We start from the raw sequence: 247,137 nt of genomic DNA on the forward strand, positions 1-247,137 counted from the left end.
ATGGAACCAGGAGCAGAGATCAGTGATGACCAGATGACAAGCCCCATGCCTTTTGCCAAGGGCATCTACCCTCACTTCTGCCCTTCCAAACCACTCCTGAAAGCCATTGAGGTGGCTCCCACCCTGCCCAGGAAAGATTCCTCTAAGCTCCGCCAGCAGCCTGCCCTCACCTGACAGCCAGGTGCTCCCCACAGCCTGAGAAACGTGTCTGGCAAACCCTTCTATTAGCGCAGTCTGTCGCCTGTCTGCTTCTGTATTCTTGGTTGGTTGCGTGTATAGTTTTTTCCCTGTGACTGTCTCAAAAGCAGCTGCTCTTTTCAGGCTCTTCAGTGTGTTTTCAGCGCCCCAGAATGACTCCCTGCACAAGCTACTTGTCCAGTAAAATGTCTGTTGAGACAGTGAGCTGGATGATGTTTGAATGTGTGGGTGAGTGGGTAGACAGATTGGACAAATAAACTTAAGATAAAAATTACTGTGGGATAAGTGCTTTAAAAAGCTTCACAAGCCAGGTGTAGTGGTGCAAGCCTTTAATCCCAGCACTCAGGAGATAGAGGTAGAAAGATCACCATGAGTTTGAAGCTACCCTGAGACTACATAGTGAATTCCAGGTCAGCCTGGGCTACAGTGAGACCCTACCTTGAAAAATAAAACAAACAAACAAAAACAAAAAGTAACAGGTAAATGGGCTGGAGAGATGGCTTAGCGGTTAAGCGCTTGCCTGTGAAGCCTAAGGACCCCGGTTCGAGGCTCGATTCCCCAGGACCCACATTAGCCAGATGCACAAGGGGGTGCACGCATCTGGAATTCGTCTGCAGCGTCTGGAAGCCCTGGCGCGCCCATTCATTCCCTCTCTCTCTCTCTCTCTCTCTCTCTCTCTCTGCCTCTTTCTCTGTCTGTTGCTCTCAAATAAATAAATAAAAATAAACCAAAAAAAAAAAAAAAGTAACAGGTAAATAGGTATTCTAAACAGAGACAGCCAAGGTGGGGCATAAGGAAAAATAAAATAGACGTGACATTCAGGGCTGGAGAGATAGCTCAGTAAAGTGCTTGCCTCACATGATGAGGCCTCTCAGTTTGATCGCCAATACCCATGTAAAATGCCAGGTGTGGTGGCATGTCTATAATCCCAGCACTGGGAAAGCAGACACAGGAGGCTCCCTAATTGGTGAGCTCCAAACTAATGAGAGACCCTGTCTCAAACAGAGGTGGCCACCCAAAGATCTCTCTGAGATGGAAAGTCTCTCCGTCTCCCTCTCCCTCTCCCTTTCTAGCCCAGGTAAGGAGAAGATTTCTCCTCTGACTTTCAGCTACCCTCTTCCCTAGACCTTAATTCCCCCTACAACAACCATCATAATTCATAAGTTAAAAAAAAAGAAGGAAGAGCAGGTGTGGAGATGCACGCCTTTAGTCCCCAGCACTCGGGAGACAGGGGCAGGAGGATCACTGTGAGTTCAAGACCAGCCTGAGACTACATAGTGAATTCCATGTCAACCTGGGCTAGAGTGAGACCCTACCTTGAAAAACCATAAATAAATAAATATAGACATTCATTCAGTATGAAGGGTAAAAACAATTGCTAACTCTGTAATATGTGATGTTCTTAGTCCCCAAAATACCACAGAGAACCAGAATGATTGGGATGCTTGCGTGGACTTGCTGTGATCCTCTGGGCTCTTTGTATACATACACCTTAACAAACAGAAGCTTCCCACATCACGTCTGCTTGAAGTAAGACCAAACTGTCCATGGATAAAGTATAACCCACTGCTTGTTATGAGATGGGGCCCTGGCCCATATTTTTCTCATTACTGGGACAAAACACTTGACAAGAGCAACTTGAAGAAAGGAAGGCTTCATCCGGGCTCACAGTTTCAGTGGATACAGTCCTTCCTAGTGGGGGGGCAAGGCAGTGGGAGCGCAGGCCCTCCGCCCATGGGACGGTACCACGGACTTCAAAGGAAGGGGCCTCCGCTCACATTCACGGGAGGTTCTTCCCTCCTCAGTTAAGCTCTCTGGGTACACCCTCGCAGACATACCCAGGGGTGTGTCCACCACATGATTCCAAGTCCAGTCAAACTGACCATACTAACCATCATAGATATGGCGACTCTGGTGTTGCCTGCATATGTCACCAAAAAAAAAAAAAAAAAAGAGAGAGAGAGAGAGAGAGAGACAGAGAGAGAGACAGAGATGTCTAGGGGCTGGAGAGATTGCTTAGTGGTTAAGACACTTGCCTGCAAAGCCAAAGAACTCAGGTTCGATTTCCTGGGGCCCACATAAGCCAGATACACAAGGGAGCACACACAACTGGAGTTTGTTTGCAATGGCTGGAGGCCCTGGTGCACCCATTTTTCTCTCTCTCTCCCTGCCTATTTCTGTATCTCTCAAATAAGTGAATAAGAGATATCTACCTAGTCTGCTTGTGCTGCTATGAAACTGAGTGGTTTATAAGTGGTGTAAGTTTACTGCTCACAGTTCTGAAAGCCAGAATCCGAGATCAGGTTGAGTGATGGTTTTGGCTTCCGAGATGGCACCTCAAGGATGGCTTCTTCTGCAGAAAGGGGACAGGTGAAAACTAGCTCCTTCAGCCTTTCATAAGGTCACTAGGCTCATATGTGAGGACTCCACCCTCAGAACTTACCAGTTTCCATCCCTTAACACATTGCACTGTGGTTTAAGTTCTGCATGAATTTTGGAGGAAACACAAACACTCAAATCATAGCAAAGTTATAACCTGACAGTTTGAATGCCACCTTATTTGAAAATGGGGCCTTTGGAGATGTAATGAAATTAAGATGAGGTCATATTAGCCCTTCATCCAACCTAAGTGGTATTTTTTTTTTTTTTTTTTCTGGGTAGGATCTTACTCTGGTCTAAGCTGGCTTGGAATTCACTATGTAGTCTCAGGCTGTGTAGCAGACAGCTTCAGGTTCGCTGAGATGAACTTCCAGACCAGGCACAGTTATGGAGGAAGGGATTTATTGAAGCTTACAGATCCAGGGGAAGTTCCATAATGGCAGAAGAAGCTGGCCTGCCTTCACAGGACCAAGCAGAGAGTGTGAGAGAAGCACAAGCCAAAAACCACACAGCACACTTCAGGAGCTCCAGTTAGGCACACTTTGCATATCTTTATACTGAAATCTGAAACCCACCACCAGACCTAAAGATCCACCCAGTGACATTGCCTCCAGCCAGGTGACTGCAGATGCAAACTACAAACAAATTTTAAAAACTGGATATATTGGGGGCCATCTATTCAAACCACCACAGGCTGGCCTTGAACTCATAGTGATCCTCCTACCTCTGCCTCCTGAGTGCTGGGATTAAATGTGTGCGCCACCACACCCGGCTCGGTATTATTTTTTGAAGGAGCATCAGTGTAGTTTATAGTTTATTATAATGCTTCTAATGATAACTTCTATGCGCTCCACCATCAGCACCCTCACTTGTGCTGGGTTTGGGACGTGGCATTCCTGTAGGAAGAGGAGAGTGGAGATTCAGGGGGACACGGGCACAGGGGGAAAACAAGGTGCTCATGAAGGCAGAGGCTGCGGGAAGCGTCTGCAAGCCTACAGCGCCAGCAACATGATGGCAAACCCTGGGAGCTAGACGGAGGCGAGGAAGGAGCCTCCCTGAGAAGCCTTCCGTGGCGACAGGACCCTGCAGATGCCTTGGTTTGGTTTGGTGTTCTTGTCCCCTCGTCACAGTGGAGACAGCACACAGCACACACTTCTGTTGTATTCAGCCACTAGGTCTGGGACTCCTTACAGCAGCCCCCGCCGGGGGCGGGGGGTACAGTGAATAGAAAGAGCCCCAGCTGCCCCGGGAAACCACACACAAGCAACAGGAAGCTGTGAATGGCCCTGTGAGGAAAAGTGCCCAGAGAGTGGGAGGGCATCAGCACAGCAATGTCACATGAAACAGAACGCCCACCTGTCTGGATGCTGCACGTGGGAATGAATCTGTGCAATAGCACAGGAGTAGGTTCAAAGATGCCGACGTCTCATTACAAAGTCCACTCATGGGGCTAGAGAGATAGCTCACTGGTTAAGGCACTTGCCTGGAAAAGCTAACGCCCCAGGGTTCCATTCCCCAGTATCCACATAAAGCCAGATACACAACATGGCACACGCATCTGGAGTTCACTTGCAGCAGCCGGAGGCCCTAATGCACCCATTCTCTCTGTCTTTCTTCTCTCTCTACTTGCAAATAAATCAATAAAAATACTTTTTTAGGGGCTGGAGAGATGGTGTTGCAGTCAGGTTCTCATTGCTAGTAGAAATCACCTGACCGAAAGCAGCTTGTGGGAAAAAAAAAGAGATTTATTTTGGCTTATAGGCTGAAGGGGAAGCTCCATGATGGCAGGTAAGACGCTGGCATGAGCAGAGGGTGGTCATCAGCCCCTGGCCAACATAAGCTGGACAATAGCAATAGGACAGTGTGCCAAACACTGGCAAGGGGAAGCTGTCTATAATACCCATAGCCCACTCCCAACAATACACTTCCTCTAGGAGGCATTAATTCCCAAATTTCCATCAGCTGGAAACCTAGCATTCAGAATACCTAAGTTTATGGGGGACACCTAATCAAAACACCACATCACAGATGCTCAATGGTTAAGGCACTTGCCTGCGAAGCCAAAAGACCCAGGTTCAATTCCCCAATACCCATGTAAGCCAGATACACAAGGGAGTGCTTGTATCTGGAGTTCGTATGCAGAGGCTAGAGGTCCTGGCACACCCATTCTCTCTGTGTCTGTCTCCTCTCTCTTTCTGTGCAAATAAAGAAATAAAATAAAAAATTATTTAATTTTTTTAATCTGTTCACTTTGGGTTTTTGCAGGAATATTAAAAGAGGCCAGATGAGTGGTTTGACAAGTAGATGGGACCAAAGGAGTCTCTCTTTCAGAACTACCAGGAAAGATTAAAGAAAAACAAACAAACAAACAAACAAAAAAAACCCATTGCATCTCAACCCTCCCCAAGATCTGCATTTAAATGGCCAGAGACTCCTCATGTAAAACTGAGGTTCAGCCAGTTAAGCATCATGGCTACAGACTCAACCCTTCAGAGCCTGGAGGAACCTAGGCACCATGGTCCAGAGAGTGTTACTTGCCATGTGCTTAGCATAGGAGGAGAACAACACTGTGCCAGCTGCAGTTGGCACTACTTGTGCCTAGATCACTGGGCACCAGCCCTTGAGGAAAGTTCCGTCCAGTATGATCCCGCACCCTGCAAATACAGTTTCCACAGTCTGCTTCGATGGTGGTGTTTCCAAGACTGCCGCCTCTCTGTTTGCTTTCACTAAGGAACACTGACCTGTGTGCGCATGCGTCCGACTGTCGATCTGTTTACAACGGCTGGGCATACTAGATGCTGGACGGACAGAACAAAGTGCCCTAAACTAGGTGACTTAAGGTCAATGGACATTTCTTCTTTCTCAATTCTGAAGGCCAGAAGTGCACAATTGAGATCTGAGAAAGGTGGATTCTTGGGGGCTGTGGAGATAGCTCAGTAGATAAAGTGTTTTCTTAGCGAGGATGAGCACCTGAGTTTGATCCCCAGAATCCATGTAAAAATGCCAGGAGTAGTGATGTAGCCCCAACACTGGGGAGACAGAGGCAGGTGGATCCCTGGGGCTTACCAGCTAGCCAGTCTGTTCTAATAGAGTTCCAAGCCAGTGGGAAACTCTGTCTCAAAAAAACAGATGTACAGGCTGAAGAGATGACTTAGAGGTTAAGGCACTTGCATGTGAAGCCTAAGGACCCAGGTTCGCCTCTCCAGATCCCATGTAAGCCAGGTGCATAAGGTGGTGCTTGTGTCTGGAGTTCATTTCAGTGGATAGAAACCTTGGCATGCCCATTTCCTCTCTCTCTCAATCTCTCTCCATCTGCTTCATTACTTCTCCCTCTCTCAAATAAAATAAAATAAAATTTTAAAAAGGCAGATGCTGCCTGAGGAAAGATACTCAACATTATCTTCTGGCACATGCATGTGTGTGTGTGTCTGTGCATGTGTGTGCATGCACACGTGTGTGTGTGCACGTGTGTGTGCGTGTATGTGTGTGTCACACAGGGACCGTTCCTTACTTCTCTCCTGAGTTGCCAGTCTAACTGGATGAAGGACCCCCCCCCCATGACCTAATCTAAACCAAACACCTTTGCAACAACCTCACTTTAAAGATGCACACTCTCCAAGGTTCCAAGAAGGACGTGCGGGTTAGGAGGCTGTGCAACAGTAGGGTCACATATGTGGAATTTTTACTCCAAAACAGAAGTCCTCATTTAAACTGCAAGCTCCTTGTCAGAAGGATTGGCTTTTATTTGTTTTGGGGGCTTTTCAGAATACCCTATAACCACTGTGCCCTACAGTAAAGAAACTCACACTTTGAGATGAATTTGGGTCACCTATTAAAAAAAAAATAACCCATTTTCGGAGCCGGGCGTGGTGGCGCACACCTTTAATCCCAGCACTTGGGAGGTAGAGGTAGGAGGATGGCCATGTGTTCAAGGCCACCCTGAGACTACATAGTGAATTCCAGGTCAGCCTGGACTGGAGTGAAACCCTACCTCAAAAAACAAAACAACCAAACAAAGAAAAATAACCATTTTCTGTAAGTGCACACCTCAAGGCCCACCCAAAGCTTCATGGACCAGAATCTCTGGGGATTCAAATTAATTGCCTACTGTTGGAGTCTGATCCATGCTGCTGGGATGAACTTCCAGACAGCACCTATGGGAGGAATGGGATTTCTTTCAGGCTCACAGATCCAGGGGATGTTCCATGGATGGCGGAAGAAGCCGGCCTTTCACAGCTCCAGCAGAGCCAAGGCCAACCCGGGGCCCCCGAGCAAGCGCACTGCAGCCAGTGCCCACAGCATGGACCCAGCAGAACTACTCTGCGAAGCGTCGGTCTGCTCCCAGTGATGAACTCCACCCCCGCTAGCAGGAGTTGTAAACTCAATTTTTAAATTATTTATTTATTTGACAAAGAAAGAGGGAGAGACAATGGGCGCACCAGGGCCTCCAGCCATTGCAAACCAACTCCAGACACGTGCGCCCCCTTGGGCATCTGGCTAATGTGGGTCCTGGGGAATCGAGTCTCAAACCAGGGTCCTTAGGCTTCACAGGCAAGTGCTTAACCGCTAAGCCATCTCTCCAGTCTGTAAACTCAATTTTAATAATACCTGAGTCTATTGGGAGACATAAATTCAAACTACCACACCTACTTTTTTGTACGTGTGTGTGTGTGTATGTGTGTGTGTGTATGTGTGTGTGTGTGATGTATGCATATGTGTGTGCAGATGCATGCACTCCATGTGCAAAAGCATGTAGACTGGAGAATACTGGATGTTTGCCTCTTATCACTCATCCCTGTATTCCCTTGAGATGGGGTCTCTCACTCCGTGCAGAGCAGCTGTCAATCAACAAGCCCCAGGAATTTTCTAGCCTCTTCCCTCCACCTCCAACTGCCACATATATGCATGGCTATACCCAGATTGTGTGTGTGAGAGAGAGAGAATAATGCATTATATCTGGTGTAGGCACGCATGTGTGCCGATCCATACCTCATGAATGCTCACGGAGAGGCCAGAGGGAAGCATCAAATGTTCTCTTATTGCTCATCTGTATGTTTCCTCAAGGTGGGTCTCTCCCTCAGCCCAGAGCTGCTGCTAATCATTGAGCCCCAGCAATTCTCTAGTCTCTGCACCCCGACAGACAGGAGTTACAGACATGCATGGCCATTCACACACAGATTGTTACATGGCTTCTGGAGAAATCTAAAGCAAGTGGTCCAGGCCCTTCCAGGTCCTCATTCTTAAGCAGCAAGAGCTCTGCTTAATCACTGAACCATCTTTCCAGCCCTGTTACTTGCATTTTTTTGTGGCCTCCCTTGGTAGTTGAGATGGAGTTCCATCTAAACCCTGGTGCTGTGAGGCACTACGCGGAGCTGGTAATCAGTGTATTAAGAGCGGATTTCAAATGCTCACGGGGTCTTTAAGTCAGGGCTCTCCAGGGAAACAGAACCACGGATAGCATGCATGCGGAAAAACAGAAAGAGTTGCTGGATGGAATTGGCTCACGTGATGACAGAGGCTGACCAGTTCAAAATCGGATAGGCTACGGACTCTGGGAGGAGTCAACATTTCAGCTCCCATTGGAAGGCAGGCTCCCATAGACTCCTCTGACGCTCAGGGTCTGTCTTTTATTTTATCCTGGCCTTCTGCTATTGGGATGAGGCCCACCCATACCATGGAAGGCAACCCACTTAACTCAGAGCCCTCCAACCTTATTTATTTTTAATTTTTTAAAATATGGATTTTTACTTTATTTTATTTTATTGAGTGGGGGGGCAGAGAAAAAAAGAGGCAGATAGAGAGGGCGAATGGGCGTACCAGGGCCTTTAGCCATTTCAAACGAACTTTAGACACATGTGCTACCTTATGCATTTGGCTTATATGGGTCCTGGGGAATCGAAGCTGGGTCCTTTGGCTTTGCAGGAAAGAGCCTTAACCACTAAGCCATCCCTCTAGCACTTCCAACTTTAATATTAGTGTCATGCAAACACATTTTCAGAAACATCCAAAATAACGTTTGAGCAGGGTGTGGTGGTGCACGCCTTTCATGCCAGCACTTGGGAGGCAGAGTCAGGAGGATTGCTGAAAGATCGAGGCCACCTGAGAATACATAGTTAATTCCAGGTCAGCCTGGACCAGAGTGACACCCTACCTCAAAAAACAAACAAACAAACAAAAAACCAGAACAATGTTTGACCCTGTATGTGGCACTGTGACTCAGCCACACTGACACACCGATCAGCCATCATGGTGAACATGTGGCGAGAACACCCACACGGAACTTCTGAGCCTGTATTTCTCCAAGTGTTGGCGGCCAGCTTTGGGCCACCAGTCTGGGAGGCCACTAATCCAGAAGTGTCCAACTTATTAACATTGTGATGTGACATTGTCATTTGCAAAGTTCATGCTCAAGAACTGTTCAATCAAGTTATGAAAAAAAATGGCAAAAACTATGCCTGAAGTTTTAAGTGAGTTTAAGATTTTGCATTAGGTCACATTCATAGCTGTCCTTGGCCATGGGTTGGACGGGCCTGAATAGAAATGTAGATGACTATGTTCCATCCAAGAGCTAGTAAACCTGGGGCCTCACGAGATGGTTCCATCGTTAAAGGAACTTGTTTGCAAAGACTGACTATCCAGGTTCCATTCTGATACCCACATAAGGCAAAAAACACAAAGTGGCACATACATCTGGAGTTCAGAAGGCCCTGGCACACCCATTCTTTCATACTATGTTCTCTCTCACACACGTGCACACATGTGCACACTCTCTCTCAAAAAAATATTTCTTTTAAAGGCCAGGCACTGTGGCACATGCTTTTAATCCCAGCACTCAGTAGGCAAAGGTAGGAGAATCACTGAGCGTTCAAGACAAGCCTGAGACTACATAGTGAATTCCAGGTCAGCCTGAGCTAAAGCAAGACCCTACCTTGAAAAACAACAACAGAAAAAAAAAAAGAAAGAAAGAAAGAAATGAGCAAACATGGGTATGACCAAGTTCTCTATGTAATAAATTCCTTGGACTATACTTAGAAATTCTAAGTATATAAGTAATATCTTAATAAGTATATCCTAAGTGTGTATCTATTTAGTACACCTACATGATACATTTCTATACTAGAGTAAATAATTATCTATTAACATGAGATCAAAGCCTGCTTTATGCATGTAACATGATGATGTGTCTACAGGTACACAAGAAATACATCGGCATGCAAGTCAGAGCCTAGTGTTGTGTTAGCTTTTGGTCTTGCTTGGCATTCTTGTTGCCAGTGTCTAAATCAGTAAGGTGACTGTCGTAGGTCACGCTGACGGATGGACCGCAGTAATAGTTTCGAAGCAACGCCAGCATGCCATCCTGGTGGGAAGAGAGAAGGAACGGTCACTTGGGGAGACCGCCTTGAACAGATGTTTGAGAGATGGGGAGGACCCTGAGGTGGAGAGACGGACAGAAAGCAAAGGGGCATGGTTTGGGACAGAGGTGCTCAGATGCCCTTGGTGACGGGAGGCAGAGACGGGGTGGAGTTGGACACTGGAGCGTCTTGTCTATACCCGTCCTCCCCTTGCCGCAAGTCCCCCACTGTTCTCGAATTATCTTTTGCACTTTAAGGGCCCTAACGACAGATGCTCATACCACACAAGCTCACAATAAAAGGACAGGTCTGGATGGTTCCAAGGTCTCTAGAGCAAGGATGTCTGCCCAGGATGATGAGGTCCAGAGACTTCCAGTGCATTCTACACCTGCCTCAGGCTGGGGACTGAATCTCACTCCTTTGGCTCTGTTTGGCCCCAATCATTCATCCTGATCCCCATCAACAGCATCCCCAAACCCCACTTTGCTGTGAGCTCAGGATCATGGGAGTTTGAGGTGTGGCACGTCAGTGAGTCAAGCCAGACTTCTTCAAGTCTCCTGCCAGCAACTCTGTCAGAGCGGGTCCTCACCTGCACTGTTCACTGGGTGCCTGGGCTGCTCAAGGGCAGCTGTGTGGGAGACCGAATGGGTTCCTTAGCCAGGGTTCTGGGTTTGCTTCCATTTTCTCTGGGAAAACAAGAAATCAAGGTGCATTCATTCATTCATTTATCATTTGAGAGGACAGAGAGAAGAAATAGTCACACTGAAAATGACCTCCAAACTCTCATGTTCCACTTTGTGCATCTGGCTTCATGCGAGTACCCAGATTGGCAGGCTTTGCAAACAAGTGGTTTTTTTTTTTTTTGAAATTTTTTTTATTGACAACTTCCTTAATTATACAATAAACCATGATAATTCCCTCCCACTTTCCCCTTCACAAATCCACTCTCCATCATATGCCCTCCCTTTCTCAATTAGTCTCTCTTTTATTTTTTTTAAATATTTTTTGTTCATTTTTTATTTATTTATTTGAGAGCGACAGACACAGAGAGAAAGACAGATAGAGGGAGAGAGAGAGAATGGGCGCGCCAGGGCTTCCAGCCTCTGCAAACGAACTCCAGACACGTGCGCCCCCTTGTGCATCTGGCTAACGTGGGACCTGGGGAACCGAGCCTTGAACTGGGGTCCTTAGGCTTCACAGGCAACCGCTTAACCGCTAAGCCATCTCTCCAGCCCAGTCTCTCTTTTATTTAATGTCACCATCTTTTCCTCCTATCATGAGGGCCCTACCATGTGTAGGTAGCACCAGGCATTGTGAGGTCAGGGATGTCAGGCCTTTCGTGTCTGGAAGACTGCACTGTAGGGAGCCCTGCCCTTCCCTTGACTCTTCCATTCTTTCCACAGCCTCTTCTGCAGCGGACCTCAGCCTTGGGAGGTGTGATAGAGGGCTTTCAGTGCTGAACGTCCTCCGTCACTTCTCCTCAGCACTATGGTGACTTCTGAGTCATCCAAGAGGTCACTGCCATCTGAAAAAGAAGCTTCTCTAACCAAAAGTGAGAGTAACATTAATATACGGATATGAACGTTAAGAAAAAGTGTTTACCGGGCAGTTGGGTGAGTGTAACATATGCATTCAGCCAGACACAAGCAAGCATTACACCCCTAGGGCTCATGACCTCCCCTGTCATAGATTTTTACTTATTTAGAGATAATAGGCGCCCCAGGGCCTTCAGTGGCTACAAACAAACACCGGATACATGTACCACCTTGTACATCTGGCTTATGTGGGTCCTGGGAAATCAAACCTGGGTTCTTTGGATTTGCACGCAAGTGCCTTAAGCTCTAAGCCATCTCTCTGGCCCTATCATAGGTTTTCAGTACCAGGCAGCGGGCCTCCAGTCCAATGAATGAACGGTTGGTTTCTCTCGTAACACCCATTGGCCCATTTGGCCTAGCTGTCCAAACTTAAGGCTTGCAGTGTCCACCTTTGTTTATCTGCAAGTGCCTTTGATAGGAAGTAAGTCTGCTGCTGTTGTGTGACAACAGGAGTGATGCATTTGTCTGGTGATGGTCCTGCCTCCCCAAACAGCTTCCCCCTTCCCTGTGTTCTGTTTTCTTCCTTAGTTGCTGAGTCAGACCAGCAGCCCTCATCCAAATTCTCTGGTCTCAGTGCACAGACAGAAATTTCACGCAGGGCACAGCCTCAGGCAGAACCAGCTGCCCATGGCACGGGGCTTCCGAATTCAGTGGCCTCCCCTCCTGATAATAACTAATCCCACCAGGGTGCTCCTGTACAGCAGCTTCATCCCTTCCTAGAGACACCTCTTGTGCTTGTTAAGTTAGGATAAAAGTTGATTTGGAAGTAAATGCTCACGTTGAGTTTAAAAATATGTGGGCTAGAGAGATGGTTCAGTGGATAACAGCCTTGGCCTCATAGCCCCATGTTGAACCTGCGGTGGGCTTCTGTAATTCCTGCATGCCTAGTGGCCCCCACGAGATGGGAGGCAGAGGCAGGGAATTTTCTGAAAGCTCTAGACTAAGTAACTTAGGAAAATGAGCCGTGTACAATGAGAGATCCTGCCTTAAAGAAGGTGGGAGGAGCCAGGCGTGGTGGGAGGATCGCCATGAGTTCAAGGCCACCCTGAGACTCCATAGTGAATTCCAGGTCAGCCTGGGCCAGAGTGAGACTCTACTTTGAAAAACAAATCAAACAAGCAAAAAAAAAAGAAGGTGGGAGGAGAGGACCAACCCACACTTATGATCTGACCATGTAGCAAGCACATGCTTGGTCTCACACATGAAGACACACACACACACATAAACACCTTTACTCCGCGGCCCCTCTCATATGCAGCAGAAGCGAACATAGTCTGGGGCGGTGTCGCAGCTCAGCTGCGCAGTGCTGCTTGGCACAGGGGCGGCCCTACTCCTGGCTTGCTCCCCAAGCACCACCCAGACAAAAGCCTTGTCAAGACCAGAGCAAGACGTGAGAAATCGTCAGGATTCTCCTGCTCTATCATAAGCAATGCATGGAGATGTTTAGATGACAGCAACGGTGAGTTTTAAAGGAGGTCTCATCATTCATACGAACAATTTTAATTACTTCAAGTTCACATCATTCCCCAAACACCTTTATTATTTACCTGCTACCTACATGACTGTGTGCTGGCGGTAGAGGGAAAGGCCACTGTCCCCAGGAATGTCCAATTTAGTTGGAGATAAGACAAGTGGACATGCTAGTTCAGTGGCAGAATGTGCTAGAGGCCGTGAGGAGTAGTAGAGATTCTTTTCCTCTTGTGTGCATTCTCCCTTATCAGCAGCACATGAAAAAGACTTAACAGTCCAACAATAACGTCCAGGACCCGCCCATGAGGCGGGTCAGCACCATACTGTCCAAATCTGTGTAGCCCAGGGCAGTTCAGAGAGGGACAGGGCCAGCCAAGGAGCCCGAACCTCTGCGAAGGAGTCAGCGATAAGCAGGTCAGTGTTAAGCAGAAAAACCCAAGTACAGAGGTCAGTAGCTTATCTATTTTCTGTTTTTATTTATTTTCCTAGCCTTTTGTGGTTCTGAGCTGATTTCATTTTTATTATATGAAGTTATGTACTTTATATTTAAAATGTTTTCATTTACTTATGTGTGTGTGTATGTGAGAGAAAGAGAGAGAGAGAATGACACGGAGTATGTCAATATGTCAGGGCCTCTTGCCACTGCGAATGGACACCAGACACATGTTTCTTTGTGTATCTGGCTTTAACGTGAGTACTGGGGAATCAAACCTGAGCTGGCAGGCTTTGCAAGCAAACTTTCCTAAGTGCTGAGCTATCTCTCCAGACCCAAAATGGTGTTTTAATATTGGCATCTGTTGCAGTCATGTTCGCATTGCTGGTAGAAAACACCCGACCAAGCTGGAAAGAAGTGACAGGAGTGCTCAGCACTGAAACATCTCTACCACAGCTTCCAAGGCTCAGGGTCCATTACGGAAGAGGTGGCGGAAAGAATGTAAGAGCCAAAAGAAGGGTAGAACTCCTTACAACGTGCTCCCCCAGTCACAAAATGGTCTGGATACCCATGACCACACAGTGCCTGGCACTACCTACGTAAGACCATCATAATAGGAGGAAAAGATCATGACATCAAAATAAAAGAGAGAATGATTGAGAGGGGGAGGGGATATGATGGAGAGTGGCGTTTCAAAGGGGAAAGTGGGGAAGGGAGGGAATTACCATGGGATATTTTTTTACAATCATGGAAGTTGTTAACAACAAAAAATAATAAATTAAAAAGAAAACACCCGACCAAGAGCAGCTTGTGGGAAAAAAGGTTTATTTTGGCTTACAGACTCAAAGGGAAGCTCTATGATGGCAGGGTAAACGATGGCATGAGCAGAGGGTGGACATCACCCTCTGGCCAACATAAGGTGGACAATAGCAGCAGGAAAGTGTGCCAAATACTGGTTATAACACCCATAAGCCCGCCCCAACAATACACTGCCTCCAGGAGGTATTAATTCCCAAATCTCCATCAGCTGGGAACCTACCATTGAGAACATCTAAGTTTATGGGGGCACCTGAATCAAACCACCACAGCATCTAGTTCCATTTATTTTATTTTACATTTAAATTTTTAAATATTTTATTATTTATTTATTTATCTTTAGTTTTTTGAGGTAGGGTCTCACTAGCTCAGGCTGACCTGGAATTCACTATGTAGTCTCAGGGTGGCCTCGAACTCCTCCTACCTCTGCTTCCCAAATGCTGGGATTAAAGGCGTGCGCCACCTCGCCTGGCTTAATGTTTTATTTTTATTTATTTATTTCAGAGAGAGAGAGAGAGAAAAAAACCACCCCCCCCACCACACACACACAGAGGCAGATAGAAAATGGGCGTTCCAGGGCATCTTGCTGCTGCAAGCAAACTCCAGACACATGTCCCACCTCGTGCATCTGGCTTATGTGGGTGCTGAGGAATTGAACCTAGTTTCTTTGGCTTTGCGGGCAAGTGCCTTAACCACTAAGCCATCTCTCCAGCCCTTCTTTTAAATGACAAATTTTTTTTTTAATTTTATTTATTTGAGAGCGACAGACACAGAAAGAAAGACAGATAGAGGGAGAGAGAGAGAGAATGGGCGCGCCAGGGCTTCCAGCCTCTGCAAACGAACTCCAGACGTGGGCGTCCCCTTGTGCATCTGGCTAACGTGGGATCTGGGGAAGCGAGCCTCGAACTAGGGTCCTTAGGCTTCACAGGCAAGCGCTTAACCGCTAAGCCATCTCTCCAGCCCTAAATGACAAATTTTTATTGACAACTACCCTGATCACCGTCCCTCCCATCACCTTCTTTTGTCCTTGTCTGTTCCTTCCCCACTGGAGCCTGGCTCTTTCTCTGATTCTGTACAAGTATTCCTTTAAAAACTGTTTTCTTAAAATAAAATTATTTATTTATTTGAGAGAGAGAAAGAGGCAGAGAGAGAGGGAGAGAGAAAGAACGAGAATGGGTGTACTAGGGCCTCCAGACACTGCAAACGAATTCCAGATGCATACACTCCTTTTTGCATCTGGCTTGTGTGGGTCCTGGAGAGTCGAACCGGAGTCATTTGGCTTTGCAGGCAAACACCTTAACCGCTAAGCCATCTCTCCAGTCCAAAAATTAATTTTTAAAAAACTTTCAACCTGAAGTGCCTAAAAGCCACTTCTATATTTCTGCATCAGAATGAGTCATAGCCTTGTAGGTATGAGCAGTTCTCTATGGCTGATGGAAATAGATTGCTAAATTGTGTAAGGCATCACATGCAGCTGTTAGAAGCCACATGGAAGCAGATTGGGCCAGGCGCTGCGACTCCCCATCTTTAGATTCTGAGCACCAGGAGTTTTACTGAGATGTTTGTTCTAATGCAAGCATCATGGTTGTTGAAATTAATGAGTCACAGCAGCTTCTGAGCTGCGGGATCCGGCCACACAATCAGAAGAGCTGCCACTGTGACCGGCGAGGAGGCGTGGACGGCCCTAAGCCCTCTCGGTTTCACAAGGCTGCTGAAGACACAGTGTGTGGTTAGACCTCCATTCCCTCCCAACGCAAAACTTCCTGCAGACTGCTGGGAAGGCCTTGGAGTTACTGGGAAGGATGTCCTTTGTGATCCTGGGTCTGTCTGTGCATCCAAGAGCCAGACTAACTCCTACAGAAAGAGGAACTATGGGGCTCCCACTTCTCACATGTGGTTTGTTTGGTTAGATGTACTTTACTTTTGTTTTGTTTTTTTCTTGACACAGGGTATCATGCTGTAGTTGGTCTGGAACTTACTAGCCCAAGCTGACTTCAAGCTCACAGCAATCCTCCTGCTTCAGCCTGAGTGATTGGATTACAGGTGCCTGCCTGTGCTTTGAGTATGAATGAGACATGGATAGAGTGTCTGGGATTCCGGAAAGCTGCTGTCTGGAAGAGAACCATATTAACCCACTGTACTCAGTCAAATTGCACAATGAGGGCTGGAGAGATGGCTTAGTGGTTAAGGCAGTCGCCTGCAAAGCCTGAGGACCCAGGTTTAATTCCCCAGTACTCATGTTAACCAGATGCACAAGGTGGCACATGCATCTGGAGTTCACTTGCAGTGGTTGGAGGACCTGGAACACCAGTTTTTTCTCTCTCTCCTTCTCTCTTTCTGCCTCTTTCTCACTCTGTCTCTCAAATAAATAAATAAAATTAAAATAATTTTTTAAAATGCACAATGATGCTGTTTTACCTTATTGGAGCACCCCTAAAGTCCCATAGGTTTCTGCCAGCACAGCCAAAAGAACAGCGTCCACAGGCGACGCCTCCCTGCTACAGCCTAGGCTAGTGTGGGAGGAAATGCCTGTAGCTTCGGACAGAAGTTCAGAGTGGGGATGAAGTTAAGATCATTTACTCTGTCCGGCCTTTATGGAGATGGAATCCCGGTCTGCACAGCACACGATACTAAAATAACTATTAACGTCTCCTTTTGTTAGGACTTTTGCATCGCTGTGACAGAAATATCTTAAGGGGGAACGACTGCTTAGAGGGCTCATGGTTTCGAAGGGTACAGCCCATCATGTCAGAAGGCATGATACAAGGTGTGTGACGGAGACCCTTCATGTGATGGTGGATCAGGAAGTAGACTGAGGCTAGAAGCAAAGGTGGACATACCTTTCAAAAGCTAGCTCCCACCAGCCAAATCCCATCTCCTAAAGGTGAAGTCTCCAAAAACCAGTGCCCAGCATTCAAGAGATATGAGCCTGTGGAGGACAGTGCAGGTTGGAACCATAATAGCTTTTCTCAATGGATTGTCACATTCAGCCAGGCGTGGTGGTGCACGCCTTTAATCCCAGCACTTGGGATGCAGAGGTAGGAGGATCGTTGAGAGTTTGAGGCTACCCTCAAACTACATAGTGAATTCTGGTTCAGCCTGAGCTACAGTAAGACCTTACCTCAAAAAGAGGAGAAAAAAAAATAGATTGTCGTATTCACCTCTGGTCTCTGCTCATTTCAGCTGTTTTTCAGTTTGTCATCATCTCTCTCACTCTCTTGGTTTAAGTTTTTTCTATTTCTAGTGCTTGTGAAACCCAAAACAGAGACAGGATTTTCCTGTCCCTTCTTATAGTTCTCATTCAGACCAGAACGCAACATTTTTATCTTGACTTATGGATAAACATTAAAAGTCTTTCCTGGGCTGGAGAGATGGCTTAGTGGTTAAGGCACTTGCCTGCAAAGCCAGAGGACCCAGGTTTGATTCCCCAGGACCCACATAAGCTAGAAGCAGAAGGTGGTGTATGCATCTGGAGCTCATTTGCAGAGGCTGGAGGCCCTGGAGCACTCATTCACTCTCTTTCTCTTTCTCTCTATCTGCCTTTCTCTTTCTCAAGTAAATAAATAAATAAATATAAAATGTTTTTCCTGAAGTTCATGGTTTTTTCCTCCTGGTCTCTGGTGGGTATGCAAGGATAGGAATGAGGATAAATTCATGTCCTCTAATTTTGCTGTTACCTCCTATAGATTATTCTTTTAAACTATTTTAAATATACTCAAGACAAACTATATTTCTGCACACATTTGAATATTTCATAAAGTTTTAAGGTGGGTTTTTAAAATTATTTCTCTTGCCACTACAAATAAACTCCAGATGCATGCACCAGTTTGTGCACCTAGCTTGACATGGATACCGAGAATGAAACCCTGCCCATCAGGCTTTGCAAGCAAGCACCTTTAACCACTGAGCTATCTCTTCAGCCCCCAACTTGTAGTTTGTAAGAGAAGTTTCATCATGACAGGAACAGAAAGCTGGCTTCACATCTTCACTTCAGCAGGGAGGAAGTAACAAGGGAGAACCAAGTAGGGCTGTGCAGAAATGCCTCAAGCCCCGCCCTCCAGCAAGGCTCTACCTCTGAAAGGTCCCAACCTTCCCGAACATAGCCAGCAACTGGGGATTATGTATTCAAATGAGACTATGGGGGCATTTTACATACAAAGCAGTATTAGTTATCCAATGCCACTTTTGTAGGTAATATGAAGCATAGAATAATATATTAATATAAAAGACATAATATTTATATTCATATTTATTGCGAGTCAATACCATCCTGTTATGTATAATTATATCATATAAAATTTAATGTAAACTACAAATAATATAAATCCACTTTGTGTGAGTAAAAGTCTTTGTCTTTTTTGTTGTGTTGTCCAGTAGCAATTATATGCAAGCAAAAAACATGAGACATGGAATTTTTTAAGTATTAAAAAACAACTTTTTGAGAGCTTATTTTGTTTCTAAGAACAACACTGAAAATATAAAAATGAATAGGAAAAATTAATTTTAACAGTGTCTTTAATTTAATCTAAGTAACAAAAAAAATGCCACGTGTTCAACATGTAATCAATGTAAAAATATAATAATGGGGTCGGAGAGGTGGCTTATTGAGTAAAGGTTCATACAAGCAAAGCCTGCTGGTCCAGGTTCAATTCTCCAGCCACCCGTGTAAAGCCAAATGGATAGCAAGTTGCAGCAGCGAGAAACCCTGGAGTCACACACACACACACACACACACACACACACACACACACACACACCACAGAATCAAATTTCAAAAATGTTTCTAAAGTAATTAATGACAGGTTTTACCTTTTATGCTGTCTTTAAAACCCAGAGTTGGTCGGGCGTGGAAGTGCACGCCTTTAATCCCAGCACTTGGGAGGCAGAGGTAGGTGGATCGCCATGAGTTCAAGGCCACCCTGAGACTACATAGTGAGTTCCAGGTCAGCCTAACCTAGAGCGAGACCCTACTTAGAAAAACCAAACAAAACAAAAACAACCCAGAGTTGTTTACTCTACAGATCATTTCAATTCTGATCAGCCACGTTTCTCACACTCCACCGCCACCTGTGGCTCCCTGTTAGTACACTGGACAGCAGAGCTCTATTGTTGACTAATTATGACTGGAAATGATAATTATGTAAAACACCATGGTTCGTTTTCTCACCCTGGTTTCCAGGAAACCCAAAGCTATATTTGGTGTTCAGTTATAATAATTGCCTCATACTGAGTCCCTCTCAACTTCATTTCTCTTCTTTCTAAGTGACTTCGAGTATCTTTGCTGTGTTTGAACAGTTAGTGAAGCAACATGGTGTTAGTGACTCCGGTGATAATGGTCTTTTGTTGTCAATAGCAGTGAGATGTCCTCCGCACACTATGTGCCCAGGCACAGCACTGTGTGACTTACCTGTATCTCTCAGCAAGACCAGAAGTGACACTGGAGCCCAGGTCAGATTCCAAAGCCCTTGATCCCAGTCACTCGGTCCTTGCGATGTTTCTGAAGATCTTGGGGATGGCTCTGTGCCAGGAGCTCTGCAGACACTCTACCTGGTGAGTCTCAAAAGACACCTGTGAGACAGTGAGATTATTTCCATTTTACTGGTTAGGATGGAGGCCCAGAGGTCAAGTTATCCCTGTCACTCCTTGCATGTCCTCTATGTCAATCAAGTTTAAAGGAGGAAATCGACTTTGAAGAGCAACGTGCTCGGAAGTTAGGCGTTTGCTATGTGTATTCTGAGCTCTCTTTCTGAGCCAGCCACTGCTGCCCATGCTGGAGAAACACAGAGAGGAAAGATGAAATCCCTGACCTTCAGGAGCTCACAACAGAGGAAACAGAAAGCAGAGAATACTGTTCTTCCAAGTCATACGTTTCTTGGAAACTATGGGATTTTGCACATCGGGTTGTGAATGTAAAGTCTGAATGTAATGTGTCACCTGTAACCTCAGGTGCTCGTGACTGAACCTCATACTTAACCTCTGCTGGTGGCACCTTGGAAGGAGGAGCCGTGCTGGAGGAGGTGTGTTTCTGAGCCAGGTTTTGGGTGTTCTAGCAAAGTTCAACCCTGCCAGGGTCAGTTCGCTCACTCTTGTCATTTCTCAGCTACGGTGGCAAAAGGTGATGCCCAGCCTCTGCTCTGCCATGCTTTTCCGCTGGGAAGAAACTTCCCCTCCAGACTGTAAGCCAGAATAAACCATCTCCCCCAGCGGCTGCTTCTGGTAGGGCGTTTTGTCCCAGGAACGAGAAGGTGTCCGCAACATGAGTGCCAAGCAAACGACTGTCAATGAGCCCATCTAGTAGTACAGATTTTAGGAGACCCAGAGCAAAGCAATCAGAGCTCCTCCGTGGGAGCCGCCGATGGGCCAGCATTCGCTGCCACTGGCCGGGCTCAGCCCAGCAGGGAGTGTCCGTGCTCTTTCATGTCTGTGTGTGTTCCCACTTGCGACATGAAAGGCACAATGCCACAAGAGGAGACCGTTCCAGTCTGTTTCAGTATAAACCAATCCTCACTGCCGTCAGCTTCATTGTTCCCATGGCTGACATGGCTCACAAGAGGAGTCCCAGGCGATCCCTTCTGTTTGGCAGGGGCTTACAAGTGCCCGCCATCAAATCTGACACACCCACGCTGCTAGCAAATGCGTGAGCAAAAGACACTCTTGTCTGGTACTGTCCTCTAAGCTTTCTCCCAGCCATCTGAGCTTGCCCGACAGTGACAGGAAATCAAGTCGTTGCCATGTGAAATCATTTTACTTTCACTCCCAGAGCCTCTTCTACTCCAGACTGGCAAAGCTCTGTGATCACAAGGAGAAGCAGATGGGAAGGCAGAGAAACGATTTAGAAAGGATCATCGATCTGGACTCCGCTGCGTGCTGTTGGCACACTGACTTCCTGTCCTCCATTCCAAGATTATATCGAATTCTATAAATATCACAGCTTGAAGCTTAACCTTTAAAGGACATCTCATTTGTCATGCAATCATGTCCTTAATTATCCCTCTAAAGCCAATGATCTGGGAGGTGTTTGTTTCCACGAGACTTGGACATGAACAAGTCAGTTTTCCTGGAGGAGAATGTGTTTTCTGTAATGTCTGGTGGTGATGGTTTTCCACTCATGCTCTTTGGGCTTCATGAGCAGAGAGGCATGCTTCGCCAAGTCAGGGGATACGAGGCTCCTCAGAGGACACAGTCAGAAGGAAATGCAGCCTGAGATGGAAGACGGGTCTCAGGACTGAGGATCCAGCCCTAAGAAGGGTCTACCTCTCACCTTTCCTCTCCTCCCTCTCCCTCTCACTTCTTCCTCCTGGCTGGCTTCTTCCTTAAGACCACAGCTGTTTCTCCCTCAGGCTCTCATTTCATGGCCCTGACTCTCACTTGTGACTTTGGTGCAGCTGCTATCTTCTCATTTGCCAATTCCCATTCCCAAGAGAGATCACCAAGTGGGCCATAATGTACTTCAAACTTTTTTATATTTTATATTTATTTATGAGAGGCCTCTCATTAGCCACCACTAATGAACTCCAGACACATGCACCGCCATGTGTATCTGGCTTATGTGCGTTCTGAGAAATCGAACCTGGGTCCTTAGACTTCACAGGCAGGCGCCTTAACCACCGAACCATCTCCCCAGCCCGCATAATGCCTTTTTTTTTTTTACATCCTATATTCCTAACCAGACTATGAATATGGTTACCTACAGTTCGATGCACAATTCTAGTCCAGTTGGTGATGGTTGGGGGCTGGCTGAAATGGGCGGATGTGCCATACCCGTCTACCTGTCCAGCAGAGACAATGAGGGGACAATTGCCCTAGATGTGTATTGCTGTCAATCATATCTGAAGGCTGTGTTACCCATTCAGAGGCAAGTAAAATACAATGATGCACAAACCAACTTGGAAACATCTAGGAACTGGGAATCATGTCTTGCGCAGAGAAAGAAAGAAGACTAAAGAAAGTCAATTTCTGGGAAGAGGAGACGGTGGATCAGGCGTTTGCTGGGTAGGTGTAATGCACCTGAATTCATACGCCCAGAGTCCACATAATCCAAGCACAACTACAGAGAGAAGGGAAGTAGAGACAGGAGAACCATCTAGAAGGTCACAGGCCAGCTAGCCTACTGATCCATCACGGTGGGGAATGAGGAACACAGCCTCACACCAAGTGGAAAGCAAGGACCAGCTGCTGAGGTTGTCCTGTGGCTTTCATACATGCACCATGGTGTGCATGCCTGCACTTGCATGTACATGCACGTGCGCGCGCGCGCGCACACACACACACACACACACACACAACAGAAAGAAAAGAAATTCAGTTGGAAACAAATGAATATCCACTGTATATTGAGTATTCAACAGTGTGCCAGCATTTTATAGGCATGGTTTTACCCAGAAAGTAGGTGTTATTTCTGCAGTTTTACTTGAAGCCATGAAGGTTTCAGCTTATCTCCTGTGTTGCTGCATGGCTCAGTCATAAAGCTAATGAACGGTGGGCCAGGATCAGAACCCGTATGTACTTGACTCTGAAATTCCTTCCATTTTTGCAGCATTAAAGATAAAAGGGCTAAATATTAACATTATTCTGCTCTACCTGCAAGGAAATAACAACATGGGGCTAGTCCCTTCAGACCTCTGGTGATAGCTGGACTTTAACCAGATTAGCATGCATGAACGATGACCCAGAAGAGACTTGGAAGTGTTATAAAATCAATAGTAAATCACAGGGATATAAGAATATGCATACTTGCTTCCTGGAAAAGGACCAAGTTCTTAAAATAACTCATCTTAATCTGCCATATAGACAATTACTTCAAATACCAGCACTTGGAAAGCAGAGGTAGGAGGATTGCTCTGAGTTCGAGGCCGCCCTGAGACTACATAGTGAATTCCAGGTCAGCCTGGACTAGATCAAGACCCTACCTCAGAAAAAGAAAATGACTACTTCAGTACCAGCACAAGTCTATCTGGTAACCGACTGAGCCAGTCAGCTGCTGTAACTCCCTTCCCTAATGCCTTTCCAACTGAGCCCAAGTGGGGAGCAAGTGTTAGCCCAAGTGCCTCACATCTCGAAAGTATATCCACACATTTATGTCATTATGATTCAAATACCAGTTTAATTAATAAGACACTGTTAAGAACTCCTGGAAATAAAATGTCCTTGACACTCAGACCTAATCCTTTAAAGATCTCAGAAGAGTATATCCAAATTAGGGGAGCAGCCTAGGCACCCATCAATGGATGAAGGGAAAATAAAACATGGCACATGTGCACAAGGGAATTTTATTCAGCCATAGAGAATGAGATTAGGTCATGAGATAGAAAATGGGTGCAACTAGAGATCATCATGGTAACCAAAATAAGACAGACTTATAAGGGCAAAAATATGTCTTCATGGGCTGGAGAGATGGCTTAGCGGTTAAGGTGCTTGCCTACAAAGCCTAAGGACCCAGGTTCAATTCCCCAGAACCCATGTAAGCCAGATGTACAAGGTGGCACATGCACTGGAGTTCCTTTGCAGTGGCTAGAGGCTCCTGCACACCTGTTCACTCCCCCTCTCGCTCTCAAATAAATAAATGAAAATAAAAATGTTTTCACATTTATATCATAAATATCATATATGTGTAACATATATATCACATATATATTGTATGGATACAAAAGGGAGACTGAAGGAAGGAAGGAGACAAGTCAGGGCAGGGAAGGAGAAAGAGGAGGTCTGGGTAGGTATATGGCCAAACTACATTGTATACTTGAAAAATGTTGTACTTATGAAACCTCACACTACATACAATGGATATATACTGATAACAAAGTTAACTAAAAATATAATTTGAAATAAATTCTATTATAAATTAAAACAGTTCATAAGAATGAGTTTAAACTATAACAAGAAGCTCTGTGTTATTCTTCTGGTATGAATGCAACAGGAGCTACTTGGGTAGATTTAGGCTGAAACACCAGGGGTGAACTTTTCTTTTCCTTTTTTTTTTTTTTTTTTTTGAGATTTTTAAGGTAGGGTCTTGCTCTAGCCTAGGCTGGCCTAGAATTCACTATGTAGTCTCAGGGTGGCCTTGAACTCATGGCAATCCTCCTACCTCTGCCCCCCCCCCCCGAGTGCTGTTGATCACTTCCTTTTGTCCTATTAAAAACAGAACTTTGAGACTGGAAAGATGGGTTCAGTGGGTCAAGGTGTTTGCTTGCAAAACCTGCCAACCCAGGTTTGATTCTCCAGGACATGTGTCAAGATGCACAAAGTGGTATGTGTGTCTGGAGGGCATTTTCAGTGGCAAGAGGTCCTGTGCATCCATTCTCTCTCTCTTCTTGTAAATAAATAAAAAATATAAAAATAGGGCTAGAGAGATGGCTTAGCTGCTAAGGTACTTGCCTGAGCAGCCTAAGGACCCATGTTCACTTCTCCAGATCCCACGTAAGCCAGGCACACAAAGGTGAGGCAAGTGCAAGGTCGCACATGCCCACTAGGTAGCACAAGCATCTGCAGTTTGATTACAGTGGCTGAGGCCCTAGCACGCCAATTCTCTGTCTGTCTGTCTGTCTCTAAAAAAAAAAAAATTAAAAATATAATAAAACAACAGAACTGGGGGAGGGGTTGGAGAAATGTCTCATTTGGTCAAGTACTTGTTTCACAAGCATGAGAGCCCGAGTTTGGATCCCTAGCCCCCGTGTAAAAGGTGGGTGTTGGTATGCACTTACAATACCACTGCTCGGGAGACAAGGACAGGAAGATCCCTGGGTCTTGCTAGCCAAGTTGATGAGCTTCAGGTACAATGCGAGACCCTGTCTCAAAACCTAAAGTGGGGCTGGAGACATGGCTTAGCTGTTAAGGTGCTTGCATACAAGGCCTAAGGACCCAGGATTGATTCTCCATGTCCCACGTAAGCCAGATGCACAAGGTGGTTCACGCATCTGGAGTTTGCAGTGGCTGGAGGCCCTGGAGCACCCATTGTCTCTCTTTCTCTCTCCCTCTCTGTCTCAGATAAAAATAAATTTAAGGGCTGGAGAGATGGCTTAGTGGTTAAGTGCTTGCCTGTGAAGCCTAAGGACCCTGGTTTGAGGCTCGGTTCCCTAGGGCCCATGTTAGCCAGGTACACAGGGGGGCTCATGCATCTGGAGTTTGTTTGCAGTGGCTGGAGTCCCTGGTGTGTCCATTCTGTCTCTCTGCCTCTTTCTCTTTCTGTCTGTCACTCTCAAATAAAAAAATAAAAAAAAATAAATAAATACATTTAAAACAAGCAAACAAACATAAAGTGAAGAATGATTGACAGAGCATCCAAAGTTGAACTCTGCCTCTACGTGCACCCATACGTGTTCACATCCATAGAGACACGCATACACACATGCACATCACACACGTGTACACAAGCAAAGAAGACTACTGTGCACCTTCAGTGTTGCCAATAATGAGAGAACACAGATTTCTAATGGAACACCCAGGAGCTTGCAGCAGATGCATCTCTCACAGGCTCACTATACTAGCCCCCATCCCCCCACACCCAACTCAGCACCACCCCCATATTCCAGGCGTGACAGAGACCTGTGTAGCAGAGGATACAGGGTTAAGGGTGCTATCTAAGGTTGTTTTTTTTTTTTTTTAAATGCTTTTATTTATTTATTTATCAAAGAGAGAGAGAGAGAAAGAGGCATTTTGACTCCTAAAGCAGGAAGCTGCACAGAGACTCAGAACATAGGAGGTCAAGGTCTGGACAGGTCTGGCAACAGGAAAATGTCTTCCAACACATCTGTGGGCCTTAATTCTCAGGAAAAGTCTTATTCAACTGATTCCTGGGAGCTTCTACCTGGTGTCAGAAGTGTAGTAACTTAGAAGAGGTCCTCTGAGATGTTGGGGTGGTAGAGAAGGACCAGGAACTGTGACCACATCTGAGTCAGAGCACATGGCAGGGGGTCCACGGACTGGCTGCTGAAAGGCTTCATGCAGGGTCACAGAGAAAGCCACCAGGTGGTCTTCCACCACCATTCCTTTAAGTCTACTTTATTTTAGCACAGTTTGGGCTTGCAGAACCATTGGGAAGTTAGTACAGAGAGCTCCTATCTCTCCCCCACCTCCCACAGCCAGTCTCCCCTTTCCAAGAATGTCTTATATCAGTGCCAAAGAATTGGCATGCACCTCAGCCAATAATGAATCAGCATGAATACATTAGTAGGAACTGTGGTGGTTTGAATGTAAAAGCGATGCCCAAAGTCCCCTATGTTTGAATACCTAATTCCCAGGTGGTGGTGCCTTGTGGGGAGGTTGTGGGGCCTTTGGTAGGCGGAGACTTGCTGGAGGAAGTGTATCCCTGGGGGCAGGCCTGGGGAAGTTGTGACTCATCTCTACCTGTGGTCGTCAGCTCACTCTTGCTGCTTCCTCCCCATTGATGTGAAGATGTGATGCCGGCTCTTTGCTTCTGCCATGCTTTCTCCAGCACGAGAAAAATTCGCCTTGAGCCAGATGTGGTGGTGTAAGCCTATAATGTCAGCATTCAGGAGGCAGAAGTAGGAGGATCACTGTGAGTCCAAGGATAGGCTGGAACTACAGAGTGAGCTCCAGGTCATCTTGGGCTAGAGTGAGGCCCTTTCTCAGGGAAAAAAAAAATCCTCTCAACACTGTAAACTGGAAATAAACCTTTTCCTTCCATAAGATGCCTCTGGTTGGGTGTTTCGTCCCAGCTACAGTAACGAGAGGCCATGCTTCATTTAGATTTCCTAGTGTCCTCTTTCTGTTAGGATCCCATCCTGAACACCCATCACATTTCAGTTATCACACCTCCCCAAGGACTGCCTGCTCCATCAGTTTCTCCTTCTTTTCCTGTTTTTGAAAACAGTTTTAAGTACTGATCAGGAATTTGGCAGAAAGTCCCAGCAGATTGGGTTCACCACATATCTCTCTCATTGTTAGACTAGAGATTATGGAGACCGAGAGTCAAGTGTTTTCATCACCTTGTGTCAAGGGCACATGTTGCTGTTGGCATTACCCTTGACCATCTGCCTGGTGCAGTTTGTCAGGTTGCTCCTCTCAAAGTGACTCATCCCTTTCATGCTGAGCTCCTGGGAAGGAGTGGGGAAATATATATATCACCTCCTCAAGGAGGGCAGCATATCTATAAATTATTTGAAAATCTTTTTTTTTTTTCTTTTTGTTTCTTTTCAAGGCAGGGCCTCACCCCAGCCCAGGCTGACCTAGAGGAACTCACTCTGTAGCTCCAGGCTGGCATCAGACTCATGATGATACTCCTACCTCAAACTTCTGAGTGCTGGAATTAAAGGTGTGTGCCACCACACCTGGCTTAATTATTTGGAATTCTTGAGCAAAGTATCTTTGTAATTTTTAAAATTATCTTCTACCAGACTTGTGTATCCCAATATTTGTTTATCATATTTGTTTCCCAATAACCAGTTAACATGAGACTGTGTTCTGATTTTTTCAAAATGTCCATGTATATATTTGATACTCCTTTTTAAAATAGGCCATGAATCCAGAGAGGACCAGAGGTTTCTTTTCCTGGTTTAAAAAAAAAATTATTTATTTATTTGCAAGCAGAGAGACAGATAGATATAACAGAGACAGACACAGAGAGAATGGGTATGCCAGGGCCTCTAGCCACTGCAAACGAACTTCAGATGCATGTGTCGCTTGTGCATCTGGCTTACATAGGTCCTGGGGAATCGAACCTGGGTCCTTTGACTTTGCAGGCAAATACCTTAACTGCTAAGCCATTTCTCCAGCCCGCTTTTCCTGTTTCTTTTTGTTTGTTTGTGTTTGCTTGCTTGCTTACTTATTTTTGATTTTTTTTTAGGGGGGGAAATACTGGCATCCTTTTATTTATCAGACATTCTAATGTAAGGTCCTTTGGAAATGGACTATCTTTTGGTACTTTTCTTTCTTGTCCTTCCTTTCTTTTGTTCTTTCTTTTTCTTCTTCTTCTTCTTCTTCTTCTTCTTCTTTTTTTTTTTTTTTTTTTTTGAGACAGGGTTTCATGTAGTCCAGGCTGCTCTGAAAATTGCTATGTGGCAGAGGATAACCTTGAAATTCTGATCCTTTGCCTTCACGGCCCGGTTGCTGTGATATTGTTAGTGTAGGCCTGGCCATTCTGCATCCGGGCGCAACTGAATGATTAATAATCAGTGTCCCTGACTAATGAGAGCAGGCATCTTAGGCCCAACCATCACAGCTCGGAAGACCCCATCCTCAGAGCTAGACTGCACCTGGGGAGGAGAAGTGACTTAGGGCCTCAGGATAGACTGAGAAAACGGAGAAGCAACACTGCACCTGAGCCATCAAAAAACTGTCTCGCCTGAAAGTCAGAGGCCAAGGTCGTGGGACATAAAGCAAGAGCCAGGAGAGAGCAGAGAAATAGGCCATGCAAAGCAAGTTACAGTCGGGATCAAGCATCAGAACATACACGTGGTAAAGCACCCTTCCTCTTCTTTTGGGTCTCAACTCTGCCCTTAGGTGGCCCTGAACTTGACTTAGATGCCAAGTGAAACAGATATCTAGACGTGAGTTAAAATCATCTCGCTCTGTGCATCCCAGGCCCCTACCCATTGCAGTTAACTCTATGCAATGATAGTCTCCCACTCCCAGGAACAGGAGAAGCCTGAATTCTTGGGAATAATTGGCACCCTAGACATGAGAGAAATCTTAGGAGCTACTGAAAAGAAGGTCAGTGAGTCCGTTGGACGTGTTCCAGTCCCCGGCTGTAGAATCAACACAGCTGAGTTTTCAAACAAGAACACCCTTTCTTTTGTTGGCTGTCATCTCTGGGGACTAACCTTTGATATTTCAGACTTGGCTGGAAATGAGTTAATTGCTAGGCCTACTCACATTGCTTGGAACAAAAGAGCACTTTGGAAATAATGTTCGAAAATACCCCCAGGGTAGCATGCAGAATGGCAGGGTTTTAAAGATGCGTGAGGTACACGATTAAGGAGCTGCTTGCTGACGTGAGCCTCTCTTGGCTGGCATCTGGGAGACGTAACGGCAGTCTCATGCTTTTGAAAACATGCTGGTACTCAGTGGCTGTATGGGAGAGGTCAGGAGAGATGGGTAGGTGGATGTGTATTTGGAAACCATCAGGTAGGTTAAAGGGCAAATCTAAGCTTCAATTTTACACACTGAAGAATCCCAATAAAAATATGAGTGTAGGTTAACTGTATCATGTAACCACCATGTCTTGGGTGCAAACAGGGATTGAATATACATGTAAAGACTAGTGTGTTTTGTTAACACAGCACTTACCATAGGACACAGGATGTAGGCATTTCTTTGTAGCATTTTAAATAGGTTTTAAACACAAACAAGGTACAGAAAAATTGGGTCATCTGGAAGTGAACCTTTCCGCTCTGTAAACAGTCTCAAGAGTCCATGAGGCTAATTTGTGTTGGCGGGTGAATCCATGAAGCGTGGCCCTTGGAGACTCCTGGGGGCCCATTGTCGCCATCTGCTTATGGGGAGAAGGGTGGCAAGGGAGAAAGGTCTTTCTGTTCTGGTAATGTAAAATCAGTCAAGACAGAGCTTCCTGTTTAACAGAAGGAGCTGGAGCACAGGACTCTCCAAAGCGCCTTCCTCTTCCTCCTTCAGAGAGATGGAAGAATTCCATGGTCATCGTCAGCCCAGTAATGTCATTTTCTGAGGTGGCCTATTTTTCCACATAAGAGCGATCTAATCCATCAGGACCTGGTGGGGAAACGTGCTGCTATGGGAAGCTTGCAAGGCTGAAGGGCAGACATTGGCTGTGACTGAGTGGCCTGGGCAGATGATAACAGCATCAGGCTCTTACAGTAGCTTAACGAACTGCAAGTTGCTTGTGTCTCTGGGGTAAGGCTCCCTGTGCTGTTAGGACCACGGTCTCAAGTCAATGAAAACCAGTGACGCGCATGAACTCGGCAACTGAGCAACTGCTAACCAAGCTATGTGCTACTGAGGTAGGAAAGCAAAGTGTGAAGGTCAATACTCTGCCTTCAAGATTTAAAAACAAATGCATTGGGCAGGAGAGATGGCTTAGTGGTTAAGGCACTCACCTGCGAAGCCTAAGAACCCATGTTTGATGCTCCAGATCCCATGAAAGCCAGACACACAAAGGTGAGGCAAACGCAAGGTCGCACATGCCCGCTAGGTGGCGCAAGCATCTGGAGTTTGATTGCAGTGACTGAGAGCGTGGTGTACCAGTTCTGTCTCGCTCTCTTTCTGCTGTTGCTCTCGCTAAAACAATGTATTATACGTATCTCTGGCTTATTCATAAGTCATTGAGTATTAGTAGGTAACTTTTTAAAAGCTTTCATTTATTTGCTAACAGAGAGAGTGAGAGAGAATGGACACATCGGGGCCTCTTGCCACTGCAAATGAACTCCAGACGCATGCGCTACTCTGTGTGTCTGGCTTTATGTGGGTGGTAGGGAATGGAACCCAGGGTGGCAGGCTGTGCAAGCAAGCACCTTTAGTCAGTGAGTCATCTCCCCAACCCCAATAAGTGACCTTCTTAAATGATGAGACATCCAAAAAGATGTTTACCAGGATGGCCAAAGGATTCTCCCACAGGAAGTGCTGAGAGGCTGAGAGCTCCTACTGTGCAAGCATGAGGCCCACCGGGACATTGCCCAGAGCACCTCTTCTATTTTGATGACTTTTTTTTCTTTTTGCCCATTTCCATCATCCATGTCGAAATGGTGATGAATTAGGATTGGAGAGATGACTGAGCAGTCTAGGCGCTTGCCTGTGAAGCCTAAGGACCCATGTTTGGTTCTCCAGGTCCCACGAAAGCCAGACACAAGGTGACACAGGTGCACAAGGCCGCACGTGCGCACTAGGCACACGCATCTAGTGGCTGGAGGCATTGGTGCGCCAATTCTCTCTCTCTCTCTCTCTCACTCTCGATCTCTCACACTAAGAAAAAAGAAGGCTATGGAGCTAAATAGAACATTCTCAAAGGAAGAAATACGAATGGCACATAAGCATCTAAAAAAATGTTCTACGTCACTAGTCATCAGGGAAATGCAGATTAAAACTACATTGAGATTCTATCTTATTCCTGTCAGATTGGCCACCATCATGAAAACAAATGATCATAAATGTTGGCGGGGATGTGGAAAAAAAGGAACCCTTCTGCACTGCTGGTGGGAATGCAATGTGGTCCAGCCATTGTGGAAATCAGTGTGGAGGTTCCTAAAACAGCTAAACATCAATCTACCATATGACCCAGCTATAGCACTCCTAGGCATATATCCAAAGGACTCATCTCATTTCCTTAGAAGTACATGCTCAACCATGTTTATTGCTGCTCAATTTATAATAGCTGGGAAATGGAACCAGCCTAGATGTCCCTCAACAGATGAGTGGATAATGAAGATGTGGCACATTTATACAATGGAGTTGTACTCAGCGGTAAAGAAAAATGAAGTTATGAAATTTGCAGAAAAATGGATGGATCTGGAAAGGATTATACTAAGTGAGGTAACCCAGGCCCAGAAAGCCAAGCGCCACATGTTCTCCCTCGTATGTGGATCCTAGCTACAGATGATTGGGCTTCTGCTTGAGAAGGAAAATACTTAGTAGCAAGTAAGTTAAAAAGGAGATATAAAGATAAGAGAAAGGAAGGGAGGAGGGTACTTAATAGGTTGGTATTGTATATATGTAACTACAATGATTGAGATGGGGAAGTAATATGATGGAGAATGGAATTTCAAAGGGGAAAGTGCGGGGGGGGGGAGGGCATTACTGTTGGATATTTTTTGTAATCATGGAAAATGTTAATAAAAATTGTCAAAAGAAAAAAAAATTAAATTAAAAAAAAAGGCCAGTCTGTTGGGCTGGCTTCCCTCAAGAAAAAAACGTTGATGAATTCAATATTGTGGAGAGCCTGTGGTCGTAATGACAACTACTCGGAGTCATGACGTCATGGCCCCTCCAGGTCAGGGAGGGAGTGTCCCCGAGTGCTCCTCCCCATCCTCTGGCTTTTATATTCTTTCTGCCCTCTCTCCTACAGTGTTCCCTGAGCACAAAGACTGTGACAAAGATGTCTCATGTAACCCTGAGCCTTCATTCAATCACCATGAAGCCTCAACGCTTTCAAAACTTTGAAGTTTTGAGTCTCCCCAGTAGTCACTGACATCTGTCAAAAGAAACTTCTCTGACCAAAGGTGCAATCAGCATTAATATACAAGCACAGGCAAAATATACACATTAGAGGCTAATTTGATGGGCACACATATCTTTTCAGTCAATTATTACTATTATTATTATTTTGAGACAGTCTCACTCTATATCCCAGGCTGGCCTATAATTTTCTTTTTTTCTTTCTTTCTTTTTTTTTTGAGGTAGGGTCTCAGTCTAGCACAGGCTGACCTGGAATTCACTACGTAGTCTCAGGCTGGCCTCGAACTTATGATGATCCTCCTATCTCTGCCCCCGGCCCACCAAGATCGGTTTGGCCTGTAATTCTCTATGTAGTCTAAACTGTCCTTGAACTTACATTTATCCTCCTGCTTCTGCTTCCAGAGGTTTGAGTCACCACATCCTGTTTGTTTTAATCATGTCTGCTCACTTCTGGCTTTTCCAATTTTCTTTGATTAAAAACATCACTTTAATAATCTATTTTCTCAACCCCCATAGCTAACCTTGGAGCAAAATCTTGAAGTTCAATCTACAAGGTATATCTGAGGCTGGGTAAGCTAGAAGTTAGACCCAAGGGAACCGGGAAGACTGCTGCTGTGTCTTGGTAACTGTGTCTCTTGGTGCGGGCTGGAGAGATGGCTTGGCAGTTAAGCACTTGCCTGTGAAGCCTAAGGACCCCAGTTCGAGGCTCGATTCCCCAGGACCCACGTTAACCAGATGCACAAGGGGGCGCACGCATCTGGAGCTCGTTTGCAGTGGCTGGTGGCCCTAGCACACCCATTCTCTCTTTCTCTCTCTCTCTCGCTCTCTCTCTGCCTCTTTCTCTCTCTGTCCATTGCTCTTAAATAAATGAATAAAAATAAACAAAAAATTAAAAAATAATATGACAGGTGCTTTTGCAATCACTCCGTATGTGTAAGAATGAAGGCTCTGCATCCTCAGAAGACCCTGGTCTCTGGGGCTAGGCAGAGAGCTCAGCAGTTAAGGTCACTTGCCTGCACAGCCTGCTGGCCTGGGTTTGAGTCCCCAGCACCCACATAAAACCAGAAGCAAAAAGTGGCGCAAGCATTTGTTTGCAGTAGCAAGAGAGCCTGGTGTGTGCTTATGCGCGCACAAATAAATAAACAATATTTTTAAAAGCTTTTTAAAAGGCCGCTGGTCTCATTATACTATCATCTGTGTTGTGGTCCCTAGTGGGCTTTTTAAGAGGATCACGAGAAGAAATACCCTGCAAAGGAGATGGACTCCACTGTGATTTGGGAGGGGGAAAAGGGCCACCTTATCTAATGAATATGCAACCCACCTCATGACTGTTCACAATAGCTTCTTGAAAATTCAAATGCAAAACCTAGTGTGCTGCTCCGCCTCTCTTCTGGTCACCTCGTTCTAATCTATCTCTGGCAGAAATGAAAACATTCTAGAGATGGACTATTGAAACAGCGGACTCTAAGACACTGCATTTTCCTCTGGATGCTAGAAGGCTGGGTCCCTGACACCAGCCAGAGGAGGAACTTGTTTTCCGGGAAGAGAGTTCACACGTTTTGACAACCTGTCACCTGCCCCGCAGGACAGACTGGAGCCAAGACAGTGGTGATGGGCACAGCCACCCCTTGACCAGGACTCCTTAGCTGCGCACACCTCTGGTCCTCCATTTGAACCTGAACCTGCGTCAGTGCCCCGAAGTTGGAACTTGGACAGGGCAATGGTTATTGGTTCCTCTTCCCAGTGAGGCCACACTGATTAAATCTCTCCCATTTATTTATTTATTTCTTTTGGTGGTGGAAGGGTTTCAAGGTAGGATCTCACCCTGGCCCAGGCTGACCTGGAATTGACTGTGGAGTCTCAGGGTGGCCTCAAACTCACGGCGATCCTCCTACCTCTGCCTCCAGAGTGCTGGGATTAAAGGCATGCGCCGCCACGCCCGGCTGAATCTCCCCTTTCAGCTTTTCAGTATTCTTTGTCCATTTAAACAGACGATTGAGGGTGGGTGGCCAGGCCTAGACAGTCAGCAACGATCCTGACAGCTATCTGCTCTGCTTTGCTGAACAAACTTGTACTTTGACTGTATCTTTCATGTAACTTCTTTTTTCTGAGGAGTCGAGAGCTGAGGAGCACCCTTCCCCTGGGAGCGCGTGTGGGGTGGGAGATTCCCAGCCTCTACGCGCCCTTGGCCTCGGTCTCAGCCACCAGCGTCTCCTGGCAGGATCTACTGCAAAGGCCACTCTCCCAGGTCCCCAGGCCTCCCTCTGGGCTATCTGCACCTTGGCCAGATAAGTCTGATACAGTTCAACCAGGGTGGGCCACTCCTGTCCTCCAGCCCCTCCTGGTTTCTCAGGTCACTCAGGAAAATCAAAGGCACCTGGGGCCTGGCAAGCTGGCAGGGACCTGGGCCTCGGGTGCTGTCTGGCCAAGTTCACTTACTCACTGAGCTTCAGTCATGGTGGCCCCCTTGTCATGCTACAGAAGTCCCGACCTGGCCCTGCCTCGGGGGCCTAGCTGTACCTTTATTGCAACACACTGCTTGCTTTAGTCTCTTCCCTGATGTCACGGTCTCAGCAAGGCTGCGCCTAGTTTCTGGATGCCAAAGAGCAGCCCGACCACATCAAAGCCCCTCACCCTGCCTCATGTTTCTACGGCTGGCACGTTGCACTTGCAGATGTCCGTGTGTTTGCTGCTTGTCCTTGTCCCCTCCCGCAGAGCCGATGTTCCACGAGGACACGGGCATTGCTGCATTCCTGGGCCTGGCATATCATAAGCCCTCAAACAGTGACTGCATATGTAATGACGGCTATGAATGGCAGAAAGAGAAAAAGAGTGCTCACCCGGCGATCCGGATGCCTGGGCCCAAAGCAGGTCATTTGAGTCCGGGACAGAGGATTTGTGAATACCTGATTTTTTTTTTTCAGGATGATGGAGAGGTCATGATATAAGGTCAAGCCTCCAAACAGCCAAAGCACAGAATGAATATGGAGCCTGAGCTCTGGCAGGTGACTGGGTGGCTTTGGGGTCATCATCACTGCTGCTGCTATGGCCTTGGAAGAAGCACCAGGGTGCATGGGAGGGGGAGGGGCAGGGGGAGAGGACAAAGGTCCTTCCAGCAGGACATGGAGATGGGCATCCTTGTTTGCTTACTTGCTTTCTTAGAGGTCTCAAGTCACTGGGACAGCTTAGGATTGTCCTGTTTATGGAGTCATCATCAGTGTGGGCCAGGCTATTTTTTAAAAATTATTTAGTTATTTGCAAGGAGAGAGAGAAAGAGAGAGAGTGAGAGAGAGAGAGAGAAACGAGAGACAGACAGAAAGAGAATGGGCACACCAGGGCCTCCAGCCACTGTAAATGAACTCCAGATACATGCGTCCCCTTGTGCACCTGGCTGGCATGGGAACTGAGGAATCGAACCTGGGTCCTTTGGCTTCATAGGCAAACCCCTTAACCACGAAGCCATCTCTCCAGCCCTGGGCCAGGCTATTTGTGGACAGTGGCAATCACTGGATTTGCTTCCCCTGCTGTGACCGGGCTCTCGGCAGAGCTCAGCTCCTACTGCCCTGCCTCCGAAAGGTTCCTCTCGTCACTAACAAGTCATTAGAAGGCTCCTGAGAGCTATTCACAATGCTAGTTGTTTCTCTTGTCCGCATGCTGCTGGACTTCAACGTAAGTAGTTTTAAACCTTGCACAAATGAGAAATCTGACTCGATTACACATCAAAATGACCAATTCATTCATTCGTTCAATGAATCCTTTAGTGTGCCATGCAGTACTTGCACCAAGTTAGACACTGGAAAGAGGCAGCTGCTATGGCCCAAACGCACTGGGACTGGGCTCACAGGAGGGGATGACACTAAAGTTCTGAACAAGCAACTGCATGCAGTATGTCTAAGGTATTAAGAATCAGGGCTGGAGAGATGGCTTACTGCAAAGCCAAAGGACCCAGGTTCGATTCCCTAGGACCCACGTAAGCCAGATGCACAAGGTGGCGCATGTGTCTGGAGTTCATTTACAGTGGTTGGTATGCCCATATTCATATTCTCTCTCTCTCTCTCTCTCTCAAATACATAAATGAAAATAAAATATTTTTTAAAAAGAATCAAAAATAGAATAGAGGGAAGAGAGATGAAAAGGGGAGGGTCAGGGGCTGCAGTGTACATGGGGTGGTCCCAGGAGGCCCCCGGAGCTCGGGGAACTGTTGAAGAAGACGAGGAAATGGGCAGACGACTGTCTGGAGAAGAACATCCCACGTGGAGGGAAGAGGCAGCCCGGTGACCCTGAGGCAGGTGTGCACCCGATCCGTACCCATTCATCAAAGCATCATACTGTACACCACCAATATGCACGGTTACCATGCGTGATCAGAATTGTATCTTTTTCATGTGTGTATCATATGTGGGTACGAATGTATGTGAGCATGTGTGTATATATGTTTGTGGGTATGCTCATGCCCATGTGTGAGTGTGTGTATGGAGACCAGAGTTGCATGTTGAGTATCTTCCTCAATCACTTATTTTTAAAATTTATTTTATCTTAATTGTTTTTTGGTTTTTTTTTGAGATAGGGCCTCTCCCTGAATCTAGAGCTCATCAACTCAGCTGGACTAGCTAGTCAGTGAGCCTCAGGGATACCCTGTGTTCCACCATGCCTGGTTTGTTGTGGGTCCTGAGGACTGAAATGCAGGCTCCCATTCACGTTCAGTGAACACTTGACCCACTGAGCCATTTCCCCAGGCCCCAAGTCAATCTCCCTCTCTCTCTTTAAATAAATGCTTGTGTGTTTTTTTATTTACTTGAGATGACAGACTAGGAGAGAGAGAGAGAGAGAGAGAAAATGGGTGCACCAGGGCCTCTAGCCACTGCAAATGAACTCCAAATGCATGCGCCACCTTGTGCATTTGGCTTACGTGGGTCCTGCGGAATCAAGCCTTGAACCAGAATCTTTAGGCTTCACAGGCAAGTGCTTAACCACTAAGCAATCTCCCCAGCCCCCCTCTCTTTATGGTAGGTGTGACTATAGGACTCTAGATTCTACTGTGAATGCAATGGGAGCTATTAGAAGGTTTTGAATAGAGAAGCTGGGTTTTAAAATTTATTATTGTTATTTATTTATGAGAGAGAGAGAATGGCGCACCAGGGTCTCCAGCCACTGCGAACAAACTCCAGACACATGCACCACTTTGTGCATCTGGCTCTATGTGGGTACTGGGTAATTGAACCTGGGTTGTTAGGCTTTGCAGGCAAGCGCCCCAACCACTGAGCCATTTCTCCAGCCCAAGAAGGTGAGTTTCAAAAGGTATTTCTTTTTTTTAATTTTTTTAAAAAAATTTTATTTATTTATTTGACACAGACACAGAGAGAAAGACAGATAGAGGAAGAGAGAGAGAATGGGCGCGCCAGGGCTTCCAGCCTCTGCAAACGAACTCCAGATGCGTGCGCCCCCTTGTGCATCTGGCTAATGTGGGACCTGGGGAACCGAGCCTCGAACCGGGGTCCTTAGGCTTCACAGGCAAGCGCTTAACCGCTAAGCCATCTCTCCAGCCCCAAAATGTCTTTCTTAATGCCTTAGGATGATCAGTATGGCTGGTGTTGAACATAAGCATAGAACTAAAGGACTCATTAGGATCCAGAGGCAAAAGTGGGGGTGACTTGGCCCAGCCTGGGGAGAAGTGGGCATTCTTGTACAGCAACACGGGAGCAGCAAGTAAGGCCGTAGCAGATGCCCTGCTCAGTGGGATGCTCCTTTATAAAGGGGCCATGACGGGGCTAGGGAGGTGGTGCAGGAAGCAAAACGCTTACCTCACAAGCCTGAAGCCTGTATCCGTTACGTTCTCATTCCTGCGGCCAGAGGCTACGTACAGGAGGGGAAGGATTGACTTTAGCCCCCGGTTCCAGAGCCCGTCATGGTGGAGGCGAAGGCATGGAAGGAGCCGGGAGCCAGTCTTCACGCAGCGCCCAGGCAGGGAGAAGGGCAGCCAGCAAACAGGAGGATGTGGAACTGGGCGATCAAACCTTGAGGTCCCCCCCCCCCCCCGAGTGACGCACTTCTTCCAGCAAGGCCCCACCTCCTGACGGTCCTACAATCTTCCCAAACAGCCCTGCCCACACGGAATCAAGTACTCAGACGAGCCCGTTTGAGGAATTTTACATTCAAGCCACTCCAAGGACCGAAGTTTGATCCCTAGAAGTGGTGGCGTGTGCTCGTAATCCCAGCACTGGGAAAGGTGGAGGCAGGAGGAGCCGGGCGCCCACGGTCCACGGAGTCCAGCCTAATTGGGGATCACCAGGCCCATGAGAGACCCTGTCCCCAAGAGGGGTGGGTGGTGCTTCTGAGGATGACACCTGACATTGTCCTCTGGCCTCCACGTACACTCTCACACCTGCACACACCACTGCACAGGCATGCACCTACACACACTGACCTACACACCACACACACACACACACACAAAGCCAAATAAATAAACAATGAATGGAAGGGCCCTGGCACGTTTACTGACCATCTCAGTGTTAGTCGTGGTTTGATTCACAGAAACGTGATCTCCATCATATCGCAGATATGGTAGCAAGGCAAACCCAGAGTTGTTGTCAGTCATAATCAACCAACGTAAAAGATTTCTCCAGCTTGTTTTAAATCTACAGACAATAACATATGCATTGCTCTCTAGTCAGTTGTCTACAGTGAAATGTCCCTAGGAAGTCACAATAGACAAAACAGTAGAAGAACAGGCCAAAGGTTCCTGCTGGGGTTCAACGCAGGCCTCTGTGAGGAAAGGGCTTACTGTGTGTTGGATGCCTCAAGAGCCCAAAGATTTGCCTCCAAAGTTCTTTTGGACAAAGGTGCATCTGAGCTCACATTCTTTTCTGTGGGGTATAGTGATGCTTTGAAAAAAGGGGGAATCGGGGCTGGAGGGATGGCTTAGAACTAAGGCAGCTGCCTGTGAAGCCAAAGGACCTGGGTTTGATTCCCCAGAACCCATGTAAGCCAGATGCACGAGGTGGCACATGCGTCTGGAGTTCATTTGCAGTGGCTGAAGGCCATTCTCTCTTTCAGGCTGTCAAGTAAATAAAAATAAAATATTTTAAAAAGGGGGGGCATTTAGGAGCCGACTCAGTGCCGAGATCTGTGCACATTGAGCTACTGAGTGAGCGGTGGACTTGCAGATACCAAGAATGCGTGAGTGCCAAGGTCTCCTGTTAGCTTATTTTTTACCCTGTCCATGACTGGACCCATGACTGAGACTTCAGGGTATGGGCAGTGCCACATAGAAAGTGTACAGCAACGTCACTCTTGAGTTGATTCTGTGACTCCATGTGCGTGAGTTCACTTGCGTGAGTCCATGTGGGTGAGCCTGTGTGTGTGAACCCAGGTGTGTGAGTCCATGTGCGTGGGTCCATGTGCGTGAGTCTGTGTGCATTCACAAAGCCATCTCAGGGCAAGGGCACCAAGGGCTTTCTGTTTCCATTAAATAATCAACCATGCAACATATTACTATTTTCTCCTTTTTAAGAAATTTTTTTAACCATTTTATTTATTTATTTGAGGGAGACAGAGAGAGAGAGAGAGAGAGAGAGAGAGGCAGAGAGAGAATATGGGTGCACCAGGGCCTCCAGAAGCTGCAAATGAACTCGAGATGCATGCACCATCTTGTGCATCTGGCTTACATGTGGGTACTGGGGAACTGAGCCTCAAACTGGGGTCCTTAGGTTTTGCAGGCAAGCATTTAACCACTAAGCCATCTCTCCAACCCTATTTCTCTCTCTCTTTTTTTTTTTAATGAGAGAGAGAGGGATAAAGAGAGAGAGAGAGAGAGAGAGAGAGTTGGCACTCAAGGGCCCATAGCCACTGCGATTGAACTCCAGACGCATGCACCATCTTGAGTGCCTGTGCGATCTTGTGCATGCATCACCTTGTACATCTGGTTCACATGGGATCTGGGGAGCCAAACACGGGTCCTTAGCCATCTCTCCAGCCCTATTTTTCCCTTTTTGAGTAGTCCTACAAAATGTCTTTTCCTTCTTACAAAACATTTGACTTGGGCAGGATGTCAGCAGCCAAAGCTGTCCAAACCCTTAACTTTGAGAAGGATGCAGAGATACCTGGTAACCCCTTGTTTAAGATCATAAATTTGGCAAGGGCAGTGGTGGGGATGGAACCCAGGACACTGCATGTATAGCTCCGAGTGACTTCAACTGTCACACACACACACACACACACACACACACACACACACACACACACACAGAGCCCTTTATGGAGTTATTGTTTTGAGCTCCCCGAAAGTTCCTGATTTTGTCTAGATAGCTAATGATACCAAAGGGTGTCAACGTTTCAGAATACAATAGCTCTCACTGTTTCATCACTGAAGAAATATAAAATCAACATGCACACGTTTGAATTATTTTAAGTGCTAAGAACACAGCACGGCCCTGGTCCTGAGTCATCCCATTAACTTGTGTCTCGAAGAGTCTGCTGTAAACAGATTGGGAGGGAACTAGCACCTTGGCTGGTTCAGTAAGTGACACATTGCCTGGTCATGTCATCATTCAAAACAGCAGATCACCCAAAGGACATGCAAGTACCTCCGAATACTGCATCCACACGTTCCTTTCTCCTAATTGGTTTACCTCTTTCTCAAAGCTGCTGCTATTTTGCCAGCACTGTTGGGAAATTTAAGCAGGCCTTTGCAAGGAGAGAGAGCTTGGATAAAGTGTCCAAATGGAAAGCAGAGGCCAGCCAGATTTGAAAATGATTACCAGGGAAAGCAAACTACCTAGAAATAATCCACAGTGTGTAAATGAAAACTGACAGTCTCTCTGAAACCACATGGACTCATGTAATCTGAACTTCAAATTACAAACTGTAGGATCACGACAGAGTTATAGTTTTTTTCTTATGAGGAAAGAAAAGAAAACAAACACCCTGCCACAAACTCTGTCACATATGCCACTTCTCTTAATATAGCTCACACACTTTAAGTTTTGTAATCAAGACCATCGTTATAGTATATTCCAATTGTGTTTATTTAGAACGCTGGTGTGGCCATGGGTAAAATATTGTAGCCTAGCATATTATTTATTTTATGTAAACCTTTCCTCTCTGCCCAGAACGAATTCTACTTTCCTTCTTAGCCCTGGGTTTAAAAAGTACATCTTGTCACATTGTGATAAATTGTGACCTGGATGGCAAAATCTTGCGAACCAGAAGGGCCCTCCTTTCTTGTCTGAGGCAGTTCTTTATGTAACAAATTGAATCAACTCTTTGTACTTCTACAACCTTGAAATAAGGGAGGCTCAGCAGACAGTTGGATTGTTCCCAAAAAGTCTCCAACACATTTTTTAAAAACATCTTAAGATGAAATATTGCTGCTAACTTAAAAAAAAGGAAACAGTATAGTTTGGTGCAGAACACATCTAAAAATAGGTGCTTGGTGAGCAAGCCTTCTGCCCATAGCGCTGAGGCCATGCGTCTGCGCCTGTGGGCACATGCCCCAAGGAGCCCACAGGTTGCACCACATCATTGGAAAATAGTAACTGTAGTTCAAAAAAAAAAAAAAAGATTTAAAAGAATCTTTGGTGAAGTTCTTTAACAAAAGGTAAAATTTAGATGTTTGTTGAAACACTTTTTTTATGTGTGGAGGAGCAGGGGAGATGGCTCAGTGGCTAAGAGGGCTTGCCATGCAAACACCAAAGCCTGAGAAGACCCAAGTTTGACCCCCAGCACTCACGCAAAAAGCTGAGTGTGGCCACACATGTGTGTAACCCCAGTGAGATAGGAGGATTACTTGGGCCCACTGGTCAGTCAATCTGACCAAAAATGGTGTTTCTGCGTTTAATGAGAGACTCTGTCTCCAGGAAAGCAGAAGAGCCGAAGAAAACAAACCTAAAATTCTCCTGTGGCCTCCATACGTAGGCGCCCGGGGCCACACACACATCTTGCTAACACACACACACACACACACACACACACACACACACACACACACTCCAGAAAAGAAGTTCATATGTATAGGAAATAATAAGCTTGTTTCATAGATGTGCACACACAAGGTATCTAGAAAAAAATGAATCTAGCGTTTTTATGACTAGAATGAAATAACCTTTAACAATTTTATTTACTTATTTATTCATTTATTTGAAAGAGATAGAAAGAGGCAGATAGATAGATAGAGAGTAAGAGAGAGAGAGAGAGAGAATGGGCATACCAGAGCATTTAACCACTGCAAACAAACTCCAGACACATGTGCCACCTTGTGCATCTGGCTTATGTGGGTCCTGGGGCATTGAATCTGGGTTCTTTGGCTTTGCAGGCAAACCACTAAGCAATCTCTCCAGTCCCCCTTTTTTTTTTTGAGGTGGAGTCTCACTATAGCCTGGGTCACTCTGTAGTTCCAGGCTGGCTTCGAAATCACAGTGACTCTTCTACCTCTATCTCCAAGTGCTGGCATAAAAGGTAGACTCCACCACACATGCCTGTAGAATGAAATTATTTTAAAGCTTTCATGAAAGCTAGTAGGAGGCCAACTATGGGTGACAATCATAGAGTATTCTGAACATAAAAAAGTGATGGATGTTTGTGGTGATAGAAATAAATGCATTGAACTATCATACTGTGCCCATGAATATATGTGATTAATTTCTGTCCATATAAATATATAAAAATATCTAAAATTAAAAAATGTACATATCTTGGCTGGAGAGATGCCCCAATTGTTAAGGTGTTTGCCTGCAAAGCCTAGGGGCCCAGGTATTATTCCCCAGAACCCACGAAAGCTAGATGCACAAGGTAGCACACGCGCCTGGAGTTCATTTGCAGCGGCTGGAGGCCCTGGCATGCCCATTCTGTCTCTCTCTTTCTCAAATAAAATAATAATAATTAAGTAAATACTTTTTAAAAGCTGCGTAGATTCTGGAGTTCATTTGCAGAGGCTGGAGGCCCTGGCATGCTCATTTTCTCTTGCCCTCTACATCTGTATCTCTGTGCTTGAAAATAAAGAAATAAAGTATTTTTTAAAAAATATATCAGGGCTGGGCATGGTGGCATATGCCTTTAATCCTAGCACTTGGGAGGCAGAGGCAGGAGGATCACTATGAGTCTGAGGAAAGCCTGGGACCATGGAATGAGTTCCAGGTCAGCCTGGGCTCGAATAAGACCCGACCTTGGGAAAACAAAAGCACAAAGACATCAATAGTTGCCAGTGACATTTTCTGTACGTCTTCAGAGATTTTTGTCACTCTCAATCCTCCTACTGAAAGGGGGACGGCCATGCAAAACTAATAGTCAACTGTATTTTAAAGTCTCTTTTTAGTCCTTACAAGAGCTGTCCTTTAATAAAAAATCCAAAAAAGAAAATAAATCAAAATAGGGATATGCAAGGAAAAGCTACCAGGAAGCAGGAGCCTGCGGCTGAGCAACCGTGCACCCGTTCAAAGAAAGTCTTGACAGAATGACTGTCAAAGAGCCACATGGGGCTGCTGGTGGGATGGCTTGGCAATGAAGGTGTTTTTCTGCAAAGCCAAAGGACCCAGGTTCGATTCCCCAGGACCCACGATAGCCAGATGCACAAGGGGCACATGCGTTTGGAGTTTGTTCGCAGTGGCTGGAGGCCCTGGCACATCCATTCTCTCTCTCCCTCTTTCTCTGTCAAATAAATAAATAAATAAATAAATAAATAAATAAATAAATAAATAAATATTTTAAAAAGCCACATGGGGGTTAGAGAGATGGCTCAGCAGTTAATACATTTGCCTATGAAGCCTAAGGACCCAGGTTCAATTCCTCAGCACCCACATAATCCAGCAGCACAAGGTGGCTCATGCGTCTGGAGTTGCTTTGCAGTGGCTAGAGGCCCTGGTCTACCCATTCTTTCTCTATCTGCCTCTCTCTCTCAAATAAATAAATAAGCCACATGGAAAGCAGTCCAGTGAAGAGACATGATATCTTTAAAAGGAATCAAAATGGGGACCAGCTCCCTGTATTATTAACAGATTAACAGGAGTGGTCTGAGGGACTAGGAAGAAAGCAAGGGCTAATGAGTCATTTTAAAGAAAATAAAGGGGGAGGTTTTCTAACAAACAAATAGGAAAAGGAAAACACAGTTACAGTTTGCTGTGCCTTGTAATTTCTAATAAATAATATGCTGGGCTGAGGTTGTGGCTCCGTGAATAGAATGCTTGTCTAGTGTGCAAGAAGCCCTGAGTTAAAATTCCAGCTCCACATAAACCAGTCATAGTGGGGGTACATGTCTGTGACCCCAGAGTTTGGGAGGTGGAGGCAAGGGGATCAGAAGTTTAAGGTCATTTTCTTGTGCTATATGAGCCCCTGTGTCAAGAAAAGAAAAAGCAAACACAAAACATGTTGCAGAAGGAGCACATGGGGAAGAGAGGCAGATGATGAGGAAATGGGAAAATAAGTGACAGCTGGGGCACTGAGGAGTTAGGGAGGATGAGGCCGTCTCTAATTTAGCTCCTTTTAGATGGTCTGGGGCAAAGCAATGGCCACTACATCCAATCAGACAAACAGCTTGAGATTTCTTCCATCCACCCACCCAGGAAAACCAACCGAGCAGGCCCGCAAAGGCGGATGAAGACAGAGACGCCCTCTCTTGTACAAACACTACAAACAGAGCGGTTTTAGTTTGGCTTTCTGTGTTTCATTCCAGAGCTGATTATAAACCACCATGGCTTTTCTTTCTTTTTTTCAAATACTTTATTTATTTAGTTGTAAGCAGACAAATATAGATATATATATAGAGAGAGAGACATTTAGAGAAAGAACATGGTGTACCAAGGCCTCCAGCCACTGCTCACGAACTCCAGATGCATGTGCCACTTTATGCATCTGGCTTTACATGGGCACTAGGGAATCGAACCCAGATCATTAGACTTTGCAAGCAAATGCATTAACTGCTGAGCCATCTCTCCAGCCCAGCACCATGGCTTTTCTAAAAGAAGCCTGCAGACAGGCTTCAGACACTCATGGTACACACCTCATCCCTTTTGGTCATGTGACTTACTGGGCAGTCACTGTACTGTGGGGACAGAAAGTGGCCCCTAAGCTTGCCTCAAACCCAGCAAAACCTGCATCGAGCCAAGATGTTGCTGCCGCACTCCTTCTCCCAAGGTAATCCCAGCTATCTCTGGGCCCTTCCCTTTTATTTCCCTGCCTGGGGAAAGAGATGGAGCCTCTAAAGTGTCAGGAATTCTCTGGAGTGTAGGAAGTAGGAGCAAGCGAGGGTCCAAACCTGGAACTCACTATGTAGTCTCAGGGTCACCTTGAACTCATGGCGATCCTCTTACCTCTGCCTCCCGAGTGCTGGGATTAAAGGCGTGCGCCATCACGTCTGGCAGGGGCCAGACCTTTTTATGGGACTTTTAATCTACCTTCTGGTCCCTCTACCAATGTGGGCTGTAGCTGAGTATGGAGCCCCTGTCAAACTCCCAGGATTCCTTTCTTCTGTGTCTCCTCCCCTTGCATATGGGATGGGACCCCTCCAGGTCGGAACACCGGCAGCAGTCTCTGTTGTTTTGAGCCTCTGGAAGCCCAGCTCGTCAGCACCAAAGGTCTCATTCTCAGCCTGAATGAGTGACAGGCTTTGATGCCTCCATCAGCCGTGGGTGGGCTCTGTGGGCATGGGTCCTCAGACTCGTAACCAAAAGTCCCTCAGAGCCTCTCGAATGAGCCCAGATGTTTGGTCACTAACACTATTATTTCAGGGATTTGCTTTGCCAAAGACATTTTAAGTTCCCAGGATAGGGTTATTTACAAACCTTTATGTCCAGTTCTAGATGTAGGGCAGTCACACCAGAAATCACCAGATCCATTCTTGTCCTGTAAAGAGAGTTTTCTGAGTCCCAGTGTTTGCTTAACTAGACCTTTGTTCACTGAGGGGCCTATGACATTGTGCTCCAGCGTACCTAGGTCTTCCTGCAATGGTGTACCCACTGGACATGCTCAGGCCCATTTCTCTTCTCCCCTTATGACCCCGAAACTTCTGTTCCTCAGACCACATCCTCACCTAGCATCTACTTGGATGTCCTCCGACCATCTATCTCTCTCCCCGTGTTCCCATCTGAGTTTTTCACCTCTCTCCACTCCTTGCCTACGGCCTCTCCTGACCCCTGTCCATTTTAGGCCAGTCCCAGCTACCCCTTGCCTAAGGTAACTACTATGTGGGGTCAGGTTTCTGTCACCTTGCACCTGTCTTATTTCAACAGCCTCCTAACTCGAACTCTTACCCACGGTGTAACTTGCTAAATAATGCAAATCCAATCGGTCATCCCATGATATCTTCTAAGACCCGCACGATCTGATCATGGCTTACCTCTCTAGCCTGATTCGGCTGTTTCTTTATTGACAGGATCCGTCCACTGTTTTGTCCTTTCATGTGGCTTCTGGTGAGCGCTGGCTCTTTACAGAAGCTGCGCAGTCTACTTAAGACATTGTTTCTTCTCTCCTCATTTTCCTCATGTCCTCACCAGCCCCATCTTCCTTCGGATCTCAGCCTAGCAGCGGCTACAGAAGTCTCTCCTATCCACTCGTCTCCCTCCATGTTGGATTCTGTATTTCTCTGTGTCAGTTGTACATATATATATATATTCAGATGTGCATACCCATGTGCATGTATGCGTATGCACACAGGAAAACATCAGGTGTCCCCTGAATTGCTCATCCATGTTTCCTTGAGTTGGATTCAGTACTCCTTGTGGACTCAGTACTCTTTGTATATTCAGCACTCATTATGGATTCGGTACTCCTTGTGGATTCAGTACCCCTTATAGATTCAGTACTCCCTATGGATCCAGTACACCTTATGGACTCAGTACTCCTTATGGATTCAGTACTTCTTATGGATTAGGTACACCTTGAGGATCCGGTGCTCCTTGTGGATTCAGTACTACTTGTGGATTCAGTACTCCTTGTGGATTCAGTACCCCTGATGGATTCAGTACTACTTGTGGATTCATTACTCCTTGTGGATTCATTATCCCTTATGGATTCAGTACTCCCTATGGATCCAGTACACATTATGGATTCAGTACTTCTTATGGATTTGGTACACCTTGTGGATTCAGTACTCCTTGTGGATTCAGCACTCCTTGTGGATTCAGTACCCCTTATAGATTCAGTACTACCTATGGATCCAGTACACCTTATGGACTCAGTACTCCTTATGGATTTGGTACTCCTTATGGATTCAGTACTCCTTATGGATTCAGTACTCCTTATGGATTTAGTGCTGTTTATGGATTCAGTACACCTTGTGGATTCAGTACTCCTTATGGATTCAGTACTCCTTATGGATTTAGTGCTGCTTATGGATTCAGTACTCCTTGTGGATTCAGTACTCCTTATGGATTCAGTACTCCTTATGGATTTAGTGCTCCTTATGGGGTCAGTACCCCTTGTGGATTCAGTACTCCTTGTACTCCTTATGCTCCTTAGCCTATGCCCTGCACTTCCCCACTGTGGATTTGATCTCATGGAATGTAGTGTTCTCCGTCCGCATCTGTGCACCCCACTTACCTGCAAGCTCACGGTGGGCAATAGCACTCCTGGATTATTCACCCACTCATGACTCAATATACGCAATTCATACACGCTGCTTGCATAAATAAATGAGAATATGTCACTGCTTTATTGTCCTTCATGTTTAGCCTTTATGTCATGGCATAGCTATGAAGTGTCATCTCCAAAAGGCTCCTGTATTTACAGCGTGGTCCCCTGTACCGCATTCAGAGATGTGGTTTCTGGGAAAGATTGGGTCGTGAGGGTTCTCGTTTAATCTATGGGTCAACCAATTGACAAGCGTCACTAAGTGACTGTAGACTCTGGAATGTGGGGTCTGATCGGAGGAGCGCTCCTTGGACATGTCTTGGAAAGCTGTCTTGTCCCTAGCCCGTTCTATTTCTTCCTGCTTCTGCCTGCCATGCGGTGAGCAGCGCTGTCCTCAGACAAACTTGCCACCGTATTGTCCTGCTTCCTCCCAGACTCAGAGCTTGGAGCCCACTGACTGGATGAAAAGTCCGCAGCGACGAGTCAAAACAAGTTCTCCTCCTGTCAAGCTGTTGTTCTCACATACTTTTGACCACAGTGAGGAAAAACTGACTGACACACTTCCATTTCTAACACCTCTTATTTTTAATGGGATGATTTTAATTGTCAAAAGACAAATTTCCCAATATTAGTTCATTTAGAAAATGCTGGAAGCTTACTTATTTGCACATACAACTCTTTCTTTATATTAAACCAATGAAAAGAGATGTCTAAGTAGATGATGTCCCAGAAGAGATGACTAGAAAGGACGTGACAGCTTCTTCAGGTCACCTCCTCTGAGGAGGGTCTGCAGGTTCACAGTGGTCTGGATTCAAGAAATCAGCCCAGACATCTCTCAAGGGAGGCTGCTAGATGCAGGGATAGACTTCAGCCTATTGGCCAGAGTTCCCTGAAATAAATGGTATTTGCATGTTCTTTAAATTTATTTCCTGAAAGGTAGAGAAAGTGTAGTGAATCAGATCTACTGTGCAGTTCTCTGAGATGAATTTGCTTAAAAGTAATTGTTTTCTCTAAATTTTTATGTACAAGGTGTGTGTGTATGTGTGTGTGTGCATGCATGTGCACAGACACACACACATGCCAGGGGAGATGAATTAACATCATCTGTTTATGGTCTGGGGAGATGACTCACTGATTAAAGCCTAAAGTGCTGGGTTCGATTCTCCAGTATCTACATAAAGCCAGATGCACAAAATGGAGCATGTATCTGCAATTTGTTTGCAGTGGCAGCAGGCCCTGGAATGCTCATATTTATTCTCTTTCATTCTCTCTTTCTCTGTCCTTTGAAATAAATAACAATTTTTACAAATCTTTTGTTTATTATTTTAAAAACCTTAGAAAGTCCATTATGAAGGTGTCATTATTTTTGCTGTTACCTGAATCCACAAGCTGAGGTTGGAGTCCATGTAGATTGCAGAAGAAACATTCCCAAAAGGGAGCTGGGAAGAAACTATTCAGTTATGACTCTGAGAGTTCCACATACTGACTATGAGAGAAAGAACTGGTGTCATTTTCTCTGCTGAGCACTACGTAAAGAAGCAGCTGAATACTAAAAACTGAGTTCTCCACAAGGAAGCAGGTGATTGCTCAGAACTAAGTACTCCACAAGGAAGCAGGTGATTACTCAGAACTAAGGACTCCACCAGGAAGCAGGTGATTACTCAGAACTGAGTTCTCCACAAGGAAGCAGGCAATTACTCAGAACTAAGTACTCCACAAGGAAACAGGTGACTGCTCAGAACTGAGTACTCCACAAGGAAGCAGGCGATTACTCAGAACTAAGTACTCCACAAGGAAACAGATGACTGCTCAGAACTGAGTTCTCCACAAGGAAGCAGGCAATTACTCAGAACTGAGTACTCCACAAGGAAGCAGGTGATTACTCAGAACTAAGTACTCCACAAGGAAACAGATGACTGCTCAGAACTGAGTTCTCCACAAGGAAGCAGGCAATTACTCAGAACTGAGTACTCCACAAGGAAGCAAGTGATTACTCAGAACTAAGTACTCCACAAGGAAACAGGTGACTGCTCAGAACTGAATTCTCCACAAGGAAGCAGGCAATTACTCAGAACTGAGTACTCCACAAGGAAGCAAGTGATTACTCAGAACTAAGTACTCCACAAGGAAACAGGTGATTGCTCAGAACTGAGTTCTCCACAAGGAAGCAGGCAATTACTCAGAACTGAGTTCTCCACAAGGAAGCAGGTGATTACTCAGAACTGAGTACTCCACAAGGAAACAGGTGACTGCTCAGAACTGAATTCTCCACAAGGAAGCAGGTGATTGCTCAGAACTGAGTTCTCCACAAGGAAGCAGGTGATTACTCAGAACCAAGGGCAAGCTGGTGTGGAGGTGCAGTGAGAACACAGACACTCCCCAAGTGGCAATGGTTCTGCTTTCAATGTTTCAACTTTATGATGGTGCAAAAGTGTTACACATTCAGTAGAAATTTTCCTTTGGATTTTGATCATCTCCCAGTGCATGGGCCAGGATTCTCTAAAGAAACAGGACCAACTCCATGTGCATTATAACTCAGATTTATTACATTAGCTTGTAGGATATGGGCCAGCACTCCACCATGGACGCCAGCAAGCTGAGAGAATGCAGTAGCTACTCAGATCACAAGGCATGATGACTCAGTGGTCCCGATCTGGCCCTGGAGGCCTAGATGATCCCCAGAGAGCTGATGGTTTTTGATCCGTGAGGCTGATGAAGCTGGGTTGCAGTGCCAGAGATGGGTGGCAGCAGCAGGGCGAATGCATTCACCAGCAAGTAGCCCAGGCAGTCAGGCCTGGTAGCACATGCTTGTAATTCCAACACGGGCGAGGTAGAAAGAGGAGGCCGCCTGAGCTTCGTTGGCCGCCTGTCTGGCCTAATTGGTGAGCTCCAGGCTCACCAAAAAGAGATGCTGTCTCAAAAATGGCGGACACCCCAGGTTATGCTCTGGCCCCCACATGTACACAGACACACATATGTACCTACATACACATGCACACACACACACACAAAACAAATTGCACATATGTAAAATATATGATGTAACATTTTATATAAGTATGCATTGTGAAATCATTCCCATAGTCGAGGTAGTAATTAACTTATCTATCACCTCGCACAGGTTCACTATTTTTGTGTTTATAAGAACACACATGTTCAACTGCCGTAGCAACATTCAAGTGTACAATGCAGCATTGTCAACTATGGTTGGCACACCATATATTAGATCTCCAGAACTTGTTCATCCCACAAAATTGTTCATAATCAAAAAAGAAATAAAACCAAACAAAAAGCCAGGTATGGTGGCACATGCCTTAAATCCCAGCACTTGGGAGGCCGTGAGTTCAAAGCCACCCTGAGAGTACACAGTGAGTTCCAATCAGCCTGGGCTAGAGTGAGACCCTGCTTTGTAAAAAAACAAAAAGTTAAAACCAAAACCAAAACAAAATTGTTCATCTCTACAAGGAATTCCCCACTCCTCCTCCACCCCCAAGCCCTGGCAACCACCATTTTTTACTCTGCTCCTAAGCTGCAGGAAGGAGTGTGTGATGACTGGCCAGGCAGGACGGATTGTCACCACTGATAACATTGTTGACTGCGGTTGACGGTTGACGTGGGCCGCAGTGGCTGCTGCTTTTAATTTCCACCGATCTGCTCCGAGCCGTGTGCCTGTTTTCTTCTTTTGTAAGAAAGACAATAACCAGCAATGTAGTCCAAAGAGCAGTTCCCAAGGCTGGATGCCCAGAGGCTGCAGCGTGTGGCAGATCACAAGGCTCGTTGATAAGGACAACGCAATGCTTTCCAGGCATGGGTTAACTGGCCCTTTCACTTTCAGGGATGCATACTGGGCCGCAAAAGATGCAACCATTTTGTCTTCGTTGGCTATTTCACAGGTCTACATAAGCCATTTTTTAAGTTAAAAAGCATAGGAAGATCTCTCACATACAACAGTGTCATGATAGTTAATAAAATACTGCATTTGGTAGTTTTGCTAAATGAATAGATTATTGCTGCTCTTGCCATACGGGAGAAACTGGTGAGATGATGGATCTGTTAATTTATTCTACTATAATAGTCATTTTAACACACACACACACACACATATATATAAATACACATATATATAATATTCTGCATGTGCATGTGTGTAGGTGTGTTTGTATGTGTGCGTGCATGTATGTGGAGGTCAAAGATCAATGTTAGGTGTCTTCCTCAGTCACTGATGCCCTCCACCTTATTTATTGAGAAGGTTGTCCTCTGAGCCCACCAATTCAGCCTGTTTAACTAGCCAGCTTCCCCAGGGATCTGCCTATCTCCCAAGTGCCGCCACACCCAGCACTGATGTGAGTCCTTGGGATCCAAATTCAGGTCCTCAGGCTTGTGTGACAAACACTTCATTGACTGAGCCTCTTCCCCAGCTGAACATCACATTATGTTCTTAAACACATACAATAATATTTATTTTTTAAAGGTTTTAATAATGGACAATTATGTAAACACAGTACAATGTAAAATATCCCTTTTACTCATATAAAGAAAAGTATGTAAATTTTCACACAAAGACATAAGTGAGACATGGCTCAGGTTACCAGAGTAGTATTTGCAAATTTTTCTAGATATTAATCCTAATCAGTGAGCCTTAACGTATTGACTTCACTGTACTTACATTAATTACTGCGGTGTATATGTCAGCCAGGCATGAGGTATGAAACTGCACTTAGCCACGGAGCTCTGTCTGCATCATTTCTTTTTTTCTTTCTTTTCCTTTGGTTTTTCGAGGTAGAGTTTCACTCTAGCCCAGGCTGACCTGGAATTCACTATGGAGTCTCAGGACGGCCTTGAACTCACAGCGATCCTCCTACCTCTGCCTCCTGAGTGCTGGGATTAAAGGCCTGAGCCACCTCACCCGACAGCATCATTTCTTTAAATTAGGGAGGGAGATTTAAAAAGAAAATAGAAAGCCCTCCCCCATCACATGAAGTAACTAGCTGGGGGAACCAAATATAACTTGTGACTCAAACTATTTATTTTTATTTATTTGGAGAAAGAAAGAGGGAGGGAGGGAGAGCTAGTGAAAGAGAGAGAGAGAGAGAATATGAGCGTGCCAGAGCCTCCACCCACTGCAAACAAACTCCAGACGCATGCACCACCTTGTGCATCTGGCTAACATGGGTCCTGGGGAATCAAACCTGGGTCCTTTGGCTTTTCAGGGAAACTCCTTAACCACGAAGCCCTGTGACTCATACTATTAAAAGCACTGTGTCTGTAAAGCTAGGCTTGGTACCTACACAAGCCATCCATGGATAAAAACATGTTTTCCCCTGTTTATGTTCACAGTTCTGGCCGGCGGAAGTTGTCCTCTCACTTGTGGATCTGCATAACTTGGTGCAGATGCCCAGTTGGCAGGTATCTGCACCCCTTTCCTGGGACAGCTTGCCTTTTACATGAAATTCAAAACACAAAAATTGTTTTGTGTAGGCTGGAGAGATGGCTTCGTGGTGAAGGTGTTTGCCTGAGAAGCCCAAGGACCCAGGTTCGATTCTACAGGTCCCAAGTAAGCCAGATGCACAAGGTGGCACATGTGTCTGGAGTTTGTTTGCAGTGGCTGGACGCCCTGGAGTGCCCATTCTCTCTAACTGCTTATTCTACACTCCTCAAATAAATATTTTTAAAAGTATTTTTAAACTTTATTTTAATTTATTTATTTATTGGAGAGAGAGAATGGGCATGCCAGGGCATCCAGCCATTGCAAATGAATGCCAGACACATGCACCACAATGTGCATCTTGCTTACTTGGGACCTGGAGAATTGAACCTGGGTCCTTAGGCTTCTCAGGCAAGCACCTTCACCACTAAGCCATCTCTCCAGCTCAGTAAATAAATAGTTTTGTGTGACTAAGAACACAAAGCAGAGCTTGCAGATACAGTGTATCCAGGAGGCATAACAAATTGTACTGGTTTTCCTGGTGTTTGATTTTTTTTTTAAATTTATTTGAAAATGACAGAGAGAGAGAGAGAGAAAGAAAATGGGCACGCCAGGGCCTCCAGCCTCTGCAAACAAACTCCAGACACATGTGCCCCCTTGTGCATCTGGCTAACGTGGGTCCTGGGGAATGGAGCCTTGAACCGGGTCCTTAGACTTCACAGGCAAGTGCTTAACTGCTAAGCCATCTCTCTAGCCCTGATTTTTTTTTTTTTTTTGGTTATTGTTTTTAGGTCAAAAGTACATGTTGTGGAACTCCCTACCTTCTCTACCTGGACAAGAGCTTAAACTGACAGCTCTCCTCCCAAACCTCTCCTAGCCTTGACATTTTCTGTTTAATTTTAATTTTTTTGTTTTGTTTTTTGAAGTAGGGTCTCACTCTGGCCCAGTCTGACCTGGAATTCACTATGTAGTCTCAGGCTGGCTTCAAGCTCACAGCGATCCTCCTACTTCTGCCTCCCAAGTGCTGGGATTAAAGGCGTGCACCACCACGCCGGGCTTTAGCCTTGGCATTTTGTAATAATTCAAGATGTCAGAGCATCAAGCCTGCTTATCAACATGATGGAGAACCAGACTGGCACCCCGCCCCCGCCTTTATGTGTCCCATAGACTGTCTGCCAGTCTGACCCATCTGAGGGTGTCCAGTCTGTAGGGGCAGTTGGGATGACCGCAGGCACAGGGCAGCGGTCACATACACACATGGCCCTGGTCTTTCACTTGTTCTGTAGGATGGGGACTCTGGTTGCCCTGCAGAGCTGCGGGGAGGGGGGAGGGGCCATCCACAGGCACAGGGAGGCCTGCATCCCCAACCCGTGACTCTGCTGGAATGCAGGCAGCTGTCGCCTTGGCCTGTGGCTGGTGTCACCAGCAGAAGCATAAACTGTCCCCACAACCGGCCACATGCACACACCTGGTCTCATTCCTGGCCTTTGGGCTGTCCTCCCGGCAACTCCAGGCTTTGTAGTCCAAGAAGATCTTGAACCCATCGGCTGCCTGATGTCACTGAGGGTAATAAACACGCAACAGGTTTGACTGCCTGGCGGCGGGCGGCCTGGCCATCTCGGCAGAAAAATGTGATCTGCCGCCCTCTACTGGCCATAGCGGATATGCGCTTGCTTTTGTTGAAACCTCTCCTGCCATGAGGACAAATGCCATTTGCAAATGTCAGAAAAGAAAAAAAAGAAAAAGCTCTTTTTTTTGTAGCAATAGGTTTTGTTGGCACAGCCTGCACTTCTGTGGGCTGGATTTAAGTCTAAAGTGCATCCCAGGTGTTCTTCCAGATGTGGGATGATCTAGGGGCATGGCGTCAGGATGGTGTGCATGTGCCATCCCTTCCACACTCACTGGGTAGCATAAACTGCTTTGCCAATTTCGCCAAAGTCACCTGCAAAGGGAGGCCTATCTAGAACCTTCTTCAGAAAAAAAAAAGTTGGGTGGTGAGCTGATTGGTTGCTGTGGTGATTTGAATGTAGACTGTTCCCCACAGCCTCATGAGATTGTGATTAAGCCTCATGCTTAATCCCCCAGAGGGCGGGGCCTTTGGGAGGTGGAGCCTTGCTGGAGGAGTGTCGCTCAGGGTGGGTCTTGAGGTCGATTAGTCCAGCCACACTAGGTGTGCACAGACAACTCCCTCCACTTCCTCCCTGTGGCTGTGGAGATGGTACACCCGCTGTCAGTACCGCCCTGCTTTGCTCACTATGATACAAAGTTCCACTTGAAACTATCAGCTGAAATAAATCCTTTCTTTTTTTATATTTAATAATTTATTTGACAGAGAGAAAGAGTGGAGGCGGGGAGAGAATGGGCACGCCAGGGCCTCCAGCCACTGCAAATGAACTCCAGATGCATGCACCACCTTGCACATCTGGCTTACAGGGGTCTTGGGGAATCAAGCCTGGGTCCTGTGGTCTTGCAGGCGAGTGTCTTAACCACTAAGCCATCCCTCCAGCCCCACAAATCCTCTGTCTGTGGAATGTTTTGTCCCAACAATGAGAAGGCAACTGTTGTGTTTGCCTCCTGTGTTGACTGCATCTAAAACAGACATGGCATGGCTAGATATGAGAGTGATCAGCCAAGACCAGGGGCTGGGGACAAGTTCAGTGGTAAAGGACCTGCACTCAATCCAGATTATGTTAATCCAATTGCCACACTTTATTCACTCTTCACGCATGTTAATTAAGCCAGGTCCCTTTCTCTTTGACCCTTTCAACTAGCCTAACCCCTGAGGCCATCGGACAGCTTCTGGGTTCTGATGTGTCTGCTCCACTCTGTGCCAGGCTGCCAAGGTCTCCCACGGGCCGCCCTTCTCACGGCAGGTATCAACATGGAGAAGGACATGGAGTCTGCCTCTCTGAGCTGAGTGACAGTGTTCTGAGTTTTTGCTGGGGTTGTTATACCCATTTTTCCTTCAGTCACCCTGGCTGCTGATAGCCACCTTAGGGTTAACTCATTTGCATACCAGCCTGCAGCTGGTCTTTGGTGGTGGACCCTGGTGGCCTTGGTGATGTGGTCACTGCTGGGTGAGTGCCTCATTTTTGCTATTGCTCCGAACATGTTTATAATCCAAGCGCCGAGGAGGTGGAGACAGGAGCATCCCTGTGGCTCCCTGGCTAGTCTAGCCTATTGCCGAGCTCCAGGGCCAGTAAGAGACCTCATGTCTCAGAGCAAAGGTAGCTGGCTCTCCCGAGGAACAACACGTGATGTCCTCTGGCTTCCACACACATGTGCACTTGTACACACTTACAAAAGAGGAAGATTTCTGGGCATGGTGGCGCACACCTTTAATCCCAGCACTTGGGAGGCAGAGGTAGGAGGATCCCGGTGAGTTGCAGGCCACCCTGAGACTACCTAGTGAATTCCAGGTCAGCCTGAGAAAAGAGGAAGACGGATGAAGATCGCTGCTTTTGTTTCTTTAAAGCACCCAGGCCATCAGGCTTTGCAAGCAAGTGCCTTTAACCACAGAGCTACCACCCAGCCCGGAACACTTTGTTTGAACAGGTATTTATTTACTGGAGTACCAACATACCCTTTAGAGATTTGGAGACATGCGAGGCAGCACAACTCTTCCAGAATGTAGCTCCTGTTTGATGATGTTCCTGCTAAGAGCACCAGGAAGTAGTGAAGTCAGCCAGACAGACAGAGGGGAGCATGCCCGGCCAGGTGTCTGGGTCAAGGGTAGGCCGTGCGCCCCCTGGTGGTCCAAGCTGTGAATACCAGGACTTGGGCTCTCATTTGAATTCAGCTATTTCTGCCTTTCCCTTCCACGCCTGGGCTTCCTGGAGTGATGCTGTAGAGACTCGATCAGCACTTGGTCAGTGCCCTGTCACTACTGGCTGAAGTGGTCTTCCACAGCAAGGCACAGGGCTGAAGGAAGGAACGTCACTACCAACAGTCACGGCTCTGTTTGTCCTCGCCGGCTGTGTGGCCTTGGGCAAGTGGCCGACCCTTTCTCTGCTCATCTCTTCACCTCTCTCGATTGACACCTGCAAGGAGAAGATGAAATCACCAGTGAGAAAAGCCTAGTTCTCAGTGTGTAGTCCCGTCACCCAAACCTGACCATCAGTGATCACAGCTCCTCGGTAGGAATTTACAGTGAGTATGATGTAGGATTTTGGGTCCAGGTAGGCACTGAATTCCACAAAGATCAGGAGAACCCAGGCCTGTGGACCCTGGGATCTTCTAAGGTTTCATCCAAGTTAACAAAGAATTGAACATGTGGACTTAGAGAAGGGTAAATTATGAAGTATGAGGTTTAATTTAGTGAGAGTTCGGATCCAGGGGGAAGGCTAGCCAAAAGCCCAAGCCAAAAAAGGTTGAAAAAAAGAGGAGGAGGGGAAAAGAAAATCTTCCCTCCCATAGGGGAAGCACACACACACAGAAAATAAAAGACATTGTCTTCATCTGGGTCTGTACATGGTGAGGGTCCTATCCTGGGGCCCCTGTCCTCTCCTGAGGTGATCTCATCTGCTCCTATTGCGTCTACTGGGTGCCTGCTTGACTCCTGACTACATCACCAGTCCAGACCTGCCCTGGGCTCCAAACCCAGAATCGGCAAGCGTTTTCTGTGAAGGGACAGAGAGAGCTTTGCACACACTCCCCAGCCACTGCATTATCCCCGCCACATCCACTCTGGGAAGCAGCAGCCAGCAGCCGATGGACAGTGGTCCAGCGAGGATGTGGTCACCAGCACCGGATGTCATCTTGTGGACTGTCACTTGACAACTCCTGCTCCAGATCCAAGTCTCTCACTGCCGTCTAGAAATCTCCACCAAGATTTCTACAAATTCTCAAACATAATGAGGGCCCAGGACGAAAAAAAAAAAAAAAAAAGATCCTTCTCCAATGTGTTACTTCACAAGGAATGGTAACAACATCTCGCAGAAGTTTAACGCAGGAATTCCGCTGATGCCCTTACTTTCATTCCTCACATTCAGTCAGACCTCAAATCTCGTCAATCCTTTGTTCTTTTCCCTTAGCTTTTGTTATTAGTGTACGTATGGGCACTCAGTCCACAGCATGCTTGTGGAGATCAGAGGATAACCTCTGGATGTCTGTGCTCCACCTTCTTTAAGATGGGGCCTCTGGGGCTAGAGAGATGGCTCAGCAGTTAAGGTGCTTGCCTGCAAAGCCTAATGACCCACATTTGATTCCCCAGTAGCCACGTAAAGCCCAATGCACAAGGAGGTACTATGCCTGGAGTTCATTTGCAGTGGCTCCAGGCCTCGGCTCACCCATTGTCTCTCTGTGTGTGGTTCTTTGGTTTAAGTCCTTGGTAAGGTGCTGGAGGCCTACCAGGAGGTCACTTGCTGTGTCAGTCTAAGTCCGCTCATTTGCCTAGATATCTTGTACTTAAACCTGAAACAGAACTGGAGAGACGGCTTAGCAGTTAAGGCACTTGCCTGCAAAGCCTAAGGACCCAGGCTTGATTCCCCAGAACCCACGTAAAGCCAGATGCACAAAGTGTGCACGCATCTGGAGTTCGTTTGCAGTGGGGAGAGGCCCTAGTGTGCCCCCATTCTCTGTCTCCATCTCTCTCTCCCTCCCTCCCTCTGTGTGTGTGTGTGCGCGCGCAAATAAATACATTATAAAAAAATCTGAAACACACCATTCCTTCTGCATAGAGCAGGCATCTCGTCCTTATTTTCTGTCCCGCTGTCTTCTCTTCTCCACACAGAAGTCTTCCCTCTGGGGACTCTCTTCTCTCCTCAAGGTTGTCCTTCAGCCAGCCTCGCACTAACCATGCCACCCTTCCAATCCAAATTGCAGATCTGACTTCCCCTCCAAGAGCGGGGACAAGCCTCATGGCCTCCCAGCACTCAGGATGGTATTCAACGCCATTCCCATGGGACAAAGTGATGTCAAAGTGCTCGTGACAAGGTTGCCACTGAGGAGTCATCACCGGGGGTCCAGTGGCAATGTGGGAGCCTATTTCACAGGGTCCTGTCTGGGTGTGGAGGTGGATGGCATCCTGAAGACCCAGGAGGCAGGAACAGCCCAGGACCTTCCCTGGCTTGAGATCCTGGGCCCACGTGCATGAGGTGTGCCACAGGCCAGTCCTTCATGATCATCTGTCTCCAGCTGGGGGAAGGGCAAGGTGGGGCGCTGCGGGGTCTTGCCCCTCCATTCTCACCCCGTGAGCCCTTCAAAAGCACCAAAGGTCAACTTTCCGCACCAAGGCGGGAAATTCCATCACTTGAGCCCTTCCCTGCCTAGCTCTGCACTTGGGGAGTTCTCTTTAAAGTTATGGAAGCACCCACAACTCCTAGGTGCTCCTGAAGCCTACATCTGGATGTTCAAAAATATACACGTCTATTCAAATACATACATTCGTATACACATACATTGGCACATATACGTTTGTACATTTAATTAATTAATTAATTAATTAGTTAATTAATTAATTTTTTGAGGTAGGGTCTCACTCTAGCCCCAGGTTGTCCTAAAATTTACTCTGTAGTCTCAGGCTGGCCTTGAACTCACAGTGATCCTCCTACCTACCTCTGCCTCCCTAGTGCTGGGATTAAAGGCATGTGCCACCACACCTGTTACATATGCACATTTTTCAAAGATTTTATTTATTTATTTGCACAGAGAGAGAGAGAGAGAGGCAGAGAGGAGAGAAACAGAGATAATGGGCACGCCACTGGGCCTCTAGCCACTGCAGACAAACTGCAGACACATGCACCACTTTGTGCATCTAGCTTTGCGTGGGTACCAGGGAAGTGAAGCTGGGTAGTTAGGCTTTGCAGGCAAGTGCCTTAATAGCTGAGTCCTCTCTCCAGCCCAGATATGCACATTTTTAAATTTTGGATTAATTGTAAAAGCACGAGAAGTTAACAAATATAGAGCCAAGAAGACTCTGTACCCATCACCCTGTCTCCCCCAGTGGCAGCATCTCACAGGATTGTCACCATTACCAAGTGCACAGTGCCTGGAACTGGTCCATGGATCCTCCTCAGACACGACCAGCTTTCACATGCACCCATTGTTTTTCTTGTCTTGTGTCCCCAGACACTGTAAAAGAAGATTTTTTTGTTGTTGTTGTTGGACTTAATGAGCTTGAGGAACAATGAATGGAAGAGGTCGAAGGCAAATAGCTATGTCTGTTTCCTCCCTGTCTGGACCTCCGGGCCGGATAGACCTGCTGGTGTCTGGCTGGGCCTGGGCTGCAGGGTCATGTAGCGGGGAATGGTTTCCTTCCTTCCTGCCAAGGTTTTCCTCCAGCTTATGGCAAGTCTGATGAGATGACCAGGGAAAATTACTTTAAAAAAAAATTCTCTTTTAAGCCGGGCGTGGTGGCGCACGCCTTTAATCCCAGCACTTGGGAGGCAGAGGTAGGAGGATCGCCGTGAGTTCAAGGCTACCCTGAGACTACAGAGTTAATTCCAGGTCAGCCTGGACCAGAGTGAGATCCTACCTCAAAAAAAAAAAAAAAAAACCCAAAATTTTCTTTTTCAAAAATATATTTATTGAGAGAGAGAGACCGACAGAATGGGCATGCCACAGCCTCCAGCCACTGCAAATGCACTCCATATGCATGCGCCACCTTGTGCATCTGGCTTATATGGGATCTGGGGGTTTGAACCTGGGTCCTTAGGTTTTAAAGGCAAGTGCCTTGCTGGGCGTGGTGGCGCACGCCTTTAATCCCAGCACTCGGGAGGCAGAGGTAGGAAGATTGCCATGAGTTCAAGGCCACCCTGAGATGACAGAGTTAATTCCAGGTCAGCCTGGACCAGAGTGAGACCCTACCTCGAAAAACCAAAAAAAAAATAAACGTCAGATGCCTCCAGATTAATTAGGAAAGTTTCTGAGGGGACTTGCTGTGATACACCAATATCGTGAAAGCCATCTTCCAGTTGGCATTGAGCGCCAGAGAAATGGGCCACTTACCTCGTAGCCACAGAGGGATGGTGTGTGTTGGTCCTTTTTATTGGTTACTTGACTTTCTTCTGTCTTCATATGAAACGGCCATTCAGAGATGCTCAGGGGAGGAATGCAAACCCAGGAGAAGGAGAAGGTGGGGTGTGGAATGAGCTGGAAGCTGCAAACCTCAAGCCAACAACACACGCGCGTGCTGTATTATGCCGGCCACGGCTTCCATGTCAGGTGAAGGTGGAGTGCCAACTGCCTCCCTGTCTCTGCCAGGCTGCCCCTCCCCTGCCTCTGTGACTTTCCTCGGAAGGAACCCACCACCAAAATGCAGGCGGACACCAGCAAATTCCTTCCTGCCTCCGAGAACGCTCGCGGCCGTTGGCAGGGAAGAGCTAAGGGAATTAGGCTGTCTTCTTGTTTGCAAAGCCTTTCTGGCCACAAAGGATGGCATCACCAGTGTCACCTCAGGAGCCACGTGCAGCGCTTTCGTCAGGGTGGGGAGCCGAGTGGAGACAGGTGGGGACTGTCGCCGACGCTCTTTAATGCAAATCTCAAACAACCTAACCCAGTCGTGTACACGGAGAGTGGCCCATCAATACCGCACGAATTAGACAACGTAAGGATATATAAAATGTCAGAACATCTGCAACCAGAGAAGAGCTGGCTCCCTAGCCTTCTTGGGTTTCTATCATTCTTTCAGGCTGAACAATGATTCGCTTTGAGTTACCTGCCTTAAAAACCACGAGCAGAAACCTCCTTGGGAGTGCAATGTGAAATTCCTCTGCATGATCTAGAACATTCCACTGCGGTATGCCTGCCCTGTGCGTATGGCTAAATGAGCTAGGGCAGGCAGCGCGGTGTGGAAGTCTCCCTGCACCCACCCAGGACCATAGCTGAGCAACGCATCCCTCTTCGCACGTCTCTTCATAGGCTACGGAAGCAGGCAGGGTCAGGCCAGGGCTCTGGATGCTCATCTGCCCTTCCCCCTTCGGGAGAGCAACCTCATTTACCAAGCAGCGTTGTAGGATCGAGCGCAGTCTAGAAGGCCCGGGGAAGGAAGGAGCTAGATCAGCCATCTGGATTATTGTTTTCATTGCTTGGACCAGAAAGACCTGAACGAAGCCACTTGGAGGAGGAAATATTGAATGCCCAGTACCAGGCTGATGGGCTCCTGGCCATGGCTGCTGGGACATCTCAGCAACCAACCAAGAAGCACTGGGCCCGAGGCAGGCTGGGCCTCAAGCCCCGCCCCCAGCAGCACACTTGCCTGGGCTCAGCCCCGCCTCCTAAAAGTTCCACAGTCTCCCCCAAAGCACCACCAAATGGGGACCAGTGCTCAAATAACTAAGCCTGTTGGGGGACATTTCGCAGTCACCACAATCAACACAATCAAAAGCAATAGAAACAAAATTATGTGGGCATATGATTCTCATTAAAAACATTCCTCGTGAGGCTTATCCAGAAGGAAATGCTAAAAGAATAATTTTTTAATTATTTTATTTATTATTTTTGAGAAAGGGGGAAAGATAGAGAGAGAGAGGGAGAGAGAGAGAGACGATGGGCCAGAGTCTTTAGCCACAGCAAATGCTTGAGCCTCCTTGTGCATCTGGTTTACATAGGTACTAGGGAATCAAACCTAGGTACTTTGGCTTTACAGGTAAGCACCTTAACTGCTAAGCCGTCTCTCCAGTCCAGTTATCTTTTTTTTTTTTTTTTTATTAATTAATTTATTTATTTGAGAGCGACAGACACAGAGAGAAAGACAGATAGAGGGAGAGAGAGAATGGGCGCGCCAGGGCTTCCAGCCTCTGCAAACGAACTCCAGACGCGTGCGCCCCCTTGTGCATCTGGCTAACGTGGGACCTGGGGAACCGAGCCTCGAACCGGGGTCCTTAGGCTTCACAGGCAAGCGCTTAACCGCTAAGCCATCTCCCTAGCCCAGTCCAGTTATCTTTTTAAGACGATGTTTCAAGAGGAAATAAACACTCATTGGCACATTTGAAAATGTGTATTGGTGAAATCTGTTTTTCCCAAAAAGTGTTTTCTTATTTATTTATTTGAGAGAGAGAGAGAGAGAGATAGGCAGATAGAGAGAGGGCATACCAGGGCCTCTGGCCACTGCAAATGAACTCCGGACACATTAACCACCCTGTGCATCTGGCTGACTTGGGTCCTGTGGAATCAAACCTGGGTCTTTTGGCTTTGCAGGCAAGCTCTTTAACTGCTATGCCATCCCTCCAGCCCCCCCACCCCCCACAACTTTTTCTAAAACATAATAACACTGACTGCTTAAAAGACACTTCATATTATTTTAAGGGAAAAAAATCTGCTTTCACCTTGCTTCTACGTGCTGCCCCTTTAATAAGCCATGTGAGCAGGTTCAAGGGAACAGGTGGAGGTGGTGTGAGTGTGGCATGGGGGAAAGCAGGGTGATACAGAATCAGGGAACACTCTGAAGTCCTTCCTGTTGGGAGACTTTTCCTAAGCAGCCGTAAACAAGTGTCTATTCACCCCAGGTGAGGCACCAACGACAGACCAAACAAATGATTCTACTCAAGTCTAGCTTGGTAAACTAATGAGTTCATTGGTGCTCCTTATAGGTGCATGGGTGGGGGGTTACTTACAGGAGTATGGGTGATTCAAAGACAGCTGCACCTCTGAGGCTCCCTCCTCCACCCAGGAGGAAATTAATCAAGCAAGCAGCTTTAACTGATGAACCATCTCTCCAGCCAGGAGGCAATGAGTCAATTTGGAGGAAACAGCTGCACAATGCTATCACATGGGTCTTGTTGTCTAGGGTTTTCTTAAACGTGAATCCCAGGCAATTCTGGTACGCACCTTGAGCCTTTACTAATTGCTATGGAGAGAGACTTTGAACTTGTAAATAGCAGCGAATGTTTTCTGTCCTTATTTCACACTAAAATAGAAAGGTCCCTTAGGCTTAAAGAATGTAAGAGCCAAAGGATATGTCCCTTAGAGACACAGTGGGAATGATAGTGCTTGCTATCTGCCATGAATTTCTGCCAAAGTGCTTTATGACCAATGCATATTTACCATTTATTCATACAGGTATTATAAAAAGTAAAATGAGCTGGGCGTGGTGGCGCACGCCTTTAATCCCAGCGCTCAAGAGGCAGAGGTAGGAGGATCGTTAAGAGTTCGAGACCACCCTGAGGCATAGTGAATTCCAGGTCAGCCTGAGCTAGAGTGAAACTCTACCTCAAAAAAACCAAAAACAAAAACAAAAACAGCAACAACAAAAAAGGCAAAATGAGCTAGGCTGGGCACAGGCCCATTATACTAGCTACTCAGGAAGCTGAGACAGAAGGATCATCAATTCAAGGCTACAATGTGGTAGCCTGATCCCATATTTAAAACCATGTGACTTTTAACTTGCCTGGTAAAAATAAGAACACAATTTTAATTTTGTGTTTTCCAAATTACTTAACAATTAAAAACAACTTGGGGGCCAGGCAAGACAGCATAGCGGTTAAGCTTAAGGATTGATTCCCCAGGACCCACGTAAGCCAGATGCGCAAGGTGACGCATGCGTCTGGAGTTCGTTTGCAGTGGCTGGAGGCCCTGGTGTGCCCATTCTCTCTCTGCCTTCTCTTCCTCTTTGTCTGTCGCTTTCAAAGAAATAAGTAATTAATTTTAAAAAACTCATTAATAACGGTACCTGATATTTTCCCTTTTTTTTGGCTTTAAGCAAATAAAATGTTGGTTATAGACACCTTTGGTTTCTTTATTATGTGTGATAAATTACAGTATGGCTTTCTAATCAAAACAGTCCAAAAGATCTCTCCTGAAGGTTTTGTTGGCATTTGATTTATTTTAAGGGTTTTTGTTTGTTGGTTTGTTTGTCTTTAAAGACCAGATTTACTTGAAGCCTACAGTGTGCAACAGGCCATCATTTGTTACATAATATTATAAACATAATTACTGAGTTTATGTTCTAGGTCAACTTCAGCCTACATAGAGGATTATTGAAAACAACAAAAAATCTCCCTGAGGTGGTGGCTCATAATTTGCCAGGTATTTTAAGACATCATGATGGTCCTGTCACTTAAAAGGAGTAAACAACAGGCTTGAGTTCCAGGCCAGCCTGCCTCAAGACAATAAAAGCCTGCTTTAGCTACTCAATAAAATTGTTTACAGTCCGGGTCTGGTTCCCGGGCCGAGCACCCGCCGGTGAGTGGCCCATGAGCTGGGCAGGGGCGGCCCGTGGTCCTCGTCGCTGGAGCCCGAGCTGCAGCGGTTCCTGGACGCGGAGATGCAGAAGCAGCGCAGCAGCTCATCAGATGACCGAGCTGTGCTGGGCCAAGTGCGTGGACAGGCCGGGGCCCAGGCTGGACGGCAGGGCCGAGGCCAGCCTCGTGAGCCGCGTGGGGCGCTTCCTCGACACCAGCCGCTGCATCCTGAGCCGCCTGGAGCACCTGCAGCGGTCCAAGCTCGCCTCCTCCGAGAGCCTTTCCGACTGAGCCGCCAAGCTCTTCCTTGCCACTTCTTTGGAAAAGGAAGGGTCTCCTGGGGAAGAGGTGGCTTAAAGAATGTAAGAGCCAAAGGAAACGTTAAGACTCTTTACAACGTGCTCCCCCCAAGCATATAATGGCCTGGCTATCCATGACCTCACAGCGCCTGACACTACCTACACAAGACCATCATAATAGGAGGGAAAGACCATGACATCAAAATAAAAGAGACGGATTGAGAGGGGGAGGGGATATGATGGAGAGTGGAGTTTCAAAGGGGAAAGCAGGGGAGGGGGGGAGGAAGGCATTACCATGGGATATTGTTTATAATCATGGAAGTTGTTAATAAAAATTTGAAAAAAATTGTTTACGGGTGTGCTCAAGGTATTAAAGATTATCCCCAAACAGTTATCATGTTTTGCCTGTGTTCAGAGGATTATCATTTTATTTATTTATTTATATTTATTTAACAGAGAAAGAGGGCCAAAGAGAGAAAAGAGGAGCATGCCAAGGCCTCCAGGCACTGTAAACGAACTCCAGGTGTGTGCGCCCCCTTGTGCATCTGGCTAGTGTGGGTCCTGGGGAATTGAACCTGGGTCCTTTGGCTTTGCAGGCTAAGCCATCCCTCTAGCCCGAGGCTTATAATTTTTAATAATAGATTTTTAAATTTTTTGTTCATTTTTATTTATTTATTTGAGAGCAACAGACAAAGAGAGAAAGACAGACAGACAGAGAGAGAGAGAGAGAGAGAGAGAGAATGGGTGCGCCAGGGCCTCCAGCCATTGCAAATGAACTCCAGATGTGTGTACCCCCTTGTGCAGCTGGCTTACGTGGGTCCTGGGGAATCGAGCCTTGAACCGGGGTCCTTAGGCTTCACAGGCAAGTGCTTAATCGCTAAGGCATCCAGCCTGACTTATAATTTTTAAAAATGTATTTCATGGAGATTTTAAATAGGAGATGTCTCAAATAAATGGCTATATAAAAGTTATAGTTGTATACACGGGTATTATAAGACAAGTCTAGTTGTTAGAGATTTTTGGTAACATAACAGTAAGGAGATTCCAAGTCTCTGCTAATTTCTCTACAAGTTTCCAATAATAAGATGTAAATTAAAAAATAAGAAATAAATGAACTCTTTGAAGCTAGACTGCTTGCTTCTTTGTTAATGAGTAATAAGATTAATCAATTTAGTGTGTAGTCTCACTTAATAGTCCTATAAAAAAGATAGTTAATTATGGGTTGAGATGAGAGGATTCAAGGAACTGAGAAGGAATTTTTTAATGTTGGACATAGAATCCTTGTTAAAAATGTTTTTTGAGTGGAACTTAGATCAAAATGTTAAAATATGTAGATGAAGGTGCGCATTTGTAGAAAGGATATAAGAGATCTAAAAAGACCAAACTTTACCTAAAATTAATTTCGTTTTATAAGGAACAAAAAGCTAATTTTCAGAGTAAACATGGATAAACACTTTGCCTAAAATTAAGGATTTTTCAACTGTTTAAGACTCTTAAGGATGCTCTAAAAGTTTTATACAGGGACACAGACTTAATCTAAAATCAGCTTACATTAGGTAGAGGTGATGTCCTGTCCTGGGTGGGTCACAAGTTCATAAGTACAGATGTAATTCACATTCTTTGGAAGTTTAATCAGGTTAGACATAGACAAGACCCTATCAACTTGTGCATTACAAATGAGTAAAATAAAGTTACTAGGAAAAAAAAACAAACAAACAGTGTCAAAATAAGACAAGAATTGTCAGAATGCTTAGCTCTCTGCTCTGTCGTTTCCTTTTGCTCTTGCTTACTGTTATATACTATTTAAAGACATGGCAAGCTGGACTCTGGAAAAAGGGATGGTGCCCCCTTTATCTCAGACCCCATGCAAGTTTAGCCATGTGTCCCCCAACACTGTCCAGAGACCCATATCCTAGGGTCCCACAGAGGAGAAGAGAAAGGGGTCTCAGGAACTCCCCCACCCCCAGTGGGGCATTTAAGCTATCAAGACAGGCGTAAGGGTGGAAATCTTCACACTTAGGCTTAAAAATGCCAGCGGCAGTTCTTCCACACCATGACGTAAGGCATGTACAAGGGACTGGGGAAAATGTCTGGAGGAACCCAAGCCTGCGAGCTGGCCATGGAGGATGAGCACGGATATTCTGTCTTGGACCTTCCTCACTCCAGGAGGCACATAGACCATGCAATGTGTTCCCTTTTGATTGGGGGCAAACAGGAAAATTTGGGTTAGGACTCCTGTAGAAAGGAGATTTAAAAACCCTAATTTCAGCCAGGCATGGTGGTACATGCCTTTGATCCCAACGCTCACGAAGCTGAGGTTGGAAGATCGCTGTGAGTTCGAGGCAACCTTGAGACTACATAGTGAGTTCCAGGTCAGTCTGGGATAAAGTGAGACCCTACCTTAAAAAAAAAAACAACCCAAAAACCCAACCACTCCAATTTCTTCTACCAAATCCGACTGTAGGGACGCCTCCCTCCAACAAGAACATTCAAGACAGGATGGGGCATAACCTGACTCTAGATTCTTCTTTCACCTTCTTCCACTTTGTTTCAGATGGACAATCGGCTTCCAAGGTACCCCAAAAGTTCTGCTAGCCTGTCTCCTTAAAAACTTGGCTCGTTTAGACAACACAGGAGAACAGGGGTTGCTCATTACTTTTCTTCCAAGACTTAAGGAGACAATTAGAAAATATACTAATATAACTCCAGATACCATGGAGGAGGAAATTCTTCTTAAAGATAAATTTTTAATTCAGTCAATACATGATATTCATAAGAAATTACCAAAATTGATAGCCAAACCAGATAAGAGCTTAAAACAGTTGCTCCAGGTGGCAACTTCTGTTTATTATAATTGGGAAGCCAAAAAAAAAAAAAGGTAAAATCTAAAATATGTTTACTGGATGCCAAGGTTTTAACCAATAGAGAAACCAAGTCCAACAGTTCACAATGTCAATTTGTTATGGTGTAAGGGTTATAAACACTGGCTTTAAGTCTGTCAATAAAATAAATTAGTTTCCTCTGTTTGTCAAGGTTTTTTTTAAAAAAAAAATTCTTTATTTATTTACTGACAGAAAGAGGGAGAAAGAGAGGGAGAGAGAGAGAGAGAGAATGGGCACACCAGGGCTCCAGCCACTGTAAACGAACTCCAGATGCATGTGTCCCCTTGTGCATCTGGCTTACGTGCGTCCTGGGGAATCGAACCTGGGTCCTTAGGCTTCGCAGGCAAGTGCCTTAACTGCTAAGCCATCTCTCCAGCCCAGATAAAATGCTTTAAAACAATTAAAAAAACCCTGAGACTAGCCGGGCAGCAACACGTCTTTGATCCCACTACTCAGGAGGCAGAGGTAGGAGTATTGCTATGAGTTCAAGGCCACCCTGAAACTACATAGTGAATTCCAGGTCAGCCTGAGCTAGAATGAGATCCTATCTCAAAAAACTTAAAAAAGAGAGAGAGAGAGGCTGTTTCCCAGCATGGTGGGTCACACCTGTTATTCCTGTACTTTGGGAGGCAGAAGCCAGAGTTATCCTTGTGAGTTGAAGGCCAGCCAGCCCTACTTGGTGAGAGACTGTCTCAAAAGAGTTGAGACAGTCTTTTACCTTTTGCTGCGTCCTTGAAGCTGAGAAGACTGTGCACCGAGTCCGTGAGGAGAGAAGACCAATATTGAATAACATTAGCTGTAAGTATGCAGGAGATGGTCAGCGTGCGGACCACTGGATTCAGCCCGACTTCAGCATCATCCAGGGGGCTGCAGGTGGAGCTCCAATGGAAGAGCAGCGACTCTCATTACACAGACGAGTCAGGGAATAAAGTACTCTCGAAGAGGCAAGTCACTGGCTAAATGTGGAGGTGGTAGAAACATAATAGCTTCACAAAAGTGACATAACCTAATCAAAGTGAAAATCAGCCAGAGGATGGGCTGGAGTAAAACTGAGGGCCTTGTCAAGAAAAAAAAAATCAGAAAAATAAACTCATTAACATCACATAATATATATATGTACTGAAACATCACATGCAGTTGCCATATTAGCACATACAATTTTCATAGCTTTACATATGTCTTAAAAGAAATTGAATTTAAATACTCAAGGTAGTAATTACAGAAAATAGTTCACTGGGAATAAAGATATTTTGGTGGTAAGTAACTATTTTCATTTACTTCATAATTTTGACAGCTTGGCAGGAAATGGCCATGTTAGTGATATCATCCGAGCTTGTTTGTGCCTAATAGGGTTCTCTCTTGTTATCTGTGTGACCTTGGGAAGACTCCAGTTCCCTCATCTTAAAATGAGGACAGTGATAAAATTGCTGGGAAGGTCCAATGAGATTGTGGGAAGGGACTGCCTGGCAGAGTCTGACATGTGGAAGGCGCCCAGAAAATGTGGATTGCTGGTATGATTGTCTTCTGGTTTATTTAATTTTTTTGCGAGGGAGGGTCTCACTCCAGCCCAGGCTGACCTGGGATTCACTATGGAGTCTCAGGGTGGCCTCAGACTCACGGCGATCCTCCTACCTCTGCCTCCCGAGTGCTGGGATTAAAGGCGTGCGCCACCACACCCAGCTGATTTTCTTCTTTTATCCAAAAAGTAACGAAAGGCGAGGGAAGGGAATGAAGAGCATTGGCAGGATGGAGGCCAGGTGGAAGGGAGGAGGAACAAGGGAAAAGGAAGATGGAGCGGAGTGGAGGAGCCAGCGGGGGAGACACTTTCGCCACTTCCCAGCATCTCCTGCAGATTCCGCACACCAACATTTTGCAAGCTCCCTATTCAAGGTAATGTTTGTCCCTCTGAGTACAGGCGGGGGCCCAAGAGAATCATTAACCTCCTTGGACCATCTGGCTTGTGGATGCCTTTGCTCCCCTGAAAGTCAACAACATCTAGGGATTGGGACACAGTTTCCTGGCCAGTCCCAACATGGACCACAAGGAAGTAATCTTTCTACTTCTCTTATTTCTAAACTCAGGTAAGCCTTGGTGATTTTTAAGCTTAATTTCTTATAGCATCATATTAAAAATAGATTCACTGTGTCTTCATATGTAATTCATTTAGTTGGGCTTTGGATTTATGCAATTTTTCAGTTCAAAACTCTCCGATTGAGGAACTCATGATGTAAATTTAATTTCCCCGCAACTCCTATTGGCATAAGTGAGGATGATTGGGCAGACCAAGCCACGGGTGATTTTTCAATTCTAAATGAATAGCGATTTTTGTGGGAATAATGAACCATGTAACAATTCAGACCTGGTTAGTCTCTTTGGCTGGCTCTTGGTGTGATTAAGTTCCACGGTTTTGGCTGAGCTACCGTATTTCCTCACTTCTAGGTTTACGCAGTTCCTTGAGTAGTCTGTTGTGCCCCTCAGTATTTCTCTGTTTGGCTTAAGGAAGCCTTTGTGTGGGCACAAGTTTGCCTCTTATGCCCAGGGGAGGCACGCACATCGCTTTTGAAGTGATGTGCACACACAGAAATTCAACAAGTATCCATTTTGGGCTTGGGATATGCCAGGCATATTTATACATGTGTGCACGTGCGTGTTGCTTACTGATACTCGGTTATGTAGATGGTGGCGTTGGTGGGTAGAGCATTTATCCTTATTATATAGATGAGGACATCTAGATGAGAAGAATTGTGATTATGGCCCATTGACCATTTTCTCATTCAGAAAGTAAAGAAGCTTGGCGAGCTTTATTCACTTCTAAGCTTTGTTTAAAACTCTCTAGAGCCGGGCATGGTGGCACACACCTTTAGTGCCAGCACTCAGGAGGCAGAGGTAGGAGGATCACGGTGAGTTCGAGGTCAACCTGAGACTACATAGTTAGTTCCGGGTCAGCCTGGACTAGAGTGAAACCCTACCTTGAGAAACCAAAAAACAAACAAACAAACAAAAAACTCTTTAGAAAATGATATTTTAAACATGAACAGTAATTTGTTTTCTTTTCTATGTGAGCATGTGTATGGCTGTTAGTATGCACATGGGTGTGTGTGTGTATATGTGAACATGTGTGTGATGCATGTGGAGGCCTGAGGACAACCCTGGGTGTTATTCCTCAGGTGCCATCCACCTTTGAGACAGGGTCTCTCAGTGGCCAGGGGCTCAACAAGTAGTCTAGACTGGCTGGTCAATGAGCTCCAGGAACCTCCTTGTTTCCATCTCCCCAGAACTGAGATCATAAACTTTACCTCCCCTAGCTTTTTTTTAATATTAATGTGGATTTTGGGGATCAAACTCAGGCCCTCATATTTGTCAGGCAAGCATTTTACCAACTGAGCTATATTCCCAGCCCCAATTTGTTTTCTTAAACAGATTGCTGAAATAGAATACACTATACACCCATTTAACGACATTCCAGTGGTTTTGAGTATATACAGGGTTATTCAACCATCTAATATAATTTAGACTATGTTCATTGCCTCCAAAAGAACCTATTCTCCTTCCGTCAATCTGCCACCAAAATGCCTTTAATTTATTTTTCTATCTTCATATATTTGATATTGTGGACATTTCATATAAAAGCAATCATACACCATGCTAGTAATTCTTTATATAAACAAGGTAGAGACACTTGAAATATAATCTGTGAATTACCAGTTGAAATTTTATAGGTTGTACTTTATGGATAATACATTTGGATTGAGTGGAACCCATTCAGAAACACCACATGTATTTGAAAATGCAGAGCAGAAGATTAAAAAGATTTTTGTTTTGGGAGAGAGAGAGAGAGGGAGAATATCTCAGCTCAGCCCATGGAAACACAAAGTTGGTGGGTTACCTCCCTCCCCTCTAGGCTTAGAACAAAATTTCTGCAGCAGGACTAATGTACATCTTAACCAACTGAATGGAGAAATTCTTTCATGACCTCTGTTTCAAAAGAAAAGTGCTCACTCTGATTTTCTGTGGAAATGACTTTTACCTTTCCAGTCCACTGAAACAACCGGGAGAGTAGTTAGTAAAAAGTGGATAAAGATCTTGCATTTCACAAACAACTAACATTTTTGTTTACTCACATAAGTATTCATGCACATACTATAGTGATGGAAAACATCCAACATTATTACTGCTTTGGTAGTAATGTATACTTACAATTTGCCTGTAATACACATATTTTTCCCACTAAGAGATTTGTTTAACATTTCTTTGTCAACAAACCTCATTGCCATTTGAGCTCTGAAGATAAAGGGAACAGTTAAAAGCCTACTTGCAGAGCCTGACAGACTGGCTTTGATTCCCTGGGACCCACACAAAGACAGACTCACAAAGTAGTGTATGTGTCTGGAGTTAGTTTGCAGCAGCAGAAGACCCTTGTTCACCCATACTGTCTCTCTTCCTCACAAATAAATAAATCAAATTATTCTTAAAAGAGATATTTGGGAGTAAAATTAAAATATAAAAGAAAAAACAACCTGACTCTTTTGGGATATTTCTTTGGGATATCAGCCCCTAAGGCGAGGTTTAGCTCTACACTATACACTAAGAAACATGACTGTATGGCACTGTTAAAGCTAATGATATAAATGGGAAGATTATATCCTTTAAATGTCATTCATAACTTTCCCTGGTTCACATCCCAAGGGCACATCACAGGTTAACTTAACTCTCTGCTGGATCCATGTTACAGGTCTATTGTGCTTTTCAAATCATACATTCATCTCTAAAACTTACCCAAACTCTACTGTTCTTGAAAATGAGAGTTCAAGTTAAGACAAAATGAAAACCTGAAAGACCAATTTCTTTATGCTCTTTCATGCATTTGTAAAATGCTTTGAAAGTCTAACATGCATCGCCAGCTTTCTGCTCTATAATCCATCCATCCAGTTTGGAGTGTCTTTAATTGAGGAAAGATGGAGTAGCAGAGGCAGGGAGAGGGAGGACTTTGGAAGATCCTCTCTTAGTCTATTGTCTTCCACTGTTCCCACTTCCGAGCCTGGTCACTCTTTAACCCACTCGATATGGCTTTGGTCCCTGTCACTCCCCTCAGGTGGTCAAGGTTGCCATATTGCTCAACCCATGAAAACTTTGCTGTCTTCATTTCATTAACCCCTTCAGCCCCTCACTCCTGTGGAAAGCACTAGCAATTATACTGAAAAGATAGGAACTGGGGCTCCAGGCTTGTAAAAGAGCTGGCAGGGCAAGGCCAAGCGTTGTGTGGAGCTGTTGATCAGGGAGCCTTGGCAGCATGTGATGGAAGCAGGTCTGAGGGCCCTTGGGTCATGCTCTGCAGTGACAAGAGGGGGAGTAACAGAGTTGTCATAGACTTCACTCACAGGAAACCAAAGCCAGGCCAGGCGTGGTGGTATCTGTTCATAATCCCAGTGCTTGGGAGGCTGAGCAGGACCATTGTCATGAATTCGAGGCTAGCTGGTCTACACAATGAGTTTCGGGCCAGCTAGAGTTACATGGTAAGGTCTTGTCTTAAAACAAATGGACAGACAACATAATCAAAGCCAGTATTTGTCCTAGGCTCTGCAAATGTACACACATACACGTGTACATACATGCATACATATGTGGGTGTATATATACACACATATGCATATGTTTGCTTGTATGTAAAATTTACTCTGAAATACCAGATACCTATCACTCAATGAAGGACAAATAAAAATCAATTTTAGTAATACAGTTAGCATTGATAGTATCTTACTGATTTAGACAAGGCAATCAATAGCATGCAAAAAGTTTACTCTTAAAAGTTGACTATCTGGGTCAGGCGTGGTGGCGCACGCCTTTAATCCCAGCACTCAGGAGGCAGAGGTAGGAGGATTGCCATGAGTTCGAGGCCATCCTGAGACTACAGAGTGAATTCCAGGTCAGCCTGGGCTAGAGTGAGACCCTACCTTGAAAAACCAAAAAAAAAAAAAATTGACTATCTGGGCTGGAGAGATGGTTTAGCAGTTAAGGCATTTGCTGGTGAAGCCTAAGGGCCCATGTTTGATTCTCCAGATCCCATGTAAGTGAGACACACAAAGATGAGGCAAGGGCAAGGTCACACATGCCCACTAGGTGGCACAAGCATCTGGTGTTCGATTTCAGTGGCTGAGGCCCTGGCATGTCAATTCTCTCTCTCTCACTCTCTTAAAAAAATAAATAAATAAAAATGTTTCATATCTATTTAGTAACATAGAGGTTATTTCATAGTTCTAACCTATCATTCTGGCTATTCTTTCAGTATATTGCAATCTGCTAATGGAGCTGTTTACCTAACTCAACGATTTTACTCACTCTCTTCAAATAAAGCAGCAGGTGTTATTTGGTCGGTACAAAGCAAATAAATCAAAAAGCCATGGTAAGTGAACAATGGTATTGAGGAGTTTTCTTAGCGTTTCTCCTCTTACCTTCTGTTTCCAGGTCAAGGTGACTCCCTGGATGGCTACGTAAACACCCAAGGGGCTTCGCTGTTCAGTCTCACCAAGAAGCAGCTAGGAGCAGGCAGCGCAGCTGACTGTGCAGCCAAATGTGAGGCAGAAACAGACTTCGTCTGCAGGTATCTTCATGGCCATTGTCCTGAGGCAAGAAATCTTGCTGTCTGAGACATCTCCAACGGATGGGCGCATTGCCTGACTCTGTTCTGCAGGGCGTTCCAGTACCACAGCAAGGAGCAACAGTGTGTGATCATGGCTGAAAACAGGAAGTCCGCCTCCGTCATCAGGATGAGAGACGTCGTCCTGTACGAAAAGCAAGGTGTGTGCGTTTTCTTCCTCCCTCGCCTCTTCCTCTTCCTCTCCTCTGTCTTTGATCTAGGAGGTTGGAGAATGCAGACACTGGGGCACAGAGAGAGCGCGCCTGAATTAGGACAAGATTTGGCACCCAACTGGTGATGTCAACTTGAGTCTCTTTTGTCACATACGATGATTGGATAGAAAGATCACTTCCATCTCTGCGGCCCTGGAGATAAGATATACAATATACAAAACTTAATTTGCTTTTTAAGGGAGATGGGGAGTCTGAATGTTCCCAATGAGCTTGGCTTCTGCTTCTTCTGGGTGACTGTTCTTGGGCTCTCCTTTCTTCCTTCCTTGCTTCCTTGCTTCCTTCCTTCCTTCCTTCCTTCCTTCCTTCCTTCCTTCCTTCCTTCCTTCCTTCCTTCCTCTCTCTCTCTCTCTCTCTCTCTCTCTCTCTTTCTTTCTTTCTTTCTTTCTTTTTTTCTTTCTTTCTTTCTTTCTGTATTGTTTTCAAGGTAGGGTCTCACTCTAGTCCAGGCTGACCTGGAATTCACTATGTAGTCTCAGGGTGGCCTTGAACTACAGTGATCCTCCTACCTCTGCCTCCCAAGGGAGGGAGTAATGGCGTGAGACACCACACCCCACTTTGGGCTCTCATTTCTGAATGAGAGCTTACTACAGTAGAAATACTGAGGCATTTTAAATCCTTAGTAACATTTAAATAAGGACAAAAATCTTTACATTTATTAAATTTTCCACTTTTTCTTGATGGTGTGTGTTTTACCAAGTCCCTGAAAGACTGTCTTTTAGAAATGCAAGAAAAGGGCCTGGAGACATGGGCCAGCAGTTAAAACACTTGTGTAAAAAGCCCAAGTTCCACTCCCCAGCGCCCCCCCAAAAGCCAGATGTGCAAGGTGGCACATGCATCAGGAGTTTGTTTGCAGAGGCCCTGGTATGCCCATTCTCTCTGTCTATATTTTCTCTATCTTTCTCTGCTTGCAAATAATATAAAATAAAATAATGTAAAAGAAATGCAGAAAAATTGCAGTCCCTTGTCAACAGTATCCTTCACAATGCAGACCAACAGGATAAGAAGTGGCCTGGACCCCAATGGAATGTTTTTTTAGAGATACAAGAGTGCCATTAAGTACACACAAGGATTTCAATGAATGAATTACACTTTAAAAATACCTCTGGAGCCAGGTGTGGTGGCATACACCTTTAATCCCAGCACTTAGAGGGCAGAGGTAAGAGGATCACCATGAACTTGAGGCCACCCTGAGACTACATAGTTAATTACAGGGCAGCCTGGACCAGACTGAGACCCTACCTCAAAAAAAAAAAAAAATCCCTGTGGGCTGGAGAGATGGCATAGCGGTTAAGGTGCTTGCCTGTGAAGCCTAAAGACACGTTCAACTCTCCAGGTCCCACGTAAGCCAGATGCACAGTGACGCATGCATGCAATGTCACACATGTGCACAAGGGGGCACATGCATCTGGAGTTGGGTTGCAGTGGCTGGAGGCCCTGTGTGCCATTTTTCTCCCTCCCTCTTTCTCTCTCACACACATATACACATGTTTTGTTTTTTTTTTTAAAGGCCAGTCCATTGGGCTTGCCTCAAAAAAAAAAAAAAATCCCTCTGCACTCAGAGGAGATGGCTGGATTGGTAAAGCCCTTGCTTCCCAGAGTGAAGACCTGAGTTCAGACCCCCCGCACCCATGTAAGTGCCGGGTGGGTTTGGTGGCCTGTAATCCCAGTGGTTGGGATGTGGAGACAGGATCTCTGGGGCGAGCTGGCCATCTAGACTAGCTGAATCAGTGAGCTCTGAGTTCAAGTGAGAGACCTTGCCTCAAAAAACAAGGTGGATTGGGTGTGGTGGTATGCGCCTTTAGTGCCAGCATCGGGGAGGCGGAGGTAGGAGGATCACCATGAGTTCAAGCTCAAGAGTGATTTTCAGGTCTACCTAAGTTAGAGGGAGACCCTGCCTCAAAACAAACAAACAAAGCAAGGTGGGAAGTGAGGGAGGGAAACACCAGACGCTGACCTCTGGCCTCCGCACGCTCGCGCATACTTGGGCACCCATCCACACACTTGCATCCACACGCATGGGAACACGCATGCGTTCCCGTTCCCCTCTGCCTCTTCTATACCCTGTTGCTGGGCCAGTCACAGCAGCAGGGTCACGGTAACAACTTAGCTCTCCAAATGTTCTATACCGCAAGTTCTCAGGAAGCTATGAGACTTCTGCTTTCTTGTACTTTCGTTTTATGTTTTGGCTTTCCGAGTTAGGGTCTCTCTCTAGCCCAGGCTGACCTGGAATTCACTGTGTAGTCTCAGGGTGGCCTCGAACTCATGGCGATCCTCCTACCTCTGCCTCCCGAGTGCTGGGATTAAAGGCGTGTGCCACGACACCTGGCTTTGCTTTCTGGAACTCTAGACAGTGTCTTGCAAAACTTGACCACAACACTCTCATGGAAGTCTTCCTTTAGGTTGGGATTATTTCTTCAAGTTCCTCATCTTCTCAGATTTAGTGAGCTATACTCCTACTGTTCCCTTCCTGACCTCTGCACCCCCAACTGTTGGGGTTCACTGCAGGTTAAAACGAAACCTCATCGGTGGAAGTTACTAGTTCTTAAACAACGGGTAAAAGATGGGAAAAATAAGATTGCCTACTGTCTCCCAGGTTTTTATTCAAGGGGGGGGGCAGGGATTCTTTTTGTAAAAATATTTATTTATTTGCAAGCAGAGATAGATAGATACAGAGAGAGAGAGAGAGAGAGAGAGAGCAGAGAAGGAGCCAGGGCCTCCAGCTGCTGCAAATGATCTCCAGACACATGTGTCATTTTGTGCATCCGGCATTACGTGGGTACTGGGGAATCAAACCCGGGTTGTTAGGCTTTGCAGGTAAGTTACTTAATCACTGAGCCATCTCTCCAGCCCAGGAGTGGGATTCTGGCTACAAAATGCTAGCAAATCGTTAACCAGGAGGAACACAGGGGTGGACCGCCAGGCTGAGACTGAAGTCTGAAGTTTGGAGGCTTTGCTTGTTTTCAAGGGAGCAAAAGGTTATATACACGCTGGCAAGGACATACAAACAAGAGAGAGGCGAAAAGTCAAAAGTCAGGGATTTTCTGGTCCTGGGTTCTTTCCTGTGGAGCACGGACCCACGACTAGCTCTCCAGTCAGGGCTTTGCTGGGAAGCATCAACACTGGATTCTATTACACCTGCCATTTGCACCATCAAGGCCAGTTGGGGCCTCTGTAGTCGCTGGTCCCTCTGCACCTAGCTGCATGTGTGACCTCTAAGAAATGGGCCTTGCATATCCAAAACCCTTGTTAATACACTTAGATTAAAATCCATCCACAAGCAGTGGCTCATGCTGGTAACCCCAGCACTTGGGAGACTGAGGCAGAAAGATGAGATGTTTGAAGCCATTCTAAAATACATATACTTTGAGGCCAGCTTGGTCTTCATTGCAAGACTCTGTTTTAGAAAAAAAAACTGGTCAAGTAATTTTACACATTGATAGAATACACTGATAGAACACAATTCAAGATGTATATAAAAAGTCTAATGACCTAATCAGGGTGATTAGACTAATTTTCCTTCTGCTAGCTCTTTTTAAAATACAATAAATTGAAGAGCTGGGTGTGGTGGCACACGCCTTTAATCCCAGCACTTGGGAGGCAGAGGTAGGAGGATCGCCGTGAGTTCGAGGCCACCCTGAGACTACATAGTGAATTCCAGATCAGCCTGGACTAGAGTGAGACCCTACCTCGGAAAACCAAACAAATCAATTAAATTAAATTAAAATTAAAATAAATAATTTGTTCTAAGTTTTATTCATCCTACTGTGCCTCCTTGCAAAAACTCTTCCTTGGCCCCTGGAGCTGCCTTTCTCTGAGTAGCCCGTGTTGACACCTTCTGTGAGGGTCAGCGCAGTTACTGCTGCAGCATCCAAAGGAAGCTGTGATCACTCTTCACCCATAGAGCTGGTAAAGGCGCTGGTTTGCTGGAGGTGTGTTACGTGAACTTCCCCCAGGTCAACATATCAGAAACCAGGCTTTCGTGAGGAATCTCAGAGGATGGTCTGAATGTACCAGAAACATTATCGTGTTTTCACCGAAAACACGAGCTAGTGTGGTCAGCATTTGCTCACTGCACGGAACCCCGCCGGGCTCGCTCTTCCTTTCCTGCAGAAGCCGGGCTACGTGCGTCACTACGGCTGCCACCATCCTGCTCTTGGCCTGTGGAGCAAGAACTGCATGTAGAAGCTCGCTGACTAGCTTTAGAGTTTTATGGTTTGCTTTTTCCTCTTTAAGCTCATGTCATTACCTGTATGAGGGGATTGACAATTTTAAAAGAATTCAACTCTTGAGTTCTTTTTTTTTTTTTTTGGTTTTTCAAGGTAGGGTCTCACTCTGTTCCAGGCTGACCTGAAATTCACTATGGAGTCTCAGGGTGGCCTTGAACTCATGGCAATCCTCCTACCTCTGCCTCCCGAGTGCTGGGATTAAAGGCGTGCGCCACCACGCCTGGCCAACTCTTGAGTTCTTAAAACACACAATGAAACAACATGGTGGGTTATTTTTTCACTTTCATTTCTCAGTTTATGTTATAATTAAGCATAATCTGTCTCCCCCCTCTGTAAAGGCCCTTCCTCCTTCTTTTGTTCTGTCTTATTACTAGTCACTCACCCATTCATTTCCTTTCTGTCAGCATCCGGACTCCATTCCTCAGGTTCCAGCCTTAGCCTGGGGCCAGGCCCACAAGGGGCAGAGGCAAGAGTTCTGAATGAATACATCAGTGTCAGAAATGGCTGGGCCACGGCAGCCTTTTGCAGGGTCCACCTTTCAGAAAGTTGGAAGCCCTGCCTGCTTTGAGGTCTCTCCCCCAGTGGGAGTGTGCTGTGTGAACCTTCTGGAAATTTCTTCCTTGGATTTTTAACCTCTGTGGGCTTCTTTCAGTGTATCTGTTGGAATGCAAGATTGGCAATGGGAGGAGCTACAGAGGTACCATGTCCAAGACGAAAACTGGCATCACCTGTCAAAAGTGGAGTGCCACGGTCCCCCACAGACCAAAGTAAGACTTTCTCCCTCTTTTCAGTGTCCCCGAGCTGTATTTAGAACCATTCTGTCATTTCAAAGTGAACCCAAATACCGGCATGAGCAGATAGAGAACCTTTGGATGTGAATTGGAAAGTGTTTCCTTCCTAAGCCTAAAACTTAGCGGGGGGGCCCAGTGGAAACAAGACAAAATTCCTTGGAGGTCAAGCATAAGAAAACACCAGCTGGGCATGGTGGCACACATCCTTAATCCCAGCATTCAGGAGGCCTAAGCAGGAGGATCACAGTGAGTTCAAGGTCACTCTGAGACTACCCAGTGAATTCCAGGTCAGCCTGGGCTAGAGGGAGACCGTGCCTTGAACAACCAAGAAAAGACAAGACCAACGATGATGGTGTTCAGGATAGATATGACCCCATCAGATGCACTGAGATAGGACTGGCGTCACATGCCCACCTTGACATTGTGGACCAAGTGAGCACACAGAACAGAAAAGGTGACAGGTTTACAACCCGGTCATCATTTTGTTGTCACCCCGCTTGCATTTTCCCCAGCACAGTGTCAGATGATGTTAAGTCCCCTGTGACAATGCCAGTATTATCTGTGACGAACCCGAGGTCCCAGACAGCTGAGGTGGTCCCCAGGACAGGCACTTGGAAGATCCAGAAATAGAGCTTGCCTGTTTAGAGGTCAAGTTCGCCCCTGTGTGTTTTTTCGCAGCAACTCCTTTCTAGAACCGAAGTTTAGCTCTTCCTCTCCCCCACCGCCCAGGCTGCATTTCGGAGAAAACCCAGCTTGAGAGATCAGACCATACAGACTGCGCGGCCCTAACTGGCTTGGCTCCCTCTCGGCCGCCCAGCTTCGACCCCATCTGTTGGTGTTGACGTTGCCATGGCCGTTTCCCCTGGTCTAAAGTGGGAGACGTAACACCTCGGAGACAGGAGTTTCCATCAGGGTTTAGTAAGAGAATATGGAGGAAGAGTTCGGTGGAATGCCGGGTACACAGTTCACACAGGCATTTATTTGTTGCTCTGAGTTACACGGAAAAGAGGATCACTGGCAAAAGCACTGATTTGGAGTGAACCAAGGGTTCTGCAGGCATCTGAAGCCTTGCTGTCTCTGCAGCGCGTGCAGCGACCCGCTTGGGCTCCACTTCCCAGGCATGGCTCACCGTGATCATGACGGTAAGATGAGCCACTGGGCCAGGCGGCCCCCAGTAGAGGAACGGAGGCAGCTGAGCCACACTGGGGTGACAGAACTCAGACCCCAGACAGAAAGCGCCACATGTCTTTCTGACTCCCCGCGCATGCTCGTTTTAGGGTGCGGTCATGGTCCTCTTTCTCTGCCCTCTGCAGATACACCCCTGACAAGTACCCTGAGGAGGGGCTGGAGGAGAACTACTGCAGGAACCCGGACAATGACGAGCAGGGGCCCTGGTGCTACACGATGGACCCCAACGAGAGATACGGCTACTGTGACACCCCCGAGTGCGAAGGTCAGCAGTGACTGAGCGAAACCTGCCGCCTAGCGCTGCTTGCCCTAAACAGGGCCATGCGTCTGCCTCTTGGGAAGGAGGGCGATTTCCCTCAGTCCTCCAGTATCGACCTGCGGTTTTGTTTTTCGTTTCTGTTTTTAATTAATGTGTTGCTTCAAGAGGAACACGCATGACTCATCTAACTCTAGACACAAACTCCCTGGGCTTAAACTTCTCATGCAGCCTAAAATGCCAAACACCTTTGGAATTAAATAGCTAAAACTAAGACCATCACATCAGCAGATCTGGAGTAAATGATCTTAATTGAACCTAGGTGGTTCTATTGTCTGGTTGAAGGGAAGCTGAGACACAAGCCAGTTTTTATATTCTCACTCTTTTATTTTCACGGGCCAACAATTCCATAGCGCACTTCAGAGGTCAATGCGGAAAAATGGATAAAAACATCTCACTGGAAATATTTCCTCATTTCATATTTCTAGGTGTGTTTATTACAGCCAGGGGAAATAAACCCAGTTGGGATGGGGGCACCAGTGCAAACATGTACCAGGAAACAAGGCACTTCCCCCGTCCCTTTAGCTGGATAAGTAAATTGTATCTTCTCTGTGAGCACACTCTGTCTGCTGCAATTCTCCTTATTATTCAGTAAAAGTTACAACCGTGGGCCAGGAAGGTGGCTTAGCACTGAATGGTTTGCTGTGAAAGCATGAGGTTCTGAGTTTGGATCCAGAAGCCACATAAATGCTACATGTGGTGTTGCAACACCTGTGATATCTGTGCCAGGAAGACAGAGACAGGGGCTCGCTGGCTAGCGTAACTGAATAGCAAGAGATCCTGTCTCAAGGAGTAGTGCAGAGAGCCACCAAGTAAGACACAGACATCAAACTGTGGCTGCCCCACGCATAGGCACACATGTGGAGGCACACCCACATCCACACACATACAAGTACACCCACATGCATGCATACCACACACACACATGCATACACATACAAAAAATTACAGTTGGATGTTACTTTGCTTTACCATGGGACTTCAATAATTCTCAAAGGTTTAGTCTATAAATAAGAAAAAAAAAACACAACCAGTCCCATGTCTCAAAAATATGCATGAGTCTTGACAAAAAGAGGTTCAGCCACTTGAACTGATTGAGTGTTGTCCTATGAAGAGGTCGCTTGGGACAAGCAGAAGCTCCAACAGGAAAATCCCAAGGTGGTGCCAGTTTTTCAGTCATTCGAATGATCAGGATAACCTTGTAGAATTTTCGTAGGTCATTTTTAAAATGCAGATGCCCAGTATTTAGACATCATCGCGAGGAACTTCCAGGCTCTGAGAACGTAGGCACCCTCCCCAACCTGTCCCTCCCAGTTTCAGGACATGCACCATGGAGCTTCTGAATTTGCCCAAGACTATCATAGTTAAGGTAGGACAGACCAGTATATGCTATGTATGCCATTTGAAAAAGAGAGCGACACTTCGGATGACAGGATGGCATTTTGAGTCGTTATTACCAAGTGGAGGCAAGACGGACTGGAGACATCTCTGGTGGGATTCTAGAACGTAGTACTTTGTCTTGCTGCAGCCACCTCAGTTTCTTTCTTCTTTTCTTCCTCACACCGTACAGATGAATGTATGCATTGCAGCGGAGAGAATTATGTGGGCAAAATCTCCACGACCAAGTCTGGACTTGCATGCCAGGCCTGGGACTCTCAGAGCCCTCACACCCATGGATACATCCCTTCCAAGTAAGTCTACCTGCAGGTGGCAGCTCTCCAGTCACGGGCTATTCTTCAGATGCTTTAGCCTCAAGAAGTGCACCCCAGGGCCAGGAAGATGGCTCTGTGGGTAAAGTGCTGGGTGAGCAAGCGTGAGGAGCTGAGTTTGGATCCCCGGTGCCTGCACGCACGCTGGGCATGGCGGGGTATGTCTGCAATTCCTGCCCTGAGGGGGCAGAGATAGGACCATCCTTGGGCGTGCTGGCTACCTTGTCCAGCCCCGTTGATGAGTTCTGAATTAGAGATCCTATCTGGGGACATGGCTCTGTGGTCAAAGGTACTTGCTTGCAAAGCCTGGCAGCCTAGGTTCAACTCCCCAGGACCCATGTAAAGTCAGGTGCACAAAGTGATGTATGCATTTGGTGTTCATTTATCAGGGCAAGAGGTCCTGGTGCACCCGTACGTTCTCCCTCTCTGAACACAAATGGATAAATTAATTTTAAAAATTAAAACTTATGGTGCAGAGCAACTGAGGAAGAAACCCAGCATCAACCTCTGGTATACACACACACACACACACACACACACACACACACACACACGGGACGTTTAAAAAAAAAAAAAGGGTGGATGGCACTTGAGGACAACATCTGAGGCTGTCCTCTGGCCTCCACGTACACGGGTACATGTGCCCACACCATATACATGTATGTTCACTCACATACATGAACATACACATGCATGTATACCACACACACACACACATATACACACACACACAATTGCTTTTTAAAAAATTTTTTATTCTTAAACCCCCCAAAAATAAAAGCCGGACATGGAGGTGCACACCTTTAATCCCAGCACTCGGGAGGCAGAGGTAGGAGGATCGCGGTGAGTTCGAGGCCACCCTGAGACTCCATAGTGAATTCCAGGTCAGCCTGGGATAGAGTGAGACCGTACCTCAAAAAACCAAAATAAAAAATTATTTTTACTTATTTATTTGAGAAAGTGAGAAAGAGGCAGACAGAGAGAGGGAGAACAGGCACACCAGGGCCTCCAGCCACTGCAAATGAACCCAGTTGCATGTGCCCCCTTGTGCATCTGGCTGACGTGGGTCCTGGGGAACTGAATCTGGGTCATTTGGCTTTGCAGAAAAGCTTCTTAACTGCTAAGCCATCTCTCCAGCCCACAGATTTCTTTAAGTTCCATTCATTACACATAGAACTTGTTTGCTTACATCAACTCTCCAGAAGGTAAGGTTACTGTTGTTAGAAACAGTCCTTAGAGGGCTGGAGAGATGGCTTAGCGGTTAAGCGCTTGCCTGTGAAGCCTAAGGACCCTGGTTTGAGGCTCGGTTCCCCAGGACCCACGTTAGCCAGATGCACAAGGGGGCACATGTGTCTGGAGTTCATTTGCAGTGGCTGGAGGCCCTGTCGCACCCATTCTCTCTCCCTCTCTCTCTGCTGCTCCCAAATGAATAAAAATAAACAAAAAAGAAAAAAGAAAAAGAAAAAGAAACAGTCCTTGGAGTAGCAAGCCCACCTTTCCTCCTGGACGGCTGTCTTTCGGAGGACAGCCTGTTTCTCACTGTGTCTTTGGTGACTGACTGTGCCCAGCCCAAGGTGGATGCTCAGCGTCTGTTCACCCTCCAGATTTTCCTCCACGAATGTCAATGTCCACTGATACTAAACTTTTTGTCCACTCAGATTCCCAAGCAAGAACCTGAAGATGAATTACTGCCGAAACCCTGACGGGGAGCCTCAACCATGGTGCTTCACCACCGACCCTAACAAGCGCTGGGAGTACTGTGACATTCCCCGCTGCAGTAAGTGCGCCCACACCGCACCCGCATGCCATGCTCTTGGAAGGAGGGAGGCAGCATGTGGGCGGCTGAGGGCGGGGCTTAAAGGGCGCTCCATCAGTCTGCAGGACGTTCCTTAGTTATTTTCCCCCTTTTTAAAAGCTGACCTGGAGATGCAGCTTAGGTAGAGTGCCTGTCTGGCATGCACATTGGAAAGTAGATACAGGGTTTTAGTAATGCCAAGCCTGTCTTCAAGGGACTCAGGGAGCTTTGGGCTTTTATGGAAGAGAAGCAAAAGGTCAGTTTGTGTATAGCTGATGGAGCAGGTGGACTCGCTCAGACCTGTGGTCTGGTCAGTCGTTTCTTCAGCTCGGCTCCTGTGGTGGGTTCTTGGACTGTCACATCGCTGCCATCACTCGAGGTGAGGGTCTGGGTTCCACAAGGTGATGACTTTCTGACACAGACTGCAGCCTCAACATCATGGGCGGTCCGCCTCACTTGGAGGGAGGTCTGTCCCGTGAGGTTCATTGTTGCTTTTCCTAAAGATGCTCTTTTCGTTGGTCCTGCCAGTCGTCTCTCAAATCCGGGGTGATTGTGGGACAGAATGATTTGGGAAGAGTTTAAGAGGCAAATGATAGAGACATAGAAAGACAAAATGGAGTTAGGTCAGTAATGGAGCCCTTCTTCATGAGCACACCATCACAGCTCTGCTAGTTCCCTTTTCCTTGGCTAAAGGGAGATTAGACATCTGATGATTTCTTGAACTTTATTACCAGGAGCAGTTCTTACCAAGGGTTGTTTTGTCAAGTAGGATGTCTGTGGGCATCTATTTTATTTTATTTATTTTATTTTATTTTTTGAGCAGTAGGAAAAGAGAGCCCAGAAGAGCTAGTAGAAATGACAGGGAGGAACATTTTCATACTATTCATTCTTTGAAAGTGTCTGTAAGCTTGGACAGAGCCCATCAATGAAGGTTAGAAAGGACCCGTGAAGGCTGGTGACCCTCCTTTGCTTTGACTGACATCCTCGGGAAGCCCAGGGTCTTAGGTAGTTTCCATGTTTATCACTTCAGTTTCTCCTCATGGGTTTTCTCCCCTCAGGAATGTCTTGGTTTCCAGTTGCCTTTTCTTCCCTTGGAGGCATATGGCTATTAATGGTGGTTTTCTGAATTCCTGTTTTGTTGACTATGTGACCTGTCCAACCTTAACTGCAGATTCATCAGCCTTTGTTTTTGGTTCTAAATCTGACTTCTATGTTTTGAAGCTCCATTGTTAGGCACATACACATTTAAGGCATCTGCTCTCTTTCCTGTGGACTCTTTCTCAGCTGTGTGTCTTTATGGAATATACTGCCCGTCAGGTGTTTGCTCAGTGAATTATGTATTCTTCACTGGCATATTCGAGGTGGGAATGGGCACTGATTTTTACTATTCATGGTGATGCAAGAGGACAGAGAAGAAAGCATTTGTGCCCCAATGGAGAAGTTCCTCATCAAATGGTCTCATAGGTGAAGATTCTACCAAACTAACTTCTTGCCCTGGCCCCCCAAAATGCTAAACAATTTCCAAGTACCAATTTCAAGCCAGTAGCAAAGAGAAGACAGGCTGAGTGCCCCACATCCATCCTCCCGTAATGCCGACTGCTATGTTCTTCATCTGAAAAAAAAAATGTTCCTTATAATTTTTTTTCCTCATTCAAGCAACCCCCCCGCCCCCTCCTGGTCCGACCTACCAGTGTCTGAAGGAAAGAGGTGAAAACTACCGCGGGACAGTGTCTGTCACTGTGTCTGGGAACACCTGTCAGCGCTGGAGTGAGCAAAGCCCCCACGAACACAACAGGACTCCAGAAAACTTCCCCTGCAAGTATGTCCCTCCTCGCCTCCCGTCCGCCCCTGTGGGCTGTGGAGCCCATTGACTTTGCCTTACTTGTAGTCACTTGAAGAGCCCAACAGTAAAGTATTCAGGAGTAAAAATAGAGATCAAGGGCTGGAGAGATGGCTTAGCAGTTAAACGCTTGCCTATGAAGCCTAAGGACCCCGGTTCGAGGCTTGGCTCCCCAGGTCCCACGTTAGCCAGATGCACAAGGGGGCGCACGCATCTGGAGTTCGTTTGCAGAGGCTGGAAGCCCTGGCGCGCCCATTCTCTCTCTCTCCCTCTATCTGTCTTTCTCTCTATGTCTGTCGCTCTCAAATAAATAAATAAATTTAAAAAAAAAATAGAGATCAAGACAGGTGCAAGGAACATGAAATTCAGCATTATTTTCCTGTTAATTTCTTTCCTCTCAGTGTAGTTCCCACACCAGCAGCATCAGGATCACCAGAAACTTTGCTAACTGTGCACATTCCTGAACCCAACTCCAGATCTGCCAAGTTAGAAACTCTGGGGTATGGCCCAGCAGTATGTTTGGTAAGACCTCCACTAAATTCACGTCAAAACAGTCACTGTTCCTGTAACTTAAGGTCTTCATTTATGACGTAGATACCGGAGACAGCAGCAGTGTGGGAAATGCCCAGTGTGTTCCCAGCATAGAACACAGTACCTAACACAGACCAAAAGACACATTTGATGTGATCGTATGGAGTCAAGGAATACATTTCAACCATCTTCCCAAAAGAAATTCCCGTCCCTTGTTTCTGTGACATCCTGTGAGCTAGGTGAGGTCGACTGAAGCTTTCTTCTTGTTCCTGTCTATTGAAGTTACTTTCTCGTTGCTGGAACAAAACATCTGACCAGAAGCAGCTGATGGGAGGAAAGGGTTTACTGAGGCTTACAGTTCTGAAGGGCAGTCTCATTGCGGCAGGGAAAGCATGGCAGAGCAGAGGCTGGGCACCATGTCTGGTCACATCAGCTGGGAGGTAGCAGCAAGAGTGAACATCCAGCCGGGCTGGACTAATAAACCTCAATGTCACCCTCAGTGACACACCTCCTCCAGCAAGACTCCATCTCCCAAAGGGCCCACAACATTACCAAAATGATACCAGCTGAGGACCAAAATGCCAAAACACTTGAGCCTCTGGGAGTAGCTTCATTCAAACCGCCATAGTGTTGTTCAGTTTGTGAGACTCCAGAGCACGAGCTGGATCTGCATACTGTTTCATCGTCATTCACAAACAGGCATGCACCTTGTTTCTTCTAATTTTTTTTCTTTTATTTTCATTTATTTATTTGAGAGCAACAGACAGAGAAAGAGGCAGATATAGAGAATGGGCGCACCAGGGCCTCCAGCCACTGCAAACGAAGTCCAGATGCGTGCGCCACCTTGTGCATCTGGCTTACATGGGTCCTGGAGAATGGAGCCTCGAGCTTGGGTCTAAGGCTTCACAGACAAGCGCTTAACCACTAAGCCATCTCTTCAGCCCACACCTTGTTTCTTTAAACCTTTTAAGGAAGTCAGGCATGGTGGCTCACATCTTTAATCCCATTACTTGGGAGCCAGAGGTAGGAGGATCACAGTGAGTTCAAGGCCACCCTGAGACTACATAGTGAATTCTGGGTCAGCATGGGCTACAGTGAGATCCTTCCATAAATAAATAAAAGCCTTTTGAGGAGCCAAACTTACACTTCTTTTCCAGAGATTTGACTGAAAACTATTGCCGTAATCCTGATGGAGAAACAGCTCCATGGTGCTACACCACCAACAGTAAAGTGAGGTGGGAATACTGCAAGATCCCGTCCTGCCAGTCCTCTGCCTCGGACCTGGAGCTTTCGGATGCCTTGGGTACGGCGAGTGATGCGGTTGGGTGTTACCTCAGTTGGCCAAGAACTCGCCTTGCGTGAGGACCTGAATTTGGTCCTCAGAATTCGTGTGAAGATTCTGGGGGTTGGTGGTACCCTCCTGTCACTCTACCACTGGGGAGGGAGGGACAGGGGGACCCCCAGGGGACCACTGGTCTGCAAGTTTAGCCTGCTTGGTGAGCTCCAAGCATATGAGAGACTCTGTCTCAAAAACGCCCTCGAGGGGGCTGGGCAGATGGCTTCGCAGTTAAAAACGCTTACTTGCAAAGCATGCTGTCTTGGGTTCAGTTCCCCAGCCCCCATATACAGCTGAATGCAAAGCGGCACCCGCGTCTGTGATCTCACTCACGGCCGGCTTGTCTGCTGTTTGCATTCCTGAAGTTCATCTACATGGCAAGAGAGCCCATCTCCATGAAGGTGGAGCACAGCCACCTTGAGCTTTTCCTGTGACCTCTACTCATGAACTGTGCCATGTACGGGTGTACACACACACACACACACACACACACACACACACGGAAATAAGTATCTGAAGGACAAACACGACAACACCCAAGGCTGTTCTCTGGCCTCCACAAACATGTGCATACAAGTGTATGTGCACCCACCCGCACACCTGCACCTGCATACGCATGAACCATCTACCACCTATACATACGTGCTTGTTTGGCATGTTCATCTTGCTGCGGGTATGGAAAGAGCTACTGTAGAGCTCGTGTCATGACTTGCTTCACACATGTGTCCGCGCCGGTTCCTGCTTGAACTGACTTCTTCTACTTCCATTTCAGCATCACCTGAGCTCACCCCCGTGGTCCAGGAGTGCTACCAGGGTAATGGGCAGAGCTATCGGGGCACCTCATCCACCACTATCACAGGAAAGAGATGCCAGTTTTGGTCATCGATGACTCCTCATCGACATGTGAAGACCCCAGAGAACTTCCCTGATGCGTATGTCCTTGGGTTTACCCGCGAGGGAAGAAATAGCCAGCTTGGGTTTCTGTGAAACAAGCCATGCTATAAGCTAACTTCTTAGGACCAAATCTCTCTAAGATCTAGAACTGGGAGGAGTGGACAAAGGGTCTTAGAGATGAGCCACTGTAGACTGGACATCTTTGGAGGTGGCCTAGTCACACTGGTGGAAACCTTAGGAGAACAAATAAACACTTAGCAACAGGGCCATTTCCAGCCCGTGCTAAACATCAATGTGACATTTCAGCTATAGGTGTTTCTTACTCCACCTCAAGCTGCCGAGGTGAAGGTTGTATTTGACCTGTGCCTTGGGTCCTAGGTCAGTGCGTGTAGCTGCTCCTGTGTCACTGTTTCTTTCAGTAATCCCTCCAGGGCAGGCTCCCTGGGTCCTGGGCACCAGCACTCTGCAGGGAGATGAGTTCCCAGGGGAGCAGTGGTGGGAAGGCAAGCACACAGGTGCCAGGAGGTGGAGTGGACAAAAGACTAAGTCTGTTCACGCCATGTCTCAGCCATCAGTGACCTTAGCCTATATGAGAGAAACTATTTTCACACGGTGGGAAACAGGTTGGGGCATTTTAGAAAGCAAAGCAAATGAGATCAAGATGAGGGTGTGCCGGCCTTCTTCTGGAGGCTCTTCCTGCATGAAGTGTGAAGAAGAGCCAAAGGACACCCCAGCCGTCTTGCTGAACTGAGGGCAGAGGTTTCAGTGTGGCATCACCTGGGTGCTGGGATGTTCCAGGCTCAGAAGTCACAGGAAGGATCCAGCGGGATCTAGAGAAGGGTCCTCACTTTAGAGGGAGAGATTCCACGGGAAGAGTGGGGCGCTGGACAACGGCCACAAAAAGAGCTATCAGGACTCAGTGAGGTGCAGGGAGACAGAGAACTCAGATATCACCAGGAGGCATCTGAAGCCTAATGAGAGGAGAGACCTCACTGAGCATCTTGCACGTTCAGTAAAGCCATACTTTAAGGAGGTTAGCGCATTCTTAGAATAAAGACCATTCTGGCAACGTCCCAGCACAGCTGAAAAGCAAGCCTAACAAGACCAAAATGACTCCGAGTAAATTAACTGCATGCCGAAAGAAAACTCAGCAATCTACGGAGGAAAATAATAAAGTCAAGTTGCTCAGGAACGCGACATCCACAACGTCCAGAGCATATTTTCAAATTGATTAGACATACAAAGACCACTAAATGTGGGCTGGGGAGATGGGTCGATGGATAAGGCACTTGCCACTCAAGCCCAAGTACCCTGGTTCAGATCCCCAGACCCCGTGTACAAGCCAGAAGCTGTGACTGGCTTCTGTAATCCTAGCATGCTGAGAGGGAGAGAGGAGGTGGAGACAGCAAAAATTCTTAAAGCTACCAAAATTCAACATTATCTAATATCTACCTACCTACCTACCTAGTTGTGTTTAAGAACTTAAAGGAAAATATGGCCCTAAAAGAAACAAATGGATAATATCAATTGATAGGAAAAGTCTACAAGAGGCAAATGTAAATTGAAGAACAGAAGAATGTATGTGTCATGAGTTAAAGTTTCAAAACTGACATTACCATCAGGTCCGATGTTCCAAAAGAAGAAAATGATAAAAAAAATCCCAAATAATAATAATAATAATAAAAACTGCTGTGCAAAGGAAGAACAAAATGTTGGGGAAAAGCAGTATCAAGAACCTGTTGAAAAAATATACAAAGACGCAGTAGAAGAGAGATTATGGGATGTAAAAATTCCTTAATGTAATGATGGCTTAAGAACCCAAATATGATGAAAATGATAAAGCTCAGACTCAAAAAGCATCACAAATCAGAAGTAGAATTAGTAAAAGAAAAACTAGATGGTTTACTGGGGCACACCATAGCTAAAACCAAGGATAAAGTGAAAAATCTTAGAAGCAGCCAGAGATAAGACGCATTTGCATTAAGAAACGGTCATTAAAATGAATGATGCCTTCTCGTGAGAAATTTCTGGGCTTCCAGTTTCCAGTGCCGAACACAGTGCAGGTCACGATGGAGCTGAAGAGACTCGGGGGATGAGGATTGAGAGTTTGGGGCAACGTTCTTGGGAGGCTCCAGTGCGGGGGGAGGGGCCATCCTCCGGCATTCCCAGGATTCTCAGCTGTGATGTCTCTTCTTACTCAATTTTTTCCCCTGACTCCTCCATAGCCCCTCTGGAGCCCCTGGACTGCCAAGGCACCTCACCTTATTTCTTCCATCAGACCGTTCTTTAATCTCACCCCAGTGTCCTGGCTCCCAAGTGGCTTCAGCCACAGAGGATGGACCCAGAGCAGGAGGTCCCTCCCCAGGAGTGTGTCCCATAGAAATGACATGCTGCCTGGGTGCTTGTTTTCTAGGCCAGCTTTTGCCTTTAAAAATTATTTTAATTTATTTATCTGACAGAGAAAGAGAGCAAGAGAGAGAGAATGGGTAGGCCAGGGTCTCCAGCCACTGCAAACGAACTCTAGATGCTTGCACCTCCTTATGCCTCTGACTAACATGGGTCCTGGGGAATTGAGCCTGGGTCCTTGGGCTTTGCAGGCAAATGCCTTAACCACTAAGCCATCCCTCCAGCCCCAGGCCAGCTTTTGAACACAGACTCACTTGATCAACCTGATTCCACATGTACAGTGGCATGAATTCCATATTAACCTTGTACTATGAATACGTAGCATTTATGTCATGAGTGAATGAGATTAGATTGTTATCATCTTACTATGCCATTACTTTTCTGAGTAAAACATTTTATTTCCAGCTCACATATCCCTATGTGGTCTTATGTACAATGAGATCAATAAATTTGTATTTGTTAAAAAAATATCTAACATTACAGTTCAAAATCTATATTGGTTACCCATGGGGAAAGAATTTATCAGAATATAGAAAGAGAATATTGTTGATAGTTTCCTTCACACATTTATATGTTATCTCAGTTTTAAAAATTATTTATGAGAAAGAGAAAGAGAATGGGTGTGCCACTTGTACCTTGCACTGCAAACCAACTCCGGATGCACGCACCACTATGCATCTGGCATTACATGTATACTGGGGAATCAAACTCTGGCTGTCAGGCTTTGCAAGCAAGCACCTTTAACCACTGAACCATCTCCCCAACCCTCTCACAGTTTTTATATGGAGTATTTACCAACATAGGTCAAGAGGGCCCTTTGTGCTTGGGGTGTTAATACAATACCTCTAACAAAAGCATTTCCGACCCTTGCTTACAGTTTTGTGGTATCGTTAGAGGGAGTTGGAACCTTCCACCTCTGCTGACTTTGTTGTCTGGGGGGTTTGCAGCGACCTGAGGATGAACTACTGCAGGAACCCGGATGCTGACAAGGGCCCTTGGTGCTACACCACAGACCCGAGCGTCAGGTGGGAATACTGCAACTTGAAGAGATGCTCAGAGGCAGAAACCAGCCCCACGGAGTCCTCGCCTGTGGCCCAGGGGCCTGGCTTGCAGGCCACTCCTGCGCCAGGTAACCAGATGGCACCAGACGAGTGTGGGTAGGCTTGCCCGTTGGGACGAGAGGAAGGCATTACTGACACAAGCTCCCCGAAGCCCTTGTGGGCTCAGGGTCTACTGTGTTGAAGGAGCCTCAGTGCCATCTAGGGGCAGCAGGGCACTGATGTCACATGCATGAGTTGTATCCTAAGGATCTCTGTCAACCTGGGTGTTCTCTGTAGGAACTCACGTTGTTGTAAAATCAAATTATCTTGCTAACCTAACCCAAGTTTCCCTTCTAACATACTATTAAACGTGCGGTTATCTCCAAGTCAGTAATCATGTCCAGTAACTTTCTAAGTTAGGTAGTGTTCCCTGTCACATTTGGCATCCTGGCACTCTGAGGTGTGTCTCACATGGGCTCTGTCGCCAAACCACCCAACACAACTGTGTTTACTTTGCATCACCCTTGGGCTACACAGAGGCACGTGACCACCCGCTCCCTTTCTTACAGACTGCATGTTTGGCAACGGGAAAGAGTACAGGGGCAAGAAGGCCACCACTGTGACTGGCACCCCATGCCAGGGGTGGGCTGCCCAGGAGCCTCATCGACACAGCATCTTCACCCCAGAGACAAACCCCCGGGCGGGTCTGGAGAGAAACGTAAGTCACTCTGCTGAGAGACCTTTAAAGAGTATTGAGTTTTGGATTTCACGAGACCAGCTGGGACCGACCTTTGGTGTTGGGGGGAAAAGAGTGGGGGCGGGGAGTTGCAGCCATCCCAGGGGAGCAAAGCTGATGCCCCGACTGGCTTCTGCGGCACAGGAAGTACTGCAGATGGACGTGCCTCACCCTGAGGTCACATTTGTCCTCACGTCCCTTCTGTGCATGTTTCTGGCTCCTAGCATTTTTCTTTAGGGTTTTTTTTTTTAAAGTGTGCATGCATATGTGTGTGCGTGTGTGCGCGTGTGTCCATGTTGTGTTGCCTCAGACTGTCACCAGCCACTAGGCATGCTCGCCCACAGCTCTGAGGAGAGCACCAGCTGTCCCCCATCCTTCTTCCCAAGTGGCCTTGTTCTGAGCCGGAGTCTCTTCATCGATTCTGCAGCTTGTGGGTTTCCAATAATTCTTGGGTTTCTGCTCCCCCATGTGGCCATGCCCAGCTGTCTAGGTAAAAATTCAAACTCTGCTGGGGTCAGTCTCCCTCGGGCTTATGCGGGAAGCATGCTTCCCCACTGGGCCATCTGTCCAGCCTGTCTTTCCTTTAGAAACCAAAGATGTTCTTCAGGACATGTTAGTGTGATTTTCTAGAGAAAAGCTGTGCGGGTCGTGAGGACTTCCCGTGATAGAACCTCCCCTAGACTCACAGCCTCTCTGGCACGGTGTGCTTTGAGGACGTCTGACACAGGAGTGGCCCAAACCTCTCCCTCCTTTCACTGACCACTCTGCACAGCACTTCTGACTCCGGACTGAAGGCAGGGTTCTCCTTCCACACCAAGCAGCACCCCACCAGCCGAGTGTCCTAAAATCCAGCTCCATTCTGACACTGTCTATCTGGACACGGGGGTCAGATCCCGCAGCTTCTGGGCTCCTGTGCCACAGGGCTGCCCTCCCGTCAGATGCCAACTGCCAGGCTGGATTTGCAGTATCAACGGACTCACTATGATTCAGGTCCTGACGACCATCTCTTTAGGTTTGGTTGACTTCCTTGAGCACCTCATAAGTTCTGTGAGGGACACTTCACAGTGTCCCAGGGGCCACTGCAGATGCTACAGGTGTGCCGACAGGTGGAGAGACGTGGAAGGCAACGTGTGGGGGTGGGGGTGAGCTGTCAGGCCCTCTGGGAGGACACTAGTCCCAGCACCTCCACATGCCCAGCTTCCAGGAACCTCTCTGAAACCAGGATATATTTTTTTTCCCCTGGTATCTTTGTTTTTTAAGTCAACATGGTTGGTTACAACGTTGGCTTTTGATGATCAAGCTCAACCTTTAGTCTGTCTCCCTTCCCTGGACGTCAGAGCATGGGGCTGGAAGCCACGACACTCTGATCATACAGTTGGTTTTGCTAGCAACCATCCCCCATCCTGAAGTGTCCCAAGAGTCCACACAAGTCATCTCATCAGAGCAAAAGATGCGCCTATCACCAGAAAGGTTCCAAGGGTCTTAGAAGCTCGGTGTGTTTGGTCTTGCAGTCAGAAGCCACGGGGCAGAGACCACATCTGTGCTTATTGTATCATGGTATCTGAGAAAACATTGCCTTTCTGCCTTTTAAGAAAAAGTATTTATGTATTTGAGAGAGAGAAAAAGGCAGATAAAGAGAAAAAATGGGAGTGACAGGGCCTCCAGCCACTTCAAATGAACTCCAGATACGTGCACCACCTGGTGCTTCTGGCTTACGTGGGTCCTAGGGAATTGAACCTGAGTCCTTTGACTTTGCAGGCAAGTGCCTTAAGCACTAAGCCATCTCTACAGTCCACCCTTCTGTCTTGATCCCCAGGGGGTAAAAGTGTTTTCTTTTTTTCAAGGTAGGGTCTGACTCTGGCCTAGGAATTCACTATGGAGCCTCAGGGTAGCCTGAAACTCATGGTGATCCTCCTACCTCTGCCTCCTGAGTCCTGGGATTAAAGGCATGGGCCACCACACCAGGCTACAAGTTTTGTTTTTTTTTTTTAATCAATAGACAATAGGGTTTCATGGGTAGAGGACTGCTGAAGCCAGCCAGCTGTAAGATGAGTGAGTTTGTAATGTCCCAATGTCCCCTGAGGCTGGCTCTCTCACACGTATGTGGTCCGGGCTCCCGAGGGAGGCCCACCTATGTCTGCTCTGCACATATATCCTCCTGGGATGCCCCACCCTTTGTCCAGGGAGTAGCCTCTGTGTGTGTGTTTGTGTGCGTGTGTGGGCACACTTGTGTGTGTAGTTACATGTTGTTGCAGTCAGGTTCGCATTGCTGGCGGAAATCACCCAACCAAGAGCAGCTTTTGGGGAAACAAAGGTTTATTTTGGCTTATAGACTCAAGGGGAAGCTCCCTGAAGGTAGAGAAAAATGATGGCATGAGCAGAGGGTGGACATAACCGCCTGGCCAACATCAGGTGGACAATAGCAACAGGAGAGTGTGCCAATCACTGGCAAGGGGAAACTGGCTATAACACCCATAAGCCCACCCCCAACAATACACTACCTGCTGGAGGCGTTAATTCCCAAATCTCCATCAGCTGGGAACCTAGCGTTCAGAGCACCTAAGTTTATGGGGGACACCTGAATCAAACCTCCACACATGTGTAATGTGTGTGGAGGTCAGAGGACAACCTGAAGTGTCATCCTCAGGATCACAGATCACCCTTTTTTGAGACAGGGTCTCTCATTGGCCTGGAGCTTACCAATTAGGCTACGCTGGTAGCCAGTGAGCTCCAAGAATCCTCCTGTCTCTGCTTCCCCAGTGCTGAGATCATAGGCGTGTGCTGCCATGCTCAGGTTTGTTTTTAACAAGAGTACCAGGGATCAAACTCCTGTCTTCATGTTTGCCAGGTGGGCACTTTACCCACTGAGCTACCTCTCTTGAGTCCTGGAGCCACTTTGAACAAGGAGACATCACCAATGACAAAAATCACTTTGCCAGAAAACCAAGAAGAAAATAAAGAAAAGGGGACATTCCCTTCCCATCTTTTTGTTTTGTTTTGTTTGAGGTAGGGTCTCGCTCTAGCCCAGGCTGACCTGGAATTCACTGTGTAGTCCAACTCACAGGGATCCTCCTACCTTGGGACTGAAAAGGCGTGCGCCACCACGCCCAGCCTGCTTCCATTTGTAACGACAAGCCTGTCCTCCTCTGCCATCGGAGAGCCACATCTCAAATGCGTACATGTGTTTTCTCTGTGTTCAGTACTGCCGCAACCCTGACGGCGATGTCAATGGCCCCTGGTGCTACACGATGAATCCCAGAAAGCTCTTTGACTATTGTGACGTCCCTCTTTGCGGTAAGCCTTTCCTCCCTCTCTCTCCTCTCTCTCATAAGGAAACGACTCCCACAGTGATGCCCGGCCCATGGCGGGCACTGTATATAACAATGCATATCTACTTCTGCTTTTAGGATTTTTTGTGAGCATCCAAGAGGTGGATTTGACGGTGACATTTACACACACGCGTGCATACGTTATTGTGCTTTGTTCTTATTCATCCTCCTCCTCCCTCCCATTCCTTCTCTCCCTTCTTGCTGGTCCCTTCCCTCCTCCTAATAGCTGCCCTTCTTCTGCGAATGCATGCGTATTTACAAAGTGAATGTGCTACCTACCAGTGGCCTCTGGGTGCTTCCAGGCTCTTGGCGCCTTATTCACAGTCGAAGAAAGGCACAAACAGCAAGGCAGCAGTATTTTATTAAGGGCAAAACAATAGCGAAGGTCTGACTCTACTGCCAAGGGGGGCAGCGGGCTGCTTGCGTGGGGGAAGTACTCAAGCTCCCCCACCCCCCGCTGTTGTTGCCAGGGGTTTCTTTCTAAGGAATCTATAAGAAGGAGGGTCCGTTGCTGGGAGCGCAGTTTGGGTGGTACTCTAGCTTAACTGACAAAGTTGGATTATAGAACCTTTTCCTCAACTGCACATGTCCCCTCCCAGAATGCATCTGATTTTAATTAGCAATAATCATCCTATGTGTATCTAGGTAAGCGTATGCATAAGATGATAAGTAGAGGTTTTTTCCCTAAAAGTTTACTTATGGGCACAGTTTGCCTTATTGTGCACATACCCCAAACAAGTCCAGGCTGGGTGCTTCCCTACTGTTTTGATCCAGATATCTTTTAGAATATGTATTTTGAATAGCGGCTGACCACAAAGGGGTGTGACTGATGTTTACTAAGGGAGGCGGGCCTTAGTCCATTGTTTGGAGTGGCATAGGTGTGCAGCTCCATGCAGGTGGGGCCCCAGTTTCCCAACAAGTTGCTAGGTTTATTGCTTAGGAAAGGGGAGTGTTATTGTGCAAGCCAAGCAAGTCCTAGGCAGCTAAACGACTCCCATGTTGCCTGCCTCAAATGGGAGACAAAAGCCAGAGGCCATAGCTCTTCAGCATGCTGGGCCAGTGCTTACCCGGAGGCCAGCACAGGTTCAGGGTATCTTATCATAGATACCATGATTTTACTGATTGTATTTGGATTCTTTCAGCTTGAGAAATCACTTCAAGAATCAACGACTCTGTGGATTTCAACTACTTCCGTTGTTTCTTTCTTAACAAGTTTTATTGCTTACTCTCTGGGAACTTGTAATTGGTTTATTTAAAGGAGAAATTTTCCAACAATTCTTTTTCTTAAAATCCTCTAACCCAACTACACTACTTTTTTTTTGTTTGTTTTTATGTATTTATTTGAGAGCAACAGATAGAGAGAAAGAGGCACAGAGAGAGAGAGAGAATGAGAGAGAGAGAGAATGGGTGCACCAGGACCTCCAGCCACTGAAAACAAACTCCAGATGCGTGAGCCACTTTGTGCATCTGGCTAACGTGAGTCCTGGGGAACCGAGCCTTGAACCAGGGTCCTTAGGCTTCTTCACAGGCAAGCACTTAACCATTAAGCCATCTCTCCAGCCCCTATACTATTTTTATTTACGTATTTGTTTATTTTATATTTTATTTCTTTATTTTTTAACACTTAAAAAATTTTATTTACTTATTTTTTTAAATTATTTATTTATTTATTTGAGAGCGACAGACACAGAGAGAAAGACAGATAGAGGGAGAGAGAGAGAATGGGCACCTAATCGAGACAATCCCTCAAAGGCATGCCACAGGCTCCTATCTTTGATGATTCTAGGTCCTGTCAAGTTGACAACGAATATAAGCTTGTAAGCGTCTTTAAGCAACTTTCTTGAGAGAATTTACGTAAATGCGAAGTGCAATAAAGACGCGTCGCACTGTGAAGGGCACACACAAAACAATAGCATAAGAAGGACAATCCCAAATCAGAAATGTGGTCTATTCAGCTTTCTCAATTCCAACCCGGGATTGTGTTGCCTTTTCTCCTTAATATTAACTTCAAAACTGTGCCCACCTGAACCTTAAAATTATCTGTTTAATTTTTATTTAAAATTAACTTTTTGCTTGTTGAATGATTTAGTAATTATTTAATTTCTACCAAGATGTCCAATCAAAATATGAATAAGTACATGTCAATAGGAAGCTTCAGTTTTGTTTCAAATAGGAAAATCGGGGCACTATCGTATCTGTAGCTATTATTTCAATACATGTATGTCTTACTTATGCAAATTTAATTTTTAAATTTTTGCATATTTCATTTTTATTTACTTAACAGATAAAGAGGGAAAAAGAGAAAGAGAGAGACAATGGGTGCACCAGGGCATCCAGCCACTGCAAACAAACTCCAGATGCATGTGCCCCCTTGTGCATCTGGTTTACGTGGGTCCTAGGGAATTGAACCTGGGTCCTTTGGCTTTGCAGGCAAATACCTTAACTGCTAAGCCAGCCCTCCAGCCCAAATGCAAATATTTTAATTCAAATGTCCTCCTCCGGTCTTTGTACATGTGTGTATGAGGTGCACGCATGTGCATATGCCATACACATCTCTCTCTCTCTCACACACACACACATTTCAAGATGCTTTTAATTTATGCACCACTTAGTTGGAGTTATTCATACTTGCTTGAGTCTTGAAAGTCTCCATGCAAAACTAAGGAGTATCCATAACATTGTCATTTGGATCTAAGTTTTTCATTCAGTGAAATCTGCTTTTCCACTCATAAGCATATAGGCTAATCACAAAAAAGAACGTGTTATAGAAGTTGCCTATGATTTTACTATTTCCCTGGTGCTCTGAGATGTCATCAGTTCAGTTGGGAGCCATGAATTTAACTAGCACTGGATGACAGAGCTAGTTCCCTTGCTTCAATGTGGCCTTTTTCCTCTCACATCGTTTCACAGAGTCACCATCAACGTCATTTGATTGTGGAAAGCCGCAGGTGGAGCCAAAGAAATGTCCTGGGCGGGTGGTAGGTGGGTGTGTGGCCAACCCGCACTCCTGGCCCTGGCAAATCAGCCTTAGAACCAGGTAAGAACATTTTCAGAAATAATTCTTCCTATCCTTCTATGTGAGCCCAGAAAACCTTCACAGCAAACCCACACAGCTGAGTGACTTAATAAGGAATGAATGAATGAATAAAAATGTTTTCTAGGTTTTCTACTTTGAGTGAAATTCTTCTCCTTCTACTATGCCCTGAATTCTAATATTTGATCTTTTCATGGTGTCCCGAATATCTTGAAATTCCCACTCATACTTTTCTATAAGTTTGTCTTTCTCTTTGTTGGACTGCATTAGATCTGCCACCTGGTCTTCTAGCTTAGATATTCTGTCCTCTCCTTCATCCATTCTACTGGTGAGATTTTCTATAGTTTTTTATTTCATTAACTGTGTTCTTCATTGCTAGTAATTCTGACTGGTTTTTCTTTATTATTTCTATTTCCTTATTTATGTCTTGGATTGCCTTCTTTACTTCATGAAATTGGTGTCCTGCATCTTCTTTGATTCCTTTGATTTCCTCTTTAAGTTCCTCTTTGACTCCTTTGATTTGTTCTCTGACTTCTTTGAACATATTTACAATCATTCTTTTGAAATCTTTTTCAGGCATTTCCTCTAACTCGTTCTCACTGGAGGTCATTTCTGATGCATTAATACTTTTAGGTGGATTTATATCGTCTTGCTTTTTAGTGTTTCTTGTGTTATAATGTATATATTTTTGCATGTTGGATTAAGTTAATGCTTGGATTTTCTAGCTAGCTGGGTATTCTTAGCTGTATCAATTGATTTAATGTTATATATTTTCAGGGTAGGAGCTTAAGGTGTTAGATGTGGCTCTTAAGACTCTGAAAGTATCTACAAAGGTGCTCCTAGGGGTTGAGTTTCCTGCTATGGGAGTATTCAAGTAGGCTGAGTGGAATAAAACACAGGTAGATTCTAAAATTTAACTAAACACTGTACACATTCAATCAAAGACAGCACCGAGTATTTATGCAAGAGTAGTTATTATAACAACCAGATCCTCTATCAACATAGAGGTTAAGATTTCTGGTCTGTTGAGGGATCCAAGTCATCTTGTGACCAAGTGAGACCCTTCCCTGGTGCAAACCCAGTTACCTTGGATGAGTTTGGTCTCAGTCAAGTTGCTGCCTGGGTCGTCGGGCTGCTGTTCTGATTTCTGGAGCTGGGCACTGGCTTTTCCTGCGGGCAAACCGAGCCTGGCAACTGTGGCCCTGCAGATCAGCACCCCCGCTTGTGGAACTGCTGCTGCGAAAGCTGCCTCTGCTGGGTCTGTCAGCAGCTGAAGCTGCTGCTGGGCCCACTGCTGCTGTTGCCTCTGCTGCTGCTGCTACTGTAGCTGCCACTTCTGGAGCCACTGCTGTTGCTGAAGCTGCTGCTGCTGGGTCTGCCGCTGCTGCCGCTCCTGGGTCTGCTGCTGCTGGGGCCGCTGGTACCAGTTCTGGAGCTGCCAATGTTGCTGCCGAACTCTGCTCCTGCTTGGGTCCCGCTGTCAGCCCAAGTTGGCGTGGCCGGGTCCCGGGCTGCTGCTCTGTTCGCCGGAGCTGGGCTCAGGCGGTGGGGGAGGGGAGGGAGCCGAGGCTGCTCTGGTTGTCTCGCTGCTCCACGTGTTCTTCTACCTCGCGGTCTGTTCCTCCGCTGCTCGCTGCCGCTCTCCCCTCACGTTTCCCGAGTTGCGGAGAGCGCGGTGTGAGGGGAAAATCCCGCACCTGGCTTGTCCTGCGGCTCGAGCCAAGCCTGGCGGCTTTCTGGTGCACCGCCGCCGCCGCGGTTGGCGGAGCTGCCAGAGCTGCTTTTCCCGCCTTTGCAGGCTCTGGATGCTCTGGATCTCTCCTACTTCTCTGCTGCTGCTTCAATTTCCTATACACCTCACTTTTTAGTAAAAGTGTGTATTTTGCTGAGTTTTTTTGGTCTTTCCCCCCCCCCCAGGCTGCTTTGGCGTGGTACCTACGCCGCCATCTTAACCGGAAGTCACCTAGGTTTTTTACTTTGAAAGACCAAAAGTGGATTTAAAAAAAATCCTCAGGGAATGGGAGTTGGCCAGCAAGGAAGAGCACATGCCCCTTGAGCATGGAGGCCTGAGAGGACCCGCTGTGCCTTGAGTTCAATTCTCCAGCACCTACAGAAACAGCTGGGTGTGGCCATGCATGTCTGTAACTAATCCTGTGGGAGCCAAGACTGGACAATTCCTGGTTTGTCAGCCCGATTAAAACAAACAAACAAACAAACACAGGGGCTGGAGAGATGGCTTAACAGTTAAGCACTTGCCTGTGAAGCCTAAGGACCCCGGTTCGAGGCTCAATTCCCAGGACCCATGTTAGCCAGATGCACAGGGGGCACATGTGTCTGGAGTTCGTTTGCAGTGGCTGAAGGCCCTGGTGCACCCATTCTCTCTCTCTCTCTCTCTCTTTCTCTCTGCCTCTTTCTCTGTCTGTCTGTTGCTCTCAAGTAAATAAATAAATATCAACAAAAACATTTTAAAAAAAACACGGCAGCTCCAAGTTTAGTGAGAAAGTCTATCTCAAAGAGACATGCAGAGGAGGGGTGGAGGAGGACACCCGGCATCTCTTCTGGCCGCCTTATGTATGTGCGTGTCTACATGCATGTGCACACCTCACACATACGGTGTACACGTGCACATACACAAAGGAGAACCTCTGGGCTGCTGTGATCAAGGTATGTAGACACAGTCAACTGCATGCGGCTGTGGCATTGCTGGGAGAGCCCTGAACGTCTTGGGGTTCACACGGACACCCACTGGCTTGTTACGAAATCAGAAACGGCAGTTTCAGGCTGGAGAGACGGCTTAGCAGTTAAGATGCCTGCAAAGCCTAAAGACCCAGGTTCAATTCTCCAGGTCCCACATAACCCAGATGCACAAGGGGGAGTGTGTTTGTAGTGGCTGGAGGCCCTGGCACACTCATTCTCTCTCTCTCTCTGTCTCTAATAAATAAAATTAAATCTTTTTTTTTTTTTAAAGAAATGGATAGTTTCATAAACATGACACTTTACAGACGGAGGTACAAAAAGGCGCCTACTTGTGAGACACACACACTTTAAAAAGGCTTTGCGCATCTAAGTGACATTTGAATTTAACACAGGGGTGGTGTGTCCACTCACAAACGTGAACAAATTCCAGTCTGTGATGGCCGTCGTTTAAGAGTAGCCAGTCTGGGCTGGAGAGATGGCTTAGCGGTTAAGCGCTTGCCTGTGAAGCCTAAGGACCCCGGTTCGAGGCTGGGTTCCCCAGGTCCCACGTTAGCCAGATGCACAAGGGGGCGCATGCGTCTGGAGTTCGTTTGCAGAGGCTGGAAGCCCTGGCGCGCCCATCCTCTCTCTCTCCCTCTATCTGTCTTTCTCTCTGTGTCTGTCGCTCTCAAATGAATAAATAAAAAATTAAAAAAAAAAAAAAAGAGTGGCCAGTCTGAGCCTGTGGGAGCCCGGCCGTTTGGGCTGTCTGTAGTGGGGCATGCCTGTCACCCTGAGGTCAGTTTTCCTGGGCATGTCATGGAGCACCCGGGACAGGCTCATGGCTGGCATGCTGGCTTGCCAAGATCACTTCCAAGCCAGTGAACACCCTCCCTGTCCTCACCGCATTTCTTCCCTCCCTGAGCAAGGGGTGTGCTGTCCTTACCCATGAGTGTGCTGGGTTGAGTTTTCTTGGCCTTCCCACTTAGCAACTCCTCGCTCTAGAGTCTTTACCTCCCACCCTAGATTCATTCTTGCCCATGCTGTGCAGTCGTCGATTTCCTGGCCAGTTTTAAAATTTATCTATTTATTTATTTGTGAGAGAAAAAGAGGCAGAGAGGAGAGAAAGAGAGAGAGAGAGAGGGAGAAAATGGACGTGTCAGGGCCTGTAGCCACTGCAAATGAACTCCAGATGCGTGAGCTATCTTCTGCATCTGGCTTTACGTGAGGTACTGGGCCATTGAACCTGGGTCCTTACAAGCAAGCGCCTTAACTGCTGAGCATCTCTCCAGCCCCTCTTGGCTGTTTTTTTGTTGTGTCTCATCCCATATGTTTGTTTGCCCTTTGTACCCTCCCCCTCACATCCCATCTGGATGCGAGTCGGTCATCTCATCTCTCTCTCTCTCTCTCTCTTTTTTAAGGTAGGGTTTCACTCTAACTCAGGCTGACGTATTCTCAGGGTGGTCTCGAATGCATGGCAATCCTCTTACCTCTGCCTCCGGAGTGCTAGAATTAAAGGTGTGTGCCACCATGCCTGGCTCATGTCTTCTTTATTTTAAAATTTATTTATGTTTATTTACTTGAGATAGAGAGAGAGAGAGGAAGAATGGGCATGCCAGGGCCTGTAGTCACTGCAAATGAACTCCAGACACATGCACCACCATGTGCATCTGGCTAACTTGGGTCCTAGGGAATTGAACCTGGGTCCTTTGGCTTTGTAGGCAAACGCCTTAACCGCTAAGCCATATCTCCAGCCCCACCTCATCTTTTCTGAGCTACTTCTGGTATACACAGCCCTAGAGCAGGCTCTCAGAGGACATCTGTGACTCCTTGAAGAATGACCCATCAAGATCTCTCGCAGAGCCCTTGTCACTAAATGAAGGAGGCTTCGGGCAAGGCTTTGGCTGGTGGCCTCTGTCGGGGTGCAGGGCTGATGGGGCAAAGTCACGGATGGACAGCTTCATCCTGGAGTCAGTGCTTCTCCTTTTTGGGGACAGTCTGTGACTGTGCCTTCCCCAGCCATCTGAAGAGTGGTACAGACAGATCTCCTGGGAAATCCTGGTGCTGAAATGTGACTCGGTGTTTCTACCATTCTGTTGATGGGCTCTCAGCCGTGTAGTAGCGTCGTCAAAACTGAATGAGCAAGTCTTGGTTTTCTGGTCAGCGAAGCAGAGCAGATCATCTGATTTGCACTGAAACCCTGACTTTTCCTCCCTAGGTTTGGCCAGCACTTCTGTGGAGGCACGTTAATCTCCCCAGAGTGGGTGTTGACTGCCGCGCACTGTCTGGAGAGGTATGACTCCCCAGTGACTGACTGAGGCCTTGCCTGAAACACTTCTCCCTCTCTCCCTCCTTCCCTCCCTCCCTCTTTTGCTCCCCTGCCCCGTCTCACTTCCTTCTCTGGAAGTGATATAAGGACTGAGGAACACATGTGTCACCAGGGAAACTGAGTTATGGAGAAACGCTTCTAGAAACACCTGTAGAAGACCAGAACAGGGCACTTGGAGAGCCTGAATAAGTTCACCGTGACAGGTACTGGTCCCCAAAGCAGGCTAAGAATGTTTCTGGGACCTGGCATGGTGACACATTAGTCCCAGAAATTGGGAGACTGAGATAGGAGGATCACCATCAGTTCAAGGCCAGCCTTGAGAGACTACGTAGTGAATTCCAGGTCAGCCTAGACTAGACTGAGACTCTACCTTGAAAAACAAACAAGACAAAACAAAAGACTCTTTCTCACTGGCAGGTTTAAGCATATCTGCAGAGTCTTTTCTTGTCTCCCGGAAGTCACCAACGATGGTGGCTATGGGTCTTGGGAGAACACATGCTTATGGGACACTGGATTCTGTCTTGCTCCTGATGTCATCATCTTCTTTAGGTCTTCAAGGCCTTCATCCTATAAGGTCGTCCTGGGTGCCCACCAAGAAGTGAATGTTGAAGCAGATGCTCAAGTTATAGAAGTGGCCCGGCTGTTCTCGGAACCCACCCGAGCGGACATCGCTTTGTTGAAGCTGACCAGGTACCGGCTCCCCTTGGGGGTTTGCACCTCAAGCCGAGTGCAGACGTTTGTTGCATGCCTGGCTTTTATGAACCACGGTCGTGACAGTGCACAGGTGCCTCTATGATGTCAAGCACAGGATTTTAGGGGACAGCATTAAACTTTGTCAGAAAGCCAGGCCCCTGCCCAGTCCTGTCATACCTCGGGTGTGGTCCTGAAAGGGCCACTACAACTCATTTCCCCATGTAAAGAACAAGAATAGAGGTATCCCCCAGAACCCATCCAACTTTCTTTAGAAATCTTTATGTGCGTGCATGTGCGTGCATACCAGGGCCTCTTGCTGCTGCAAGCTGATGTCCATCTGGTTTGACAAGGGCAGCTGGGGAACTGAACCTGGGCTGTCTGGCTTTGCAAGTAAGCCCCTTTTAATAGCTGAGCCATCTCCCCAGCCCCCCACAGCTGTCTGTTAACGCCCACTGCTAGCATGCACTCATGACCAGCAAATGAAATTCCAGGCTAACAGATCTCCTCAACGTATATTTGAAGGAACCCAGTGAGATTACGTATTGCAAAGCATGTTTAAAGGCCACAGTGCAGGAGAGGAGGAGGTGGCTTGGCAAGCAAGAGTGGCTACCATGTAGAGCAGACACCTTTGCATTGCTGGGACAAGGCACCTGACCCAAGGTAGCTGACAGGAGTGAAGATTCTGTTTGGGCGTACAGTGTCAAGGAGAAGCTTCACAACGGCAGAGGAAAGTATGGGATGAGCCGAGGCTGGACATTGCCTCTGCTACAGCAGGTGGAAAACAGCAACAGGAGAGCGAGCTGAGCTCTGACAACGGGGAGTTGGCTAAGACACCCCAAAGCCCGCCCCCAACAGCCCACCTCCTCCAGCAAGGCTCCGCCTCCCAGTCTGCCACCAGCTGGGGATCAAGCACTCAAAATGCATGAGTTTCTGGGGGACATTTGATTCAAACACCACACCCTGCATGCATAATGACCCGAGTTCCAATCCCCAGCACCCATGTCAACACCTGGGTGAGGCGACACACACCAGTAATCCCAGTCCTTGAGGGAGCAGAGACTAGAGAGTCACTGGGGCTGGCTGCTCACTCCGTCTGGCCACAAGCAGTGAAGTCCATGTTCAGATAGAGACTGAGTCCCAAGCAAACACTCAGATGTGGGGTAGAAGAGAGCAGCGGGCACTCTCCTCTGGCCTCTGCATGTGCACCCGCGCACAGATTGTGCATCTGTACACACACATGTGCATCCCCTGCACACAGCCCACACCTCCACACATGCCAAAAACCAAATATCTAAAACACCACCACGGTGTCAAAAGGCAGAGCGAAAGAGAAACATTTCAAAAATATAAACACATCATTGGCCTCGTCTTAGGTTTTCCTGTCCCTGTTGAAATGTGCTTGGGCAAGCCTGACACCGCAACAAATCTGCTTATGCCACAAGCTTGAAGCTGTTTGGAAACAGGTCCCTGTGAACACAGCTCACACACAGTCAGCTAGTTAGAGAAATGCACGTGTGGGACAGGCAACATGCACGCGGAGCACGTTAGCTGTGCCCGACGGGCTCCAGACATGACGATCATGTGGATGATGCTGGCGAGGGCTGGCCGGCCAGCACAGGCCGGGGGAGGCCCCCTGAGTGCTGCTCTTCTGGGTCTGGTCACAAACACGGGGCGACGCTTCTGGTTTGTAAACTGAGGGCTGGCATCCTGGGATGTTTGAAAAGCAGGGGTCTATCGTGACCAGGTCCACGCAGCGGCTGATTTTCTTCATGCACTTCCAGTGTCTCCCCCTCCCCCGCCCCCCAGCACTTGAGCAAATACAAGGTCGCCTGCAATCATGGTCTTCTCACACGTGTCAGGGTCATCTGATGGCCTGAAGAAGTCACCTAGCAAATTAGGAGTCCTGGAATAGCCTCGTACGTTTTGAATTTTAACATATCCACCCCACATCCCCCCCAGATACAAGTCTGAAGAATTTAGGGTTCCACGAAGAACCCGCGAGCGAGGTTCATGAGAGAGGTGGGGTCTATCCCGGTTCCTCCAGTAAAGTGTGTCTGCCTTGAAGTCAGCGACAACGATGAACTCAGTCAGAACAGGGCATGTCTCACTTCCAGCCTTTTCCCTCTTGGGCTAACTAAATCAAAGGTGCAGTGCTTGCGAGTCCTTGAAGCCCTCTCTAAGCAGGCAAGCGTCCTTGGAAGTCAGGGCCATTTTGCTTATTCAAAGTGCCTCACGTCCAGTCCTCCTCTCCATGTCCAGCATTTCACTGGATTTGTCTTGTGTGTGTGTGTACATGTGTGTATAGTTGTGTGTGAGTGCACATACATGCATGTGCAAGCACCGGAAGCCAGATATCAACATGTGGTGTCTTCCTCAATCACTCTCCACTTTATTCTTTGAGACAGCGTCTCCTGCTGAACCTGGAGCTCAGCAATTCAGCTAGAGTCTTTGCTAACCAGTGAGCCCCCGGGGTCCTCCTGCTGCCTCCTGCCCAGTGCTGGATCACAGACACATGCCACCCCATCATGGCATTTTTACGTGGGTTCTGGGGATCTGAACTCAGATCCTCGTGCTTATTTGGCCAGCACTGCACTCCACAAAGCCATCTCCCCAGCCCCTCACAGTTTTTCATAACCACGGGTGTGTCACTTTCATTGACAAGGAGACTTGTTCGGGCCATGCAATTAGTTGCCCTTACTATAGCCCTGTGGTGGTGCTTCAGCCAGATGCCCCACCCGTGGGCAATGACCTCTTAAACTGACTCAGAGGCCAGTGAGAGGAAGGGGGTTGTTTGCATTACTCCGTGTCAGCGAAGTGAGGAATTCATGAAGATGATCTAGGGACACTGAGGCAGGTGGCATTTTGTTGTATGTGGTCTATAGGAGAAGGGGATCACCAGTATACCATTTGATGCTTCCCTTTCAGACCTGCCAAAATCACTAACAAGGTTATTCCGGCTTGTCTGCCTTCTGCCAATTATGTGGTTGCTGACCGGACGTTATGTTACATCACGGGCTGGGGAGAAACCAAAGGTAAGATGAACTCCAGGGTCGATATCATGAAGTGGCTTTGAACTACTGCCTATGTGCCCAGATGTCAAGAATGAACATTTCAGAGACAGCTGTGCAAGTTCCTACATGTGAATGGTCCAGCCCTCTCCTGATTTTGTATGGGCACCCATCTGTACCTCCCCAATCGGTCCTTGAGAGATGTCAGCAAGAGGAAAGGGACTGTTTTGAATCTATTAACTTACAGTTGCAATATGAGTTTTGCTTCATCAAGTGAGAGGGATTTGGCACAGCCCATAAATTGGGCTGCTCTTAATGTGGCTACCATTTTGAGTTCTTAAATGTGGTTTTAAACTAACAATAATCACAAAAGTTATAGCTAAACGAGTCGTCTTCCCAAATTCCCTGGTTTCTAGTGTGTATGAGCGGCTGCTAGGAAGAGACAGTCCAGCAACTGGGGAAGGAGAGAAAGGCCTCAGGGCTCCATCATTGGCATCACCATCACCATGACAACCATCAGCACCAGCACCATAATAAACAGCACACCACCAAGGTGTACTTACACCCAGTCCTATCTGCCCACAGGGCCATTGACTCTTCTCCTGTCCCACCCACACTCATAGCCACATATTTAAAAAAAAAAAATTTATTTATTTATCTGAGAGAGAGAAAGAGAGAGAGAGAGAGAATGGGCACGTCAGGGCCTTCAGCCACTGCAAATGAACTCCAGACACATGTGCCCCCATGTGCATCTGGCTTACGTGGGTCCGGAGGAATTGAAATGGGCTCTTTTGGCTTGCAGGCAAACGCCTTAACTACTAAGCCATCTCTCCAGCCCATATCCACATATTTCTTCACTGAACTCTGTCTCTCCTGATCCTATCATACATCAAGTGAGAAAATCAATTAGAGTATTGGGTGGGCTTGGAGGAATCACATATCATAACTCAGGCCTGATTACCAATTTTCTCCACATCAATAATGTTACCAAGTCAGTGTTCTTAGCTTATTAGATTAAAATTCTCCTGCTTACCCTGGACCCCAGACTTCCCTTGCTTTCCATATTCCAAATGCCAATGTGCCCAGAGTTGAGTTGAGTGTTGAGGCTCCAGGCTGGCCCCTCCTGTGCCCGCCCTCCTGTGGGAACCTGGTTGCTCCTTTCACCATAGCCAGGTGGGCCCAGAGGTCACGTGGAGTTCTCCGGACCCCAGAAAGGCCTTCTCTCATTCGGCCACCAGATGGCAGCACGGCCACACAAACTTCGCCCCCAGGTGGATTTCTTGCTAGAGTTGGCATGCCCCAGGGTCCAGGAAGCAGGAATAGACTCACTTTCAGCAGAATGTTTTGAAAGGTGCCCTGACCCCACTCCTCCACTCAGTTCTGGCACTGCACCCCGCTTTGAGAGCCAGCACCACTTTGGACAAGTCTCTTCCAGCTTAGGCTATCTTTAGATCCAGTGCAAGTTTTCTGAAGATAATTGTTGGCTAGTGTGTGTGTGTTGGGGGGGGGGGGGCGGGAAGAGAAATTACACTGCTTCTTGGCTGTTCCATGCTAACACAACAAAGATGTGTGATAAGACTCTGGAGAGCACTGGGCTTGCACAAGTGAAAAACTGGATTATCTGTGACACTATTAAGACATCCCCAGCGTGTCTAGAAAAACAGCATTTCCTTTGCCTACTCTGTGAATGCCCTCTCTCAGTCTGGCAAAGAAAACAAAGGAATCAACAACACAAGCGCTTAGGAGAATGAAATTCCCACTCCACAAAGGTCAAAGAAAAGTAATTTAGAAAAGGAACCAAGACAATTTCCACCGAGTATGTTCTTTAATAGTTTATGATGTTCTAATAATATTCTAGTGTGAAGTCTCCTAAGAGTGGGGTGGAGGGAAGTTTTTCTAGCATATTTCCCACTGTCATACCCGCTTAGGAAATAACGGGACAGTGTTATGGGAGCCTGAAGCGTGTCCGTATAGTTTCTGAGATCTTAGACTTGGGGGAATATGGATGAGGATAAACCGGTGAGCAGAGGGAGCAGAAGCAGGGCCATAGAGCAGGCGAGGAAGCATGGAGACAATGGTTTCACAGACCCAAGTTCAAGGTGAACAGTTTGACCTTGTGGAGCCTCTGTTTCCTTAACCGCACGCGGGAAATGACGCAAGCGCTCACTTCCTGTGCGTAGCGTGGGGATTACATGAAATAGACTATGTTATGAGCTTGTTCCCAGAATGCTAATCTTTGTGCTTTAGTGCCACCTTCTGTACACAGCATTTACTATTTTAATCTGCTTGAAGATCACGACCGAGGGGCACTTAGTTCATTCAAAATGTTGTGTAACCATGAACGTGTTTCCAGAACACTTTCCTCACCCCGAAAGGGAAACCGGTGTCCATTAAGCAATCACTCCTCATTGCAAAGCAACCGAGAGAATAGAATATAAACAACATCTTACACGAGAGCACCAAGTGAGAGATACAGGCTTTGATGCTGTGTACTGTTACACAGGCAGTAAATGAAGCACGGATGACTTGAAGAGAACATATAAGAATAGCAACAACTACTTTTCAAACTTCATTAAAAATTATTTACTGGGGCTGGACAGATGGCTTAGCGGTTAAGGCACTTGCCTGAGAAGCCTAAGGAGCCAGGTTCCTTTCCCTAGTACCCAAGTAAGTCAGATGCACAAGGTGGCACATGCATTTGGAGTTCTCTTGCAGTGGCTAGAGGCCCTGGCAAGCCCATTCTTTCTATCTGCTTCTCTCAAATAAATAAATGAATAAAATTTTTTTTTCTAAATTCCCTGTTTAGGGGCTAGGGTGATAGGTCAGTGGGTAAAGTGCTTGCCTCATGAGCATGAGGACCTGAGTTCGATCCCCAGAGAAGCTGGTTCTGGTGGTACACACTTGTAATCTCAGCACTGGGCCGGGGAGAGGTAGAGACAGGCCGCCCCCTGGTGCTCACTAGCCAGCCAGTCTTGCCAGTGGCAAGCTACAGGCCAGTGAGAAACCCTCTCTCTAAAAAGATGTGAGTGATGTTCCTGAGGGATGACACTCCAGGCTGTCCTCTGGCCTCTACATTCATGCACACTCCTGTGTACCTACACACACATACATGTACACACATGTATGAAAACTGTTCACAGGGTTGGGGAGATGGCTAAGTGATTAAAGGTGCTTGCTTGCAAAGCACACTGGCCCTGGTTCAGTTCCCCAGTACCCATGTAAAACTTGTATGCATAAAGGGGCGCATGCATCTGGAGTTTGTTTGCAGTAGCAAGAGTCCCTGGTGCACCCATTCTTTCTCAAATCAATCAATCAATAAATAAAATTTTCAAAATTTAAGTCCATCTTCCTACTTTTGTATTTTTATTATTGATTAGAGCAGAAAGAAAGAGGAATTCGGGGGCACATCAGGGCTTATAGCCACCGCAAACAAACTCGACGCATGTGCCACTATGTGCATCTGACTTTACATGGTTTTGGGGAATCAAACCTGGGTCCTTAGACTTCTCAGGCAAGCACCTTAACCACTAAGCCATTTCTCAAGCCCATTTTTTTATAGGTTTAAAGGAAAAAAAATTGTGAACAGATGAAAGCCCCAAACACCATGAAGAGGTCTGGAGTATTGCATGCAGGTTCTGGGAGCATTAAGTCTTGTATAATGTTTACACTTTCAAGGGTCAAGAAGCCGTTAGGGGTACCTCTTTGTATCATACAATCACAGGGACAAGCAAACTCTCACTTCACCTCATGGCTGCTGTTGTTCTGGAAGCTTCCCGGTGAGCACAGTGGCTCATTGAACCACGCATTTACCTTTCCACACAGGGACCTACGGCGCCGGGCAACTCAAGGAGGCCCAGCTGCCGGTGATTGAGAACAAGGTGTGCAACCGCCGTGACTACCTCAACGGCAGAGTCCGGTCCACGGAGCTGTGCGCCGGGCACCTGGCCGGGGGCGTTGACAGCTGCCAGGTAAGAAGGGCCTTAGAGACCGAGGTGGTTTGGGGCTGCCCATCTCTGTCCCTTGGGCGTTTCAGTCATGTACAAGGATGAAGTCCAGGAAGGGTCTGACCACCCAGGCCCCGGTCACAGTTGTGATGGGAACCCCTGGTCCCACCCTGAGTGCTGGGCAGGCAGCCCAGGGGCTTTCTCGAGCCTTCGGTTGCCCTCCGTGGTCAGAGACTAGCCAGTGCCATCACTTCTGCTGATCACACACCACTCTGGTCTGTACCACTGCACAGGGACACGGCAGAGACCTTCCTAGTAGGGAAGGGGACCAAGGGCCCTGGGTAGGAACCAGCTACCCCTCCTGACCAATGTGCTCAGACAGAGAGAACCCTGGGCCAAGAGATTTCACAGAGGTCGTTTCTCTGGGGAGAATGGAACTTGACCTCTGGCTGGGTACCCTTGACTAAGTACTTGACCTTGACCAGAACAGCTGCTCAAGCGAGGGGCTGTGAACAGGTGTCTTTATGGGGAAACACACAAAGACGGTGGCGGGCGGTGGCGGCTAACATCCCATAACACAAAGGTTCAGCTCCATCCCCTGTGGACTTTTCCCTCCTTCATCTAGGGTGACAGTGGAGGACCTCTGGTTTGCTTCGAGAAGGACAAGTACATTTTACAGGGAGTCACTTCCTGGGGGCTTGGCTGTGCTCGTCCTAATAAGCCTGGCGTCTACGTTCGTGTCTCGAGATATGTTTCTTGGATTGAAGAGATCATGAGAAATAACTAATTGGCCTGGAGACAAACCTACAAGCTAGAACATGGGGAGGGGTTTTAGAATGCTTGGAAGTAATTGACAGTAATCAAACTTAGACACTGTACGGAGCTACATGCGTCTCCTGCCAACCCTCCGCCTTTTTTGTATTATGTGGATAAACTTGTCCCGTCTGTGGACTGCTGGATCTTGTGACAAGCAACACCACTGTGACATTTGTGGAAAATAAACTCTGTACTTTGATTTGAGTTCCTTTTGAAGGGGAGGGAGGTCTGCAAGGTTTCCACGTCCCTCTTTCACCCTACCAACGTGACAAGGACAGACTGAAGGGACTTAAGTCTGTTTTCATAAGGACCAGCCACACCCAAGATGAAGCCTGTGGTAAGATAACCGGGCAAGGGGCTGGGAAGTCTTCTCTGTAAGTCACTGGTGCACTGTCCCATCAGCCAGAGGCAGCCTGACACACACCTCCGGTGCCTGTCTTTGTGGCTCTGACACAGATGTTTTCAAAGTTGCCACAAGTGTGGGAAGTCAGGGGAACAAGTTCTATTCTTGGGAATGAAATCTGCTCCTAACAACTCAGCAGCAGGGTGTGTATTCTGTGGTGTGGACCAGGCAGTGGGACTGTCATGCAAGACCAGCAAGGAGTCTGAATGTTATCACTGGTCACGTGAGTGCAGCGAAGGTTCCAGGAGCTCTCCTGCACGCAGACCACACTAAGCCAGTGTTACTCCATTGTGAGTTGTCTGCCTTTCTTGGAACAGGACACAGTTATGCAGGAAGAGGGTTTTACAGTGACACATGTTCAGAGGGTGTTTTTTTTTTTTTATTTTAAAATGTTTTTACTGCTATGAACACAAATATCAACTTGAATTACAATCCAAAGGTGACAGTATGAAAGGGTAATAACCATCTTACAGCAAAGAAGTGTAAAGGAAAGCAACACACGAATGTTTATGTCTACAGAGCAAAGACGGTGTGAAATCCTCAAGAAGCCATATTGACGACACTGACAAAGAGGACATTCATTTGCAGTTCCGATGTGCTTTAGGGATTAGAAATTTAGTTTTCAACTTACACCTATATCTTATGTGTTGTCAGACACACCACACACATGTGTTCTCCACGTACAAATTTTCTTCCTTGTTGGTAAGGCTTCCTTTGGTGCCAATCTTGCCTGTCTTCACAAAGGTTTTGTCTTAAAAAACTCATCCTAAGATATATGCTAAATCTGAAACTATAACACACAAAGTAGAACACTGTTTGTGTTTGTTAAGTCCCATATTTCAACAGTCTTGATTATAAAAAAGGCCAAGTCTCTTACTGGTGTCATCCAAGTCACTTATCAAGCTGATGCTATTTCTTTTCGACCAGAAAAAATTGGCTTTCGCCTTCAAGAAAAATGTAAGCCTTCCCCCTGAGACACATCCAACATGCTCAGCCTGAATGAGAAGTGTCCACCTTGTTCATCCTTGACCACAGGCACCATTGGACTTAAACTCACAAATATAGCATAAATATCCCTTGACTTTTAAATTCCTAAAACTCAGGAAACCGTAATCCTTTTGTTTTGTTTGGTAAAGAAAGAAATCTGTGGCTTCAGGCGTCCCACAAAGGAAGGCCCAAAGTACCCCAAAGCATTGTGAGAAGTAACCAACGCCGTAACCCTAGACGTTGCAGGGCTGGGGAGTGGTGGGCGACACGGGGACAGCATGTCCACACGGTGAAGACACACGTACCCAGAACCCAGAAGCAGAAAAAGCCACACCCGCAAACCTTGAGTCTTACAGCCTCTCCGAACACGTAGCAAACTGCTCCATCCCCTGACAAGATTTGCTGAACACGTGTCCAGGCTTCCGTCTTGGATCTTCTGTTAGCACATCCTGTGTCTAGGCTGGGGCTGTCCTCAGATCTGGGCTGGGGCTCTCTTGTTTTTCTTTAACTCTTTAATCACTGAGAGATACTTCTCAGAAGAGAAAGCCCAGACAGAGAGGTATACCCAGAGGCTCTTTGCTAAGCCGGTCACTCATGACGTATGTTCCCAGAAACTTGGGTAGCATGATAAATCTTACTCCTCCTGTCATAGAAAATACTGTTTAAAGACTGCGGGAAGGGCGCCTCCTCGAGGAGCAAAGCGCCTATTGCAGGCATAACCATAGGCTCACTTCCGTGGGAGGGCAGGTGGAGGCTCAGACGTTAGAGCTGGAAACCTGGATTTTCTTTTTCCTGCCACACTGATGAGACTGTGAACTGACAAGACAAAGGCAAACAGATGACGTCCTCATAACAGACCACACAATGATTTAGAGAAGTTGTCCTGGGTGGTATTTAACTAGGCTTTTATAATGAACTGTGCACATGCATAATGTCTCCTAGCATCCCAACTCAAAGGCAATGAAATAAATGCTTCCTGGGTCATTTTCCATCTTCTTTAAGAGCCTACACAGGGGTTCACTGGCACTACAGCATGCACATTACTTATAAATAGCTACGAAATAATGCATGGCTTGGTGTGACTAGGAGACAGCAGACATTCTTTAAAAATCCTTCACAGAGTCGGGCATGGTGGCGCATGCCTTCAATACCAGCACTCGGGAGGCAGAGGTAGGAGGATCGCCGTGAGTTCGAGGCCACCCTGAGACGACATGGTGAATTCCAGGTCGGCCTGGGCTAGAGTGAGACCCTACCTCGAAAAAAAAAAAAAAGTCCTTCACAGTTTTAGAAGGGAACAGGATAATAGGTTTTGGTAACTTGCTGCTAAGTAGTTTTGTTCAAGAGTTAATAATAGTGGATTGCAATTACTAGGCTTCATTTGTAAAATGGTCAGTCATCATTCTGTTCCATTGTTTTCCAAGAGTGTGAACTTGATAGAATTAACTTACCATCTCTGTGTGTGTGTTGAGGTAGGGTCTCACTCTAGCCCAGGCTGACCTTGAATTCACTATGTTGTCTCAGGGTGGCCTCTCACGGGGATCCTCCCACCTCTGCCTCTGGAGTACTGAGATTAAAGGGGTGCACCACCATGCCCGGCAACTTACCATCTTTATTATAAAAATTATAAACAACACTAAAAAGTTAGAATTTGTGTCTACTTTAAATTTTTGTTGATGTATGTGGAGACACACACACACACACACACACACACACACACACACATATTTCTAGTTATTACTCACTAGCATGCCCAGCTTTCATCAGTACACTCAGGCAGAAAGTCTCTATAATATCCCAACTCAAAAGTAGCTGGATATTGTTTCTTTCTGTGTGTCCTTTAGATCTTTCTGTCCCCCCAAAACCAATTTCTATCTCCTAGTAGTTTAACCTAACTTCAATATGTTTAGTATGTTGAGATAGAGTCTCATGTAGCCCAGGCTGGCCTGGAACTCATCATGAAGCTGAGCCTGGCCTTATACTGCAGATCGTCTTGCCCCTACCACCCCATGCTGAGATTATAGGTGAGAGCCACCATGCCAAGTTTATGTGGTGCTAGGGATTGAACCCAGGGCTTCATGCATGCTAGGCAAGTGCTCTACCAGTTGAGCCACATCCCTGGCACCCTAACTTTAATATGAATGGGGCTAGAATATGACGGGGCTGAAAATATGGCTCAGTGGCTAAAGGTGCTTGCTTGGAAAACCGAACAGCCTGGGTTCGATGATCCAGTACCACATAAGCCAGATGCATAATGTAGCACATGCATCTGGAATTTATTTGAAATTACAAGAGGTCCTGGCATGCCTAGTACACACACACACACACACACACACACACATTCTCTTTCTCTCTGCTTGCAAATAAATAAATATAATTATTAAAAATTATAAATGAGGGCTGGGAGATGGCTTAGCAGTTAAGGTGCTCTCCTGAAAGGCCAAAGACCTAGGTTTAATTCCTCAGGACCCACATAAGTCAGATGCACAAGGTGGTACATGCATCTGGAGTTTATTTGCAGAGGCTGGAGGCTGGAGTGCACCTACTCTCTCTCTGTCTCTCCCTGCCTCTCTCTGTCTCTCTCTTGCTCTGCTTCTTTCTCTTTCTCTCTCTCAAAAATAAATAAATAAGAGGTAGGAGGATCACCTTGAGTTCGAGGCCATCCTGAGACTACATAGTGAATTCCAGGTCAGCCTGGACTAGAATGAAACCCTGCCTTGGAAAAAAACAATCTCATTCAAAAATAAATAAATAAATAAAAGTTGGTAGACTGTACAAAAAAACATGAATGAGTTGGTTAGAAGAATCCTGCTCTCAAATGACTTCCGCTTACCCTCTACCCCTATGGGTTAGAACAATCTGGCCCCTGGCTGGTCTGGGGGTCAGGCACAAGGGTTTCACAAAGCTCATTACACAGGCAGCTGACAGTGGGATGGACCACAAGGGAGAATGCAGGTGCCTGTCCTGTGGACACGGGGCTGGGAGCCCCAAGGGCTCACTGATATCTCCATCACCACCGACACCCTCCCTTCTCACTGTTAACCTGTAACCCTGACCTGAGTGAGGCCCATACCATCCCTTACTGCGAGAATGCCTTTTTGTTTGTTTGTTTGTTTTGTTGTTGTTATTGTTTGTTTTGTCAAGGTAGGGTCTCACTCTAGCTCAGGCTGACCTGAAATTCACTATGTAGTCTCAGGGTGGCCTCGAACTCACGGCGATCCTCCTACCTCTGCCTCCCGAGTGCTGGGATTAAAGGCGTGTGCCACCACGCTCAGCTTATAGGATGTCTTATTTTAAGAGAATCCCCTTTCCTTCCTTACCGTTTCCCTTGCTTCATTTAACTGGCTGAGCCTCTTCTTTTCTTTGAGCATGGCTGTGCTTGGTGTAACAGGACTGGGCAGCCCCCAGCATCCTATCCTGGACCTTGGACCCTGATATTCGCCAAGTGGTTCTCTGCAGTCAGACAACCCAAGGCATTTCATCTTTCTGGGTGGAGCAAGACCTGACCTATCAGGCCGAAGGCTTAAGAGGACTTCAGACATTTCTGTGATCAACAGTGAGAGGTTTCTCTCCCCGCTACCCTGAAGCTCAGGTAACTGTGTTCTAGGGTATAGGAAGGTAGAGCTTTAAGTTGGGGAAAACCCACAGCCTATCACTTTCCTTCAAAACAAGAACAGGGCAGGAATATGAATACATATATATTTTCATATATTTACATATATATAAACACCCTACCATGTGATCTAATTGACAGTGATCAAACACTACAGAAGAGGGGAGGGTGGACCTCCCTATCCCCATCCTTCCCCAGAAGGAATATATTGTTTCACAACTCTTGCTGTTAATCCTCATATACTCATTTTCTATCTTCTTATTATGAAAAAAAAATTTTTCAGAGAAAATAGTAAAAAATTTGTACATGTGATTTTTTTTTTTTTGGATTTTTTCGAGGTAAGGTTTTGCTCTAGCCCAAGCTGACCTTAATCTCACTCTGTTGTCCCAGGCTGGCCTTGAACTCATAGTGGGATATCCTCTTCCTTCTGAGTGCTGAGATCATAGGGGTGTGCCGTTACAGCCATCTTGTGCATGTGAGTTTTTATTAATATAGCTCCTCAAGTTTGGATGTTGGTATTAATCAATATGTAATCAGAACATGATTTAGATGCCCTCCAAAGCTCAATATCTACTTATCTATCTATCTGTCTATCATTATCTATCATCCCTATCTATCACTTAGCATTTCCTTTCACTTGTCTTATTTGCATCAACCATCCGTCAGTATCTTTCATCTGTCATATGGTCCATGTAGCTACAGAGAGGAAAGACTGTTGTCTTGTGGAAGGGAGCTTTTATTATTATTTTCAAAAAAGTCCAAATTTATATATTTGAGAAAGAAAGTAAATAAAGACACGCCAGGGCCTCTTGCTGCTGAAAATGAACTCTTGATGCATGTACTACTGTCTGGCTTTATGTGGGTACTGAGGAATCAAACCCCAACTGGCATGCTTTGAAAGCAAGTGCCTTTAACTGCTGAGCCATCTCTCCCGCCCGGTTGTCTTATTTTTAAGTGGATACCACAACGTGTTGGTCATGGTTTACTTTCCCAGGTCACTCCATGTACAGACTCCTCTCTTCGTTTCTGTAGTGATCAATATTCTGAATATATTACCGTCTTTCCATCAGTTCCTTATAATGAACATTTAGGTCATGTCACTCTGTTACACCCTCGGCCCCCATTTCAGAGCAGCTCTGAGTCTCAGCACCTTACTTGGAAATGTTTCTCAAGTGCACTCCAAAAATAGCCCATATTATTTTTATAGCTTTGGTTTTTTTTTATATTAACCTTTAAAATCTACTTTGAGAATTTTTGCTTAGGATATAAAATGGAAGCTTAACTTTTTCCCCCTTACAGATAATCAGTTTTCCCAGTATTTTCTCACTGTCAGGATTTAAAAGGCTGTGTTTCCTTAGGATGTGTTGAACTTCGTACAATACCTGCCAAGTTTTTCCACATCCTCCACTGTCTCTGGCAAGGCAATACCCTTGGTTTCAGGCAAAAGCATCACGAAGCCACCACAGATAGAGGCCAGGATACCTATTGAATGGGGGACAGGTATATGAGAAGAGCCGTTACTGCTTAGGAACACACAGGCTCCCTGATCTGTGTACACCAACTTCCCTAACGGCACTCTTCTGTGCGCCCTAATCAGCTCCTCCGGGCCTCCCCGGCTCCCTCAGCCCTGCTCACTCTGTTCCTGCCTGTGTGTGTGCATTTGTTCATTGCACACCGATGGTCATGTGCCGCACCTCGACAGGGAAATGTCACAAGTGAATCTCCAGGCGACTTCACAGTCATGGGAACAGCATAGAGTGGGATGCAGGAAGAGTAAGATTTACATGACATCACTAGGTAATACCAACTCACACGGGTCATCACACATGACCGGGTGTTGTGTGGGGCATGACCACGTCTGCGGAGTGCGTGCCACCTGCCAAGCACTCCATGCCTCCCTTGCTGTCCACAGGGAGGTCAGAGCCAGCAGACAAGGGTCCTCTCTACCTCCGTGTCCTAATACTGTAACTCAGTTCTAAGGCTCGTTCTTGCTTCTGTCCAAGGACATGAGCCTCATTCAGCTGTCTTTGGGAGCACCTTACTGCGTCTTAACCAACTCTCCCGGACGTCTTCTTTCTACCTTCAGAAGCATTCAGACATGCTGACTCGCCATTAGCTGTCTGCTAACCACTCATCACCCACCCCTCTTTTTTGTTGTGTTTTTCGAGGTAGGGTCTCACTTTAGCTCAGGCTGACCTGGAATTCACGATGTAGTCTCAGGGTGGCCTCGAACTCCCGGTGATCCTCCTACCTCTGCCTCCCCGAGTGCTGGGATCAAAGGCGTGGGCTACCATGCCTGGCCCCCACTCTTGCTCACATCTCTTTTTTGTTCTTTAGAGCCCAAAGTCTGGGAGGTGTATCCCCTCCTCTTTTCTCACTTCTGCATAGCCTAGTGATGATCCTGGAAATGTTTAACAACTAATGCATGCAAATCAAAACCTGACTTGTAAACTGGGTGTGGTGGCGCACGCCTTTAATCCCAGCACTCAGGAAGCAGAGGTAGGAGGATCGCCGAGAGTTCGAGGCCACCCTGAGACTACATAGTGAATTCCAGGTCAGCCTGAGCTAGAGTGAGACCCTACCTTGGGAAAAAAACAAAACAAAACACCTGACTTGTATCTCTGCCCATTTCTGTGGTGTGAACATGACCTCACCCCACATGGAAGGAGATGCCCAGAAGCCTTCCAATCCACGGGATTCTGATTGCAGGTCTGATCTCCAGAGCACTCGTGACAGAAATCAACTAGGAACTGATGAATTCTGAGTACTTATTAACTCTGCCTTTAACATATTTCATACACATGAATTATTTTGGGGGGGGGAGGTTCCGAGGGAGGGTCTCACTCTACCTCAGGCTGACCTGGAATTCACTATGTAGTCTCAGGGTGGCCTCGAACTCATGGCGATCCTCCTACCTCTGCCTCACAAGTGCTGGGAATAAGGGCGTGGAGAAAGCCCAGCTATGAATTCTTAGTGATTGGCTGTGTTCAACTGGCTCACAAATTCTTAGAAGTATCACCGTTGGCCCTGCTTTAGCACACTGACTCCTGTCACACTCTCACCACGCCCCATGTCATGTTTGTCCACTCTGGTTCTGCCCATGTCCTCCCTGGCTCTGCTCCTGCTGGGTCACCACTGACTGGCTCCATCAGCAGAGCAGTGACTGGCACATCCCGATCATGTCGCTGCCCTCCTCGCTTGGCTCCCCGCCTCTCTCTTCACTTTCCCCCAACTCTTTCTTTTTAAAAAATATTTATTAAGTTATTTATTTATGAGAAAGAGAGAGAGAGAGAGAATTGGCACACCAGGGCCTGTAGTCACTGCAAACAAACTCCAGATGCATGTGCCGCCATATGCATCTGGTTTACGTGGTACCTGGAGAATCAAACCTGGGTCCTTAGGCTTCGCAGGCAAGTGCCTTAACCGCTAAGCCATCTCTCCAGCCCCTTCCCCCAATTCTCGTGTCTCGCTTTCCTGTCAGCAGCTCCAGTCTCCCCGGCAACCTGCATTCAGAGGTCATGGGTATCCAGACCGCATGCCCCTCCTGGGCTCAGAACATGAAGAGCCTCATGCTGCCCACACTTCCTGCAGACCCACGGCCCCACCCGTCCCTCACCGGGGGCTCCCCACGCTGGCCCGAGGCTCCTCCCATCTCGCAGCTCCACTGGCTCTGTCACCTGTCCTTCCTGCTCATCTTACTTGTAACGTGGTCCCCAAATCTGACACCGCACTCATCAATCATGTCACCCAGGCTGGTGCTGTCCCTTTCCATCCACCTGTGTGTCCCCCTCGGAGCCCTGTTTCTGAGACGCACATCTAGCTCTGCTGGCTCCACAGGCCAGTCTGCAGGTCTTCCCCAGTGCTTGGGACGAAGAACAAAGCTTGTGCACATTTGAGAAGACCCTCATGAACTGTCCCGCCTTCTCCTGGTGACATTTCCTTCTTGGTCTACTTGATACTCAGGACTCCAGCTTTTAGCCTCCTAAAACGCAATGATGCTGTCTTCCTCTCGATAGAGGCCTTCCCACTGCCTGAAACACAGACCACACCTCTCACATGGAGAATTTCTTCTCATCTTCTGATCTCAATCTTGACCTAATGTCCTTCCTCCCTACTTTCTTCTCTTGGTTCCAGGGGGCTCGGTGTCCCCGGCATGGGCCATTTTTAAGATCTCAGCATTTATCGCACTCTATGGGCGCTGGGCTTGTAGGACCCTGGCTCCCTCCTCGGCCCACTCTGGAGGGGAGGGGGCTGCCTCGGCTCCTGAGCAACACGTGCCTCACTCCAAGCAGGGCTGCACGCTGCAGTGACAAGGCCACTGTGCCTCCTACAGTGTCCTAGTTGGGCAGTGGCACTCGCTTTCACTCTTTGTTAATCAAATCCCAATAAATAACCTGAAACGGACCTTGTGTTTAGCTCACTGGTGTCAACTGATTACAACTTGATTTTCTAGCCTGAGCACCAAACAGGAGTTTGGCTCATGTATCCTCATGGACTCAACTTTTTTACTCAAAGCTTAACTGCTAAACAACTAAAGAAACACGTTTTCTACCAAGAATTAGGAAGTGGAGGTGGAGGCAAGAAAAGGACAGACCTGGGCTGGAGAGATGGCTTAGCAATTAAGGTGCTTGCCGGCAAAGCCAAAGGACCCAGGTTCGAGTCCCCAGTACCCACATAAGCTAGATGCACATGGTGGCACACGCGTCTGGAGTTTGTTTGAAGTGACTAGTGGCCCTGGCACACTCATTCTCATTCTCTCTCCCTCTCTCTCTTTCAATAATTTTGTTTAAAAAATAAAGAAAGAAATTCTTTAAAAGATGTGCCTATGTCCTTCACACCGAGGAGAGCAAGTGGTGGGCAGGCGGGGCGGGACAGTGACCAGCATTAAGGAGGCATTACACTGATGCGCTGACGGCCCCTCCTGAGACCAGAAACCTCCCACTTCATGAATTCCTTGAGGCCCAGAGGTGGGAACTCAATGAAAGTGGAAGAGCTCAGAGGATGCATGGGAGTAATTTTGTGCCCCTCATTGTTTTAGCATAGCATTTGTGGTAGTTTGAATGTATGTCCCCCCAATAGACTCAGATGTTTTATATATATATATATATATATATATATATATATATATATATATATATATATATATTTGAGAGAGAGAGAACAAGGCAAAGAGAAAGAGAGAGGGAAAGAGAGAGAGAGAATGGGTATGCCAGGGCCTCTAGCCACTGCAAATGAACTCGAGATGCATGTGCCACCTTGTGTATTTGGCTTATGTGGGTACTGGGGAATTGAACCTGGGTCCTTGGGTTTTGCAAGCAAGTACCTTAACTGCTCAGCTATCCCTACAGCTCTCATATGTTTTATTAGAGCTTGTCACTTGGGTTTCTGGCTGCCTGGCTGGAGAAGGTGTGTTTGGGGAGAGATCTGATTCCAGCCTAAAGGTACACAGAGAGGCCTGAGCTCCGCCTGGGTCCCTGGGGCTGGCTGTGGTTCTCTGCCGTCTGGCTGCTGGTTCTGCGCTTGCCCGTGGTGCTGGCGTAGGGCTGCGTCTCTCCGCTTAGATCTGTGGAAGGGGGCCAGCTTCTTCTGCGACTGATGGAACCTTCCCTAGATCTGTAAGCCTGAAATAAATCCTGTTCCTCCCATAAACTGGGTCTATTTGGAAGTTCATTCCAGCAACACAGAGCTGACTGCAACAGCATTTTTAGCATCAAAGCAAATTAAGATCTGCCATCAGTGTATCTGATATTAAGTATACAATCAGTCTTTAGATTTGCTTTTAAACACCAGCACGAAGATCCGATTTGGTCCCCTGAGTGGTTTTGTTCCCGATTTCCACCATCATAACCGATTTTCACACTGCTTGATTTTCACTCAGAGCCTAGCAAAGAAGGCTAATGGGAGCACTGTTAACCTCCCTAAAATGTAAAGTGCCTTCAAACCATTCACATTTCGGATTTTATTATCTCAAAACTGAAACGGTTTCCACAAGGGACACAATACACATCAGTCATCCATAATCTAGAAAGCACTTGAGGTTCTGTTAATGCACTAACAGACGAAAGGACCGAGACTCACACATGACAGGAGTTCTTACCAAAGATGATTAGAGGTAATTCCAGCCACACGGCCGCGAGCCGGAAGAGTAGAAACGGGGCTATGATTCCCCCAAAGTCACACAACCCTGAACAGAGTGAGACTCCAAAGTTCCTGCAGGTTGAAAGATAGTTGCAAATGAAAACCACCGAGATCATTAAGTTCAAACTAATCACACCATTCAGACAAGCTAAAGTCATGAAATGGTGGCAAAACTTCATTTCAGATTTAGAACGTGCAGTTGCCTTGGGCTGTGAACCAGCTTCCCGTTCTGGGCTGCTCTGCAGGGAGGCTTGTGAGGCGTTTCCTGTGTTGGTGGAAAGGCATTCCTCCATAAGCAATTAACAACCTGCCACTCTGTGACACTCACATGTCACCTTGGTACCCTGGCCAGGTGTGTCCATAGGAACATTAGCCCAGACAAAGCAGCCAATTTACGTAGTGGCAGTTACCATCAAAACCAGCTGCTCACAAATGCAAGACAGGAAATGAGATCAGAGGAGAGAGACCATTTCCTTGAAATAGGGAGATGCCAGTTTCAGATATTTGGGGGAGAGAGAGAGAGAGGAAATGGGCATTCCAGGGCTTCTGGCCACTGCAAATGAACTCCAGATGCATGCAACACTTTGTGCATCTGGCTTTACATGGGTACTGGGGAATTGAATGTGGGTCATGAGGTTTTGTTAGGCAAGCACCTTAACTGCTTAGCCATCTCTCCAGCCCCCAATTTTTTTCCAGCCCCAAATTTTAAACATAGCAGCACAGTCTATCCCACTGCCTAAGCATGTATGGTAAGAGGCTGATTCCAAGTTCATTGCCTTTCTACAACATCACATTACTATATGACAAGGCCAACACAAGAAGTGCTTCTATCATGAAATGAGGAATTCCAGGTCAGCCTGGGCTAGAGTGAGACCCTACCTTGAAAAAAACAAAAATCAGCCCAACAAGCAAAACAGCAATCAGAAAGCAGCTGTCACCCAAAGCCCGTGGCCATAGCACCCTCATATGTCCCCAAGCTAGAAAACATCTGGCTGCAGAGTCATTAGAGAAAAACACAACATGTGTGTCAGAATTACCGTAATGTTGTTGGGTACAATTCTGAATTCACCAAGTAAACAATTTCAAAGGCCATCGTTATCCCCAGTCTTCCCAGGGTAGCCACGGTGGTCCTCAACCATGGTGTCCCTGCAAACACAACGTTTGGAAGGGGACAGTTAGGGGGCTGATGGCATTGTCATTTTATAAAATAACAGAAGGCACCAATTAGTGTCCTCTAGATCTCAACATTTTCTCCTTTTAAGCACAAATGATAGAATCATCTAATATTTTAGGCAAATTTCTGTAGCCACAAGGATAATAGCTAGTATTCAGTGGGCCTTTTTGGGCAGGGATAGAAATACAACTCAGGAGCCATTTGCTGAAATAATGTTTCAGGCAGTTCCGTCCTAGAGAGCCGGAGTCCTCTGGCCTGTGCTTGAAGGAACTCTCCGGTTGTGCCCTTGGAAACTTTCAGGACCATCAGGTGCTCACGCACCCACTGTTCTCCTGAGCTGATCTTAGCTTCCAGAAGGAAGGGACCGGCATTTCCTTGTTATCCCCAAGGCAGTTGTCACTCACAGTCTTGACCCTTCCCCCCCCCGCCCCCCCCCCCCCCGTCATACTAGCTCCCCCAAGAAGTCACCAGGCTCTTCTATGCTGGCTGGTTAGTTAGTCTGATTTAAAACGCACCGCTCTAAGGCCGGCTGCCCTTGCTGTCTGAAGAAACCCTCCTGCCCTCCACAGTCACCATGGGAGCGGAATAACTTTTTTCTTTCCTTTTTTGGCATGTGTACACACATACACAAGTGTGTACACATGCACGTGTGCACACAGGCAGGCCAGAGGAAGATATTCAGCGTCTTCCTCTATTGCTCGTCCCTCTTATTTTCGTGAGACAGAGGATTTCACTGAATCTAGAGCTCGCTAGGGGGCCCCGGCGATCCTCACCCTCGCCCACCTCAGAGGGTTACCAGCATGCCCAGCATGCCCGCCCGGCTCTTTATGTGGGTTCTGGGATTAAGCTCCTGCTTATGCAGCAAACACTCTAACCAGCTGAGTCACCTCTCAGCAACATTTTCTTTCTTTTGTTTTAAGTGTAGACAGAATTAAGGTTTTAATTCTAAAAATTCGAGCCTTTTAATTTCTTAAGAATTGTCATCTTTTCCAGCCATGGTGGCACGTACCTTTAACCTTAGCACTGGGGGATAGGGCAGAGGTAGAAGGATCACTGTGAGTTCAAGGCCAGCCTGAGGCTACACAGTAAATTCCAGGTCAGCCTGACCTAGAGTGAGACCCTACCTCAACATCAACAACAACAAAAGTGTCATTTTTCCTAGAGAATTCAGTGTGAGGACAGGGGACTGAATGAATGAGACTTCGTGTGTTCACTCAAACAAAGCTGGAGGTGCAGGACCTGGAGGGTGTATACTCAACACCAGATGGTTCTCTTGTCTTCTAGAATTTGTGTGCCTTTTGAATGTATGTTAATCATGCATTATATTTTGTGGCACTGGGGATTGAACTCAGACCATTATGAATGCCAGGCAAGTGCTCACAACTGAGCTCCATTCCAGTCCTTGGTTTCTGAGATAGGATCAAGGCCATGCTGGTCTTGAACTCATAATCTGCATGCACTTCCACATCAGGAATAATATTTTTTTAGTAAAAAGTATGAGTGTGATGAAAGAAGGGAAGAAAGCTTAGTAGAGGTATGTGTGTTCTCTCTAGAAGATAGTCAATTAAAAAAAAAGCTGGGCTGGAGAGATGGCTTAGTGGTTAAGCGCTTGCCTGTGAAGCCTAAGGACCCCGGTTCGAGGCTCGGTTCCCCAGGTCCCACGTTAGCCAGATGCACAAGGGGGCGCACGCGTCTACAGTTCGTTTGCAGAGGCTGGAAGCCCTGGCGTGCCCATTCTCTCTCTCTCTTCCTCTATCTGTCTTTCTCTCTGTGTCTGTTACTCTTAAATAAATAAATAAATAAAAATTAAAAAAAAAAAAAGCTAAAATTAAGTCAATAAAACAGCTGCCAGGAGGGCAAGGAGAAATAGAGATGGCTCAGGAGGCCAGGCCTTTGCTGGGAAGCTCTAGTTCACTGCGATTTCATTGCCAACTGGCTGAGGACATCCTGGTGTACTTGATGTCTTCCCAGACAGAACACCTGTCACATTCCTGGTTACACCAGGGAGTGAGGAATATCTGAGTAGCTCTCATGCTCTGGGCCGGCATCTGCTCTGGCATAGAACAGTTGTAAGCAAGTGTTTTATTTATGCTTTGTTTTTTCATGAGGGCAAGAGGGGACTGGGAAGTGCATTCCACCCGTCCTTCAATGAGCAGGTGCTGTTGAGAATGTAAAGTGGGCACTGCCACCCAGATTCCCTGGGTCCAGGCCTGTGGTACAGTCTCCCCCCAACATACACATGCTGAGGACTGACTGTGGCCATGGAAAGGACTTTGATCTCTGGGCGAGAGGGTCAGGCAGAGGTTTCTTTTGCACTATGTCAAGATTGCTCTATGAGTCCCACAGACAAGTTTACAACCAAGGGGAGAACTGAAAAATAAACTAGATATGTAAATCAAAATAAACTAGCTAGAAACAAAACTGAACAAAAACCAAGACTTCAAACAAATACATACACCGTCAGAAACATATGATTAATTCAGGTCAACAAGGGGCCAATTCAATAAAGCAGAAAATGGCACTGGGTTGACCCCCTTGTGGGATGAGTGGTCATTCCATGCTGACCTGAACCTAAAGACTTTCAACTCATTTCCAAGCAATACAGTTCCCTGGGACAGAGAAGGAGGAAGAGGAGGAGGAAGAGACAGAAGCGGAAGATCCCAGCGTACTACACTATCCGTTAACTGAACTGTGAAACCCATGCATTAATGGGTATGAATTATGTGTAGTTATGTGTGGATATGAAAATCTTCGTCACCCTGGTAACATACCAAATTGAATTGTGGGTGGCAATAGACATCTTTCGATGGCCGTGTGGCAAGAAACCACATTAAGGGCTGGGGATGTAGCTCTGATGGTCGAGCACTTGCTTAACAAGCACGAAGTCCCGAGTTCAATCCCCATCACTACGTAAGTACTTAAATTGGGTTCGGTGGCCTATGCCTATAATCCCAGAACTTTGGAAGTTGAGGCAGGAAGATCAGAAGTTGAAGGCCAGCCTGGGCTACCTAAGACTCTTTCTCTTTTCTCTCTCCTCTTTCTCGTTCTCAATGATCCCTAAAGCTCAAATATCTTCCACACTTCTGGGAGAGCGCAGAGAAACGGCACTCCTCTCCGAGCGGGGCCCGGGTGAATGGGGTCAGGCTGCTGCAGAATGTTTGGATTGTGCCTCATTTCCTGAACAAGAGACACAAAATTTAAGTTAGCATTTCCAATTTCTGCATGTACCATCTGCTCTGAGTTCTGAAAAAGAAGCCAATTTGGCAAAAAGTCCTAATAAAGATTTATAAATTAAGATACACAGATTTCCTTCTCACTTAGACATAAAAGGCACCTTTCTCACTCCCACAGGAAGACTCATCAGCGCGGCAGGTCCGCAGCCAGACCAAGTCAAGGCGCACTGGCGAGGACAGATAAATGTGAATAAAGAAGAGCTCTACTTTCCCGGCTTCAGGTTCAAACATTTATTCCTAAAGTAGGGAATCTTAGAATAAGATCTAGACAGAAAGATGATTTCTTTTTCACAGACTTTCATTCCCAAACTGTAAACAGGAGGGAGAGCTGACTAGCCATTTTCTGATAAGTTTTTCCACGTGGCTTCTCCAAAGGCCATCCGCATTCAGGCCAGGAGCTGGGGGGCAAGGGGGGCAGGGCGGAGGGTGATGTTAAGCCTGCTGAGAAAAAAAAAATAGCCTTTCTAATGCTAATTCCACCCTCCGGAGTCTGGTGCACTAGCTCTTTAAATTGGAAGGCAAGCTTGCTCAGGGGAGGAGCCTCTGTTCACATCTGGAATTTATCTTAGAGGTTTAAAACTGATTCTGACCCACCAGTCATACTGGACATGTGACTAAAAGCATCCAAGTTTTCAGAAAGTACAAATAAAATTTGTTCAGGAAAAGAGCACTCATCCTACTAAGAACCATTCTTTTTTTTTTTTTTTTTTTTCTTTCAAGGTAGGATCTTGCTTTAGCTAAGGCTGACCAGGAATTCACTATGGAGTCTCTGGGTGGCCTTGGATTTGCAATCCTCCTACCTTTGCCTCCCAAGTGCTGGGGTTAAAGGGGTGTGCCATCATGCCCAGCTGCTAAGGACCATTCTAAAGCTTTAGTCACATACATAATATCTACAAAATTAAAGTCAAGTGGACCATTCACAAAAGCTTGTTTTTTGCCTTGTATCTCCCAACATGTGAGTGTTCCCAACAAAAAAAAACTCAATTCCTGCCTTACACAGTGATTCGGACGGTGGCTTGGACATTGTGTTACTTACTTTCTTGTTGCTGTGACCAGACACCTGACAGGAAGCAGCTGAAGGGAGGAGGGGTGATTCTGTTTCTGGGAGTGTAAAGGTACCTAGAAATCGTGGCTATTAAACAGCACCGACTCCTTACACGGGAACATGAGGTACTAAAAGCAGGGTGACAAATTAAGTCTGTCATCTTTGCCTTCATTTCCTGTCTGTCTCCTCTGCTTTATAATCTAGGATCAGACATCTGCCTAGCTTTGCACGGCAACCACCCAGCCACTGTATAAAACCCAGTGACATTGAGCCAACCTCTACCCCTTCAAAGCTGAAGGCACAGAAGTAAGAATAACTGAGGTTCAGGTTCCATTCTGCCACATTTTGCAAGGTCCTATCTCAGACCCTGTCCCCGCCACCACTCAAAAGCACCTAAAAGTCTCCAGTCATTGTCCTAAACCTGGAGTCACCTTGGCTTCTAGGGACAACAGAGTTTTGCATACAAGTCAGCCAATGATGAGATCATGCCCTAAGTAGGAATGGTCTTGTCAAGAATGGATCATTCTCAGAGAACTTACCCAATCACAGAAAAACAATCGCCACATAGTCTCACTCATCTACAGCACCTAACCTGAATCTACCCAAGATGCCTTACATACCCAGCAAGCATCTAGTGGACTAGACAACAGGATGGGTGGGGAGGGAGGGGAGGGTGACAGAGGGGTGGGAAACAGAAATCTAGACCCAAACAGCAATGGTACCATAAAATTCTACTTCCTAAAAGGCAGACCAAATGGCTGAACCTTCACCAGGCCCTTACAGGGAACACCTGAGCCACAAGACACTGGAGAGGGTATGATGAAGACTGACCTTAATCTTCTACAGCTTCCCTCCCTCTCCCTTTTCTCTCTAACTCTTTTGTATTAGTTATCTTCTTCTTCCCTTTCTTAGTAGGCACTGACCTGTAACTCCCAGTACCAGCAAGTGGCTATCATCCACAATGAGCTTTTGATCAGAGAGACCTACAAGGTTTCCTAAAAGAAAGACAGATTTCTCTCCGAGTACTTGATGCCCCACCAAAAGTTAGTGGTAAGACCCTACTGCTAAAGACCACGTATGTGGTCGACATGTAAAATGGAACAGCATGGCTGGAAGCTGGAAGAGAGTCAGTCCCCAAACAGTCACTGTGTCTAGTGCCAGAAGGTGATACATGGGCGACTGGGGGAAAATGACCAATATCTGTCCAAGCAACTCATGGTCTCACCTACTTAGCAGCAAATAACCTGTTGTGATGCCCACACAAGTGCAATAGTGGCACACAGCCATGGTGGGAAACCAACTGCTCTTGATTTGGCTAACTGATCCCCTCAGTGGTACAGGACCCATAGCTGGAGCTGGGAAATAAGTCAGAACCATATCCAAACATAAGCCCTCTCTCCATTATCAAGCTACCAATCGTGGGCTACAAGCGGGCCTACACCTATTAAATTCTTTATTAAAAAGTAAGGGTTTTCTCATTTGTCTTGGTGTTAACTTACTCTCCATTGGAGAATCTGCTTCTCTTTTTCAGATAGATGTAGATCCTAAGGACAGAGCCAGCCCGTCATACTTCAAAAGGGCCCTGGCTAAAACTAAGAAAAATTGGCGAAACAAGCAAGGGTGCTGTTTTCCTGGTGAATCGGGTACCAGCACAAGGGTGAAGGAAATCAACATAGAGAAAAATCAACTCCTACCAAATCAGAGATCCAGGGACCCAGAGGCCCCCAACATCTCATCAATGAAGCAGATCAAAAATGAGCCCAACATGGCTCAGGGAAATTTTGCGGAAGAGGGGGCAGAAAGAATGTCAGAGCCACATGTTGGGTCATGATATGCAGAGACATTAAACCTACCCATAACTGCGGGCTAACTCCACAATGCACGACCCATATATATCAACAAGGAGGGGCCAAGCGGAGAGGGTAGGTCACAGATGAGCCTAATAATGGTACCAAACTGACTGTATTTGCTGAATACAAAACTAATTAATAAAAAATTAAAAATTAAAAAAAAAGAATGGAATTGTCTCTTTGAGTGATAAAGGACTTCTTTGAAGCCACACTGCAGCCTCAGACCTGAGATACTGATGGACCAGGCCACCGCCTAAGACTCTTCCCCTTCCCCACTTCTTCCCTTACTTAAATCTACAGTGCACACCAACACTTTGAAGGTGGATTAAAATGCTACTTTATTTTTCAAAAATATTTTATTTTATTTATTTGAGAGGCAGATAGAGGAAGAGAGAATGGGCATGCCAGGGCCTCCAAGCCACTGCAAACAAATTCTAGATGCATGTGCCACCTTGTGCATGTGGCTTATGTGGGTCCTGGGGAATTGAATATGGGTTCTCTGGCTTTGCAGGCAAATACCTTAACTGCTAAGCCATCTCTCTAGTCCTAAAATGTTACCTTCTACCTTCTCCAAATGGTCCAAGTGGTTCCTTTGATTAGAAACCTTTCCTGCCTTTCACCATTACTTTTTTTAAAAGTTTGTTTTTACTTTTATTTATTTATTTGAAAGGGACACACTGAGAGAGAGAGAGAGAGAGAGAGAGCCAGAGAATGGGCACACCAGGGCCCCCAGCCACTGAAAATGAACTCCAGATGCGTGCACCCACTTGTGCATCTGGCTAACATGGGTCCTGGGGAATCGAGCCTTGAACTGGGGTCCTTAGGCTTCACAGGCAAGCGCTTAACCGCTAAGCCATCTCTCCACTACTTTTGTTAACCTTCTTTAGGGAGAATGGAGCCAGAGTGGGGTCTCCAAGCCTAGAACTCCGGTTTCTGGAATTGTTCTGTACTTTGGGAAAATGGCTCCTTTCCACCATTTGGTACATGTCATTCTTCACATTTGCCTCACTTACAGAAGGCAAGCACCCCACCGACTGAGCTGTATCCTCGGGCCCCTAGAACTGATCTCATCTTCAATTACCCTGAGGCAGCGGAAAACAGCGCCATCACCCAGGCTGTCTGGGGCAGTTCATCGAGACAAGTGACCTTCCCTTCATACTCAATCCTTTTAATGGTTTTTTTTTTTTTTTTTTTTCAGGATACCTGGTAGCTGGCAAATAAATTTAAGCGACGATTACCTTCTGGTAAGAACGCAGTGACCAGGCACGCCACCCCGGCCACTATATTGCTTGCCGCGAAGGGGAGGCGTCGTCCGATGCGCTCAATGCTCAGGAGGATCAGGAGAGCACCCGGCAGCTCCACGACTCCTGAGATGAAGAAGTCAATGTAGAGGTTGCCGCCTATGATCCCCAGGCGCATGACAAGTCCTTGGTACACCACAGCACTTGTGAACCTGCAGCAGACGCCAGAGAGACGTGAGTTAGTAGAGAGAGCGGGGTGCCTGCTTGGGAGGAAAGGATGGATGCCCGGGGAATTTGACACAGGCTCTGAAAGTCAAACTTACCAAGCAAACATGAGGATGAGAGTGCACTTCCTCATCTGGGGGGTTCTCACGAGATCTAGAAAGGATGGGTTGCTAACTTCCTCATCTGTAATAGTGATCTGCACAATAGAAACAGATTTCAGTCACAAAATATAGCAAGAAACGCCTGCATTGAATAAATCTGCCATTAACTAAATGCAAAGATACACGATAGAATGACCTGCCTGGGTCCTTCAAAATTACATCTTAAAACCTGAAAATGAAAGAGTGTGTCCTCTGGCATTTGGATAAGGTCAAATCTACAAGATGTGGTTAACTTAGCTGAGCACATTATAGTATAATCCTCATATCTTTGGTTAACTACTTTGAGTAAAAAAAGAAAGTGCATTCTAAATATGAAGAATAGGATACAGACTAAGAAGAACCAGATTTTTTTAAGGACATTAGTTGTTGTAGTTAGTTGTTGCAACAATTTACTGCCATTCTGAGTTTACAGATGGGGAAATTGGGGCTAAGACTAGAATATACACACCAGTTAACATCCGGGTGGTCACGGAGCCAGGATCTGGGATTCAGTTGTAGAAATCCAGGCTTCCACCTTACCCACTCACTCTTTAGCCTGGTACCTCATCATTAAAATAAAATAACCTTACATACTCACTCTTTAACCTGGTACCTCCTCAATCCAAATAAAACAACTACCTATATATTTTTTAAAAAGGTGTATTCTAAAATAAAGCACATGTATACTTTTGTTAATTGGGAAAAATGAGTGTAAAAGGGCATAAACTAGTGGGATACAATCATATAGTTCATTATATATCAAACATTCAAATCATACATTGATGAATACAGTCACAATCCAGGGCTGGAGAGATTTCTCAGTGGTTAAAACACTTTTCTGTGAAGCCTAAGGGCCCAGATTCAATTCCCTAGTATCACATAAGCCAGATGGCACATGTGTCTGGAGTTCGTTTGCAGTGGCTAGAGGCCCTGTAGCATTCATTCTTCCTCTGTCTATCTGCCTCTTTCTCCCAGAAAGAGAGAAAGAAAGAAAGAAAGAAAGAAAGAGAGAAAGAGAGAAAGAGAGAAAGAGAGAAAGAGGGGAGGGAGGGAGGGAAGAAAAGAAGGAAGGAAGGAAGGAGAGAGAAAAATTTTAAAAAAATCACAAGCCCAAGAAATCAAGCATCAAAAGTATTATTTTGTTTTTGTCCATGTATTGGAATCTGACATGTCTGATCTAGAAAAATCAGCTCATCTCTATTTGGTGGTCCAATAGGTTGTCATTCAATACAATTCAAGGACATACAATTCAGTGAAATTCAATTCAATCCAGTCACTGGCCTACTGAGTACAAGGCTGCTACGGGAACAGAAGTGCGAAGTTCTACAACCCCACACTGCTTCCAGCCCGGTGGCCCGCCTCGCGTGCCATTCCCTACTGTGCGCACCCCCGCAGCTCCATGCGCTCGTGGGACCGCCCCTGGCCTTCGAGGATCCTTTGACGCCTTTGGTCCCCAATCTCATCTCCCCTGAATCTGATCTCCCACATCCCAAACTGCACCAAACCTCATACAGAACTTCTTTCTCGCATTTACCTGGTCATCGTTTTCCTCCCAGGAACTCTGGAGCTCTGGCGGGGCAAGGGCCCGAACCATTTGGTAGCACTGAGTCAAGTGCTCGGTATTCAAAACACTGCTTAACAATGCTCTGTTGAAGCAAGACGGCAGGTGCCCCGGGGCCTGGTTGTTCCCTCAGTGTCACTCTGTGTTTTCATACACCCCCCCCTTTTTTTTTTTGGTTTTTCAAGGTAGGGTCTCTCTCAAGCCCAGGCTGACCTGCAATTCACTATGGAGTCTCAGGGTGGCCTCGAACTCACAGTGATCCTCCTACCTCTGCCTCCCAAGTGCTGGGATTAAAGGCGTGCGCCACCACGCCTGGCTTGCTTTTCTTTTATCGTACTTTTATGAAGCAAGATCACTATGAAAAACAGAGCCTCTCTTGTCTGTTGACTCAACTCCTGGTCTGGCCCAGGAGGAGTGGAAATCTAGACGTGTTTTCTCCAAGCCCTTGGGCCCAAAATTTCTCTACTAGCAGTCACGAGACCTTGACTCAGAGCAAAGCCACGCTGAGATACCTGCCAGCCACTTATTCTGAGCACTAAGTTGAGTGGATCAACCAGAACTGCAGCCTCACACCTGAGTAAGAAGGCAAGGGCTCCAAAGCAGATGACAAAGCAGCTGTTTGTGGAGAGGAGGGTGTGTGTGTGAGCACGTCTGGATGTGTCCATGACTGTGGAGGCCAAAGCACAGCCTCGTGTGACATTCTTTCTGAGACCACCCACTGCTCTTTTCTTTTAATTATTTCTTTTGGGTTTATTTATTTGAGAGCGGCAGACAGACAGGGAGAGAAAGAAGCAGATAGAGAGAGAGACGGAAAAAAAAGTGGACCGAGGCCTCCAGCCACTGCAAAGGAACTCCAGACACGTGTGCCCCTTGTGTATCTGGTTTACGTGGGTCCTGGGGAATCGAGCCTGGAATCGGGGCCCTTAGACTTCACAGGCGAGCGCTTCACTACTGCTAAGCCATCTCTCCAGTACCCCCCCCTTTTTTTTTCTTTTTTAAAGACAGGGTCTCTCATTGGCCTGAAACTTGCCTAATTGTGTTAGACCAGCTGGCCAGCAAGTCCCAGGGATGGGTCCTTTGTCTCTGCCAGCGCACACGGGTTCTGGGGTGAGAACTCAGGTCCTTGTGCTTGCAAGGATAATTATCTGATTGAATTAGCTCTCCAGATCTGTGCTTTCTTTTAAGTCACCTTACTTCTTCTATATCAAGTCGCATCCTCTACCTTCCACCCCTGCCACACTTTAGAATTTCTTAAATTGGGGTGTGTCTAACACATACATTGATAAGAAGAAAGCAATGGATCAGTCCAAATGGTACTTTTATTCCCTCTACTTTGTGATTCAAAACATGGATCTGTGGTGGAAAGAATGTAAGAGCCGCAGGGTGGGAAGATGTTCTGTGAGGGCCTGTCTTCCCCACAGGGATGGACTGGTGCATTCACTGCACCACAGTGATTCCTGATAACCTCGCTGAGAAGGGCCCTCAGTGGAAGGAGGGCAGGGGAGAGGGAACAAAAGAGAATAACCTGAGCCAGGCATGGTGGCGCATGCCTTTAATCCCAGCACTCGGGAGGCAGAGGTAGGAGAAGCGCCATGAGTTCGAGGCCACCCTGAGACTGACTACATAGTGAATTCCAGGTCAGTCTGGGCTAGAGTGAGACCCTACCTCAAAACAAACCAAAAACAAAAATAAAAAAAAAAAGAGAGCAAGCGAGAGAGAATAACCTGGTGGGAATATGACTGTACGTTCATGTATTAAAGTTCCCTATAAAAATCAAAAACAATATTAATATCTTGGAGCCAATGAAACAGTGGTACTTTCCACGACAGTTCCTGGAAGATTGCGAATGGATTCCACTAGCCATCATTTCTTTCTGTCTTTCAATAACAGAACCCGTGGAGTTTTAGCTGAGCACACAGCTGCCCAGCTACAGTCTCCTTATCTGGCTTTTCAGCTACTACGGGCCCTTTTATTCCCTGCCCTTGTCTGTTCTTCCCTCACCTTCCCTTCCATTATCCTTCTATCCTCTCCCTTCCTTCCCCTTTCCTTCTCTTCCCTTTCCTTCTGGACCTCATGGAGAAAGAAGGTGGCCGTGGAGTCACACGCACAATCAGGTCCCTCCTCTGGGAATAACTGGCATTTACTGTCTTCCCCTTCCTGAGGCTGAGAGAAAGATGCTTCAGTCATGGCTGATGATGGAGCAACAAGAAGAAAGGGGGCGGGGTCCTGGGGGTCAGCAAGCTGCCGTGCCTCCTGGCCAGTAAGGTGGGGGGCATCTGTCAGAGAAAAGAACTTCCCCTTCTCCCCTGGGTTAGCTGGGTTTCTTATTTCGGTAGCCAGGTGACTTGGATCCTAACTCATCAAATGCCTGTTTAAATGTTCCTCAGCTAACCTTCTAAACCTGAAGGCACCAGTGAAATGTCTTTCATGGTCTCTTTTCACCTGTACTGCTTCTGAAATGAGGCAGAAATATCAGTGTGGAAGATAAGGACTTGTACATTAAAACAATGTTTCTCTATGAGTCTGTTGTACTTAACCTTCTTTGTGGCTGGGACAAAACATCTGAAGCAGCTTATAGGAGGAAAGGGTTTTTGCAGCTTACGGGTTTAGTGGGGAGTGCGGTAGGGAAAGCCTGGCAGACAGCAGTGTGTTGCATCTGGTCACATCAGCTGAGAGGAAGGAGCAAGGATGAGCTGACCATGAACACCCAGGGGGTGGGATTAATAAACCTCACCATGCCCCCGATGATGCACCTTCTCCAGCAAGGTTCCACCTCCCCAGAGCTCCACCAGGGATAAAGTGTGACGCTTAACCACAAACACGCGAAACTCTGAGGGACACTGCACATTCAAGTCACCTCAGATTCATTATCACATGTTTTCCACAGCGAGTTTTCGCTCATTGCCCACAATGGTTGATGTGATGGAGGATATAACATCTGTTAAAATTTGAACTAAGAACATGGATTTTATTTTTATTGAAATCTCCTCAAAGTACCTGATGAATTCAAGTTTATTAATAGCAAAGAGACCTAGGACCTCTAAGATTAAATAGGTACAAGGTCACAATGTGAAACCAGGCAATTAGAGTTCTTAACTCCTAGCCCAGTACTGCTAAATATAGAGAAAGCTTTTGCCCACAAAACTACAGTTGAAAGTGACATTTATATATATATGTTTGTTTTGTTTAATCTTTTAAAAATATTTTTATATTTATTTATTTTTGTATTTATTTCAGAGAAAGAGGGAGGGAGGGAGGGAGAGAGAGAAAGAGAGAGAGAGAGACACAGAGAGAGAATCAGTATGCCAGGGCCTCCAGCCACTGCAAACAAACTCCAGATGCATGAGCCACCATGTGCATCTGGTTTATGTGGGTTCTGGGGAGTTGAACCTAGGTCCTTAGGCTTTGCAGGCAAGTGCCTTAACTTCTAAGCCATCTCTCTAGGCCTTGTTTAATCTTTTAAAGCAGGTCTAATTCTAGCCCAAGATGATCTGAACTCACTCTGTAGCCCAGGCTGGCCTCTAATTCACAGTGATCTTTCTACCTCAGGTTCCTGAGTGCTGGGATTAAAGGCATACACCACCACATCCAGATTTTTCTTCTCTTCTCTCTCTCTCTCTCTCTCTTTTTGAGCCAAGCCCAACAGACTGGCCTTTTTTTATGCAAGAGAACGAGAGCAAGAGTGAGAGCAAGAGAGAGAGAGAGAGAGAATTGGTGCATCAGGACCTCCAGCCACTGCAATCAAACTCTAGACACATGCACCACCTTGTGCACATGTGCAACCTTGCACACTTGCATCACTTTGGGCATCTGGCTTATATGGGACCTGTCGAGTCAAACATGGGTGCTTAGGCTTTGCAGGCAAGTGCCTTAATCACTAAGGCATTCTCTCCAGCCCACATCCAGACTTTATGTGTGTGTGTGTGTGTGTGTGTGTGTGTGTGTGTGTGTGTAGACCCTGTGATGGTTAATCTTCCATTGTCAACTTGACGGGATTTAGAATCACTATGGAAGCAAATCTCTGAGCATGTCTGTGAGGGATTTTCTGGATTAGGTTAGTTGAGGCAGGAGGGTCCAGGACCGGAAGTGGAGGACGGTGAGCTGAGCACCAGCTTCACCACTCACTGCTTCCCGACTGCACGCACACTGTGACCAGCAGCAGCCTTTGTCTACAAGGGCTCAGGGAGTAGGTGTTTGGGGCTTTGCAGGCTGTAAGTTCTCTGTTAGAACCACTAACTTTATCACTGTGAGGATGACACAGATAGTCTATAAATCCATCCCAATAAAACTTCACTTATACCGATGGTGGCAAGCTGCATCTGGCTTGGGAGCCATAGCTCGCTGACCCTGGATCTAGAGGGCTAATGCCAAAGGAATGCAGTCAGATCAAATGCTGTCCCCATTAGAAAGCAGGCCGCTGAGACCTGGGAAGGCCAAGTGACTGACCCAGGAGGACACCCAGACAGAGAGTGCCTGAACTAAGAGCTTGATATCGAAGTCTGTATTGTAACTGTCATGCTGGGCTGCATCTGTGGTGCATAGGATATACTAGTTTTCTTGAGTAAAGGTATATTTTTAGGGCTGGAAAGATGCCTCAGTGGTTAAGAATGTTTCCCGTGTGAGCATGAGGGCCTGAGGAGCACCTGAGATCACTTGAGTCCGGTTCCCCAGAACCCATGGAAGCAGTCGCATGGGTCAGCACATATTACGTAGCCCCAGTCCTGTGGGGAGCAGACCAGAGAATCACGAGAGTTCGTGAAAATAACAAATGCTGAAGTCAGTCAGAGACTCCGTCTCAAGGAAACGCCCAACGAGCGATGGAGGAAGGACGCCTGACGTTCTCCTCAGACCCGTGTGTGCACACACCCTACCACGCACCGAATAATGCATGCTATGCCCATGCATGTGAAGAAAAATAAAGTGGGCTGGAGAGATGGCTTAGCGGTTAAGCGCTTGCCTGTGAAGCCTAAGGACCCCGGTTCGAGGCTCGGTTCCCCAGGTCCCACGTTAGCCAGATGCACAAGGGGGCGCACGCATCTGGAGTTCGTTTGCAGAGGCTGGAAGCCCTGGCGCGCCCATTCTCTCTCTCTCTCCCTCTATCTGTCTTTCTCTCTGTCTCTCTCGCTCTCAAATAAATAAATAAAAACAAACAAAAAAAATTTAAAAAAAAATAAAGTGCATTTTCTTTTAGAGAGCGAGAAAGAGAGAGAATTGGTGAGCCAGGGCCTCAGCCACTGAAATCAAACTCCAGACACTCGCACCACCTTGTGCACAAGCGTGACCTTGCACTTGGGTCACTTTGTGTGCCTGACTTACGTGAGATCTGGAGAGAGATCAAGCATGGATCCTTAGGCCTTGCAGGCACGCGCCTTAACCGCTAAGCCGTCTCTCCACACCAATAAAATAAAGTGTATTTTAGTAATTTATTTCATGGTTCTTAGTGGGTCTCTGGTGACTTTTGATTTTCTTTTTGATTACATTCTCTTAAAAAATAAAACCTGTATTAATTTTGTAACAGAAAAAATAGTTCAAAGGAATGGATTTAAATTAAGGATCGGTTTATGTTATTGTTCAGTGAGTGTTACTCCTCTCCTCTCCTAACAGACTCCTCCCCGGGGACAGTGTGCACAGGCTGGACCATTCTGCAGCAGGCCCAAGGGGGATGCTCTCTTTGGACTGAGCCCGGGTCCCCATTTGAGCCAATGAGAAACGGGCATGTTACTCGACTTGAGCCAGTAAGAAATACGCGCGTCTTAATTTGAGCAAACGAGAAACGGGCCCATGTGTAAAACTGTGCCAATGAGAAAATAGGCATGGGCCAAACAAGAAAATATTTCTGGAAAAGTCCTTCATAGCTCTGAAATCAGAGTGTCCTGCAGGACTTTTCTCTTTCTCTCTCATTTTGAGGGAACGAATGAAAAAATGAGCCTGCGGCAGCTTCCTGCCATCACGGGGAACCGGGGTCGGGATGCTCCCACCGCCTGGGCGCAGGGGGCGGAGAGGGAGGACGTTCTGGTGCGGTTGCTTCTCCAGCGCCCGGCCAGAGCATCTCTGAACCCCGCTGTGACTAGGAGGCTGGACACATGAGCAGCGAGTGAATGTCCTTATTGTCCCAGCCCATTTAAGCTGGCGCTCTGCTACTTGTTGCCAAAAGCAGAATTATCCGAAGAATCCAATCCCGAACAATGCGTTTCCTTTAATCACTGAATATTTTAGGCAAAAAACAGTTTTGTTGTTAAAATAATTGCTTCACTATGCCAAGTCACTCCCAATTCACTCTAAGTCATTGTAAAAATACTAAGTGTTAATGTCCAGTGTTTAAAGATTTGGGACAAAGCAGTGACTCAACTCTGCTTTTCAGATTTAACATTTGCTATACAATCCTCCACCGAAAGAATATGAAGTTCTGATAACAAGAAAAGAGTACCCCAGGACCATGAAGCCAGCCTTCCTCACCCTGGGAAGAAAAGAATGTATTTCCAAGCAAGTGTTTTGCTATACCTCAGAACACACCCAACTGCTCACGGGTTTACAGGATCTTCTACAGAGTGACTCAGAGACTCTGAAAGATGGCCCACTTTCTGGGTGTCCAAAGACTTCGAGAGACTAAAAGCCATGCTTTGGGTGGAATTCACTCAGTCACGTCTCACCCGCTGCTGGGCAGGGCGGCCGTGGCCACTGCTCTGATTCATTACTTCTCTTTCTATGGCTGTACTTCCTTTCTATGGCCAAGGGGTACCCGAGTCTGGCTGGGCTGAGTCACACCCAAAGGATACAAAATGCTATTCTGGGTTATTACATTTTTTAAAATTCACTTTATTAGGATACAGTGTAGCTGGGCATGTAACTCAGTTGGCAGAGTGCTCGGCTGGCATGCATGAAGCCCTGGGTTTGATCCCCAGCACCTCGTAGAAACTGGAGTAGGAGGGGTGGCTTAGTGGTTAAGGACCCACATTCGAGTCTCCGGGTCACGCGTAAGCCGGCCGCACAAGGTGACACAAGCGCGCAAGGTTGCACGTGCACACGAGATGGCACACGCGTCTGGAGGTCGACGGCACTGGTTGGAAGCCCTGGCATGTCAATTCTCTCTCTCATTAAAAAAAAAACCCACCAGAGTAAGAGTGCATGTCTGCAATCCTAGCACTTGGGAAGGGGGCACAGGAGGGTCAGATGTTCAAGGTCATCCTCAACTATATATCTAGTTATAGGCCAGCCTGGGGTACATGAAACCCTGTCTTGAGAGAAGAACTGAAAAAGAAACAATTTATAGACAATAAAATGCAGCAGTATTGGTGAGAACGTCAATGACTTTTCACAAATATACAATCATATAACCATGACTGGTCATCACATGGAGACACTGTAGGAGACAGGCAGTTTCCTTGACTAGGAAGACAGATGGGGAAAAGGGGCCTTGGCAGGGGGCTACATTCTAACCCAAGATGGCGCAGAGGGTGACCTCACTTCCTCCTCCTTCCTGGCCTAAGTGACATGTTCCCACTGGTGGGCTGGCTTGCTGAGTTTCCTGGGACCCGCACAGTATTGGATGCGTTGTGAACCAACCAGCACCCTCACCTTCATTCAAGCTGACCAGTCATGGCCTCTGGACAGGCAGACTTCCCTCATTCAAGAAGTCCAGTTCCCACTGGAACAGTGGATTTCCCAGCTCTGGAATCCCCTCCTCCTAGAGGAGATGGTTCTCTATGATTCCTTTTCCTCTTGCTTTGAAATAAACCTTTAAATCCTGTCTTGACTTTAAATTCTTTAATTGGCAGAGAAAAACCAACCCAACACTCCTGGATGGCATCACCATGGAACAGTCCCATGAGGCTCCCCTGAAAGTTCCTCCTCTGAAGTTCATCCCCTCCCCTCCTCTCCAGGCCCTCTGAAGCACGGCCACCCTGATCTGCTTTCTGTCACAACAGCTTTCTTTTTCTAGAATCCCACAGAAATAGCAACCTGCACCACTCTGCCTTCCACATCTCACTTGGCATTCTATTTGGTCACACTTGATGCCATCCAAATGGGGCATACCAGCTTTGATTTGGACCAAAGGGAGCAGAGAATTGCTCCAAGTAGTATTTGTTTGAAAGCCTGTTGCCTAGCAACGAGGCTCATCAGAAAAAGGTGTTGCTCAAGGTTGGGCTGTAGATCAGCTGAGCCTAAGAGTTGTCCACTGTTCTGAGTGTCTTCCATTCTAAAGGCGTCACTGGCCATCAGCAGCCATGTACGCTATCTTAAGAGTCCTTTATTCATCTTTCTCTGATTAATTCAATTCTCTTCATAATTCTTCCAAGCGCCTTCCTGGAACATTTCTTCAAGTTGACGTTTTTATTTAGATTGCCAAGAAAGAGGAAACCATTACAAATAACCATCTGTTACAAAGATTGGGGCTTGGAGCTCCCCACATGGAAGACTGATTTCAGATCAAAAAAATGACAACCAGTTGGGGTCATGCCAGAGATGTAGTATTTTGCTTAGAAATATATTTTTAAAATATATTTCTAAGAAAAATACATTAAAAATATATTTTTAAAAATTTCTTTGTATGTATGTGTGTCTAGGTGTGCCAGGGTCTTGCCACTGTAATCAACAGATGCTTGCATCACTTTTTGTGCCTGGCTTCATATGGGTGTCTGGGGAACTGAACCTGGGCTGGCAGGTTTTGCAAGAACCTCTAACCACTGACCCATCTTTCCAGCCTGAAAGCATTTTTTTAAACTGGCACATTATTGAAACTCTATGAGCACTTGGCTTTCTCTTCATTAGTATAAGAATACTAACATTCTATTAGATATTTTAAATATTTTATTTTTATTTATTTATTTATTTGACAGAGAAAGAGGGCAGAGAGAGAGAGAATGGGTGCACCAGGGCCTCCAGCCACTGCAAACGAACTCCAAACACATGCGCCACCATGTTCATTTGGCTTATGTGGGACCTGGAGAATCAAACCTGGGTCCTTCAGCTTTGCAGGCAAATGCCTTAACCTCTAAGCCATCCCTCCAGCCCTCTATTAAATAGTTAAAAAATTCAATTAGATGTTATATACATGTAGATCATACTGAAGGTCATCAACATTAGGCTTATTTTTATAATATTTGGAAGATAATTACTGGAGGTGATAATTCACTTTGTACTTTTTAAAATTTTTTTGCAGTGTTTTTTTATTAGTGATGTACACAGTGTATACAGTCATGTTGGTACCATCGTTAGCCTCCTCCCTGCCCTCCCCCCACTCTGTACTTTTTTTGCAGCTACTGCTGTGAGACATAAAGGGAGATGATGTGGCATAAGAGCTCATAAAGAAAAGAAAGATCTGGATCTAAATGGTCGTGAGTGCTCAGTGCCTTTGAAGTCACAGACAAGCTCTGGTGCAAGGGCTGCCTGACAAAAACGCAGTGTGGCTGGAACCCTCCCCGCTGACTTGCGGTCACAGTGCTGGAAACTGCTATGCAGCCCGCTGGAGGAGAAGACTCGCTTGTAGTCTTAAGCAGTGGACCCTGCCAGGTACACAACTGTTCACCCAGGCCAGAAGCTCCCACCAGTACAATAGCGGCCTGACGGCTGTAGCAGTAACCAGCTGCTGCTCTTGAGTTGCATTTGAGACCTGCTCCATGGGAGGGGATGCAGGCCTGATATATAAATCTAGTCAAAAGCCTAAGGCCGGGAGGGTCACAAGCCCTTCATGGGAAAGTTATTACTACTGCTTGGCTTATAGATGTACTATGCCCACCAAATTTCCAAATATATAGGTTTATGTATATATATGTATATATGCATAAAATTATATATATCTACATATATGCATATATGTATTAGTGCTGCTTTTTACTTTCATAAGAACAGAAAAAATTCCAAATTTACAAAATAAAAAATAAAAACGCAGTGTGAGCCAATAAGTTGATATGTCACTCACGGAAGAAACGGCAGAGGCAAAATTAATCTCGCTGTTTTATTTCATCGAATCGCTCCCAAATATTATCATGTCCACATGGATTCCATATGGAAGCTTTCAGGAGGTGTTTTACAGTCTCTGTTTTGGAGGAAATCTTTGCAACCCATCATGCCGTTTCGTCTCCCGGCAGAGCCCAGTGCGGTCACCGAGCTTCACGTAGCAACCCAGATGAGACGAGGCGTTGTCATGCCGCACGGGGCCGGCTGACACCCTCCTCCCGAGGGTCTTCCCTGGGTCCCATGTGGGAGCTGGGTTGGCCTGGAGGAACCCTTCTCTCCACTCTCGTGATTTGGCACATTGCTGGCACCACAGCATGGCCACAGTTCCTCAATCTGAAGTCCTGCCAGGGCCAGGGCCTCGCTGCAGCCTCTGTCTTACCAAAGGCCGGGGTTGTAGCTGTTGAAACATTTCCTCACGTCTCAGAGGCAAAGTGGAGAGTTTATTTTATTTCATTTTTAAATTTTGATCCTCTGCTGGGGATGCGGGATGTGAATGTAAGAGAAGGAGTTTCTTCCAAGAAACAAGGAAGAGCATGCACTGTAACCTTGCAGACTCAGGCTGTGGGGAAAACATCCAAACTCGATGTGGGAGGGCTGAATTGGATGTGGGAGAAGAACTCACTGGGAGCGTCCACAGATGCTTGTGAGCACGTGGAAACAGAAAACGTCTCAACACCAAATGTCGAAAAATGCTCACTGTCTTTACTGTAGGAGCGTGTAAGGATACACAGAGGTGTGAGTGCTACAGGCAGACATACTGAGTGAGACACTGGTCAGACCAGGGTTGCTTGGCTTGTTGGGAAGAGCAGCAAAAGCCAGTGTGAGTGCAATAAAGCAACTGACCTGATACACTAAGATCAGATCCAGCACCCCACGCCCACCCATCTTGGTGCCATCATCTCTGCTCTTGGTCTTCTGATGTTTCTGGTGTCATTGTCCCAAGAGCCTGGCTCTCAACATCCTGACAAGTAGCAGGCAAACCCATCAGACCACCTTCTGCTCACTAGCCAGGATGCCCATGACACCACTCCAATCTTAGCTGAATTCCAGGACAACCTCAGCTTGCCTAAATAATGTCCCCAGGTGTCTTCTGCTTGGGCCTGGTCACCAGGGGTCTCTCTTGCCCATTCTGGGATAGCAGTGCTTTCTGCACAGGGCAAGGACAGCCTAAATGACCTCCGGCACTGGCCACAAAAATGCTCAGGATGGTGGGGTTCTAGCCCAGGATGGTGTTCTCAGAGAGCCAGCAGGTAGGGCTGGAGAGATGGCTCAGAGGTTAAGGTGCTTGCCTGCAAAGCCTGAGGACCCATGTTCCATCTCTCTCCAGATCCCACTTAGCCAGACGCACAAAGGTGAGGCAATCACAAGGTCGCACATGCCCACTAGGTGGCGCAAGTATCTGGCTTTCAAGGCCTTGGCGTGCCAATCCTCCTCTCTCTCTCTCTCTCTGGACCCCCTCTCTCTAAAAAATAAAAATAAACAAAAGAGCCAGCGGGTAGGCCAGCTGTCTCCTCATGGGAAAGCAGGCCCCTCTCCCCTTTTCCCTCCTGCATTCTTCCTACCTCTCAGCAGGCAGCTCACACTCTCTGTCCCCAGGTATCTCCTCCAGCCCACGGCTCTGGTGTTTTGCCTCCCTCGGGGTCTGAGCTAGCTGCTGCTGCTGCTGCTGCTGCTGCTGTCTGGGCCTGGAGAGTCCCCGGCACACTCGGTTCTTCTCCTGGCTCCCTGTTCCGGGAAAAGGGCCCGCTAACATGTTTCCAAAGGAACTTTTAAAACAGTGTTGTGGTGCCTTGCCAAAATGATTCTTTCAGCAACTATAAAGGTGAATCTTCTCCTTTGTAGCAATAAAATGAAGCGAAAAATGTTTTTCCCCCTACACGTGCACAGTATACATGGAGTGGTGTGTGTATGTGTGTGTATATGTACAGTGTTTGCAGATGCCTGTGAATTTCTTGATCAGAAACCACATCTTCATGACACAATGTATCACACCAAATACCAGGTTTCTATTTTGCAGCAAAACAAGACTATACGATTTAAAATTTGAAAAGCTACCCTTTTTATGATTTCGGTTTTTTTCTTATCACAAATAGCCTGACCTATGCAATCACACCACTAAGACTCCTAACAAGAGACGAGGTGTACTGTTTCCTGTTGTTCCTAGGGAGGCCATTCAGGAAATAAACCACAAAGCATGTCACTGAAGCAAAGGGACCCTGGGTGGAGCCGAGGCCTCACTGGGACTGTTTTGATTGGGTTCAGTGAGGTGGGTTAAGAACCTGCCAACAGCTAGGCTTCTGCCTGCCCACTGGAGTCAACAGCTAGGCTTCTGCCTGCCCACTGGAGTCGACAGGCAGAATTTCAGTCCCCAGTCACTCTAGCGAAGGCACGGATGGGTTTAATACTCTACAAGCACCTATTCCCTGTGGGAAAGGTGCTCATACACATTTTCTCCTTCCGAGTAGTATGCAGGGAAGGCATGATTCATTGCTTAAATAGCTAAAATTTGTAAATATATTTTTATTCATTTATAAGACAGAGAAAGAGAGAGAGAATGGGTACACCAAGGCTCCTGCAAATGAACTCCAGACACATGAGCCACTTGGTGAGTCTGGCTATATGTGGGTACTGGAGAATTGACCTCCAGGCCATCAGGCTTTGCAAGTCGGTACCTTTAACCACTGAGCTATCTGCCCAGCCCAGAAATAGTCTTTTTTGTTTTTAAGAAACACTTGAGTGTCTTGGAAGGGCCTATTAATCTTCTTGTTGTTGGAATAAAGTATCTGACCAAAATCAGCTTAAGGGAGGCAGGGTTTATTTCATCTTGCAGTTTCCAGTTTCAGCCCATTGTGGTGGGTAAGGCCCAGTGGCCAGAGCTTGAGGCAGCGGGTCACGTTCAGCTCTGGGAGGAAGCAGAGGCTGATGAACACTCACGCCTGGCCAGCTCGCTCTTTTTACACAGCCCAGGGCCTCAGCCCAGAGTGGTGCTGTCCACAGGTAAGGTGCACCTTCCCACCTCACTGAACCGAATTAAGACAATCGCAGAGTCTAATGCCATCTACATAACCCCTCATAGGTAGTTCTAGGTCCTACCAAGTTGACAGTCAATATAAACCAGCACAGGAGGTCCCCGGTCCCCCTGCCCTTGCAGGAAGGGTGCTCAGGCTCTGGAGAGGGTTTGTGCATCATGTCACTGCAGAACAGGAAAAACAGTGGGAATCAGAAGATGTGCTTTAGAGGATGCTAAGAATTTGGGATGCTTCCCGTCAAAAAAGATTTTCAAGGGCTGGAGGGATGGCTTAGTGGTTAAGACGCTTGCCTGAAAAGCCAAAGGACCCAAATTCAATTCCCCAGGAGGCACGTTATCCATGTGCACAAAGGGGCACATGCATCTGGAGTTGGTTAATAGTGGCTGGAGACCCTGGTGCACCCATTCTCTCACGCACTCTCCCTCTTTGTCAAATAAATAGATAAATAAAGATAAAACATAAAAAAAAAATTTCAAGGGCTGGAGGAATGGCTTAGCAGTTAAAGAACTTGCCTGCAAAGCCAAAGGACCTAGGTTCGATCCCCCGGGACTCATGTAAGCCAGATGCACAGGATGGTGCATGCATCTGGAATTCATTTGCAGTGGCTCGAGGCCCTGGCATGCCTATTCTCTTTCTCTCTCTCTCTGCCTCTTTCTCTCTGTCAAATAACTAAATAAATAAAAATAAAATTTTTTTTTAAAAATGTGAAAAATGTATTTTCAAGACCAGGGGCATGGAGATGCCTGGTAAGTGCATGTGACTGAGGTCTGCAAGGCTCATTATCTCTTCCTGCAGCCCTGTAGAACTCCATGTGTGCACACCGTTCCCCGGGAGCCTACCTGTGCCCTGACTGAATCTGTAGTTCACAGATGCACACTGCAGCTACTACTGACTATTGCAATCCCCAGAACAGCAGGCAGATCTTAGTTTGCAAACTAGGCTGGACTCAGAAAAGGGACCCAGACACAGTGATAGATCTGCTTATCAGCCACAACCTGGAACTGGAAGCCCAAATAAATTCTTCCTCCCTCAAACTGATATTTTTTGTGGTGGGGGGGGGTATTTTGTCCCAGTGACCAGAAAGTAGCTAATCAGAAAAGGAAGATGAATGTGAGCTCCACCTGGTAAATGCGCCTCTCATAGGGAGGACTTACAGAGCGGAGACCAGCAAATCCCTCGTAGGAACAAGACTCAGGCAATGTTAGGAAAAGTGCCCAGAACTATAGAAATTGTTCGTGTAATAGCAAAACTGGCACCTCCCCTGGGAATGGATGGGAGAGTGGCCAGAGAGGGATCCGCGGGTAAATAGATCAAAGAGCTCTTATTCACACCCCTGTCTCCCAGGGCCTGTGACCTTAGTCCCAGAATTTCTGAAAGAAGCACCTGTCCAGGCTGTCCCAGAGGGCCACGGGTCCTTAAAAATTATGCAATTAACACAAAGGTCCACAAGTCATTTGCAACTGAGCTTTTGTCTGTGTGGAGAGTTGATGTCTATGTGTTTCTTCAGATGAAGGTAAAGGCAGCTGTAGTTAATAATTACTAAGGAGGGCTGGAGAGATGGCTTAGCAGTTAAGGTGGTTGCCTGCAGAGCCTAAGGACCCATGTTCAACTCTCCAGATCCCATGTAAGCCAGATGTACAAGGTGACAGAGATGAGCAAGGGAGCATATGCACAGAAGTTGGCACACATTTCTGGGCTTTTATTGCAGTGGTTGGAAGCCCTGGCATGCCAATATTCTCTGTCTCTCATAAAAATTACAAATAGGGCTGGAGAGGTGGCTTAGTGGTTAAGCTCACATTCATCTTCCTTTTCTGTAAAGCGTTCAGTGTTCAGTCATTTTTTCCTCCCCTCTAAGAACATCCAATCCAAATAACACAAAGAGAACACTGCTTTAGGCATCTCTGGATTATGTGGGCCTGGACCTGTTTGCATGAATGGGTAGGTCCACTATCAGTGCCCACCCGAAAAAAAAATGTTGCTATGCAAGACAATTCAGTCATCTGTTACTAGGCTCTCAGTGAAGAGAAGATTTATCCCAGGCAAAACCAGCACTTCCTTCTTAGAAAGAAGACAGTTTGGGCTGGAGAGATGGCTTAGCGGTTAATCGCTTGCCTGTGAAGCCTAAAGACTCCGGTTCGAGGCTTGATTCCCCAAGACCCATGTAAGCCAGATGCACAAGGTGGCGCATGCATCTGGAGTTCATTCTTGCCCATTCTCTCTCTATCTGCCTCTTTCTCTCTGGCTATCTGTCACTCTCAAATGAATAAATAAAAAAAAATTTTTAAAAAGGAAAGAAAGGAGACAGTTTATCTCAGGAAAATCTCGCACTCAGTGCCTTATTTGCTGTCTTCCAAGAGGTTGGATCTCAGTGTGTTTTCTCCCATCCCAAGTGCTACCATTCCCCGCCTGTTGTGTGGACTTGGGAGGGACGCATCTGCACATCCCGACAGTTACTCGGGCTCTGGGAAGGAAGCAGCATGCATTTCACAAGTTCCCCAAGACACATCTCTTAGGATGATTTCATGAAGAGAGGCAATTGTCCTAGTGGGTCAGAGATCAAGCCAGCAGCGTTGTCATGGTAACGGCAGCTCCAGACAAGCGCAGCGCTATAGAGACCGGGCTCATCTTTGCCTGCACCAGGGAATGCAGCCACGCGAGGTGCGTAATTTGGGTTGCACAAACTGGTTTTGCAGAACACACAAATACTGGCCAAATGGCACAAGAACAAAACACTTGAAAAAGCCAACCATTTTTCTCAGTCTCACTGCACGTAGATTCAGGGATAGGAGTACAGGGCTACCCCCGTGACAAGTGCTCACAGCAGAGAAAGGCAAGTCAAACGTGCATCTCCATTCCATTACACAGATCAGATTTAAAAGAATTGAACTGAGGTCTGTAGAGATGGCTCAGGCAGTGAAGTGCTGCCCTCACAAGCAGGAGGACCCGAGTTTAATTCCCAGAACCCATGTATAAAAAGTTAGGCATGGGGCTGGAGACATGGCTTAGTAGTTAAGGAGCTTGCCTGTGAAGCCTAAGGACCCAGGTTCGATTCCCTAGAGCCCACATGAACCAGATGCACAAGACGGCACACACATCTGGAGTTTGTTTACAGTGGTGGAAGCCCTGGCACGCCTGTTATCTCTCTCTAGCTCTCTCAAATAAACACATGAAATATTTTTAAAAAAATTTAAGGTAGTCATGATGGTGCACACCAGCAATCCTAGTCTGGGGAGGCAGAGACAGGCGGGTCCCGGAGCTAGCCAGATAGTCTAGCCGATTAGGTGAACTCCGGGCCAATGAGAGACGCTGTCTCAACACGGGAGAGAACCAGTGCGGAGGTTGTCCTCTGGCTTCCACACTCTGCAGTACCCGCATACACGCGCACGGGCCGATGCAGGCGCGTGCACACACGAGAGAATTAACTAAGTGCTTTCACCATTCCCAGAAAAGAGAACCAAAATGAACAGAGTAAGGCAAGCCAGAGTGGCTCACTCATTTTGTTTTGTATTTAGATTTGTTGGGTGTGCCAGGCGGGCTTAGCCAGACCAGAAACAAGCAGAGGCATCTCTGCATAACCAAGGATGTTCCTTCCTAAAGGTCAAGGTCAAGGCCAGCCATTGAGAAGGAATAAGAAACCACTGACGCCTGACTCCTAAACTGCACAGCTAATGCGTGGCTGGGGAGTGTCACCATAAACCACACAGGCGTGTGGCGAAGTTCTGTGAACTCTGAACGTCAGTGAGCGTAGAATAAGCAAGAACGGACAAGGGCTTGGTTATGAGGTCAGCCAGATAACGGAACAAGTTCCTCCAAGTGGGGAACCCACAGGAGGAGGGGCGCGCCTGTAGCCCCATACTGCTGTCTGGGATTCTGCTAGAAAATAAATTCCCAGCAGCAGTGGTCCCTAGAAAGGACAACTCCTATCATAGTGAGCTTCCTTATATATAGCCCACTACAGGAAGGGCCACCCACTCTGGAGGAAGGACTTCCTCCTTCGATCAGCCTTTCCTGGAAGGAACCTCAGAGACCCATCCAACAGGAATGAATGTGGATTCCTAATCTTATCTAGTTGACAACAGGACTTAGCCATCACAAGTCTACCCCTTGTCAACTTGACACCAAACATAATGCTCTTACATCATACTTAATTCCCACGTGAAGGCAATAACAAGATGATAACTCTGCCTAACATGGTATAACTATCCCACCTACAACTGCAAATGCACAATCTTTCCCCTCAAAACACACAGCAAGGTCCCTTGAGGAATGTTTAGTCTCTAATGCACAATAATTGAAATAAAAGTTCAACAATACTTAACTACTGATATAATCTCAATTGATATTAATTACATAAGAGATATAGAGGGAAGAGAAACAAAGACATCTAACATACTGGTGTACACATGCGCAAACACTCATGGCAATCACAGTGGATGAATGAGGATGGAAGTGGCCAGTCCTGCTTTCTAAGGAAGGAGGAGGCAGGTATTAAGCAAGGGCCCAGGGTGTGCTCACAGTTTAGAGTTCAGGACCAGACGAAGACTGACAGCTGAAGCAGGCATTGAAGAAGAAGAGCTGAGGAAGGGCTGGGGAAATGGCTTAGTAGTTAAGGCATTTGCCTGCGAAGCCTAAGGACCCTGGTTTGATTCCCCAGGACCTACCTAAGCCAGATACACAAGGGGGTGCATACATCTGGATTTCGTTTGCAGTGCCTAGAGGCCCTGTCATGCCCATTTTCTCTTTCTGCTTCTTTCTCTCTCTCTCAAATAAATAAATAAATAAATAAATAAATATTTTTTTAGAAAAAGAAAAGAGCTGAGGAAGAAAGACAGAGGAAGCTGGAGGCATGGGGTGCTCTGCAGTCTGCACCTGATACTGTGATACACCAAACAAACCAAACTAAGCCCGTCCTATATTCGGGTCTGGAATCCCAGCACCTTCCTCGACACATCAGGGATCCCCAGGGTAGGCTGGGAGGGGAGGTGAAGCCCGTGAGTACACACCTTTGCCCTGCTCCTCTGAGCATAACTGAAGGAAGGGGAGGGCTGAGCTTATTACCATCTAACTGGCTCCAACCCCGAGGCCTGGGAGCTTCTCGGTGCTGGCTGTGAGACCACAGAGCAGCTCAGTCCCGGGCACCTTCCTAACCCTTCCGCGCCCGCACACCACGGGCTGTGAGTCGCCCTGGGATGTGTGTCGATGCCATTACTCTTGGGTGGTGCATCACCTGATAACGGGGTGGGTGGGGCCATCACAGGCCCTCCATCAGCTATTCAAAGATCTTCCCTTTCAGACCTCTGATGGGTAATTTTCAAGCTTTAACTCGTGTTAAAGAGAAATGCTTAATATTTGACGGAGCATGACCCAGTTACTTCAAGAGGGAAGATGGGCTGAGATGGGAGAGAAGGCCCATGGGACACGATGCCTCGCTCACTAACAACGCTGCTGCTTGGCAAGGTGTCCAGAAAGGCTGGCTGGCCAGCTCACGGACTACACCATCATTCCTTCGGGCACAGGCTATTTGCATTTTGAATTCAATGAAAGCCATATGACACTCTGGAACATTCTCTCTTAGGGCCAGCTGAGCTGGAAGCCATGGGGGGGGGGGTATTTCCTTTCATGAAAACAGCAACTTACAATCACCAAGCTTGGGGAGGAGCTTGAGGCCCTTGTCCTACTGTGGACAGGAGGGTCTTGCAGTCCTGTTTGTGGCTCTGGGTCACTGTAATCAGTTTTCTTACGTAATGTAAAAAATTGTTGTATTTTTGTTTTTTGCTTGTGTACGTGTGCATGTATACGTGCCCCTGAGTATCCCATGACTTGTCCGTGATGGGGGGGGGGGGGCGCTTGCCTGTGGTGGCCACAGTAGAACACCCGCTTCTCCATTGCTCTTCTGCCCATGATCATTTTGAGTGGAGGTCGCTTACTGATACCAGAGTGTGTTGTTTTTCCTGAGCCAGCGAGACTCTCTGCTCTGTGTTCTCCTTTATGCAACCAGGGCTACAGGCGTACACGGTCATGTACAGCTGTTTATGTGGAATCTGGAGATTCGAACTCAGGCAGCTTTAGGCCCCTCAGATCCTCATGCTTGCATAGGAAGTACATGGAACTGCTGAGCCGTCTCCCCATCCCACAACATAGTCTCATTTTCAAAAATACTACTACACAAGATCTAAATAAGTCTGTGTAAATATCACCCACTCGCAGAACTCAAGCTATTCCCTGAGATATGAAGTATTGTTAAACAAATTCATCCTTGGCTTCAATGGGCTGTTGTGGTAGATATACTGTATCTTGGTTGCATTTTAGAATATCTGTATTAAGGCTGGAGAGATGGCTTAGTGGTTAAGCACTTGTCTGTGAAGTCTAAGGACCCCGGTTCAAGGCTCGATTCCCCAGGACCCACATAAGCCAGATGCACAAGGGGGTGCATGCATCCAGAGTTTGTTTGAACTGGCTGGAGGCCCTGGGGCACCCATTCTCTTTCTATCTATCTGCCTCTTTCTCTCTGTCTGTCTGTTGCTCTCAAATAAATAAATAAAATAAACAAAAATATTTTTTAAAAAATAATGTTTATATGAGTATGCTGGTATGCACATCACATTTATCAACCTTATGAAGTCATTTAGGGATGAGAGTGTTCTGTAAGTGGAAGAATGCAGATTTACCTAAAGATGAGTTACAACAATTTTTGATTTATATTCATTCATTCATTCATTCATTCATTCATTTGCAAGCAGAGACAGATAGAAGAGAGACACAGAGAGAAGACAGAGAAGAGAGAGAGAGAGAGAGAGAATCAGTGGACCAGGGGCTCTGGCAAACAAACTCCAGATGCATGCACCACCATGTGCATCTGGCATACATGGGTAATGGGGAATCGAACCTGGGTTCTTAGGCGTTGCAGGCAAGTGCCTTAACTGCTAAGTCATCTCTCCAGCCACATTATTTGTTTATTTACTTATTTATTTAGGAGCAGAGACAGATACAAGAGTGATAGAGAGAGAGAGAGAGAGAACCAATGACTTTCTAATACCTTTACTGTTTTGTGTGTGTATGGTGTGAGTGAGTGTATGGTGTTCAAATGTGGGTGTGTGGGTGTGGGTGTGCACACAGCGTGTTTGTGTGTGTGTGTGTACGTGTGTGTGGGTGAGAGGTCACAGCGGGTGCCTTATTCAGCCACTCTCCATCTTACTTTTGAGAGGGGACACATACGGAACCTAGAGCCTGCCAACTGGGCTAGACAAACCAGCCGGTGCCCCTGGGTCCCCCTGTCTCTGCCTCCACAGAGCAGGGACCGCACGCACACACCACGTGGCCCGGCACCTACCTGCGTGCACACTACCGACTGAGCCATCTCCCCAGCATCCACCCTTATTGCCTTTTGAATCTCACGCCATTCTCAGCATCACCACAGGCCTGGCCTGAAGATCTCTGAGCTTTCCTGGGGCCGGACTTATGCTGTCTGGATTTTTACTTCATGAAGAGTCTTTGAACCTCTAATCTGAGCTAACAACTAAAAACAGCAGTTAAAGGTGGCGGCACAATTGTTGGACTAAGATACCACATAGCCATGAAGAGCTCCTTGGAGGTCAGAGCCACTGTGAATTCTTTTCAAAGAACAAAGGTCACACTGATAAAATTCCCTGTTTGAGAGCAGTATCCGCGCCTCTACAGACAGGGGCTTTCCAGATCGGCTCAGAGCTGGGAAGTCCCTGTGTTCAGCCATCTCCATGTTGATGCGGCCATCAACACATGGGAAAGAGGGTACCAAGCAGCTATACGTCTGGGGCTGGGGAGAAGGCTCAGTGGGTCAAAGCACTTGCTTGCAAAGCCTACTTTCCTGGGTTCAATTCCCCAGTGCTCACATAAAGCCAGATGCACAAAATGGCACGTGTGCGTGCCAAGAGGCCCTGGTACTCCGTCCTTGATGTCTGCCCCTTCCTTACTCTCTTTCTGCTCGAAAATAAATGAAAGAGTTGTAGGTCTCTCATAACTGAGAAACCTCCCAATTTCTCGTAAGGTTTTTCTCTTTCCTATTAGCATCATTGATAATGATCATGGGCCTGAAGGAATCCCCTTGGGATCAGAGAGCTCAAGCATTCTTTCTTGATGTCACCTAAACATACTACCATAGTCACGTCACAAACATAGTCACAGGTGAACATGTATTGATTTAACACCCGGGGTTCAATTTTAACAAGGTGCAGTTTAGCAGTGAGTGGCAATGATATGATGAAGCATATTATAAAATGAGGAGATTATAATCCAATCTTATGATTTATTGAGCTCGCATGGCATACCAACATCACCGAAAAATACATTTTGAGTCTGTGTATCAGAGGCTCTTTGTTAGCTACAGTTGCCACCTGCTATGTTCTGAGAACTTTTCCCCCTTCAGTGGAGGGTTGAGAGCGGGGAAGGAGAAGGATATTTAGGTGTTTAAAATCCTTGAAAAACAACAACACAATAAAACCAAAACAAATTCAGCCACAGTTGTGGTGGGGTCCAGTTCAGTTCGGCACAGGGAGGTGGCCAGCCACCAGTCAGCGACTGGTAAGCAACGCTGCTTCATGAACCATCCCTCGGTCTCGGTGGCCCAGGACCGCAGGCATCCAGCTTAGCTCACATCAGTGGGTGGGCTGGGATGGTTGAGATTTAGGGAAACTTTGCCGGAGCAACTGAGCTCCAAATTCTTTCACTGTCCTATGGGACAAGCAGGGAAGCCCGGGAATATTGTCCTCTCGATCTTGGCGGAGGTGTAGAGATAAGACCCATCACACAGCCGTACTGCATCTGGCACCCTACCATAGGCCAGAGCACATCACAGAGCCACTGCACCCCAGGGGACAGAGCAGGAAGAACATCCCACCTACCATGAGACCAAAGCACTTACGTCACCACACCCAGCATCAATGGAACAGGGAGTATTTTTATCCCATGGGAAGAAGACCAGGATGTGAATATTTCCAAATGATGATCTGATCTATTTCAATCAGAAGCCCTTGAGTTGGCCAGACTGGACCGACTCCTCCTCGGATGGCTGATCAACGACCTCTGTTAACTTGCGCTGTGTGAGCGGACACCCTTGTATCTCTGCAGCCAACCGAGACCATTTAGCCTGCTGCAGTTTATTGAGGGAATGGTGATGTCTAGGTATAGTGGACAGCTTCAGGTTCACTAAGATGAACTTCCAGACCAGGCACAGGTATGGAGGAAGGGATTTATTGAAGCTTATAGATCCAGGGGAAGTTCTATAATGGCAGAAGAAGCTGGCCTGCCTTCACGGGTCCATGCAAAGAGAGAGAAGCCACAAGCCCAAAGCCAAAAGCCTCACAGCACAGCACACTTCAGGACCTTTAGGTGGAACTAGGTACTTTGTATCTCTTTACATTGGAATTTCAAACCCATCACCACACCTTAGGGCTGGACCCTAAGATCCACCCAGTGACACCTCCTCCAGACAGGTAGATACAGATCCAAACTAATAACTAATAAAACACTGAATATAGCCAGGCGTGGTGGTGCGCGCCTTTAATCCCAGCACTCGTGAGGCAGAGGTAGGAGGATCGCCAGGAGTTCAAGGCCACCCTGAGACTACATAGTGAAATCCAGGTCAGCCTGAGCTAGAGTGACACCCTACCTCAAAAAAAAAAAAACATTGAATATATTGGGGGCCATCTACTGAAAGTACCACACTAGGCCACGGTCCATGATGCTGAGGCAGGTGAGTAGCTGCTGCTTTGTTCATTCTGCAACCTGTGCTGGATAAAGCACTGCTCTGCTGCCCCATGGTAGCTTGGGAAAGCAAGAACGTTGTCAGAAACTCACAAGACGGAGCTTGGCCCTGAATCTGTCAAGTCAGATGGAGTCTGACACTGGGTAAGGACATATATATTGTTGCCTTGGGAGAAGTTTTGCTCTAAGTCTAGTGCCAGTAGGTGGGGCTGGCATCTATGATGCCCTCACAGGGAGGGCATGAGCACTGGGAACACGAGAACAGTCTCTCATAGATAATGCCACTTCGTGATAAGGAAAAGACCGCTAGGAAGTGACCCCAGCTCCCCATCCCTCACCAGCAGGCCAAGCGGGCTGCTATCGAGAGCACGTGCCCATACCTGCTCTACCGCCAAGCACTCGGCCTCCGGCCGTCTCCTCAGGTGAGTGCTCAGTACTCCGTCACACATCATGTACCTGCATGTGCCCCATTCGCCCCTCACACAAAATGATTGCCCGTCTATCACGTAAGGGTGGAAAGTTGAGCTGAGTCATTACTGGCCAGGTGTCGGGCAACACACAGCTTGCTACAAGTGCTAGGAAATCATTCAAAGTGATATCAAAGGAAATGTTCAGTTACTGGAAGGTACAAGAACTCTCTTAGGTGCCAACAGAGGGTATGTGGCCAGTTCTCTGACTTTGTGGTTCTGTGGGTCAGTGGGTGGCTGGATGTTCCTAAGGACATTGTGAGACTTTCAGTGCCATAGCTACAACGATACTATACAGTACTGTGTGTTGTACTGTAACCACAGTAGATGTACTAATGACTTAGGGTGCTTTTTTTTTAAGAGAGCCAGAATTGGCACACCAGGGCGTCCAGCCACTGCAATCAAATTCCAGATGTGTGCACCACCTTGTGCACGTGAGCAACCTCACACACTTGTGTCACCTGCGCATCCGGCTTACGTGGGACCTGGAGATTCAAGCATGGATCCTTGGGTTTCTCAGGCAAGCACCCTAACCAGTAAGCCATCTCTCCAGCCCAGTAATTAAGATTTTTATGTATCAATGGTTTTTAAGCACGCCTTTGAAAATTATTGTATGCTATCAGGCAGAGAACCACCAGTCTAGCTGCCAAAGCCAGTCCCTCGTCTGCCTCGGGCTGACTGCCCACTGTTTACATCCCCTGACTCTCTCCAATAGCTACCAAATGTCCCACGTGCTCAAACCACGGGCCTGTCTGGCATTGGGTCTTGGTTTGGGGATTTCTGTTTTCAGTGAACTATCATCACACTGGCTATATTTGGATCACCTGGATTCTGGCCTGCTGACTATTTCTGAAACAGAGTGAGGGCCATCCAGGAGCATAGGGTATTGAAGGCCCAAGGCTCCATGGTACAGAGAGATAGCCTATCTACCCATGAGATGTGAGCAACACATCTTTTGAAAAACAACTAAAGGAAAGGGAGTGAATGTGGCCAAAGTACACTAGAACAAAAAATGTTCAACAACAGGGCTAGAGAAGCAGTGTAGCACTTAAGGCACTTGCCTGCAAAGCCCAACAACCCACACTGGATTCTCTAGTATCCACATAAAGCCAGACACGCAAAGTAGTGCATGCGTCTGGAGTTCATTAGCCCTGGCTAGAGGCCCTTGCATGCACATTCTCTCTGTTTTCAAATATAAATAAAATATAAAAGAAAACTCATTACGAAAGCTATGGCTTTGTTCAATGGATATGTATTAATAAAAATTAACAACAGGGCTGGAGAGATGGCTTAGTGGTTAAGCGCTTGCCTGTGAAGCCTAAGGACCCCGGTTCAAGGCTCGGTTCCCCAGGTCCCATGTTAGCCAGATGCACAAGGGGGCGCACGCGTCTGGAGTTCGTTTGCAGTGGCTGGAAGCCCTGGCGCACCCATTCTCTCTCTCTCCCTCTATGTGTCTTTCTCTCTATGTCTGTCGCTCTCAAATAAATAAATAAATAATGAACAAAAAAAATTAACAACAAATAAAAATTTAAAAATCTTGCCAGGCGTGGTGGCATATGCCTTTAGTTCCAGCACTCAGGAGGCAGAGGTAGGAGGATCGCTGTGAGTTCGAGGCCACCCTGAGACTACCTAGTGAATTCTAGGCCAGCCTGGGCTAGAGCAAGACCTTACCTTGAAAAAAATAATTTTAAATCTTCCTAGAAAAAATAAATAAATAAAATGGTTTCCTAGACAGCCAAAACATAGAATATCCCTTCCCCCAAGGGTTGAGTGATGGAGACAAATCTGTCAAACTTATCTCCTCCCATCTCTTCCCTTCATTAACTAAAGCCTAGGGAACTAGTGTGAGCCTAGTTTGTACTGAATATAGGCTACCTTCCATAATCCACACAGCATGCTGGGGCAGTTTTAAGCTAGGACCCCCCACCCTGAAAACATCACGAGATTCCTCATGTTAACGATGGGACTGGCTGTGCTTGGCAGGTAACAGAGACTCTGCTAAAGAGGACACTGAAGAGTCGCCAGGTCTCCTCGGGCTGGTTTGTCTAGCCAGATTCTTTCATACCCATCCCAGCCTCCTCTGCTCCCTGTGCTGGGCGCCCTGAGGATGACATGAGTATTACAGGGGCTACGAGAAGTGAAGTGTTCGTGTTTACACAACAGTAACTTAGAAAAGTCAAGTGACTCACTGAAAGGAGGTCCTGTGAAAAACAAGAGCATTGGCCAATTCAGCCTTGGACCTGAATGCCCTTGAGATTACATACCAGGTGTGAGATGCAGGTGAGTGCTAATCTGTGAAGTAACTGTGTAGACATAAGGTTTCAAGGCGACCCTAACATTGACATGAACAATATTTATTGGAGTCACTGAAATATGAGTAATTGATATAGACCATGCTTATCATTACACAAAAACCATGATACGGTCCTGCTTTGATTTTGGTATTGGAGATCAAGTAAAATGCCTGCATTTCTCGTCAGTGTCTCTGGGTTATCCTAGGAGGTACATTATACACTTTGTGGGAACATAAGAGCCTTTTGATTAATTAATATTTAAAATTTTTATTTATTTATTACAGTCAGAGAGTGAGAATGGGCATGCCAGGGCCTCCAGCCACTGCAAACAAACTCCAGACACACAGGCCCCCTGGTACATCTGGCTAACATGGGTCCTGGGGAATTGAACCTGGGTCCTTTGGCTTTGTTGGCAAGCGCCTTAACCGCTAAGCCATCCCTCCAGCCCTGTTTTTATTTTTTGCTTGTGTGTGCATACGCATGTATAATATAACGTGTGGGGTAGTGTATGCATATGTAAGGGCCCTTGCAGTGGCTCATCTGCAGCAGAGGTCACTTGCCTGAGGTGGCCAGAGTGGAACATCCAGTGTCCCACTCCATTGCTCTTCTGCCTGGTCTTGTTTTGAGCCAGAGTCTCCCCCAACCCCTGTAGCTTGTGGGCTCCAGTGATCTTGGCTCCCCACTGAGAGCCTGGAGTTAAAGGCACGCATGGCCAAGCTCAGCTGTTTACCTGAGAGCTGGAAATCTGAACTTAGTCTCAGATTCCCTCAGGCCCTCAGGTGGGTACGGAAAGTACGCTTAACCACTGAGCCATCTCTCCAATTTGTTTTAGTCTGCAATATAAAGTATTAGCAACGGGGCTGGGGAGATGGCTTTATGGTTAAGCACTTGCCTGTGAAGCCTAAGAACCTTGGTTCGAGGCTCGATTCCCCAGGACCCACGTAAGCCAGAAGCACAAGAGAGTGCATGCGTCTGGAGTTCGTTTGCAGTGGCTGAAGGCCCTGGCATGCCCATTCTCCATCTATCTATCTATCTATCTATCTATCTATCTATCTATCTATCTATCTACCTCTTTCTCTCTCTGTTTCTCTGAAATAAATAAAAAAATAAGCAAAAAAAATTATAAAGTATTAGCAAGATGTTTAAAATTGAACACATTAAACCTTTCTCTCTTTGGAAGATAACATTTTGTTTTGCAACTGATGTGAAATAAGAAGCTAGCGGGCTAGGGAGATGTCTCAGGTTTGAACATGCTTTCTTGCAGAGGCTTCCGATCTGGGTTCAATTCTCCAGTACACATATAAAGCCAGGTGCACGAAGTGGTGCATGCATCTGGAGTTCGTTTGCAGTGGGTAGAAGCTCTGGCAGTATTCATTCTCTCTCTCTCTCATAAGTTACAAAAAAAAAAAAAAGAAATTAAAGCTAGTGATGGATAGCTTCCGTTTGAAGACATTTGTATCCAAACCCAAAGAAACAGGTGGCTCTATGCCCAAGACTGACTCTAACAAGATGAGTCTGAGAATCTCGTTGTCCCGAGAAGCTTCAAGGACATGCTCAGAAAGTACATGGTGGGTGGCAGGACCCAGGAACCTCCACGAATAAATTTTATCTGCCCAGAGATGAGGCAATTTGAGCATCATAGGACCCAACCAAAATAGCCGCAGAGGATTCAAACATATCTAACATATTTAAATCCAGCCACTTATAATGGGACTCAAGAAAACCACACAACACATTGCCCACTTTGGGAGGATGTAGAGACCAGCAATTCATTATTTTGAAAAGAAAGAATTATATATGTATGTATGCATCCTTCCATTCCTAGATGAGCTATGTGTCAGGGTAACTAAGAATCAATAAGAAAATCGAATTTTTATGTAAGTATTTTGCAATAAGTGTAAGAATAATGATAAAAGTAGATCATTGTCATTTTGCAACCTCTGATGAGTTAATCCACCCAGGCCATGGTTATAGTGGCAGCCAGCACCCCAGAGAGACAGCAGGCAGGAGATACCACCAATGGAAATGCACTCACACACTTACAAAGTATTCTTGCCCCAAACAGCAAACATGAACCTGCTCCAGCTCTACGTACCGAGTAGAAGGGCATACAAAGAGAGCCATGTTAACTGATCTGGAGAGAGAGATGAACTTGCAAAATCCAGCCTATGGGAAACTCTAGGAAAACCTTCGGTATTAATTAATTTCCCCTTTGCTGTGACAAACCAGCAAGAAACAACTTGAGAGAAGGGTTCATGCTGGCTCACAGTCTGAGGTAAAGGCCATCATGCCCTGGACAGCTTTGCAGTGGGAGCAGGAGGTGGCCGCTCATATCACATCTGAGATCAAGAAGCAGAGAGCAACAAACGCTGGTGCTCAGCCAGCTTGCTCCTGTTCGCTAGTCCAGAACCCCAGGCCATGGATGGTGCTGCCCCCAGTAAAGGGGGGTCTGCCCACCTCAATTAATCTTAACCTAGGAACTCCCTCACAGACTTGCCTGGAAATTTGTTTCCATGGTGATTCTAAATCCCATCACATTGACAATCAAGATTAAACCATCATACCTCCCATGATCTTTCACCCTCAAAGCTGCTAGGAAAACAGAGCAGGAACTTACACAGAAATCTGAAGCCAATCAGCAAATTGTACACACTGCCTTATAAACAGTGAGGGGATTGATTTCTGCCTCTCATGAATCCCCATATGTAAATCCTCCAAAGCTGTAAACCTCCAAACTTGCTCTCACCATTAACTCTCAACCCTCACAGCTGTATCAAAGCTCTGACTGCTTGCATTGAATCTTGAGAGCCAAGTGACTAGCCCCTGCTGTTTATTCAGCAGTGTCCCCGAGGATACAGACACACAGTCCCAGCGCTCAGTAAACGCGTGTTAGAGAGCAGAGCGAGCCACGTAACTTCGCCTGAAAGGAGCCCACAGCTTGAGTGTGTTCATTCAAATAGTGACAAGGACTGGCGTGTCTTCCTGGCGCAAGAGGGGCATGCTTTCTCCTTGCCACACATGTCACATGTGTAGACCTGAAGGCTCATTGCCACCAACACACAACTGTGACAGAGGATCTAAGGAAACCTTTGTAAACAGTGAGGGGACTGATTTCTGCCTCCCGTAAGAAGGAAAAGGGAGGTAGAGACCCACCTATTTCTGACCAAGCTCTGGGCAGCTGGGAGAAGGGATGATAAAACTCCAAATTCCCACTTCTTATCAGATTCTCTTGATCATAATATTCCCATTGAAATAAATGGAATGGTATGAGGAAAACAATGTTTGCAGCATCATGTTATTTAAGGTTTAAATAAAGATTCCAATCATGTAAAGATTCGTATCTAATACTTTTTTAGTGATAAGCCTTCTGTTACTCTGCATTCCCCTGGTCATCATAGCCAAGATGCCATCACACATTCCTTTATACGTATTCCCTAATTACTCAGAGGCTGGTGAAAATGTGGGTTATAGCCTCAACTGCTTATCACACCTTCCACAGGATAAAGAGTAAAGTGTTCATTTTCTCAGTTTTTTTTAATGCTCAGAGGTATCCAAAAGCCTTGGGTACATGAAGAAAGAGAGGAAGGAAGGAAAGAAAAAAAGGAAAAGATGAAGGGATAGAGGAAGAAAGGAAGGAAAGAAAGAAAATGTAAGTCTGTAGCTGAAATATTACATTATTACTCAAGCTCTGATTTGAATGAATAGTATTTCTATGTCTATACTGAAAAACAAATCTTTAGGGCTGAGGATATAACTCAGTTATATGCCCAAGCATAACCAAGACCCTGGGTTTAATACCAAGCACCACAAAAATGCCAAACTAACAATAACAACAAACCACCCAAATCTTTACACTAAGCTTAATACTAAGAAAAGATCTACATGGGCTAGAGAGATGGCTCAGCATTTAAGGTGCTTACCTGAAAAGTCTAGCAACCCAGCTTTGATTCCCCAGAACCCACATAAAGCCAGCTGCACAAGGTTGGGCATGCTTCTGGAGTTCATCTGCAGTGTGGCTAGAGGCCCTGGCACACCCATCCTTTCTCTTTCTCTCTCTCAAACAAATAAATGAAATATTTAAAAAAGAAGAGATTTATGGGCTGGAGAGATGGCTTAGTGGGTGAGGAACTTGCCTGTGAAGCCCAAGGACCCATGTTCAACTCTCCAGGTCCCATGTAAGCCAGACGCACAAGGTGATGCAAGTGCTCAAGGTCACACGTGCGTACAAGGTGTCACATGCATCTGGAGTTCAATTGCAGTGGTTGGAGGCCCGGCGCGCCAACACATACACATGTTCTCGTAAAAAATACAAAAATAAATAAAACAGGAGAGACTTATAGCTGCTGCAGTCAAGATGAATAAATAAACACTAAGAGGCCAACAAAGGTAAGCCAAGAATAACTCTCACATAATACGGCATGAGTACATGTATGTGAACTGAAAGAATCATTTGGCCTCAACTAAAATGATCGAGTTTGGTGCTTGATAATACACACATAATTTGAAGAAGCAAAATGACGTACATAACTTGCGCAGAGTTAACTTGCTCAGATTAACAGCTTGTTACCGGTAAGGAAGATTACCTCTGAATAATTTGGCGAGAGGTACTTCCCATTGCACTCAGCGATCTGCCTCAGGATGTGCAACGCCTTGTCACCTTTCTTCCGCGTGATCAGCCAGCGGGGAGACTCGGGAACCACCCTGGTGAGACAGGAAATGCTTCTTAGGTTGTGTTAGGAATGAACTTCAAACCCTAAAAAGTTCATGACTGGGGCTTTTCTATCCAATGAATCTTGCAGTTAGGTACAAGTCGTGGGCAATTCTCAGTCTACAAAAGGCTCTCTGAATGAGATTTTCTTTGCAAATTTATAATGAATGGGGAAAACACTCACTTATAAACTGGATCATTACTCATGAAAACCATTCTTATTGAGCCTGGCACAGTGGTTCATGACTTTAATCTTAGCACTCGGGAGGCTGAGGTATGAGAACTGCCATGAGTTCAAGGCCTGCCTGGGCTACAGAGTGAGTTCAAGGTCAACCTAGGCTAGAGTGAGACCCTGCCTGAAAGGAAGAACGGAAGAAAGAACGAAAGAACGAAAGAACGAAAGAACGAAAGAAAGAAAGAAAGGAAGGAAGGAAGGAAGGAAGGAAGGAAGGAAGGAAGGAAGGAAAAAAGGAAGGAAGGAAGGAAGAGGGAGGGAGGGAGAGAGGAGGGAGGAAGGAAGAAAGCAACAAATAACCAAACAAAAACGAATTATACTTATCACAATGCTCTTGCAGGACCTGGGGCCAATGTTATGTTTTCATTACAAATATGAGAAGAATTGGAGCTTAGTATTCAGGAAAGGGATAAGAACCTTATTCATGTCACCCAATTTGCTCATACATTAAAATCCAATGACAGGAATGATGGACACTCATTCACCCTGATAATCTAGTGCACATTCCTTTAGCTTCCTGATAATTTAATTTTTGGATGCTTTTAACTTTTTTTTTTTTATTCTCAGAGATTTCCTGAGTGACTTTAATTTGTTTAATAGAACATACAAAAAAGCAAGTGGATTTTATTTCATTAAGTTTGCATGTTGATATGCTGAAAGACACAGCTTGTTGCCTCATGGGTCTCAGGAAGACGCTGTGAAACAATCAGACATAATGCAGTACTTTATTTGGAATTTTGTTGGGTGTTTTATTATTTTTGGTGACAGCTATTAATCAAATAGGCAATCATCTCTTCAGATCTCCAAATGAAAATGCTCAAAGCCACAGGCATCCTGGGCATATCAGAAAGTCTCTTCTTTCGCTGTCACTTTCGTGTGAGTTTAGATCTCCATTCCTGGGGAGTAAGGACAGCTATGAGAAGGATCGAGACCACGTTACCAGTAATAAAGGAGGAAGAGGAAGTTGGGCAGCGTGGTGGCGAGCTGGATCCCTTGCCAGCTGGGGATAAAGTAGGCGATTCCGGGGAGGATAATGATTCCAAGGGTGAAGAATATCTGGATGACAATCCCCACAATCCTCCTTTGTTTTGAGCCTACTATTTCCGTCACTGAAGGAAAACAAACATAAGAGATTAGGGAAGCAAGCTCACAGTCAGTTCCAAAACAAACACAGAGATTTTTGACACCAGTTAAAAAGCCAGTCAGCGCTGCTGAACAGTCTAGAACTGAAGGCACCGAGGCTTCCGTATGTGTGTAAACACTGGAGCTGGCTTGCCACGTTATTTTCTCACTCTTTTCCCTGCCATGTTCCTCGGGCACCCAGGCCAGCACCCTCTGGGTACAGAGGACTACAAGAATACATGTGTTGGTTTTAGGAAAACTTCAGCCATGACTGGTTAGAAGGTAAACTGTAATTCTCAAAACATAAATATAGGGGCTGGGGAGATGGCTCAGTGGTTAAGGAGCTTACCTGCAAAGCATAACAATCTGGGTTTGGTTTCCCAGGACCCATATAAAGCCAGATGCACAGGGTGGCACATGCCTCTGGAGTTCATTTGCAGCAGCTGGAGGCCCTGGTGTGCCCATTCTCTCTATCTGTCTCTCTTCTCTCTATCTCGCTCTGCTTGCATATCAATAAATATTTAAATATATATATATAGGGTTGGAGAGACGGCTTAGCAGTTAAGGCACTTGCCTGTGAAATCTAAGGACCCAGGTTCGGTTCCCCAGTACCCATGTAAGCCAGATGCACAAGGTGGCACATGTGTCTGAAATTTGTTTACAGTGGCTGGAAGCCCTGGCATGCCCATTCTCTCTCTCTCTCTTTCTCTCTGTATCTTTTTCTCTCTCCAATAAGTAAAAAAAAAAATATATATATATATATATCTCAAACTAGCTAAATTTTATTCCTGTATCTCTAATGATTTGCATATTATAGTCTCTCTAGGAGAATCCTTATGAACATCAGATCTGTATTTACTTTTCATGATCATAAGAAAGTTTCTATTAAATGATAATTCTGTCCATAGTATTTAATTTTTTACATATGTGGAAAGCTGCACTGCTAGAATCCTTCTTCCATTCTGTCCTACTAACTGCTCCCTTCTGTTGTGATCACTTGGGACATGCTACCTTATTGCTGTTCTACCCTTGCAGTGTTGAACAGTCCCATAGACTTGGGTCTCATTAAAACTGTTTCACACTTCAATCATCCCATTTGTTTCGGCCAATGACCATCTGCCCCACTCTCTTCTGCATACCCATTCAAAGATCTCCAGAGGTTCTGAAGACAGCCATGCTTGCGTATCCTGTAGCAGAGAGAGTGGAGACCCAAAGATCCTGCAATAATCTCTGATGAACTTTCTCGTTTCCCTGGCCATGGATCCTCCACCACTTAAAGTAGGTCTATGGTCCTGGGGTCAGAGCCCAAGCGAGCAGTCAAGACTGGTTCAAGGAATACAAGCCAAAAAGCTGAGCAGAGATTTTCTTTCTCTAACACCCAGAAAGTCAAACTTTCTGGTTATAGAGGCAGCAAAAATAAAGTTCTCATTTTTAGTTTACATCTCCCACATTCTCCACTTATGTAGGAGAACCAAAGAAATAGTAGTTAGGCCTAGAGAGATGGCTCATAGTTTAAGGCACTTGCCTGCAACGCCTGATGACCTAGGTTCAATACCCCAGTACCCACATAAAGCCAGATGCACAATACATCTGGAGTTTGATTGCAATGGTTAGATGCCCTGGCATGCCCATATATTCTGTGTGTGTGTGTGTGTGTGTGTGTTTACTTGCAAATAAATAAATGAAATATTTTTTCAAGAAAAAAAATAACATTTGGCCCTCAGGGTGTGGTTCAGTAGTAAAGTGCTTGCCTAGCATAGGCAAGGTCCTGGCCTCAAACCCTAGAATGTTAAAAAGAAAGAAAGAATATTTCTTAGTAACCGCCCCCCAGCCCAACGCTTTCAAATATTGTTTCAAGGAGCTAGTAAAATCCTTGTAGGAATGAATTTCTAATAAAGCAAAGACAGAAAACTTGTGCTAATTGTTAAGAGTGTTCACAAGTGGTTCATGCAACTGTTCCATATCTGGTTCCCAACCTGAAACAGCATTTCAATTTCTGCAGCAGCCAAAATCCCGTCCTGCGCCCTCCCATTTGCAGAAACCATCCCTGTATGGTGAGGTCTCCTCTACGATTTACAGCTGGGGGGCTCAAGAGGAGGAAGGCTGCCCCACCCCCACCCCAGGTCTCCCATGGAGGGGTCGGTGTAGCAAACAAGTCTTACCAATCACGAAGCAAGTCATCCATGCTCCCTTGCCGAACACTCCTTGTAGAAAGCGGAAGATCACAAACACTGAGAAATTAGGTGCAAATGCCACCGCGACACCAGTGATGCCAACACCAAAGCAGGATATTAAGTAAATCACTATCCTGCCATACCTTTGTAAAAGAGGAAAAGAAATCACCATATATATATATATATATATATATATATATATATATATATATATATATATTTTGTTTGTTTGTTTGTTTTGTTTTGTTTTTTTTTTTGTTTTTCGAGGTAGGGTCTCACTCTGGTCCAGGCTGACCTGGAATTAACTCTGTAGTCTCAGGGTGGCCTCGAACTCATGGCGATCATCCTACCTCTGCCTCCCAAGTGCTGGGATTAAAGGCGTGCACCACCATGCGCGGCTTATATATATATATATTTTAATGTGATAGAGAAGGAATGCAAAAATAATAGTTGCAAGTACAGAAAAATGTGTCTTATAGTTTCATTAGTACAGTAAATAATATTATTAATATTACTGATTAAAACAGGTGAAATGTGTTTCTGAAATAATATTGCCAAATGTACAGCACAGAATGTGTCCTTTGTGATTTCAGTTTCCCCAAAGGTGACCCTCTCTACACTTGCTTCACACACGGTCTCCCTGGTGACTAGCCACAGGCTGCATTGTTGTGGGGTGGGTCTCTGGGAGAAAGGGTAAAATGAAATATCCAAGGTATATTTGAGCCTGAAGCCTCCATTTCAACCTTGCTATAATTGGTTACCAGTCACATGGCCTTACGTGAATTCCTAAACTCTCTAAAACTAGGATTTTGTTAATTTGCTTATTTTTAAAATATATTTTATTTATTTATTTGAGAGAGAGAGAGAGGAAGATAGATGATAGATAGATAGATAGATAGATAGATAGATAGATAGATAGATAGATAGATGATAGATAGAGACAGGGAGAGAGAATGGGCACTCCAGGGCCTCTAGCCACTGCAAATGAACTCCAAACGCACGTGCCACCTTGTGCATCTGGCTTATGTGGGTACTGGGGAACTGAACCTGGGTCCTTAGGCTTTGCAGGCAAGTGCCTTAACCACTGTGCCATCTCTCCAGCACAATTTGCTTACTTATTTAATTTTAATTTTAATTTTTGGATTGTTTGAGGCAGGGCTCTAGTGCAGGCTGACCTGGAATTCACTCTGTAGTCTCAGGGTAACCTTGAACTCAGCAATCTTCCTATCTCTGCCTCCTGAGTACTGGGATTGAAGGTGTGCACCACCATGCCTGGCCCAATATGCTTATTTTTTAAAAAAATATATTTTTATTTTTATTTATTTATTTGAGAGAGAGATACAGAAATAGGCAGGGGGAGAGAGAGAGAATGGGCAAGCCAGGGCCTCCAGCCACTGCAAACAAACTACAGATGCATGACCCCCCCCCCCACATTGTGCATCTGACTTACGTGGATCCTGGAAAATCAAACCTGGGTCCTTTCGTTTTGCAAGCAAGCGCCTTAGCCGCTAAGCCATCATTCCAGCTCTTTGCTTATTTTTTTTTTTTAATTTTTTATTTATTTGAGAGCGACAGACAGAGAGAGAAAGACAGATAGAGGGAGAGAGAGAGAATGGGCGCGCCAGGGCTTCCAGCCTCTCCAAACGAACTCCAGATGCGTGCGCCCCCTTGTGCATCTGGCTAACGTGGGACCTGGGGAACCGAGCCTCTAACTGGGGTCCTTAGGCTTCACAGGCAAGCGCTTAACCGCTAAGCCATCTCTCCGGCCCTCTTTTCTTATTTTTTTATTGCCCCTTTCTCCCATCTCTTCTGGAGTGAGGTAGTAGAGAAGATTACGTGAGAGCCTTGTGTGAAAACTCTATAAAGCTCACAACAAATGTGGGCTGGTTTTTTTTTTTTTTTGCATGCATATACATGTGTGTGGTGTTTGTGTGCATGTTCATGTTCATGTGTGTGTGAATGCACGTGGTTGTGAAGGTACTTGTGTGTGTGCAGTACGTGTATGTACATGTTCATGTGTGTGTGTGTTGTAAAGTACTTGTGTATGTGTGTGTTGGGAGGCTAGAGGTGGTCACCGGGGCCTTTCTTAGTCCCTCTTATTGTTTGAGACGGGGACTCTCACTTGACCTGGAACTCATCAGTACAACTAGCTAGCCAGGAAGCCTCCTGTCTCTACCGCCCTACCACTGGGACCACAGGCATGGGCTGCTGCCCAGCCTTTACATGGGTGCTGGGGATCCGAACTCAGGTCCTCATGTTTACATGGCAAGCACTTTCCCCACTGTGGTGGTTTGATTCAGGTGTCCCCCATAAACTTAGGTGTTCTGAATGCTAGGTTCCCAGATGATGGAGATTTGAGAATTAACGCCTCCTGGAGGGAGTGTATTGTTGGGGGCGGGCTTATGGGCTTTATAGCCAGTTTCCCCATGCCAGTGTTTGGCACACCCTTCTGTTGCTGTGGTCCACTTTATGTTGGCCTGGGGGTGATGTCCACCCTGTGCTCATGCCATCGTTTTCCCCTGCCATCGTGGAGCTTCCCCTTGAGCCTATAAGCCAAAATAAATCTCTTTTTCCCAGAAGCAGCTCTTTGTTGGGTGATTTCTACCAGCAATGCGAACCGTACTGCTACAGTAAAGTGGTACCGAGGAGTGGGATTGCTGCTAGACACCTGACTGTGTGGTTTTGGCCTTTTGGAGCTGATTTTCAAGAGGAAAGTGGGAGGATTTGAAACCTTGGCCTAAGAGATGCCTTGCAGTGCTGTAAGTACAGCCTGATGGACTATTCTGGTCTGAGCTGCAAGACCTGAATGCAGTAAGAACTATGGACTGTGAGGTTTGGTTTATGAGGGTGAGAAAGAGCTTTGCTTGGACTGGGCTAGCAGTTTGTGTGAAAAGCTTGCTCTTATGCCCATGTCCTGAAAAGTTGTGCAGGGTTGGTTTGCGTAGAAATGAACTGGTGTGTGCAGAGGGATATGGCACAGAAAGAAAAATCTTTGGGTGAACTATTGCCCATTCAGCTGCAATTGAGAGATTACAACCTATGAGACTGGGCTAGCTGACCTGCGCTGGGGCAACAAAAAGAATGTCAACTCTTTTGAAGGAGCCTGTGCTCAAGAAGTGTCCTATTCTTCAAAGTCTGCTTTATTCCCCCCTGGATTAACAAATTTGGCACCCTACCTGGTATCGTGGAGTATAAGAAATGCTGGAAAGAGGGTCATTGAGTTTGCAACACGGTCTTGTGTTTTGGAAATGGTCATGGGCAGTGTGAAGTGGGTTTGCTGGTTGCCTGCATAGAGACCCCATGGGGCCATGAGGATGAACCGTGGCTTGCAGTGGAGACCCAGTAGAGATGCCGGGACCATGAGATGGCTGCCAAGGAGCTGCCGGCCCGGATGAAGTTTCCCAGGACTGTGAGTAGCCTAGCTGGAGGGGCGGAATTGGAATGCCAGAAATTTGTTGCTGGTTAGAATTATTGGACTTGGAGATTTGTCACTGGCTAGAGTTGTTGGACTTGAAGCTACAGTTTGATATTTGCCCTGGTTGTTTTAAATCTTGTATTGGTTGAATGTTTCTTTGCTATGCCCAATGCCATCTTTTGTAGTATGAATATTTATTCGGCGCCATTATGGGTTTTTTGAGGTTATTTTTTGGTATTATGGCTCAGTTAAAAGATCTTGGACTATGGGGATGTATGAACATCATTGGAACTGATAAAAACTATGGGGACTTTTAAAGTCAGACTGAATGCATTGTATTTTACATCATGTATGGATATCAGTTTATGGGGGCCAGGGGCAGAATATGGTGGTTTGATTCAGGTGTCTCCCATAAACTTAGGTGTTCTGAATGCTAGGTTCCCAGATGATGGATATTTGGGAATTAATGCCTCCTGGAGGAAGTGTATTGTTGGGGGCGGGCTTTTGGGCTTTATAGCCAGTTTCCCCATGCCAGTGTTTGGCACACCCTTCTGTTGCTGTGGTCCACCTTATGTTGGCCTGGGGGTGAGGTCCACCCTCTGCTCATGCCATTGTTTTCCCCTGCCATCATGGAGCTTCCCCTCGAGCCTGTAAGCCAAAATAAATCTCTTTTTCCCAGAAGCTGCTCTTGGTTGGGTGATTTCTACCAGCAATGTGAACCAGACTGCAACACCCACTGAGCCATCTCCCCAGGCCCATGAGGTGTTCTAACTTTTTAATTTTATTTTTCCCCATTTACATCATTATACTATTGTCAAATAGCTCAGGAAAATGAGTACAGTATACCCAGGCTGGTATGGATTGATTCCTCCAATATGCCAGAAATTTTGCTGGTGAAAGTTAGTTGTCAATAAATGTAAGAAATCTGGTTCTGTATCTTTCTTTAGAAAATTTCACAAAATTTCTTCAGCTACTTCTTGCGTGCATCACAGACTAGAGATGGAAGTAGTCTTCACTTCTCTAGGTTTTTAGCTTTTTTCTGTTTTAGAGGAGTTTTAGGTTCTAGTGAAATGTAGACAGAGTTCTCATGCACCTCTGTTTTCACACAGCATAGCTGATGAAGTTGTCAGCGCCACCCATGGAATGGGGCCTTATTTGTCACAACTAGTAAGTGCACATCAGCACATCATGACCATGTCTTGTTAACATCAGGTTTTTGCTTTGATTTGCTTTGCTTTTGTTTTCAATGCTGGGGTTCAAATCCAAGGCTTTGCAAATGCTCTACCACTGAGCTACATCCCAGTCACAGAGCTCACTCTTGGTGGTGGATATGTGATATCCGGTACATATCCACTATCCCAGCATGGCCCAGAATCATTTAACTGCCTTCCAATAACTGACCTCTGCTGGGTCATCTGTAGCGACTGCTCCTCACTCCTGGTGACCACCCATCTTTGAACTGCCTCCATACCCTTGCCTTCTCCTGAAGGCTGGATAGATGGAACCACACAGTCTGTAGCCTTTTCAGACTGGCTTCTTGCAATATTCCCAGTCTGGGGTTAGTTAAGATTCCTTTCTTCCATGCCTCATACCTTGTTTCTTTTCAGTGTAAAATAATATTCCATTATCTGGAAGTGGCACGCGTTGTTTTTACCCATTCATCTACGGAAGAACATGCTTTTTTTCAGATTTTCTCTCCTTATAGTTATTATTAGATATGGACATATTTTGTATGTAAACATCACATGATGGTACCATCCTTTCCCTCCTCCCTGCCCCTTTTCTGAAGAGGCCTTCCTCAGTGGGGATGCAGGTCAACCCCATGGGGGTCATGTCATGTGTTACAGGGGCAGCAGATATGGGAGAGAAAATGTCTCTGTGCAAAATGTCCCAACTTGTGGCTCTAACAATCTTTCCTCCCCCTCTTCCGCAAAATTCCCTGAGCCATGTTGAGAGCATTTTAAGTCTACTTCAGTGACGGGCACCTAGGAGCATCTACATGTCTGCTTTGGTAGGTGGTGAGTGTCCTCAGTCTCTTTCTCCATCACCCTTGTGCTGATATCAGCTTAACTGAGAGAGCAGCACTCTTGCTCATTGCCCCGATTCCTCTGTGGTTATGGCTGGGGCCAGGGTGGAGTGCGCTGGGTCATTTATCTCCTCAGGTCCCATTCCCATCTGAAAAAGAAAATCAAATTCTCCCCAGGGAGAGTGAAGTCAGCGCCAGTTAAATGGGATAACAATTATTAATTTAGAGAGAATTATAAGGGTTTAGACACTTTCATAGTGTAAGGTTAGTGGGAGCTTGACAATGGAAAGCAGAGTAATTATCTGGACGCGATTCTGACTTGTTTCCCAGTTCCCGATATGGTTTCCTTTCCACTGAGCAGATCTGTTAGTCAATCCAAGAGCAGTTGGTTACCCACCATGGCTGTGTGCCACTATTGCACTTGTGTGAGCATCACGTCAGGTTGTTTGCTTCTGAGTCACTTAAACTTTGATCTGCCTGGACAGATGTTGGCCATTTTCCCCTGGTAGCTCATGTGGTGCCTTCCAGCACTAGATTGGCTCATTACCTGAGGACTGGCTCTCCTTCAGCTTCCAACCAAATTTCTCCATGGTCCATGCCGACAGCATTTGGTGTCTTCAGCAGTAGGGTCCCGAAGAACATCTTAGTTGCTCCCAATTGGGCAACAGTACATAAAGCTGCCTCGGCCCCCCCAGCAGAGGTATGCGTGGTCATACATTTGCACCTCCCTTGATCCATACCACAGACTAGGATTGCTCATTCCTATACCTTTAGCTTCGAGAGAAGCTGCCAAACTGTGATTCCCCTACTGGCTACACCTTTTGGTGTTTATACCAGCCATGAGTGAAAACATCTGTTGTTCTGTGTATTTGTCAGCCTTTGGTCTTGTCAGTGTTCTGGATTTTGGCCCTTTGATAGGTGTGTGGTACAAGCCTGGTGGCTTGAATTTGCATATTCATGATGACATCCAGCACGAAGCATCTTTCCACGTAGCACGTTCACCAGCTGGGCGTCTCCTCTGCGAACTCATGTGGGCGGACTCCTGCAGTCCAGGTTTTAAGTCAGGCTGTTTTATTTTCTTCCTGAGCTGCAGAGTTCTTTGTATAATTTGGAGTCCTTTATCAGATGCCTTTTGCAAATATTCTCTCTGTCCGCAGTTTATCTTTTCATTCACTTGCTAATGTGCTTGGACAGAGCAGCAAATTATAATTTTAATGAAGCTCAGCTTATCAATTCTTTCTCATGAATCACGCTTCTGATGTTAAATTTAAAAAAAAAAGAAAACTACCAAACTCAAAGTCACCCAGGTTTCTTCCTGTGCTGTCTTCTGGGAGTGTTGGTTTAGTGTTTCATCTTTAGGTCTACAGTTCATTTTGAATGAATTTTGGGGTCTTTACATTAGTTAATGTTCTCCATACTGTGAGAAAACGCCTCACACAAACAATTTAAGGGGAAGAAAGATTTTGGTTCCAATGTCAGAGGATTCAGTCGGTGGCTGCTTGACCCCAGGAAGAACACCATGGTGGCAGGGGCATGTGGAGAAGGTAGCTTCTAACCTCAAGGTGGACAGGAAGTGGAGCAAGGGAATTCTAAGGGCCGAAGGACACACCCACATTGACCTACTTTCTCCAACTAGGAGCCACCTCATTCTTCCCACCACCTCCCACCTAGAGCCTTCTCACAAATTCATCAAGGGATTAAACCACTCATTAGGTCCTAAGCCATCGATTCACATCTAGTCCACTCTGAAAGTAGCATTTAAAATATTTTTTTTTTCGTTCATTTTTATTTATTTATTTGAGAGTGACAGAGAAAGAGGCAGATAGAGAGACAGTGAGAATGGGCATGCCAGGGCTTCCAGCCACTGCAAACAAACTCCAGATACGTGCGCCCCCTTGTGCATCTGGCTAACGTGGGTCCTGGGGAATCGAGCCTCAAACCGGGGTCCTTAGGCTTCACAGGCAAGTGCTTAACCACTAAGCCATTTTCCCAGCCCTGAAAGTAGCATTTAGTACAGACAACCCTAGCGTGCTTTCACTAGTCTCATGGGTATTTCTCAATCCAATCAGCTGACAATCCAAATTAACTGCTGTAGGTGTAAAGTCTATATCCAGGCACATTTGCATGTCGATGTCCAGTGGTTCCAGCATCATTTGTTGCCTTTGCTCATTACATTACCTTGGCTGATTTGTCAATGATGGGATAACTACATATTGCTGGGTCCTCTATTCTGTCTCATGGATCGTTCATTCATCTGTTCTTCTACCGATAGCACATTGTTTTCATGACTGTAGTTTTATATAGGATGTGTTGTATGAGCCCTGCATACCTGCCTACCAGAGGTAAATGCCAAGTGGCCATAACATATAATTCTTTTTATAAATTTTAAAATTCTACTCACCAGGCCGGAGAGATGGATTAGTGGTTAAGGTGCTTGCCTGTGAAGCCTAACAACCCAAGTTTGACTCCCCAGAACCCATGTAAGGCATACACATAAAGTCATGCATGCACATAAGGTCACACATGCACACAAGACAGTGCATGCATCTGGAGTTTGACCTCAGTGGCTAAGGCCCTGTTGCACCAATTCTCCCTGTCTTGTAAAAATTTTACTTGCCAACATTATATTCAGTATTTTGCACCTATCCTCATGAAAGATATTGGTATATAGATTAATCTTCTTTTTATGTATTGGTCTAGTTTTGGTGTTAAAACAATGCTATCTTCACAGAATAAGTTCTTCTTGTATTTCTTCTGCTTCTATCTTCTGAAAGAATGTTGCTTAACTGATAGAATTTACCTATTAAAAAATCTGAGCTTGGAGCTGGGCATAGGGGCTCATGCCTTTAATCCCAGCACTGGGGAGGCAGAGGTAGGAGGATCACCATGAGTTCAAGGTCATCCTGAGACTACTGAGTGAATTCCAGATCAACCTGGGCTAGGGTGAGACTCTACCTCAAAAAAAAAAAAAAAAAAAAAATTCTGAGCTCAAAGCTGGACATAGCAGCTCATGCCTATAATCCCAGCACTCTAGGGCAGGAGGATCATTGTGAATTCAAGGCCAGCCTGGGGTTGCAGAATAAATTCCAGATGAACCTAGGCTAGAGTGAAACTGTATCTCAAAAAGGGTCTGAGTCTTACACTTGCTGTTTTGGAAGGTTATTGATTAATGATTCAATTTATTTAATAAATATAGGCACATTCAAATTATTCATTTCTTCTTGTGTGTGTTTGGCAGATTATGTCTCTCAAAGATAATAAAGGAACAATACAAATTACTCTATGCCCACAAGTATGATAACCTAGATGAAATGAATCAATTCCTTTACCTCATGGATGATTATCAGTTTATGCGGGCCAGGGGTGGAATGTGGGGTTTGATTCAGGTGTCTCACGTAAGCTTAGGTGTTCTGACTGCTAGGTTCCTAGCTGATAGAGATTTGGGAAGTAATGCCTCCCGGAATCAGTGTATTGCTGGGGACAGGCTTAGGGGTTTTATAGCCAGTTTCCCCATGCCAGTGTTTAGCACACTCTCCTGTTGCTATTGTCCACCTTGTGTTGGCCAGGGGGTGATGTCCACCCTGTGCTCATGGCATCATTTCCCCCTGCCATCGTGGAGCTTCCCCTTGAGCTTGTAAGCCAAAATAAACCTCTTTTATCCTCCCCCGCAAAAAAAGAAAGTAACCAAGACATGTGGGAGCCCAGTCCTCCTGCGTGGCATCTGTCCCTTTGTGCCTTTGTTCACTTATTCTTCTTTCTTTCCTTTCTACCTCCTGCCTCCCTCCCTTCCATTGGAGATCAGACTCAGGGCTCCTACATGCAAGGTAAGCCCTCGACCACCAGCCTATACCCTTAGCCATCCCCCTGGGGCTTTTAACTCTGAGATTTGTCCACTTCAACAAGCCATTAATTCAGTGTGGTTTCCTTCCCTGCAGTTTGGGCTCAGCTAAGCTTCAGTTTCTTGTATTGCTGATCTTACTGCCCTGTGTGCACTCTGCTCCGATGGCTCTAAGAAGAGTTGCTGGTCCTTCAGTGGGCTCAGCCTGGCACTTGTTAGGACTGAGTGGCAACTTCCAGGCACATCACATGCTGAGCCAGGAATTGGAAGTCTCAACTTGGACTTCCAAGTTCACTCTCTGCTTCTTCTAAAAAATGTTGTATTATCCACCACCCACACCTACCTGTCTGCCGCGTAGCCCAAGGTGAACGCTCCAGCCAGGAAGCCAAGGTTTAGGATGGCTTGGGTGAAGTCCAGCATCCAGGCATTGACACAGACAAGGTCAAACTGTGAAAACCAAGAAACACACATGGAGATGCCTCGGGAGGCTTATCCTCAAACAGCTTTCTTTCTTGCATAGAGCAACACTCTTTAAGCCTTTTTCTTACATATCCCTTAAGTGATTTTTTTTTGAAAGTGTGTCACATGGGCTGAAGAAATGGCTTAGTGGTTAAGCACTTGCCTGTGAAGCCTAAGGACCCTGGTTTGAGGCTTGATTCCCCAGGACCCACATTAGCCAGATGCACAAGAGGGCACACGCATCTGGAGTTCATTTGCAGTGGCTAGAGGCCATGGCGCGCCCATTCTCCCTCTCTCTCTCTCTCTCTCTCTCTCTGCCTCTTTCTCTCTTGGTCTGTCACCCTCAAATAAATAAATAAAAATGAACAAAAAATTAAAAAAAGAAAGTCTGTCATGTGCACATTTATACTGACACACATATTTTCTTTGTCAGGTTAGATAACTTCAAGCAGAGCTGGGGATAAAGTTCGTTTGGTAGAGTGCCTGCCCAGACATGCACAGAGCCCTGGGTTTGAGCCCCAGTATCATGCAAACCATGCCTGCACTCGGGAGGTAGAGGCAGGAAGAGCAGATGGTCGAGGCCATCTTTTCCTACATGAGACTCTGCCTCCAACAAATAAGTGCATAGGTAAATAAACATACATAGGATAGAATTTCTAGTACACTAAAGTTACTGATATTTTTAAATAATGTTAAATCAATCTATGTATCCAATAAAGTATCAATGCAATAGTGGCTGTCTGCCATCATTCCGTATCCAATACCATAATTCCACATGCAATAAGGTTATGTACAAATTAATATTTCACTTTTAAACTGTTCCTGTAACATCACATGTTTGTTAGATTTTTGGCTATTAGAATCATGATTACTTTCTGACCATAACTGGAAAGACATAAGACAGCATGCATTTTGAAACATAATTGCTACACAGGAGTAAAGTGCTAAGGGAGACACACTCCTCACTTGTGGAAGGCAGTTAGGACAGGCTTTCCCAGGTGGGGTCTGACTCCTATGGCTAAATATTGCTTAGTGTCAGATCGAACCAGGCCTTGGCATGAAGTCTATTCCCACTGCTCATTTATATAAATTTAGGCTCCAAGGAACCTTTGTGTATAAACAAATGAGTGAGAATGCAGTGAGTCGCAGCTGCTGTTAAGAGGTGGAGCCTTGCTGGAGGAAGTACGCTCCTTGGAGTGGGCCTTAGGGTGTTCGAGTCCAGCGCCCCGGCCAGAATCAGTTCACTCTTGGTGACACCTAGCCTCTGCTCTGCCGTGTCATGAAGAAACTTCCTCTAGAAACTATAAGCTCAATAAACCCTTTCTGCCAACCAGCTACTTCCGGTCAAGTGTTTTGTCCCCGCAATGAGAAAGCGACTGCAACAGTGGCCCACCGCACAGAGTGGCTGAGGGGATCACTTGAGACCCAGGGTTTTACACGCATATACATAACAGTTGTAATCTAACTCCGTCAACTTAAAGGATTTTGATCTTAAGTTTTGGTTCATGAAGATACCATCTCATTTGATCTTAAGTTTTGGTTCATGAAGATACCATCTCATATATGTGATTATCTGGAATAACTTCTCACCATGACTAGAAAGGTGAAAAATGCACCTTGAGTAAATATTCTTAGGATCCAAGGCGGCAAACAGGGAATTTAAATATCACAAAAGCCAACAGTCTGCTTTAGAAAAAAACAACAAAAAAAAAAAAAAACAGTGTCTAATATCAAAACCCACACAGCAGAATTGCTTTGTCCTGCTGAGCTCTATATACTTGGGTCAGCTAGTGTACATTATGGGCATGATTTTGTTGCTGTTTTTGTTTTGCTAGGTAGGGTCTCCCTCTAGCTTAGGCCGAAATACACTCTGTAGTCTCAGGGTGGCCTCCAACTCACCGCAATCCTCCTACCTCTGCCTCCCTGAGTGCTGGGATCAAAGGCATGCGTGCGCCACCACGGCAGGCGAGGCATGCTTTTTATAGACAACAGAGCCAGGCCCTTCCAGAACAACTCTTTGAACAGCTTGGTTAACTTCCTTTGAGTTGTGTGAGGTAAAATCCCCCAAGAGTCTTTACACTCATACAATTTCTTTAATATAAAACTAATTATTTTTCACTTCTCCATAAGAGGGACTTTTCATCCTTCATGTTCAGGTGGAGGTCTTTACATCTATTGCCATTTCCCAAAGCACTCTGAGAACCATTTGTGCCTGACACTGCCTGCTCTTCTACGCTTTCTGATGCCCCAGGAGCCTGTCAAAGGTGCAGACTCTTTCCCCCCACCCCCCAGGGAGGAAGGAATTTATTTCAAGCTTACAGATCCAAGGGGAAGTTCCATCAATGACAGAAGCTGCTTCCATACATGCAGAGAAACCATCACCAACCAGCAACAAGTACAAAACCAGCACCAAACATCAGGAAACCCCCCCTCCACCCCCAGCTCAGACTGTTCCGCATACCTTTAGCTCAAATTCAGATCCACCTCCCAAATGCCCTAATGACACTTCCTATAGCCAGGCAGCTGGAGACAGGCTTTAACAAAACCCCTGAGTCTATGGGGGAGACTCTTTTGCCAGCAGGGGTCTGTTTAGGTTGAGGGAGCTAGTGCGGGATCTGAAGGAGGGAGGGAGGAATACCACTTCCAGCCTTGGTGGCAGCTCCCAGCTCAAATCTTTCCAGTGACAACAGTGCCTGGTGGCTGCAGGAGTCGGTCAGTGCTTGCAACCCCTGCCCAGCCCCACAGAGGCATCACACCTGTGATCCCAGCACTGAGGAAGCAGAGATGGAGGAGTCCTAGGGCTTGCTGGCTGGCTGGCTCATCTAGCTGAACTGTTGACCTCCAGGTTCAGAGAGAGGTGGACGTGCCTGAGGAAGACACCTGATATTGAACTCAGGCTTCCACATGCATGTGCACACATGTGCACATGCACACACACACACACACAGAGTCAAAATAGCTGTCATTGTGTAAGACTGTAATCTTAGCACTTGGGAGGCTGAGGCAGGAGAACTGTGAGTTCAAAACCAACCTGGCCTACATGGTGAGACTCAACCTTCAAATAAGAAAGAGAGAGAGAGAACATAAGCAGAAGAAAAGAAGGAAGGACAGCAGGCAGTGACGCCTATGGGCTGCGTGGGCTAAGGCTGTTTCCCCAAAATAAAGCACCATATGGTTTCTGGGGATACTTAGACCGAGTACTTACCAATAGAAGGTCATTGTGGATCACCAAATATTTACTCAAGTCTTATTCAGAGCCATAAGAATTTATGTCTTTCTCCTAAGATGACTTGGGTATAACCAGTGAGCCAGGCCTGATGTTATTTTGCACAGTGTACACACACACAAACAATTCAAAGCTTTAATGCTCATAAATCCATGTGTATCCATCCTGTTACTTATTAATCTTCAAAGTCACTTTACACAAACAGAATAACTGTCCTTGGCACAGGCAGAAAGTCAGTCTGATAAGCCTCGAGCAGCTGTTCACGAAACACCAAAAGGATTCCACCATTGCATTTGGCATAAACACACGGCACTCTAGTGGAATTCAGCGCTTTGGGAAGGGTTCCCAACTACGAGCTCTCCTTAGACTTTCCTAGTTGTTAACAAAAACCAAACAGACATTATGTTACTTTGAGTTTAATGATAAAATGCTAGGACAAGTTAGTATTAGGTCTATGTCAAAGTTGTGATGTCTAAATTGCTCTTAAAACTAAAGCAACAGGGCTGGAGAGATGGCTTAGCGGTTAAGCACTTGCCTGTGAAGCCTAAGGACCCAGGTTCGAGGTTCAATTCCCCAGGACCCAGATTAGCCAGATGCACAAGGGGGCGCACACGTCTGGAGTTTGTTTGCAGTGGCTGGAGGCCCTGGCGCACCCATTCTCTCTCTCTCTCTCCATCTGCCTTTCTCTGTCTGTGGCTCTCAAATAAATAAATAAAAACAAACAAACAAACACAAGCTAAAGCAACAGGGTTGGAGAGACAGCTGAGTGGTTAAGAGCACTTTCTGCGCATGCATGCTGGCCTGAGGAAGCCTGGGAGTTTGATCACTAGGACCCCCACACACACCTGGGCGTGGCCACACACAACTAGACCCCAGTCCCGTGGGGGGCACAGGCTGGGCATCGCTGGCACGGGACAAGCTCCAGAGTCAGCTCAAGTAAGAATGACAAGGTGAGTGATGGAGGTCACAGGTGAGCACACAGGGCACCACATGGGCACACAGACATGTGCCTGTGCCACACCCCTCCACCCCCCACACACAATAACACCATAGATCCAGTACTCAGAGGCCAAAGGTGAGAAGTGAGGTAGAAATGATGCAAGTATGTGAAAGGATTAGAAATCCAGGAGGGGGCCTTGCTGCCCCCCCTCCCCAAACCACACGGAATGACCCTCCTTCCCCCTGCCAGCTGGAGTTTTCCATCAAGATCTGATTTAGCCGTCTTGACCAAACTCTCATGTAAGAAACCGGAAGATCAGAGGACATCACCACATTTGACTTCAGTCACAGGCCATGGTGAGGTTTACACGTGCTTCCTTCCCCAAACAGTTATGTGCTAGAGATAATCTTCAGCATGGTGGTGCTGAGAGGTGGTGGACCTTAAGAGGAGGCACTCCAAGATGAATGGGTGACCAGGGACATGGCCTGGGAGGAGAGTAATGCCCTTCTCTCTCCCAGGACCAGTCAGTTCCCTTGAGAGTGGTTGGCCATAAAGAGAGGAGTGACTCGTGAATTGCTCTGGCTTCCTGTCTGGCCATTTCTTCTCCTTCGCCCCTGTAAGTGATGCCATCTATCACGAGGCTCTCAACAGAGGTCAAACACATGGGGCAGTCTGACCTTGAACTTTCAAGCTCCCAAACTGTGAGCTAAACAAACCTCTTCTCCATATAAGCACCCAGCTTCAGGGATTTAGTTTTAGCAACTAAACGCAGATGAAGATGAGTCACACACACAAGGACTGTTCCTCACCAGCTCTGAGTCTGAAACGAGGACCCATGACGTTCATTGGCACCGCTGCCAGTGTCCATGACAGCTGGTCTGTCTGGTGTGGTGCCTCTCTGTGGCTACGCCTGGCATTGGCCAAAACAATCCTATGTGGACTTCGACAGGCCAGTTCCATTTTTAATCAACATCAGCATACCACCACACAGGCCAATAATGGTGGGAACCACTAAGAAAATAATTTGGGTTAGGTCTCTGTTCTGTCTGGAGAAATGATCTATGATATCCTTACTTTTGGTTTCAAGTGAGTTAGTTTATTAAGCATTCGGCCAGAGGAAAATGAAAGAACAAATGACAGATAATTAACAGAACAGCGAGCCAGGCCACAGGGCCAGCCCACCCCAGGACAAGGGGTCTCTGAGGACTCTTGAGACAAACATGCTTGAGTCTGAGATGGTTTTCAGAGTTAGCACTCAACAGCTTAGACATCACATAACAGTTTACTAATATAGCTTATATCTTCCATTCTTAATTATAATCATTATGCACATATTTTTACTAGGATATGATGTCATATTTGGTAATCTTCATTTTTTGCACATGTATGCATGTGGGGTGTGTGTGCATGTATGTGTGTGGGCACACTGTGTATTGTGGATACATGTGCATGTGTGTATATAGGTGGAGGCCAGAGGTCGATGTGGAGCGTCTTCTTCAATTGCACTCCTCTGTATTTCCATTTGGCAGCGCTTCAGACTTTTCCTCTATTCCTTTGAACTTCATCTTCCTTCTTCCCTGAGTCTCTTTGTACCTCTGGTTTCCTGGGTGAGAAACTCACTGTCCCAACCCTGGGTCCGCAGTCACATCCTTCACGATGTGGGCCGAGTGACTCTGGACTGACCACTGAGCTGCACAGTGATAGAGGGGGTCCCACTGAACCCGGAGCTCACAGTTTTAGCTAGCCTGTCTACCAGCTTACTTTGGGTCCCCTGTCTCTGCCTCCCAAGCTGTCTGTGACTGTCACCCAGCCAGCATTAACATAGTTGCTGAGGTCTAAAAGAGGGTCCTCACACTTGGACTGTGGGTCATCCCCCAGCACTTTCTATCCAAAAGTTAACACTATCCTTATATAAGGTATGAGCCATCACGAGGATCCGCAGGTATCAAATGAGTCACAGGTATTTCTAGCTAGCTCCAGTCAGTGTGTTCAGCATTATGCTGCCGAGGTTGCAAGGAACATCAAATTGTTCAAACCTACTTTCCACTTCTGTGAGGAGCATTTTATATATAGTCGGGAGCCAAGGTCAATCTATGTGAAGTAAGCTTAGAGCGGCTGAGATATAAATGAGACATTAACTGTGAGAGGGATTCAGAGAAAGAGCGGACTGGAGGGGGCAGAAACAATCACATCCAAGGGAAGCTGGACTGAGATATAAATAAAGGCTAACAAGGTCACCTGAGGCAGGAGAAGCAGCCACTGGGTGGCTGTCGGGGTGAGTCTGTCCACACGCCGGGCTGCGCGCCTCAGCGGTCAGTCCAGAGTCCCTCGGCCCACATAGTGAAGGGTGGGGACTGCGGACCCAGGGCTGGGACTGTGAGTTTCTCACCCAGGAAACCAGAGGTACAAAGAGACTCAGAAGGAAGACGAAGATCAAAGGAATAGAGGAAAAGTCTGAAGCGCTGCAAATGGAAAGGCCCAGAACAGATGTGCTGGCTCAGGATAGAGCAAAAGTCCAAGAAGATGAGTGCCAGTCAGAGAGGCAGAGGATAGGCCACAGTGCTTGCAATTGCCCACAACATGGTGGCAGTGTTAAGAGGCACCTGGAGGGACACTGGCTCATGAACCCTGCTGCTTCCAAAACCCTTCTCCAAGTTTCGCCAGGGTCCAAGCTAAGGTATGGCTAAGTAAATAGTTGAAATTAGCTGCCTTGGTGTCTCAAACTGCATGGCTTCTGAGGGCCAGCTCCTGGGAGTCTTTCCCCCTGGCCCAGCCATGCCTCACTGCTTCAGATTGGTACTCCCTACAGCCTCGAACACCGACGTTTCTGTATACAAAGGGCAGAGATTAATACAGAGATGCCTAGCCTGTCTCTGCCTCCCAGGCGCTGTAACGGCCATCCACCCAGCATGGGCATGGGTTCTGGGGTGTAACCGATTGTCCAAGTTACCAAGAGGGAGCCCTAGCTCACACCCTCCAAGGCTCAGGGAACCCTAGGCGAAGAGGAGGCCGAAAGAACGTAAGAGCAGGAGAATATGAAGTTGGAGCTGTGGGACGCTGGACTCTGGGTCCAACAAGTCTGCTACATTCATGGACTCGCCAGCAGATGTGATTTCCTGCACGTGATGGAAGCTGTCAGTATTTCATCATAGATGAAGGAGGGTCCATGACACCCCACATCCCCCAAAGTAAACAGGGGAAACTGATGTTTGCTGGGCGACAGGAGTCACATCCTTTACTAGTATAACCACTGGTGGCTTGCCCATCCCCTAGAAATGACCCACCACCCATGATCACGCAAGGGACCTTAATTTAACTCAGAGGCTCATAAAACCAACCTTCTGACCAAACAAACAAAATATGATGTTTGGAAATAGAATAGAGATCTAGTGAAAACTTTTTTTTTTTTTTTTTTGGTGCAGGAAGAAAGAGCATATCTGGGGGGAGTGAGATCAAACTGCATTGCATACCTGCATGAAAGTGTCAAAAATGCATTTTGTTTGGTCTGAAACTTGTGAAAGTGGGAGAAATGAAAGGATTAAATCTGTTTTAATAATAATGTCATTATTCGTTGACCCTTCCTCATTATGACGTGTTCTCACATTACAGAGGACACGTGGGTCCCTCTGTTCAGACAGTTGTATTTCTTGGTAGTGAAAACTTGCAGCTACTCAACTTAAAATGTTTGTAATTTCTCTAAACAGCCAAGAGACGAGAAGATGAAAGGCTCTCAGCGTGCGCAGGATGGAGGGTCTCCACGTGTGCAGGGTGAATGCAGGGTGCTCAGGGTAGAGGAGTGGTGATTCTGGGCTCAGATGAACTAGAGGTCTTGGCTTGGCACGCCCAGCATCGTGTCCTGTGGTTCTCTGTTGCCTTCCTGTCTTTGAAGTGAGAAATGTGCTGTCATGACATTAATGTGCTATATGCCCAGGACTTAGTCCAATGCCTGCAGCACTGTTTAGTAAATGCTGCTTGCTGTATTATGCTCAGTGGTATAATCGTGGCTTTAAAAGGTAGTTTTCAACAGTAGGCGCTCATGAGAATTACTCGGGATGACTGGGACAATGTTCGGGCCCCACTCCAGGCCAACGAAATTAGAATGTGGCCTACTATGAGACAGATGGAGATGGGCTCTCAATCATGTAGATGTCTCCGGGGACCACTGTGTACCATGTTCCACCATGCTGATAGTGTCTTCTGCTCTCCCCCCAGTGACATGTCAGCTGGAATCTCAGAAGGTGACCTTGTTTGGAATTAGTTAAAATGAATTTGTACTGGGCAGTTGTCCTTATAAGAAAACAGAGGGCAGCAGAAGACAAAGTCTTTTAAAAGGGTGTCCTCAAAACTGAGCACAGGGCTTGGGGAAGGGGAGCGTGAATGGAGCCATGAACACCCTCTAACACCACGGCCTTTCCTCCTCATTAACTCTTCTCTCCTTTCCTTTTTCCTCTTCCTGGTCCTTCAGGGCTCACAGATGCAGGTGAAAAGGGCAGACTGCTATAAAAAGACAAGAGGGGAGGAGAGAGTGGGGGAAAGAGACTTAAGAAACACCACAGGATGCGACCTGAGGTGAGAAGAGCCACGTGCCTGGGTGGCATGGCTTCCAAGTGCTAACCACGATTGAACGCTGGTCTTCATTCTGTTGCTAGAATTTTTCTCCAGGCACACATAAAGCATTATCGCGCAACTTTCTGAGTTCTAACAAACATGGAACGTGTAATAATATAGTCTCAGCCAAGCACTGCAGAGCATTATGTATAACCCTAGCTTTATGGAGGCAGAGGCAGGAGGATCACGTTCAAACACGAGGCTAGCCTGAACTACATAGTAAGTTCCAGGCTAGGTAGGGCTAGCCTGTAAGGTTGCATCCTTGAGACCAAAACTACAGTTATTAGGTTGCAAGTTGGTGAGAAAGGGGGGTGAAAGCAAGAGAATTTTCAAGACTGTCCCTCAGTAAGTTTCACAATCATTTTATGGAGAGAGAGCAAGTGAATGAGAGAAAGAGAGAGAGAATTGGTTCACTAGGACCTCTAGCCACTGCAACCAAACTCCAGACACATGTGCCTTTTGTGCATGTGTGACCTTGTATGCATAAGTCAACTTGTACGTCTGGCTTATGTTGATTCTGGGGAGTCAAACCTGGGTCCTTAGGCTTTGCAGGCAAGCACCATTAGCCATCTCTCCAGCCCCTCACAATTCTTTTTGAGGAAAGTAAACATTTGATGTTTTCTATGTGTCTGCTTCCCTACCTCCTTGTGAAGGTGTGATGTAGGCTTTAGCATTAGCTAAAGGGCTGCTTCTGGAACCTTCAGACTCCATCTCTTAGAAATCGGCCATCATGAGAAGTTCCCTAACTGTATGACCGTGCACCAGATACTACCCAGAAGGAAATCTAGGCCGGAGAATGAGACCAGCACATATCATAGATTTTAGTTTCTGTTCTTTCAAAACTATTGGGTGCTCTTTTTCACTACTTGAAAATCACACTTGTTAAAAAAAAAATTTCATAATCTTGTCAGGGCATGCGGTAACATGTCTTAAAGCTTGCTTTTAAAAGCTTTCCAAAGCCCACATTTTCCAATAAGAACACACTTATGACCTAGGCATCCAAGCTGATAAAATATCACTGCTGGGTCATATGCAAATTTGACTTTCACAGAAGGTGAACGCTAGACTTCAGAACTGAAATCTTTGGTATTTCCCAGCTTAATAGATGTCCTTTTGAAATTTTTAGGCACAAATGAATTGTTGTGAATACAAAGAAGCTGTATGCTAATTCTTCCAGCACATTTCTGACATATCCTCCCAGGATCCTTAATTCAGACAAAACTCCTTGAGGCAAACTCCGGGTTCTTAGCAGAGTACACGAATGATTCTTTGTGTCTTGTTTTACCTTGCTTCTTGTTCTGGCGATGTGTGTTTGAGACCCAGAGAAAGTGGGAAGAATGACAGTTGTTTTCATACCATTTCCAGTTAACTGGAATCAAGAAAAGAGGTGTGAGAAAATATCTAATCTTAGGACAGCATTGGCCGGCTTTTATGATAGGCAGCTTCAAGGACACTCAGGCCAGCCTTGGGACAATAGAGTCATTGACTGAAATCCATCAAGAGGTCACAGCTTTGTAAGCTTGCCCTGCTTAGCCTGGAGAGCTTACACAGAGGCAGATCAAACTTTGACAAGGAATTCTGAATAGCTTTGTACACAGAGGTCTCTAGCATCTCATCACTCAACAATGTCTTTTTTCCTTTCCTCGCGTCTCCAAAATGTATTTGCCTAGGTATGAGAATGTTAAAAGAGACCTGATCTTTTTAATTTTTTTTTTGGTGCATTATTTATTTATTTATTTGAGAGCGACAGACACAGCGAGAAAGGCAGGTAGAGAGAGAGAGAGAGAGAGAATGGGCGCGCCAGGGCCTCCAGCCACTGCAAACAAACTCCAGACGCGTGCGCCCCCTTGTGCATCTGGCTAACGTGGGTCCTGGGGAATCGAGCCTCGAACTGGGGTCCTTAGGCTTCACAGGCAAGCACTTAACTGCTTAGCCATCTCTCTAGCCCCTAGACCTGCTCTTTTTTAAAAATAAATTATCTGTTTATTTGCAAGGAGAGAGGAGGGGGCAGAAAATAGGTGGCCAGGGCCTCCAGCCACTACACACGAACTACAAATTAATGCACCACTTTGTGCATCTAGCTTTTACATGGGTACCGGGGAATCGAGCCTGGGTCATTAGACTTCACAGGCAAGGGCCCTAACCGCTGGGATATCTCTCCAGTCCAGAGAGACCTGATCTTTCCCAAGATCAGAAAATAAATGGATTCTGCCAAGCTCTTCATATCCAACTTTTCCTTAATTTGTCATGGGCTCTGCTGTCCCATGGGACCTACGGCCAATAGCCATTCTAGGTCCTGATGGAAAATACTTTGTTTCTTAAAGCATTTCATATACAAATTGCTTCCATTATGATGGGCTGAAGTTATTAAACCAAACTGTAAATAAAACACTTACTCAGCATGTATAGGACCCTGGGTTTGATCCCCACTATTAACCAGTCAAGAAAATGTCTGTGGACTTCATGATGGCCCTGGGCCATCAGAACTCACTCCCTGAACATACACTAGCCAAGGAAGCAAGGCTCAGCCAGCCAGCAGCCTTCGGCCACTGGGGGGGTTTTCTTTCTACACACCCAAGAGTTTGGGTGAATGAACACACAGGATGCCTTGTGCCATGGCATGTCTCCTGTCTGAATGTCACTTTTATTGACAATACTGACCTCTTGCCCTACGGGACAGGCTTTCAGTTGGCTGTTTTACACACAATACCTCATGAAGTCCTCAATGCCCCATGAGGAAGAGTAGATTCACGTCGCACTTTCTGAGACGTGCAGTGATCAGGAAAGTGGTCAGAGGGCACATGGCAGTCACATGGGTATGGAGGAACTTTGAGTTGAGACATCTGATTCCAGTGCCCTCATCTTTGAACTCCTGAGTCTACTGGGACCATGGCCACCTCTCCTACCCTTCCAGCCAAGATATATATTCTCCCCCCGCCAATTGCTGGAACACACACCCCATATTTAAGAAGCTCGAGGGATGGTTCTAAAATAATCTCACTTGGATAAATGTACAGTGCAGGAAATAGGTCAAGTGCTCTTAATTTGAGTTTTTAAAAATACTTCACCATTATTCTTTAAATGCATAAGGCCTGAGCTGGGGAGATGGTTCGGTGGATAAAACGCTTGCTGTGCAACTCTGACTACCTGTGTTTGGAACCTCAGATCCCATGTAAAAGAGTGGAAGCTCTGGTGGGCTTCTGAAATCCATGTGCACCTATGGTGAAGAGGAAGGCAGAGGCAAAGTTCCCCAAAATCTTGCAAAAGGGATGATGAGAAAGAGGGAGAGAGGAGATACCTTGCTTCAAGTGTACACCCACACACTAAATAAATGAAGTATTCACTAAACTATCCTTTTTAAAATATGTGAGCTACTTCCATCATATTCTCACCAACTGAATATTACCTCATGCTTGCGCTGACATTTCTTATAACTGGCAGAGTATGAAAAAAATGTTGACATCATATCAGCCTGGTTTTTCTCTCCCTTCGAGCATCAATCTACCAGTAGAATATTGCTCTTAGAACCAATGGGCAGGGAGAAAAATCATAAGTTTTTGATTGCAGGAGGCATGCATCTTGGTCTTAAAATGGCAAGAGAGAGAAGAAGGCTGTAGAACAGAGTGTCGCTTTGTCAGTTTAAGTCTTTATCTTGCTTGAGGGTGAGCGGAGGCAAGAGGAAAACTGACTATATAAGACTGTATTGCTTAGGTGAAAATCCACAGGCATGTTAGAAGGGCCCTGAACATGTGCACTGGGTAGGGCTGGCTTTCTGAGTCCCCTGGTCCCCACTACTTATGAGGGAAATTCAGGGGTCAAAGGCATCTGCAGGTCACATCTGGTACGGGGTGACCATGTGGCCTTCCGTGGGTCATTTCTTTTTACCCTGTCACTTGGGAAAGCGGCAGGGGACAGCCTTCTAGAACTCTTCCCCAGCCGTTAGTGTGCAGCCCCCCCCCCCCTTAGCTAGTTAGTTTCTAGGAAGAGCACCCTCCGCCGGCCATCAGCCTGGGCTACTGCACAGTTCCCAAGCTGAAAGCAGAAACTTCTTTTTAAAATATGTTCACTTCTTTTAACAACTCGCTGCTGAGCCTGGCAGCCCTCTTAGGAAAGACCCAAGCTGCCTCCCCATCCTATCTGCCCACAGTGCACAGGGCAGCCCTGCAGCTGAGTGGCCCGCAGGGGCGGAAGGAGAGGAGCCACAGGAAGGTCCTGGCGCTGCATGCTGGCTGAGCAGGGAGGATTTCTTTCTTCCCATCGGATATTTCTCAGAGCAACCTCTGTCCCTACTTTCACGTTGCTTCCTCGCCTGGAGCACGCTCCCTGCTCCTCTAGCCTCAACCATTTCCTCCTGGAAACGTGGCCTGAGGGAGACGTGATATGAAGTGTCTGTGGGTAGCTTCCTTCCTCTTAAGGAGCGTAGTAAACTTCTTGATTGTCATTCCTACTGGCATGGCCTGCAGCACTGTCCAGGAGCTGGGCTGTCAGGACAGAGAAGACACTGATGGCCTTCTGCTTGGGCCTCTTGGCTACCCCTCCAATCATGGAGGTCTTGCTTAGCCTCAGCCCTGTGGGAGCTCTGGCTCCTTGGCACCAGCTCCACCTTGCAGGCCCTGACTTTCTGCCCACCCTGCACCTCTGGCTCTCACACTGATGCTGATGTGAGGTTCCCCGGACACTCCTGCATGGGCTTCCTGCCAGCGTGAGGGACCTAGAACCTGCAGAGGGACATTTGACCCCTGTGATGCAGAAGCCCATGGCTCAATTTTTCCTTTCTGCCTCCTCTGTCCACCCACTCCCACAGCCATAGCCACAGGGTGCTGGTTCCTCACTGTGAGTCCCATGGGGGCTTGGTCAGTTTATCCCACTGAGCAGCAGCTACCCAGAGGAGAAGTGAAGGACTCCTTTTCCCCACTTCCACTCTTTGTCCTTTGTGGTGGTTGGTATCAGATGTCCCCCATACACTCGTGTGTCCTGAATGCTTGAACCCCAGCTGCTGGTAAATTTGGGAGGTGGAGCCTTGTTGTAAGAGGTATGTTGCTGGAGGATGGGATTAGGGGTGTTATAGCCAGCCCCCCCTTGTCAGAGCTCAGCTCACCTTCTTGCTGCTATTTGCCACCTACTGTGTGGCGATGTGATGCCCAGCCTCTACTTGTGCCATGCTTTCCTTTGCCATCATGAAGCTTCCCCCTCTCCCCCCGCCAGTCAAGACTGTAAGCCAAAAATAAGCCCTTTTCTTCCAAGAGCTGCTTTGGGTCGGGTGTGTTGTCCTAGCAAGGTGAAGGTAACTGTGACACTCTTACTGTGCTCCTGCGCTAGCCTAATACATGAACTCTTGCAAGATACCCAGTCACAGAACCCGCTTTCTGAGAAACCTACAAGAAAGCAGGGAAAAGCTACAGGACCAGGAAGGTGGTGGGAAGGGCATGTGAAAAGGAAAAGAGACGAAGGGGCAGCACATTTTGTCCCGGGGAGAAGTGCAGATTTGCCTCTTTGAAGGACTGAGAGAACCTAGTCCCGCAAAGGTTTTGAATGCCATCTACTTCCTTGTCTACCTTCCCTGCAAGTCCATGTGATCTTTGAAAACAAAGCAGTGCCTGGCATGCCCGTGCACATGTTTGTTCATTCCCATTCTCCCTCTCTCTCTCTCTCTCTCTCTCTCTCTCTCTCTCTCTCTCTCTCCAAATAAATAAAAAAAAATTTTAAATTGTAGGATATCCAAAAGAAAACATAGGTGTTACAGCTACTAAACCTGAGGGCTGAATTATCATACTGGGCTTTTCTGCTGGAAACAGACTTCTGGGTGCTGTGCCCAGGAGACATTCATATAGGCCCTAGCAGGTAGGCTGTAGGGACGCAGCTAGCTAGGTAAACTTGCCCATCTGCTGCCTGTGAGATGCTGCCAGTCAGCCCCTTCTGGTAAAGCCGAGGGCAGATCTCAGGGAGACAATGACATCTGCAGGGTTGGGACCCCCGGAACAGGTTTCCTCTACGTGGCATAGACCTGTGCCAAAGGCTCACTGTAAGTCATGTGCTGTTTTCTACCATAGCTAACTGGAAGCTGAGTGAGCCTTGGCCAGGGAAAGACCTCCAGCGTCACATCTCTTCCAGGGCCTCCTTCCAGGAGACCCGCCAGTGTCCCTTGCTGTCCCACAGCAGCGCAGCAGTAATTTTGGTTGTAGAGTCGCCGGTGAACCTCGTTGTTGGCTCAGGCTCTGCGGGTACCTTTTGCAGCTCTCATGCAGCAGCAGCACAGCCGTGCGGTCCCTCTGCACCTTCTTGCCCTCTGCCAAAGGAGGATCACAGGCAGCACAGACCTCGAGGTAGGGAGGGGGCTCAATGCGCATGAGTCGCAGTCGGTATCCCTGGAGCCCTGGAGCCCTGGGTGTGTATAAGCACTGTCTTTGTAACTGTGCTGACGGAGAATTTGGTAAGAAATATCTAATCAGGGCTGGAGAGATGGCTTAGCATTTAAGGCACTTGCCTGCGAAGCCTGAGGACCCAGGTTCAATTCTCCAGGTCCCATGTAAGCCAGATGCACAAGGTGGTGCATGCATCTGGAGTTTGCTTGCAGTGGCTCAAAGCCCTGGTGTGCCCATTCTCCTCCCCCCTCTCCCTCTCCCCCCCTCTCATAATAAATAAAAATAAATCTTAAAAAAGAAATATCTCATCACATAGCATACCTCTAGACAAGAACTGAAAATTGTTGATGCAAGAGTTATAAGTTATAGTTATAAATACTTGAAAAGTACATGACATATTTTTAAACATTTCTTTAATTTTTATTTACTTATTTGCAAGGAGAGAGAGAGAAGAAGTAAATAAATAAATAAAAGGGACACCAGGGCCTTTAGCCATTACAAACAGACTCCAAATGCATGTGCCACTTTGCACATCTGGCTTCACGTCAGTACTGGGGAAATCGAACTTGGGTCATTGGGTTTTGAAGGCAAGTGCCACAACCAACTGAGCCATCTCTCCTGCCCATGAAACATGTTTATTATTCTGCTAGTAGCTATAGCAAGATGATAAATGGAAGGCCATGGTGTAGTGATGTGAAATCCAGAAAAGAGGCTGCAATTAATCTTTTCAGGGCCTGTTTGCAAATGTTATTACAGTTCATCCCAGGAAACCTTCATGTATATCAAAACATTATTGTTTAAATGCACACCATATGCCTAAACACTGTATCTAGGATAAAGGTCAACATCTTCCCTTGTTGAACGTCTGCTGAATTAGGCTGAGTTTCCGATCACTCACCAACTGCTCTCTTGTGTGTTCCTTATTTCTTGGTGATATGATTTGTCAAATCAACCACACATGGTTTAATTGAAATTTTCTGTTACTTTATAAGATAGTCTTTTACAGGGTCTGAGGAGATGGCTCAGCAGTTAAAGGCACTTGCTTGCCAAGCCTGCCTACCTGCCCAGGTTCAATTCCTAGCACTCACATAAAGATGGGCACAAAAAGCAGTCTAACTGGCATTCATTTGTAGTGGCAAGAGACCTGGCATGCCCATCATGACACACACACATAAATAAGTGAATACATAAATGTTAAGAAAAGATAGTCTGCTTGGTGTAGCCCATTGATTAAACCATAGGGTTTAGTTCTGGCTAAAAATTCTAGATGCTAAAATGGTCTTCTGGGATATTTTCTGATTTGCTGAACAATATATACTATCTTTCCCTGAGTTAAAATTTAGTATAATAAATTCTGCATTTTACTATGTTTATGGGTGGGTTGTTTTTTTTTTTTTTTTTGGTAAGAAAGACAAAAGTTTCTAAGCAGGAAATGTCTTAATTCAACTGTAAGGTTTGATGTAACCTATTAATGTGCTCTTGTCTCTACATGGTGTTAATAGTTTCAAGGATTAAATTTTTGAGGCTATTCCATGTAACTTACCCAAAATTTACCCCAACTTTACCCTGAATCTTAATATTTACGATCATTGCCCACCATTACTGTAAGGTCTTGTTTGTTTGTTTATGGTTCTAGGAATCAAATCCAGGACCTCAAACTGGTAATCCCTCTGTCTCCACTTTTCAATTGCTGGAATTACAGGCATGAGTCACCATGCCTGGCTATGACATGGTATTTCAATTGTCCCTACAAGGGCCCATAGAGCAGCGGCGTGAGTCATACCGGTGTCTTCTAACACAGCACTTTGAGGTGCCAGTAATCTGCAGACCGATGGAAGGATTTCCTGTGTTTGTGGAAAAACAAAAAAGACCATGGGATGGAGAGAGCCTCCTGTTGAAATGATCTCTCGCTTCAAAAGCAGCTCAGAACCTAGAAGAAGGCCTGGCGGGCAGAGCTGAGCACAGCTTCCTGAGCCATGAGGGTCATGGGACTCTCTCTCAGCTCCTCACAGCCCCAAGCAAGGTGACAGCGGGCTGAGCTGTCATCCCAAATGTCCAGAAAAGCAGCATACTCCAAACGGGATCAGAGGGGTGCAGAGTGTGTCTCGGCCCTGCCCTTGCTCACCTGGTGCTCCCTGGCTGCAGCCCTCCTCATGGACCTATGAGAGCACGCTGCTCAGCTCCAGTCCTCACTGGCCCTGAAAGCGGGCTCGGCAGGGGACACGGAATGCTGCCACTATGATTTCGTATATTTTAAAAATTTTTATCTTTTTTTATTTACTTGTCAGAGAAAGAGGGAGAGAGAGAGAGAGAATGGGTACACCAGGGCATCCACCCACTGCAAACAAACTCCAGATGTGTGCGCCCCCTTGTGCATCTGGTTAGCGTGGGCCCCAGGGAATTGAACCTGGGTCCTTTGGCCTTGCAGGCAAACGCCTTAACTGCCCCAGCCCAAGAATTTCATATTTTAAAAAAAGGAAAGAAAAGGCTGGAGAGATGGCTTAGCAGTTAAGGTGCTTGCCTGCAAAGCCAAAGGACCCAGGTTCAATTCCCCAGGACCCATGTGAGCCAGATGCACAAGCTGGCACATGCATCTGGAGTTTGTTTACAGACACAGGTGCACACATTCTCTCTCTACCTGCCTCTTTCTTTGTCTCTCAAATAAATTAATTAATTAAATTAAATATTTTTTAAAAGTTCAAAGCCTACTTGGAAGCAAACCTAGTGATTTCTGGCAACAAATGGGCACCAACTGTCTACACATTAAAAGCATGAGCATGGGCTGGAAGGATAGCTCAGTGGTTAAGGCGCTTGCCTGCGAAGCCTTAGGACCCAAGTTTGACTCTCCAGATCCCACATAAGCCAGATACATAAGGTGACACAAGCGTACAAGGTCTCACATGCACACAAGGTAGCACACGTGTCTGGAATTTGACTGCTGTGGCTGGAGGCCCTGGCGTGCCAATTCCCTCTCTCTTTCTCTCTCTCAACGCCTCTCACTCTCTCATTTAAAAAAAAAACATTAGCACATCTCTCACATCCTTTGATGTACCTGGCCATGCCCAGAACTTAGGGTAAGTGCAAGACTTATGGACATGACTGAAAGGGACGAGGGAGAAGAACAGAGTGTGATAAGGTTGGAGAACTTTCTAGAATCAGACAATATCATGTGGGGTGTGGGGCTTGGCTGGGGGAGTCAGAAGCAAAGGAAAAAATAAACAGCTGAGGAAACAGAAGAAAAGGTCATGGGGCGACCCGTTTGGATGGGCTGGCTGGCTGGACTTGTCTCCAGGCAGAGTGAGACCGTTGTGACCACAGTGAGGTGCTGAGCAGCTCCAGAGAGGGCTTCGCTGGCATGCTGTCTCCTCTCTGGCTTCTTTCTTTAGGGTTCTGCTCGCAGATCCCTTGATCACCTGGTGTCTCTCTCAGGATTTGCCACATCTGTGCCAAGGCAGATCTGGGACTGAGGCTGACTCCAACTTCAGTAGGCACACACAGGCACAAGGAGTCCTTCGGGGTGGCAGGCACCTAGCCCGCTCCCTGCGGTCTGACGTCCACAGCAGGCTTTGAGGTCAGCGTCCTTGTCACTCACAGAGAGATGCTGCCGGGTCCTCCTCCCGCGTGGCTCTCTGGGGACGCACAGCAGTGAAGCAGCTGGTTTGAGGATTTGCGATCCTCCCCATCTCCTTCCTGCAGCCATAGTCCAGCAGGTCCCTCCCACTGGGCAGAAGCAACAAGCGAGTCCCGAGGGTGACCTGGGCCGAGGCCAGAATGAGGCTCCAAGTGCAGGCCCGAGCTCCTGTCTCAGCCTAGTCAGCATTGGAAGGCTGAATGCTGGGGTCCACTGGGAGGATCAAGAGTCAAGTGTCAAGTTTGCTGGGTCCTGGGACACTGGGCAGTGGCGTGTGGGTGACAATGCAGCCCAACTTTGAGCAGCACAGGTCTCGTCCTCGAATAGTTTATGGCCTGCTAGGTCAGGGAGGTGGCCGCTGTCTGCAGCCACGGCCACCGTGGTGCGGAGCAGGGACGTTCGCTCCGGCTGTTCTGGCCGCCAGGCCTCCTCCCCAGCCTGCAGACCCCAGTGAGCGCCGGGGTGTCTCTGGCTGCCCCAGGGTCCCTCTCCTCCCTGTGTCTTCTCTCAGAGCACTGTGGGGAGCTGAGGGAGTCAGTATGAAGCAAGCCCACAGAAGAGAGTGGAGCTGAGGACCTGGGAGCCACACCGAGCGTCAGACCCCGAGAAGGAGAAAGGAGGGCGTGTGTGTGAAGGCCTGCCGGAACCTCCTTAACTCAAGGACGTTGTTCAGTTGTCCCCCACTACCACCTGCAGAGGAGGGACGCTCAGTTCCATGTCAGGACTGGCTACATGGACACTTGGAAAACACTGCCAAAGCCATCCTTTCAATCCTGGCTCTTTAGTTTTCCAAGGTATGGTCTCTCTCTAGCCCAGGCTGACCGGGAATTTACTATGTAGTCTCAGGGTGGCCTTGAACTCACGGCAATCCTCCTACCTCTGCCTCCTGAATGCTGGGCTTCTTTTTCAAAATGTATTTTATTTACTTATGTATGAAAGAGGGGAGGGCAGACAGAGAGACAATGGGCATGCCAGGGCCTCTAGCCACTGCAAACAAATTCCAGATGCATGCACCACCTTGCATATCATGTAGGTACTGGGGAATTGAACACAGATCCTTAGGTTTTGCAGGCAAGCTCCTTAACCATTGAGCCATCTCTGCAGCCCAAATTCTGGATCGTCCTTCAGTTTTCATTCCTAAGCTCCAGTCCACCCAGCCCAGAGCAGACCATGTCAGATGCCTGCATTAGGATCTGGACTCCCTGTCCGACAAGTCCAGCCCCATCAAGATGGGCCATTGCCAAGTGTGCAGATCTCCAGACCCAAGCTGCCTCTGAGAATCCCTTGCCTCATCTCTGTCATCACAGGTGACAGTCGTCAGCAGTGACTCGGCATTGAGGTGTGCCACACAACATGATGAACACTTTGCGCGCAAATTATTTAAATAGGCCTCCCGACATTGGGCTCCAACACCATGCAATCCCCATTCTGTAAGAAGAGGAGCTCAGAACGCATGAAACTAAGGAGTAGTCACTTATTCTCACATTTCCAGCCAGGAAGCCCGCCCACTTGGCCTTAGTGAAGGGCTGCACTGTACCAATCCCAATCTAAACATCTGATTACTTGTGAAGAAATGTTCATGAATAAATGATTATCCAATAATCTACAGTGTTAATTTTATTTAGTTCTGTAAGTTATTGAAATACGTAAGGTTGAAAGTCTAGATTCCTCTAGATAAGCCCTACCAACATGCATACGGGATGCGGAATCACTGCACTCCTAACGAGGACGCTGACCAAAGGAGCCGGCAGATAAAGCGATCACAAAGTCACACGTGACACACGGGAACTCCCTTGGGAAAGATTCTTGGAAGTTTCTTACTTTACAGAACGAAAATTCCTTAATTTTTTTTTTTTTCAAGTTGACGACGAGTTAATTTGAATTGATATCAGACCACTTTTCTACCCTGAATATTTAATATTCTGTGTGTGTGTGCGTGCAGATGTGTGTGCAGATGTGCATTTACGTGGATGTCAGTGACAACCTCAAGTGTCGTTCCTCAGGCTGTCTACCTTGTTAAGACAGGGTCTCTCACTAGGCTGAAACTTGCCAAGTGGGCTAGACTGTCTGGCCAGCGAGTGTGGGGATGTCTGTCTCGGCCTTTCTGGTGCTGGGATGTCAAGCACACACCACCGTTCCAGGGATTGAATTCAAGTCCTCAGGCTTACCAAGCAAGCACTGTATTGACTGAGCTATCTCCCCAGCCCAATATTTAATACTTCTTAGCATCCTGTGACTCTCCTATGAATATATGACTTGAAAACTCTCTTGAGAACATGAAAAGGAAGCTTGCTTTTCATTCTCTTTTTTCTTTTCTTTTTTTTTGGGGGGGGGGTTGAGGTAAGGTCTTACTCTAGCCCAGGCTGACCTGGAATTCACTATGGAGTCTCAGGGTGGCCTCGAACTCACGGCGATCCTCCTTCCTCTGCCTCGCGGGTGGTGGGATTAAAGGCACGTGCCCCCACGCCCGGCTGAAGCTCACTTTTCAGTAGACGTTTGAACGTCACTTTGAAAAATCACCATTATTAAGTCTGCGCAGTTTCCTCCGCTCCCCCTGGTTCCCGCGCATGTGCTCCCACCCATCTTCAGAACAGAAGCCCCTGGCGCTCAGTCACTTCTGTTTGTGGCTCCGAGGTATCGGCTTACTACGTCCCTTCCCACAGGGCTGGAGACGCGCATGTCGCCTTTCATCTTGATCTGTTGGTTGCCCAACGCTTCCAGTTGGCAGAAGCGCCATGAAATCAGAGCTATCCTGTGCGTCCGCTGGGCTGAGCAGCAACTGCAAGACGCATGAGAGACGTGCGAAGCTGGGGAGCAGAGAGGAGGATGGGGCTGCCCTGGCCTGCGGCGTCACACGCCCCACGGTGGTCTACGTGCTGTCCAGTCACCGGGGTCCCGGCAGTGGACACCCTGACTTCTCTCTCAGAGAGCCCTGGCACCCTGGACATGAGGACCAGGTCTGTGATTCGAGAAACTCGGGGGAGTTCTCTCCCGTACAACCCTGCACGAGAGGTCACCTGCCTCACAGGACTGGGGCAGACAGAACAAGCCCCTGTGTTTCTGAAGACCACGACTGTGTCCCGCACTGTCTCCACTGCAGCAGCTCCTGTGATGCACGGCCTGTGCCCGGGACCCTCTCCTCGACTCTCTACAGGATCCAACGTTTAGGAAGATGGGATGTCCACCTTCTGCGGCTCCCATGTCAACAGTAGAGCTGCAGCACAGCCCACCAGCAAGGAAGGCTGACGCAAGAGAATCCAGCCTGACGTCAGGCATCCAAACACCATGTTTTTTTTTTCCCAAGGCACCTTCCCACTCTCACACAGATATGGTATTCCTGAGTTCAGGGTCGGGAATGAGATACATCAGGGACTTGAAAACTGACCTAGGTGTAGAAGGACACAAGGAAGACTCAAATCAGCTGACAAGTGGCAGATTTCCTCAAGGGGTGGAGAGAAACTGGGTGTGCCCACTCCCACGCGGGTAGCCCGTGGAGGACCTGTCATGTTCCCATCACGATGTGTGCGTCACTGATTAAGACTAGCTCCCGAGGTCATAGACTGAATCCAACACGACTCCCCAGGCTCCTGCCTCAACTTTTGTCTTCTGTCTCCTCACTCAATTTGAAAGTTAAAGTACCGACTTGAGTTAAAGTCAAATTAATAATCACATTTACTCAGCTTCTTAGAAGCCCCTAAATTTCATTCCTCACTATGATTCTCTTCCATCACGCAAATCACCAGCCACAAAGTTGGTCTGCTTCATTTCACACCCAGAAGAAAAGCAAGGGGCAACTATCCCTTAAAAGCTGAGTTTCAGATCCCTCGCTCAGATAAAAGAGCCACCTGCTCTCTCACCAGGAATTTATCGTTCCAAAGGCTCTGTTTCAAGCACGCTGAGGACATTGCCCGTTCCTCACAGAATAGAAATCAACTCCTTTCTTGGTTATAGTTTAAGAAAGGGAGGTGGGGGTGGGGGAAGCAAGGAGGAGTGTTGGAAAGGCTTCCTGGTTGTGAAGGTTGAGCAGTGTTTCTGGCTCTACATCCTTGGAGGGTCCAGCTGTGTCTTGGCATCATGGGTGCCAGCCCCTGTGTGCCCCCTGTTGCTGTTTGTGTCCCTGTGTCTGGGTCCAGCTGCCCCCGCAGCGGGCTCAGCTGACAACACAGGCCCGCTGAGGAGAGCCAGGACAGCTGAGAAAAGCCTTTTCTGCACAATGGACGTCAGCACAGAAAAATGATGGCCCCAAGGAGCCAGCCGCTCTGTCCTTCCTGCCCCTTTCATGTGCCAGGTCACATCCCCCAAATTAGGCTCCCATGGACAACAGAGCCCACATGCAGATAGAGCCCAGTCTAGCACGGACCTGCACTCTCTGCTGCAGAGCGCCTGTGTGGTCCTGGCCACCCGATGACTGTCCAGGAGGGGGGAGACCCGGGACTAAATGTGCGTCATCCCGAAGGGGAAGGCGTTTAGGTGAGTCAGGGATGGTCACTTGCGGGCTTTAAGCCGTAGTTATGAAAGAGGTTAAGTGCATCACTCAATCCCTTTCACACTGGCTCATGAATGTCATCACAGATGTTTGTTAAGTGCTGCGTCAGGTGGTGGAGGACAGAATGCCCGCCCCTCCCCGCAAGCCTGAGGAGGAAGGAGCTGCCCCATCATCACCACCGCACAGAGGGCACCAGACAAGGCGAGGGGCCAAGCCAGCCCTGGGATGGAGGTGGAGGCTGGGGAAGGTTTTCACTGACAAGGAAATTCTAAAGTGCACATTAAGGGAAAGAACTGGAATGGACCTGGGCAGAAAGACGAATGGCGTTTTGAAGAAAAGTACACTGTGGAAGGGCCCAGGTGAGGGGAGGTGGCCCTTGTTAGATCAGGGGTCACCACCTGGAGAGGAGGGGCACCTCAGAACTGCAGGCAGAATCCCAGGCGGCTGGTGTGCCAGACAAGTGAAAGAATCTCCCCAAAGTGCCAGACTCCCTGCTGGTTTATTGACACGTTTCATTTGCGTGTGCGTGTGTGTGTGTGTGTGTGTGTGTGTGTGTGTGTAATATATTTTGATCACGGTCCTCCTGCACTGCTTTCTCTTATCTCCCTTCCTCCATCTCTCTTCCGTCGAACCCCTTCTTTCCAACTAGCCCCTCTCCCACTCTGACACACTGTACTTTTTTGCTTTTGGCCTGCTTCCACCGTCCACGGGGCAAGGTTGAGGGGCTCAGCATGGTGCAGACCTTGCGCACTAACAGCGGTCACCCTGAGGTGGCGAATGCAGCAGCCCCGTCCTGTCCAGAAGGGGGCGCTCCACAGCCCTGCTCCCCATCCCCTCACGTTGGTTCTTCCTTCCTCCTCTCCCGCAGTGCTCCCTGAGCTTTGGGGGCATCTAAATGTCTCGTTTAGCGCTCCGCGCTCCATAGGCACTTATTCTCAGCGCTGTAGAGAGTTTTGAATGCCACCCGTAGCCACTGCCAACTGCAAAAAGAATTCTCCAACCAAAGGTGAGATCTCTACCATTATATCAGAAGACCTTTGCCCCAATAGGCAACATACCAAAATGCATCGTCAGGACTGGCTAAGGGGAAGACGTCTGGCAAGCAGTGGTTTACACAAACAAGTCGTCTCTTACTCATACTCCCACCTCCTCAAGTAGGGTAATCAGTGGGGCTGCCACTCCTGAAGACTTGCAGAAACTGATCCTTCTCCATCTAAGGATTCCATCTGTCACCTTTTAGGGCTCCAAGGTTCCCTGCTGGCAGAGACTGGCAGATGGGTTGTAAGGACTGCCCTACAGTGAGTGTCGCGTGACACCTTTCCCACCATCGCTGACTGAAACTGAGAGACGCGGTCCTGCCAGTCACAGAAAAGCTGGACAGGGCTGAGGACGTGGGTCAGTTGACAGAGCACTTGCCTCGCATGCCCCAGGCCCTGGGTCCCACCCCCAGCACCATACAAAACTGCGTGTGCTAGAGAGGGCCTTCAACCCCAGCATTCAGAAGGCAGAGGCAGGGATATCAAGCGCTCTGGGTTATCCTATGCTATGTAGTGAGCTTGAGACCAACCTGGGCTACATAAGACTGTCAAAAAAAAAAAAAAAGTAAGCAAACTGTACAATATAACCCTGACCCAGCTACGTTATCCCACAGGAAAAGTACTAACGTACTGATTTTCTCTACTTCAAGGTCACCGAGGAAGGGGCTGTGGTGGGCTGCATAGACTGTCCTCTTGGCGGGACCTGCGATCCCGTTAATTGAGGTGGGGAGGCCCCCCTTCACTGCAGGAGGGGTACAAAGAAGGGATCACCGATGGAGCAGCCGTATTCATCTCTACCTATCCCCTCCCTGCTGACGTGACAATGTGCCGCTGGACCCTGCCGTGACTTCTCTGCCATGACGTCCTCTACCCTCCGCACTTGTTAGCTGAATTGCACTCTTTCCTCTTCCATACACTGCTTCTGGTCAGGTATTTTCTCTTTTTTCTAAAAAAATAATTAATTCATTAATTTACAAGCAGAGAGAGAGAGAGAGAGAAGAGAGACAGGTAAGAGTGAGAATGGGCACGCCAGGGCCTCTAGCCACTGCCAAAGAACTCCAGACACATGTGCCCCTTGTGAATCTGGCTTGCGTGGGTCCTGGGGAATCAAACGTGGGTCCTTTGGCTTCACAGCCAAACACCTTAACCGCAAGGCCATCTCTCCATTCCTGGTCAGGTATTTTCTTCTAGCAATGGGAAAGTAACCAGCAGAGGGACTACTAACTCTGTGTGAGTTACTTTGGTGTTATTGTAACTAAATACATAAGCAGCGCGAGGGAGAAAGGGTTTACGTTGGCTCACAGCTTCATAAAGTTTGATCCTTCAAGCAGGGAGGGCGTGGCACAGTTCTTGGTGGGGGACAGCATCTGGCCATGCAGTCAGCAGACCATCAGTAGAGAGAACAGCCTGTAGTGAACAGCAGCGGCATTCTTCAAAGGCCTACGTCCAGTGGTCTGCCATCAGGTAGGCTCCATGTCCCGAAAGTTCTACAGCCTCCCCAAACAGCACCACCAGCCAGGTCCCAGGCATTCAAACGTATGAGTCACTGAGGAGCACTTCATGTTCAAAGCACAGTATGGTAGACTCCAGAGGTGAGAAGATTGGGCGGCTGGTGGGACTTGCCCCTGGAATTGGCAGGAAGCTGAGGTTTAGGCCTCAGTCCAGCTAATCCAAAAAGACTGAATATTCTTCTCATTCGACTAAGATGTTTGTGTCCAAACTCTCCACTCCACCGATGAGAAAGTTTAGGTATTAATTCCACATCTGCCAGAAGGCCCGTTTGATTGTACCCCTGCCTTTCTCCAAAAGACCTCGGCCCAAAAGGTTTGGTCAAGTTTCCTAGGGAGTATGGTTCAGCTGTGTGAGATCTTACTGTTTGTGGTGCATCTCTGGGGAGCTTAAACCTCCCGAGAATCAGCAACATCCCATCAGACGAGATGAGATAAAGGCATGATATGTCCCCACCAAAGTCCTTGGGGTGGTTTTGGCAGAACCCAGGCTGACTTCTGTTCTAGTTGTGATAATCTCATTGTGCTCCACATTACTAAACACTGACCACATCTCGCTGTGAGGTCCATGGACCACCTGCAGGAGCCCTGGACGTGCCTTAAAAGCAATCAAGGAACAGTCCTAAACCCAGCCCCACGCTCCAAGGGTGGGACCCAGGAATGCATGGCTAGCCCTGCTGTCAACAAGGGCTCTCCACAGCTGCACAGGAATGCGTTCATCGTGGCCTGTCCTCTGAGGCACAGGCCCAGCTCAGTGTGCGTTCTCTCTGGTTCATTCACCCCGAGGCCCACACGCACCCCACTGTTGGCCCCGGGCACTCTTCCTGCCAGGCCTTGAGCTGGGCAGAGAAAAGACCTCAGTCATCTTTGTATCCCGGGGACTAGCCCAGTGCCCGGCATGCCCTGAATGTAAATAATTGCAGTGGAACTATTGTTGATAACCCAAACTGTCAGCTGCCAGAGGAAGTGGGAGGTGCCCTCAAGTCTCACAATAAAGCTCCTGGTGGCTCTCCCCTTATTTCTCTGGGTGGATGTGTTTGGTTATCCCACTGCCTACACCAAGGAGCAGACACCCAGTGGGTTGACCGCATTCATTTGATTACATTTGAAGAAAAAAAAAAAAACTACAACATTTTTGCCACTGGTATAAAGGAATAGTTATTCTGAGAGGCTTATGCTTAAAAAAAAAAAAAAGATTTAACACAAACTATAACTTTGTTGAATGACTGCTGTTTCAGAAAGTAAAGGAAACCTACCCATGTCTAATTAAAACAGACAACAGGCTCAGTCTTTCTAGATCTAGTCAGACAGTGTGGAAGAGAGACGGGACCCAGAGCCTTGTCTCCCTCCAAGGAAGCAAATCTGTGTGCAGGGAGCCAGGTTCCCACCGAGAAGAGCAATAAGTGGGAGCAGGACAGTCAACATTCCCCAGACACACAGTCATCTATGATGAGAGTGAGAACACCCAGACCATCAGGTAGCCACATATGCAAAATACACAGTAATCATGTGAAGAAGACCTAAAAAAAAAAAATCCTGAGACGTAGATAGAACTGAGCAAGGAAGAAAACTACCAATAAACAACCAGGCATATTTGAAATGTAGTAAATATAACTTTGGTTAACATAAAGAAGTTCAATGGATTTGCTGAGAGATGGCTCAGCAGTTAAAGGAACTTGCTTGCAAAGTCCTTCTACCTAGGTTTGATTCCCCAGTACCCAGATGAGCCAAGTGGTACATGTGTCTACAGTTCGTTTGCACCAGTAAGAGACCCTGGCATCCCTATATTTTCTGTCTCTCTCTCACACTCTCTATCCCTCTCTCTCACCCCTCCTCTCTATCTCCATCTCTTTCTCACACACAAATAAATAAACAAAAATTTTTAAGTTCATTGAAAGTATTAAATAGCAGATTTGATACTGCTGAATAGATCCCAAAGCTATCTAGACCCCTCACTTATAGACACAAAAATGGAAATGTGAGTGAAAGTTATGATGGGGAACAAAAGAAGGTTCACAAGGGGCTGAAGAGATGGTTTAGTGGTTAAGGCACTTGCCTGCAAAGCCAAAGGACCTCGATTTGATTCCCCAGGACCCATGTAAGCCAGATGCACAAGGTGGCACATACATCTGGAGTTTGTTTGCAGTGGCTGGAAGCCCTGGTGCACCCATATTCATTCTCTCCCCCCCCCCCCTCCTTTCTGTTCACAAGAGAAGGTTCACAAGAGAAAGTACTGGGAGGGGACTATGATCAAAATACATATGTATGTGTGTGAAAACTGCCAATAAAAAGAAACAGAAGGTTCAACTTACATCTAATTAGAATCTCAAAAGGAAAGACGGGATTGGAAATGGTAGCAGTGGAGATAAAATGGCTGGGAACCCTCCAAAAGTAATTAGAGGACCAAATTCACAGTTCAAGAAAACCCAACATCAGTTCACTCCACAAATACTGGGCCTCTAACATATACCATATATTTTTACTATTTTTAAAAGTTTTATTTATTTGAGAGATAGAGTGTGTGTGGACCCTCGGGGGCCTCTTGTGACTGCAAATAAACTCCAGACACAAACGCCACTTTGTGCATCTGGCTTTACACAGATACTGGGGAATAGAATTCAGGCCTGGGCCTGCAGGCTTTGCAAGCAAAGTCCTGTAACTACTGAGCCATCTCCTCTGTCCTGCCAGATATTTTTAGAGGTAATGTACAACAAAGTGAGCAAATTTTATCAGCTATCTCTCTGGACACACCCCGAGTGAACAGCTCACCTGCAGTGGAAGACGTGAGAATGACAGGACTTCTCAGAAGCAAACTGACAGCTCCAGGACAGGCCCAGACTCTTCAAGCAGAGCTGGTGCTTGTGCTGCGAAGCCCTGCGTCCTCAGCGGGGCTCTCCACAGGCTGGAAGCCTGTCATCTCGGCCCTCGCTCGGTCTCCTCCACTGTGCGTTTTTCGTCTACTCAAGTCTGCATGCGAGCACGTCAACCACTCAAGGAGCCAGTGCCTGTCTAAACATTGGTGACACCTAACTTGTGTCCTCCCCTGGAGGCACAAGGACAGCCGCTCTAGCAGTGATGGCTCTAGACCATTACTCAGAGCGCTGGTCCCTGGCATACAGACGCTGGGCAAGTGTGGCGCTTTGAATGAAAATGTCCCAGATGGTCTCCAGGGTTTGTGATTAAGCTTCCTACTTGGTCTCCAGCTGGTGGAGCCTTTGGGGAGTGGAGCCTTGCTGGAGGAGGTGTGCTTCTGGCGGAGGGCCTTAGGGTAGATCAGCCCAGCCTATTTTATGAGCAGAGCCAATTTGCTCAGACAGCTCTCTCTCTCTCTCTCTCTGCTGTGGATGTTTGCTGAAGTAAACCAGCCTCCTCCTCCATGAGAAAGCTTCACCTCAAAACTATAAGCCTGAGCCAGGTGTGGCTTTAATCCCAGTACTCAGGATGCAGAGGTAGGAGGAGCGCCATGAGTTCAAGACCACCCTGAGACTACATAGTGAACTCCAGGTCAGCCTGAACTAGAGTGAGACCCTACCTTGAACACCACCCCCCACAAAAAAAAAAAAAAAGTAAAACAGCTATAAACCTGAAATAACCCATTTCCTCTCATAAGCTGCTCCTGGTCAAGCAATGAGAAGGTGACTGGCACAGCAAGGAGGAGGGACTTGCACGCAATGAGACATGACGCATTTTATGCACCACCTTTTGCTCTACACACACATGCAGCTCAGACGACCAAAACCCTCTGCACTCGCCAGTGGAAGTGATCTGGCCGCTACTTTAAGAAACGGCACATTTCAAAACTTGTGGAATTGTAGCCAATGAAGTTCAGGGAAGCAAAGTTTTAGCTTGAAATATTTAGAGTATAATATAGAAAGACTAACCAAGCTGGGCTGAGAAGTCACCTTAAACAAGGAAAAAAGCATCCCAAGAAAAACAGCAAGGACAAATAATAGCAAGGAGAAAATAATAAAACAGAAAGCAAACAATGCTGCACTAAGTAACTAAAGCAAGAATATAACAGACATTCTAATGGTGAGATTAACTCATCAAAAAGAAGGAAGAGAGATGGCTTAGCGTCTAAGCGCTCGCCTGTGAAACCTAAGGACCCCAGTTCGAGGCTCGATTCCCCAGGACCCACGTTAGCCAGATGCACAAAGGGGCGCACGCGTCTGGAGTTTGCAGCAGCAAGAGGTCCTAGTGTGCCCATCCTCTCTGTCTCTCTCTCTACTTCTTTCTCTCTCTGTCACTCTCAAATAAAGATAAACAAAAAGATTTAAAAATTCTAACATCAATACATTTTTAAATATTTTATTATATTATTATTTGGTTTTTCAAGGTAGAGTCTCACTCTGGCCCAGGCTGACCTGGAGTTCACTATGGAGTCTCAGGGTGGCCTCAAACTCATGGCAATCCTCCTACCTCTGCCTCCCAAATGCTGGGATTAAAGGTGTGTGCCACCATGCCTGGCGTTATATTTTAATTTTATTAGAGAGAGAAAGAGAGAGAGAATGAGTGTGCCAGGGCCTCTGGCCACTGCAAACCAACTCCAGATGCATGCACCATGTGCATCTGGCTTATGTGTGTTCTGCAGAGTTGAACCAAGGTCCTTAACACTTCTCAGGAAGAGCCTTAACCTCTAAGTCATCTCTCTGGCCCCTAAATCAATCTTGGATACTCTCATCCTTGGCAGTGATTTGAAACATTTGGCTGGAGGGGCTCTGACTCGCTTGTCTGCATTACACCTGCCTCGTGTCGAACAGCCAGACAGAGTTGAGGCTCGGACAGTAGGAAGGTCTATGTTGAGTCAGTTCAGTGTAGGTGAGAAATGCCCTTGAGTGGAGGAGAGCTGGGTTGGCATGAAGTGATTGACAGATGAGGACTCCTGACTTAGCTCCTTGGAGTCTCTTCCAGTTGCTATGACATGATGGAGATGCTGAATGAGCGCTGAGTGATCATTTTACACTGGAGGGTGGCAGCCCGTTCCGCCGAGCGAAGGCCGGCTCCTCGGCAGGCAGCCCGGCTGACCGCGGTTCCCGACACCGCCAGTGAAACAAATTATCCAGAGGACTGCCGTAGTAACAGAGGAAAACAGGGAGGCTCACCCGGGTGTCCCGCTGGCTATAAAGGTTGAGTGATCCATATGCCACGGCTACTGGACCTGCAGCCCTCCATGAAGGGAAAGACAGTGACTTACAATCAAGGCTTCAAATCCAGTTTGGCTACAGCAAGAGCATGAGGACCGTGGCCTCAACTCTCCCTTCCATAACCCAGGACAATAATGTCTCCCCCACCGGGGTGCTGAGACTCAGTAGAATGGTCAGCCAGTCCACCTTCTATCTTTCCCAGTGCACAGCCTTTTTGTCACAGATGTCTTAGACTTCAGGTCTCTGAAAACACACCAAGTTTATAACTTAAGCTAAAGACAAAACTCCAGTTCTGTTGATCACTTGGATAGAATTTGAAGTAGCAAAAATTAAGAATAATTGGGTCATATTCGAAACCACAAAGAACCAATGTCAGCCACACAGAACCCTATGAGATTCCGAGTCACTGTGCATGTGGAACTTCCTGAATAGATGTGAGGGATGGGGTCCTTTTAAAGAGTCAAAACGTGAAAGATTAGTGTTGTAGCCTCTGGCAGGATGCATGTGCCATGCTATATAACCCCAGCCCATGCTCGTGCAAGCGAGCCTAATTAAATCAAACACACACACACACACACCACAGTAGGTTTAATTAGGAAGAAGGGTTTAGTGGGAGAGGGAGAGAGAAAGAGAAAGTAATGAGAGGCGAATAAGATCAAAATAATATTATACACATATGTAAAAGAGTCGATAACGTTTTTTTTAAAAGCATGAAAAAATAAGTCAAAAGAAGAACAGAGATATGTGCTGGTGTGAGTGTGTGTGTATGTCATATGTGCAGGGATGTGGGGGACATGCATGTATTTGTACAGACATGTGCAGCCTGTGACTATGCATGTGGCGGGAGAGGAAGATGTGTCCTCTTTCACTATTCCACCTTATTTCCTTGAGACAGAGTCTCTTGCTGAATCTGTACGTTTCCAATGTTTTTGGCCAGACTGGCTAACCAGTGAGTCCCAGCAATCTTCCTGTCTCTGCCTCACTCAGGGCTGGGACGATAGGCGTACACAGCCTCACCGTGATTTTTCTTTTTAGCACGAGTGCTGGGTCCTCGTGCCTGCACAACAAGCACCCTTACACACTGAGCCACCTCCCCAGTCCCTACTTGGGTTTTGTGGGCTGGAGAGATCGCTCAGCAGTCAAGGCACTTGCCTGCAAACCCTATGGACCTGGGTTTGATTTCCCCAGTACCCACATAAAGACAGATGCACAAGGTGGCGCATGCATCTGGTGTTCATTTTCAGTAGCCAGAGGCCTTGGCATGCCCATTCTCTTTCTCTCTCTCAAGGTAAATATATATATACATATATTTGTAATTTATAATTATAATAAATAAATATATATATGTGTGTGTGTATGTATATCACTAAAAATATAGTTAAAAGAAATCTCTCCAGTAGATTTCAAAAACTTGTCTGTGGCTCTAATTAGGAATGCATTCTGTAACATTTGACTTTTCCCTGAAGAAATTTGGCCATTGTTCTGAGCACACAATTTTGTCCCCTGCTGGTGACAATAATAGCAAGTGTGACGTTGTTAAGGGCGTAACTTAATGTCTACTTTTGCAAAGGAGAAAGCTAAGCCCAGACAAGTTCAGCGGTAGACCCAAGCCTAGAGACCAGGACACATCTTCTGACTTTCCACCATGTTTTAGGAACTGCCGACCTTCAGAAGACCCCCTTAACACGCCACTAATTAACCCTGCGAGCCCACATGTCTCTAAAGTATTTGCCAAGGAGGTCATTCATGCACAGATGGGTGTCACTCTCTTCTTCGTTGTCCAAGGCTCATGTTCACGCACACCAATCTCACTCCCGTGTGAGTACATTTCATTCTTGCTGTTTGCCTATTTTCTTTTAAATCTTTTGTTTTGATTTTGTTCTTTGCTTTAAGATATCTTTGGAAGAGCCAGGCATGGTGGCGCATGTCTTTAATCTGGCACTCAAGAGGCAGAGGTAGGAGGATGTCCATGATACACTGTGATAACTCAGGCGGGAAGAGTTACCCAGCTGCCCTGCAGACCAGAAGACCATCTTACAAGCGCAGCTCCAGATGCTGGGGAGATGGCTCCGTGAGAGAGGGCCTGGGTTCAATCCCCGGCCCCTACAAAAAAAGCTGGGTGTGGCTATGCACACCTGTAACCTGGTCAGCCAGTCTGAGAGATAAAACAGCAGCTCCAAGTTCAGTAAGAGACTCCGTCTCAAGCCAAGGACACAGACTGACAGAGGAAGGCACCAGGCATCCTCCCCTGGCCTCAGTGAGAGTGTGCTCCAGGCCCAGAGCAGCATTTGTGAACACATGTCCGTACTCTATACCACACACACACACACACACACACACACACACACACATGCGCACGCGCGCGCAGGCTTGTGTGGATTTCATCCCCAGAGCACTTAACATTGAGCCCTGTGCAGTGCACGTCCACACCACACATAGCCCCACAGAAAGGCAACTCCACCCAGAGACTGAGGTCTCCAGGCCAAGGCACACCCACAACAGTGGCAGGAAGGGTTCTGGCCTCCAAGTCCAGCATTTCTCCTGGCATCCAAGTAACCGTTTTAGACAAGCACTAAGAAAATGTTTTCTTTTCTCCATTTACTTGACCACATTTGATCATCTTGTAAAAACAAATTCAGCTGGGCTATGATTGTAAGCAAAAGTCAGAGCAAACCTGTAGACCTGCACTTCCATCCCACAATGGTGCAGAATAAGACGCGAAAGTTAAGGTCTGGGTGAGGGAGCCTGGTCCCCCAAAGCTGCTGCTGGCCAGACACACTCAACAAAATCTGCGGATGGCTTTCCTCTCCAGACCCCAGCCATAAATGTGTGTGAGGGTGGGGTGGCGGAGGGGCGCCCTTGTTAAGACTTAAGGCCCCTTTCTGCTGCCTTCTGGAATTCACTAGCAGGAAAAGTCCCAACCTCTTATTCAATACCTCCGCTTGCTCAACTTCTCTTAGATTACTGCTCTTTGACCTAAATCAGTTTTACCAAAATTATTGCCCTCGACAGTTTCGACCTTTATCCCTTTTCATTTTAGATAATCATTTGGGCAACTGGCGGATGGGCGGGGGGAGGAATAAAGTTGCTCTGCCTTCAAACATAAATTTCCCCTCTCCTGTGCCCTCCTGGAGGTAAGGCAATCCAGCTCTACCAACTTGGCTCTCCCCGCGCCCCCGGGCCCCGGTGCCCCTAGGCAGAAGACCCCAACCAAGAGTCCCCGCCCATCATCACCCATCGCTGTGGTCACTGCGCCTCCAAGATGAGGCGCGCTCGCTGCTGGGCGCTCTGACCGCTGGGCAGCTGTGTGCGGAGCGTGGGTCACTTGGCTTCTAAGGAAAGTTTTCTTTGTAGCACCAGTAACCCAGGCATCTCCGGGCCAACTCAGCCATGCGGGAAAATAACCCGCGAGGCTTGCCTTAGGGATTTAACAGCTCAGCCCTTGCAAGCAAGAGCTGAAGCCCCAAAGGTGGTGCACCGAGGTTCCCCATGTCCACGGACCTGTCCTAGGCGTCCACCTTGTCACCCAGGGAGACGGGCTCGTCGTCCTGTCCCTCGGGCTACCCCACCATCCTCAACCACCACCCCGGGGTGGGGTGGGGCTGGGGGGGGACGGAGCCCCCTTACCTCGCTGACGATGGTGGAGTGAGTCTGGACGTAGCGCCAGTCGCCGCTGCAGGGCACGAGGGGCGCCGAGCGGTTGGGGAAGGCGGCGAGCGGGTCGCTGCAGCTGGCGCTGGCGTTGGCCGCCTCCAGCAGGTAGCGGTGGCAGTGGCCGTGGGCGCCGAGGGGCTCGGGGTGGGCGGCGGCGGCGGCGGGCCCCCCGCGCAGGCCGGGCGCCGTGCGGTTCCACTCGTCCTGGGCTGTCCAGGCGCAGCGCTCGGCCAGCGCGGCGGAGCTCGGTCCCCGGCACCAGTAGCGCTCGGGCTGGCTGCCCAGGAAGACCACGCCGACGAAGAGGAAGGCGAAGGTGACCCCGGTCAGGCACAGCAGCAGGAACACGCGCCGCTGGAAGCGTCCGAACTCACCGGCCTTGCGCAGCGCCTGGTCGAACGTGGGCATGGTGCCCCCGCCGCCCGGGCCTCGCTCCGAGGGACCCGCGAGCGCCGCCGCCGCCGCCGGACGCCGCTCTTTCTACCCCGCCGCTCCCGGCCCTGGCGCCGCGCCCCGGGCGGCCACTCCTCCAGCTCCCCGCCTCCCCGCCGACGGAACGACCGACAGTCCGCGGGAGCCCGGGACCCACGCCGCCGCCTGGGGCCGGGGTGGGCACGCGGCGGCGCCCCCGCGCGCCCGAAGGACCCCAGAGACCCGCACCGCCTCCCCTGGACTGGCGCGCCGCTCCGCTCTGTCCGTGCCAGCAGCGCGCTGGGCCAGCCGCCCTGGGGACAGGGTCACCGGGCTTCCCGGGTCTCTCCGAGGCCCACCGGGCGCGGGGGGGGGGGGGGACTAAGGACGTGCGCCCGGACGCCCCCGCCCCTTCCCACGCTGCAGCCCAGCATCTCGGCGACAGGCCGTCACACCTGCGTGCACGCACGCTCGCACGCGCGGGAGTAGCTTTTGGCTCCAGGTCAGAGATCCTAGAAACTTTTTCCAATGGCACAGCTGCGCGGCCCACAGGGTTAAGCCGTTTGTGCAAGCCCGAAGGTCGAGGTGAGAAGCGACCGCTTCAAGAGGAGGTCTTCAGATCCACTCGCAGCCTGCGCAACGGTGTTAACATAGGGCCTCTTCCGTGTGGTCGGTCCTAAAGATCCGCAGCGCAGGTTGGGATGCCGCAGCAGGCGTGGCCCACGCCCCATGGCCTGCTCCACAGGTTCCCAGCTCGGTGATGCCAAACTCCTGGGCGCGCAGAACCGAGGGACCCTGGCGCTCCTGAGCTGGCCAGCCTCTTGCTTCTGTCCGTGTGTTGGGAGATTTTCTCCAGCCCGTCTCCCCGCTCCCACCCCCAAAGCCGTCAGCCAGCCTTAGCTGGCTTGTCTCAAAGGCCTCGGGAGCGCTCACCCCCCTACCTTCCACTTCCCCAACAAGAACTCGAGCCCGGCTGACTGACTCCTGTCATCGGCCAGCAACCCTGAGCAAGTTCCTTAGCCAGTCCTGGTTTTCCCACCTGTTAAACGAATCCAACCACGTCCCTACTTCACAGGGTCCCTGTGAGGACTGACTAGGTAGAAAGTACCAAAACTGTGCGCACTTAGCGCACGCAGGATGCATTAACGCTGCTCATCTTTCCTGTTGACTGAACGCCGACCTCGGGTGGTCCCAAGAATTGCACAAATTACGCATGATAAGTGCCTGCTGGATCCACAGAAGAGACTCACTATGTGAGAGTTTTATTTTCTCTCTATATCCTCTGCACCCCCACCACTCAGCAGTAACTTCTGTCTCTGCATGTAGTCTGAATATATATATGGATTGTTTCTTCCAGGTAGAGTCTCACTCTAGCTCAGGCTGACCTGGAATTCACTATGTCGTCCCAGGCTGACCTCCAGCTCATGGTAATCCTCCTACTTCTGCTGGGATTCAAAGCATTCACCACCATGCCCAGCGAGGTCCATATAAACTGTTTGCTGGATTCCAAATGTCTTCCATCCCCAGCCCAGCTTCTCTTCTTTGTTTTTGTTTGTTTGTTTTTATTTATTTGAGAGAAACAGACAGACAGACAGAGAAAGAGGCAGAGAGAATGGGCACCTCAGGGCCTCCAGCCACTGCAAACAAACTCCAGTTGCATGCGCCCCCTTGTGCATCTGGCTTACGTGGGTCCTGGGGAATTGAGCCTCCAACAGGGATCTTTAGGCTTCACAGGCAAGCGCTTTACCACTAAGCCATCTCTCCAGCCCACAACTTCCCTTCTTAAGCTGCCTTTTGCTGTAACCATCTACCTCCTGCTCCCTTCAAAAATCTTAGTTTCATCCCCCTGACTCTTCAGGCTTTTACTCAAATGTCCCCTGGGAGGTGACACAGGACCCTTTTCCCATTAAAGCTCCTGCCCAGCTCGCCCTCCCTGCCTCCCGAAAGCCCACACTTGCCACAGCTAATAGCTGCACAGCTCTATTCACTCTCATACTTTCACTTTTCCTGCGTGGCTACCTTAACTCTGTCCCCTGCAACTCGAGTATGGGGACAGAAAGTCGCATTTGCTTTGTCCACTTCTGTACCCAATACCCTATGGCAAGGGTAAGCGCTCAGCCGGCGAAAATTTGTGTCATGAACAAATGCTTCTAGACACCCCACCACTCATATGTCCCCACCTCTTTTCTCACACATCCACCCCCTCCATCTCTCGTCAGCCCTCCGTCCGTCCCTCCCAGCAGGACAACTTTTCCAGGCCTCCGCAGACCCCTGCCTGCAGCCTCCTTCCTCCCTTCCTCGGGCCCAGCCTGCCTTTGGGGCCGACTTTCCACTCCAAAGCGTGGAGGGGCTGCAGGGGGTCTCCAGATGAAATCCTTGTTCCTCACGGGGGCCCCTTTCCTATCCTAACCCATGTCTCTCACCGAGTGTGTCCCTGTGGACAGCCAGGCACAGCGAAGCTCTCTTCCTCACCCCTTGGGATCAGACATGGGAGGTTTGTACATCCTAAGCCAGCGCTCTAGCTGCCACTAAGCTGTCTATTCAGATCCTTGAATTTTCCCTATCTATGCCCATGCGCATGAGGTTCTGTCTTCTTGGAATTTCATCTTCTCGCCCCTCCCAGCTCGCCATCCAGCAAGGCCTGCTGCTAATTTTAGTTCCCCCCTGAGAATCCTTTCTCCACCATTATTATGAGCGGCGCAGTCCTCAAGGGCTTCCTAAGATGTTGGAAGAGCCTGTTTGTGCTGCATCTCTGTTTCTCTTTGTGTTGTGGTCGTCAGGGTATTTCATTTTCTTTTCAACGATGTCATCTGATCATGTGGGCAAGTAGACCATGTTTATGTACTGCTGACAGTATGGACTTTGGGGTGGGACCCGCTAAGCTCAAATCCCCCCCTCCTTCCTTACTGTGGGCTGACGCTGAGCAAATAATTTAGCCCTCTTGTGTAAAACTGAGTAACAATGGAACCTTCTCTTTTTCAGTGCAAGCCACTTTGAGCAGTCCTCAAAACACAAATCTTGTAAGAAGTCACCTAACATGCCATGTGTGGTGGCTCACGCCTATAATCCCAGTATTGAGAGGATGGGGCAGAAGGATTTACATGAATTTCAGGTCAGTCAAGGCATCAGTGAGACCCTGCCTCAAACAATCAAAGAGTCGGCTACTTAAAGATAATACCTTCACCCATAAAAACTGCCTCCCCCGAGAATCAGCCAGGGTCATCTTAACTGGGTTTGCTTTAGATGTATTGATACAGAGTACTGACACATTGCAGACTCAGTTCCTCCCCTTCAGATCCAAACCCTGTCTCGTCCCTTTCTCCCCAAGCAAACCAGAAAGCCTTTCCTTTAAGAGGCAAACCCCAAGATGGGCTCAGGGCCATTGGGTGGGAACTCTGGGGGTTCAGTTCCCAGAATGTGGCCAGGGGTAGGATGAAGGCATATGGAAAGACCCCTTGGCCCTGGGGAAAGGGAAGAGGACAGAGGGTGGTCTGATTTGGATTTGCCAGTGCTTGAACTCTTTCTCAGCTGTACTTAATGTGAAGGCTTGCGTTGTCGCTGTCTTTGTTTTCTTTAAAAGATCGCTGTTCTCACCTGTATTTTTATCCATTTTACACATAGGAATTGCATATAAACAATGACTTGTATTTGCAGCGCTTTGAAAATTCACGTAAATGGCACCTTCCTCCAGGTATTTCCATTTCACTTCACTTTTTTACACTCCATGCTATATTTTTGTTTTGTTTTGTTTTGAGGTAGGGTCTCAGCTAGTCCAGGCTGACCTGGAACTCATTGTGTAGTCTCAGGGTGGCCTCAAACTCACGGCGATCCTCCTACCTGTGCCTCCCGAGTGCTGAGACTAAAGGCGTGCGCCACCACGCCCAGCTCCGTGCTCTATTTTTGAAGCCTAATAGCCTTGACATGGGGGGAGCAAGCCTACGTTCTCTGTCACTTGACATCCTCTGAACAGCAGCAGCACTTTTACAGTCCTTTATTGAGAGGCATTATGCTGGTTTAAATTTTCTACAACCACCAATTATTGTTGTTTACACCAATCATGTGCTGTGCAGTTCTCCTCTATGTGCAAGAGCTGACCTGAGGCCAACTCCCACACTCACTCGCTAGATTACACAGCGTAAGTATTGGCCAATAGCTTCCCAGAGCGATGGGCCTGGGCTACAGCCACCAGCAGCATATGATTATCCACATCCCTGGCTGCACTTGGTCATGTTAGTCTCAGACAATTTAGCAGATTTTTTTCCTGGAAAAAAAAAAAAAATCTTGGGCCGGAGAGATGGCTTAGTGGTTAAGGTGCTTGCCTGCAAAGCCAAAGGACCTTGGTTCAATTCCCCAGGACCCAAATAAGCCAGATGCACAAGGTGACGCATGCATCTGGAGTTTGTTTGCAGTGGCTGGAAGCCCTGGCATACCCATTCTCTCTCTCTCACACACACACACTCTGCCTCTTTCTCTCTCTCTCTCTCAAATAATTAAATAATAAAATATTTTTTTAAAAAGCAGTCTTGGTGCTCAGATAAATACATCCCCAAATTAGACTGTATACATCTGACTTATACATCGTTCAAGTTTACGTTCTTCAAGTTGTGTCTTCCTGTCCTTAGCTTATGTTCTCATTAATACCTGGAGGCTTGTTGAGTTCGGGGAAGTAATTTGTTCTTTTATTAGTTATGCACGTACTGTTCTTTCCTTCAGTCTGTACCTATCTTAACTTTCTAATGTCTCAGAGCATACGAAAATGTTTGATTCGGACGTAGTAAAGTATAACTCACTTGCACAGCTTCTGCTTTTTGTGTCACGCTATAAAAATCATCCCCAACTAGGATTTTAAATGCTTTCTCATAGTCACGCATGTGATATATGTGCTGGGGATCAAACTCGGGTCCTTAAGCATGCTAGACAAGTGATGTGCCACTGAGCCGCACGCCTAGTCCTCATAGAGATAGCCTCATGAAGTTGCATTTTACGTGGAATTTCGATAGCCTTGGAGTTAACTCTGCATAGTATGGTGGGATCTAATTTTGCTTGCTTCTTCCACATGGTCAACCAGGCATCTGATTGTCACCTAGCTGAAGGGCCCCCCTTTCCGGGATGTACAGCATTGCCTGTAGCCTCGTGAGGCCCCTGCATGACCTGCACCCTTCATCCTGTCCTGTGGCTGTCTGTCCCTCCCCGGGCTTCCACTATTACTGTCTTTCTATCGTAAGTCTGACTCTCGGGTAGAACAAGCGCCCCCTCTTCTCCTCCCTCATCCTGCTCGCCTTCCAAATGAGCGTGGCTTTTCCCAGGTTCTCTATCTCCCAGATGCATTCAAATTTGACCATGTTTGGCACAAACTTGACTTGGATTTAAAAAAAAATTGCAAGCAGAAAGAGAGAAAGAGGTAGGATGGGCATGCCAGGGTCTCGCGCCTCAGTTAACGGACTCCAGGTGCACGTACCACTTTATGCATCTGACTTGATGCGGGTAATGGAGAATCAAAGCCAAACCAGCACCTTTAACAGCTGAACCATTTCTCCAGCTCTTGACTAGGATTTTTTTTTTTTTTTTTTTTTTTGCTGATTCTAGCATAATCTTCAGAAAGTGACTTTTAAAGGTTTTTTCTTTCTCAGACATGTTATTTTAATCAGATATAATAGAAGAAAAACATTTTAAAATTAATCTTTGTAGATTAAAAAAATCTGGTTTACAGAGCATCTTCACCCCAGGGGACAGTATATAGGCCCCTTTGCTGGCAAGTACCACTGCTGCATCTCAGTCTGTGTGCACCGTGGGCCACAGGCACTTCAGACTTAGGGGCGCAGTGAACACAGCTGCCGTGTGATCCAGACGGTGTGGCTCGCACACAATCTCAAGGTTGGGGTGGGGGGTGGTGTCTACACTCCTGTGCTACAGGCAACATTGGCCAGACAAATGACCATTCTCCTGCTACGCGTCATCTGCACGGACTCTGGCTCCTTTATCCCACCCCACATCTGCCTCTTAGGAAGGTAAGGCCACAGCCCATGCACTCAACTGATTTCCTGAGGACACTTAATGATTTCCTTTCTTCTTTCTTTCTTTCCTTCCTTCCTTCTTTCTTTCTTTCTTTCTTTCTCTCTCTCTTTCTCTCTTTCTCTCTTTTTTTTTCTCTCTCTCTTTCTTTCTTGAGGTAGGGTCTCGCTCTAGCCCAGGCAGACCTGGAATTCACTATGTATGTATTGACTAGGATTTTTATGTAGGGGAATGTATTCATTTTATTTCTCCTTCTGGTTTGAAGAACATTTGAGGGAAAACCAAATTATCTTCTTTTTGTTTTTTTCAGTTTGCAGGATGAGACCCGGGGCTTTAAATATGTTAAGCAAGAACTCTACCACTGAACCCTCATCATTAAAAAAAAAATATTTATTAGGTAGGGGTGGAGGCACACACCTTTAATCCCAGCATTCGGGAGACAGAGTCAGGAGGATTACAGTGAATTCGAGGCCACCCTGAGACTACATAGTGAATCCCAGGCCAGCCTGAGCTAGAGTGAGACCCTACCTTGAAAATAAATATTTTCTTTTATTTATTAAGACAGAGAGAGAAAGAGGCAATTAGAGGGAGAGAGAATGGGTGCGCCAGGGCATCTAGTCAATGCAAACAAGCCCCAGACACATGTGCCACCTTGTGTATCTGCCCCATGTGGGTACTGGGTAATCAAGCCTAGGTCCTTAGGCTTTGCAGGCAAGTGCCTTAACCACTAAGCATCTCACTATCCTTGAACCCTCATCTTTATGTCTTTAAAACATTGAAAATGGCTGAACATGTTAGAACACACATGGAATTCCAGTACTCAAAAGTGGAGGATGGGGCTAGAGACAAAGCTTAGCAGTGAAGACGCTTGCCTACAACCAAAGGACGCTCTGGACCCAAATGCATCACCACCATGCAGGTCAGCTCTCTCTTGACAGTCGCAGTGCAGCTTGAGGCTCCTCCCCAGGAAGCCCGCCAAGTCTCTTTTCATCCTCAGAGCCTCGCTAACAAGGAACTGGAAAGGGCGCCATCCTTGCCTAAAGGTCACGCAGAAAGAGGGGCTCTTCAGGAATTCAGACCATGGCTCTCTCCTCCCCCAAAAAGCATTTAAAATATTCTTAAGGGGGCTGGAGAAATGGCTTAGCATTTATGGTGTTTCCCTGTGAAGCCCAAGGACCCTGATTTGATTCCCCAGGACCCATATAAGCCAGATGCACAAGGGGACACACGTGTCTGGAGTTCATTTGCATGGCTGGAGGTCCTGGCATGCCCATTCTCTTTCTCACTGCCTCTTCCTCTCTCTCCCTCAAATAAATAAATGTTAAATTTTTAAAAAATATTTCATTTATTTATGTGAAAGAGAGGGAAAGAGAGAATGAGAGACAGAAGCAGATAGAGAGGGAATGGGCATGCAAGGGCCTCTAGCCACTGCAAACAAACTCCACATGCATATGTCACTTTGTGCATCTGGTTTACGTGGGTATTGTGGAATTGAACCTAGGTCCCTAGGCTTCATAAGCAAGATCCTTAACCACTCTCTAGCCGTCTCTCTACCCGCCCGCTAAAAAAAAGCTTTTTTTTTTTTTTTTTGGTTTTTTCAAGGTAGGGTCTCACTCTAGCTCAGGCTGACCTGGAATTCACTATGTAGTCTCAGGGTGACCTCATACTCATGGCAATCCTCCTACCTCTGCTTCCCGAGGGCTGGGATTAAAGGCATGCACCACCAGCCCCGGCCCTAAAAGCATTTTTTTTTTTTTAAGTAATGATATATTGCTGAGACAAATGATCATGCCAGTGAGTTTTCCTTTGAAGGACATGACAGCCCCCAAAAAACTCCAACTCCAGCTCCACCTCCATGTCAGCCAGTCCTCAGCCTCAGAGTGGACTGTGGCTTTTGGTACACTCCAGAACTCAGGGGTTGGGGTTTTACAGGCAAGGCTGAGACTCAAGGTTTCTGTCTGACCATTCCTTCTACAGGAAATGCCTCAGTATTCCAGAAACTCAATGTCAAGGCTACCCTTGGAGTCCAGGCTGTTTGTATATTGGGTTTGTTGTGGGCTTGCTGTCGTGAGAGCAGCCCTCGCCTGGAGGAGCTTCAGCACAGAGGATGCATGAGCAAGGACAGGCCGTGGGCTTTTTCTGCTTTGAAACAGGCATTCATCTTTACACAGGCATGCACGTGTTCCAATATGGTGCTTCTTGTAGACAGCTCCACACTGCTGGGATAAACTTCCAGACAGACACAGTTTATGGGAGGAATGGGTTTATCTTAGCTTACAAATTCAGGAGAAGTTCCATGGATGGCAGAAGAAGCCGGCTCCCTTTCACAGATCCAAGCAGAGAGAAAGCCACCATGTAGCCAGCAAACACCAGAAGCAACATGAAAAAAAAAAAAACAACAAAACAGCCAGAGCTCAAACGCCTCCCAATACCTTTTGGCTGGGATTCAGATCTGGCCTCCAGTGACATGTCCCTCCCTGCTGTAGCAGGAATCTGCCCACTAGGGGCTGAAACTGAAAACTCAACTTGAGTACAACACCTGAGTCCATGTGGGCCATACCTTGCAACTACCATAGTGATGAACCTGGTCCTAAAATGAGGTAATGACTGTAAAAAGGTGTTTGTCATCTATTTGACTTGTAGGTGTTACTTAGCCGGCATACTACATAAGACTTTTTACCTTTGCCTGCTGCATGCAGCCCCACATGGGAATGTAGGGTTTGCCCATGTACACTACACCCCAGAACAGCTAATAGTTACTAACCTGGCTCTCCTGGCCATAGTCAGACCAAGCTCAGACACGCAACCTCTTTAATATCTCTCTCTGTCTCCATAGCTTCAGCCCTGCGCCCCCCCTTCTGTAAAACTTCTGCAGACAGGCCTTTTCCCCTTGCAGTGTTCTCATAGGAATGCATTTCTGGGAAGCCCCAGGGGTGACTTTATGTGTATTCCCCAAAGCCATTTTGACAGTTTTATGTCCTTTTTTTGTAACTCTCCAGGAATCTCTCATAAATGGTGGGTGGAGCGCCCCACAGTGTAGAACTGCAGCTCAGGATGAAATAGTGCATGATCACAAGTCGTCTCTGGGACTGGGGCTGTGACTCAGTGGGAAAACTGCTGGCCACACAAGCACGAGAGCCCAAGTTCTGACCACCCAGCATCCTTGCAAAAATTCCGGGAGCGGGCTGGAGAGATGGCTTAGCGGTTAAGCACTTGCCTGTGAAGCCTAAGGACCCCGGTTCGAGGCTCGATTCCCCAGTACCCACGTTAGCCAGATGCACAAGGGGGTGCACGCGTCTGGAGTTCGTCTGCAGTGGGTAGAAGCCCTGGAGCGCCCATTCTCCTCTCTCTCTCTCTCTCTCTCTCTCTCTCTTTCTGCCTCTTTCTCTCTCTCTGTCACAAATAAATAAATAAATAAATAAATAAATAAATAAATAAAACTTCCAGGAGCAGTGGTGCTTGCCTGTGATCCCTGAGCAGTCTGGTGGATCCAGGGTTCATTGGCTACCTAGTCTAGAAGAACTGGGGAGTCCCAGGTTCAAGGAGAGACCTGTCTCAAAGAATAAAGTGGAGAATGCTAGAAGAGGGCACCCAACATTGACTTCTGACTTACACACACACACACACACACACACACACACACACACACACCATATCTGAAGTCTTGCCAGCAACCCAGAAAGAGGGCATATGGTAGTTTCTCTGTATGGAGACCACATGAAGCCTTTGGCCTGAGCTGGGACACACCCATGGACAGGCTGAGAACATGGGAACACCCCATTCACGCTGGCTCACACTCAGTAGAGGTCTCTGTCCACTGGCTAGAGTTTCGGGGGTGGGACAGAACGTACCTTTCCATCCAGATCAAGGCACCAACGCATTGTTCCTAATTCCATTTTATCCCCAAGTTTAAACCTGGCTCAACCCTAAATACACTCAGAGTTCAAGCTCTTTCCCACAGGTCTCCTGGGCTCCAATTAAATTAGAAGCTATCCATGGGCATCTGTACTAGTGACTCCAAATATTTTATCTGCATACCCAAAGCACAAACTATAATGGTCACCTGTTTGACTAGGCAATACACAAGTGAATATCAACTTTAGGCAAGTCCCACGTCTCTGTCCCATGCCAACACTGACTTGTTAACTGAGGTCTTGCATGTCGTATCCGCTGATCATATAATTGGAACCTGTGAATCAGTCAGATTTCCTCATGACCAGCACCCAAATTCATAACAACTCCCATTTTTAGACTTGTGCGCAACCTGCGTGCATGTGTGCCCAGGCCAGAGCAGAATATCGAGGGTCCTCCGTTGCTCAGCCACGTTGTTTCCTTGTGACAGAGTCTCGCTGAGCCTGGAGCTGGCTGACCAGCGAGCCTCCGCAGCTCTTCCGTGTCCAGGTGGGGCTGGCAGGCACGCGTGGCCAAACGCAGCTTGTTAAGTGGGTTCTGGGGATTGAACTCGGGCCTTCGTGCTTAAGCAGCCATCTCCTGGGCCCCACGATTCCCACTTGCCTATTTAAGCCCAGTCCTCCTCTCGGATCTGAAATGCTCTCTTCTACCTACATGCATGTCCGTATGCACATCTATTCCCACACCTTTCAGAGCAGCATCACTAGACTTTGTAGCCAACCGAGCTTCCTCCTTAGTGAAATGGGGGGAGGAGCGAGGAGCAGAATCTACCCTGCAGACCTTGAGGAAGTCAGTGAGTTGCAGACTGGAAAAGAAGGGCTCCACTTTTCAGAATTCTTGGCCTTCCCAAGCCCTTCCTCGTGCTTCTTCCCCGAGCTCTGCTTGTTCTCCTAACTCCCAAGTGCTTATGCTGGGTGACGCCTTGGACCCCTGGGTGCCACGCCGCCGAACAGGACACGCTCGTTCCGCCTTGTGTTACACAGTTGCCGCTGTCCTCCTCTTCATGGTCTTCACGGTGATAGGGACTCTGGTACACAGTTCCTTGGCACGCAGGTGTCTGGTGCAGCACTGGACACAACGCTCTACATGCAACAAAGGACCGCTGGTTTGCTCTGCAGGCCCCTGCAAAGGGGAACCCAGCGGCCTACTCAGCTATCAGCTTCAGGGATTCCCACTTTCAGAACCTCTTTCTTTTCCACTGGCTCGCCTCACTAATCCCTTCCCCACAGACAAGCAGGAAAAATGCATGAGGCCTTCCACGGCTTCTAGAATTCACTCTTTTCTGTCCATCCAAGAGCAAGACACCCAGGAGCTCACGTTATCAGAACTGCCTGATGCAGTTGCTAATTATTGCTGTGCTGACGTGGGCCATGGTGGCTCTGACCGGTCGGGGAGGCCAACACGACAATTCCCAGTGGAAACTTGGCAGCAGCGATCGAAGGCTTTTTGTCCTTGCAGGTGTTTCGTAGGCTCCATCTGAAAAGTGGGAATGAGTTCAGTGACGTTTGTTTTCTGCCTCAGATGCAGCGAGACACAAGCAGATTGAAGAAATGTAAAATACTGAATTTCCACCTGATCACTGCTTTTCTTTTTCCTCCCAGTGATACGGACACTCAGACCTGAACAAATAATCCATCCGTGGAAGGTTGGGTTGGAATTCAGATTCCCCAAGCCCTGGGCCCAAGACGTGTGTGTGTGTGTGTGTGTGTGTGTGTGTGTGTGTGTGTGTGTGCGCGTGTGTGCGTGTGTATTGTGCACAGCAAGCACGTGCCTATGCCATGATGCTTGCAGAGGTCAGAGGACAACATAAGGGTGTTGCTCCTCTCCTTGTGCCTTGTTTGGAACAGGGTCTCTTCTTTTTTAATATTTTTTTATTAATTGGTTTTGTACTCAATGAATACAGTCAAGTTGGTACCATTGTTAGGCTCATCCATGTCCCACCCCCTCCCCCCGGCCTCTCCTTGTTGAGGCATATGGGTCATGCATGCATTGTGGAGTCAGCCCACAGTGAGGGGTAGGAGAGATGTCTCTGCATATCATGACCCAACGTGTGGCTCTGACATTCTTTCCACCCCCTCTTCCGCAAAATTTCCCTGAGCCATGTTGCGGTCATTTTGGGTCTGCTTCAGTGATAAGGTGTTGGGGGCCTCTGGGTCTCTGGATATCTGATTTGGTAGGAGTTGATTGTCCTCTGTGTCGATCTCCTTCACAGGGTCTCTCTTTGCTTGCCACTGCAAATGCCAGACTCTCTGGCCTGCCAACTATGGAATTCCCCTGAGCCAGCCTTCCACTGCCACACGTGCATTGGGATTCCAGACACGTGTGCCGCTCTGCCCTGGCCACTCTCATGGATGTTGGTGGTCTGAGCTCTGGTTGGCAGGCTTGTGGAGCCATCACCTTTGGGCACCGGGCCATCTCCCTGGTCCCTCTGAGTCCTTTCTGCCCATTTTATTCTTTCGCATTCTTGGCATTTGTGATGGTGGCGGATTTTCCAAGTTCCTGATTCTACATTTGCAATTAGTTTACAAGGGGCACATGGAACTGGGAGGAAGGCTAAGAGATTGCTGTGCCACGGCCATCCGCTCTTGCTTTGTCTCCCAAGTGTCAGAGAAAAGGCCTGGGTGCTTGAGGTAGCACGGCCGAGGATGTAAAACAAGGGCTTCTGCCCTAAGCTGGCGGCTGGAGGGTGGGAAAGCACTCTGTGATTGCTGAGCAGGTCCACTCCGGGGCTGAGAGACAGGGCTGCCTGATCTTTGTCCTGGGTAGGCACGGTCGCATCGTCTCCTGGGAATGAAGACTCTGGGCAAAGACAGGTTGGGGGCGGAGGAAGAACTGGGTTAAAAGAACAGAAATGACTCTTCTATCCCTTTCTGAATAAATTTTGGAAAAATCTCCCCGACTCCAAAATTAACTTGGCATTTTCTGGCTGCCTTGGAAGGCCACGCAGGCTGGCAGCATGCCACATCACTTACTAGAGATTAGTGCAAGGGACCCCTTTTCAAGCCAAACCCAGGCTGCTCATGGGGCCCCCATGCACCTGTTCTTATGTAGAGACAACCAGATGGTGTAAGTCCATCTCTAACCTCCATCCTTCGCAGTCTCCATTCCTGGGTCTGCACCCAGCTTAGCATGGAGGCTCCCTGGGGACGCCAGAGGTGGCTTTATGAAGCACAGGCACCGAGGCTAAGGACTACCGGGAGTCTGTGGCGTCAGACCCTTCCAAGAATGCTTCAACCTATGGCAGGGCGTCCTCTCTGGACACTGGCATCTGATACTGAGGGAGAGGCCAGATGGTCCACTCTGATGATAGGACATTTTTAGCCCTGCCTTCATCATCCCTTAACCTCTACTTAGAAAAATATCCTTTTTGGCTGGGCATGGTGGCACATGCTTTTAATCCTAGCACTTGGGAGGCAGAGGTAGGAGGATCACCATGAGTTCGAGGCCACCCTGATACTACATAATGAATTCCAGGTTAGTCTGGGCTAGAATGAGACCCTACCTCGAAAAACCAAAAAATATATATATATTAAAAAATATTTATTTGGGGCGGAGAGATGGCTTAGTGGTTAAATGCTTGCCTGTGAAGTCTAAGGACCCCAGTTCCAGGCTCAATTTCCCCGTACCCACATAAGCCAGATGCACAAGGTGGCGCATGCATCTGGAGTTTATTTGCAGTGGCTGGGGGTCCTGGCACACCCATTCTCTCTCTATCCACCTCTTTCTCTCTCTTTCTGTCTGTCATTCTCAAATAAATAAATAGATAAGAATAAACAAAAAATATTTATTTATTTGTAAGCAGAGAGATACAGAGAGAAGAGAGACTGACACACACACACACATAGAGAATGGGTGCACCAGGCCACTGCAAACAGACTCGAGATGCATGCACCACTCTTCTTTGTACATCTGGCTTTATGTGGGTACTGGGGAATGAAACTTGGGTCATTAGGCTTTGCAGGCAAGTGCCTTAACTGTGGAGTCATCTCTCTGTGCCCTGAAAATATTCTTGACTGGTAGATTGTTTTATTTCAAAGTATTTTATTAAATTACAGTCATACGAGGGCTGGAGAGATGGCTTAGCGGTTAAACACTTGCCTGTGAAGCCTAAGGACCCTGGTTCGAGGCTCGATTCCCCAGGACCCATATTAGCCAGATGCACAAGGGGGAGCACGTGTCTGGAGTTCGTTTGCAGTGGCTGGAGGCACTGGCACGCCCATTCTCTCTCTCTCTCTCTCTCCCTCTCTCTCCCTCTTTCTCTCTCTGTTGCTCTCAAATAAATAAATAAAAATGGTTTAAATATTTTTTAAAAATTACAGTCACATGAAAAAAATAATAAAGACAAAACATGGAAAGATGACAACCTCCCATACAACCCTTCCTATCCCCGGTGGAGTGTTTTCCCACTGGAGCTGAAATGTGGACACTGAGGTCACACTTCCCCTTCTCGCTTGACAGCCCAGGTGGTGACTCTTCTGCAAAGGACAAGCAGATAAGCTGTGCTTTCATACCATCCTCTAAGGGGTTTCTTTCTGGTTTTGTTCTTAAGACAGGGTCTCACTCTGTGTAGCCCAGTCTGCATTCGAACTGTTGGCAAGTCTCCTATTTTGACCTTCCAAGTCCTGGCGTTACAGACACGAGCCACCATGCCTAGCTAGCATTTTCTGACTATAGATTAATTTTGAGTCCTTATGTGCATTAAAACCTCCACTTCTTGTTCTAGAAACATTCGCTACATCATCACCATGAAAGATGAGCATTCTGGCATCCCCACCCTTGATCTTGTTTCAGTGTGCCTGTGTGTCTGTGTGTGTATTTACGCATGTGCCTGTGTGTGTGTGCATGTGTGTGAGGTTTGTGTGTTTGTGTATGTGTGTGTGCCTTGTGTGTGTATATATGTATGTGTGTGTATACAGATGTTATTCTACCTCTTTTTGAGACAGGGTCTCTCATTTGGAGCTGGCCAATTAGGCCACAGGGATCCTCCTGGCTCCACCTCCACAGCTCAGGGATTACACGCGTGGACTGTCATGCGTGAGTTTATTATGTGTGCAGTGGGGTCAAACTCAAATGCTCATGCTTTCAAGTGAGCAGTTCACTGACTGGGCCATCTCCTCAGCCCCACATCCTTGAACATCTACCCTTTACCTTCTCCTAAGGGCAGGGGAGATCACTGAACTTCAGACAAGTCCACCACCCCCAAGTGCTTCACAGGCTGCTGCTCAGACATGAAGCCTTCGTTTGAGTTCTTTTCAGCCCCTGTGCCCTCACTTTGGCACCCTCCCCTCTGCTCTTGAGGCAATCAAGTGCAGGGGAGATCAGCTGCTTGGCTTGAGCAGCAAACACACCCTTCTCCTAAACAATGCGCCTAGTGACCTGCTGGGAACCTGGGACACTCCGTGTACCAGGCTGCAATTGTCCCTAGCTGCACACCAAGCTCGCTTTCTCCTCCCCTTAGCCACCATTGTTCATGATCAGCGCCCACTGAGTCAGGGATGGGAATGGTGGGGCCATCTAGCCTGAACTGTTTGGGGGTACATTCACAGTAAGGCAGACTGTATCTCCTAAGTGAGCTTTAACCCCTATTTACCATCTCACGCCTATGCATGGCTTGTATTGTGATTTAAGTCGGATGCATCATGGGAAAGAACATGTGCAGTAGATAAAAGGTATATAACTCAGACATGGCAATCAAACCCTGAAGCCATCTAAGCCATATCTTTAGCAACTAGCCCACCCTCCCCTAAAAACTCCTAAAAAGACAGCCCCAGACCACTTCCTTGAGTCCCCCCCCCCACTCAAGTGGCCGGCTGCCCCTTGGCGGTGTGGTGTGTTCAAACTTGGACCTCACTTTGGTCTTAATAGTCTTTCTGCACACCTACTTGTGCCCACCTTTCTTCAATTCTTTGAGGAAGATGCTAAGAGCCTGGAAGCATCCAGAGACCACTGGTCATGCTCTGAGTAAGGTCACCAGTACAAATACTAGCTAGTCATTTACCCCATCCAAAATGGGGCTGAGAACAGGGAAGACCAGAAGTGGAAAAGCGTAGAAGAAGAGCCAGTCCAGGGAGTGCGCAAGTGTCCGGGGCCATAGCAGAACCATAAACTTGGGGTTCAGACCAACAGACATCTATTCCCTGGTGGTTCGGGAGACTAGAAGTTGGAAAAGGAAGCTGTCAGTAAAGCTGAGCACTTTCTCTCTTCTCTCTCTCCTTCTCTCTCTCTCTCTCTCTCTCTCTTTCTCTGTCTCGGCAAAGATCCACTCCTTGCCTCCCACATTTCTGGAAGCAACAGGGTTCCTGAGTGGTTGGTTGTCTGCTCCAGTCTGTCTACAGAGCTACCTTGTCGTTGCTGGGACAAGAACACCCCACCAGAAGCAGCTTATGAAAGGAAAGAGTGTACTTCTGGCTTACGGTTTTGAGGGGAAGTTTCATCATGATGGGCACAGCATGGCAGGAGCCAAGCCCCGGGCATCACATCTCCACATCAGAGGATGGAAGGAACAAGAGTGAACTAGCGAAAACCCAGTGGACGGGACTAAGAAACTTCAAGGCCTACCCTCAGTAACACATCTCCTCCAATAAGGCTTCACCAGCTCGGGATTAAGAGGCTGAATCGCAGGGCTGAAGAGATGGCTTGGTGATTAAGGCACTTGCCTGCAAAGACTAAGGACCCAAATTCCAGTCCCCAGTACCCATGTGAGCCAGATGCACAAGGTGGCACATGTGTCTGAACTTGGACTTCATTTGCAGTGGCTGGAGACCCTGGCATGCCCATTTTGTCTCTCCCTCTTTCTTCCTCTCTCTTTCTCAAATAAATAAAATATTACATTTAAAAAGAGAGATTTATGGGCTGGAGAGATGGCTTAGTGATTAAAGGCATTTGCCTACAAACGAAAGGACCCAGGTTCAACTCCCCAGGACCTGCATAAGCCATATGCACAAGGGGGTGCATGCATCTGGAATTCATTTGCAGTGACTGGAGGCCCTGAACTTCCATTCTCTATCTGCCTCTTTCTCTCTCTCTCTCAAATAAATAAATAAATAGTTTTTTTTAAAAAAAAAAAAAAAGAGGTTTAATCACAAACACATGAAGCTGTGGAGGTCATTTTACTCTATACTCCCCTTCTCTCCCTGGAAGATTCCCCTCAGATACTTGTGATTGGCTTTGAAGCCTTTTTTTTTTTTTTTTTTTTTTTAGCTGTCACCTACTGAGTCAAGTCCTCACACAACCTCCCAGCACCCCACTGCCTTCCCCACTGAGTTGGGGCTCCCCTAGAATCCAACTTGCTTAATGCTCATGGTCTTAGCTTGGATGCATCTTCTATCTCCTGCAGCTGGTCGCTTGTCACAAGCCACCCTGCTCTGTTCTGTGAGGAGCTCGGAGGGCACCCAGCACCAGTGGGTCCTGGGGCTCTGGGGTGGCAGGAAAGGAGGCTGGCCTCTTTGTCACTCTGCTCCAAAGCTTTGCTTTGACTCTCTCTCAGCCAACACCATTGACTCCTGGCCCAGCCCTGTCCTGGTACTAACTCCAACCTCAGGGCCAGAAGAGGCTCAGCCCAGCCTCCAGCATTACTGGTCCCCTCTGACATCTTTTGGATGTGTGAAAACATTTTCTTAGAATCCTTGTCTCTCAAGCCAAAATCTAAAATCCCATAAACTCCTCAGTTATAAACCTAGCCTGGGGGGCTCTGAGGACATCCTGTTGTGGGGAGAATTAGAAACCTTAGGCCAGGCTTCCATGCCACAGCCGTGGGTGCAGTCCCACCCCCTAGGTCTGACCAGTGCCCACAATGACTCCCCTGAGCTTACTTCCCACTTAAGGAAAATGCTCGCTTGAAAATGGATACGTTTTTCTCCCTTTGCAGCCTCATGAAGTTTAGGAAACTATTTCCTCCTGGAGTCCTTCTTGGCGCCACACATCTGCATTTCTCATTTCTCACTGGGAATACGGTTCCCAAATTTCCCTGAGAATTCCTGTGTTCATGTCATTAACAACAGGAGGGAGTTTGATGGTGGAATTCCACAACTGGAGATTTCTACACCTATGTGTGGACCACAAAAACAAAGATAATCCTAGGGGGAGGGGGTAGGACATGGATGAGCTTAACAGGCTACCAAATTGACTATATTCACTGCTGAGTACAAAACTAATTAATAAAAAGAAAAAGATAATCCTGACTTTCAGTTAAGAATATCCACTACTGGGACTGGAGAGATGGCTTAGTGGTTAAGTGCTTGCCTATGAAGCCTAAGGACTCTGGTTCAAGGCTCAATTCCCCAGGACCCATGTTAGCCAGATGCACAAGGGGACACATGCGTCTGGAGTTCGTTTGCAGTGGCTGGAGGCCCAGGCATGCCCATTCTCTCTCTCTCTTTCTGCCTTCTTCTCTGTCTGTCGCTCTCAAATAAATAAACAAAAAATATATTTAAAAAAAAGAATACCAACTATTGGAGCTGGAGATATTGTTTAATGGTTAAGGTACTGAGCTACAAAGCCAAAGGACCCAGGTTCAATTCCCCAGTACCCACATAAGCCAGATGCATAAGGTGGTACATGCATTTGGAGTTTCTTTGCAGTGGCTAGAGGCCCTGGAGCACCCATTCTCTCTATATCTATCTATCTATCTATCTATCTATCTATCTATCTATCTGCCTACCTCTTTCCCAAATAAATAAAAAAAAATTTAAAGTGCTGCTGGGTTTGGTGGCATACACCTAAGAGGAAAAGACAGTGTCAATTATTATTATTATTCATGGTGATTTAACAAACCCATTACTGTGTATACACAGGCACAGTGAATGCACAAGAAGTTCCAAGGACAGAGCTAGAGAGATGGCTTTGTGGCAAGGACACTTGGTGAGGACCTGTGTTTAATCCAAGGAACTCTCATTAAAAATAATAAATAAATAAAACAAAAAAAAAAACAGACAACGGAACACTCAGGAGCTGTAGATTGCTGCTAGAAAATTTTCAGTGCCAGGGATGGGATATCTTCCAGTGAGTTGTTGGCTAGGGAGGTCCCTGATGCCCCCAAAACATTATAGGCCATTGCCAAGGCCCTTGGTTTCCCACCAGGAATAGATGGTAAGACCCTATTGCTGAAGTTTTCACATGCTTGGGCTGCAAGGCCACTGAGAAATTTTGCTGGATCTGAGCTGTTAACCTCCTCCATGTAGACCAGCTGACAGAAAGCTAGAAGAAGCCATTCTGCATGCAGTTCAATGGGAGAAAGAGAAATCACCAGTGAAGATACTCATCAGTGGACACTGCAAGCCTTATAATTGACCAGCCAGGCCAAATGAGCCAACAGGTGCAATAGTGGCACGTCTATGATGGTGGAAACCAACTGTCCTCCAATTTGACTGGAGGCCTGCTCCATGGGAAGGAATACATCCCTGATACTGAAAACTTAAAACAGGGGTAGTCATGAGCCCTAGGGGTGCAACGTCTGCTGTTGTCTGGCCAAATGTATATACTATGCTTATCAAACTGCCCAGTAAGCACTTCTGTTAATGTTCACACCCTTATATTAATGCTACTCTCACTTTTGGTAGAGAATCTTCTCTTTTCAGATGGCAGTGACCTTGGGACGACTCAGAAGGCATCATGGTGCTGGAAAGAAATGACTGGAGTGCTCAGAACTGCAATATCTCTATCACACTTTCCAAGGCTCAGGGTCTAATGCAGAAGAGGTGGCAGAAAGGATGTAAGAGCCAAAGGAAGGGTAGGACTCCTTACAACATGCTCCCTCCAGACACAAAATGGCCTCGATATTCATGGTCTCACAGTGCCTCATACTACCTGCATAAGACCATCATAAGAGGAGGAAAAGATCAAGACATCAAAAGTAAAAGAGAGACTGATTGAGATGGGGAGGGGTATGATGGAGAGTGGAGTTTCAAAGGGGTAAGTGAGGGGAGGGAAGGTATTACCATGGGGTATTTTTTACAATCATGGAAGTTGTTAATAAAAAAAATTTTTAAATTAACAAAAAAAAAAAATGTGCTGGAGAGAGGCCTTAGCAGTTAAGGCGTTTGCCTGCAAAGACAAAGGATCTCGGTTCAATTCTCCAAGACCCACGTAAGCCAGATGCACAAGGGGACACATGCCTCTGAAGTTCATTTGCAGTGGTTGGAGGCCCTGGTATGCCCATTCTCTCTCTCTCTCTCTTTCTCTCAAATAAATAAATAAATAAACAACTTTTATAAAAACTGTGCTGAGTGGACACAGGAAAATCAATGGGATTCTCTGGTCAAACCAAGTCTAACCAAAACATGGTGAGCTCCAAGTGTGGCAAGAGACTGTCTCGAGGAAGTAAGGTGACAGAGGTGGCCTCTATTCACATGTGCATGGAGTGCACGCACACACACACACACACAGTTCCAAAGATGGACTATTCGACCTATGGTCTTGTTACCCTTCTCTTTCTGCAGTTGTTCATATACTACCCATTTTGATTTTTTTTTTTTTTTTGAGGTAGGGTCTCACTGTAGCCCAGGCTGACCTGGAATTCACTGTGTAGTCTCAGGGTGGCCTCGAACTCATGGCGATCCTCCTACCTCTGCCTCCCGAGTGGGATCAAAGCGTTATACAAAATAGTAACACAAAGGTCTTGGATTTCTGGAGGGCTTTTTCTTTCCCCTGGTAATTCCAGTATTGTCAACGATCAGCAATGCCTGCAACTTTTCTTCTGGCCCTAACTTGGCAAAAGAATGCGAGCCAGTGAATCTCTGGTCTCATTCCCAATTGTGAAGACATACGGAGCTGACTACGGACATCAGGAACTCCACTCTGCTGAGATGTAGCTGTGGTGACAAATGTCTGTTGCCAACTTGACAGGATTTAGAGTCGCCATGGAAACAAATCTCTGGGCATGTCTGTGAGAGATTTCCTAGATTAGGTTAACTGAGGTGGGAGGACCTACTCTAAAAGCCATTCCGTGGGCCGGGGTCCTGGGCCGTGCGGACAGGACAATGAGCACCGGGTCATTTCTCTCTGCCGCCTGACCGTATGCATTAGGCTCCTGTCGCCCTGCTCCCCTGCTGTGATGACCTGGCTCCCCTCAAACCATATGCCCACACAAGCCTTTCTTCCCCTACGTGCTTCAGTTGGGCATTTGGTCCCAGCAACGAGAAAATAAGTAATGCTATCACCACAGCTAACCACTGTGATTGAGTCGACCAGGGACCTGGGGAGAGCAAGCTCCTGTCAATATTTTGTAATCAGCAGACGAGATGAGCAGGCTGTGAGGCTCGTAAGGCCCAGAGCTCTCCTCAGAGACTGCCCGTCTTCTGGATGGACACCTAAGACTGCCTTTACATCCTTGGGATCAGCCAGAGACTTGTTAGTAATATCTGTTGGGGAAATTTTTATTAGTGTACCTATGCCTGGAATTCTATATTCAAAGAGTCTGTAATTATGTGGAAATGCTCATAACATTAGTGCTTTGTTAAAAGAAAACATAGCAGTGTACCAATTACATGCACACAATTTGGTTTCCAAATATATCTCTTGCTTGGTTCTGAAGTTCTTTATCCGAAAACCAAGGTGTTTGTTGTGTAACCCCATTGATAATTTGATTCAGGTGTCCCCCATAAACTCAGGTGTTCTGAATGCTGGGTTCCCAGCTGATGGAGATTTGGGAATTAACGCCCCCTGGAGGCAGTGTATTGTTGGGGGCGGGCCTATGGGTGTTAGAGCCAGTGTCCCCATGCCAGTGTTTGGCACACCCTCCTGTTGCTGCTGTCCACCTGATGTTGGCCAGGGGGTGATGTCAACCCTCTGCTCATGCCATCGTTTTCCCCTGCCCTCGTGGAGCTTCCCTTCGAGTGCGCAAGCCAAAATAAACCCTTTTTTTCCCAAAGCTGCTCTTGGTCAGGTGATTTCTGCCATCAATGTGAACTTGGCTGCAACGCCCCCTCACACTTAGCAGCCTGCATGCTGGTCCCTCGGGGCGTGTGGAAGTGGGGTCCGTTCTCAAGCACACCATGGTCAGGCAAGACTAAACAGGAAAGTTCTGGGAGCCAGCAAGCAGGAAGGAAGCGATGGAAGGGGGTAAGCTGTCTCAAGGAAAGAGGCTGGTGGCTCAGAAAACCGCTTGTCCTCAAGGCCTCTGCGGAACCCTCGGGGACGGGGCCCGACAGACAGACTGACATCACCAGACACAGCCATCATCTTTTGAACAGATGAGAATGTGATCTCGTCTGTGATCTGTCCAGATACCATATGCTTCCATAAAAGGGCTTAGGTCAACCAACCTGAGTTTGGGTCCAGCCTGGGCCTCATAGAGAGAATCTGTCTGAAAGCAAGCAATAAACAAAGTATCAAGCAGAACTTTTAGGACAATGACAGCAAAATTCCATGGGCTGGAGAGATGGCTTAGCGGTTAAGGCGTTTGCCTGCAAAGCCAAAGGATCCTGATTCAATTATGTGGCTCCCCAGGACCCATATAAGCCAGATGCACAAGGGGGTGCATGCGTCTGGAGTTCATTTGCAGTGGCTGGATGCCCTGGCATGCCCATTCTCTCTCTCTGCCTCGTTCTCTCTCTCTCTCTCTCTCTCTCTCTCTCTCTCTCTCTCTCTCTCTCTCTCTCTCTCTCTCAAATAAAAATAAAGTTTTTTAAAAAATTCCAGACTGGGGATATGGTTTAGCAGGTAAAAGTTCTTGTCGTGCAAAGCTGAGGACCCCCAGAGCACATGGTGGGGTGCACTTACAATTCCAGTCCTGGGGAGGTGGAGACCAAAAGAACCCTGCAACTCACCAGCCAGCCGAGGGGGTGAATTTCAGGGCAGCGACCCCGCCTCAGAAAAAGGGGGACGGTGCCTGAAGACCACCACCCAGGTTGTCACACTACGGGCACACGTGTATGCACATGCACATGAACCTGTGCACACACTTGCAGCTAAACACAAGTGAACACACACAACAACAAAAAAATCCAAAGATAAAAAGTTAATTGAGGGCTGGAGAGATGGCTTAGCAGTTAAGGTGCTTGCCTGCAAAGCCAAAAGACACAGGTTCAATTCCCCAGGACCCATGTAAGCCAGATGCATAAGGGGGTGCATGTGTCTGGAATTTGTTTGCTGTTGTCTTTCTATCTGCCTCTTTCTCACTCTCTCTCCCTCATAAATAAATAAATTAATTAATTAATTTAAAAAATGGTTTTAAAAGTTAATTGGATGCAAGCTTCTATTTGTGAAAATATATTTCATCACATGGATTTTTCTTTCTCAAGATAATAACCTATTCCCTTTAACTGTATCTCTGTACAGAAAGTTGACCCATCCCCTTTAACTGTCTCTGTACAGAAAGGCTGGTCCCAAACTCCTGACCGTCCTTTGGGGAGGCTGTATAACCTTTAGGATGTGAGCCTTGCTGGAGGAAGCGGGTCTCTGGTCTTACTTCCTGTTCTCTCTGCTTCCCGATTGTACAGTGTGGCCTTCCTGCAATCACAGACAGTGTCCCCTGGAGCTGTGGGTCAAAATAAACCTTCCTTACTCTACTTCTTGTTAGGTATTTGGTGGCAGCACTGAGTGAAGTGAGGAAGACACCGCCTTTGGCCACTGCCTTCCTGCCCACTGTCACCCTTCTGCAAACAAAAACAAAGAGAGAGAGCAGAAGAGTCCATTCATGTGAAGCTGTGTTTCTATCCAAGGACTCAGTTTCCTTGTCTATGGAATGGGTTGTTTTCATCACAGTGTTGGTCTGTGACAGAATTTATTGTGAAAATGAAGAGTGGAGAAAGAGCAATGTTATCCTATTGATGTGTGTGTGTGTGTGTGTGTGTGTGTGTGTGTGTGTGTGTGTGTGTAGGTTTTTCAAGGTAGGGTCTTTGCTAGCTCAGGCTGCCATGGAATTCACTATGTAGTCACAGAGTGGCCTCGAACTCACAGTGATTCTTCTACCTCAGCCTCCCAAGCGCTGAGATTAAAGGTGTGCGACACCTTGCCCGGCTATGTAAGTATTTTTATTTCTTGTTTATTTGAGAGAGAAAAAAAAGAGATAGAGAGTATAGGCTCACCAGGGCCTCTTGCTGATGTGAACCAACTCCAGGCACATGCACCACTTTGTGCATCTGGCTTTCCATGAGTACTGGGAAGTCGCACCGGGGCTGGCGTGCTTTGCAAGCAAGCGCCTTTAGCCACTGAATCCAGACTCATCCTATTGTTATGAAGTTTACTTTCTTCCATTCTAATCTCTGAGATGAGTCCCACACTTTCTGGTGCACATGCGTTCTTTTTGCGTTGTTTTAGTCAGGGGAATATAGACAAGTTTTTTTGTTGTTGTGTTGCTTTGGTTTGTATTTTGTTTTGGACTCTCTCACTCACAACTCCGTGTTACTGGGAACATTTTGAAATGCTTTTTCCTGGCCCGTGAAGTCTATTTGCTCTGTGCCTGATCAAAGGACTTTCTTGAGTTTGTTCTCTTGTGCCCAACAAGGCTGTGCAATATCAGTGCCAGCCATGAATGAGAACATTTTCACCAATACCTTTGACTCTTAACCTTTCTCTTTTCATCCAAGCTGAGGTGGCCTCTGGGGCAACAGATAAGCTGACCCTCTTCCCACAACCCCTTCCCACTTCTGGTTCTCTCAGGAAGACTCGCCTCACTCACACTGCTTTCCCCACTGTTCCAGCTTGTCCCGGGCAGTGCAGAGTGATCATAATCTGATAGTGTTAGTGGGGAAAAAAATCAGAAAATGTTCTTTGTGTTAAACATAGGTTGTTCCTACTCGTCATGGAAGGTAAGGACTTACCCAAGGTTTAAAAAAAGCTACTTCAGAGAAGGGCAGGAGCTGGTTCTCTGTCACCAGGCTTTCTGCTGGGTTTGGTGACACTGGCCACATGACCTACTTAGTGTGGCCCCTGGGAGAACTGCTGAGGGACCAGGTGATACTTGGCTGTTGTGTCAAGGGTGCCCCTCGGAGATGCCTACCAACAATGTCACTTGCTGGAAATTGCTCAGGACTGGCCAAGTCCTCAGAGCGAGCCCTTGCCTAGGGCAGGTCCTTGGTTAGACCCTGGCGTTATCTGCATTTTTGTAGCTGCAATGTCTGCTCCAGGGCCAGAGATTTGCATGGCTAATGAGTTCAGAGCAAGCCTGATTGCCTGCTGCTGCCTCTCATAAACACCTTAAGACTTCGGTACTTCCCCAAACATGAGGGACTTTGCGCGTGTGTGGTGTGTGTAGAGTGCATGCACGCGTGTGCAGATGCTCCCATGCTCGCGGAGGCCAGAGGAGAACATGGGGGGGGGGGATGACTGCTGAAACAACAGGGTTGGACGTGGATGAGATGCCGGCGGCCCCGTCACTGCCCCACAGCACAGAGAAGGCTCTGGAACCCAGAGGGACCGCAATGCAGTTGCTCATGCCCCCTCCTCATTCACAGAGTGTTGACTCTGCAAGGTCCCTTCAAGGTGGGCCAGACCCAAGCCTGAGCCAGGTACCAGACGGAAGTCCTTGCAAGCGGGTTGCTCAGCTCCCCCACACTGTGGGAAAGGAAGGCGTGCAGCTCGCCTCCTTTTCTCCTTCCCCAGACATGGTGAAACTATATACACACCCCTCCCTCCACACACACACACCATGGGAAAGCTGAAAATTGTATTTCTTTGCCTAAAAACAAAATTAGGAAGAGGATGTTTCTGTGTCCACATTCCAAGCACAGGCTCAAGACGGTGTGGATGATATTTAGCAGCCGGGGCTTGGGCAGGTCTGTGGCAGACAACCACAGGGCACTGCTTGGGTCTGTAGCATCTAGCTGAGCCTCTGATCCGGGTGCAGCAAGGGTCTCTGGGAACCCGAAACTCGACACTTCCGCAGAGGACCAGAGGCCTGCCAAACTGCTGGACTGAGGACCAGGGCTGAATGACACAGCCCTGGAAGCTTCCAAGATGAAGCGGGAAATGGGTTTTCCTAGAAAGGCAGAGTACCTGGCGTGGCGGCACACACCTTTAATCCCAGCATATGGGAGGCAGAGGATATAGGAGGGTTGCTGTGAGTTCTAGGCCAGTTTGAGACTACATAGTGCCTTCCAGGTCAACCTGAGCTAGAGAGCAAGACCCTACCTTGAAACACACACACACACACACACACACACACACAGAGAGAGAGAGAGAGAGAGAGAGAGAGAGAGAGAGAGAGAGAGAGAGAGAGAAAAGGCATGGGAGTGTAATGAACAAATGCTTCTAGACACCCCTGCAAAGGCTGCCCTGGGAAAGGAGCAACCGGGCTTTCTCTGCAGTGCCCTGGTGGATTCGGCACGGGACCGCTCAACCCCCTGCCTGGCCAAGCCCACGGGGGTGTGGGAAGGGTTTTGCTTGCTCTAGACATGCCTTCAGCCAGCTTTCAGATGCATGCCTTTTCCATTATTTTTATTCGTCGGGATGGCTGAAAGAAAGCTCCAGAAAGTAGACCCAAATAGACTGTGCATGCAGCTTAGTAGAGTGCTTGCCCGGCGCGCACAAAGCCCTGAGGTTCGAGCCCCAGGGCTTTCCATTCATGCCATGGAACAAGGGTGCTTGTGCCAGGCTCCCCTGATGACCAGGTGGGTTCCACCTGTCGCACACACGTGCTACAGAAATGGCAGAGTCCTGGGTCCACGGAAGGTGAGCCGTGGCTTTGGTGCGGTGCCCGTGGGGGGCTGGCGGGAAGGCAAGGGGCCTGGGTGCGGCTTGGCATTTTCCTTTGAGCCGGGAGTGGTGGCCTCCCAGCGGCCAGAGGACACTCCACTGCTGTTCTCCCAGGATCACACCCCAGTGTTCTGTTATCACACTGTTCCCACAGAGAGGGAAGCCATTCTCCCTAAGGACTCTGCTCTTTGGGGTGACATTACAGGAACATCACTGTCAGGACCAGGGAAGCCAGGATCCTGGCTTTCTGAAGAGCGGCGCTTCCTTGAGAATCTTGCTCTTCTTGGAGGAATTGTCCCAGTGACCTTGAACTGGAAAGCCACCAACCAGCAGGCTTTCTGTTGGCTCTGCTGCTGGCCTAACCCTTCTTCCTCCCGCTGCCTGTGAAGTTCACCAGTCTCCACTTGGGGGCGCCAGCGACTTGCCCTCCCTGGGGGAACAGGATCCTGTCAGACTTAGCTGCTGACCCAAGTTCAAGAGCACTGCTGAGCCCGTTTGCCTCTGGAGGCACACTGCAGATACTGAGCCTCCATCCATGCCCACCAGGTCTGTGAAGCCAGGTTAACCCAGCAGTGCCTCTCCCCGCCCCTCCCAGTATCTATCCAGACACAGATATGCATAATGGAGCATTATTTAACCTTTTTCAAGGGAGGAAGGGAGCTTGCCATTTGTGGCAACATGAACAAACCTGGAGGACATTATGGTAAGTAGATGCAGAAAGTAAAACACCACGCTTTCTCACTTACATGTAGAATCTTTAAAAAAAATATATTTGTGTTTATTTATTTGAGAAAGGCAAAGACACAGGGAGAGAGAGAGAGAGAGACAGAGACAGAGACAGAGACAGAGACAGAGATTGAGAGAGAGAATGGCATCCAGCCACTACAAATGAACTCCAGATACATGCACCACCTTATTCATCTGGCCTACGTGGGTCCTGGAGAATCGAACTGAAGTCCTTTGGCTTGGCAGGCAGGCGCCTTAATGGATGAGCCATCTCTCTCCAGTCCGACATGTAGAATCTTGAAAAGTCAAACTCAGAGAATGCTTGCTGCCAGGGGCCGGGTGCAGGAATGGGGTGGTCAGCTTGATGGGAGTTAGAATCACCATGGAAACAAACCTCGACATATGTTTGTAAGGGAGTAAGTACCTAGGTCAACTGAGTCAGGAAACCCTCTGTAAGTGTGGGCAGGGCCATTCTGTGGGCTGGCGTCCTGGACTGTACAAAAAGAAGATATTTTGCTGAGCACTACTCTGCTTCCTGTCTGCAGATGCAAGGTGGCCAGCCTCCTTAAGCCCCTGCAGCCCTGACTTTTTTTTTGTTTTTTGTTTTTTGTTTTTTGAGAGCGACAGACAGAGAGAGAAAGAGGCAGATAGAAAAAGGGAGAGAGAATGGACACACCAGGGCCTCCAGCCACTGCAAACGAACTCCAGATGCATGAGCCCCCTTGTGCATCTGGCTAGCATGGGACCTGGGGAACCGAGCCTCGAACCGGGGTCCTTAGGCTTCACAGGCAAGCGCTTAACTGCTAAGCCATCTCTCCAGCCCACGACCCTGACTTTTATTCCACCCTGATGAAATGTTCTCACAAACTGTGAGCCAAAACAAACCCTCCTGTGCTTGAGTTACTTCTGTCAGAAACTTTTATCATAGCAACACGGGAAGTAACTAGTACAGAAAACTGGTGCCTAGAGCGGGCTTGATGCTGTGATAAACCTGACCACAGTGTGTTTAGGCATTTGGAACTGGTTTGCAGGAGGAATGGGAAGAGTTTGGAACTTGAGGCTATAGACAAGCCCTTGAATACTATAAGCAGAGCTTAAAGGGCCACACTGGTAGGAATTTGGAAAAGCAGAAGCCTAAGAGAAATTGGACAGTGGAGGCATGGTCCATGAGGTTTCAGAGAGGAACAAGGAGCTGGTCTGGAGGCAGTTCGTGTGACAGTCCAGCAAAGAATTCAGCTGCATTCTGCTTAGGTCCTGAGAAGTGGATTTGAGCGAGGCTGAGTTCAGGAATAGTGAACAGAGGAGCTGGACAGAGAAAGTTTCAAAACAACATAACATTCAGGCTGCTGCATGGTTCCTGTTTACTGCCTGCATTAAGATCTATTGAAACGGTGGGGGGAGGGCCTGAAGGAATGGCTCAGCAGTTTAGGCATTTGCCTGCAAAGCCAAGGACCCCAGTTTAACTCCCCAGGACCCATGTAAGCCAGATGCACATGGAAGCACATGCATCTGGAGTTCATTTGTAGTGGCTGGAGGCCCTGGGGTGCCCATTCTCTCTCTCTCTCTTTCTCAAATAAATAATAAGAATGTGAAGGTCAGCAAGCAAAAAGTACGTGGCGAGTTTAAAATTACAAACAAGGAGAGCACAGCTAACAAAACACTGTGATTGTTAGAAAAGATTAGCCATTAAAGAGAAACCTCTGTTCTCGTCATTGGTCAGATATCCTCAGGGCAAAAACCCATACCTTGTCAAAATACAAATCGATTTAAAAGGATATATCCTGAACTGAGAACATGGCTGGGTGGGTTTATCTGTTTGAAAACAGCTGCCTAGACAGACAGACAGATAGCAGTTAAGGAGGCCACACTGGCAGCCGAACTTAGTATCCCCGTTCATATGTCACGGGTTTGATTGGCATGAATGATGAAGGATTGAAGGGTTCGTGGGGACTGGCTGAGGTCACGAAACGTGTGACAGGGTTGGAGTCCCTGCAAGAAGGTCCTAAGAGGTCACTGCCTGAAGCTGTGATTGTAATGGAGACTCCAGGATGTCGGAGATGCCAGGGCCGTGGGCCGTCTGCTGCGGGCCAGGAGCGGAGCTCTCCCAAGAGGACTGCATGCGCGCTGCAGGCTGAGCTTCACTGCCTTCGCAGGTCAAAACGCCCCTGAACTCCAAAGGCCAAAAATAAGCTAGGGGGAAAAAAAATCACTGGCACGGATTTCCAGCTTCCTAAAATGTACCGGGGCTGCATTGCTTTGTGCTGGAGCAGGGAACAGACTATTTCTGGGGTGGTGTGTATCCACCCGTGCTGGCCTCTGTTTTCCTGACCTCTTTGTGCCCAAAAGCTGGAGGCATGGCAGGACCTTGTATGGAAATCCTGCCACGTACCGGGAGCTCTCATTGAACCTCCAAGGGAATATTAAAATATCCCAAAGTCTAAAGGCTTCATCATGGTAAGTGTGTTCTCACAAGTTGTATAACTTTAGGCTTTGGCTTTTAATACTGACTATGTTTTTTTTTTTTTTTCCGGGGCGGGGGGCAGATAACTCAGGCCATGAAATTCTCAGGAGACTAAAAGCTAGAATTGAGGGGAGAGAACTCACTGAGGTTGCAAGGGCATCTTTTGTGGGGGCAGCAAAGAAGTGCACTAAAGGAAGCTTACTCCCTTGATAGGAAAAGAGATGTCTGAATGCCCATGAGTGAGAGACACTTGGGGGCAAGAACTCCCCACATGTGTTTAGTACCTGACAGGCATGTATTATGTAGCAAGCAAAACCTGCAACTTATTTGTCTGTTCAGTCCCCATGTGAAAACGAGGCCGAGCTCTACTTACAGAAATGTCTACCACGGAGCACAGTGTGGAAGCTCAGCCACACACATACACACTTATAAAAGGGAAATAAAAAGCTAGATTCTAGCCAAAGAGTAACAGAGCAAATTCACCCTCCTCATCACTGAAAGAATCTTAGAAACCAAACACTGACGGCTGGAGAGATGGATGGCTCAACAGTTAAGGTGCTTGCAAAGTCCTGGTACACCCATTCTTTCTCTCACTTTACAAGTAAACAAATATATTTAAAAATTTAAAAAAAAAAAAAAAGCCAAGGAGCCAGGCATGGTGGCACATGCCTTTAATCCCAGCACTTGGGAGGCAGAGGTAGGAGGATCGCTGTGAGTTCAAGGCCACCCTGAAACTACATAGTGGATTCCAGGTCAGCCTGAGTTAAAAGTGAGACCCTGCCTCGAAAAAGAATAGAAGCCAGGCGTGGTGGCGCACACCTTTAATCCCAGCACTTGGGAGGCAGAGGTAGGAGGATTGCTGTGAGTTCAAGGCCACCCTGAAACTACGTAGTGGATTCCAGGTCAGCCTGAGTTAGAAGTGAGACCCTGCCTCAAAAAAGAATAGAAGCCAGGCGTGGTGGCACACGCCTTTAATCCCAGCACTCGGGAGGCAGAGGTAGGAGAATAGCCATGAGTTCAAGGCCACCCTGAGACTACAGAGTTAATTCCAGGTCAGCCTGGACCAGAGTGAGACCCTACCTCGAAAAACCAAAAAAAAAAAAAAAAGAATAGAAAAAGTAGAACAAGAAGAAGAGAAGGAGGAAGAGGAGGAAGAAGAAGAGGAAGAAGATGAAGAAGAGGAGGAGGAAGAGGAAGAGGAAGAAGCAGAGAAAAAGAAAAAAAAAAGCCAAGGGATTTAGCTCACTGGTAGAGCACTTAACAAGCAAGTTCACAGTTCTGAGTTCAGTCACTGGAACAGGAAAGCAAAAACACAAGAAGCCCAAGGGCCAGTTTCTAGGTACTGGACATCAGACAGCAGGGGACTTTAATCCTGCGGGATGGGAGCCAGCAGTCACATCCTACTGTCATGAGAAGACCTGTGGACAGAGAAGGAAGTTAGGCGCACCCAACATACCCTCTGGGTTCATTGGGTAGCCGGTGAGAATGTGATAAGCTATCATAGGGCACTTCTCTTTATCACAACACTTCCTTCTTCTAAGGATTTACATAATCCTGGGAAAAAATCTAGAAACATCTTTGAGTGAGAAACGTGTATACGTGTGAGTGTAGGCACGTGCGTGTCTCAGTGCACATGTGAGTGTCCGTTCTCGCCTTCCACCTTATTTGAGGCAGGATCTCTCATTGTCCCCCCCACTCCATCTGCCAGGCCAACTGGTCTTCAAGTTTCCGGGAAATCCCCCTGTCTCTGCTTTCCATCTTGCCGTCAGCGTGCTGGGATGACCGAATCCTGCAGCAGTCCCCGGCTGTAACACGGGCTCTGAGGATACGAACTCAAGTACTCAGGCCTGCCCAGCAAGCGCTTTACCCACAGAGCCATCCTCCCAGGCCCTGGGAGCATCTCTTTATCCGAGGACAAATTTTCCCCAAAGCCTTCAACATGTCAACTGGGAGGTTCATGCTCTGCGGTGAGATGCTGGGGTTCTGCAGCTCATGGCTCTCTTGCCTTGTGGAAACTCAGCCTCAGTGCAGACCGCATAGACTTCTCTAATAAGGATCTTTCCCTGTTCGCATCTCACCACCATCCCGGAGGGCCACAGTCTTGTTAGTATTGTTAGTAAGCCTGCTCACTCTGGTTGGTTTTTTTTCTACTACTGCTTCAGAGCTGCTGGCTGGCAGGTGTGTGCGTGTGTGTGTGTGTGTTGGATTTGACTCATGTTCTTCTGTGTGGTCAACAAATAATGGTGGATTCCCATCACAAACTCAGAAATTTCAGGTAAGTCACTTCCCTCTGACTTATGGCCTCAGCAGATGCCTTTTCTGTTAGCCTTCTGGGTTTGTCTGACACCTTTTAAAAATATTGTACGTTTATTTATTTGACAGAGAGAAAGAGGGAAAGAGAATGGGCATTCTAGGGCCTCTGGACACTGCAAATGAGCTCCAGATGCACGCACCACCTTGTGCATCTGGCTAACGTGGGCCCTAGGGAATCAAACCTGGGTCCTTTGGATTTGTAGGAAAGCACCTTAACCACTAAGCCATCTCTCCAGTTCTTATCTGACACTTTCAAGGAAGGAACTGCAGGAGAGCTTGATGGGGAAGTGTCTCCTGGTGTTTTCCAAGACCCAACAGGTTTCTTTTTCTTTTATTTATTTTTTATTTTTTATTTTTTGAGGTAGGGTCTCATTCTGGTCCAGGATGATCTGGAATTAACTATGTAGTCTTAGGGTGGCCTCAAACTCTCGGCGATTCTCCTACCTCTGCCTCCCAAGTGCTGGGATTAAAGGCATGCGCCAACAGGTTTCTAAATACTAACCAGGCCTGACACTGCTTAGCTTCCGAGATCCGATGAGAGCGGGTACATTCAGGATGCCATGGCTGTAGACAGGTTTCTTTTTTCTTCTATCCCTTCCATGTTGAGGCCATGAAAAGCATATGGTTTGCTTCATTCTAAAGAGCAGCATCTGGGCTGGAGAGATGGCTTAGTGGTTAAACGCTTGCCTGTGAAGCCTAAGGACCCTGGTTCAAGGCTCGATTCCCCAAGACTCACATTAGCCAGATGCACAAGGGGGCACATGTGTCCGAAGTTCGTTTGCAGTGGCCGGAGGCCCTGGCGTGCCCATTTTCTCTATTTCTCTCTATCTGCTTCTGTGTCTGTCTGCTGCTGTCAAATAAATAAATAAAAATAAATAT

General features: G+C 47.0%; 2 protein-coding genes across 3 annotated transcripts; one reads left to right on the forward strand and one right to left on the reverse strand.

Moving 5' to 3' along the window:
* The first annotated feature begins 70,654 nt into the window (after positions 1-70,654).
* Plg (plasminogen) lies at positions 70,655-114,330 on the forward strand. The gene is made up of 19 exons (XM_004651095.2): positions 70,655-70,703; positions 75,085-75,220; positions 75,311-75,417; positions 80,368-80,482; positions 81,820-81,959; positions 83,581-83,701; positions 85,378-85,496; positions 87,171-87,333; positions 89,043-89,188; positions 89,994-90,153; positions 93,469-93,650; positions 94,131-94,279; positions 97,498-97,591; positions 100,537-100,663; positions 105,555-105,629; positions 106,215-106,355; positions 109,284-109,390; positions 113,189-113,334; positions 113,936-114,330. The coding sequence occupies exons 1-19, from the start codon at positions 70,655-70,657 to the stop codon at positions 114,095-114,097; spliced, it is 2,439 nt and encodes an 812-aa protein (XP_004651152.2). The 3' UTR covers positions 114,098-114,330.
* A 576-nt stretch (positions 114,331-114,906) lies between these two features.
* On the reverse strand, positions 114,907-214,199 carry Slc22a3 (solute carrier family 22 member 3). 2 transcript variants are annotated; one of them, XM_004651268.2, is made up of 11 exons: positions 213,765-214,199; positions 179,080-179,183; positions 169,446-169,600; positions 167,102-167,270; positions 165,802-165,919; positions 134,131-134,228; positions 133,805-134,019; positions 126,302-126,410; positions 125,224-125,336; positions 120,509-120,608; positions 114,907-116,332 (listed from the first exon to the last, which is right to left on the reverse strand). In XM_004651268.2, exons 1-11 carry the CDS (start codon positions 214,197-214,199, stop codon positions 116,272-116,274), a joined length of 1,677 nt encoding a protein of 558 aa, XP_004651325.2. In that variant the 3' UTR covers positions 114,907-116,271. The 2 variants fall into 2 exon arrangements, with proteins under 2 accessions (XP_004651325.2, XP_045014735.1); XM_045158800.1 differs by lacking the exon at positions 120,509-120,608.
* Positions 214,200-247,137: the final 32,938 nt, after the last annotated feature.

Source organism: Jaculus jaculus, chromosome 9 (assembly GCF_020740685.1).
Source record: "Jaculus jaculus isolate mJacJac1 chromosome 9, mJacJac1.mat.Y.cur, whole genome shotgun sequence".
Lineage (NCBI taxonomy): Eukaryota > Metazoa > Chordata > Mammalia > Rodentia > Dipodidae > Jaculus > Jaculus jaculus.

Bases quoted from the DNA above. Each gene is read 5' to 3' on its own strand.
- Plg (XM_004651095.2), top strand. From the start codon at position 70,655: ATGGACCACAAGGAAGTAATCTTTCTACTTCTCTTATTTCTAAACTCA. The intron at 81,960-83,580 runs GTCAGCAGTGAC...CACACCGTACAG, and splicing joins TGACACCCCCGAGTGCGAAG to ATGAATGTATGCATTGCAGC. The intron at 90,154-93,468 runs GTATGTCCTTGG...GGGGGTTTGCAG, and splicing joins CCAGAGAACTTCCCTGATGC to CGACCTGAGGATGAACTACT.
- Slc22a3 (XM_004651268.2), bottom strand. From the start codon at position 214,199: ATGCCCACGTTCGACCAGGCGCTGCGCAAGGCCGGTGAGTTCGGACGC. The intron at 134,020-134,130 runs GTAAGTTTGACT...CGTCTGCTGCAG, and splicing joins CTCATCCTCATGTTTGCTTG to GTTCACAAGTGCTGTGGTGT. The intron at 116,333-120,508 runs GTATTGTACGAA...TTGTCTTGTCAG, and splicing joins GATGTGGAAAAACTTGGCAG to TTCACAGTCTCATCAGTGTG.